This window comes from Elephas maximus, chromosome 9 (genome assembly GCF_024166365.1).
Source record: "Elephas maximus indicus isolate mEleMax1 chromosome 9, mEleMax1 primary haplotype, whole genome shotgun sequence".
In the NCBI taxonomy this organism is placed as follows: domain Eukaryota; kingdom Metazoa; phylum Chordata; class Mammalia; order Proboscidea; family Elephantidae; genus Elephas; species Elephas maximus.
Window position 1 is genome coordinate 54,354,808 of NC_064827.1, and position 288,358 is coordinate 54,643,165.

Genomic DNA, 288,358 nt, shown 5'->3' on the forward strand with positions numbered 1-288,358 from the left:
GCAGTAGCACTTAACCACTACGCCACCAGGGTTTCCCTAATTAGTACAGCTATATACAATTCACAGTTAAATATTCAGCTGCTAACAAAAAGGTCGGCACTACGAATCCACCAGCTGCTCCTTGGAAACCCTATGGGGCAGCTCTACTCTGTCCTATAGGGTCACTATGAATCGGGATCAACTCAATGGCAATGGGTTTGGGTTGGATTCTACTTATGAAAGAAATACCAAAAACATGACACAGAAAAGGTTGAAAGTAATGTGAAGGAAAGAGACAGATCACATAAATACCAAATTAAAAAAAAAAACAGCTGCTGCTTTAATTAAATCAGATAAAATGGACTTTGAAACAAAAACATTCCTAAGAAATTCATCAAAAAGAAATAGCAATCTTAAAGCTTCTGCAACAGTTTCACAATAGACTACAAAATTGATTTAAAAAAAAATTCTGAGACAAATTTACAGTAAAAAAGGGAGATTTTAATAACCTGTGTCAAATTAATAGGTGAAGTGATAAAGATATGCACAATTTGAATAACAAAGTTAATAAGATTGTTTGTGTATGTGTGTGTTCGTAACTTTGCACTCAAACACTAGAAAATATCTTTAGATCCAAGGGTATATTTACTAAAAACAAAAACTGATGCTACATTAGGAAAGGAAGCAAGTTGCAATGAATACTAAAGAATATCATTCAAACCTCAATCTATGACCTTAACGTAACAACGTTAGAAATCAATACTGAAAAGATTATAAAGAAGATTATTCAAAGCAATAGAGTTGCAAGGGCTACTTTATGAAGTAATTGTATTTATTGATGAGAGGTTTTAAAATGTTATTGCCACTAAAATTCACTTTTAAATGCAAAACAAAAGAAGCCAATTCATTTAGAGCATCTAAAAAGGATATAGTGAGCATACATTAAACCCATAATTCATTGCCTCTTACTTGAAGATGACCAGCATAAAGGCTGACATAGGACTAGCAAGACATGTTGAAAAATTCAAGAACAGGAATCCAACCTTTTTTTTTTTTTCTTCCCATAGTATCAAATTCAGTGCTCACCACACAAAAGATGCTTAACAAGTATCCATTGATACGATTAGGGCACCTTTTAAGAAACACAGAATGAAATTTAACTTTTATTTTTATAACCAATTATTTATTATTAATAATAAAGCAACCTGTAAATGTTACGATAGTGGTTCACCTTTCGTTAAATATTTTTTCTCCAATACATAATCCAGTGTAACAAAACAAAATTCTAAATGAATCCCACTCTAAATACCTTAAATAGCTTAAATTATAGGAACTCAAAGTAACAACAGAAATAAAAACACATGCAGTCCTTGGGATTCAATGAAGGCAACGTTGTCTATGGCACCATCTAGTGGCAGCAGAATGACACAAAGAAGAGGAAGTAGTTACCCAGAGATATACCACCAAAGCACAAAAATCTGGAGTTTACATGTAGAACTACTGCCCTCCTGCACAATCGGGCCAGCATTGGATCCACCTTTCCTGGTTCCTTCTTAGGATTTGCATAAACCTGACCTTTGGGCAAAACCAGGAAGAATCATCATAAATACATCTTCCCTTTGCCTATATAATTTCAAATGATACCTACTTGTTATGCAATGCTTTACCAGACCAGATGGGGCAGTAATTAAAAATGGACCAAAAAAATCTCATACACTGCTATTAAGCATGTAAATTTTGAGAACAGTTTGGCATTACTTAGTAAAGATGATACGTGCATATCTTATGACCCAATGATTCCGCTCCTAGGTATATACTCTAGACAGAGGCATATCTAAGGTATGGCAGGTATGGCATGCGCCCAGGGCACCACCTGAAAGCGCAGGTAAGGGGGCACTGAACTGTTTCTAGTAATCATCATGGTTTCCACCACCACCTGTGAGAGATCATTCATCAAGTTAAAACTAATACGTACTTCTGTATTTGAGCGCCTCCATGGATCAAGGCAGACTGTGTGATCTTGCTCTGGTGAATGTTGAAAGAAACTGAAAAAAATGACTTTGAACACATCATAGACCAATTTTCATCAGCGAAAGCAAGGAAGGCGCAGTTGTAATTTTCAGGTAGTGTCATAACGTGTAAAGGATTAACGAGCTTGACTTATATTTTTGAGTTAATACTATGGTAAAGTTATCTAAAAGATGGGTGTCAAATATTTGCACAGACGTGCAATTTCAACGCTTGCCACTGGTGCTGTTTTCCATAAATATGCCTCTGACTCTAGAGCAGTAGTTCTTAACCTCCAGGACACAGAACTCGAAGGGGTCTCTGGATAGAATTCAGGTAACTTGGATGGGAAAAGTTATATCTTTATCATCACCAATTTCTAACTGAAATTAAGCATTTCATTATCAAAGTAGGAAACAAATCACAATATTATTAGCAGGACCTGTAACCTTGTGACCAATAAAAATCATAGATATTGTGAAATTCCATGGCAATTACTGCAAATATATTAAAATACCTTTTATGGTCATCACTACTTCAAAATTATTATAGCTGTTACACCCACCATTAGATCTTGATATTTAGTGCCTTAATAATGACCTTCACCTATTTCTTTATCAAGAATTTGCTTGCACATTTTGATGATGTCATGGATTAAACTGTGTCCCCCCAAAAAATGTGTCAACTTGGTTAGGCCATGATTCCCAGTATTGTGTGGTTGCCCTCCATTTTGTGATTGTAATTTTATGCTAAAGAGAGTTAGGGTGGGATTGTAACACCTTACTAAATTCACATCCCTGATTCAAGTTGAAGGGAGTTTGCCTGGGGTGTGGCTTGAACTTTTTATCTTACAAGAGATAAGAGGAAAGGAAAGCAAGCAGAGAGTTGGGGAGGGACCTCATACCACCAAGAAAGCAGCGCAGGGAGCAGGGAGTGGAGCACATCCTTTGGATCCAGGGTTCCTGCGCAGAGAATCTCCTAGTCCAGGGGAAGACTGAGGACAAGGACCTTCCTCCAGAGCCAACAGAGAAAGCCTTCCCCTGGAGCTGATGCCCTGAATTTGGATTTCTAGCCTACCAGGCTGTGAGAGAATAAACTTCTGTTGGGTAAAGCCGTCCACTTGTGGTATTTCTGTTACACCAGCACTAGATAACTAAGACAGGTGGCTCTACTGTTGTTGCGTGCCCTAGAGTTAATCCTGACTTAAGGCAACCCTATATGACAGAGTAGACCTGCCCCATATGATTTCCTAAGCTGTAATCTTCACAGGAGCAGATCACCAGGTCTTTTCTCCTGCGAAGCTGCCGGTGGATTTGAACCTCTAACCTTTGGTTAGCAGCCCAATGCTTAACCATTGCCCGACCAGGGCTCCTTTTGATGATCTAGCTCAATATAATTGATTTTCTTTGTAACCCTATGTATTCATTAAACATTTAAAAATACAAGACAAAGCATAACATGGTTTATAAAGAAAATGTTCTACATTCTACTTTGGTGAGTAGTGTCTGGGGTCTTAAAAGCCTGTGTGCAGCCATTTAAGATACTCCACTGGAGCAAGGGAGAATGAAGAAAACTAAAGACACAAGGCAAAGATTAGTCCAAAGGACTAATGGACCACAACTAGCATGGCATCTACCAGACTGAGTCCAACACAACAGGATGGTGCCTGGCTACCACCACTGACAGTTCTGACAGGGATCATAATAAATGGTCCTGGACAGAGCTGGAGAAAAATGTAAAATGAAACTCTAACTCACAAAAAAAAAGACCAGACTTAACTGGCCTGGCAGAGACTGGAGAAACCCCAAGAATATGGCCCCTGGACACCTTTTCAGCTCAGTAATGAAGTCACTCTCGAGGTTCACCCTTTAGCCAAAGATTAGACAGGCCCATAAAACAAAATGCGACTAAAGGGACCCAATAGCCCAGGCGCAAGGACTAGAAGGCAGGAGGGGACAGGAAAGCTGGTAATAGGGAACCAAGGTCAAGAAGAGTGTTGACATGTCATAGAGTTTTTAACCAGTGTCATAAAACAATATGTGTACTGTTTAATCAGAAGCTTGTTTGTTTTGTAAACTTTCATCTAAAGTATAATAAAAAAATAAATAAAAATACAAGGCAAATGAAATTCCCCAGTATATCAGTGAAAGGAAATCCCAGAAATACTGCCATGTCTTCTTAGAGAACAATTAGTCTAAACTGATTAAAGAGAACAAGGAATTCCAGAAAGAATAACTCTAGAATTGCCTAAAGGGTTTAATTACATTGACAGGAAATATATATCGTAATTTTGGCAACGAATGTGGTGGCTAATAATAGTGACATGGGGCCCCTATGAGTCTGAACCGACTCTGTGGCAACTAATAGCAACAACATCAAGTGATAAACCAAAATAAGAAGAAAAAAAATTACCCCCATATTGCTTAAGATTATAGGGTTAAGCCAAATACCCATGGCCTAAACGAGTGGGTTTTAAACTAGAATGATTTCTCATGTAAAAGAAGTCCAATGAACTGAAAACACTCCCGAGGTTCACCCTTCAGCCAAAGATTAGACAGGTCTACAGGGTGATTGGTTACACACGTGAGGAATGTACTTTGTAGTTCAATTATGTGTATGAACTAAACAGGCACACCTGCTCAAAAGCAAAGACAAAAAGGCAGGAAGGGACAGGAAACCTGGACAAACGGAAACAGAGAACTCAAGAAGAGGACAGTGTTGATGTATCGCAGGGTTGGCAATCAATGTCACAAAACAATTTGTGTACTGTTTAATTAGAAACTAATTTGCTCTGTAAACATTCACATAAAACACAACTAAAAAAAAGGAAGACCAGTGATGGGCAATCCAGGGCTCCAGGTATGGTGTTTTCACGGCGTCAGAAATCTCAACTTGTGTCTTGCTGTTGCACCATCTTCAGCATGTGGCTTCCACCTTATGATCCATTACAATTACATTGCAGCAAGCAGAAATGAGGAAGGGACAAAAAAGGACAATAACCCCTGCCCAACTTTAAGATCACTTATGGGCGGTCACAGACGCACTGTCTCTTGCATCCCATTGCTCAGGACTTAGTCACATAGCTACATTAGCTGCACAGATTCTATTACCAAGAACAAAAAAAAAAAGAGTGGATATTGGAAAATAGCAATCTCTGCTACCTTCCTCCAGCTCTTTCTTTTCCCCATATCCTACATCATTTTTCTTCACTGTATTTATTAACCCCGATATAGTTCCAACAGAGTCCTGTTGGTGCAATGGTTAAAGCACTTGGCTACTAACCAAAAGGTCAGTGTTTGAACCCACCAGCCACTCTGTGGGAGAAGGATGTGGCAATTCACTTCCGAAAAGATTTACATCCTTGGAAACCCTGTGTGGCAGTTCTCCTGTGTACTACAGGGTCATTATGAGTTGAAATCAACTTGACAGGGTGGGTTTGGTTTGGGTTTAGATATATTTCCTGAGTTCCTGGGTGGTGCAAACAGTTAATGCACTCAACTTCAAACCAAAAGATTGGAGGTTCCAGCCCATCCAGCGGTGCCTGAGAAAAAAAGGCCAGGCGATCTACTTTCTGAAAAGTTAGCCATTGAAGAAACTATGGAGCACAGTTGTACTTCAATACACGTGGGGACACCATGCGTCAGAATGGGCTCAAGGCAATGGAGGTTTTCTCTCTCTCTTCTTTAGCTGTTTCACCCAACCTAGACTGTAAATTTCAAGAGGGCAAGAACTTTGCCTCTTGTTTATCTCTATACCCAGTTTCTGGAAAAGTATCTGTTGAATAGGTAGAATTTGGTAAGTGTTGGTTGAATTCGTGAATAAACTGTTAATTTCAGGAAAACAACCAAATAACAACAAAAAACCCAAAGAGTGTAAGAAAATCAGTTTAACCATAAAGATCCAGTCCTGGCACATGATGTTTTATTTAGCTTTGCTTGACTAGAAACAGATGCCCCTTCTCTGGAAAAACTGAGGCACCACTTTTGAAATTACTAACTTTAAAAAGCCTCCCTTCCTCTGAGCAGATGGGGTCAGAAGCACTTGCACAAGGCACAACCAGTACAATCACAGGTGATAGCCCTACTCCTAATAATGTAAGCAATATTACTTCGGTGTTCTGGATAATGTAATTATTAATTAGTATAACATAAACATTGATACAATGTGAGCTAACAATGTGGTCAATTAACTAATTACTAATAATTTGCACATTATTAGCTGTGGGAAGGGACGTGCATTTGGGGGGAGGGTATGTAAGAGACCTAAATCCTCTTCTTCCATTGAAAGAAGTCAGTAGATACTAAATATAACTGAAAAAAAAATCAAGAAACAGCAGAATATGCCTATTATTTAGGAATACGAAAACAATCATTAGAAGAAACACCTTAAAGGTGTTGAAAGTGGTTATTATGGGAACCAGGAATCAGGAATATACCCGTTGCTGTGGAGTTGACTCCAACTCCTAGCGACCCTATAGGAATACGGGGTACTATATCACAGGTCTGCTGTTTTGCTTTTAACACTTAAAAAACTATTTGATTTCAAACTCTGCTTTTTAAACTCTCACTTGGTGCCTCCATTCCTCAGAGCTCCTGGGAAATTTAATCTAAAACATTATTAGGTGCATTCCAAAGTTATGCTGGAGCTGGTGATGGGGACTGAGAATGCATTTGACGCAAAAAGTGAAGGCCGGGTTGGTATTTTCTGTATAGGTATTACACCACATACAACTTAACTGCAAAAAAACAAAAACAAAAACAAAGTACCAAACTCCTTGCTTTGGAGTGGATCCCAACTTACAGCGGTCCCATGTGTTACTGAGTAGGACTCGGCTCCATAGGGTTTTCTTAGCTGTAATCTGTATAGAAGCAGATTGTCAGGCCTTTCTTCCACAACGCTGTTGTGTGGGTTTAAACTGCCAACCTTTTGGTTAGTGGCCAAGAGCAAATCATTTGTACCACCCAAGGACTTTATAAATAACTTAACCTTGGCAAAAACCTCTACGGTTTTGTAGCGAAGTATTACATACGCACTCCATACTTCTCAGAGAACAGGCACATACACATTGTACCATAAACCTGTACGAATTTTATGCAACCGCAATTGGAGCAGATGAGGTGGTGGACCCACAATTGTGGAGCAGGACCAATCTCAGCATTCAGCTAATTCTAATAACCTCTCTGACATCTGAGGCAACGAGTTTGGGGCAAAAGGTGACCTACGCAATAGGACAGAGTAGAACTGCCAAGCCTGTTAACTGGTTGTACCACCCAGGGACTCTAGAAGCATACTAACCCGTTGCCGTGGAGTTGATTCTCTTAGCCACCCTATAGGACAGAGTAGAACGCCACCATAGGGTTTCCAAGGCTGTGTTTACAGAAGCAGACTGCCACACTTTTCTCCCGCGAGTGGCTGGTAGGTTTGAACTACCGACCTCTCGGTTAGCAGCTGAGCACTTAACCACCAGCTCTCCTTCAGCCGAGCGGTCAGTTACAAAAAACGTTCCTGGCATCGCGCCCCCGCCCGCCGAGGACGACAAGCGGGCAAGGCCTTGGGGCCGCGCCTCCCGACTGGGGCGGAGCTGGCCCCGCCGAGTCCCGCCCCGCAGTCCGCGTCTGCCACTGGTGTAGTCACAGCCCTTCTCCTGTCCGGAAACAGGAAAGGGGTCGGAGAAAGACAACTGCTGGCTGCCTTTCTCCGCAGCGCTCGAAGCCTCATCATGTTCGTCCTCCGAAGCGGCCTGACTAGGGCTCTGGCCCCGCGGCAGCTCGCGCCTCAGGTAGTGGCCGCAGAGTCGTCCCGGCGGTGCTCCTGGCGGGAGGGGAAGGGTGTCTGCAGTGCACGCGCGCACGAGCCCCGCGCTTGCGCTCTCCGTACACACGCGCGCGCCCGTCCGGCAATCTCCTCGCTCTTTCCCCCAACCTCCTGAGGGCACGACCCCGAGATGCGCGTGAGGAGGAAGGGCATCACCTGTCGGTATCGCCTCCTTCTCGCGGGCAGCAGTGGGCAGTGGGCTCTTCTGGCTTAGGTCTTTTGCTGCCCAGAAGCGTCACAGCTGCAGCTCCGGGGGCGTCCGCCAGGTTATCGACTGGCCAAGCGTTTTGCGGGATTCTCCTGTTGATGTCAGGTTTCCAGTTCACCACTTCCTCCTTACTGAAGGTTGAGGGAGAAAAAAGACTATCAGCCACTTGTAACAGAACCAGCTTCCTCTTTTAAACGAAATACACAACGCCCGAGCATCTTGCAGAGAACCCTGAAGGGGAGGCCAGGGTCCGGGTGGGGGAGGACCGCTTGCTATGGCTTCTCACATCAGGCAGGGTCAGGAACGTCTTAGCAGACATGACCATTATAAACGAACTTACCTAACCCTTAGATGAGAAATGTACAAAACAGAGCTTAGTAATTTTGCCTTGGGCATTGGCCTAGGCGAATCCAACATAGAGACTTTTTTTTTACCCTTTCGATGTTAAGTGTTTTTACTCTTAACAGGCAGAAGGGGAGGATAAACTATTCAAGAAACAGACCTTCTAGTGAAGACGAAAGATTAACAATACAGTCTTTAGGGCATGGCCAAGGATTATTTCTTTGCAACCTTATACTGAGTTATGGGTTTATTAAATATCAACCAGTTATTTTATAAGTGAATTGGAAGTCATTATTGCTGTTGATAATGGGTCTTGGAGATAAAAGAGCCTGGTGGTGCAGTGTTTAGGTTCTCACCTGCTAACCGAAAGGGCTGTGGGTTGGAACCCTGCAGCAGTTGAGGGAGAAAGATGTGGTAATCTGCTTCTCTAAAGATGACAGCCTTGGAAACCCTATGTGGCAGTTCTTCTCTGTCCTAAAACCCTATAGAACAGCTGTAAGTGGAAATTCTTGGCAAGGGTTAAGGTTTAAAGCACTTTCGATTCCTCTCCCAGTATTCTCATCTCCATTACTGCTGTGAACTTTTCCCTGATTGTCCCTCATATATTTCTCCTGTGAAAAATAATGATAAAAATATGTGCCTTAGACCACAAATACAAACTCCCTGAAAATCAACTTAAGCGATTTTTACAAATACCTCATTGGCTCATTTTCTCATATATTTATATTTTACTTATAATACTTTTTAAACTGTAAATATTAGGTGTCAGTTATTTTCACATTCTATTATTAGAGTTTGGCTAAAATGAAACAAAGAGAAAGTCCACCAAAAGACAGGATAGCTGCAATTTTTTTTTGGTGGGAGTACTTGCTTTCCAAGCAAGCTGAGACATCTGGACAAGAATATAACTCGAAATGGACATGAATGGATAATAATTAAGTCTTATTATCCATAATTAAAATACATACACAATTGTATGTTGTAACTAAAATATACAGAGCTTAAACCTTATTGGTTTCATTTGACATAACAAGTAGTCAGTGTAAGCCCAAAATTCAAACATTTGTAGGTACCAAAACTCTCTTTTATTTTATTTTTTTAATTTTTATTGTGCTTTAAGTGAAAGTTTACAAATCACGTCAGACTCTCATACAAAAATTTACAGACACCTTGCTATATACTCCTAATTACTCTCCCCGTAATGAGACAGCACACTGCTTCCCTCCACTCTCTTTTTGGGTCCATTAAGCCAGCTTCTTACCCCCTCTACCTTCTCATCTCCCCGTCAGACAAGAGCTACCCACATAGGCTCATGTGTCTACTTCATCCAAGAAGCTCATTCTTCACCAGTATCATTTTCCATCCCATAGTCCAGTCCAATCCCTGTCTGAACAGTTGGCTTTGGGAATGGTTCCTCTCTTGGGCCAACAGAAGGTCTGGGGACTGTGACTTCTGGGGTCCTTCTAGTCTCAGTCAGACCATTAAGCCTGGTCTCTTTATGAGAATTTGGGATCTGCATCCCACTGCTCTCCTGCTCCCCCAGGGATTCTCTGTTGTGTTCTCTGTCAGGGCAATCATCTGTTGTAGCCGGGTACCATCTAGTTCTGAGCTCAGGCTAACGTAGTCTCCGGTTTATGTGGCCCTGTCTGTCTCTTGGGCTTATAATTACCTTGTGTCTTTGGTGTTCTTCATTCTCCTTTGCTCCAGGTGGGTTGAGACCCATTGATGCATCTTAGTTGGCCGCTTTGCTACCGCTTAAGATCCCAGGTGCCACTCTCCAAAGTGGGATGCAGAATGTTTTCTTAATAGATTTTATTATGCCAGTTGACATAGATATCCCCTGAAAACATGGTCCGCAAACCCCCGCCCCTGCTACACTGGCCTTTGAAGCGTTCAGTTTATTCAGGAAACTTCTTTGCTTTTGGTCTAGTCTAGTTGTGCTGACCTCTCCTGTATTGTGTGTTGTCCCTTCATCTAAAATAACTCTTATCTACTATCTAAGTATTGAAAACCCTGCTCCCTCCTTCCCTCCCTTCCTCCCCTCCTAACCATCAAAGAATATTTTCTTCCCTGTTTAAACTATTTCTTGAGTTCTTATAATAGTGGTCTTATACAACATTTGTCCTTTTGCAACTGACTAATTTCACTCAGCATAATGCCTTCCAGATTCCTCCATGTTATGAAATGTTTCACAGATTCATCATTATTCTTTATCAATGCGTAATATTCCATTGTGGGTTTTTAGTGGGTGGGTTACCATAATTTATATATTCATTCATCTGTTGATGGGCACCTTGGTTGCTTCCATCTTCTTGCTATTGTAAATAGTGCTGCAGTCAACATGGGTGTGCATGTATCTGTTCGTGTAAAGGCTCGTATTTCTCTAGGATATATTCCAAGGAGTGGGATTGCTGGATCCTATGGTAGTTCTATTTCTAGTTTTTTAAGGAAGCGCCATATCGATTTCCAAAGTGGTTGTGCCATTTGACATTCCCACCAGCAGTGTATAAGTGTTCCAGTCTCTCTACAACCTCTCCAACATTTATTATTTTGTGTTTTTTGGATTAATGCCAGCCTTGTTGGAGTAAGATGGAATCTCATTGTAGTTTTGATTTGCATTTCTCTAATGGCTAATGATCATGAGCATTTCCTTGTGTATGTGTTAGCTACCTGAATGTCTTCTTTAGTGAAGTGCCTGTTCATATCTTTTGCCCATTTATTCATTGGGTTGTCTTTTTGTAGTTGAGTTTTTGCAGTATCATGTGCATTTTAGAGATCAGGTGCTGATTGGAAATGTCATAGCTAAAAACTCTTTCCCAGTCTGTAGGTAGTCTTTTTACTCTTTTGGTGAAGTCTTTGGATGAGCGTAGGTGTTTGATTTTTAGGAGCTCCCAGTTATCTGGTTTCTCTTCTGCATTGTTAGTAATGTTTTGTGTATCATTTATGCCATGTATTAGGGCTCCTAGCGTTGTCCCCATTTTTTCTTCCATGATCTTTACCGTTTTTAGATTTTATATTTAGGTCTTTGATCCATTTTGAGTTCATTTTGTGCATGGTTTGAGGTATGGGTGTTTCATTTTTTTGGAGATAGATATCCAGTTATGCCAGCACCATTTGTTAAATAAACTGTCTTTTCTCCATTTAACTGACTTTGGGCCTTGTCAAATATCAGTTGCTCATATGTAGATGGATTTATGTCTGGATTCTCAATTCTGTTCCATTGGTCAGTGTACCTATTGTTGTACCAGTACCAGGCTGTTTTGACTACTATGGCAGTATAATAGGTTCCAAAATCAGGTAGAGTGAGGCCTCCCACTTTGTTCTTTTTCAGTAATGCTTACTTATCCGGGGCCTCTTTCCCTTCCATAAGAAGTTGGTGATTTGTTTCTCTATCTCATTAAAAAATGTCGTTGGAATTTGGGTTGGAATTGCATTGTATCTATAAATTGCTTTTGGTAGAATAGACATTTTTACAACGTTAAGTCTTCCTATCCATGAGCAAGGTATGTTTTTCCACTTACGTAGGTCTCTTGGTTTCCTGCAGTAGTGTCTTGTGGTTTTCTTTGTATAGGTCTTTTACACCTCTGGTAAGATTTATTCCTAAGTATTTTATCTTCTTGGAGGCTAATATAAATGGTATTGATTTGACGATTTCCTCTTCTATATTCTTTTTGTTGGTGCAGAGGAATCCAACTGATTTTTGTATGTTTATCTTGTATCCCAATACTCTGCTGAACTCTTATATTAGTTTCAGTAGTTTTCTTGAGGATTCTTTAGGGTTTCGTGTGTATAAGATCATGTCATCTGCAAATGGAGATACTTTTACTTCTTCCAATATGGATGCTCTTTATTTCTTTATCTAGTCTAATTGCTCTGGCTAGGACCTTCAGCACAATATTGAGGAAGAGTGGTGATAAAGAGCATCCTTGTCTGGTTCCCAGTCTCAAGGGGAATGCTTTCAGACTCTCTCCATTTAGGATGATGTTGGCTGTTGGCTTTGTATAAATGCCCTTTATTATGTTGAGGAATTTTCCTTCTATTCCTATTTTGCTGAGAATTTTTATCATGAATGGGTGTTGAACTTGTCAGATGCCTTTTCTGCATCAATTGATAAGATCATGTGGTTCTTTTGTTTTATTTATATGATGGATTACATTAATTGTTTTTCTAATGTTGAACCATCCCTGCATACCTGGTATGAATCCCACTTGGTCATGGTGAATTATTTTTTTTGATATGTTGTTGAATTTTATTGGCTAGAATTTTGTTGAGGATTTTCGCATCTAAGTTCACGAGGGATGTAGGTCTATAATTTTCTTTTTTTGTGGTGTCTTTACCTGGTTTTAGTATCAGGGATATGCTGGCTTCATAGAATGAGTTTGGGAGTATTCTGTCCTTTTCTATGCTCTGAAATACCTTTAGTAGTAGTGGTGTTAACTCTTCTCCGAGAGTACCGTAGAACTCTGCAGTGAAACTGCCTGGGTCAGGGCTTTTTTTTGTTGTTGTTGGGAGTTTTTTGATTACCTTTTCAATCTCTTCTTTTGTTATGGGCCTATTTAGTTGTTGTACCTCTGTTTGTGTTAGTATAGGTAGGTAGTGTGTTTCAAGGAATTCATCCATTTCTCCTAGGTTTTCAAATTTGTTAAGAGCACAATTTTCATAGAAATCTGATATGATTCTTTTAATTTCAGTTGGGTCTATTGTAGTATCACCCATCTCATTTCTTATTCGGGTTATTTGCTTCCTCTCCTGTTTTCCTTTTGTCAGGTTGGCCAGTGGTTTATCAATTTTGTTAATTTTTTCAAAGAACCAGCTTTTGGTCTTGTTAACTCTTTAAGTTTTTCTGTTTTCTGTTTCATTTAGTTCTGCTCTAATTTTTATTGTTTGCTTTCTTCTGGTGCCTGAGGGTTTCTTTTGTTGCTGTCTTTCTATTTGTTCAAGTTGTAGGGACAGTTCTTTGATTTTGGACTTCCTTTTTGTATGTGTGCATTTATTGATAGAAATTGACCTCTGAGCACTGCTTTCGCTGTGTCCCAAAGGTTCTGATAGGAAGTGTGTTCATTCTTAGTGGATTCTATGAATTTCTTTTTTCCATCCTTAAAGCCTTCTATACCCCAGTCTTTTTTGAGCAGGGTATTGTTCAGTTTTCAAGTGTTTGATTTCTTTTCCCTGCTTTTTCTGTTATTGATTTCTACTTATGCTCAGAGAAGAGGCTTTATAATATTTTGACGTTTTGGATTCTGCTAGGGCTTGCTTTATGACCTAATATGTGGTCTATTCTAGAGAACGTTCCCTGTGCACTAGAAAAGAAAGTACACTTGGCTCCTTTTGGGTGGAGCGTTCTATATATGTCTATAAGGTCAGGTTGGTTGATTGTGGCATTTAGATCTTCCATGTCTTTATTGACCTTCTTTCTGAATGTCTGGTCCTTCACCAAAAGTGGTGTGTTGAAGTCTCCTGCTGTAATTGTGCAGCTGTCTATCTCACTTTTCAGTGTTGTTAAAGTTTATGTGTCTTGCAGCCCTGTCATTGGGTGTGTAAATATTTAATATGATTATATCTTCCCGGTATATTGTCCCTTTAATCATTATACAGTATCCCTCCTTGTCCTTTATGGTGTATTTAACTTTAAAGTCTATTTTGTCAGAAATTAATATTGTCACTCCTGCTCTTTTTTGATTGTTGTTTGCTTGATATATTTTTTTCCATCCTTTGAGTTTTAGTTTGTATCTCTAAGTCTAAGGTATGTCTCTTATAGGCAGCATATAGATGGATCATGTTTTATTATCCAGTCTGAGACTCTCTGTCTCTTTATTGGTGCATTTAGTCCATTTACATTCAGTGTAATTACGGGTAGGTTAAAAAAAAAAAAATTTTTTTTTTATGAGTTCAGTGCTGTCATTTTGATGTCTTTTTTTGTGTGTTGTTGACAGTTTCTTCTTCCCACTTAATTTTTTGTGCTGAGTAGTTTATCTTTATACATTGTCTTTTCCTCTTATTCATTGTTGACTTTGTTTCTGCTGAGTCAGTATTTTTTTCTTGTATTTTATTTTGATGAGTAGAACAGTTAGTCTCCTTTGTGGTTGCCTTAATATTTACCCCTATTCCGAAACTGTCTTTTAATAGATTATTCTGTCGTAGTAGATTTCTGGGAATGGGTAGCTGTTATCCAATCTCAAGTAAAATGAATTTCTGAAATAGAATGCCACATGTGTACATGTATAAATGTGTATGCCTGTGTACAGAAATTTCTAATAGGATAATTTCTGGCAGATTATTTCCTACTGAAAGTTAAATGTACTTGTGACCAATTTAGAACAGAGCATTACATAGTAAATATATGACTTTTACAAAAAGAACTAAAGATTGTTAAGAGAGATTTTCATCCACCTGTTTTTTGGTGAGTGGTATAACTGGATGAATTGAATGCCCTTTTTTACATCACATCTGTAATTAAAAACTATTCACAATTCAGACGATTCTAATTTATTGATGTATCTTTTTCTAACGTTCATATAATCTACCGCAATGTTACAGTGCCATTGGATGGATTATAGACTTCTATTGCATTAGTTGGAGCCCTGGTGGTGCAGTGGTTAAGAGCTCAACTGCTAACCAAAAAGTCGGCAGTTTGAATCCACCAGCTGCTCCTTGGAAGCCCTATGGGGCAATCCTACTCTGTTCTATAGAGCCGCTATGAGTTGGAATCAACTGGATGCCAGGGGGTTTGGTTTTTGGTATTGCATTAGTTACGTTCCAGTCTTGCTTTTGCTCTGTGTTTTGCCTCATTAGTTTTCGGAAATACTTTGACTTGAACAGCAATCTTCATTTTTTTAAGCACCTTAAAAAAAAAGGTTTTCTGGGCTAGAGTAGCAGGGATGGGGGTCTGGGGACCATGGTTTCAGGGGACATCTAGGTCAATTGGCATAAGAAATGTATTAAGAAAATGTTCTGCATCCCATTTTGGTGAGTGGCATCTGGGGTCTTAAATACTAGCAAGTGGACATCTAAGATGCATCAATTGGTCTCAACTCACCTGGAGCAAAGGGAAATGAAGAACACCAAAGACATAAGGTAAAGATGACCCCAAGAGACAGAAAGGGCTACATAAACCAGAGACTACATCATACTGAGACCGGAAGAACTAGATGGTGCCCTACCACCACCAGTGACTGCCCTGAAAGGGAACACAACAGTGAATACCTGATGGAGCAGGAGAACTGTGGAATGCAGACCTCAAATTCTTGTAAAAAGGCCAGACTTAATGGTCTGAATGAGACCAGAGGGACCCCAGAGGTCATGCTCCCTAGACCCTCTGTTAGCCCAAGACTGGAACCATTCCTGAAGCCAACTCTTCACACAGGGATTTGACTGGACTGTAAGACAGAAAATGATACTGGTGAGGTGTGAGCTTCTTGGCTTAAGGAGACATATGAGACTATGTGGGCAGCACCTAGCTGGAGATGAGCTGAGATGGTCGGGGGGAGGAGAGGACAGGAGCTCATTGAATTGACATGGAGAATACAGGGTGGAGAGGAGGAGTGTGCTGTCTTATTAGGGAGAGAGCAGCTAGGAGAACATAGCAAGGTGTGTATAAGTTTTTGTATGAGAGACTGATGTGATTTGTAAACTTTCACTTAAAGCACAATTAAAAAATTTCTGCTAGTAAATGTATTTCCATCGTACCTTCCAAAAGACCTGCATGGTTTACAAATATAAAGTTTGCTTAGTGAATATAACACAGGTAGTGTTGCCAAAAGATGGAAAATTGACCAAATAAGGGAAAACTATTTGTAAATTTATTAGGATCCTAATTGTAATTCTTGGGTAAGGGAATATCATTAAGATCCCATTGACTTCTTATGAACAACTTTTCATGAAGAAATGAGTGAAGGTGGACTCCTGCTAAAAAAGTTGTTGTTGTTAGGTACCATTGAGTTGGTTCTGACTAATAACGACCCTGTGTGCAACAGAATGAAACACTGCCCAGTCCTGCGCCATCCTCATAATCGCTGTTATGCTTGAGCCCACTGTTGCAGCCACTGTGTCAATCCAGCTCATTTAGGGTCTTCTTCTTTTTCACTGACCTCTGCTTTACCAAGTATAATGTCCTTCTTCAGGGACTCATCCCTCCTGATAACATGTCCCAAGTGTGTGAGGCGTAGTCTCACCATCCTTGCTTCTAAGAAGCATTCTGACTGTTCTTCTTCCAAGACAGATTTGTTTGTTCTTTTGGCAGTACGTGGTATATACAATACTGTTCACCAGCACCATAATTCAGAGGCATCAGTTTTTCTTCAGTCTTCCTTATTCATCGTCTAGCTTTCACATGGCATATGAGGCAGTTGAAAACACCATGGCTTGGGTCAGGCACGCCTTAGTCTTCAAGTTGACATCTTTGCCTTTTAACATGTTAAAAGATGTTTTGCAGCAGATTTGCCCAATGTAATAACGTTGCTTGATGTCTTGACTGCTGCTTCCATGGACATTGATTGTGGATCCAAGTAAAATGAAATCCTTGACAACTTCAATCTTTTCTGTGTTTCTCATGATATTGCTTATTGGTCCAGTTGTGAGGATTTCTGTTTTCTTTATGTTGAGATGTAATCCATACTGAAGGCTGTGGTCTTTGATCTTCAATAGTAAGTGCTTCAAATCCTCTTCAATTTCAGCAAGCAAGGCTGTGTCATCTGCGTAACACCAGTTACTAATGAGCCTTCCTCCAGTCCTGATGCTGAGTTCTTCTTCATATATTCCAGTTTCTGATATTATTTGCTAAGCATACAAATTGAGTAGGTATGGTGAAGGGATACAACCCTGACACACACCTTTCCTGACTTTAAACCCTATGGTATACTCTTGTTGTGTTCCATTGACCGCCAGTTCATCTATGTACAGGTTCCTCGTGAGCATAATTAAGTGTTCGGGAATTCCCATTCTTCACAGTGGTATCCATAATTTGTTATGATCCACACAGTCGAATGCCTTTGCATAGTCAATAAAACACAGGTAAACATCTTTCCGGTATACTGTGATTTCAGCCAGGAACCCTCTGACATCAGCAATGATATCCCTTGTTCCACATCCTCTTCTGAATCTGACTTGAATTTCTGGCAGTTTCGTGTTGATGTACTGCAGCAGGTGCTTTTGAATGATCTTCAGCAAAATTTTACTTGCATATGATATCAATGATATTGTTCAATACTTTATACATTTGGCTGGATCACCTTTCTTTGGAATAGGCATAAATATGGATCTCTTGCAGTCAGTTGGCCAGGTAGCTGTCTTCCAAACTTCTTGGCATACACGATTGAGTACTTCTAGCACTGCATCCATTTGTTGAAACATCTCAGTTGGTATTGTGTCAATTCCTGGAGTCTTGTTTTTCACCAGTGTCTTCAATGCTGCTTGGACTTCTTCCTTCAGTACCTTCAGTTCCTGATCATATGCTACCTGCTGAAATCATTGAACATAGACCAATTCATTTTGGTATAGTGACCCTGTGTATTCCTTCCATCTTCTTTGGATACTTCCCACATCATTTAATATTTTCCCCTTAGGATCCTTCAATATTGCAACTCATGGCTTGAATTTTTTCTTCAGCTCTTTCAGCTTGAGAAATGCCAAGTGTATTCTTCCTTTTTGGTTTTCTATCTCCAGGTCTTTGCACATGTCATTATAATACTTTGTCTTCTTGAGCTGCCCTTTGAAATCTTCTGTTCAGCTCTTTTACGTCATCGTTTCTTCAATTCGCTTTAGCTACTTGGTGTTCAAGAGCAAGTTTCAGAGTTTCTTCTGACATCCATTTTAGCCTTTTCTTTCTGTCCTGACTTTTTAATTACCTCTTGCTTTCTTCGTGTATGATGTCCTTGATGCCATTCCACAAATAGTCTGGTCTTCGATCATTAGTGTTCAATGTGTCAAATCTGTTCTTGAGATCGTCTCTAAATACAGGTGGGATATACTCAAGATCACACTTTGGCTCTTGTGAACTTGTTCTAATTTTCGTCAGCTTCATATTGAACTTGCACGTGAGTAATTTACGGTATGTTCCATAGTCGGTCTTTGGCCTTGTTCTGATGATATTGAACTTCTCCATCGTCCCTTTCCACAGATGAAGTCAGTTTGGTTGCTGCGTATTCCATCTGGCTAGGTCCATGTGTATAGTCACTGTTTCTTATTGCTAAGAAAGAGCAGTCATATATTCAGCATATTTAAGATAACTCTCTTTATTGACATTTCTACATAAAGATTTGTAGATGACAGTGGAAGTACCAACATGGATTATGATTTCTAATAAGTGCCCCTTGTTTCCAGATTCAGACTTGGCTGTGACATCATACAGTAAATCCTACTTCCCCAAAAAGGTCCATGTATGGCTCAAGTAGTTTTCACTGAGCTACCAATCTAAAGGTTGGTGATTCAGACCCACCAAGCAGCACCATGGAAGAAAGGCCTGTTGATCTACTTCCATAAAGATTACAGCCAAGTAAACTCTTTGGAGCAGTTCTACTCTATAACACATGGGGTTGTAATAATGACTTTGTTTTTGTTGTTTTCTACATTCCCAAAGTATTTAAATTTGTCTTATTTTTCTTCAGATGTGTTCACCTTTTGCTACAGGACCAAGACAATATGATGGGACATTCTATGAATTTCATACTTACTACCTTAAATCTTCAAAGATGAATGAGTTCCTGGAAGATATTAAGAAAAACATTCATCTTCGCACAGCTCACTCTGAACTGATTGGATACTGGAGTCTAGAATTTGGAGGCAGAATGAATAAAGTGTTTCATATTTGGAAGTATGGTATGAGTCATCTAGCCTAAGGGTTCAGTACAGATGTTCATTCTGGTAGATGCAACATGAGACTTAGCTCTTAGATCTCTACTACTATAAATGCATACAGGTCAAGTAAAATCTTTAAAAACCAAAACGAAAACAAAAAACAAATCAGTGATTGCTCTTCCCAATCGTATACCTTTAACGGAGCCCTGCTAAAATTCTTATGTTATCATAGATGGGAAAATGTGGAGTTCGGCAGTGGGTTTAGTTGTTTTGGTTTCCATCTCTATACTTAGCAATCTGCATGTACTTGGTGATATCCAGAGAACTTTTAATAATTCCATTTAATGTTTGGTGATCATTATCCAAAGTTAATAGTCAAAAAGTACTTTAATTTGAAAAGTACTCATTCTATACTTAACATGGCCATACTTTAGGATTTTTCCCTATTATAATAGAACTAGCCCCTGTAAAACACAATGCATGCTTTAGATATGCCAAGTTGAATCATGCTCCATTAAAATAATCAAGTCCAGATAATAACTCAGTCTATAAGAGAGGTGTTATTCCTTATCCTGAGCATAGATCATATAACTCTCCTACCATTAGTCTTATGAGGCCCTAATTCAGACAGAAGAAAAATAAATAATGAGGAAAAAGAATGGGTGACAATAAGTAAGAGAATTGGCTTCATTTGTTTGGAAGCTATTTGTTCAAAGCAGAAAAAGCTTTAAAAAGTACATCTTAATTTCATTTATGGTACATCTGATTCAAGGTGTTATGTTCACCTGACCATTCCCCATCACCAGCACCAAAGAGAAAGAGTCTTGTCTCTAAACTGGAATTATAAATGACATGCCTCAATTCAATTAATTAGAGTAATTAACATATATTGAGTACTAATTTTTAATTAGGTGCCAAGCACTATTATAAGCCTTTTTCATCTTAATTCATTTAATCCTTACGACAACCCTGGAGATAGACACTACATTATTATTCCCATTTCACAGATTAGGAAACTGGTGCACAAAAAGATTTAATAACTTACTTAAGTCATACAACTACCTAGTAAATGATGGAGCCTAGAAAATTTATTACATGGCATCGTAATTAGTTGTTCACATTTCTATTTCCCTGTTAGACTATGAGCAACTTGAGCTCAAATATCACATCTGTTTATCTGGGTATCTCCAATGATACAGTGAAACCTGGAACTCAATGGGAATGCCTCCACCTTTGACAGAGTACGGACTTACCACTTTTCTCTCTCTCCTTTTAGTGGAAAATGTTTGCATTTTCCTTCTGTGACAGGTTTCTACCTTACACAGGTGCCAGCTTTTCTCAGGTTTTACTGTGTAACGCAGTGCCCCTATATGTCCCTGATGTGGGTTTACTGAATTAAATAAAATGCAAAAAAAACAGGAGATTTTAAATTGAAAAAAATTTTTTCTCTTCCTTCCTTCCCATAGATAATTTTGCTCATCGAACTGAAGTTCAGAAAGCCTTGGCCAAAAATAAGGAATGGCAAGAACAATTCCTCATCCCAAATTTGCTTCTTGTGGATAAACAAGAATGTGAAATTACTTATCTGGTACCATGGTGCAAAATAGAAAAGCCTCCAAAAGAAGGTAGCCCTTTCCTTCTTCATCACTTTGAATACCCATACCCATGCCTTTGAATCGATTCTGACTCATAGCGACCCTGTAGGACAGAGAAGAACTGCCCATAGAGTTTCCAAGGAGCACCTGGTAGATTCAAACTGCCAACCTTTTGGTTAGCAGCCGTAGCTCTTAACCACTATGCCACCAGCTTTGAATATTAATGAATAAAATATCTAAAGACCTTAAGCTATAAAAACTAAAGGTACACAGGAAAAAAAATAAAAGAAATCCTTTGTTTTATACAGTAGGAGTTCCTGGGTATGGTAAACGGTTAAGCGCTTGACTAGCCAAAAGGTTGGCGCTTTGAATCTGCCCAGAGGCACCTCACGAGATAGGCCTGGTGATCTACTTCTGAATGGTCACAGACTTAAAACCCTGTGGCATTCAGTTCTACTCTGCACACATGGGGTCGCTATGCATCAGAATCAACACCAACTAACAACAACAACAATATGGCAGTTGTTGAGATAAAAATGAATTTGACCACCTAAGACACTATAACAAAATAATGAAGTGTTTTTCCAAATTGGATCTTATTAATTCTTAAAACTTAGCTATGTTGTATACAGTTGAAATGATGAGTAAAAGTTGAGGAGTTGGGAACTAGAAGCAGGGAAAATGTGTATGGAGGTTTGTCATAATTTTAGAATACCAACTTTTAATATAAAAGTGTTTTTTTCTTACAAATTATAGCTAATGTTAAATCATTAAATACATCTTTGCTTATAAGAATGACTGTTTAGGAGGAATGAATTAACTGAAACTGCCAGGCTATATTACTGTGGCTTAACTTTTGTGTCTTCCTCTTATTTTTCAGTTTGAAGAAAATTCCTAAAGATTTGTCTTCTTGTTGATTTCATTTCTTGCTGACTTAAATAATTACTTCAATCTAGTTTTAAATAAAGATCAGATTAGAAAAGGATAAACTAATTTAAGCTTTATTTCTTTCCCCCATTATTCCCAACTTTGTAGTCTATTTTAGATTATAAGAGACTTGAAAAGTCTTCTTTGGATGCTCATCCACTTATACCTCCCTCAGCTTTCAGTACTACCTAAATAGTTGACTTCTAGGATATTGTCATATTTTGGTTCTCTTCCTCTGTACTGTTAATGATTTTTCAGTGTCTTTTGCATTTTTTTTCTGTTACTTCAAATCTACTTGTCCTCTAATTTCTTTCTCTCTACCCACAACACACTTCGTTCCAGATCGTAAAAGCAAATTCTTCTGAAGTATTTACCTGAATACTTAGGAACAACAAAACCATCCCTTTAATTTTTTTTTTCCTTCAAAACTCAGAGACATCACTTCAGGTCCACTATTTGCCTGCTATTCTTGTTGGAAATGGAAACCTGTAGGGGGAAATTACCCAAAGAAAAAAGTACTGCCTCTCAAAAGTGTAACGAAAAAGAGAAATGCAGGAGATATGAAATACTTAAGACTTAGGATAAGAAATAAAAATATTTGAGGTAGTAGCTTATACATAACTTCCAGAGCTTTTTCTTTTTCTTCTATATGATTAAGCTTAACAACTGGCTCTTAAACATGGGCAAGGACTTTATAAGCATAAAAGCGAAGAAAAATAATGCAAAAAATAAATAGATACATCTACATAAACATAAGGAGCCCTAGTGGCACTCAGCTACTAACTGAAAGGTAAGTAGTTCAAACCCACCAGCCACTCCACAGGAGAAGAGACCTGGAGGTCTGATCCCATAAAGATTGCAGCCTAAGAAACCCTATGGGGCAGTTCTGCTCTATCCTGTTGGGTCGCTATGAGTTGGAATTGACTTAGTATCACACAACAATACAACAACATAAACATGTATGAGTCTCTGGGTGATGAAAACAGCTATCATGCTCAGCTGTTAACTGAAAGGTTGGAGCTTCCAGTCCACCCAGAGGTACCTTGGAAGAAAGGCCTAGCAATCTACCTCTGAAAAATCAGCCATTGAAAACACGATGGAGAGCACAGTTCTATTCTGACACTCACTGGGTCAACATCAGTCGGTAGCAACTATTTTTTTTTTAAACGTGTAGGTACATAATCCTTCAAATCTGTTCATGTAGTTTAGCCTTCCACCGGCACCAGACTAAACATGATTAGGTGTTGCTTGAATGTTTTCTGTAAAAGCTTTTTCTCCCTACTCTAGGAGTCTATGAACTGGCTACTTTTCAGATGAAACCTGGTGGACCAGCTCTGTGGGGTGATGCATTTCAAAGGGCAATTCATTCCCATGTCAATCTAAACTATGCCAAACTGGTTGGAGTTTTCCACACAGAATACGGACTACTCAACAGAGGTACATTTCTTCCCTTCTTACGGATAATTACAAAGTATGGTGGTCATCTACTCATATGTTTTTTGTGTCAGTTTGTTAACTCTTTCTCATTATGGCATATGATTTTTTATTGCCAGGTTTTTGGTTTTTGTTAATTCTCAGGGTTCAAAAAATCTTTTTTACATCTAATTTATTTACACCTTATAAAGCCTTTTTCAAATCCTGAACTGCTTGCTTTCCCTGGTACATCAAAATGATAGAATTAAAAAAATGAAGCATCCTCAAGAAATAATCTACTTTTTTCATTCTTTTTTCCTCTGAATGTACTTTTATTGATTTAAAAAAAATTTTTTTTTTTGTTTTAGGATAGGGAGATTATTTCTGAATATAAAAGTAATATTTTTTTTATAAATATTAAAAACATGAAGAACTACCAAGAAAAAAAATTGCTCGTTTCCCACTACTTAGAGACAATGCTGTTAACATTTTGGTCTCTTTATTCCTATGTCATATGTATGTATACTTGTGTGCATATACATATGTATATGAGAAGCAAAAAAATAAACTTACACAAAGGTAAACATAAAGATGCCTTCTAAATATATATTTAAGGTGATGCCAATTAAAATAATAATGAGATACTATTTTTAACCTAGCAAAGACAAAGAGATAAAGATGTAGGTGTAGATAACAGATACAGATATAGATGTAAATATAGTGTTAAAAAGGTCAAGAAAAAATAAGTACTCATATACTCCATTGGGCTCATACTGGCTTAATTTTCCGTCCCCAAAATTTGGCAATATAAATAAAAAGCTTAGCTTTTTTTCATTGTCTTTGCCAATAATTTTACTTCTAAGACATATGCATTAAATGTGTATAGATGTGTTTAGTTACACAGGAAGGAAATTTCAAGGGATATAAAATGTATAGTGTTATCTATATATTTATAAATATCTATATGGAATTCACCTAACCATTAAAAGTTAATATTATTGATACAGAAAATATATTGTTGAGTTTTAAAAATCTGTTAGTAAGCATATTATACGATATAACCCTAATTTGATTTTACATACTTTTTAAAGGAAATAGAACAAATAGTAAGAGGTTTTCTCTGAGAGGTTAAGATTATGCTTATTTTTATTTTCTTCTTTGTATCATTTAAATTTTTTACAGTCAACACAATTCTCTTTATAATCTTGGTTTTTAAGTAGAGACAGGAAGTTAACGAAACTTGAGTCTAGTTTTGATTGTCTTCAGCTGTTACTTTACTTCCCCTCTCCAGCCTCTCTCTCTTCATCAGTAAAACCAGTTTGATTAGTTAATTTATAAGTTTCTTTCCCAAATCTCTGACCCCTCTGAAATCTTGACACTAACGTATTTAGTTTTACCTTTTTGATATTCACTGTTTTGATTTAAAGAATGAGACTTAGCGTCTCTGATCAGATTGATTTTTCTGTAGTTCTTATTTGTGGGAATGCCATGTCCTTTAGAGTTTATTTCTGGTTTATTTCTGCAGTTCATGTTCTTTGGTGGCATGAGAGTCCGGATAGTCGTGCAGCTGGAAGACATCTGTCTCATGAGGATCCTAGGGTTGTGGCAGCTGGTAAGCTGTTTGACTAGGCATGAATTATTTATGGAACATATTTGATTAAGTCATTAACTTTATTTGTCTTATGAATTTTTTTCCAGTCCGGGAAAGTGCCAACTACCTAGTATCACAGCAGAATATGCTTCTGATTCCTACATCGTTCTCACCATTGAAATAATCTGCTACTGAAATGAGATGTTTCAACTACTGTATCTGCTAGTGATGCATGAATTCTCCCCAGAGAGTCTCAGATTTGTTTGAAGGAAGTGGTGAGTTGATTAGCTATGTCACTTGCATTATTGAAAGATACCTTTGTCCTTTGTCATTACCACTTCAGGAAATAAGTCTGTTCATTTCCCCTCTGGCATTTCAGTATCTGTTATCATCAGAAATAGCTGCCACTGCTTCATGATCGTGATTTTTCCTTTATTTTCAAATATCACATCTTGTGTACTTGGACAGCCTTTTTGGTACAGCATTTTCTTATATTAAAATGATTTTATATTTTTATGCTGGTGATAACATTTTTAAATTATTTATATACAATGTCCACCTTTTCAGGATTTTTGTTTTTCTTAAATTTTTTTTTAATTGTATCCAGTAAAGTTTTTTTTATAGTATCAAATAGGATTCATAAGAATATTATATTAAATATATTTCTTAAGTGCTTTTCCATCCCCACCCCTCCCCACCCTCATTACCAACACTTAATAGATAAGTGGTAACTTTGGTGAAGGGTAAGACAGTACACAATACTGGGAAAACCAGCACAGCCTATACAAGGCAAGGCCATGGTAGCTCCATAGGCACATCCCAACTCCCTAAGGGACCAAATTGCTGGGCTGAGGGCTATGGAGACCATGGGTCTCAGGGAACAGCTAGCTCAATTGGCATAACATAGTTTATAAAGAATATGCTCTACATTCTGCTTTGGTGAGTAGCATCTGGGGTCTTAAAAGCCTGTGAGCGGCCATCTAGGATACTCCACTGGTCTCACCCCTTTGGGAGCAAGGAATAATGAAGGAAACCAAAAACATAAGGGAAAGACTAGTCCAAAGGACTAATGGACCTCATCTACCACAGCCTCCACCAGACTGAGTCCAGTACAACTAGATGGTGCCCGGCTACTACCACTGACTGCTCTGACAGGGATCACAATAGAGGGTCCCAGACAGAGCTGGAGAAAAATGTAGAACAAAATTCTAACTCAAAAAGAAAGACCAGCTTGCTGGCCTGATAGAGACTGGAGAAACCCTGAGAGTGTTGCCCCTGGACTCCTCTTCAGCTCAGTAATGAGGCCACTCCTGAAGTTCACCCTTTAACCGAAGATTGAACAGTCCTATGGGAACAAAACAAGACTAAAGGGGCACACCAGCCCTGGGGCAGGGACTGGAAGGTAGGAGGGAACAAGAAAGCTGGTAATAGGGAACCCAGGGTTGAGAAGGGAGAGTATTGACATGTCGTGGGGTTGTTAACCAGTGTCATGCAACAATGTGTGTACTGTTTGATGAGAAGTTAGTTTGTTCTGTAAACCTTCATCTAAAGTTGAATAAAAAATAAATAAAATATTAAAAAAAAAAAAATTTCTTTACATTGGAAAAGTATAGTATCATTTGTGTCATCTGTATTAATTATGGTTTTCACATTAATTGTTAGTCACTCCAGCTTAGAAAATAGTGAAATTAGGTCTTGGTATTAAAATTTTTTCAGGCTTGTTGATTTGTATGCTGAAATGTGTTAATTTATAATTACTTTTACTAATTTTTACTTCATTTTGAATTGCTATTTAGCAAAGATACTTGGGACATCTGTTTGTTTTAGAGAGATCTTTTATGGTTATGAACATGCTTGCCCTAATAAAAGCCTACTTATCCATTCTAATTCTTTTTATTTTCATTTTATATTTTTATCCTCTTTTCTGGAGCTATTGCTGTGTTGCTGTAGGGTAGTGACACAGTAGTAATTTACCACCTTTATTGTAAGTGGCATCAAGAAAATAGCATGCCAGCAACCCCAGAAGGAGAATTTCTTCAGCACTGTCACAGGTGGGCTAGGGTTTTCCTTGAAACACCTGTAATTTCTGTTTTGCCTTCTAATTTTAGTTTTGGTATTTCCAACCTCTCCGGCTAGTCTATATTTACAGCTGTGTTATTTTACATTTCTAAAACATACGGCAGATGTAAAATAGTAAGTTTTGAATTAGCTATCTGAAGAAATTTTGGAAAACAGAAAGTAAATCACCTCTCATTTATCTGGATCCCTGAGATCTCTGATTTTTGTGGACCGTTACGTAATGTGAGACAGTCGGTATACCCTGCCTTCTCTCCTGTTGCTATGGATGAACTTTACATGCTCCAAGCAGAGACAGACTCCTTTATTTGTACACTTACTTCCATAACTTCTATCACCTTAAATGCCCTCTCTAAGCATCTTTACCCCAGGAGAAAATTAATTTTTTTCTTCCATGACAGTTAGTTGTCCTAGGACTTTGAGGAAGATGAAGTTTGTGCATTTGACAGACAGAATTTTTGATGGCTGATTGGAAGAAACGGAAAATTTTGTATCATAGGTTTCTGCTTTGAAAGAGCTTGACCAGCCATTGTGTGTAAGGATCTTGACAAAAGAAATGCTTAAAGGGTTTTGAAAAAAAAAACAGAAAGATTAGATGGTGCCTGAGCTATTAACAGACAGGAAAATAATTCAAATAGAACTTTTATAATCCAGATATTGTCCTGTTTTCTGCTCTCCTTCGAAGCAAAATTCCTCTATAGAGTTGTGTATTTTAACTATCTTCCTTTCCTTACCACTTACTCTCACCTGAACCCATTCCAGTTAGGCATGCATCCTCATCAGTCCTCTGCAGTGACTTCTGGAGGTTACCAGGGACCTTTTTATTACCAAATTCAATGGTCAATTTTCTATCTTTACCTTACCATCCTCTCAGCAATGTTGGACACAGTTAACCATTTCTGCCTTCTTGAAACACTTGATTCTCTGACCTTCAATGCATGATGTCATGCTCTTCAGATTTTTCTTAGCTCGCTGGCCAATCGCTCTCAGTTTCTCTTGCTGGCTTCTCTTCCTAGTGTTGTAGGACTTCGGAGCTCAAGCCTGTTCTCTACCTTCATTTTCTCTAGGTAAGCTCCTTCAACCCCAAGATTGAAATACCATATATATGCTTATGATTTGTATGTTTTTAATTTCTTTTGGAGCTCCTGGACGCCAGACTGAAATACTGCCTTCTTGACACAACATATACCTAGTTGTTTTGGTAAGCTATAACTCACTGTGATAACTTTCTTTTCCTTGTCCCCTACATGCACCCTCTCAGCCAAGTCCTTTTGGCTCTCTCTCTAAAAATACATCTTGAATCTTAACCATTCCTCCCTATATCTGTTGCTACCACCCTCGACTATTCTACCATCATCTCATACCTAGCTTCCCTACTATCCATTCTCCTCACAGAAGTCAGCATTCTTTCTGAAACAGACATCAGATCACTCTGTTCCTTAGTTAAGACTCTCCAGTGGCGTCTCATTTCACTAACAATGAAATCCAAACATCTTAACATGGTCAACAAAGCCCTCCAGGTTCTGGTCCCCAACATTTCTCTGATTCCATCCATTACCACTCTTCCCCTTGCTAACTATCAGAGCCTTTAATTCTCTTCTTTCTCCATCTTGCCAAGCCTTTACCCAATTGGGGACGTTGCAGTAGGTGTTCTTTCTTTGAGAAATGTTCTTCCCACACACCTTCAAATGTTGGCTGATGCTCATTTTATTCACATCGGAGCATAAATGCCCCTCTTCAGACAGGCTGTCCCTGACGCCTCTCCGTCGTTATCCCATTACCATATTTTATTTTCTTCCTAGCACTTATATCCAAATTCATTGTCTGTCTCTGTATCCATGGTCTTTCTCCAATGAAATATACATTCCTTAGAGCATGAATTCTGTCTTCTTAAATACCATCTGCAGCACATAAAAGAGAGTCTGGCTCACAGTAGATTCAATAAATATTAATGTATAATGATGCCAAACTGATTTTATCAGGACAATTTTAACTGATATCTAACTTCACTGAAGAGAACCCTATGCCACTTACTAGCCATGTGACCCTGGACAAGTTCCTTATACTCTCTGAGCTACAGTTTACTCGTGTGTGAAATGGTACTACTTACCTCATAGGGCAGGTTTTAAATGAAGATTAAACGAAGTGCCAAGACAATGCAGTAAACAGTTGAAAAAGATAGCTAATTTTATACTTTTCCATACTTAATGTATGCACTAGCATTCCAAAGGGTCCAGAGTTTTTTAAATTAGGAAACGTTCCATAGGCTTTCTCTAGATTGAAGAATGTTTAGGTCAAGACTCATGTGTATCATATACCGTCATCTAAATTAACTGCCTTTTCATTTATCAATCATTTTTTTTTCTCTCCCTCAATTGTCATTTTCACAAATAGTTTTCTGTCATTGCATTAAAGTTTCTGTAATTTGAAGTTCAAGTTGGGAGGATGAAGTTATGATCCTGATGCTGAGCAGTCATCCCAAGGTGCTCCTGCACACAAGTTCAGATTCATGCCTACACAAAAGGACTGCTCACTGCATGTCATGGCATTCAGAAGAGGCCATAAGGAGAGCCAGGGCTCCATTGTCCTGTCTTAAAGGGCTTTTGCAACAGGGGTTGAGTACTGAGAAAAGCAGACATCTTTTTCCAAAGTTTTGATTCATAATTAGCTGTGAAAAATGTCTGCGTGTCTCATCATAGCACCACATAACATTGTGTATACACTGTACAGCACTTTTTACAGGAGAAAAGGAAGGCACTTCTGATATTAGTCTCAGTATCATTTCTATTTTCCTGCATCCCTGCCACCACCCCCAGCATCTTGCCAGTATACTTGGTATACTGTGTCCTTGTATTTTTGGTTGAATAAACAAAAGAACACTCGAGACCACCTTTGTAGCCTCCTCAATACCAAATCAAGTTTTTGTTAATTAAATAAGCTTAGCTACAGAGTATTTTCAGAGTCTCTGCAGCTTTAAAATCATTCATCAGAGTAAGTTTATCTAAAAGCCTCTTAAATTTGCTTAATACCAGTTACTCAATGTTGTAACTGAATCATAAAGGTGCAAAATACCCTTTCTTTTTTATTTTCAAGTAGTCCCCTCAGTTCTCTTTTGTGATTAACAGGACATTTAAGCCTTTTCTAAAAGTTTTACTTGTAATCCAAATAACTTCCACTCTACAAGCAGACATTTCTTACTATTGTAATAGCTACGAATGCACAAAAGTAAATATGTATAGACCAACAGAACTGATAACGGCTTTATTTCGTGACTCATTACAACATAGAAATATGCCTTTTTAATACTTCATATAAAGTTATTGACAATACAAATATTTTTCTTTTTAATGAAAATGATTTAACATAGAAATCTATTGTGAAACCTTGGTCTAATTTTGCAGTTTTTAGCTATGCCAGTGCAAAAATAGATCCCATTACAGACAGCATTCCAAGTGCTTGGAATGAAGGGCCAACGATAAAGGAAAAGCACAAAAACATAGCTTCATCCTAGGGTTTAAGAACGGAGAATAGTATACCTAATTCTTACTGAAATATGAACATTCTGTTAAAAGGGATGCAACAATTTTGAAAAAAATTAGAGCATATTGTTGTTAGGTGCCATTGAGTTGGTTCCAACTCATAGCGACCTTGTGTGCAACAGGACGAAACATCACCCAGTCCTGCACCATCCTCACAATCCTTATGCTTGAGCTCATTGTTGCACCCACAGTGTCAATCCATCTCGCTGAGAGTCTTCCTCTTTTTCGCTAATCCTCTACTTTACCAAGCATGATGTCCTTCTCCAGGGACTGATCCTTCCTGATAACATGTCCAAAGTATGTGAGACGTAGTCTCGCCATCCTCCCTTCTAAGGAGCATTCTGGCTGTACTTCTTCCTAGATAGATGTTTGTTCTTTTGACAGTCCATGGTATATTCAATATTCTTCGCCAACACCACAATTCAAAGGTGTCAGTTCTTCTTCGGTCTTCCTTATTCATTGTCCAGCTTTTGCATGCATGTGAGGCAATTGAAAACTCCATGGCTTGGGTCAGGCACACCTTAGTCGTCTTTTTAACACTTTTAAGAGGTTGTTTGTAGCAGATTTGCCCAATGTAATACGCTGTTTGATTTCTTGACTGCCACTTCCATGGACATTGATTGTGGATCCAAATAAAATGAAATCCTTGGCAATTTCAATATTTTCTTTCTCATGATGTTGCTTATTGGTCCAGTTGTGAGGATTTTTGTTTTCTTTATGTTGAGGTGCAATCCATACTGAAGTGTGTGGTCTTTGATCTTCATCAGTAAGTGCTTCAAGTCCTCTTTGCTTTCAGCAAGCAAAGTTGTGTCATCTGCATAATGCAGGTTGTTAATGAGTCTTTTTCCATTCCTTATGCCCCATTCTTCTCCATATAGTCCAGCTTCTGGGATTATTTGCTCAGCAGACAGATTGAATAAGTATGATGAAAGGATATAACCCTGATGCACACCTTTCCTGCCTTTAAACCATGTGGTATCCCCTTGTTCTGTTGGAATGACTGGGTCTCGATCTATGCAGAGGTTCCTCATGAGTACAATTAAGTGTTCTGGAATTCCCAGTCTTCACAATGTTATCCATAATTTGTTGTGATCCACACAGTCACATAGTCAATAACACACAGGTAAACATCCTTCTGGTTTTCTCTGCTTCCAGCCAGGATCCATCTGACATTAGCAATGATATCCCTGGTTCCACGTCCTCTTCTAAATCCGGCTTGAATTTCTGGCAGTTCCCTATCGATGTACTGCCGCAGCTGCTTTTGAATGATCCTCAGCAAAATTTTATTTGCATGTGATATTAATGATATTTAGATAGGAGAAAATAAGTTATTCTGTGAATTTTAAATCATTAAAGATAGTAGAAAATATAATGAACCCCTGCCAGTAATTATTGGAAATATGTCTTTATTACATAGTACTTGTTTTATCATCTCCGAAAATATTGACAATATCTAAAACAGTCATTTTCTTTTTTCAAGTAATGAGTTACATAACATTCTGAAATTTTTACAAGAAAACATTGATGAATTTGAAATAGATCTGAATATTACACCTTTAGAGTTAATATTTAAATTTTTAGAAAAGAGTAAGTTAATGATATTAAAAGATCACTTGAACCTCACCAAACAATAGTTTTCTCATGTTTTTGTCTCAAGATAGATGTCATTAAGCATTACTGAAATACTTTTTTTTAAGTGTTTACTGACCAAAAGATTAAGATTGGGTTAGAAAAGCTTGGAAAACACTCTGTGTAAGGTTGTTTGCTGCGGTTTTTTTATTTTTTTTTTTCATGATAGGGTGGTGATTGAAGAAATGGAAATTTTGAGACTGTCAAGAGATTTTAATGGATTGTCTAACATATGCAAAACCAGTTATTTGAAGGTACTACGATACCATAATCACAAATTGTGCTTTCAACAAGTTTCCAAGTTGCCAGTTTCTTTGTGAAAGAATTCATTGTTTAGCCTGTGATACTTCTGACACTTGCACTTTCTTGGCTTTTGCAATTGTTGGTATTGTTTTTTAAATGGGCTGCCCAGTATTCTTTTAATGGGCTCCCACAGGAGAACTATATAAACAACCTATATTTGTAAACCAGTTAGACGAACAACATGGCACAAGAAGTCTACCAAGACTTAATTTCTCACTCCACTATCCATATTCATTCAGCTATAGCACACGTTCAAAAAATACTTGATTTAATAGACTGAGATTAAGAGTATTTTAAATCACCTTAAAGAAATTCAAATCTAATGTCATGAAATCTTGACCATCACATTGTTTTCGTTAATCAGACGACCAATCCGCAAACTAATATGAGAAAATAAGGCTAGTACAGCAGCGAGGCCATACTCCTCTATGCCACTACATCCTACAAAGAGTCCATTCTAAAGTTTCAGAAATCATTGACAGAACTTAAAAATCCAAATAACATTAAATGTACAAAGATTTTTGTCAATACAACTCTACCTTTTCATATTCTAGACTAATACAAGAAGCCAAAAATAATACTACATTTTGGTATGAGTCAGAATCGACTCAACAGCAACAGGTTTGGTTTTATGTCAGACAACAAAGATCTTGAGATACAGTATACCATGTCACTAGACAATCAGATGAGCAAACGCCTCCCTACGTTTGAAAGCTTTCCCTTTAATCCCATGCCCTGGCCTCAGCAGCTTGCAGCCCCAGAAGTTTGGGTGCCGATTCTTTGCTTCTTGCCAGGATCTAAGTATGCATAAGATGGCCAGCCCAGAAAGATGGCTCTTGAAACCCATGGCTCCAAGAGAGGGACAACATGAGGTGCCTTTGCATAGTCTATGAAACACAGGTAAACATCTTTCTAGTGTTCTCTGGTTTCAGCCATGATCCATTTGATATTAACAATGATATCTTCTGAATCTGGCTTGAATTTCCAGCAGCTCCCTGTCCATGTACTGCTGCAACCGCTTTTGAATTACCTTCAGCAACATTTTACTTGCCTGTGACATTAGTGATATCGTTGGATACTTTCTGCATTCTGTTGGATCACTTTTCTTTGGAATGGGCACAAATATGGATCTCTCCCAGTCAGTTGGCCAGGTAGCTGTCTTCCTAATTTCTTGGCATAGACTAGTGAGCACCTCTAGTGCTGCATCCATTTGTTGAAACATCTCAGTTAGTATTCCATCAATTCCTGGAGCTTTTGTTTTTTGCCAGTGCTTTCAGTGCAGGTTGGACTTCTTCCTTCAGTATCATTGGTTTTTAATCATATGCTGCCCCCTGAAATGGTTGATGGTTAACCAGTTCTTTTTGGTACAGTCACTGTGTGTATTCCTTCAATCTTCTTTTGATGATTCCTTCGTTGTTCTATATTCTGCCCATAGAATCCTTCAGTATTGCAACTGGAGACTTGAATTTTTTCTTTCAGCTTAAGAAATGCCAAGCGTTTTCTTCACTTTTGGTTTTCTATCTCCAGGTCTTAGTACATTTCATTATAATACTTTACTTTGTCTTCTCGATCTACCCTTTGAAATCTTCTGTTCAGCTCTTTAACTTCATCATTTCTTCTGTTTGCTTTAGTTTCTCTACATCAAGAGCAAGTTTCAGAGTCTCTTCTGACTTTGCATTTTGGTTTTTTCTTTCTTTCCCATCTTTTTAATTTAATGACTTTTGTTTTCTTCACGTATGATGTCCTTGATGTCATCCTACAACTTGTCTGATCTTTGGTCATTAGTGTTCAATGCATCAAATTTATTCTCGAGATGGCCTCTGAATTCAGGTGTAATATACTCAAGGTCGTACTTTGGCTCTTCTGGACTTGTTTTAATTTTCTTCAGCTTCAACTTGAACTTCCATATGATGCAGTTGGCCCCTGGCCTAATTCTGACTAACAATATTGAGCTTCTCCATTGTCTCTTTCCACAGATATAGTCAATTTGATTCCTGTGTATTCCATCTGGTGAGGTCTACGTGTATAGTCACGTTACCTTGTTGAGTAAAGGTATTTGCAATGACGAAGTCATTGATCTTGCAAAATTCTATCATCTGATGTCCAGAGTCATTTCTGTCACCAAGGCCATATTTCCCAACTACTGATCCTTCTTCTTTGTGCCCAACTTTCACATTCCAGTTACCAGTAATTATCAATGCATCTTGATTGCATGTTGATCAATTTCAGACAGCAGAAGTTGGTAAAAATCTTCAATTTCTTCATCTTTGGCATTAGTGGTTGGTGTGTAAATTTGAATAATAGTCTATTAATCGGTCTTCCTTGTCAGTGTATGTATATTATCCAATCACAAACAGCACTGTACTTCAGGATAGATCTTGAAATGTTCTTTTTGACAATGAATGTGATGCCATTCCTCTTCGATTTGTCATTCCTGGCATAGTAGACCATGATTGTCCAATTCAGAAATGGCAAATACTAGTCCATTTCAGCTCACTAATGCCTAGGATATCAATCTTTATGCATTCCATTTTATTTTTGAAGATTTCCAGTTTTCATAGATTCATTTCATACATTCCATGTCCGATCATTAATGGATGTTTGCAGCTGTTTCTTATTTTAAAGAAATCGTGCTACATCAGCAAATGAAGGTTCCAAAAGCTTTACTCCATCCACATCATTAAGGTCGACTCTCCTTTGAAGAGGCAGCTCTTCCCCAGTCGTATTTTGAAGACCTTCCAACCTGAGGGGCTCATCTTCCAGCACTACATCAGACAATGTTCTGCTGCTATTCATAAGATTTTCACTGGTCAATTTTTTTAAAATAGATCACCCTGTCCTTCCCAGTCTGTGTTAGTTGGAAGCTCCACTGAAACCTCTCCACCATGGGTGACCCTGCTGGCATTTGAAATACCAGTGGCATAACTTTTCAGCATCACAGCAACATGCAAGCCACCACAGTCAACATACTGACAAATGAGTGGTGGAAAAAAAATTATAAAGAAGATTATTCAAACCAATAGAGTTGCAAGGACTTATTTTATGAAGTGATGGCATTTACTGATGAGAAGTTTTAAAAATGTTAAGTGGCACAAAAATTCACTTTTGAATGCAGAACCTAAAAAAAGCCAATTCATTTAGAGTATCTAAAAAGGATATAATGAGTATACATTAAACCAGTATCTTTATGTGTTTCAGTAATAAAAATAATTTATTGTATTAAAAGAAACACCTTTAAATTAATTTGTACTATATTTAAATATTGAGCTATTAACAAATCTTTCTTGCCATTTAGTTGAAGACTACCACTGTAAAAGCAGACATAGGAATATCAAGACATGTTAAAAAGCTCAAGAACAGGAATCCAGCCTTTTTTTTTTTATACCCTCATTATTAAATTCAATGTGCGACACCTAAAGGTGTCCACAAATATCCACAGATACAATTAGGGTGGAGCCCTGGTGGCGCAGTGGTTAAGAACTTGGCTGGTAACCGAAAGGTCAGAGGTTCAAATCCACCAGACACTCCTTGGAAACCCTCTGTCCTGTAGGGTTGCCATGAGTCAAAATTGACTCAGTGGCAATGGGTTTGGTTTGGTTTTTTTTATGACTAGGACACCTTTTAAGGAACAGAGAAGGAAATTTACTTTTTATTAAAAAAACCCTTGCTGACAAGTCAATTCCAACTCATAGCGACCCTATAGGACAGAGTAGAACTGACCCATAGGGTTTCCAGGGAGTGGCTGGTGGATTGAAACTGCTGACCTTTTGGTTAGCAGCTGAGTTCTTAACCACTGCACCACTAAGGCTCCTTATTTTTTATTACCAGTTATTTATTACTAATAATAAAGCAGAGCCCTAGTGGCGCATTAGTTAAGAGCTTGGCTGTTAACCAAAAGGCGGGCAGTTCCAATCCAGCCTGTCCTTGGAAACACTATGGGGCAGTTCTTCTCTGTCGTATAAGGTTGCTATGAGCCAGAATCGACTCGACAGCAACTGGTTTGGTTATGGAATGATGAAGCAACTCTTAAACGTTATGATATTTCACCTTTCATTAAATATTTTTTCTCCAATATATAATCTAGTGTAACAAAAGAAAACTATATGAATCCCACTCTAAATACCTATAGCTTAAATTACACCAAACCAAACCCAGTGCCGTCGAGTTGATTCCGACTCATAGCGACCCTATAGGACAGAGTAGAACTGCCCCCATAGAGTTTCCAAGGAGTGCCTGGAGGATTCGAACTGCCGACCCTTTGGTTAGCAGCCGTAGCACTTAACCACTATGCCACCAGGGTTTCCAGCTTAATTTTTTTTTTTTTTAATTATAGGACCTAAAAATAAAAACACATGTACACACTCTTTGAGGCTCGGTGAAAGCAGAGTTAGTCTATGCCACCATCTAGTGGCAGCAGAATGATTCCAAGAAAAGAAGGTACTTAGCCAGGGATGTATCACCAAAGCAAAAAAAAACATCTAGAGTTTAGGTAGAGCTACAGCCCGCCTGCACAATTGAGCCAGCATTAGATCCACTTCCCCTGGTTTTTTCTGCAGATTTGCAGGAACTTGACTTTTGGACAAAATCAAGCGGAAACATCATGGAGTAGATTGTTCTCTTTGATTATATAATTTCCACCACCCTTCAAATAATTTTTTTTTTCAAATAATACCCATTTGTCATGCAATGCTTTACCAGACCAGATAGGCAATAATTAAAAATTGACCAAAAAAACCTTATACACTGCTACCAAGCATATAATTTTTGAAAAGAGCTTGGCATTACTTAGTAAAGACAATATGTGCATATCTTTAAAAAAAAAAACAAACCACTGCCGTCGAGTCGATTCCGACTCATAGTGACCCTAGAGGACAGGGTAAAACTGCCCCATAGAGTTTCCAAGGAGCACCTGGTGGATTTGAACTGCCGACCTCTTGGTTAGCAGCCGTAGCACTTAACCACTACACCACCAGGTGCATATCTTATGACCCAGCAATTCTGCTGTATTTATATACTCTAAAGCAGTGGTTCTTAACCTCCAGTACACAGATCTCAAAGGGGTCTATGGATAGAATTCAGGGGATCTGATAACTTGGATAAGGAAATGTTTGTCTTTATCATCACCACCTTCTAACTGAAATTAAGCATTTCCTTTCGTTATCAACGTAGGAAACAAATCACAATGTTATTAGCAGGACCTGTGATTTTGTGACCAATAAAATCATAAAAAAATAAAATCATAGATACTGTTAAATTCCATGGCAGTTGTTGCAAATATACTAAAATGTCTTTTATGCTCATCACTACTTCAAAATTATTATAGCTGTTACACCCACCATTAGGTCTTGGTACTTAGTGCCTTAACAATGATGTATGACTACTTATCAAGAATTTGTTTTCATGTTTTGATGACTCTGTTTTTGTTGTTGTGTGCCCTTGAGTCAATTCCAACTCAGAGCAACCCTATATGACAAGAGTAACCTGCCCCATAGGGTTTCCTAGGCTGTAATCTTTATGGGAGCAGATCGCCAGGCTTTTCTCCTACAGAGCCGCTGATGGGTTTGAACCACTGACCTTTCAGCTAGCAGCCCAATGCTTAACCATTGCCTGACCAGGGCTCCTTTTTTTTTTAAAATAATTTTTATTGTGCTTTAAGTGAAAGTTTACAAATCAAGTCAGTCTCTCACCTATAAACTTATATACACCTTACTACATACTCCAACTTAACTCTCCCCCTAATGGGTCAGCCCACTCCCCCCTTCCAGTCTCTCCTTTTGTGACCGTTTTGCCAGTTTCTAACCCCCTCTACCCTCCTATCTCCCCTCCAGACAGGAGATGCCAACATAGTGTCAAGTGTCCACCTGATGCAAGTAGCTCACTCCTCATCAGCATCTCTCTCCAACCCATTGTCCAGTCCAATCCATGTCTGATGAGTTGTCTTCAGGAATGGTTCCTGTCCTGGGCCAACAGAAGGTTTGGGGACCATGACCGCCAGGATTCTTCTAGTCTTAGATCATTAAGTCTGGTCTTTTTATGAGAATTTGGGCTCTGCATCCCACTGTTCTCCTGCTCCCTCAGGGGTTCTCTGTTGTGCTCCTGGTCAGGGCAGTCATCGGTTGTGGCCGGGCACCATCTAGTTCTTCTGGTCTCAGGATGATTAGTCTCTAGTTCATGTGGCCCTTTCTGGCTCTTGGGCTCATAATTACCTTGTGACCTTGGTGTTCTTCATTCTCCTTTGGTCCAGGTGGGTTGGGACTCATTGATGCATCTTAGATGGTCACTTGTTAGCGTTTAAGACCATGACCAGGGCTCCTTTTGATGATCTAGTTCAATATAACTGATTTCCTTTGTAACCCTATGCATTTGTAAACATTTAAAAATGCAAGGCAAATGAAATTCCCCATTATATTAGTGAAGGGAGATCCCGGAATTACTGCCATATGCTTTACTGGTTTTGCTTCTCCAGAGAGCCCAGCCTAAGACACCCTTTATATATTTCCTGAGTCCCTGGGTAGTTCAAATAACACACTCAACTGTTAACTGAAAGGTTAGAGGTTCCAGACACCCAAAGGTGCCTCAGAAAAAAGACCTGGTTATCTACTTCCAAAAAGTCAGCCATTGAAAACCCTAGGGACCACAATTCTACTTTCACACATATGGAGTCACCATGAGTCAGAACAGACACCACGGCAATTGGTTTTTTTGGGCTTATTTTTTTCCTCTTTAGCTTTCTGTTTCATCCCACCTAGATTATAAATTACAAGACGGCAAGAACTTTTGTCTGTTTTTCACCTCTGTACCCAGTTTCTGGAAGAGTGCCTGGTGAATAAGCAGAATTTGATAAGCATTGGTTGAATTCATGAATAGTGAATTTGAGGAAAACAAGCAACAACAACAAAAAAAAAACCCAAGGAGTATAAGAAAATCAGTTTAACCATATAGATCCAGTCGGCTCATGATGCTTTGTTTAGTGTTACTTGATTAGAAACAGGTGCCCCTTCTCTGGAAAAACTAAGGCACTCCTTCTGAAATTACCAATTTTAAAAAGCCTCCCTTCCTCTGAACAGACGGGGTCGGAAGCACTTGCACAAGGCACAACCAGTACAATCACAGGTGATAGCCCTGAAGTAATCCCCTACTCCTGATAATGTAAGCAATATTACTTCAGTGCTCTGGATAATGTAATTATAAACTAGTATAATATAAACCTTGATACAATGTAAATTAGTAATGTCATCAATTAACTAACTACTAATAATGTGATCATTATTAAGTGTGGGAAAGGAAGTGCATTTGGGGGGAGTGGTATATAAGAGACCTGAAACCTCTTCTTCCATAGAAAGAAGTCAGTAGATACTAAATATACCTGAAAAAAATCAAGAAAACAGCAGAATATGCCTATCATTTAGGAATATGAAGACAATTATCAGAAGAAACGCCTTAAAGATGTGGAAAGTGGTTATTCTGGGGACCAGGAGTCAGGGATAGGGAGTACCATAAAGGGAGTACTATAACAGAGGTCTGCTGTTTTCCTTCTAAAACTTAGAAAACTATTTGATTTCAAACTATGTATGTTTAAATTTGACTTTTTAAATTCTCACTTGGTACCTACATTCTTCGGAGTTCCTGGGAAATTTAAAGCATTATTAGGAGCATTCCAAAGTCAATCCAAGTTTGGTGATGGGCGCTGAGAATGCACTCAGTGCAAAAAGTTAATACCCGGTTGGTATTTCTGCATGTATATTACACCATACACAACTTAACCACACACACACACAGAATACCAAACTCCTTGCTTTGGAGTAGATTCCAACTTATGGCGACCCATGTGTTACAGAGCAGAATTCAGCTCCATACAGTTTTCTCGGCCCTAATCTTTACAGAAGTGGATCACCAGGCCTTTCTTCTGCAGGGCTGCTGCGTGGGTTTGAACCACCAACCTTTCAGTTAGTGGCCAAGAGCAAACCATTTGCACCATCCTGGGACCTTATAAACAATTTGTTGTTGTTGTTAGGTGCCCTCCAGTCAGTTCTGACTCATAGTGATCCTATGTACAATGGAATGAAACACTGCTCATTCCTGCACCATCTTCACAATTGTTGCTATGTTTTAGCTCATTGTTGCAGCCACTGTGTCAATTCACCTCCATTAGGGTCTTCCTCTTTTTCACTGACCCTCTATCTTACCAAGTATGATGTCCTTCTCCAGCATGTGATCCCTCCCGATAACAGGCCCAAAGTACATGAGACGAAGTCTCACCATCCTTGCTTCCAAGGGGCACTCTGGCTGTACTTCTTCCAAGACAGCCTTGTTTATTCTTCTAGCAGTCCACAGTATATTCAGTATTTTTCACCAACACCATAATTCAAAGGCATCTATTCTTCTTCAGTCTTCCTTATTCACTGTCCAGCTTAACCCTGACAAAAACCTCTCTGGTTTTGTAGCAAAGTATTACATATGCACACATCCATACATTCATACTTCTCAGTGGACATACATACATACTTTGTACCACAAACATGTACAAATTTTATTGAAGCAGATGAGGTGGTGGACCCACAACTGTGGAGCAGGACAGATCTCAACATTCAGATAATTCTAATATCCCCTCTGATATTTGAAGCCACAAATTTGGGGCAACGTCCATAGACAGACATATCCAAACACCTAAGGGATCAAATTACTGGGCTGAGGGCAGTGGGGCCATAGTCTCGGGGAACATTTATCTCAAATGGTATAACATAGTTTATAAAGAAAATGTTCTACATCTTACTTGGGTGAGTAGTGTCTGGGGTCTTAAAAACTTGTGAACAGCCATCTAAGATATTCTACTGGTATCACCCCACCTGGAGCAAGGGAGAATGAAGAAAACCAAAGACACAAAGGAAAGATTAGTCCAAAGGACTAACGGACCACAACCACCACAGCCTCCACCAGACTGAGTCCAGCACAACCAGATGGTACCTGGCTACCACCACTGACTGGTCCCAGATAGAGCTGGAGAAAAATGTTGAACAAAATTCTAACTCACACAAAAAAAGACTAGACTTACTGGCCTGACAGGGGCTGGAGAAATCCCAGAGTATGGACACCCTTTTAGCTCAGTAATGAAGTCACTCCTGAGATTCATCCTGCAGTCAAAGCTTAGACAGGCCCATAAAACAAAATGAGACTAAATGAGCACACCAGCCCAAAAGCAAGGACTAAAAGGCAAGAAGGGACAGGAAAGCTGGTAACAGGGAACCAAAGGTCCAGAAGGGAGAATGTTGACATGTTGTGGGGTTGGTAGCCAAGTCGCAAAACAATATTTACTAATTGTTAAATTAGAAGATAGTTTGTTCTGTAAACCTTCATATAAAAGTACCATCATAAAAAAAAAAAAAAAAAGAAGAAGTTGAGGGGCACCAAAATGTGACCTGCAGGTCAGGGTGACACAAAACGTTCGTCATGCCCCCCAAGGACCACAAGCGAGCAAGGCCTCGGGCCGCGCCTCCCGACTGGGGCGGAGCTGGCCCCGCCGAGTCCCGCCCCACAGTCCGTGTCTGCCACTGGTGCAGTCAGAGCCTCTTCCTGCTGGGAAGAGGAAAGGAATCCGGGAAAAATAACTGCTGGCTGCCCTTCTCCGCAGCGCTCGAAGCCTCATCATGTTCGTCCTCCGAAGCGGCCTGATTAGGGCTCTGGCCCCGCGGCAGCTCGCGCCTCAGGTAGTGGCCGCAGAGTCGTCCCGGCGGTGCTCCTCGCGGGAGGGGAAGGGTGTCTGCAGTGCACGCGCGCACGAGCCCCGCGCATGCGCTCTCCGTACACACGCGCTCGCCCGTCCGGCAATCTCCGCGCTCTTTCCCCCAAGCTCCTGAGGGCACGACCCCGAGATGCGCGTGAGGAGGAAGGGCATCACCTGTCGATATCGCCTCCTTCTCGCGGGCAGCAGTGGGCAGTGGGCTCTTCTGGCTGAGGTGCCAGGCGCCCCCGAGGTGCGTCGCCTGTCGCCCTTTTGCTGCCCAGAAAAGTTGCATCTGCTGCTTGTGAAGCGCCCGCCAGGTTGTCTGCGGGCCAAGTGCTTTGTGGGATTCTCCTGTTGATGTCCCGTTTACAAGTCACCACCCTTCCTTACTGAGGTTGAGGGAGGAAGAGGACTATCAGCCACTAACAGAACCAGCTTCCCTCTTTTAAACGAAATGCACAACGCCCGAGCATCTTGCAGAGAACCCTGAAGGGGAGGCCCAGGGTTCGGGTGGGGGAGGACCCAGCCCAGAAGTTCCCAACCACACCTGCCTCACTGCTGTTAACTTTGCCCTGGCCATCCCTCTTATTTATTTCTCCTGTGAAAAAGGGTAAGAAATGTGTGCTTTGACCTCTTATTTTAGTTCTCCAAATACAAATTCTCTGAAAATCAACTTAAGCAATTTTCACAAATATGCCATTGGCTTATTTTCTGATATATTTGTATTTTGTTTATAATACTTTTTAAACTGTAGATACTAAAACCAAACAAAACCTGAAGCTGTGGAGTAGATTCTGACTCATACTATGAGGCAGGTGTAGTTGAGGGACAAGACAAATTTTTGTTGTAGGCCAGAGACTGGGAAGCTGAGAGAGGAATCATAAGTGCTTTAAACCTTAACCTGTTGCTGGCAAATCAATTTCGACTCGTAGTGGACCTGTAGGACAGAACAGAACTGCCACATAAGGTATCGAAGGCTGTAATCTTTACAGAGGCAGATTAGGTGTTGCTTATTTGCATAACATTCCTTTATTAGAGTTTGGCTAAATAGATAATGTCCACAAACAGAAGGGATAGCTGCAGTTGTTTTTGGTGGGAGTACTTGCTTTCTAAGCAAGATTAGACATTTGGACAAAAAAGAATATAACTCAAAATAGACATGAATGGAGTGAACTCAAAATGATATTTATAATTCAATCCTATTAATCACAAGTAATATGTATGCAATTGTATGTTGTAACCAAAATGTATAGAGCTAAAACCCTACTGATCTCGTCTGACACACCAGGTAGTCAATGTAAGCTCAAAATTTATTCATAGCTTTGAGGGTACCGAAACTCTCTTATTCTGTTGTAATGGGCTTCTGGGAACCGGCAGGTAGTAACCAATCAGACATGAGATGAATTTGTAAACTGGAATGCTACATGCATATATGTATACATGTGTATGTGTGTACAAAGACGAATTTCTGGTAGGATAATTTCTGGCAGATTATTTTCTACTGAAAGTTAAATTCGCTCAGGGGACCGAATTAGAATAGAAAGTTACATAGTTAGCATATAATTATAAAGGGATTAAAGATTAATTAAGAGAGATTTCCATCTACCTGATACAACTGGACTCATAGTGACCCTACAGGACAGAGTAGAACTGCCCCCACAGAGTTTCCAAGGAGTGCCTGGTGGATTCAAACTGCCAGCCTTTTAGTTAGCAGCCGTAGCTCTTAACCACTATGCCACCAGGGTTTCGCTGAGTCAGAATCGACTCAACGGCAGCGGGTAACAGGATATAACTGGATGGATTAAATATCCTTTTTTACATTGTATCTATAATTAAAAACTAATAATGATTCAGACAGTTCTAATTCATCGATTTTTGTTTTTCTAGCACTGATGTGGAAACCCTGGTGGCGTAGTGGTTAAGTGCTACAGCTGCTAACCAAAGGGTCAGCAGTTTGAATCCGCCAGGTGCTCCTTGGAAACTCTATGGGGCAGTTCTACTCTGTCCTATAGGGTTGCTGTGATTCAGAATTGACTCAACGGCACTGGGTTTGGTTTTTTTGGTTTTAGCATTGATATAATCTGTCAACATCTTATGGTGCCATTGGATGGATTATAGCTTTCTGTGACATTAGTTATGTTCCAGTCCTGTTTTTGATCAGTCATCTCTCTCATTAGCTTTAAGAAATACGTTGACCTGAACAGCAATTTTCGTTTTTTTAAGAACCTCAAAAATAAAGTTTTCTACTAGTAAATTTATTTCTTTTGTACCTGCCAGAAGAGCTACATGTTTTACAAATATAAAGTGTGTTTAAATGAATAACTGTAACACATGTAGTGATGGCTAAAAATAGAAAACTGACTAAATAAAGGAAAACTATTTGTAAATTTATGAGGATCCTAATTGTAGTTCTTGGGCAAGGGAATATCATTAAGATCCCATTGCTTTCTTGTGAACAACTTTTCATTAAAAGGTGACTGCAGGTGGACCTCTGCTAAGAAAGTAGCCATGTATTCAACATGTTTGATAGCTGTCTTTATTGACATCTCTACATAAACAGGAAACCCTGGTGGCATAGTGGTTAAGTGCTATGGCTGCTAAACAAAAGGTCAGAATCGACTCAACAACAGCAATGGTTTTTGTTTTTTTTTTTTCTACATAAACAAAGATTTATAGAGATAACAACAGAAATACCAACACAGATTATGATTCTGTTGAGTGTCCCTTGTTTCCAGATTCAAAGTTGATTGTAACATAATATTATAAATCTTACCCCCCAAAAAAGTCCCTATGTGGCACAAGTGTTTTGGCGGTTTAAACCCACTCAGAAACACCACGGAGGAAAAGCCTGGCAATCTGACACTGTACAGATCACAGCCAACTAAACCCTATGGAGCAGTTCTACTCTGTTACCCATGGGATTTCGAAATCTGCTTTGTTTTTGTTTTGTTTTACGTCCCCAAAATATTTAAATTTGTCTTATCTTTTTCAGATGTGTTCATCTTTTGCTACGGGCCCTAGACAATGTGATGGAACATTCTATGAATTTCGTACTTACTGCCTTAAACCTTCAAAGATGAGTGAGTTCCTGGAAAATGCTGAGAGAAACATTCATCTTCGAACACCTCACTCTGAACTGATTGGATTCTGGAGGACAGAATTTGGAGGCAGATTGAATAAAGTGTTTCATATTTGGAAGTACGGTATGAGTCTTCCATCTTATAAGGGTTCAGTACAGATTTTCATTCTGTTAGACGTAACATGAGACTTAACTCTTAGATCTCTACTACTATAAATACATACAGGTCAAGTAAAACTTTAAAAAAGCAGTACCAAAAAAATGAATCCAGTGATTGCTCTTCCCGATACTACACCTTTAACAAAGCCCTGCTCAAACCCTTATGTTATAAAGGGGAAAATGTGGAGTCTCATATGGCAAATCATAAAATTATGAATTAGACTTTAATGCTTAGAAAAATTTTAGAATGGTTTATTATAAAAATGGCTTCTGAAAAATTTAAAGTAGTAATAACTCAAGTGTGTTAGTATCACAAAAGGAAAAGAAAGTTATTTTTTCTTGGATATGGCTGGATATAAGGGTTTTAGTAGAAGTAGTTCAAGAACATAGGGCTTTGAGGAGGTAGAGGATGATGGAGGACGATAGTTGTAAGCTCTCACTCAACTCTGAGATTGAATTATTCTGTTATGGGTAGGTGACCACTTTTGTCTGATTTCTGCACCCCAGAGTTTCAGGAAATTCACTGCCATTATACTACTAGGGAGAAAAAAGCAAAGGGATTAGAATTCTCCCCTTATTGAAACTGACTTACCTCTGGTTCAGTAGCAATAAAACAAGTTACAGGAATACCTAGAATGTTTGTTACTTCAGTCTCTCTAATTAGCATTCCACATGAACTTGGTGATATCCAGAGAACTTTTAATAATTCCATTTAATGTTTGGCAATCAGTATCCAAAGTTAATAGTTATAAAGTACTTTAATATGAAAAGTGCTCATTCTATACTTAACATAGCCATACTTTAGTATTTTTCCCTATTATAATAGAACTAGCCACTTTAAAACGTAATGCATGCTCTAGATATGCCATAAGTTGGATCATGCCCTATTAAAATAATAAAGTACTGATATAACTCAATCTGTAAGAGAGGTATTATTCCTTACCCCCAGCATAAACCATGTAACTCTTCTACCATTAATCTTAAGAGGCCCTAATAGTATTAGGCCTATAAATTAGTAAATGTATACTTGCTGTTTGGGCAATTTAAACAGAAGAAAAATAAATAATGAGGAAAAAGAATGGGTGGCAATAAGTAAGAGAATTGGCTTCATTTGTTTGGAAGCTATTTGTTCAAAGCGGAAAAGGCTTAAAAAGTACATCTTAATTTCATTTGTGTTACATTCGATTCAAGGTGTTATGTTGGCCTGACCATTCCCCATCACCAGCACAAAGAGAAAGAGTCTTGTCTCTAAACTGGAATTATAAATGACATGCTTCAATTCAATTAATAAGAATAATTAACATATATTAAGTGCTAACTAGGTGCCAAGTACTTTATAAGCTTTTTTTCATCTTAATTCATTTAATCCTCATGACAACCCTGGAGATAGACACTATATTATTATTCCCATTTCACAGATTAGAAAACAGGTGCACAAAAAGATTTAATAACTTACTTAATTCATACAACTGTCTAGTAAATGGTGGAGCCTAAAAAACTCATTATATGGCATTGTAATTAGTTGTTTGCATTTCTGTTTCCCTGTTAGACCATGAGCAACTCGAGCTCAGATATCAAATCTGTTTGTCTGGGTATCTCCAAGGATACTGTGAAACCTGTGAGAGCCGGAACTCAATGGGAATGCCTCTGCCTTTGACAGAGTACAGACTTACCACTTTTCTATCTCTCCTTTTAGTGGAAAATGTTTGCATTTTCCTTCTGTGACAGGTTTCCACCTTACAAAGGTTCTGGCTTTCTCAGGTTAAGCAGTATAATACATTGTCCCAGTATGTCCTTAATGTACATTTACTGAACTAAATGAAATCCAAAACAATACAGATTTTAAATTGAAATTTTTTGGTTTTTTTCCTTTCTTCTCATAGATAATTTTGCTCATCGAACTGAAGTTCGGAATGTCTTGGCCAAAAATAAGGAATGGCAAGAACAATTCCTCATCCCAAATTTGCCTCTTATGGATACACAAGATGGGGAGATAATTTACCTGATGCCGTGGTGCAAAATAGAAAAGCCTCCAAAAGAAGGTAGGCTTTTCCTTCTTCATCACTTTGAGTACTGGTGAATAAAATATCTAAAGATCTTAAACAGTAAAAACTAAGTTCCACAGGAAAAAAATACAAGTAATCCTTTGTTTCATATAGTAGGTCTCCCTGAGTAGCGCAAATGGTAAAGTGCTCAACTATTTGCTGAAAGGTTGGTGGTCTGAACCCACCCAGAGGCATCTCAGGAAAGAGGCCTGGAGGTCTGCTTCTGAAAGGTCACAATCTTGAAAAGCCTATGGAGCAGTTCTACTCTGCACACACGGGGTTGCCATGAGTCAGAATCAACTCAACAGCAACTAACAACAACAATATAAACGTGTGAGTCTCTGGGTGGTGAAAAGGGTTAATATGCGCAGCTGCTAACTGAAAGGTTGGAGGTTCCAGTCCCTTCAGGAGCATCTTGGAAGAAAGGCCTGGCAACCTACTGCTGAAAAATTAGCCATTGAAAACACTGTGGAGTACTGTTCTACTCTGACACACATGGTGTCAGTGGCATCATTGTTTTTTTTTTAAATGTGTAGGTGCATGACCCTCCAAATCTATTTATGTAGATGAGCCTTCTACTGGAACCAGACTAAACATGATTAAAAGTTGTTTGAATGTTTTCTGTAACAGCTTTTTCTCCCTACTCTAGGAGTCTATGAACTGGCTACTTTTCAGATGAAACCTGGTGGACCAGCTCTGTGGGGTGATGCATTTCGAAGGGCAATTCATTCCCATGTTAATCTAAACTATGCCAAACTGGTTGGAGTTTTCCACACAGAATATGGACTACTCAACAGAGGTACATTTCTTCCCTTCTTACAGATAATTACAAAGTAATTGTCATCTACTCATAAATGTTTTTGTGTCGATTTGTTTCTCTTTCTCATTATGGTATATGATTTTTTATGGCCAAATTTTTAGTTTTTGGTAATTTTAAGAGTTCAAAAATCTTTTTTACGTCTAATTTATTTGCACCTTATGAAGACTTTCAAATCCTGAGCTGCTACTTTCCTGGTACATCAAAATGATAGAATTTAAAAAACTAGAAGGTGCCCAAGAAACAATCTACTTTTCTCATTCTTTTTTCCTCTTAATGTACTTTTGATGATTAAAAAAAAAATTACTTGGATAGGTGGGTTATTTCTGAATGTGAAAGTAAAAAATATTTTCATAAATATTAATAAGCACAAAAAAATTACTCATTACACATTAGTTAGTGATAATGCTGTTAACGTTTTGGTATATATATATACACACACGTATATATATGTGTACATATATACATATATACATATATACATATATACATATATACATATATACATATATACATATATACATATATACATATATACATATATACATATATACATATATACATATATACATATATACATATATATATACGTGTGTGTATATATATATACACACACGTATATATATATAAATTAAATTCAAAAGCAAAAACATAAAGCTTACACAAAGGTAAACATATAGATGGCTAGTAAATATATATTTAAGGTGATGCAGATTATGAGAGTAATTTTAACCTAGCAAAGACGTACAGATAAAAATGTAGATATAGATTATAGGTGTAAATATAGTGTTAAAAAGGTCAAGACAAAAACACATATATACTCTATTGGATTCATATTGGCTTAATTTTTCCCTCCCAAAAATTTGGCAATATAAATAAAAAGCCTTAGTTTTTTTTCATTGTCTTTGCCAACAATTTTACTTCTAGGACATATGCATTGGTCTATATGTGTATAGATGTGTTTAGTTATACAGGAAGGAAATTTCAAGGGCTATAAAAAATATGGTATAATCCGTAGTACATATACAATACCAAAAACCCAGACACATTGCTGTTGAGCCAATTCCGACTCGTAGCGACCCTATATGCTATAGATAATACTGTATTTTTATATGTAGTGTATAAGTATATAATACCTATATTTCTTTGTGGAAATCCTGGTGGCGTAGTGGTTAAGCGCTATAGCTGCTAACCAAAGGGTCGGCAGATTGAATCCACCAGGCGCTCCTTGGAAGCTCTATGGGGCAGTTGTACTCTGTCCTATAGGGTCGCTATGAGTCGGAATTGACTCGACGGCACTGGTTTTTTTTTTGGGGGGGGTGGTGGTTTATATTTCTATGTGGAGCCCTTGTGACACAGTGGTAGAGAGATACAACATGCTACAGCTGTTAACCAAAAGGTCAGCAGTTCAAATCCACCAGCAGTTCCTTGGAAACCCTATGGAACAGTTCAACAGCAATGGGTTTGGGTTTTTGTTTTGAGTATGTAATATCTATGTAGATATTATATATTTATATATAAGTACCAATGGCACTGAAGGAGGAACTCCAAGCTGCACTGAAAGCATTGGCAAAAAACAATGCTTCAGGAACTGACGGAATACCAACTGAAATGTTTCAACACATGGTTGCATTGCTGGAGGTGCTAACTCATCGATGCCAAGAAATTTGGAAGACAGCTATCTGACCAACCCACTGGAAGAGATACATATATGTTAACATTCCAAACAAGGGTGATCCAACAGAATGCAGAAATTATCAAACAATATCATTAATACCACACACAAGGAAAATTTTGCTGAAGATCATTCAAAAGTGGTTATAGGAGTACGTGGACAAGGAACTGCCAAAAATTCAAGCCAGTTCAGAAGAGGACGTGAAATGAGGGATATCGTTGCTGATGTTAGATAGATTTTGCCTGAATGCAGAGAATACCACAAAGATGTTTACCTGTGTTTTATTGACTATGCAAAGGCATTCAGCTGTGTGGATCATAACAAATTATGGGTAACATTGTGAGAATGGAAATTCCAGAACACTTAATTGTGCTCATGGAGAACCTGTGCATAGATCGAGAGGCAATCATTCCAACAGAACAAGGGGATTCTGCGTGGTTTAAAGTCAAGAAAGCTGTGTGTCAGGGTTGTATCCTTTCACCATACTTATTCAATCTGTATGCTGAGCAAATAATGCGAGAAGTTGGACTATATGAAGAAGAACATGGCATCAGAATAGGTGGAAGACTCCTTAACCACAAGCAATATGCAGGTGACACACCTTGCTTGGTTAAAGTGAAGAGGACTTGAAGCACTTACTGATGAAGATCAAAAACCGCAGCCTTCAGTATGGTTTATACCTCAACATAAAACAAAAGTCCACACAACTGGACCAATAAGTGACATCATGATAAATGGAGTAAAGATTGAAGTTATCAAGGATTTCATTTTACTTGGATCCATAATCCATGGAAGCAGCGTCAAGAAAATCAAAAGACTCATTGCATTGGGCAAATCTGCTGCAAAAGACCTCTTTAAAGTGTTAAAAAGGAAGGATGTCACCTTGAAGACCAAGGTTTGCCTGACCCAAGCCATGGTGTTTTCAATAGCCTCGTATGCTTGTGAAAACTGGACAGTGAATAAGGAAGACCAAAGAAGAATTGATGCCTTTAAATTATGGTGTTGGGGAAGAATATTGAATATACCATGGACTGCCAAAAAAAAAAACAAAGAAAGATATCTGCCTCAGAAGAAATACAGCCAGAATGCTCCTTAGAAGGGAGAATGGCTAGACTTCATCTCACATACTTTGGACATGTTATCAGGAGAGACCAGACCCTGGAGAATGACATCATGTTTGGTAAGGCAGAGGGTCAGCAAAAAAGAGGAAGACCCTCAATGTGACACAGTGGCAGCTACAGTGGGCTCAAGCATAGAAACGATTATGAGGATGGCACAAGACCATCTGTTGTACATAAGAGTCCAAACTGACTTGAAGGCACCTAGCAACAACTAACAACATACATTTATAGATATCTATAAGGAGGAATTCACTTAGCCATTAAAAATTAATATTAATTGACACAGAAAATACTTACATTGAGTTTTCAAAATCTGTTACTAAGTATACAATACAGTATAACCCTAATTTGATTTTACATATTTTTTAAATAGACCAAATATTAAGAAGTTTTCTCTAAGAGGTTAAGATTATGCTTATTTTTATTTTCTTCTTTGTATCGTTTAAATTTTTTACAGTAAACACAATTCTCTTTATAATCTTGGCTTTTAAGTAGAGACAGGAAGTTATGAAACTTGAGTCTAGTTTTGATTGTCTTCAGCTGTTACTTTACTTCCCCTCTCCAGCCTCTCTCTCTTCATCAATAAGACCAGTTTGATTAGTTAATTTATAAGTTTCTTTCCCAAATCTCTGACCCCTCTGAAATCTTGACACTAACATATTTAGTTTTACCTTTTTGATATTCACTGTTTTGATTTAAAGAATGAGACTTAGCGTCTCTGATCAGATTGATTTTTCTGTAGTTCTTATTTGTGGGAATGCCATGTCCTTTAGAGTTTATTTCTGGTTTATTTCTGCAGTTCATGTTCTTTGGTGGCATGAGAGTCCGGATAGTCGTGCAGCTGGAAGACATCTGTCTCATGAGGATCCTAGGGTTGTGGCAGCTGGTAAGCTATTTGACTAGGCATGAATTATTTATGGAACATATTTGATTAAGTCATTAACTTTGTCTTATGAATTTTTTTCCAGTCCGGGAAAGTGCCAACTACCTAGTATCACAGCAGAATATGCTTCTGATTCCTACATCGTTCTCACCATTGAAATAATCTGCTACTGAAATGAGACGTTTCAACTACTGTATCTGCTAGTGATGCATGAATTCTCCCCAGAGGGTCTCAGATTTGTTTGAAGGAAGTGGTGAGTTGATTAGCTATGTCACTTGAATTATTGAAAGATACCTTTGTCCTTTGTCATTACCACTTCAGGAAATAAGTCTGTTCATTTCCCCTCTGGCATTTCAGTATCTGTTATCATCAGAAATAGCTGCCACTGCTTCATGATCTTGATTTTTCCTTTATTTTCAAATATCACTTCTGTATTTTTATAACCTCTTTGGTATAACATTTTCTTATACTAAAATGATGTTACATTTTTGTGCCAGTGACAGCATTTTTAAATTATTTGTATACAGTATCTACCTTTTTCAGGGTATCTGCTTTTCTGAGATTTTTTTTTTTAAATTCTGTCCAGTAAAGTTTATTGTATAGTATCAAATGGGATTCATAAGAATATTAGATCAAATACATTTCTTTATGTTAGAAAAGTATAGTATCATTTGTGTCATCTGTATTAATTATGGAAACCCTGGTGGTATAGTGGTTAAGTGCTACGGCTGCTAACCAAAGAGTCAGCAGTTAGAATTCGCCAGGCGCTCCTTGGAAACTCTGTGGGGCAGTTCTTCTCTGTCCTCTAGGGACGCTATGAGTTGGAATTGACTCAACAGCACTGGGTTTGGTTTTTTGGTATTAATTATGGTTTTCACATTAATTATTAGTCACTGTAACTCAGCAAATAATGTAATTAGGTCTTGGTATTAAAAAATTTTTCAAATGCTTGTTGACTTATATGCTGAAATGTGTTAATTTATAATTTTACTAATTTTTACTTCATTTTGAGTTACTATTTAGCAAAGATACTTGGGACATCTATTTGTTTTAAAGAGATCGTTTATGGTTATGGACATGCTTGCCCTAATAAAAGTCTACATATCCATTCTAATTCTTTTTATTTTCATGTTATATTTTTACTCTCTTTTCTAGAGCTATTGCTGTGTTGCTATAGGGTAGTAACACAGTAATAATTTACCTTTATTGTAAATGGTTAGTTACATAAAGAAAATAGAATGCTATAACCCCAGAAGGAGAATTTTTTATTGCACTATCACAGGTGGGCTAGGGTTTCCCTAATATACCTATAATTTCTATTTTAGTTGAATGCCTCTGCCTTCTAACTTTAGTTTTGTTATTTCCAAGCTCTCCTGCTAGTCTGTACTTTACAGCTGTTATTTTACATTTTTGAAACATATTGCAAATGAAAATAGTAAATTATGAATTAGCTATCTGAAGAAATTTTGGAAAACAAAAAGTGTGTCACCTCTCATTTGTCCAGACCCCTGGGATCTCATACTTACCTGGACCATTATGTCATGTGAGACAGTCGGTATGCCCTGCCTTCTTTCCTGTTACCATGGATGAACTTCACATGCTCCAAGCAAAGACAGACAACTCCTCTATTTGTACGCTTACTTGCTTAAGGATGTGGCTGCAGCAGTTCTTCCCTATTTCCTGAAACCACAGTTTTTCCCTTTCTGTAGGATCCTTCTCACCAGCATACAAATATGCTGTTTTCCCCATCTTAAAAAATAAACGTACTTTCCTCTCTAGCTACTGCCCCATTTTGCTTTTCCTTTACAATATAACTCAAAAGTGTAGTCCATACTTCCTGCACCCAGTTTCTCTCCTCACGTTCTCTCTTGAACTTCCTTTAATCACCACATCAGCCAAATTGCTCTTGTCAATCTCATTTCTCAGTCCTCATTTTATTGATCTCTTTCTTTTGGAAACACTCTTTCATTTGTCCTCCAAGATACTACACAGAGCCTTTTTTCTCATTAGCTGCTACTTCTCGGTCTCCTCTTTTCTTGACCTCCTATGTTAGAGTATCCTAGGGCTGATTAAATGAAGTGCCTGACAATATAGTAAAAACTTGCAAAAGGTAGCTAATTTAAATTAACTGTCTTCATTTTTCAGTGTTTTTTTTTTTTTTTTCTCTCCTTCAGTCGTCAAATTTTCACAAACACAGTTTTCTATCATTTCATTAAGGTTTCTATAATTTGAAGTTCAAGTTGGGAGGATGAAGTTACGATCCTGATGCTGAGCAGTCATCCCAAGGTGCTCGTGCACACAAGTTCAGATTCATGCCTACACAAAAGGACTGCTCACTACATGTCATGGCATTCAGAAGAAGTCACAAGGAGAGCCAGGGCTCCATTGTCTTGTCTTAAAGCACTGTCATAACAGGAGTTCTTCAGGTACTGAGAAAAGCAGACATCTTTTTCTGAAACTTTGACTCATGAGTAACCAAAAAAGAAAAAAAACCAAACGCAGTGCCGTTGAGTCGATTCCAACTCATAGCGACCCTGTAGGACAGAGTAGAACTGCCCATACAGTTTCCAAATTAGCTATGAAAAATGTCTGCATGTCTCATCATCGCACTACATAACATTGTATATACACTGCACAACTTTTTACAGGAGAAAAGGTATCTCTGATGTTAGTCTCAGTATCATTTGTATTTTTGTGCATCCTCACCCCTAGCACCTTGCTAGTATATTTGGCACACTGTGTCCTTGTATTTTTGGTTGAATAAACAAAAGAACACTGAAGGCTGCCTTTGTAGCCTCCTCGATACCAAGTCAAGTTTTCATTAATTAAATAAACTTAGCTACTGAGTATTTTCAGTCTCTGCAGCTTCAAAATCACCAGAGTAAGTTTATCTAAAAACCTCTTAAATTTGCTTAATAACAGTTACTGAATATAGTAACTGAATCATGAAGGTGCAAAACGCCCTTTCTTTTTATTTTCAAGGAGTCCCCTGAGTTCTCTTTTGTGATTAATAGGACATTGAAGCCCTTTCTAAAATTTTTACTTCTGATCCAAATAGCTTCCCCTCTACAAGCAGGTATTTCCTATTGTAATAGCTTTAACACATTTTAACAGTAGGTGGTGCTACGAATGCACGGAAGTAAATTTGTATAGACAACAGAACTGACACTGCTTTATTTTGTAACTCATTACAACATAGAAATATACCTTTTTAATACTTCATATAAAGTTATTGACAATACAAATATTTTTTTATTTTTTTTCTTTTAATGAAAATGATTTAACTTAGAAATCTATTGTGAAACTTCTGTCTAGTTTTGCAATTTTTAGATATTCCAGTGCAAAAATAGATCCCATTACAGACAGCATAAAGTGCTTGGAATGAAGGGCCAATGATAAAGGAAAAGCACAAAAACAGCTTCATCCTAGGGTTTAAGAAGGGAGAATAGCATACGTAATCCTTACTGAAATATAAATATTCTGTAAAAAGGGATGCAACAATTTGAAAAAAATTAGAGCATATTAGTATAGTACTAATTTACCAGTAAATGGAACCCTGATGGCGCAATGGTTAAGAGCTTGGCTGCTAACCAAAAAGGTCAGCAGCTCAAACCCACCAATGGCTTCATGGGAGAAACAACCTGACGATCTGCTCCCATAAGATTACAGTCTAAGAAACCCTATGGGGCAGTTCTACTGTGTCACATGGGGTCGCTATGAGTCGGAATGGACTCAATGGCACCTAATAACTACAATATATTAGCAGTAAGTAGTAATGGGGTACAAATTAATATCTCAATATCAAAGTGATTCAGTATTATATGACACATGGCTCTTTGGAAATTTTTACCTGATACATACAATCATAAGAATAAAATGTAGACAAATTCCTTTAGTCAATGAGTACAGTGAACAGATGATGTGTAACATTTAATAGTCATAAAGCATGTGCTTTCAGTACAGATATTGAAATACAGTAGTTTGAGGTTTGGTTGGTTGTTTTTTTAACAATGAACTGTGCTGGGCATTTATTTATAAAGGGTTGTTTTCTTTTTTTCATATTCACAGTTGTTAATAAAGTTTCCAAGGTGTCCAGAAGAAGCCAAAGCAGAAATCTTTGAAGAAATTTTTTTTGAGAATTTCTGAAACTCACATAATTACATTTCCACATGGAATATATAAAATTTTACTTGACTGAGCAAGCATAAAGCTAGCAAAAATTTCTAATTAGGTTTACACAGGAAAATATAAAAGATTATTATCTAAACAGTCTAAATAGTAACAATATTAATGAAGGTGATGTGTAACTGTAAATTGTAGTTTCAAATGAGATTTTTAAAAAATCTGCATTGAAACTTTTTTTCCAGGAAAAGGATAATACAGTGACTTTTGAATTTTTAAATATGGCCTCAAAATCAGAGTAATTAAAGCAAGGAGCTGCTTATGGATTTAATGTAATGGAGAATTAGAACACAATTATAAGAAATGGGAAAAATAAAAAAGGTGTTTAATTTTTGAAAAATATTTGGATAGGAGGAACTATTCTGTGAATTTTAAATCACCAAAGATAGTAGGAAATATAATGAACTCATGCCAATAATTACTGGAAATGTGTCTCTATTACATATTACTTATCTCAAAAAATATTGTTTCTAAAACAGCCATTTTCTATTTTCAAGTAGTGAATTAAAAAACATTCTGTAAACTTTACAAGAAAACATAGATGAATTTGAGATAGATCTGAAATCTTACACCTTCAGAGTTAGTATTTAAATTTTAGAAAAAGAATAATGATATTGAAAGATCACGTAAATCTCACCAAACAGTACTTCTCTCATATTTTTGTGTCAAGATAGATGGCATTAAACATTACTGAAATATTTTTTAGTGTTTACTGACCAAAAAATTAAGATTGGGTTAGAAAAGTTTGAAAAATACCCCTTGTAGGGTTTGCTGGAGTTTTTTGCTTTTTATTTTTTTCACCATAGGGTAGTGATTGAAGAAATGGAAATTTTGAGACTGTCAAGAGATTTTAATGGGTTGTCTAACATATGCAAAACCAGTTATTTTAAAGTACTACAATACCATAATCACAAGTTATATTTTCAACAAGTTTCCAAGTTGCCAATTTCTCTGTGAAAGAATTCGTTGTTTAGCCTGTGACACTTACGACACTTGTACTTGCTTGGCTCTTGCAATTGTTGCTATTTAAAAAATAAATGGGTTGCCCAATATTCTTTCAGTGGGCTCCCACACAAGAACTATATAAACAACCTATGTTTGTAAACCTGTTAGCTGAATAACATGGCACAAGAGGTCTACCAAGACTTAATTTCTTCCCGCACAATCCATGCTCATTCAGCTATAGCATACACTCAAAAAATACTTGATTCATAGACTGAGATTGAGTATTTTAAATCACCTTAAAGAAATTCAAATCTAACATTGTCATGAGATCTTGACCATCGCATTATTTTCACTAGTCAGACTACCCATCTGCAAACTTATATGAGAAAATAAGGCTAGTATAGCAGCATGGCCATACTCCGCTATGCTACTACGTTCTACAAAGAGTCCATTCTAAGGTTTCAGAAGTCACTGACAGAACTTAAAAATCCAAATAACATTAAAAGTACAAAGATTTTTGTCAAAGTACAACTCTATCTTTTGATATTCTAAATTAATTGAAAAAGCCAGAAATAATACAACACTGTGTCAAACAACAAAGATCTTGAGATGCAGTGTACCGCGTTACCAGACAATCAGGACGGATGGGCACAGGCCTCCCCAGGCTTGACAGCTGTCCCTTTAATCCCATGCCCTGGCCTCAACAGCTTGCAGCACCAGTAATTTGGCTGTCAATTCTTTGCTTACCAGGATCTAAGTATGCATAAGATGGCCATCCCAGAAAGATGGCCCTGGAGACTCATGGCTCCAAGTGAGGGACAACATGACAGTGGAACCAAGTCTCAGGTGTCTAGAGATGCCCACACTTCTCATGTGACCACCACCAGAGCAGCTCCATCAAAGAAGAAATCAAAGCAGGACTTTGCCCACACATGGCACCATTTTGTTGCCTGATATTTAATGATGTCGACAGACTCTGAGCAGAGGAGATTTCACAGAAGTGTGCATGACACACTGTGGCGCTTCAGGCTTTCTAAGTAACTTGGCACTAGTAATTCTGGCACACTCATTGCCAGCAATGGATGTGTCACCGGGAAACCAGTCTCCTGACATGGCATGGGTTAATGAACGAGGATGTGCATGCCTTTTGATTTTGATAATCACTGGCCATGATTAGCTGATGAATTATTGTTGCGATCCCAGTTAGAATACAAAGGAAAAAAAGAGTATGATTTCAAACCCATATGTCCACTGGGTTCCATACTAGAGTTTCACACATGTATAAGGTAATAAACTAAATTCAAGTCTTTTTCACTTGAGAGCCATACAAGACATAGGCTACAAAGGCACTGCCCCTGTAATGGAATTTTGTTTTCATTGCATTGAATTGCATTGCATTGAATAGTATCAGTACAGTATCCAGTTTATTTCTTCCCACAAAAACTCCTGGCTCTTTCCTCTGGAACACTTCACATGGCATAAAGGAAGGTCTAGTTCCTCCTTTCTTTCAGCTGCCCTGTATGAACAGGATTCTTCATACATAACTTTCTTTGACTTTCTCATCCTGCAGAAAAGACGTAAGAACTGCAACATCCACTACTGTCTGGTTTTTGTGTAATGACAGGTCCTTTAAGTGGTCATCATCACTTTGGTCCTTGGCAAAGTTCACAAATACCTGTCAAAAGAAAGATGGACTTCTATAAATACCTGCCAACTTGCTCTTTCTTTATTCTAGCTGCATTTTTCTCTATGTTAAAATTAGGTCAAGTAGGAGAATATAGGATTGAATAAATAGGTAAACCAGAAAGCTTTACAGGGGGAGGAAAGATGCTTGAAAAGGCATTAATCATTTAAACTGACCTTCTGTCTTGTCCCCTAAGTCATCAATCACCTATTTGGAACATACAGACTTGATTAAAGAGAAAGAAGAAAGCTAACATTTGTTGAATACCTAGTAAGTACCAGGCTCTGTTTGGCATTTTATGTTATCTAATTTAAAAAAAAAAAAATTTTTTTTTTTTTTTTATTTAAATGGGTTAAGACACCTAGCAAAATGCCTGACCCATGGTAGGTACTCAATAAATGGTGGTTATTATGATTATTATTACAATTAATTCTCACAGCAACCCTGTAAATTACATAGCGTCATCTCTCTTTTCAAGGTCACAGAGTTTTAGTAAAACTCAGAGCTAGCAGTAGAGAAGGAATTCGAGCTCAGATAATTTAACCAGCTCTAGGGCCCACACTGGGGGCCTAAAAGTAAATCCCTTTTTGACACTCAAAGCTTACTTGGTCAAGTGTCGTCTGAGAAACAGAGTAGTCTTCTATATGGAGTTGCTTTCTGCTCTGGGAAAGGATGCTGAATATCCTGGCCAGAGAAGATAATGAAGATGGAAGCTGGTATTGCAGCATATTTCGATGTTTCTCTTTAAGGACACTTCCTGGAAAGGCGAGTCCAAAGAATTCCTGGACAGGTTTCAGGTCAGGGTTTGACCCTGCTATTCGTACAACGATTGTATATCCATCTCCAAACCTGAAAGCAGAAAAAGTCCAAATGAAGGATGATCCCCAGCAAACCACTCAAAAGAGTACTGAACCCTGAGAACCCAACTTGTGCCAAGAACAAGGGACGTCCCTAACAGACCCAGAAATAAGTTTCTGAGGGGAGGAACCAGTTACGGTATACTGAATACCTACTCTATGTGAGGTGTCATGCTGCGTGCTTTAACGATACGGTCTCATGTAATCCTCACCCTGACCCATGAGGTCTGGTAGATGATTACAAACAAATCTAAGTCCAGGGAGTTAGTCACTGGCACAAAGCTCGTAAGTGGAAGGGCCAGGATGTAAACCTGTTTGTGTTTGGCTCCAAAGCCTGTGCTCTTAACCATAATGGCAGGTATAAATGATTTCATTTTGTCTACATAGTGTCGCTATGAGTTGGAATTGACTTAACAGCACACAACAACAATGACATATAGTAAAGCTAAGAGGTAGACATTCCTAGGAAACCAAGTCTCGGAGAGGGTAAGTAATTTGTCCCAGGGTGCACAACTAGAAAATGGTAAAGACAGAATTTGAATGCAGCTCTGTTAGACTTCAAAGCCCTCATTTTTTCCACTATACCATTTTGCTCAGTTTTACTTCCCTTTATTTAAGATCCACCTTCTGTACACTCAGCAAAAGAGTAAATATCAACCTTTCTCACTAGGAATGATCCCAAAGAAACTATCTTTGTTACCTGTTTTTCAGATGCTGAACACTGCCAAGACACCTGAATTTCCCATTGACCATAATTGCCATCCTAGTACAAAGAGCTTCACATTCTTCCATACTGTGGGGAAACAAAACAAGGTTTTAGTTTTAGAGAGATGCTCCTATAGCCATCAGAACATCACTGTGACATGCGGCATTTCAAATAAACAGATTCCTAGCTTCCTAGGGCATAAGAGCATCCTATTACGAATGCATGAATACGTCAAGATGACACTATTTGTTCACTCCAATGCTGTTTACAGTTGTGGGCAAAAAATGTTGAAAACAATCCAAACGTCTGAAAAAAGGGGATCAGTTAAATAAATTAAGGTATATCCCAACTGAATCTACATTTAATGACTGGAAATAATGTTCATAACATATTGCTAAGTGTAAAAGTGGTTTATATTCTATGCTTGTATTTTTGTTTGTAAAAAGGCATCTATACATACATTTGTGTACAGAGATTTGGCATAAAAAAAACATCTACAAAGATATATAGTCCAATGATAATACTAGTTTCATTCACGGGGTAAAATTTCATGTGATTTTAATTGTTTTTCACTTTGCCTTGCTGTATTTCCTAATTTATACACAATGGTAATACATACTACTTGGCAAATTTAAAAATCAAACAGCATAGAAGCCAAGCCAGGTTTTAACTACAGACCTATGAGATGTAAGCACTACTGATCTCCCCTCCTTGACAATACTTAGGGCACAATTCCACAAAAATCTCCGGGCTTTGGGATCCATGCCTGTGGTGGGTTCATCCTGTAATTAGAATAAAATAAGCCTTTTACTTATTTGCTGAAAAAAAATTAACGGTTTTGGTTTTTTTTTTTTTTTAATGTAGCATCATCTTGGAAACAACCTACATTTTAACTTACTATTAACTTCTAGTTATTGCTATATGGAACAAAGAACCAGACCTTATGTACCAGAGTAAGTTTCACATTTATTTATAACCAGTTCACTTTTATAAATGTCTAATTAAAACAGGAAACAATTCTGAGCAAATTTTTATGAAAATAACAAATTCCACCCCCACAGAAAAAAACAGAAAGGAAAGGGGAAAAGTCATTGAGTTTCATTTTCATCTTTTCATGACTTAAGAAGCATATGCTAAAGAATTCTTTTTATGAGAAATCTCTACTGAAGTCAGTTTAAGATTTGGGTAAAATTCTTTTTCTTCTTTTTTTATTCTAGTTCAATCAGCTTAGCCTGTCATATTCCACTTGCTAGTCTAAAAGAAACTAATTACAGACCCATATGATCTGCATAACATGAAAGCCTAAACCTAAGACTTCCTATTATAACTTCAACGCTTCTCCCCTCTACAGAAGAAAAAGAGTCAAGGGCTGCTGACTGATTCAGTCTTCCCTTTTTCAGTCTGTGTGTAAGAAATAGTGACCCAGATGCCACCTCAGGGGTCTTGAAGCTGTATCCACACCCATCCTCAGGGGATGAACAGACAGAATGTTCCAGAGAAAGATCAAATCATACATCCTGCCTCAACAGCACCTGATAGGGTTCTCCATGCCAGAAAAACGAGGTGCCTGGAATATCTCTATTTGGGAATATATAAGGGCACAGTGGAAACCCTGGTGGCGTAGTGGTTAAGATCTAGGGCTGCTAACCAAAAGGTCAGCAATTCCAAGACACCAGGCGCTCCTTGGAAACCCTATGGGGGCAGTTCTACTCTGTTCTATAGGGTCGCTATGAATCGGAATCAACTCGATGGCATCAGGTTTGGTTTTGGTTTTGGTTTAACAGCATGGTAACCAAAAGGTCGGCAGTTCAAATCTACCAGGTCCTCCTTGGAAACTCTGTGGGACAGTTATACTCTGTCCTGTAGGGTAGCTATGAGTCAGCATCGACACATCGACTTAACAACAATGGGCTTTTTTTTTTTTTTTTTTTTTTTTTGGTTAACGGCATGGTAAAGCCACCCAATATGAGTTGAGGGAGAAGAACAAGAGAGCATCCCTCTGGTCTCCGACGCTGCTCTATTTCTGGTGGGAGCTTGCCACTGCCAAGACAGTCATGCAACAGCCCTGGACATACAGGACTTTAAAAAAGTGATGTTTTCCATTCATGCCAGAACAAGTTTTCCTTCCACAGTCACACTCACCAGAAACACCACAGGAGGCCCACCGATCAAAGCCATGGCTGTGGAGAGCTTGCGCTTGTTGCCTCCACTGTAGTTACCAGCATATTTTTCTCCGTATTTCAGAAGGCCCAGTTTCCGAATTGCCCATTCACCAACCTGGAGTGATAAAAAGCAACTTCACTTTTGTATGGAAATTTTATTATGTTTTCTTACATTCTGTGGGAGAAAGACGTGGCAGTCTGGTTCCGTAAAGATTATATTCTTGGCAAACCTATGGGGCAGTTCTACCCTGTCCTATAGGGTCGCAATGAGTCAGAGTTGACTCAACAGTGGGTTTTATTTTTTGTTTTTTCTTAACATATGAAAGTTCTTTCATAGAGAAGGAATAGATTCTGTAATCCATTCTACAGTCACAGCCTGACAAGTGCTGTGGAGCCGAAAAGGAGCCAGAGGATTGGTGTGGGTGGGAGCAACTCCTTCTCTGCCCTCTACCACATGCCTGCCTAGACACCCCCCACTCCATCACCACCACAGACTCCCACCCCAAAAGTAGATACAAAGAGCCTGGATTTCATAATGCTCCAACCAAGAGGAAAAGCAGCCTGAAGTCAACGGTTATGTGTGAAAGTCAAAGCCACAGGTACACTGTACACGGGTATACTGTCAGTATGCCAGAGTAGGCAGGCTGGCTTTCTGCAACCACAGTACCTTGCCAACTTCCTTCTCTGGGACTCCTCTCAAGAGAGCAAAGAACTCCACATGTTCTCTCCCAGTCAGTAGCTCCGTGATGGCATCAAACTGAGGGCAATAGCCCATGTTCTGATGTACTTCATGGATGTTTGATAAGATACTGCAGAGATAAGTAAAACTGGTCAGGTTTTAAGCATTCAGAGATATTCCGATTAGACAATCTGACCTGGAGTTCCTATAAAGTATGGTTGTGTGTGACAAAAGTATCCGTTTGCACACCTGCTGCTGTTTAAAGGAACAGCCTTTTTTGTTCCCAGAGTGCCAGAGGCAAAGGGTGATCTCCTGGTAGTCTTGGTGCCCTTCCTCTATCTTTCCAATCCTTGCACCTGGCTCCCCTAGCACCTCAGTGTGCAGACTGAGCCACATTTCCAAATTCCCAAGTCCATCCCAAACGCAGCATCATCTTTACCAACAACTTTGACCACACTATCCTGGGGCTTTAATCCAAGTCTCCTTGTGAGACTTGTGGCCCAGTCAATGTATCACATGTTCCGTGTTGCTCCAAAGTCTCCTTTATGGTCATTCAGACCCAGAGAAAGCCCAGCAACTCTGGATGTGAGCCTTCCTGCTTTCTGCCACCCACACACTGACTCAGTTACAGGGGCATACTCTGGACCCCTTGGTTCCATGGACTATCCAACCCAAGTATCCTCCTGGTTCTCAAGATTTTTTTTTATAAACTCTCTGAGAATCTTGTGACAGGAAAAATTACACCTACAGACACAATTTTCCATGTTAAAAAGAGAAACAGTTGCTGTTGATTCGATTCTGACTAATGGTGGCCCCATGTGTTTCAGAGTAGAGCTATATTCTGTAGAGTTTTCAATGGCTGTGATCTCTCACAAGTAGAACACCGGGCCTTTCTTCTGAGGTGCCTCTGGGTGGATTTGAACTGCCAACCTTTCGGTTAGCAGCCAAGTGCTTAACCATTTGCGACACCCAGGGACTCTTTTTACACATAATGGCAGGGACTTATAGGCCCTATGAAGCCAATCTTAGGTTGAGAACCCCAGATAGGGAGGAAGCTCTGTGTCTAGACCCCAGCCCAATGGCTGCACTTCAGTCACCTCTGGGCTGCCATGGGCTTGGCCTTTTAGCAGAACTCATTCCTCTCTGCTTATCTCACACGTCCCTCCAGCACCAGCCTTTTCCAGAATTATCGCTGAGACAGCCCGTGTACACAGTGCAAGGCCCTCTTAGCTACACCTCTCAAGCCAGCTCTTACAACAGACCCTGTGACAAACCTTAGTTTAGGCCAGTTATTGCTGCCATTTTAAAACTCCACTTTTTATGCCTCTGGAACTCATACCAAAACCAAACCAGACCCACTGCCGTCGAGTTGATTCCGACCCTGTAGGACAGAGTAGAACTGCCCCATAGAGTTTTCAAGGAGCACCTGGTGAATCTGAACTGCCAACCTTTTGGTTAGCAGCCGTAGCACTAGCACTTAACCACTACGCAACCAGGATTTCCCTGGAACTCATAGGTAAGGCATTATTCCAGTTCTAATGCATTCCAGTTCTAATCCAAGAAGCTCAGGAGACTGGAGTTAGAGCCTCATTGTTGTGTAGATTGAGCACTTAGGCCTTTTTTTTTTTAACCTTTATTCCTTCGAAACAGGGCTTGCAAGCATAATTATGGCTCTTCCTATGTGATAGTTAAGGAAGCCTGGTGGGTTTGTTTTTGATTTTCTGTGTCATATTTGGAAAACCAGAGGTTCCCCATATAGCCTGCAATAAATTATTTATATAGCTCTCATTGGTATACTGTCATACAATAGATCGGCCGTGCCGCAGTGTCACTCACCTCATTGGTTGCTTGTATTACCGATCATACTTCTCAAAATCCGTATTACCAACCAAAAATTTAAACATACTCAATTTAGTAAGCATGCCTTTCAATACAGAAAACACATGCCATCAAAAAAAATAGTTTTTTAAGGAGAAAAAAATGTACTAACGAAAGGGATTCGCCCCAGGAGCCTGGTATGAAGAACAAGTCTGGGGGAGCAGCTGCACAGAGACTTAGGCGAGCTATTCCCAGAATTTCTGCTTCCTTAAGCCCTGGTGGTGCAGTGATTAAGAGCTTGGCTGCTAACAGAAAGGACAGCCACTCCTTGGAACCCTCCGAGGCAGTTCTGCTCTGTCCTACAGGGTTGCTATGACTTGGAATCGACTCAGTGCAACAGGTTTGGTTTGGTTTTAAGCTTCCTTACATTGCCACTGAAAAAACTGGTAAGAGACACAAGAGAAGACTGATGAGCACATTAAGTTCCTTGCTCTTTTGAATTTTACTGGCTACCAGCCCCCACTCCAGCATTTTCAAATTTTAAGTAGTGAGTTATAAAATAAATTTAGTGGGTCAAGATCAGATTTTTTCTAAAGTCATGGTATAGAGTAGAATAAGGAATATCAGAGTAATTACAAGTAATAAGAGTAGATATTGTTTCATAAAAGTTTTTTTTAAGTTACATGTGCGAGTGTCGCTAGGAGTCAAACTGACTCGATGGCAACGGGTTTTTTTTTTGGTGTGTGTTTATGTGTCTTTGTGTATGTACTGGGTTGAGACGTAAAATGTATTTCCTACTATGGTTTACAGCCAAAAAGTTTGAAAGCCACTGCCTTATACCATCTTTCCATATAAAAAGCCCAGAGAAGCCCCCCATATTTACTCAAGGGCAATATTGTTTAGCAGGTCTCTAAAGTGTAGCTTACTGCAAAGATCAAATTGCTTATTGACCTGTGCATTCTCAGATAATGGCCTGATGTGGCCTCATCAACTGGTACACCATTTAGTGAAGGCAATTTAGCAGGTACATAATCTTTGATCTTCTAGGAACTTTCCCTGAGGAAATAATCAAAGAGGAATACAAGAACATATTTATATAGTGTACTGAGCTGGGCAGAATCCTCCCAAAATTCACGTCCATCCAGAACCTATGAATCTTATTTGGAAACAGGATCTCTGCAGATGTAATCAAGTTATAATGAAGTCATACTGGATTAGGGTAGGCCCTAACCCAATGACTGCTATCCATATAAGAAGAGGAAAATTTGAACACAGACTCAGAAACACACAGACACAGATATACAGGGCAGAAGGCCATGTGACATGGAGGCAGAATCTGGAGTGATGAGCCCACAAGCCAAGGAATGCCAAAGATTGCCAGCAAACCAGCAGAAGCTAGGAAGAAGCAAGGAAGCACCCTTCCTTAAAGCCTTCAGAGAGAGCACGGCCCTGCTGACACAATGATTTTAGACTTTTTTGTTGTTTTTAAGCCAGCCAGTTTGTGGTATTTTGTTATGGCAGTTCTAGGAAACTCATACACAGTAAAAAAAAAAAAAAAAAAAAGGAAACCTCTAACGTCTAGCAATAAGTAAGTGATTAAATAAATTATAGCACATACACTTTGTGGAATTTTATGTAGTAACATAAAATTCTATATCTTAGGATATATAACCCATTAGGAAATATTCAAAATTTGCTCATAAATAATAAAAACTAACTTGAAACTCTATATACATTATGATCTCAATATTACAGTACATTTATAAGAATATAAAAAAATAGAAAGATGTGAGATAATGGCAACGTTCTAAAACTGGATTGTAAGTTTACTAAAAATCACTGAATTGTACTTTTAAAACAGATAAATTGTACGGTATATAAATTATACCTCAATAGAACTGTTACAAAATAGAGTGAGATTGAAAGGATATATATAAATAGTGATTATCTCTGGGTAGCAAGATTATGGATGATTTTTATTTTCTTCTTTACACTTTACTACATTTCAACATTTTTATGAACTCTATGTAATACTGTTATAATCAGAAATAATAATAAATATTTCTTTAAATAAAGTAAAAAAAAAATTCTTTGTGGCAAAATGCAGGCCACATTTTTTCTCACCTATTTTTGTTAAGAAAAGCATCTCCTCTGGTAACAGTGGTATCTCCAGTTAACATCTTGAAAGTTGATGATTTCCCAGCCCCGTTAACTCCCAGAAGTCCAAAGCACTGAAAATGTAAGATTGGGTAACTTGTATAGGCAAACTACTAAAAAGGTGAATATAAATGACCCTTATCAGATGGCACCTCAGCTTAGTTTTTATATAACATGATCCTAAAAATTATTCTGTTTTATTAACAATGAAAAGGCATTCAACTGTGTGAATCATAACAAATTATGGATAACATTACGAAGAATGGGGAATTCCAGAACACTAAATTGTGCTCATGCGGAACCTGTACATAGATTAAGGGGCAGTCATTCGAACAGTACAAGAGGATACTGCATTGTTTAAAATCATGAAAAGTACGCATCAGGATTATATCCTTCCACCATTCAATATGTATGCTGTGGAAATAATCCAAGAAACTGGACTATATGAAGAAGAACGTAGCATAAGGATTGGAGGCAGACTCATTAACAACTTTCGATATGCAGATGACACAACTTTGCTTGCTGCAAGCAAACAGAACTTGGAGGACTTACTGATGAAGATCAAATACTACAGCCTTCAGTATGGATTATGGCTCAACATAAAGAAAACAAAAATCCCCACAACTGGACCAATAAAATGATGATAAATAGAGAAAATGCTGAAGTTGTCAAGAGTTTCATTTTACTTGGATCCACAATCAATGCTCATGGAAGCAGCAGTCAAGAAATCAAACAACACATTGCATTGGGCAAATCTGCAGCAAAAGGCCTCTTTAAAGTGTTAAATAGCACAGATGTCACTTTGAGGACTCAGGTGGGCCTGACCCAAGCCATGGTGTTTTCAATTGCCTCATATACATGCAAAAGCTGAACCATGAATAATGAAGACTAAAGAAGAATTGATGCCTTTGAATCATAGCTTTGGCAAGGAATATTGAATATGCTATGGACTGTCAGAAGAATGAACAAATCTGTCTTGGAAGAAATACAGCCAGAATGCTCCTTAGAAGCAAGGATGGCGAGACTCATTTCATGTACTTTGGACACGTTATCAGGAGGGATGAGTCCCTGGAGGAGGACATCATGCTTGGTAAAGTAGAGGGTCAGCAAAAAAGAGAAGACCTTCGATGTGATGGAGTGACACAGTGGCTATAACAATGGGCTCAAACTAACAATTGTGAGGATGGCACAGGACTGGGTAGTGTTTCCTTCTGTTAAACATAGGGTTGCTATGAGTTGGAACTGACTCGATGGCACCTAACAACAGCAACAAAAATCATCCTTAAATATCAATGAAGAGTCAATAATTTTTTGGTTTTACAAAGTCATATAGATATTTAAACATATATTTTATAATGGGGCCATTTTAAGAGTGAGCATATTTGTTAATATTATTTGAGTCATCAGGTTGAGGCCAAAGTTAATGGTAAAAGACAGTAATGAAAGCCAACCAGTCAAACTTCACCATCTAATCTGGGTAAAGGGCATAAAAGAACACAAACATGAACAAGAAAGAAGAAAATCTATTTTTTAAATCTATTTGAATTCCATCATCATTGTGAACAGCTCACAAAATCACAGTTTGGATGTTCATGCTTTTCTTAAACTGCTTGAAATTATTCAAAATCACTCCCTGTTGACATCAGGGGTCCCCATCCTCTCAATGATCGTTCCATGTAGACATAATCGAGAAGCCTTTAAAAGCCACTTTTATCCCTTGCAGACATTCTTGTTTTGACTGGGTAGAGGGAGTCTGAATTAATAAGAACAAACAGAGCTTGGGCCAATTGCCTTTACCTCGCCAGGGGGAATGCCAATGCAGATCCTGTCAACTGCAGGCTTCCTCTTCCTTCTATAGATCTGCAACAAACAAAATCCAAGAATTTATGAGCCTCAGAGGCTCTCAGCTGTCCCCAGTAACCAGAGAAAAAGGAATTATAACCCAAACATACCATGAAATAAGGCTCATTGATAAGTCACATATCTTATGTGCTCTGAACCTCAGCTGTCTCTGTTAACAATAAGCTACTAACAGGCTCTACAGCTTAAAATGAAAGTGAATTTTTCTTTTTTTTTAAGAAAAAAATTTATTATCAATCTTTAGAAAAAAAACACTGGCCATTAATATTTATATTATATAACTTTCATTTAAGTTCATGGTAAGATATTGTCAATATTTTTTAAATTAAATTAGAGATTCTACAGGATAGAAATGTGCGATTAAAGTAAGATTTACATGTCCTTCTTGCAGAAAGTCAATTACTGAAATTTTGGCACCTAGAGAGGGATGAAACAGACCTTGCTCCTAACCAGCAGAGACGGATCAGCTTTTTGGACTATAAAACTCAAAATCAACCATTCACCCTCCCTACTTCTGCTCTGACTAGATATACAATATTAGTGGGTTTTAATAACTGACACATAAATGTAAATGTGCAAAACAAATACATTCGAGAACAAGAATTCACATTTCTAAAGGATTCTCAGTAGGATTTATTTAATTAAGGAGTCTCCACGGTACACTGTAGATAAAATTAAATCAGCAGAAGCTTGGTATGTATACATGCACATTTTGGGAACCATGCTCTTTTCATAAAGCCAGTCAGCAAAATGCTAGTTCCTGACATATAAAGCTGAAAAAGTGAACAACGGCTGCTACAGCCTGTACTCACTGCCTCACCTTAGTCAATTCTTTGATTTCCAAGATGTCATTCTGTCCTCCACCATCAAGAATCCTCTGTCTTTCCCGCCTCACATCTTCATCCTCATCATTCAGAGGAGGAAGCTTTGCATTTACAGGTCTTAGAGGGAAAAAATTTAAGAAAAATCAACCTTTTAAGCCATGTTTCAAGACAAAGGGCAAGTTTCTCAAGCAATCCTATAAAGCCTACTCTCCACGATTTCCAGGATCTGCATAGTGGGAGCTGCAGAGCGCCCACACTAAGAAAGTTGGTTTGATCAGCTACTTTAAGTTCAACACAATCCAGCCACCACTGAAGTGTAGGTGTTTCCCTGTGTTCCTCCTCTGTGACTCTCAGCCAGGCCGAGCTCCATGAGTTCTGAGAAGAAAGCTCACCTGGGCCTGATGAAGAATCTGTACTGGATCAGAACAGTAATGAGGAAGAACACCACCCCTTCCACAGCCATGGCGAAGAGGTTCCGTCCCACTAAGTCCCAAGAAAGTGGTGAGACAAAGCGGTTCTCCCCTGTAGACACAATACAGAGATCCAGTCAGAATGAAGGCACTACAGACCATGGCCCTTCCTCAAATTTGGGATCAAGTTCACCTATCTCCCTAGAAACACTAGTGGGTACCACCCATGACAAAGAGAGAAAATAACAAGGGTGTGGCCACTTTCCAAGGCTGATTTGGGGTAGGGATTCCGGAAACACTGAGCCCAGTATCAATCAGCATTTCACAGCCAACATGTATTAGACCTGTAATTTCCTCTAAGATACCAAACGTTTCCTTTTCAATGAGCCATGCTGAAAATCCTTTAAGAAAAGGCAAACAATCCCTTCCAATTCAGGGTAATTCTTTGGTCAATATTTTAAACAACTCTAACTTTCACTAATAAGAAAAAGATTAGAAAGCACTTTGACCAAAAGATGCCCCTTTCAGTAGCATATAATGTAACCCAATGGCTTATTTAAATCACCTAGTTACTACGTAAACAGTCCTTAAATTCCTTATACATCTCCTTTGTCCTTCCAAGTTGAAAAAAAAGTCCCTCTTCTATGAAATAACATGCCCCATGTAAGTATATTAACCAGTGAATGAATAATAGTAATGTGGCCACAGGAGAAATATTTGTAGACTCTAAAGGTAGAAAGTGCTAGAGTAAATTCCCTTTTCATAGACTGCATAAAAGATAATATATGGATACATCTGCAAGCCCCTTATTTGTCCAAAGGAGTCAAAATTTGCATCTTTCCATCTGATTCTCTGGCCCATATCTGATCTCCAAAGCTGTAGTTTGACCTTTCCAGTGGCTCTGACACTCTTTAACACTGGGTGCAAGCTAAAACCATAAGTGTTCTTACCTCCGAAGCTACCTTCTCATTTTCCTCCGTGCTATTAGAAGCAAGACAAAACTAGCTGTGTTACAAGATGCTGCCTTGACAAGCTTTATCAGTGGAGGGAAGTCCTGTGCCCAGTGACCAACCTCATTACAAAACAAAGGCCAGAGGACCAAAGCCCATGCAAAATGCCATCTACATTAAGGCAACCCACAGGCCCTGCTGTCACTCACCAAACCTTTCCAGGGCATCAGCCATTGCCTGGTTTTTCACCATGTCAATGAGCCCCCGCCCTAGGCAAAAATGAGGGAAGATCAAGAACACAGACTTCAGGATGTCGTTGATGTTACTCAGTTTCTAAAAAATAAGAGAAAGAAAGAGAGGGAGGAAGAGAGACTGAATGTCATTTGTGATTTGGGCTAAAAATTTACCAAAGTCTGAAAAATGGGATTTGAGAAAAATTGATTCCCCGGAGGCAAACTGGACCCTTGAATTCAGACACCAATAAATAGCAGCAGCTATAGCTGATGATATAACATTTTAAAATTTGCTCTTTAGAAAACCTGGAACAATGCTCTGAGTGGGGAATGAAATGAACATAAAATTTAGAAATAGGGCTATGTTTAATCAGCAACAAATCTGTAACAAAACGATTGCTTAGTATTTTAAAAATATTTTGTTTATGTCTGAGTTTCAGGATTCTATTGGAATTTTTAAATGATTTTTGAATACTCCAAAACATACTGAGTCCCCATAAGCCAGTCACTACCACCAACGGTTGCCATTAAATCAATTCTGACTCACGGTGACCTTGTGTGTGACCTTGTGTGCGTCAGAGTAGAACTGTGCTCCACTGGGTTTCCAGTGGCTGATGTTTTGGAGGGGATCACCAGGCCTTACTGCTAAGTAGCCTCTTGGTGGACTAACACCTCCAATCTTTTGGTTAGAAGCTTAGTGTGTTAACCATTTGCACCATCAGTAGCCATATATTCAACAATTGAGTGAGTTGCTATGTGTTGAATACTACGCTAGGGCACTAGAGAACCAAAGTTTAGTAAGAAACAGACCCACTCTGAGGAAGAAAGACATGTAAACAGGAAATCAGAACATAATTGGATATGTGTTGTACTGGAAAGCCCAGGGAAAGGTGAACACACTTCCCACAGGGCAGGTAAGGAAAGCTGAACCCTGAAAGGAAAGCAAGACACTGCCAGGCACTGAGATGGAGAAAGTGCCCTTCAAGCCAGGTCTATGTGAGTATCGTGGGTTTAAGAGACAACTTCAGCTGAAGCTTATAGTGCACTTGGAAAGGAGGTGGTGAGAGCCGACCAGGAAGGTTCATGTACGCATAAAAGGCATTTTGTGCCAAGCTACAGTGTTTGGACAAAGGCAGTGCCAACAGAAATGGAGAGGGAAACTTCTTTAAGAGATCTATAACTGGAAGACTTGACAAAGTCACCAGTTGAATGGGGGAAATAAGCAAAGCATGCAGGTTGACTCTAAAGTTGCCAGGTTGAACATCTCGGTAGATAATAATGTCATCTGGGGTGACAAGGATAGCACAGTGTCACAGTAGTTAAGACCTCAGCTGCTAACCAAAAGGTCAACAGTTCAAATCCACCAGCCGTTCCTTAGAAACACTATAAGGCAGTTATGCACTGTCCTAGAGGGTCGCTACAAGTTAGAATCAACTCGATGGCAACAGGTTTGGTTTTTGTTTTTTCAAGGAGAAAGATATTAGAGTATTGACGGCAGCAGGGTGGGGTGCGGGGGGGCAATAAAATACCTAAATGGAGCCATCCAGTAAGCAGGTGAGAATGTGAGACTACAGTTTAAGAAAAGGATCAGGGCTAAAGGCATAGATCTGAGAGGTAAAAAGTGTAAGAAATCAAGGGAAAAAATATAAGAAATGAATGACATTACCTAGGGATAGTGTCTAAAGTGGAAAGCAAAGACGGCAGAGTAATCATGGGAAAGGCACCATTTAAGCAGAAAGAAGAATAAAAGAAGCTGTCAAAGGAAACTGAAAAGACTTGATCAGAGAAATATAAGGAAAAGCAGGAGAACTCAAGGGAACTCAAGGAAGAACATAAAATTTAGGAACAGGGCTGTATGTTTAACCCAGGGAAGAGAGAATGTGAAAAAGGACAGAGTGGTCAGTGGTGTCAATGCCACAAAAGTTTAATAAAATCCATGTCCTCTGGCTCTCAAAGATGCTCATCCCAACAAAAAGTCGCTCTTTCTGCAGAACTCACATTGTTGGTGAAGAGCTCCAGTACAAAAGTGGCAACACTGCCATTGATCCCAATGAAGAGGTTTACGCTGGTGAGGACCACATAGGCTGTGCTAGGTATCTTGAACACGAAGGAGGCTGGGTACATGAGAGGTGTGATCGACCACCTGGTGAGGCACAAAGATTAGTGGTGACTAGGAGTCCCCTGCCACTGGGTATCATATGCCTTATCCATGGAGATTGCTCAGCCGAGGTGCCTTACCCATACAGCAAAAGTAGAAGGGCTAGCACAGGCAGGTTGGTGGAGGACACGTAGGACTTCTGCTGGAAACAGATGAAGATGATAATGACCAGCGTGGCAGGGACCACATAGTTGCACTAAAAGTGAAAACAAAGAAATAAAGTTCACTCCTAAGTCAAATATATAACACATCCCAAGTCTTCAACCTTAAGGACAAGAAAGGGCAGAAAAACTGTGAATTAATGAAGCTACATAAACTATTAATCAAAATACTGGACAATGCATTTTGACAAGTATTTTACCCTTGGCTGATTTTATAAACTGCATGCCCTTTCTGTCTTTCCAACATCTAAGCCAAGGTGTCACGCTCAGTAAACTCACTGAACGATGGATTCCCAGTCAGAGTAATTTCAATTTCACAGGCAGCAAATAAGCTTCCATTATTCTTCCCAAAGATGATTGTGTCTGTTTCATCATTAATGCTATATTATAGTCGGCCCAAGTTCAATCTCACATGTAATCTATTTATGAGACAAGCGCTTATAACATCAATGTCAGAATTGTTTCATCACACTAAGAATAATTTTAAAGTCTGTCCTGACAGTGTATCAAGCATTAAAATGCAGAAATAAAGACTTGACCACAGGACAATTATGAGAATTCATGGCTGGCAGGGCAAAAGACAGGCAAAGAAGTGACGAGTGGGTTTGTAAGCGGTCAGAAGGATTACAGCACTAGACCACAGGGCTCTGCCTCAGCCCCAATCTGCTTGATGTATTTATCAACAACTTAGATGAAAACATACTTAAAGCAAATTTCAGAGGCTCTAAAGCAGGGAAGGACAGATAATACATAGGCAGATAAGAAATTTCCTTGAGTTCAGAGGCTGGATCTTTTATCTCAGAATCCCCTATGCACATAAAACAGACACATAGTGGGCACTCAGAACCTGTTTGCTGAATTTGTTAACTACTGGATCAAGATAAAAAAGATAATAACAGATACTGAACAAGATGCAGTTTAATAGGGATAAATATAAAGTTTAGACTCAAAAAAGTCAATTTATTAATATTAGTATAGAATGAGAGAGACCCAATTCAACAATCGTTTGTATGAAACAAAGGTTTCAGTTCACTTCCAAGTTGCCAGTAAGAGAGTGCTATTTCCAAAATGCATTAGCCTTGGGACACAGTATTAAAAGTATGGAATATAGATCAACTCCCTCTAGACCCATAATCATCCAGACCATACCATGAACACACAGTTAAATCTGGGCTTTGTTTTCAAAGGGACATTAACAATATGGAGCACGGCCATAGAAAGGTAATCAGAACAATGACAAGACTGCGAGGCTTGGTTTAATCATCACAAACATATCATCTTCATCATCGCCATCATTGCTCATGTTTGTATACTGCTTTAGAGAGTACAGAGTATATTTTCATGTATAATCTTATCTGGGAAAACTTGGGTAAAGTAAGAATTATCTTCAAATATTCAAGGGATTATCTAATGGGAGAAGAATTAGGTTTCCTCTACATGGTTTCCAACTGATAGAAGTCACATGGAGATATTTTTCAGCTCCACTTTACCATAATTAGAACTTCAGAATACCTTAAGTTCTCCATATGGATCCAAACAAATGCAACACGTTATACTTGGTACAAAAACATATTTACAGTGGATGAATAAGCTCCTGGTAAAATATAGAGTTTTCAAATGACAGATGGGTTACCCAGTAAGGCAAAGAACACCTTGACTCTGGAGGTAAAAGTCTATCAGAGAAGTTAGAGACATTTGCTTGTAGTTTTAACTAAGTTCCTTCTACCTTTACGTTTCCTTGAAAAGTTTCACTCAGGAAATTAGGTGGTAGTGGTATTAATTACAGTCTGTGTAGACACATTTTCCCTCTGGTATTTTTTTATGAGATCAGCTCCATAACCAACACTGTGTTTGGTGTCATGAAAGTGTACAACTGACTCTGCTTTTTCCTTTTTCATACATGGTGAAAATAGCTTGAACACCTCCTGGTGGCAGCCAGGGTCTCTTGCTTCTTTGTATATACCGAGCCATGGCTCTGATGGAGATGTACAGAGGCCGAAAACCTGTGTCCTTACCATATCCCAGACAAAATTGGAGAGCCAGTAGATGACCGGCTTCACTCCACTGATGAACTGCAGGTGCTTTGCTTTGCTGACCCGCTCCTGAATCAGGAACACGACAAAGCTGGCCGGCACAAAGGACATCGCGAAGATGACACAGATGGAAACAAGGACATCCACTGACGTGGTCATTCTGTAAAGAAAAAGGTAATGAGGCTCTGAGAGGCCTTTGATGCAACTCGGGACTCAATAAGGATACACACAACACACTCACAAACACATACACACACAAACACACTGACACTCAAACTCTCTCATACACACGCCCTCAAGCTCTCTCACACATACACCCCACCCCCCACACGAATACCTGAAGCACAGCCCAGGAAAAAATATCTGTTCATTTATTTTATTCAGGAGTTAAAAGATGATCATTTTCAGAAAAACTGAAAATTCAAACACTGAACTGATTTCACTGAGGTTGAAAAAGAGTCTACTGCCAGACATACTACTGAAAGAGGTCTGAGAGCAGCCTAATGGCAGTCACTTTGTTCCCCAGCGTTCCCTGTTCTCGCCTTTGTAAGATCAGCAGGGTGTAAATTTCCACACACAAATGACTAGTGCAGATGGAAAACTTAAAAAGGGCAGAAAGATCAGGTTGAAATTACTCTAATACGTTCACTTTTTCAGGCTGCAAGTAAATCTGAAAACTATATTGTGTAGCAGATCAATCTAACAGATATAAAAATTCTAACAAGTTCTTGTTGTAACAACAGTCTCCTAAACTCATTAAATAGGTGTTGGTATAAAATTCCTACCGACTATACTGGTATCCTGTAGGAGTTAAGCAGAAATGTTAACTGTGTCATGGTCCACATACAGAAAAGAGACGGAATGTATGTTGAAACGAGTATCAACTACATGCCGGGTAATGGACTTGGCAACTTACGTGAATTGTCTCATTTAACATCAATCATACTTTAGAAAGTTTTAAGGCCAGATTCAAACTCAGATCTCTATGAATTCAAAGGCTATAAACTTTACTCGAGATCATACTGGCCTTAAACCTGACAAACTGTTTAGAAAGACTTATCCAAAAAATAAGAAAAAAAAAGTAAGTTCAAGAATGAAAAACACAATTAAGCTAACAAAACCTGTTTCACCAAGCATAAAACGGTGATTTTAAAACAAACGAAACGATTTTTATGGAACATTTGTGTTAATGATGAGTTAAATTAGCTTAGGGTTTTATTAACACTGTCCTAAATCACTTTTTCTGAATTTACTAAATGCAATGATTTTTACAAATTAGTGCCATTTCTTGTCCTCAGTTCAAGAAGCCCTGTCAACCAACTTGTAACCTGATCATTTTCTGCCGAGAGCCTGGATCAACTTAGAAGTACCATAATGTAATTATCTCCCAGCTGTTATCCTACAACCAGCTTCATACTTCCTTCCCCTGCTTCGAGTCTCTCCAGTACCCTCTCCTCTCCTCTCCCGTACCCTCTCCTCTCTTCTCCAGCACCCTCTCCTCTCCTCTCCAGTACCCTCTCCTCTCCTCTCCAGTGCCCTCTCCTCTCCTCTCCAGTACCCTCTCCTCTCCTCTCCAGTGCCCTCTCCTCTCCTCTCCAGTACCCTCTCCTCTCCTCTCCAGCACCCTCTCCTCTTCTCTCCAGTACCCTTTCCTCTCCCCTCCCCTCCCCTCCAGCACCCTCTCCTCTCCAGTACCCTCTCCTCTCCTCTCCTCCCCTCTCCTCTCCAGTACCCTCTCCTCCCCCTCCTCTCCCCCCTCCTCTCCTCCCCCTCCTCTCCCCCCTCCTCTCCTCCCCTCTCCTCTCCTACCCTCCCTTCCCCCTCCTCTCCTCCCCTCTCCAATACACTCTCCTCTCTCCTCTCCTCTCCAGTACCCTCTCCTCTCCTCTCCAGTACCCTCTCCTCTCCTCTCTTCTTCAGTGCCCTCTCCTCCCCTCCCCTCCCCTCTCCTCTCCTCTTCCCACCCCATCCATTCAGATAGAGCTACACTTACAGAGCCACTTCTGAGAGCTGCTGCTTGGTGAGATTCAGGGGGTGATTGAAAGCAGTAATCCCATATTTTCTCCGGTTCTCTCCCTTCTGCACGTTGGCCCGGAGAATGGCATTGTTGATGACATTCAGGAAAGAGCTGATGGCATGCCAGCCTTTGTTGTTAAACCACACCTGAAATAAAACATACCAGATACAGAGTAATATCCCCAAACCCTGCTCTCAGAGGTAAGTGCACACACAAAATAGACACATAAACAGGGAGGAAATTCTGGTCACATACCAAGCCACAATATTATAGTCTGAGAACACAGAAAGCAGTGACAGCAGCCAGGATATCCTGAGCACTGACCGTGTGCCCAGGCACTGTCCCAAGTACTTTAAATCTTTAACTCATTTAATCCTCACAAAAGCTTTGCAATAGCTGTGATTACTGTCTCTATTTTATAAGTGAGGAAGCTGAGGCTTGGATAGGTTAACTAACTTGATCAGGGTCACAGTGGCTCGCTTGGTCTGTCTGGTGGCAAGGCAAATTCTCTTAACTACTATACAATATTGCCTTTTTGGTAAAGTCACAAGTATGCTCTTTCCTGTCAAGAACAGCCCCTATCAACTTTATCATGAGTGGATTAAGTACTTCAGGGAACATAAGGATTACTGCCCACCAGGAAGCTGCTAGAACACAGGGAGGGCTTTACCTTTACGTTATTTTTGGTGTCCAGTCCAGTCATAAACCTTCCCAAGCTGCTAAGAAATTGATCTGCAGAACTGTCCTGTGAACAACAGAAACCTTATTCAGCTGTGATGGTTCACACAGGTCAGGGCAACATTAAGTTTACAATCTGTGGAAAATTGGACAATCCTGTAAAAAAGCAATATGACCTTGTTTACTTCCTGTTTAGCCAGTGAACATTTTAGGAAAGCATGTTGGAAGCCAGCTTACTTACCCACTGGCTAGATTTATAATTTATTATTTAGAGATCTTTTAAATCTCTAAATTTGTTTTTAATATACACTTTCATGCTTTTAAACATACCTGAATACTCCCAGCTGGAGCAAGATCACTAAATACCAATGATGGCTTTCTATCCTAAAGGCTTGAGAGCGATGCGCTGGTAGGTGATCAGATTTACCTGCCAACTATTGCCATAAACTGGCAGCTCTGGGGCCCATTTTTCTGACATGTCTTAGGATAGATACTGTACCTTGGTCAGCTTCAAGTGTTTCTTCACTTGCTTGATGGCATCATTAACTTCTTCACTTGGAGGAAGTCCTTGAGAATTACTGGCACCCAGGGAAAATCCACCATACCTAAAGAACAGCCTGACATTAAAATGCAGACAACGTGGTGTACAATATCATTCAGCAGCAGATGCCACGTGTGTATACATGCTCATTTAGAAGGATTTCCTATTCAAAGGAGGACCAAAGTTAGACTCAGTGAAAGTTACACCTGGGCCTCCTCTAATGGATTCTGGCAATTTCTTAACTCCTAGAGTTTCTGCCCAGGTTGCTAACAGAAACTAGATGGGAGGACTTGGGCCTGATCCACAGAGTTAAGACATCTGAGACACTGGGAAAAGAATGGTCACTCATCTCACAGATGCCCCTCCTGTCCTGGTGGCTCAAGCCTGAACTTGGGTATGGGGCAAGCAGATGACGAGTCAGGAAGCGGTGGGGGCGGGTAGCGGGGGTGGAGGCTGACCACACAGAACAGGCTAGTTAGGGCTTTTGGACAGGCCTTGGCTCTTCCCTAGCATAAGGGCTACTGCAGGAGTCTATATCTGCTCTGCTCAGAGTTCCACAGGTCCTAGTCCCTTGGGGAAAAGGCAAAGAAGAAAGGTGGAGAGCAGTGACAGGAAGCCAAGCTTTGAGGTCCCCTGAGCCAACCATATTAGCTATCTCATTTTCCAGGAGGAACAAACTGGCTTCAAGGATTCTTCCCTTCCTTTTTTTTCCGCTAGTCCCAGCTGTTCCTTCAAAACCCAGAGGGATAGATAAATGGGTTGCAAAGCAGTAGAAATAGATAATTTTAATGCCAGCTTCTTCACTCATCTCGAGACCTTCTTGGACCTATGTCAAAGGCCTGAAAAACTGTCCCTGAGTCCCAAAGGTCCCCTGAGAATCTGCTCTGGGGTAAAAGTATAACTAGGTTAGGTATTCCCCTGACAATATTCTACTTCTTATTAAATCCCTAGCAACCCACAAGAGATTTCTGAATCTCCTCAAGGAAATCAGTTTGCCAAATATTTCAGAAGTGGCAGCTAGACACCAAGAAAAAACACTCTAGGCAAAAACCCCAAGACACGTCTAATCTAAATCTGACTGCACCCCTCTGTGTCTGTTGTGCCTGAGGCCTTTGTCCTCCTCACGGTGAGGTGGCACCCAAGACTGTGTGAGTGTCAAACAGTTCCCCAAACCAACAACTTTTCTCCATCTAGGATTCCTGCATCAAAATTATACTCCTAAACTAAAGGAGCCAAGGAAAACTGAAAGAGCAGAAAAGAGATCAACTTACCTAAATTCATTCACCCAGATCTTGTTTTTTAAGCTAGAAAACCCAAAGGCAAAGAAACCAAAAATCAGTTCAAAGAAAGCATTAATCACATGCCTGATGATGCAAAAGGGGTAAATATCTAGCTAAGGATACAACAAAGGGACAGAAATAATCCTATGACCAGGGTGACACTGTAAGATTGTGCCAAATAAAAGAAGCCCCAATCAGCATGTCCTTTCTTCTTTCCAACTTAAAAACATTTATATAAGAATTATGCTTTGGAGTAAACCAATTTGAAAGCCACCTTATAGACCAAGAAATGGTAATACGTCCACTGGCACCATGTGACTGAAAATGAAGTTTTTTCAATTCAAAGGAATACTTAAAGATGAATGACATATAGAGTGGTTATGTTTCTTTTTTGGAAACCCACTGCCATTCTCTTTCAAGCATACCCTTGTCCTTTGAAGTCACTGGAGAGGCCCAGCTGACCAGGCAGAAGGGAAGGAAACCAGAACTTAAGTATTAACTAAGTATTCGACACTGTGCTGTGATGTTTCAGGAAGCTATACGGCTCTTTCAAGACTTCACAGCCAAGGCAGGCTGCAGATTCAGCCCAGAGCTCTCTTCATGATGCCACATATCATCATGGATTCCGCCCATGACAGGGTATCCGTAACATTCTACATTTATCATTTCACTGAATCCTCAGAACAAACACCGAACAGCAACATTATCGTCACATTTTACAGAAACTTAACATTAAGAGGTAACTGATTGCCCTAGCCAAGCATCTCGTAAGCGGCAGAATTCAAATGTGAATCCAGGTTTATCTGCATTCTGAACCAGGCTGCCTAACCTTTAAGCAGACCCACAATATCTTTCATCATGTGTTCTAGCTTGGGAGACTATCTTAAACTTCCAGCAGACACCACCAGGCCAAAAACCTGATGTTTCTCCTACCACTCCAGTCCACCATCTTTAAGCCTTTAATTTCTCTAATCAGTAATAACGATAAAGTGGAGACCAAGTTTACTGAATAATTACCTTTTGGCTATGATCTGCACATATGTCTTCACCAGATAATCTGAAATGTTTCTTCCCGTCAGGTTCTGAAGGATGTCCGCACTGCTCTGTTTTCTCTGTCACCACATAAAAACCAAGCACATGTGTCTTTACGGAGCAGAACTGGGACAGAAAACAAATCAAGGACTACCGTGACACATACCCTTCAAACATGTACCACAGTGTCACTAGAGCCTTGGCCACAGGGTCCAGGCACTGCTAACAGCCAACCACCACCAAGGCCTGCTTCATGCTGTCCTTGGCACTGGCCATTCACTATGGCAAGCCAAGATCTTCCCTGGAAAATTATTCCAAACAACTAAACAACACACACTGAAATGTGATTCTTTATAGTCACAAAAGATTTTTAGGGAGAAGTATCTTTGACTACATTTGTGAATTCTGCAATTCATTGAAGTTAAACCAATGAATACATTAGCTATTATTTCAAAGAGGTGTAACCAGGACTTCTTTAAGTTCTCATATCCATTTAAAATTGCCTGTCCTCAGCCTACAATCTGTTGACTATAAAGAACCAGAGAGATAACACTAACAAGCCTCTTCCTGAAATTATTCTCAGAAAAATGGCTCAGAACTCCTTCCCAAACTCAACATCTCAGAGAAAGTCAGGGTTGACAAGACCTACCAAAGTTTTCTGGTCCAGCCTCCCCAGTGCATATGTGAGGACACAGGCCCAGGGAGATAAAGCAGCCTGTCCAAGGCCACCAGTTCATTTGTGCCAGAGCCAGGGATGGATGCCAGGTCTATAGTGTCCCAGCCTGGTACACCACCTGAAACATCACCATTGTGGGAGAGGCCACAGTGTGTTTCTCCCAGACCAATTTCCTACAGTGTTTTGCTTCAGTTTTAACTCAAACAAATAAGTAACCTAGGCTGGTATTTCAAAATGGAGAAACAGGCTGCTTCAGGTATAGGAACAATGGTCTAGGCCCCTGCCCCTCAAAGACTTACATGCTTTTCCCTATGGTAAGAATTAAGATCGAGACTGAAATAAACCCCACTGACATGATATCTCATCCATTCCTGCTCCCCAAGCAGAAACTGCCCAGTCCCCATCCACTCAGGTGTGCCCTGAGAGTGACTCACTTGTGGAGGAGGCAGCCCCCCTGCCCCTGGGGGACACACGGGCAGCATCTTCTTGATTTTGTCATTGCTACACTGGCAGGCAGGTGAAGGGTTCTCCATCGTCCAGTTCCCCTTTTGGAAGAGGTCCATGATGGTCTGGGGAACTGGGGCAGTGGTCCACTCCTCCTCCCCCACCAAGCAGGGCATATCTCTGCAAAGGGAAGATGTGAAGGGAAGGATCACCCAAGACGGCCTGCTTTCCTATTGTCTCTAGAGCACAGGATTAATCAATAACAACCAAAAGCATGCACCTATCCCCTCACCTCACCATTTGGGAAGGACAAATAAATAATTAATCTCATCAGATTGACTCCATCACAGCCTTATAAGCTGCAACATCGTTTTTCAGCTAAGGACACTGGAACTGAAAGAAACCCTAAGTGCCATATACTGAACACCATTCAATCCAATTAACCAGCATACTGCCACTCATCCATTTGTTCACTCCACAAATATTCAGTGAGCATCTACAGTGTGTCAGACACAGGTGTACAATTTTAAGAGGCCGGGGTGAACAAACCAAAGTACTTATCCTCATGGAGTTTGCATTCCTATGGAGGAGACAGACAACAAACAAATAATAGGAACTCAGAGAGTCAAAAATAAAGCAAAATAAGAGGAGAGTGACTGTCAAGAAGAGGGGCTAGTTTAGCTAGAAAACACTTCCCAGAGGAGGTGATACTGCAACTGAGACTTAAATGATCAGAAGGGCCAAGCCAGGTAAAGACCTTGAGGAGAAAGAGCATTACAATCAAGGCAACAGAGAGTCAGGTACAAAGGCCCTGAGAAGGAATGAGCTTTCTATATTCAAAGAACAGCAGGAAAGTAGTGTGGCTGGAATGCGATAAGAGAAAGAATGATGAATGGAGGAGCAGAAGCGGCAGTGGCCAGATCACAGAGGCTATGTAAGGATTCTGAATTTTACGCTCAGTGTGCCGAAGTCTGATGAAGAATGGCAAGATCCAATACATGTTTTATAACAGAATTGGGGCGGCGGGGGGAGGGGGGAATGAGACCTCCTCTATGCCAGGTTTAGTGCTTGGTACATAGGAACTAGGTTGACTGCAGGCGTTCCAGGGGGCAAAAGACAAGGCCTTTATCCTTGGCTCACATTCTGAGTTACTGTGAGATCTTCAGCCAGTCACTTGCCCTCTCATGATTTATTTTCTCAAATGGTAAAATAAAAGTATAAAATGATTTGTTTCAATAAATCCCTTCTAGTGTCCTTTCCTATTCTAAAATTTTATAGTTTATAGCAGAATCGTAGTCTTTATATTATTCTTGCACGTAATAAAAAGTCAAATGAACAGTGGAACAGTCTCTAATTCTCTCTTTAAAGCACCTCCACTAAATGGAAAGGTCAGACTAAGACATGGTACCCACCTGAAGCTCACACTCTAAAACCTTCAAAAGATGATAGACTGAGACAAAGTTAAATACCAAGAATTATATACCACAATTTAATGGGGTTTCAATCAAATTTCTCTCAGTTCAACTACCACTTTTTGAAACACTGAAATAATTTTCAGTAAGTTTCCAGGATGCTGGGAGGCCGTTCTTTCAGGCTGCCTCTAACAAATGTTCAGTGGTGCATCAATACTCTGAACCCTTTGATGTCAGGATAGCTCTGTAGGCTAGCTCTCAGCCCAGACCTGTAGATCCTACAGATGCTACCTAGGCTGGCATCAATCCATGAGTCCACTAGGTTCAACTGGCCAGCTGTGAATCCACCTAGTTATCATCTCATCCCGTTCTTCTATCTTGCCTCCAAAATGTTCATGTAAAATCTCTTCAATGGTCATCCTGCTCTTTGGGAACCAATATTCACCACTCACTAAGTACTAATAAACATTTAGTAACTACCCATTTAATAAGAACTAACAAGTATTTAGTAACTACCCATTTAATAAGAACTAACAAGTACATAGTACTTTTTTAGTTTTTTTTAACAAGTACATAGTAACTATCCCTTTAATAAGAACTAACAGGGGTCACCAGGAGTTGGAATCTACTCAACAGCAACTGGTTTTTAACAAGTATACAGTAACTCCACAAACCAAAACTGTCCATTTAAAAATCTGCTCCAGAACCTTACATGCATAGATCACTCCCTGGCCTGTCATTTCCAGGGTCAGCCATCTTTCCCCCTTCAAACATTAGAATTCACGTTTGTCTTTCTCCTACCGTCTAGCACCTTCCTAACTCTCCATAATTCCTCAGAGATCACTGTCTGTGGTTTAACAACCTCAGCTGCAAAGTTTTCCTGAGACTAGAAACCTGGACCATGTGTACCAGCATGGGGCTCTCTGATAAGCACCTCACCTTTCTTCACAGTCTTTTCTCACAATGATCACGTACTTTCATCCACACATTTAGAGTCATATGAGTATTTTCTGAGTTTATTTATGCCTTGCCTACTCTTTAAAAAAGGATTTTACAGGTATGTATGATAAAAATATACAACTCTAAAAGTGGAACACATTCATTTTTACAAAAATATGTCCTCTTGTTAAAGGATTTGGTGAGCTAAACTGCAAATTATATGTCATGGCAGCCTGTCGCTGCACTTAGTTACAGGGCTGGTGGGAAGGAAAGAAGGAGAAGACATTTGATCAGTAAGTATAATTAAAAAAAAAAAAATTTTTTTTTTAAGTATAAAGTGCTATTTAAATTAAATATTAATGTTCTAAAACAGGAAACATACATCTATGATTTGCTTCGAAGGATGTTAGAAGACTTGCCAAACTTTTGCTCCTACACGGTTTGATTAGGCTACAACATTGGCTTTTTTATGTGCTCTTTAAAATAAAAAATTATTCAAAGGGCAACCGGCGGCAGTCAAAATGTGGCATGCAGCAGATATGTGTAGGGTATTCGAGATCCGACCAGGCAACAAGCCCAAGAAGCCAGCCACAGGGGGGCTCGTGGCTAAGACGGTACTTACGGGATGGGATTTCCTTCCATACATCGGGTTCCAAAGCCAGGGTCTTTAGTGAGGGCATTCAAGAGTTCCTGGGTGGCCAAGTCCTCAGGAGCATCGTTACTGTAGGGACATGACAGGCAGCCTACTCAGGAATTCATGCAAACCAAGAATCGGGAGGTATAAACATTCTACTAAATTAAACACTTTATTAAGCACTTCTTATGTGTCAGGCTCTTAAAACAAAATTAAGAAAACACAGAATCGATGGAAAAGAAATTCAGACTCTGGTCATATATCTGGCATCACGGTGACATACAGAACTTCAAAGCAGGGGTTGTATAAATAAGTTATTGTTTATATATGTATATACATATATGTGTATACATACATACATACATAGGTATAGACACATACATGTATATACATATATAAAAATTATATACACATATATATAGTTGTTGTTGTTGTTAGGTGCCATCGAGTCACTTCCAACTCATAGCAAGCCTATAAGACAGAAGAGAACTGCCCCATAGGGTTTCCAAGGAGTGGCTGGCAGATTTGAACTGCAGACCTTTTGGTTAGCAACTAAGCTCTTAATAACTGCACCACCAGGGCTCCACTGTACATATACATATATACATACACATATAAACAGATAGACAGATAGATACATATGTATGTACGTATATGTATATAGGGCCCCTGATGGCTCAGTGGTTAAATGTTTGGCTGCTAACCAAAAAGTCGGCAGTTTGAATCCACCAGCCATTCCTTGGAAAACCTATGGGGCAGTTCTACTCTGTTCTGTAGGGTCATTATGAGTTGGAATTGACTCAATGGCAACGCGTTTGGTTTGACTTTTAGGTGTATGTGTATATATACATACATGTAAATATACAGATATATATATAGACACACATACATATATATGAACTTGTACGTATATTTATGTGTATTTATGAAGTCATGTGTATACGCATGTACATACGTATTGGTAGATACGTATTTATATACGTACACACACATATATATGTACACACATTTACACACGTATCTTGCTGTGAATTCATTAAGGATCAGTATTTCAAAAGTGCTTTCAAGATTATCCATTAGACATAGACAACAAGGATTTTCCAGGAAAGGGGAGGCAGGTTTTATTGGCTGAATGTTTGCATAGGCAACCACCAAAACACCAAACTGGTTTCTGATGAGTCAACACCAACTCATAGCGACCAGATAACACAGACAAGGACGGGCATAGGTCACAAACACAAAACAAGCCTGTGTTCCACAGCCCTGGGCAATCCAGGGTCGGCAGCTGGGAAAGGAAAGAGTAAAGGAAACCTGAACTATATAAGAAGGAAACATGGATTTAGAAAGAAAGAGACCAAAAAAAAAAAAGGTCTTCCCCTTAATATCACAGACACACTTTCAAGTCCATCCAGAGATCTACAAACCCTACAGAACTGAAGAAAATCCCTGCCTAACAAGATCCAGAAATTCCTTTGTCCTTTTGTTTGACGTACTGGTTTGTTATGGAGTAGGGAGTATTTTTGTCTAAAGAACAAACACTAATATCTACAACTTAAAAAAAGAGATAATAAATACATGAATTGTACTGTGTAGAAAATAAAGCATTAACTTCCTGGAGGTGTTTTGCTTTGACAATGTATGGAAGTCCTATAATTCAACTACAAACTTAAAACACAGCAATGAAAATCCAAATATATTATAACTTACAGATTTTATCAGGGACAGATAATTTTACCTAAACACATAAGCCTATTCCTGACAATAAAGAGGAGAGGGGATCTGATGAAGCAACCAAGAACCGGCCTATAACTTCAAGTCTGTTTACTACTATTCTTTGCCTCTAATATTAGTCTGTGTAGGGGCCTTAAGTCACAACTGACAAAATCCATTCCACTGTGTAATTCCTGGATCCACCTGCCCCCTGGCCCTCAGCACAGTCAACACCCTTGGTCCTTAGGGCATACACATACCTGACAAACGTGTATTGCTCATTGTACATCCAGGGTTGAAGTTCCAGGCTGGGGTATTTGCCAAAGGGTGGCACAATCAAGCTGAACACCAAGGCGATGCAGACAAACACAGCGGGTAGCACAATCTATAATCCGGGGGAAGAAAGGAAGAGAGATGGTAGGAGAAAGGCAAGTGTTAGAAAGAAGGCAAAAAGGCATGCCCCTACCAATCGAGCTTGCTTCCCAGACCCAGCACAGGACTGAGAAGTCAGGGCCCAAAGCCAAGCTCCCCCAAGGCATTCTTGGTAGCTGGGAAGTAACGAAGATTAAAGAACTGAGCCTCTTCCCTCCAGGGCATTTCTGGAAGCAGTGCCAGCACAAGACCAGAGGCCACCGCTACCTGGCAGGGGCATTAAGCTGAGAACTTCACAGACTAAACGGTGATCACAGGTCAGAACATTGGGTCCTGCCCTTCTTTCCCCTGAGGACCAGAGAAAGACAGTACTGGGCCCTGGCTCCTCAGGCGCGGGCAGAGAGAGAACAAGCCCTATACCAGGAGCCAGAGATGGGAGTCCTGGTTCTGTCTCTACTACAACTGCGCCCATGTAGAGTCACTTCCCCTCCGGCCTCAGTTTTTTCATTTGTAATCTGTGGACTGAGACATTCAGTTCTCACATTCTGATAATACCAACTCTACAGCAATGACACTCAGGAAAGAAAACAGCTGTCACTGTCTCCTGTGACCTCCTCAAAAAGCAATTATATCCTTGGACTTCCTCAAACTTTCCACCCATTCCTTCTCTGAGAAGAACAACTTGTAAGTACTTCCTAAGTAAATGTATCCTTACAAAGCTTGAAAATTCAAATGATGCCCCTGGTTCTAGCATTCTCGAGTTTTAATGCAAAAAAATTACCATTTAGTGAATAACCCTAAGGGAAAGTAATATGAATTACCTCGTTCCATTCGCATTACAACCCTAAGTAGTCTTAACCATTATCACCAATCTACAAAGTAACCAAAACTCAGAGAGATCAAGTAACTTGCCCAATGTCACACAGTTAGTAAGTAGCTGAACCAGAATTCAAATCTTGGACCGTCTGCTCCAAACTCATACTCTTCTCATTACCTGCACAGTCTGTAGGGAAAAATCTCTACAGACCCTTTCTCTATCCTTCTCGATTTTATAGAGTGAAATAATTTTTTCTGTCCTAACCAGGTGAATCTGCATGCAAATTCTGATAAACAGGCAATAGTGTAATGAGTCCTCTCTCTTTGCCAATTACATCCCAACCAACCTCTTTGGCTATCGTTTCTATCAGTTTGCAGTTAAACATCAACTTAGAGGAAAATCAAATTTCCGATAAATTCACACGTCAAGTCCATCTAGACATAACATCTTTCATGTTATGAAAGTTGAATTTGCCCAGTTAGTTTTTCTAAACGTCGTCCTTGTTGGGTCTCATCTACAATTAAAACTAACACCAAAAAAATAAAAAAAAATTTTTAATCCTCATAACAACCCTACATAACAGAGACTATTATTATCCTCATTTTACAGATGAGGAGATTGAGGCACATAGAGGTAACTTGCCAGCAGATACGCAACAGGCCAAGAAGCAGAACTGGAATAGAAATACAGATAATCTGGCCCCAACATCCATCTCATAACAATGATGTTCTCTCCTGCCTTTGCTTGGTCAGGCAGCCTGCAGCCCACCCATGAAGCCTGAGTTTTTAGCCTTAAACAGCACTTCTTACCTGAGCAAAGAATCCCTTCCGGCTCCTCCTGGCAATCAGTAGCCTCTTCCACAAAAGGGCCACGAACTGTTGCTGTGTGAGTTTCCAGCCCTTCACTTGGTAGGAGCCTTTGCCATCCACTCCACTGAGCAGGTCTGTCTCTCTGGACTCTGTAAGAAGCCAACACTGAAGGTCACCTATCACCTTAGGAATTTTTGACATTGCCATGCCCCACCCTCTAACATCTTCAGCAACTATCTTGGGGGCTTGCATTAGAAGCTAAATGTATCTTAGAAGTAAAGGGCTTTTATGACAAATCCATGTCCGAAAAAAGTTATGACCCAAAATATCCAATGGCAGCAGCTGCTGCCTTTCACTTCTTGGCTGATGAGAGCAGAAAATTAAGGGGCCTTGAGACAACTGAAGAAATGTGTCCACATACAACTGGGGGTCATATCAAGTCATTCAGATGAATCAAGTCAGCCTCAATTTCTTACAAAATATTTAATGAAACAGGCCATGTATGTATGCTGACATATTTGAGAACATACAATGGCAATTTGTCTCCCATCTACTACGTTTCTGGTAAAAAAAAAAAAAAAAAAGTAGACACATTTCAAATGATATCTAAGTACTGACAATCTATGAAGCCAAGGAGAACATGAGAGACGCACACTCATATGACAAGTGATTAGGAGGGCAAGAAAGGCTGCGCTTCCTCAAAACTTTACAGAAGTCCTTGTCTTAAACTAATGACTCCAAACACAGGTAGTTTGGCATCTTAACAAATATTTGCTTGATTTCTTGCCTCCCCTCTTCATTCTAGTCAAACACACACAGACACATACATCCCAAATGTCTAAGTCCAAGGGTATAATTAACCATAAAAACAAATCCATCTCTCTCTTTCAAAAGCATTCATTCATTCAAAAAATACTTATTCAACAATTAAATCTCCAATGTACTTAAGAAACTGGGACTCTCCAGAAATATAACAAATAGATGAGTTCGAAGAGGTGAGAGAACCATCTTTTTATGTGGATCTTGAGCAAAAGATCTCAGCTCAATGAAGGAAGTGGTGAGGATGGACTCTTTCAGGTGTGACCATATGTACAATTCTAGAAAAGAGAATCTATCATCCTGGCTAAAGGCCACCAAAACAAAACACCTGAGAAGAACCAAGAGAAATTCGCTTTCAAAACACAGCATGCAGATCTTGCCTAAACAGACCTGGGTCTATGTCAGAATCAGTGGGATCTACGGCATCATCTTCTGTGAATGGGCGAAGACAGCTCTGCCTGTCCCCAAAGGCCCGTCTGTTCCGTCTTGCTGGCAAGGTGCCATCTGAAGGCCAAGGGAAGGAATTTCACATTTTATTTTATCTGTAACAAAACAAACCCTCCCTGTATGTAACAAACGTATTCACTAACAATGAGAATGGAATAGAACCATTCAAAGGGAAACACATAACTCTGGTGATCTCAGGCAGCCTGCAGGGGGCACTCCTAGAGTATGTGCAGCTGCTCCTGGAGGGTTACCTGAGGTCTCAGCATCAACCCCGCTCTCTTCAGCCACTTTGAGGAATATCTGAAAAATAAAGGTAGGTGAGAACATTATAAGCACCAACTTTATGAGAGTAGTCACCACTGCCATGGTTATTAAACTACTGAATGGCTTGTTAGCCCCTTATGACAAAGAAAGTAGAAGCCACATTTATTAATAGCACTTTATCAGAGTCACATGAGAGCGAAGCCATTTTTGCAGAGACTATTTCTTCCTCTTTTTTTTTTTTTTTATTTCTTCGTCAGTGCTGAGAGCTATCAATCCGGACAATCGTTTTCAAATTAAAGCTATGACATGAGGACACAGCAGCAGAAGAAATTTGCTCTGAACCTACAGGGAATGCGTCAAGTGGGTCTGTGGCCCCAAATCTGTGAGTAGGTTAACACTGTGGTAAGTTATTCAAGGTGGAAAAATCAGGAGTCAATGAGTTTCCCATCACTGAAAACACTCCAGAGCGAATGTTACAGCAGGGATTCAAACATCAAGGGAGAATCTGAACTAGACCAATGTTTTCCACCTCTAGTCTACAGACAGGTGCCCTGGTGGTGCCACGGTTAAAGCGTTTGGCTGCTAACCGAAAAGTTAGAACCCATCAGCTGCTCCATGGGAGAAAGATGTGGCAGTCTGCTTCTGTAAAGATTTACAGCCTTGGAAACCCTATGGAGCAGTTCCACTCTGTCCTATAGGGTCGCTATGAGTCAGCATCGACTTGACAGCAGTGGGTTTGGGCTTTTTTGAGTTTTCGTCTACAGACCACTGCCAGGCTAGATGCATAAAAGTCACCTAGGAAGCATGCAATAGAAACACAGACTCCAAGGCCCCATCATCAGAAATTCTGATTTGATGGCCCTGGAATTGAGCCTTAAAATTTTTACCATCTAATACAATCCCCCAGTAATTCTGCTGCACAGTCAAGCTTGGCAACCACTGAGCCAGACAACTTTTCTATCCTTTCCAGCCCAAGGTCCTGTGACAGTTTGTCTCTAAAGGGACGCACAGATGTAGAATGAAGACAACATGGACTTTAAAGCCCAAAACACCTGGCTCTGAATCTCAGCATCTCTGAGTGTCAATTTTCTCATCTTGCTTTGAGGACTAAATGAGGTTACAATGATTATTTAAACCCTTTCATGCCCGGTGGTACATATAGTGCCTGTGAACTTTTTCAGCCTTTGAGGTTTACTGGTAGGCTGCCGTACCACTGATAGTGCATGCTGCCACAAGGCAGAAGCCTTTATGACTGTCTGAAACTGAAGAGACGTGCATGTGCCAAAAATCACTGTTTTTACAGGGTACTGTATGAGACAGCCGAAGTTTTGGTAGGAAAAATAGAAATTCCGAAAAGTTTTTATTTGTTATATATATGTTCCAATAGACCCCGGTGAGGACTCTGGGGTATAATTAGTGGTACTTCATGCGTACCATCAAACACTTAGAGTAGGCTGGGGGGGGCGGGGAGGCAACAACAACAACAAAAAATCCACACTACCTACCAAAAATTCAGACACACTTAATGATTCTGCATGTCCCTATTAATGAAAACACATGGCGTCAACAAAAAACTCAAAGCAGAAAGTAACTGCGTCACCAAAGGGTTAAAAAATAGCAACAACAAAATATTTCAAGCTTCAGCACCTTGCATAAACATATCTCCCATATATTTTGGCCATTTCCCATGTATAGGAGCCCAGCTAACACCTGGCCGTGACACAACCACACCAAGAAACAATCCTAATACTTCTTTCCTGCTATCTCCTATTAAACCTTAAAGAGTAACTGGGTCCAACATTACCCAGGTGTCAGTGAACTGAGAACACAATGACCAGCTCCACGGTGATCCTGTTCCCAGCAGGAACGCAGGCTGTGTGCCTGGCCTGGGGATTGCTGGTGCTGCTATATTCTGACATTCAGCCACTTAACTTACTTCTTCCAGGGTGGTCTCTGAGATGCCGTAACTAGAGATGCCCAGATCTGAGAGCCGGTCATCAATCTCATGGAAGAGTTCCACGAAGGCCCCCTCCCTAGCAGCTTCATAGGGCAGCACGTAGGTCAGCTCATGCCCAATGTCTTCCACCAGCCGTGCCTCAGCCACATGCTTCCTGATGAGGTTGGAGATAGCAGAGACATCTGCAAGGACAAGAGCACAAAGACAGCTCAGCTAGCTCAGAGTCACAAAGCGAGGGTCAGCCAGTCCCTGCCTTCTCCCTTTGCCTACTCCCCAGAAGCCTGCTACTCATACACTACACCTATCCCATTTGCTTAAGTCCTTCTGCATGTCCATTTTTGGCCTGAGAGTTCCTGGGGTCAAGAACTATGACCTATTTACCTTTGTATCACCAGAGCCAGGCACACTGCAGGTACTCAATGCATGGCAAATAGATGAATGAATGAATGACTTCCTAAGGTTGAAAGTTTGGTGTCTAGTGCTGTAACTCTAGGCATTGTCAATGGAAAATGTGAGCAAAGGAACATTAAAAGAGTCTTCACTCTTCCCTAAACTTCTAAAGGAAGCTTCGTCTACCTTAAAAGAGAGTTAAACAGTTCATGGAAGCAGAAGCTTTCCTGGGAAAAGCCAGCCATTAGGACTAGATAAAGATGGCCAGGGTCAGGGGGTTCTGTTTCATACATGCTACTGGTGACAGTTGCCTTTTTACGTATCTCCTGAGGAAAACCTGAAAACTGTTCCTGATCTCCTGGGCTCTCCCCCTCCTTAGGTACTGTACTCAAATCCCTTCCCCACTGGCTTGACCCTCAGCCCCTCAGAATCTCCAATATCCAGGCAGACCCACCTTCAGAGCCCCTCCAAAGCTCCCCCGAGTATCTCAGCTCTCTGGGACACTACACTTCCAGCTCCCAGACCAAGCCCCAGGCTCCCCAGTAAGCATTAGGCCAACCCTACTGCCAAGCAGCACCCGCTCCCATAGCCACCCAGCCCCAGCCCAGCAGCAAACCTTGAGTCAGCACCACCAGCCTCTGCACCTCTCCTCCTCTGCCTCCACTCTGCCCAGCTGGGTGTACCTCAGGCACCACCTGAATAAGAAACCCCAGAGTCCTTACCGATGGTCAGTGTGTCACTTTCATGGTCGCTGCCCAGGCCAGCATCAGAACTGCTCTGAGAAACACTGTCCTCCTGATGGCAAAGAAGGAGGTGAGAATGGATAAGGGACTGAGCTAAGGTACAGCCACTGCCACCTTTGCTGAGAGGGCTTCCAAGGGGCTCTGTCTTGTAAGAAATGAATCAAAAAGCTTCTCCTGCCAGGCATGCAACTGGGCAGCATGGCTTTAGAGGCCACTTGTTTATGGGTCTGCTTTGTGGACAGCCTAACCTCCTGGTGCTGGGAAGCAGAGCAGTCAACAGAACTGTGCTCTCTGATGAATGATGTAATCAGCCATTCGCCAACTATCTCAGGCATGGGGTTTACCTGGCCAGTTGGCTAGTTCAGTGCTTCTCAAGCTTAATATGTATTTATTCAGTCACCTGGAGACTTTGTTAAATTTCAGGTTCTAATTCAGTAGGTCTGAGTTGGGGCCTAAGTTCCTGCATTTATGACAAGTTCTTGGTGATGACAACGCTCTCATCCTCAGACCACTGTGAGTAACAAGGTGCTAGTTAAAAGGAAAATAAACAGATAGGAGCTCAAGGCTGGAATGTAAATGACTTTAGGCTATCAACAAAAGAGAACTCTGCTGTCATAGAAAGTGGTGCCATTGGTGTGACACACAAACAGATCTCAGGCATGCTCTGTGGTAAAGGAAAGCATACCTGGCTACTGGGTTCTGGCCCTACCTCTGTTATTTACCTGCTGGGTGACCTTGAATAAGCTACCAAATCCCTTTGAGCTTCACTTCCCTCATCTGGGATAAGAATTAGCACACCTCCTTCCCAGGACCGCACTATGCTTTAATTGAGACGGTAGATGTAAAAAAAAATCACTTTGTAAATGGTAACAATGCTACAAAAAACTACCCATTATCACTATTTTCTTTTATGCCCGGAGTCTATTAGAGTGAATATCTGGCTTAACAAATGTTTGCTGTTTTGTAGCTTAAGCTAAGGTCAGTGAAATTTAAAAATGTCATGAGCAGGAACAGCCAGGCGTTCTTCAGCCATGGCTCTTAATTCTTGGCAAGTCATTTTTCTTTGGCATAATTAAGTCCTCTAAGGACCTTCTCCATCACTCATCGTGCTTCCATGGGGGAGGGAATGGGACTCAACAGAGACAGCACAATGGGAATGGAAGTCTCCTGAGCTTTCCATGTATGACATATGATGTGATTCTAAAGAGACCACAGAGCAGGGAGCTGGCCAGCCTCAATGCAGCAGGATGGGGTAGGGGTGCACAACCTACCACAGCCAATGAATGCTGGCTCCCCAGGCCCAGCACCAGCCCTGTACTGGTCTGCAACTCACCTTTTTCAGGTATGACACAGTGCTACTGCTATTTCTGCAGGAACTGAGGGAGGATTCCACATCCTTCTTGACCAGGGTGAGGTAGTAGCCTGTTCCCAGTTGGTTCTTCAGGAACAGAGAGGAGCCCACACAGCACAGCTTCCCATGGGAAATGATGGCAATCCTGTCCCCCAGAATGTCTGCTTCATCCATGTGGTGTGTGGAGAGAATAATGGTGCGGCCTGCCAGGCAAACACAAGGACGTGGACAGATAATGCCTGTCAGTTCTCACTGATAGTAGTGGCAGCAACTACAGGAGTAAGCATGAAAGACCTGGAAACTTCCTTCAACCCTGTGTGGCCATGACCCCTAGAATGGCAAAGCCTTGGTTGCAGCCATGGCATCTTCATAGACATAAGAACAGCAGCATTTATTTGGGAACTTGCTATATGCCAGGCATTGTGCTAAATGGTTTACATGCATTCTCATTTAACTTCATCCTTTATGAGGTAAGAACTTTTCATAAGGAAGGAAACTGAGGCAAATTAAGTAACTTTCCCAAAGTCTCAGGAACAGCCAGAGCTGGCTGCAAAGCCTGTGCTCCTAATACTATGTATACCCCAATATATCGCTAAGCAGATAACCAATTATGTTTCTCTACCTTTCCCATCCATTCATCTATCCATCCACTCTTTTGACCAACACAAGTGCACTGTGTTGGGGATAAAGAGATGAACAAAGACACAGCCTCTGCTCTCAGGAATCTCAGGCTATGGGGGCACATGGTTACAACACACATGTACCTTCTATGCTAGAGGTAGGCACTGGGGGCCGTGGAAGCCCGGAGGGATGCCCTTTATTCTCATTTCTGCTATTCTTGCAGGCCCTGAAGTAATAAGTATAAATTTTAAGTGCCTTGTAAATCAGGCCTCCCACCTCCATACCAGTCGGTGCTGAGGTTTAAGCAAAGAAGGTCCACATTTTCCATGAGAAGCAATCTGTTGCCCAAGCAAGAGCAGCCATGAGAAGCAGCCATACTTCTCGAGAGCCCCCTCCCCTGCCCCCCAGTCTGTGATGCAGAGTAAATACACATCAGTTACCTTGTCGATACTTTAGCAGCAGCTCCCATATCCCCCTGCGGGAGTAAGGGTCCACACCAGCTGTGGGCTCGTCCAGAATGACAACCTTGGATCCCCCCACGAAGGCCAAGGCCACAGACAGCTTTCTCTGCATTCCACCTACAAGAACAAGAGACAGTCTCCAGGACCCAGCCAAGATGGTGAGTCAGGGCAGAGGCAATAAGAGACAGATGGAGGTGCCCACCTGGGGTCACAACAAGGGATATGTTTCTGGTATCTACCCAACCATCACCCAGACCAGGACCCTGCAGGCCGGGGCCCTCGGACAGCTGGCATTTTCCCTCTGAGAGACAGAGAAGTGTGTGCGTGTGGCGGTAGTGGCAGTATAGGCAGGGTGTGGTTGGGGCAGTTCCAGGTCTCACCTGACAGCTGACTTGTTTTGCTTTTTAGCTTGCTGGGAGGCAGGCCGACATCCAGAGCCATCTGCTCCATCTCTGCTTTCACGTGCTTCTCAGAGAGGCCTTTCAGGCAGGCATAGAACCAGATGTGCTCTTCGACAGTCAGCCTGGGGGACAGAGGAGCAATCTGCTCAGAGCCAGTGTCCACCACGGGATACACCACAATACAGTGCCTTCTGGCCCAGAATGGGAGAGAGCAGGCACTTTTTTTTTCCCACTTTATCAACTTTTTAAAAATTAATCTTCAGGAAGGATTAAAGGTGGAACAACCGTCAGCAACCACATGAAGTCAGGAAGCCAAAGCTGAAATGTGACAGGTCACTGTCAACCGAATCCAACCAAGGCCTGGCCACTGTGCCTCAGGCAGCTGCAGCTTTAAATTTCAGGCCCCCAAGAGGTAGTGCTCAAAGGGTACATCAGCCAGGAAGTTGGCTCAGCAGGAACCTGGAGTAGCCCTACTGAAGCTTCAAGGACCTAAGCCTCAGTGAAGGGAGGCCCTCCCAAACACAGGAGCCTAAGACACTTTACATAAAAGGAAATTGGGGCCCACGAGGGGAAAGGCTTTGCCCAGGGTCATAGAGCTAGAACTTTGCTCCACCCTGAGGGCTTCCTGGGGGCCCTACTTGCTGAAGGAGTCACCCAAGCAGGAGCAAACGCCTTGAGCAGGGAACACGAGACCATCATTTGGTGGGCCCTGAAGTACTGCCAAGTCTGGATGTTAGAGCTAAACAAGGCATCAGGGAGGGTGGAGAAGGGAGAAGAAGGGCAAAAAGGCCCCAAACTAAAAACCACTGTGCCTCCGGGGCTCCTTTCGACAAGGTCCCAGGACAACAATAATGGAGATCAACATGCTCCCCAACCCCCACCCACTGGCTACACAGATGCAACATCTCCCACCAACAATTTACCTCCTACTGTTGCTAAAGTTAAAGGGTAGCCAGGTCTCAAAGTGCCCAGGGAGACGGAGCCTACCACCCCCAGGCAAGGTCCCTTGCTGCCCATGACTCCACAGCACACATCCAGAGAGGATCTGCTTCTCTCAGCATGGTGCTGGTACTCACATGTCAAACAGCACATTATGCTGGGGACAGACCCCCAGGTTCTGCCGGATCGTGCTCATCTCTGAGCGAATGTCTTTCCCCAGGATGTAGGCGGTACCCGAGGTAGGAGGGAACAACCCAGTCAGGATGGACCTGAGGACAAAACAAAAAAGCACAGGCATCAGGGCTGTGCTACCCTTCCCTGTGCGTGCTCCATTTCAGGCTGCTGAGCTAGGGCAGAGAGAGCAGAGGGTACCAACCCTCCAGCCCTCCATTCCTTCTTAATGGACTCTAGTGGGCCCTAGGGGTGAAAAGGATTAGGTCTATGTATCGGAAATGGCAATTTTAGTGTGAGCATTTTTAAAATGAAGATTCCAATTTGCAAAGCAAAGGGCATTTTACAACACACATTTCGTGTGCCTAAAATCATCTGGGAAAATGGACAACCAAATTATCCAAAGATAAAAATAATTCTTGTTTTAGGTGGTAGGATTTTTGAGTGCCCTTTTAATTCTTTCTGCAATGTTCTAACTACACTGATTTCACATTTAAAGTTAAAAAAAAAAAAGATATGACTGTTACCCTCAAACACACTGAAAGCCACTGAGGTGAACTTGGGAGTTTTATGGCTCCCGCTTCCTCTGAAGCTGCCCATTATAAGATCCTGTAGGTCCTACTGACAGCAACTGTAGCAAGCTGCCAGCGGTTTCTCACATCTACTTAGAGAAGAATTCCTGGAAATCCGCACCCCCCTCCAACATAACTATGCTTTTTTGCCAGGCTCTTGCTTCACGGTTTTGACCACACCAGTTCAAAAGGAGACTCCATCTCAGAGCTGTCATAGTCTCAGGTTCCAAGAACACAGCAGAATTCTGAGAACTAAATGCAAAAGGTCATCAAAAGGACCACAGCCTGTTTGGGGTTGAAGAAATACTATCTAGCAAAAACAAATGCTTGGAAAGCACTCTTGTGACTAGCTGGTATTTTCACACTCATCATTTGTGTGCTCTGCCCCTGTTCCCAATGACCAACACAATTTCTTTAGGTGTGAATTTCTAACTATACCACAGATCTTCCCGTGGCAGCTTCTCTGAGGGCCACACAGTCTTCTTACATGGTGGTGGTCTTTCCCGCTCCATTGTGGCCCAGGAAGGAGGTGATCTGGCCTTCATAAAAATTCAGTGCCAGGCCATCAACTGCCACCTTCATGCCATTTCGGTAAACCTTCACCAGGTTCTGAATGGACACGCCCAGCTTCAGGTGAGTGGGCTCCTCCTCCATACAGACTGTGAGAAGAGAGAAGAAAGGAATGAACTCACAGAAAATACAGACATGTAGACTGTAAAGAGACAAAGGACTGTGTTTATACTCAACCTGCCTGTTCCTGTGGCCACTTCTGGCAGGCAGGCTACAAACATTTATTTTCTTAATATCTGGGCACTAGTACTGGTGATGAAGACACAGTGATCAAGAAGATACAACCTCTGCCCATAGAGCACTCAGAGTCTATTGGGTGGCAAACACTTGACAGGTAATTAAAATGTAGGATGCTAAAAGCTATTTTCAAAAGACACATCAAAAAATTCCATGAAAATGTGGTACTTCTATACCATGGAATACTACACAGCAACAAAGGGGAACAAACTATTGATGCATACAACCACTACAGTGGATCTCAAAGGAATGATATTCAGTGAAAAAAGTCAATCTCAAAAGGTTACACACTATGTAGTACCATTTGTATTAACATCCTTGAAATAACAAAATTATAGGGATGAAGAACAGATTGATGGTTTCGCTTCTTGACTGTGGCGGTGGTTACACTAATCTACACACGTGATAAAACTCCATAGAACTAAATACGGACACGTAACTGAGCACGTGTGAAACTGGTGAAATCTGAAGAAAGTCTGTGAATTGTACTGATGTCGATTTCATGGGTTTGATATTACACTATAATTACTGAAGATGTTACCATTGAGGAAGGCTGCATAAAGGGTATAAGAGACCACAACCCCCATAAAAATTTTTCTGACTTCTTTTAAAAAATGCAGTTATTTCAAAGTAAAAAGTTTAAAAAATCCCATAGAATCTTCAAGAAGGGAGTAACTACCTGATCTAGGAGGGCTGTTCAAGCAAGGGGATATTTGAAGTAGATCTTAAAGAACAAGTAGGAGTTTGGAAGGTATGTAAGTTGGACAAGGGGTTTTCCTGTAAGAGGAAACAGTACATACATGCAAAGACACAGAGGTGTAAAAGAACCTGACATGTTCCAAAAATCTTGGGCAATTCTAGGTGATTGAACAGAAGCTAGGTGGCAAGAGGAGATAGAGTAAGAAGAATAAGGAACACAGGAGAAGCAGCTGGAATGGTGGGCAAGGGCAGGTTGTAAAGAGCCTTGTGTGCCTAGGAAACATTCTACTTTCAACACTGGCAGCTGGGGAAGGGGCATAGAAGAGGTCAGCAGAAGGAGACTTATTAATTACTTAGGAAGCCACGCTAAGAATAAAGATAGAGTTTCTCTCCAAGAACCTGAGCAAGCAACCACAAAGCGGAGTCTTTGCTGAACTGTGGCACCTCTACCTGCAGTCAGGAGCCAGGAGAGGATTCAGCCTCTGGGTAATGAAGAGTGGTAACATTAAGAGGCACAGGCTGAGCTCTGTGGCAACCACCTGATGCCAGCCTACACAAACTCATATATGTGTCACCATAAAAAGGGAGACAGCGAGGTTATGGTTCCATAATCACTGTTGTCTTTATCTCTTCCCTGTAGCTAGTCATGATAGCATGACAAATGTGTGTGGGAGCACGGAGGCAGGCGTGATGATACAGTGATCAAAAGCCACCTTCTCAGAAGCCAAGAAAACAAAGGAAATGTCCCTCAGAGACCCAGATAGTGATTCTCTAATAAGTCAACAGCATTAAATGCAGATGGCATGGGCAAGTTTGGGAACTGGTGTCGCACCTGGTTTCTCCGCTCCTAGAGTGGTTTTAGACTCTAAAGGGCAGGAGCCATCACTTGCCCCTGACAGTCAGTAGGGGTGGTAGCGCTAGAGTTAAGGGTGGGTAGACCAGCAGCACTTACTTTCTGATACTCCCTTCTGGCTGGAACAGGGATGGCTCTTCTCATTACTTTCCTCACCAAACCAATAGGACTTAGTACAAGGAAAATACCAGGGCTTGGGAATTCCATACTGGCCTGAAAGCAAAGCAAAGATGTGAGCTGAGCTCTGCACCACCCCAGCATTCCTGAGGTATCCCAGCCATGCCCACTCCTTCTTGACATGCCCAGAGTCCTTCAGAGAAAGGAACAGACTGATAGGGAGGTCTGGGGAGAAGGGGCTAACATTTGCTGAGACCAAGTGTGTCCCAGGTATATTCTGGACCTCACTTAATCCTCCAAACACCCCACAAGGCAGGTATTGTGCTCATTTTAGAGATGACGAAACTACAGGATAAGTAACCTGCCAAGGTTACTCAGCCAGTAAGCGAAGGATTTGAATCCAGGTCTGCACAGTGCAAAATGGCATATCCAATGCAGGAAGTTGAGTTAGGGGTAATCTTTCACATACACCTCCTTAGAGGAAAATCAGAAGGTGAACCACATAGTCAAACCTCACTTTTCCAAGCTTTGATCTGATATGATATTTATCCATGACAGATTCATCTTAGACCCGATTATAACAGAACCTACCTAGAATATTCTTAGGATTATATTTACTAAAGTATATAAAACACTTTGCACAATGCCTGCACACTGTACTCAAGAAATGTTTGCTGTGTTAGTAGTAGCAGTGTCTCTCCTCCCTGGTCTATTTGTTTGCCCTGGGTATAAAGCCCTGGCCACTTCCCAGGAAGCCCCAGGCCCTACACAAACTCCAGCATAACGGGAGGAAAGCATTGGAGCTAGAAGTCATTATTTCCCTTTCAGATGTCTGCGGCAGTGTGAAAATTCACAGTACCTGGAAAGACAGCCTCAATGTACCACGTCATCACCCCATAGAGGAAAGTGTCAAACAGCATTATGGAGACTGAGGTAGTGAGGTTGAAGCCATCTCCCTCCACAGGGCTCTCGAACAGGTTGTCCCACTGCACGCCAGTGCCCTGCTCCTCGAAAAGGGCGAAGTACTCACAGCCAAACCCAAAAGCCACAGGAGACAGTAGGCTCTGTGAGAAAGAGGCAAAAGTCACTTATCCATCTTCTTGTCCCTCTCATTTTTCTATCACTTCTAATGCAAACTCCACCTAGAGAAATTAGAATTTACAAAAGGGATCAATTACAGCATGTGGAAGTATTTACCTACAAGGTTTCTTTAGGGGAGTGGGCTCCCTTGCAGCATATAATTCTATTTATAACCTTTTTATTATGCACACATTTCAGAAATGCATCTATGACGGAATGCAATACTTTCAGAACTTTATGCTTCCAAAGATGTCCCAAAGGCTCAGCAATCCTTCCCCCTACACACACACACATATACACTGACATCTGTCAAGGTCCTCTCAGGCTCCCTGCTCAAGTGGAGACAGTTTAGGGTCAGAGGAGCCTGTCTAGGACTCCTGGTGTTGAAGGGGCCCACACTGGGGCACCCAGAGCTCCTAGCATTGAGTGACTCTCAGCTTTCCTTCCAAGTGGCACAGTGACAGCTGTAAACTCACTCTTATGAGGACTTAACACACCCTCATGGGACTCTCCTCCTCTGTACAAGGAAAGGAAGTGTCCAAGTCAGGGACTTGTTGAGATCTGGGGCATCTGCTTCTCAATCTTGTTCAGTTCAGAAAATTTTAATCAAATGAAATAACATATTGGTCACAAGGAAGGGAAGGAGCCATCCCTGACCTCAAGAGTTTTCAGTTCTATCTGTGGCCGTGACTTTGTGGCATACTAACACGGCCAATAGAGCTGAGAGATAAAGGGTGGAAATGTCATCTATAACCTAAAATAGCTCTTTTACAGTTCTCCAATGCCATTTATCCACAGCCAGGTTCATTGTGCATTGTGGCTCTCTGAAAAATTCCCTTCAATTCAAGCAGCATCCACTGAGAGCACTAGAGATAAATAATTTAATAAGAGTTCACCCTTGCCTTGAAAGCACTTAGAATCCAGAACTGAAGTTCAAGTCCCATTGAAAAGAGACTCTCTCCCCTTCTGTTCTCAACTTTGCTGCTTCTATTCATGGACTACAGAGAGAGGTCAAACACCTGGGGTGCTACTGTGCATGGGCCAGAGTTACTCACTGCAAAGACCTTGAGGGTGAAGCCCACGTAGTCCTGCCATGCCACACACAGGACGTAGGGCAGGTACAGGATGAAGTAGATGATGCCCCCACAGGCTGCCGCCAGGTTGGCTCTGGAGAAGAACGTGCTTATCAGGAAGCACTGCAGGATGGTCACCACGGCAAACACAGAGAGGAATACAAACACCACACTGGGGTCGCTATAGGGCAGCAAGTTTCCTAACTGGAAAGGAAGAGACCCGTTAAAATGGGCTGTCTTAACAAGCCCAGGCATGCCCCTCCACGATCAATGGGGAAAAAATCAGGGCTTTTTCACACTCATCTTAAAGATAATGTAGAGAAGCAATGCTATTCTTTATGAGGAAACTGAGACCCAGAAAAAAGAGAAGATTTGCCCAAAACCACACAGCAAAATAATGGTGGAGTTAGGAATAGGATCTTCTATTCCATCCCAATGGACAATTTTGTTCTTTGTTTCTCCGACAAGTCATATTACCTGTTTCTCCTCTTACAAGGACTATGACTCTTGCCACCAAGAGAGGGTTGTTGGAGATGGTGTCCCCTGTGACTTCTCCCTCCAAAAGCCAAGTACAATGGCCAAGCAATCTTAATTTCCCCCTTGGTAATCTGCCATGATTTCTGCATTACTTTTGCAGACACACCTTTTTGAGTTTGTCTCTGTTAAACCAAAACCAAGCCCACTGCCATCGAGTCAATTCTAACTCATAGCAATCCAACAGGACAGAGGAGAACTGCCCCATAGGGTTCCCAAGGAGTGGCTGGTAGATTGGAACTGCTGACCCTTTTGATTAGCAGCCGAGCTCTTAACCACTGCCCCACCTGGGCTCCTTATCTCTAGTACACAAAAACCCACTGCCGTCGAGTCGATTCCGACTCATAGCAACCCTAGAGGACAGAGTAGAACTGCCCCATAGAGTTTCCAAGGAGCGCCTGGCAGATTTGAACTGCCAACCTCTTGGTTAGCAGCCGCAGCACTTAACCACTATGCCGCCAGGGTTTCCTGGTGGCATATCTCTAATAAAAAAAAAAAAAAAAACTAGTGCCATCGATCTAATAGTGGGGTATATTTCAGCAGGACCTGTCAAGATATAGTTGTCCCAAAGCAGTTCTCTCATATACCAGCCACAGGACTACCCCATCAAAATGCTTGGCCCCTTAAAGCTAGATATCAGAGCATGAAGCTGATTTGATTTTAACAAGACCTGCATTCAAATTCTGGCTCTACCCCTTGTTGCCTGTGTGACCTCAGTGAAGTCTTTAACCTTCCTTAGCCTCATGACCTTGTATGTGAGGTGCTTTAAACAGTACTCAGCAATTAGTAAGTGCTCACTCATAACAATGTGATAGTATTAAATCCAATGTTAGTTCCTATTCCTTTATACGTCCTACTCTTTAAAAACATTTATTTTTATATGATACATCTTTAAATAAGATGATTGTGGAGAAATAAAATTTGCATATAAGGATATTAAAATATGAAGTGGATGCAGATATGCACTGCCCAGATTCCCCTTCAAGTAAGGACTTACTGCCCAGGTGTCAGCTCCTCTGGGTTTGTCACAGCTACAGAGAGGCACCTAGCTCTGGGGCACACCCTACCCAGGGCAGCCCACATCCAGTGATTGATTAAGGAGGGTGGGTAGGGAGTGTCTGAGGGGAACCTGGTGGGGGCAGCATAAAGGCCCAGCCATTTCAGCTCAGTGAGGGATAGTTCTAACAAGATACACACATTCCGGAGTGCCCCCAATTGGTTGGCTCTGCACTGCAGTTCAACCTCTCCTTCTGCCCAAACCTGCTTCCCCTTCCTCTTTCCATGGGTGTTGATTCCTAGTAACTACCCACATACCAAATTCAGTCTCAGCCTCTGCTTCCAGAGAACATAACTTACAAAGTATATATCCTCCAGTTATAGTTCTTAACACTTTTCAGGAAGGATAGCCACCCAACGCTTCTCAGGAAGTGAATAGCTCTCAGGTACCACCATGAACCACTGACAAGCAGACAGCATGGTGTAAAGAGTGCACTTACATGGGAAGCAAGAGTACTGGGTTCTAATCCTGCTTACCTGTGAACCAGCTGGCGTAACTCTGGGCAAGTCACTGCCCCTTTCTGGCCTGACTTTCCCTAGCTATAAAATGAGGGAATTATAGTAGATAACACTTATGGCCCCATCCTCTCAAAGAGTCTTATCTTCTTCTCACTTAGCCCACACTGGGCTGTTGAGGAGTTCCCTGGCAGGGAGGAGGGAGCAAAGCAGCCTTACCTTCAGGATGACCACCAGTAGGCTGGCGCTCACAAGCAGAGGGATAAGGCTGCTGATGAACCAGCTAAACCAGAGGATGCCATTGTCCAGGCCCATGATCCGCATGGTCTCCTTCAGCCGCGCCTCCTTCTCGTACACAATGCCCTTGATGATCACAGCCACAGAGTATATCCAGGCCAGCGTCATGAAGAGGGGCATGGACCGGCTCATCACCCGCAGGAAGCTGGAGGTTCCAGGAAAGGGTGGGGGGAGAATTAAAGAGAAGCATAAGCCAGACTCAGGGGCCAGTGCTTTACAGCCTGCATACCAGTGAGAACACCACATGAGAGCTACACAACACAAGGAATGTAATCAATGTCACTGAACCGTACGTGTAAAAAAAACCCCACTGAACTGGCAAAGGTTGCGTCATATATATTTTTATCACGATAAATCAATTTTAATAATTAAAATTAAAAACAAAGAAAAGCAAACATCATATTTGCACCCAAGAAGGACAGGCCCTCTGATCTCTGAAATGTGTAAGTTACAGAATGCTTCATGAGATGTACTACAACATACTGATAAAAACTAGACTAACTGCCGAGTAAAATTTCTTTGGGGGATGTCATGAAGCTAAATCTGGGTTGTTCTGGAGTACTAAAAAAAAAAACTCATTCTCTCATGAAAGTTCAACATATCCAAGGTCATCTCACTATTGACTTGCTTAGCATAAGTCTTATGACAGATAGTGCAGGAACACACTTCAGGCAGCTCTCATCACCAATATTTCAGATTCCAAACTAGAATAGGACCTGCAGTGCTGTGAAGTAAAAGGACGCAGGATTTGGACCTTGAGATTTGAGGTTCAAGTCCTAGCTTAACCACTTACAGGCTACGTGACAATACGTTAAGCCTCTTAATTCCCATCTTTAGATAAGCTTTTTAGAGTAACCCTTGGCTTAGGGGCCTCTGGAAAAGCCTGTCTTTGGAAAATTCTGGTTAATCTTTCTGAAGGTGAAAAACGGTAACTTCTAGCTATTTGGAGCTAGAGTTGATTATGCAAGGAAGTAGGCTGCTGAATGCAAAGCACCAAACAAATGCAAAAGAGAAGCCCTGCCCTTCTACACACACACACACACACACACACACACACACACACACACACACGGCAGCAGAGAATAGGAGTGTGTAAATATTTCAGACGCCTGAAATAGCTACACCTCTGCCCATTTTCTCTTACAAGAAGTCATTAGATTCAACGGCACCATTCCCACAATGAGCACCTGGCAGCTTAGTGAATAAGCACTAAAAGATTATCTAAAAAGTGTAAGATAAAGACGCTTTGTTCCATTTCATTTGGATTGTTTCAAAATTTGGTTCATGACATGTAGAGAGGAGGCAGACGAAATGACACTAAACCAGCTTTACTAGTCTAGACAGTTGTTTCTGTGTCTGTGTGTATGCACGTGTATGCCCCTGCTTGTATCTGTCACGGAACATTTTAAACATTAAAATTGGGCAAATTTTGATGAAAAAAGTAGAGCATAAAAAATAAAAGCAGTGGTAACCGTGAAAGAAAAAAGAGGAAGGATTACAAGGGTGTGTACGTGAGTCTGCCTGTGATGTGGCCGAACCGTTGACTGTCTACATCTGGTAATTCATTTGCTGAAATGTTCACAGAACTTCAAAAACCATTTTTTGACCAGCATCACACATATAAAAAAGAAAAAAAATCAAAGCATTCTTGCCTACTCCCTTGGCACTTTTTTTTTCATTCCACCTGGGAACAGTGTTAACTGGTTAAAGATGGTGGCTTACGGGCAACTTACATGTCATCAACATAACATGGGTAGGGCATCTGCTGTATGTAGACACCGGTTTTATTCTCAGTGCCCGTCAGCACCCTGATGATGGCCTGCTCCACCACGTCCTGCAAGTAGGTGAAGCCACCCCAGATGTACCGCATATCATCAAAGGGGTCAGCCCGAGGACCCGGGTCCCAGTACCTAAAACCAAATCATGTTTCTTAGAACCATACAATAAAATAATAATAAATCATCCACAATCCCACCAGCCCTTACAGAACAATTATTGTTATTTTTGTATCTTGCTTTCTGGTCTCAGTTGACATGCACACATTTTTAAACACATGTAATCAAAATGAACATATTATCTGCTGGATTATTCTTCCCATTCACTGCCTAAAAATGCTTCAGGGGAACATACCAAAAATGGCTTAACCATTCCTTTTTTATTGGTTGTTTGCTCCTTTTTATAAAAATGGAGAAAGCCAGTAAGGGAAACCTGAAGTCTTTTTGTTTCCCTGTTGACTTAATTCCTTGGGATTTATTCCCTTCATTGGAAATGCTGAGTCAAAAAATATTGATATTTTATGACCTCTGAAATAACAGCTTCCATCAATGTGTATGCTGGTTTCACCATAACAATGCCACCAATTTGAGTTATTTTTTGTTGACTTTTCTACCAAATTATGAGTTAAAATAAAGTACCTCTTTTTAGTCATCATAGCTGCTCTTGACATTGCCAAGACTGAGCTGGAGTCAAAGGGTTCAACTTACCCATCCTTGATTTTATTTGTCCTCTCCACATTGTCAATGTCCATTCGAATCTTGTACTTGACATGATAGGGAAGCTCATCACTGTTGGGATTAATTCCAGTGAACACAATACCAGCCCAGAACTTCCTCTCATCCAGAAGCTCCATGGACTTGTTGATGAGCTGGACTTCTGTTGCTATTGGTTCCAGTTTGTTAAGGTTGACGCACTGATGGAAGAACAGCCTTCATGAGAACTCCAGGGGTCAGGAAAATAAGCAGCCACCAAGGCAGACCCAACTCTAAGAATGCTAACTGTGTAATTTTTTTCTCCTCACTCTTTAATCCTCTCTAACACAGTCTTCCAATCTTCAACTGAAAATGGGTCATTCTGTTTTCTAACTGCAATTTAAGGAAAATGCTAGAAATATTTAGAGATAAAGTAACTTGTATTGGTATGTTTTTGGAGGGGAAGAGATTGAAACAATGATTTTCATTTCTCATTTTCTTAGCAATTTTGAGTTACAGAAACTAAGCAAACAGGCAAAAAAAATTCCTATTAAGTGACATAACAATTATTTAGAACTAAATTTTAAAAATAAAATCTGTCCTGCATTTCTGTTGGGTAAGCTTCATAAATAATGCCTTTTTAAGAGAATGCTTTGGAGCCATTAGACATCGGGCCATCAAAACATAAGAAGCACTTTTAGGCCATCCTGAAAATCTAGAAGATGATGGATAGAAACACCCTTGAGTCAAGACAGAATAATGCCACAGTTAGGTTTCTTTTATTTACTCATTCAATCATTTAACTAATATTTATTGAGTGCCTTTTGTACACCAAGCCCTGTGTTAGGTTTGACAGGTACAACTGTAAATAAGACTACAAATCATTTCTAAACTTTCCTCCTGCCTGAAGTTTATTGCAATATCTTAGAGAGAAAAGCCATATATCTTTTCTAAATGATCCACAAAACAGATGCTCACGTCCATGAAGCGAGATATGGTCTTTATTGCCTGGTTCGTCTCATTGAAAGCTTCTCTCCAGGTATACACAGAGCCAGTAATGGCCTGGACATCCTCTGGGTGCTTGGCCAGAAATGCCGCAACGTCCTGGGGTGTCCAGCCTGAGCCATCCAACCGCTCTTCCCAAAAGTGGTCACTGCCCCTGCTGTCCAACAGTGTCTGCCGTTCCAGTGAGAAAGTACAAGTAGTTAACATCAGCTAAATCTTGGTGAGGACTTCATAATTTATAAAACCTTTTTTTTACATATATTGTCTCTTTGATTTTCACAGAAAACAGTGAGGTAGATAGCAGTCTCCCCATTTTACGGGTGACATGACTGAGACTGAAAACAGAATAGGATATTTTACCAAGGCTCGGTCAAAATGCCTACAGTTGTGGATTGGAGACTCAAAGTCAGAGCAGTCTGAATCCATTATACCAAACAACTGAGTATAATGGTATTAACAACAGTAACAAAACCAGTGATAATATTTACTCAGCACAGTTATGGTGTTGAGTGATTTACATGCTTCCTCTCACTCCTCACACAACTCCATAAGGAAGACACTTTTAACATTTCCCATTTAACAGATGGGAAAACTGAGGTTCAGAGAAGTTAAGTCCCTAACATAAGGTCACACAGCTAATAAGTAATAAAGCCAGGGTTTGAAGCATAGGTCCTCTGATTCTAGTGCACTTCCCTAACACATTACGTTGCCTTCTTCTTTTGAGACCCACTCTGACGACGCTATTTCTGGACTGAATTAAGACAAACCCACTTTTACCATCTAGTGGAGGAAAATAATGCTGCTGCTAAATCAAGTAAAATATAATCTCTCCCAACTGTAGGACACCTGAGTCATGACATGAAGAAGGCCTGTCTGTCATTTCTCGTTTCCTAGCCATTTGGTTCAATAATGGGCCAATGGGGAAGAGAAGGATACATCTGTCTGGTGCTCAACTAACAGATCCAGAAGGACTGGGACAGAAAAACAGGGCAACTTCAAACTCAGCTTATGGAAAAGGTGAGGCATCTGCAAGTCCTGCCACAGCTTCAAGCAGGAAACGCAAACTCTGACTCTACCCAACTGGAATCTCCAAGGGTCCGAAAACTGCTATTCTTTAAATCAGTTGTATTTTCACTAACATCATAAGCTTTTTTTTTTTTTCCATGTAGCCTTTGAATTTATCTTAATGGCAGCATAACAATTTTATAGAGTATATATAATTTCATTAACTATTCCTTTACTGCTGAGCATTTATGCTATTTCTAATTTTTCACAGTAACAATTATAGCAATAACATTTTCACTCATTCAATGACTTCTTTAAAATTATTTCTGTAGGATCCATTCCTGGGGGTGCGTAGAATAGAGGTACATAGAACATTTTTACAGTTCTTGAAATTTTCATTCCAAATTGCTTTCCAATAGGGAGCAACAATTTGTACTGTCATCAGTAAGATACGTATGTATTTTTGTTAACATTAATAGATACAAAAATTGTACCTCTGGGTTAGCAATTTTGACACTACTTTCTTTGTATACTGCAGTTGAATAGATAAGAGCTGAGTGAAGAGAAGTGACAACTGAGGTGAGGCCTATTCTGCCCAGTGTGGCGTTCAAACAATATGGCAAGGAGGACAGCAAGACTCAAGAGATGGGCCCAGTGAGATCTCTGTGGTCATTCTAGAGTGTTTGATGGGACCAGGAGACCTGAGGCCACCCTTGGGGTGGCAGCCAGGGAGAAAGCATGGCCTTGAGATGAGGGGCCAAAAGCCATTCAGAAAAGAGAGCAGATGGGTGTCAGTGGGTTCCGTGACTGGACAGAGGAGAAGTGCTCCAGGTCTGAATTGTGACACAATGAGTATAGACACAGCCAGAGACAGCAGAGAGATAAGAGTGACCACAGAGGAAGCAGAAGCTTCAGGAATTGCCTCATATATCAGAAATCAGGCTGCAGGGGTGCCGAGGACTGAGAAACCCAAGCTTGTGAAGTTAAACACTCCTTAATAATAGACAGAAGAAGGCAGTTGGAGGCGGGTAACCACACCCTAATCTGTATCTCCAGCCTGACCACCATCCCACACTCATGACACTACTATGCATTGGCCTACTGGACATCCCCACCATCCACCCAACCAGAAATCAAGAATCATCCTAGACGCCTCCTTCTCTCACCCCTCCACATCAACCCGTCACCAGGCTTCACCTCCTGCCTGATGCCTTGGCCAGTCCCCTAGGGTCAGCCTCTCTGTCACTCACTTGGGTAGCCTCCCTCCTGGTGTTTGCCTTCTCTTTTCCCTCTTCAAGTCATCTTCATATCAGAGTAATGTGTCTCCATCACCCTTGCTTAAAACCCTTTCAGGGTCTTCACTGCTTAAAGAAAAAGGTCCCCAGTGTGACACGCATGATCCTCCAAATTGCCATGATTTTCTCTCTGGCCATAGCCCTTACACTTCCTCTCCCATATCCTGGGTTCTCCCAGCAGGATTCCTAATGAATGCCAATGCCAGTTTTACAAGGGCCTTCCCCCTAAGAGCGAGGAGGTATGAGCAGATAGAGTGTCCAAGGCAAACACTCAATCTAAGAGCAGGGAAACATCTATCTGCCCACAGATAGAACAAGGCCCCTTGTCATCCTCTGAGACTCAGACAAAGAGAAAACTTCCAAGCAGTATAAACATGGATTCCAAAGGGAGGACTATGAAGAAGAGGCCCAAGGTCTAGGTTTACAACACTGTCTGTGGCTGGATCATGCAAATCCCTATGAAAGGAATGACTGGAGCTCAACAGAGGCCCACACTTGAAAAAAAAAAGTTGCAAATTATTATTTTCATTCAGTAATTATTCAGTAATCCCATACAAATGATTCTATATGTTTGTCTCGCTTAAGTCCTTTGTTTTAAAAGGCCCCTATTTAAGAATTCTGTGTACGTGTAACAGGACTAGTACAACAAAGCAGATCCCGGCTCTCCATCACCAGAACCTTCTTCCTTGGTAACCTGTCTCCCAGGGGATCAATGGACAGTCCTAAATTTCAGCAGAGTCCCCTCCACGTAGATACAGGCTCCCAAACCCAGCTGTCCCTCAGATCAAGGAAGTGCCAAGACAAAAAACCTGGCAAAATCCTCTCCTGCTTCTTAATGGCAGTAGAGACAAAAGGACGAGGCCTCCCTCACCATGGAGACAGGAAATCATCCAATGATTCTCTGACTCAGCCCAAGGCAGGAATGATGTGATTAAACAGCACTCAGGCTCAGGCAAAGGAGACATTCTGTTCTCGCTCAGACTCCTCCACTTGAATCCAATTGTCTCTAGAGCACTTATCCCTTTCAAGTGGCACAGAAACACTAACTGCTATTCCCCCAACACAGAGTTGTGTCTAAGGCATGGCAGGTATGGCACATGCCCTGGGCGCCACTTGAAGGGGGATGCCACCAAGTAGTTTCTATCAACCATTGTGGTTTCCACTGCCAGCTATGAGAGATCATTCAGCAAGTTAAAACTAATATGTACTTTTGTATTTGAGAGCCTCCATGGGTCACGGCAGACTGTGTGATCTTGCTCTGCTGAGTGTAGAAAGAGAGAAACTGAAAAAAATGACTTTGAGCACATCATAGACCAATTTTCATCAGTGACAGCAAGGAAGGCACAGCTGTAATTTTCATGTAGTGCAATAAGGTGTTAAGTAGAAGACTGACGAAAGTTTGACTTGTATTTTTTAAGCTGATATTATGGTAAAGTTATGTAAAGGATGGGTGTTAGACGTTTGGATAAGGGCACAATTTCAGTGCTTGCCATAGGTGCTATTATCCATAGATAACGCCTCTGCCTCCATGCAGTAATGGCTGCTCCATGTTCACATGCTACCTTTAGGAGCAGGTATCTCAGACCACACTACATGTAACCCCAGGCTTTTGTTCCTACACTTCTTTCTGAGACCTACTGAGACATAGGAAGGCTGAATAAGAGGCTACAGATGACTCAAAGGCTAGAGCCAGGAATGAAAGTAGAGTCAGTACCTTGTAATAACCAAAGCCTTGTTTCAAACACCAGCCCTCACTAATTTCCTTGGGAAACTGATACTTGAGCACTAGAGGCCCTGCTGCTGATATACACAAAACAGTATTATCTATACACCATAAGCTGGACCTTTGGCAAGGTGGCAGCCCTGTGGCTGGTGTCATGTCCCAGGCTCAATACGTCTATACAGGTTAAACTTCTAGAATTCTCATCAGTCATTTCTGGGAAAGGGCTGGAAACTCACCCATCTAGCACCCAGCAGGCACAGAGTAATCAGAGGGACACTTACCCGGACAAGGTCCATTTCTTGGCTGCTCTCCACGAAGGTCCAGATCTTGGGGCTGAGTTCTTCCCACATGCCTTCCAGATGGTGGAACACAGCCAGCTCCTGGAAGGTCTTGTTCACCTGGAGTCAGGTGGGGAGCAACAGGCAGCAGAGATATGAGGGAGAAGCAGAGACAATGGGCAGTTTGGCTGCTTCCTGTGAAGACGCCCATCACAGAAGCCCTTTGCCAGTGCTGCCCCAGCCCCAAGAACTGCCTGCCTGCAGCTATGATTCAAATACCTCAGGCAGGGGAGCTGGTTCTAAACAGCTCTGGTCTGGATCAGACTCAAGGTTCTCACTCTTTGACTATCCCAGAAAAGCCAGAGTACGCCCAGCATATTCCATCTGAAGCTGCCTTTACTTTTTTGCTTCTAGATCTGGAAGGATCATGAGGAGGGAGTCTTAGGCCCAGGCATCTTACCTCAGCCATAACCTGCCTCGTGGCCGTAGTGTTAGGTGTATACAGGATCTTCCCTACAAGCAGAGGCTTGAGAGCTTTCCAGATAATGCGGGAAAGAGGACTAGACTCCAAATTCTTCATCAAATCATTGCAATAAGGGGCTATGGAGAAAAGGAAAGACAAATACTTATACATTTAGGTGGTCATACACTCATAGGAATGCCAGGCAGAAGGGTGGAACAAACAAGGGTTTTGGGGCCAGATACAGAGTTCTGCGTTCAAATCCCAGTTCAAATCCCACTTACTAGCTGTGTAGCATGAGCCTCTGTTGGCTCATCTATGAAAATGAAGTTAATGACATCTACTTGGCAAAGATGTGGAAGGATTAACTAAAACATTACCTATAAAGCCCAGAGAACAATGCTGGCTAAACAACCAGCACTTAAAATCCTGATGATGGCTAACTCACGACTGAGATGCTACGGATAAAATGTTTTTACTGTGCACAAGCCCTCATAACTATCAGTTCATACTCTCATGGCAGCCCTCACACTCCGTTTTCACTGAAAGCCACCAGGACTCTTCAGGGGCAACAAAAAGGCTGAATTCTGACTTTAGTTTCTCAGCTGAAACCCAAATTTTCTCTTTAATATCAGAAATGCAATTTTCTTCCTTCTCATCACAAGTATACTTATTATATGTAATAAAAACCCCCAAACTGAAAAATCCAAAGCTATCATAGACAAATAGGGTTTGATTATCCAGAAGGGTCCCTGAATTTTATTTTATTTTGGGTTTGTTTGTTTAAGATAGTAAGCTTCCTCTATATGTTGAAAACATAAAAGAATTGTCTTAAAAAAAAGGATTTTTCTCACAATTATATCAGTTGTGTAAATGAAAACTCCCTTGGGTTGACTTGCAAGCTGGGGCGAGGAAGAGATGACGTTTCATAAAAATCCCTCTAAGGCCACCTCAGGTTTATAAAAGCAACCTACAACTGTCTGGAGTGCTTTACTCCAGGTAAGAATAAAAGGTTCTTGTGTTACAGTAACTCACAAAAAGCTGCCTTACTCAGTGTCTGAAAGACACACCTGCGGCTGGAAATGGAGAAAGGCTCACCTGCATCATGTTTATAAGGAAAAAGACAGCATTGTCTAAAGCTGTAACACTGGCTCCTCAATGCCGCTCGGCACGGGACACACATCCCCACAAAACCGCCCAAGTGTGAGAGGCAGGTATGGAATTACGAGGTTCTTTAACACTGTCTTGCAGCTAAGAACCGAAACAAACAGCAGACTGAATGACCTAGCCTGACGGTACACACACACCACCATTGAGAGGTATTTCAGAGCAGGGCTTTGAAATGGTTCATTCTAATTCAACCCCCTGCTGAGAATTTGTATTTCTACCACAGATATACTGAATCAGAATCTATATTTGTGGGGGGAGGGGGGCGGTGGGTACATAAGAATCACCTGGGGATCTCCTTTAAAATGTAGATTCTGATTTAGTATGTCTGGGGTGGAAATGCAAATTAGCAGGAGGGGTCAAACTGGAATGAACCGGTTTGAAGTCCTGCTTCAGAGGCAGTGTGGGTTACCAGGGAAAAGCATGGAGCCAGGCAGATCCAGGTTGAATCCTAGTTCTTGCTGATTAGCTGTGGTGTGGCTTTGGCCAGGTCACTTAACCTCTCTGAGCCTATAAAATGTGCAGTTATAAAACCTTCCTGCAGGGTTAGCATAAGGGTTAAAAGAGGTAACTTAAATAGAATGTATAGTATATAAGAAATGTTCCTTAAATGTTAGCTTTCATTTTCCTTGTTGTTATTACTTCTACTGTTATTTTTTAAGTATTTATTATAAAGCTTACCTCAATGGTTATTGTAATAATAATTTCTAAAGATCAGCATTTCACCCTTTATTACTCTGGGACCCATCCCCTACATCCCAGAAAACTTGGAAGAGTGGTTTTCAAACATTCACTCATTTGATGAACATCCCTGTGCAACCCTGAGATGTGGCAGGCACCATTCAAAGACTGCAGACAGCTGATTAAGAAAAGGCTCTTCTCCAGGAGCTCAGAATCTGGCAGGCAGATAGGCCATAAACATCCAATGCTACTACAGAGCTTAATAAGGGTAAGTATGAGGTCCTGTGGGCATCCTTCCTGGATGAGGTGACACAAGGCTGAGTCTAGAGCTAAGGTGGGTATAAGGCCAGGGCTTGGGCCAGCATAAATACTCACTTGTAGAATTGTCATAGAAGGTGCCAGCATCTTCCTCAGTGCCATTGCCCCCAAAGAGGGCTTTGTAGTTGTTGTCCTCATACCAGTTGAGGGACTTGATCTTCAGGCCCCCACCCTCGGGATGGCCACAGACAATGCGGGACACTGCCTGGTATATCTGGGTAGCGGAGCTGGAGCTGTTCACATTGGTCAAAAACATCACCTCCTGCCGCATGTCACTCCAACTCCTCATGCTGAACAGCTGGCACCACGGAGGGGGACAAAAAGAGGAGGGAAGGGGAAGGGGAGAGAGGTGTAAGTCAAGGGGAGGGACAGAGAAGAGAAAGAAACATCTTATTTTCTTGATCTCTCAAAAGCCACATCCCAGAACATATTTTGTCTGACATCAGCTTCTGGAAGCCTTGTGACAGGTTCTCTAGAACTTTGCTACTCAATTTGCAGTCCAGGGACCAGCACCATCAGCATCACCTGGAAGCTTATTTGAAATGATGATTCTGAAGCCACTCTGCAGACCTGCAGAATCTGCATGTGCAGTTTAACAAGAAGCCCAGGAGATACCTATACTTACTTAAGTTTGAGAAGCACAGCCTAGAAGTTAACGGAGCCCCGGGAGATGGGTTTTATTTCTCTGGGGGTTATCTTCTGGTTTATAGAAGAGAATGCTTTCCCTAAACAGCTAAGTCTGACTGCAGATGATTACTTCAGGAACTGCTCACATCCTGGATCACTCTGCTCATTTCTGAAACATCTCAAACTTCAGTGTGGAAATTCAGGAGCCCTCTGCCCCTTGGGGAAAAAGGTACTGTATGTGAAGTTCCCTCTCCTGGTCTCAGTTAAATGTCAGGTAATGAAGAAAGCGTTAAGGCAGGAGGCCTGGATTTGAATCCCAGCTATGTTCCCCATTAGCTTACAGGCCCAATTCCTCATGAAGATGATGATGCTAAAACAGTGTGGTAAGGAACAATGAATCACCCAATGTCCATGCAAATGCCCCGCCCAGAGGAGCCCCTGAACAGGCTGAGGCAGAAGCCCCAGGAGCCAGTGGGTGCCCCTGTGACTTACACTCAGTAAGCATCAATGATAGTACTTTGTCTCAGACACAAATGCACTCCAGCTCCTTGTGGAGTTTTTGACCCAACTGTTCTTATTATTAAATATTTATAGAGCACTTGGTATTTTCAAGCATTTCACCATAAATCATTAATAAATCCTCACATTCCTTGAACTGTCGCTGCATGTTCTCACTACCTGGGAAGAGGGCTGGGAAGAACGGAGAAGAGAGGCTGCAGGCCCCTACACATGCCCTGGAGAAGGCCTGGGCTCCATGTACCCAGTTTTCCACCTCACAGAGCCTGGTGCTTCTACAGTCCTGGGCACTGTAGACCTTTGACTCTGCTTCCAGAGGGGACGCCGGCACTCAGGATGGGTTGGCTATCACAAAGACTCTTCCCTCCAAAGAAGAAGCATCCAGCATACTTCACAAGAACACAATTAGGTCAACAGCTTTTATCTTTATCTTTTCACAACCTGTATGAATACACAGACAGGCAGGGGAGAGGTGGCCAGACTCCCTTGTCTTTTGCTGGGTTGATGGAACAGACTTGAAGATGTTTACACAACAGCTAGTAAGAGCCACTCACTTCTCCTTCCACAAGCTACCATCATCTGACTACCCCCCAATCAATTAAAAAAAAAAAAATTTCCCTGCATAAAACCAGTACATCTTTGGACAGAAATATCATAAAGTACCAAGTTATTTCAAACTGCTGACCCTTCCCTCTACTTGTCTTAAGGGCAACCTCCCACTCATTCTCCTAGACCCCTCAGCTCATGCTCCATGTCTCCTCTGTGAAGCGCTCCCTGACTCACAGGGAGGAGGTAACCATTCCATCCTTCAGCCTTGCATCCCTAGCCTCTAGCAGAGCCTAACAACCGATGAAAGGTGCTTGATAATCATTTGCAGAGTAAATGATGGATAACTAACTGATTCTCCACCTTCTCAATCTACTGCAATGGCTTCCTAACTCATATCCCTCCTTCCTCTCTTGCTCCTACCACTCTTCTCGATTCAACAGCTAGAGTACAGTCTATAAACTCTAGGTCACATTATGGCCCCCTCTGCTCCAAACCTTCTGCTGGCTTCCCATCTTGGTCAGCATAAGCCCCAAATCCCTACCAGGCCTGCACAGCCTCACCTCTTTGTTCTCCGACCTCATTTCCAACCACCCTCTCTCACTTGCTTACTGGGACCAGCCACACTTGCCTCCTTCCTGGTCGTCAAACATGTTCCTTAAGGGGTCCTCTAGCACCAGTGTCTTTGTGTTTGGAGTGCCCTTCTCATACCATCATTTCCTTCAGGTCTCTGTTCGAATGTCACCTCATAGAGAAAACTTCCCTCATCACTCTCCTTTAAAACAGCACCCAATCACCTCTCTCTCTCCCTTTCCCAGCTCTTATGTTTCTCTCATAGCATGCATCCCTGCCGCTATATTATACATTTATCTGTGTATTTCTGTCTCCTGCCCCGTGCAGGCCTTATAACAACATATTAGTTTGTTCATTGATAAGTTCCAGCATCTAGCAGTGCCAGGCACCTAGAGGGTGCTGGGTATAAAAGTGAGACGCTACCTTCCTGTTCTGCTTCCCTATCTCTCCAGGCTCTTCTATTCTGTCACGCAGCCACGAAGCTCGTGCCAACTCAGTCCACCTCTCTACTCCATTGCCAGGCCCTGTTAATTCATAATTTCTTTCTTAGAAGGCTCTCTTTTCCGTTCCAGTTACCATGAGAGTTCATCTCACAAAAAGTGGGCTGTGACAGCAGGAACATAGGCTTTGGCATCCAACAGTCCTGGGTGATTGTAGGCAAACTGCTTAATTTTTCTGAGCCTTGGTGCCATCTATAAAATGGGCACAATAACACTCACCTCTCATTTGCCATATGGACTATACAGGGAAATTGGGCAAAACTGCCTGAACCAGACTAGCCTCTCAGAAGACGTTACTTCCTTTTCTTTTCAAAAGCCTGTGCTTTGGTCAAAACAACCAACTGTTTCCAAACACTGACCAGAGAAACAGCAAGTTAGACAATGGGTGACTCGTGGGCAAAACAACTGGGGGTTGTTCTACTGAGAGGAGCGGGTGGTCCTTGCTTGCCCTGGACGGGTTGCTTCCTTGTACAAGCAGAGCACAAGGAAGCAACTGCCAAGGAAAATGTATATTGCTCAGTTGGCAAGTTTCCACCACATCAGCAAGGCGACTGTCACATGCTTTCCATTGTTTTTTTCACCCCAGACAAAAGGCAGGCCGTGATGGACGAGGAAACAGATGTAATCAGACCCTGAGTTTACATGCAGCCTCCTCTGTTACAGTCCCTGCTTTCCTTTCTCTAAGGCCAGAAAAGAAAGAGAGGGAGGGAGGCTGGGAAGGGACCTGCTAGGTAGTACAGGGGCATATTCATTTCAGCTAACACAAATGCTGAGGGTTTCCACTCAAGGAAGACAGCTATTGACCTGCAGTCACAGTTTCTGTTTCCTGGAAGAACCCCAGTTGACCCAACTTCTCCTCCTGGTACAAGGTCACCAGCATTCAAAATGAGAGTCAGAAACAGCAGGCTGGAAGAGGGCTTCTCCTACTGACAAGAGACCAGAAAGCCAAGCCTCTTGTCAAAGACACATGAACAGAATTTAAAGAAGAGAAGATTCCAGAAAGAAATGCACTGAAGTGCCAAGAGTGTTTAATCTTTGTGCTTACTGTATTTTTCAAATGTTCTGTACTTTCCATAATGAACATGCAATACCTTTATCCTCAGAAAACATAAAGTTAATTTTTATATTTGAAAAACTGATACAAGTACCAAAAACTGGGGTACATTAGAGAAGGAACTAAAACTAAGACTGGACCGAGTCCGAGAAAAATTCTCCCACAAGTTATTCCTATCAGATGTCCTGTACATTGAAGCTTGCATTTTTTCTGACCACTGCCCCCTGGCTCTGCTCCTTACACACTGGGGATTCCAGACAGTTGCTGATTTCCAAGTCTAATTTGAAACAAGGCTGGGAGTCAGAAAGGCAGACCACAAGCTGGCTGGGAGGCAAAGGAAAAGTTAACTGCTTTTACAAGCACCTACAGGCCCTCTGATCCTACCACAAAGATTATTCTGATACAATTGCCAACACATGGGCCTGAAAGGCAAATTCAATGTTCATCAGGAGACTCTATTCCCAAGGCTGAACCTCAGAAGCTAGATGTTTGCAGGGGAAAGATGATTACAGGTACCATGTTACTCCCTATTGTCAGCAAATGTTTTGGTAAAATGGCTCTCTGGCCTCGCTACTGAAGAAGAAATATGAAGAAGATGCTGGCAAGACAAAAACAGCACGTGGGGTGGGTGGGTAGGGGATTCTTGTCTTTACAAACGTGTCATTACCTAGTGACAGAAAGAAACAATGGGAGAAAGTTCTAGACTAGATACCCAAGCCTTTAGCCACTAACTAATTAACTCTGAGACATCTGTGGGTCTCAGTTGCCTCATCTGTAAAGCAAGGAAATCAAACCAGATAAATTTTAAAGATCACTTATACTTGTAAAACTGATTTTACATCTTATATGATATTCAAACCAAGAGGACCCTGCGAATACAACTGCTTCTTTGGTGTCCAAATGGTCAGCTGGCTGACTTAGCCAAACTCAGAGATGAAGAAAGTGATGGTGGGTGGTCTGCCTTCTTCTGGTGCCTGAAAGACGCAACTTACCTCTTGGGCCAGGGTCCCAAGGCTATCCAGCAACGTTTTTGTGGCTTCAGCCAGCTCCTTGCTCAGGAACGGAGATGTGGAGTTTAGGCCCGCCTGTAATGAAAAAAGATACTTTTGTTTCTGAGTTCAAACATAAACCTAAAACCTCTGTTGAAAATAAACACAGTAATTAAAACCATTCAGTCTTGAGTTTAAAAAATAAGAAACCTAACCAAAAGAAAAGACACTACAATTATTCTGTGTGTTTTTATGTTGTTTTCTTCAAGTAAGAATTACTAGTACTTGGATGATTGCTCTTAAATCTACATACAAATACGTATTTAAACCTAGTTAATATGCAATAGATAAAAATATCTCGTGGAGAGAGAGAGTGTGTGCCTGTGTGTGTTCCACCGCAATGCTGACCACAAATTTTCAACTTTGTCTTTGACTCTGCAAGACAGGCAACATGGGATTGACCTTCAGGAACAAGTCGGTGATGGTTCATAAGAAGCAAAATTAAAGTTTAAAGCTGCCAAAAACAGGGGGGAAAGGAATTCTCTCTCTCTCACTCTGTACAAGTCAGCACTGTTTCTAATAGTGGAAATTTAATATATATCACTTATGTACATGTCCTGGTTTTAGTCAAATTTTTATCTCTTCTAATTTATATATTCGTTGCTGTTATATGCCACCTAATTATACAAACATAAGAAAATAATTAATTAGGCCCAAGGAAAAGATTAATTGGAACAGAAAGTCTAAGCTAAAAAAGAAAAAAGAACAATATACAGACTATGAGGCCAGAGTGACTATAGCTGAGCCTCAAATTTGTTTCTGAGTTTCCAGGCTTCCAAAGAGAAAAAACATACAGTCAGTAGCATTGTTCTTATTTGTTAAATGGCCGGGGAGGGGGGGGATGCTTCAGGGAAAAATCTAACTTTCTCTGGGGTTTCTACAGTCACTGTCTTACTCAGTTTCAAACACCCCTGAAGTCTACAGAAGGCCCAGCTACTTTGACATTTCTCTTGTATCAGAGATTGCTATGAAATTATAATGAGTACATGGAAAATAAACCTTATGGCTGCTGGAAGTGGATGGAACTCACTATCACCTCTGAAGAATAGCAGTCTGGGATGTTTCTCTTTTTTTAAAAAAAGAATTTCAAATCCAGAAGATACAGTTAGAATCACCACGATCATCCTAATATCCAAACATAATCCCGTAATGAACATTTCTGAGCCAATATCTAAAGGTTCTATGAAAGAACTCATCCAGCCTGATTCCTCAGCTCCTCCTAGAGCGGCACACCAGCAGAATCCCAGAATTCCACTCACAGTCCTCTGACGGAACGAGGGTTTTCTTTAAACGCTACATTCAGGTAGAGCTCTATGATACGGATCACAGATAGTGCTGGACTGCCTTATGTAGAGAGTTTTTCATGAGTAAAAACGGGTGGACGGGTGGAATGTTTTGGTTTTGTACTTTTTCTCTTCAGATTCATTTTGTAACTACAGGTTCCAAACGAGAAGTTAAACCTATAGAGAACTTACAGTAAGTAAAACCTGCACGAACTGAGAGGTCTTAATCAGAAGATATAGCAGGTTAAAAAATGTTTCTGTGCTTACCATGAGGCCCACAAGAAGATATATGTTCAGGATTGCATAGCAAATAAAACAAACCAGGACAAAATAGTAAATGCCAAATTAATGTAAATTGTTTAAAATTAAAATTTGATCATTTATTTTATAAAGTGTGAATAGAAATAAGATTTTTATGATTCTTGTCACTCTATCCCTTTCTCTGGTCATGGAGACCTGGGGTGGCTACTTCTGGGAAGATTACTCAAGTTCCCCCATTCCTCCATTTTCTCAACTATATGAGACAGTTAAGAATTCCAAGGCACGTAGCACAAGGTTTCCATGGAGAATAAATTAAAGAACATGTACAAAGCATCTTGCACAGTGCCTAGCACAAAGTCCTCATAATGATAAACAATTTCCTCCCCTGCCTCTCGTCTTCCTCGAAAGTCCGCTGACAAAACTGAAGGGCTCTCATCTGCAAACAGGGTTGCCCAGTTCTTGAAAAAATATACATCCTCCCTTCTTCTTCTTGGTTAGCTCTCAGTGAACTCTTTCCCCTGACGGAGTGTCCTTCCTCTGTGACACAGAGAGCTAGAGCTGTCATGTCACAGCACATCGGCCACACTCCAATGTGGTATTTCTGAAATTATAAATACTCCTCGCTGCAGCGTTAGGACACTCTAATTCCTGAAGGCTAGAAGACAGAACACCTCTCTTGCATCTATAACCCTTTTCTTTTACTTAGTGTTGGCCAGAGTTTGAAAGAAAAGATAGTGTTAAGCGGCTGAACTATACACAGTGTGTGTATGTGCATATATATATATATACAGACAGACAGACATACGCACACAAAAAGAAGCAGATATAGCTATATATATGAATAGGTATATATATGCACACACATCTTTATCTTAATATATTTGTGTACCTTCTATTTATAGCAAGTGATATTGATTTTATTTTTATAGCAGTGATGGAGTTTCCTTTCTAATTAAATTTTCTTACACACAAAAAAGTGAGTCTATTAAAAGGAAACAATTGATAAAATGGTATAAATATTAAATAAAAATTCAAGTTACACTTGATTATGACTAGAATCACAAGAGGCCTGCAAATGTTAAGATTTTACTAATCAACATTGTCTTTGGAGAGCCTGCATCAGAACCACCTGTGATGGAGATTCCCAGCCCAGTGAATCAGAAGCTAAGAGTGGCTCTTTCACACACTGAAATTTGAGAACCACTGAGACACAGCACTTGGACACGGTGCATGCGTCTTCATAGTATTCCTTGCACACATGTGGCTGTTTGTATATTCCACATTTGGTCCATGCAATACTGTCTGCTTTGCATTCTGATGCAGTGAAGAGAGGCCAGTAAGTTCACCTTCCCCTGAGCAGGATGTAAGACGGTGCCAAAAGCATGGGAAGCCAGGTATATCATACCAATTATGTATACAGTCACCAAGGGCAAAAGAAGTGTCCAAAAGCTCCAGACCTAACACTGCTCCATTGTCCCCATTACCAGCTCTTTCCCACGAAGAGTACAAATCAATTCATGTTGTTCTTAGAATATATTTTCTCCATCAGAATGTATTTAAATCTTCATAAAACCAAAAACCAAACCCACTGCCGTCGAGTCGATTCCGACTCATAGCGACACGCAATGATTTTTTCTTCAGGTTTTTTTTTTTATTATTATTTAAATGTCTTAACTTTGGGGCAAGCTTATTCTTCTTATTTTAAAAGCTACACAATTCAGCAAAACTCCATGCACACAGCAGGGCCTACTGCATGATTGTTTAACCCATGAATGTAGTTTATTATGGACACAAACATAAGGACTCGTGACATTTATTATGGACATCAGACCATTACATATACAAACACCAATATAATATCAATCTTATTAAGACTTTGTTGTCATAGTCTATGCTTTTGTTTGTGTGATTTTGTTTTTGGTCTCTAACAAAACATTGGCTGAACACACCCATAAGTAACAAGGGACAACAGTTAATGCCATTTTTAGGGTACTTTTGTACACTGTTTAAGATGAAATGCTCTGTTTTCATTAGCAGTATTGGCAACTGGGAGTCGACACAAACAAATTTCCATTTTCAAAGGTGTGTGGTTGGAATTACACATGCAAGTGTGGTTGATATCTCAGTTTAAAAACACACACACACATAATCCAAATTCAGCATCAAATTTAAAACCCAAATTATCCATACATTTTGCTCAAAACTTCACTTTACTTTTCTGTGCTTGGATAGTCTAAAATACAGAAAAGTGACAGATGCAAACGCACAAATGTAACAGTACAAATTGGTAGGGAAAAGGTGGGCTATTCGATAACTGTTGCTAGGACAACTGGTTATTCATATATGAAGAAATCATAAATCCCCCATCTCATACCACTACACAAAAATACATTCTTGGTAGAGTAAAGATCTAGAAGTAAAAATGGGAATTTACAGAATATGAAAAAACGTTCTTATGAACTCAGGGTAGGGGAGGATTTCATAAACAAAATATAAAAAGCTCAAACCAAAACAGAAAAATGAATCCAACTTTTAAAGTGAGAACTGTATATCTAAAGATACTGTAAACAATCTGGGGAAAAAAGAAAAACAATAATAACAAGTTAAGGAGTAGAAGAATGGATTATTCAGAATTACTATAAAAATGGAATTATATTTCAGTTAAAACGATGCAGAGGCTACGTACAGCAACATCGATAAATCATAAAGACAAAATGTTGAGTGAAAAAGACAAGCTGCAGATCAATGTGCATATTTATACAAAGTGAACACATACAAACCAATACTTTACAACAAAATATAAGCATATATGATATAAAAGTAAAAAAAATGCAACTTCAGGATAGTGGTTATGCCTTGAGATGTGGATGTTCAGGTGGTATTACCTGTATCTATAATTTTTAACTTCTTGAGGAAAAAAAACCAAAACCCTGAAGCAAGTATGGCAACATGATGAATGATCATACATGAGTGTTCTTCATGCTATTCTCTGTACTTTTTAGGTATGTTTGTGCTATCCTATCATTTTTTAAAATTCAAAAAAGGACAAGAGAAGAAAGAAGGAGGGAGACTGAGACGGAATGAAGGAAGGAAAGAATATATGTCAGCACAAGTACATATCAGAGCTAAAGGATGTCTAACTTTCTTGAATAAAATTAACCCCAGGAAATAACTCATGCCTTGAAACTAGGTCACAAAATGAAGGCTGAGAATCCCGTGCCTGCACCGACTAACTGTGGTCTCTTGCTCATACTTAACTTGACAAACGCATACAAAGCTTGCCAAAGCTTATTTCCAAAGAGTTTCAGTAAACAACCTTCAACTTGGAATTCCTACTACTATTTTTCCTGACCAAAAAAAAATTCTCTTGGCTATGAACTCATAGCCACAGACAGTAAATGATTTTCTGGTATGAAATGAAAAAAAGGGAGAAAAAAAAGAGGTTAAGATAAAACCTTTAGTGAAGGACTGAACTTTCTATGTTAAGCTAACTGGAATTCATGCATTATTCAGTATTTTTAGATCATAACTAAATACTGTAATATCATTAGAGGAAAAATACACAAATGCTTATTGTATTACTCAAATGCTCCCACCCAATTTTGCAAAACGTGTTAATCACAACATAGCAACATTTCCTAAAAGCATCCACTTTGGGGCAATGACCCCAGAATGACAAAGATCATTGTGCCCCATCCTTCCTGGGTCCAACAATTGACCTAATATATTCTTTTATCCTCACTAGCGTAATATTTAAATTATAGAAGACTGAGAAATAAAAAGGCAGTAACTAGAAAGTCAGTTGGGTCTTAATTTTTGAGCCGGTATTTTATTTTGGCTAAGTGCCTTATACAGTTCCTGGTACATAATACTAAAAGCCAGTTACTGTCAAGCTGAGTCCAATTCATTGTGACCCCATGTGTGTCAGAATGAAGCTGTGCTCCATAGGGTTTTCAATGGCTGATTTTTTGGATGTAGATCCCCAGGCCTTTCTTCCAAGGCACCTCTGGGTGAACTCCAACTTCTAACCTTGCAGTTAGCAGCCAAGCACATTAACCATTTACACTACCCAAGGAGTCCACATAATATCTAAAACCTGTTGGCACTGAGTCGATTCCGACTCATAGTGACCCTATAGTACACAGTAGAACTGCCCCATAGGATTTCCAAGGAGCAGCTGGTGGATTCGAACTGCGCACCTTTTGGTTAGCAGCCAAGCTTTTAACCAAGACTCCACATTGATAACTAGGTACTCTATAAATGTCTGTGGGAGAAAAAGCAAAAGAAAAAGAGAATACTTTAGGAGGGAGAGATAAAGAACGGTGTGAGTCCTGTTTCCAAGGCCTTCAAAGGCATTCAAATCCACACAGTTCCAAGTAAAAACCTTCAAAGGAATACTGCAGCTACATCTGCATTCACCTCACAAAGTCACTTGCTCCCTGGAGCCTTTCAATGGCTCCCCTTGCCCTGAGGACAAGGCCCAGTATCCTAACATGGTCAAGACAGTTTTCCTCATCTGACCTTCACCCACCTCTGCAGAGTCAAGCCTGACCATCCCTTCCTCATTAGTCTTCCCATAGCTATATTCCCTCCACTCTGAACTAGTTCATCATGTGCTGGTCCCTTAAATGTTCTCTTCTCTCTCACCTCTAGACCCGTGGATGGCACATCCTCTGCCGGGAACATTCTTCTCTCCATTCTTTACCTGGCTAGCCTCTATTCTTTAGGTCCTACCTTAGAGAATGCTTCTTTCCTGATCCTCAAAGGCTGGTTCAGAGGCCCCACTTGGGGCCTCACAGCACTCAGCAGAGCAGCTCTCACTCTGTGCAACACCTGCCCCTTTTGTGGTCTGTCCTTCCCGTCCCAGGATGGAAATTTGAAGAGATCTGTACCTTGCTCACTCCTGCCTCCCTGGCCCAGTGCATGGCACAGGTCAGGGCTCAATAAACATTGAATGAATGAATGAATGAATGTGTTTATGTATAATTTATTACTACACAAAACAAAGACTGGGAGAGAATATTACTAATGCATTAGAGGTCACAGCTGAAAAAAAAAAAACAGAAGACAAAACATCTGTGAAATTAAAATATTGAAAACTCTCTTCAATTAAAAAAAAATTTTTCATGGACTCTACTACTAAATAAAGAATGACATGGGTATACATACATTTGAATAGTATTTTCAATATAATACACAATTTTGTTTTCCTCCTGTGAATGTATATTACAAAGTGTTCACTGGGACATTTCAAACTTCCCTTAAACACCTTCATAAAGTAGACTCAAATCTCTACTTTACTTTGCCTAGACACAGACAATCAGGCTCAGGGCTAGGATTAATGTGTTTCAATTCAAACTGAAAACAAGTGAGCCATATACCAGATACAAAGACTACCACCACCCAGAAGCAGTCGTCTCTTCCAACAATTTACACCACAAGGATGACTTTGTTCATTCCTAGTCCATTTGCTCCTTCAATCAATACACAGCCCAGCTGTGAGATCACTGGTGTTCTGGGAACATCAGGGCACCCTCACCTCCCCCTGGTCTCATGAACTGAGTTCTGCCTCTACGGGAATGTGCCGCACGCATCAGAAAACATGTGAACAGAGCTCTTTGTTCCCCAGAAACAGAACTTTCCCTTTTAGGCTGAAGGTATCAACAGAGGTCAAGACAATCTAGCTACATGGCTGAGCAGTATCCAAGTTGTTACTAAAATGGAGCTACATCTGTATGCCTGGCCTTCCCACCTCAAGGATAAGACACTGCTTTCACATCACTTAGACACTGGTGAGCCAAACTAGAGCTTGAGTCTAGCTAACCCCAACCCCACGTTCCATGATGGTTCACAGTGCCCCATTTTGGCAAAGATTGCTGTCAGGAGGTGGTTGAGAGGTGGTCAGTGAAACCGGGATGGGAGGACAGCCCTTGCTTTAGGACCTAGAGCCTGCTAGGAATCCCTCAAATTCCCAATCTCAACCTTAAAGTTTGTTCTCAGTCAGTGCCTGCTGAAATGAAAGCTCCATGTACATCCTATCTACCTTGGTCATGGCTGATTTTTCAGTGCCCAGAACAATGTCTGGTACAAAGCAGGCATACAGCAAATATTTGTTGGTTTTGTTGACTGAATGTCTCATGCCTTCCTTTAGTACCATGGTCCAGAGATAAGGCTGGTTCACAAAAACTCTCCTTCTAAAGTCACTGCTGTCTTTGGTTTGCACATTAAAAACCCTGATGGGTAGTTTTTCTTATACAGTCATACTCTCAGAAAATAACCAAGAAAGACATAAGAACTGAAGAGGGACCAATAAGAGCCAAGGACACTGAGGAAACACTTCAAAGACATATGAAATATACCTTCCAATCAAAAGATAGTTGTGGTAGACATAATGTCCCTCCCCAAGATGTCCATGCCTTAATCCCTGGAATTTGGGAATATGGTGCTTTACATGGAAAAAGGTACTTTGCAGTTGTGATTAAAGTTTAACAAACAAACAAACTCATTGCTGTTGAGTCAATTCCAACTCATAGCAAACACATACAGACCTTAAAATAGGGAGATTATCCTGGATTATCCAAATGGACCCAATCTATTCACATGAGCTCTTAAAACCAGAGAACTTCTCCGGCTGGAAACAGAGAGATATGGCAGAAGGAAAAGCTGGAGAGATTTGTCCAGAAGTTACAGTTGGAGAGATTTGAATCTTGAGAAGGATCTGACCTACAGTTGCTATAGAGGAGCCAGAGGAGAAGTCTGAAAGGAATGTGGGCAGCCTCTAGGAACAAAGATCAGCCCTTAGCTGACAGCCAGCAAGAAAGAGGGACCTCAGTACTATAACCACAAGGAACTGGGTTCAGCTAACAATCTGAATAACTTTGGAAATGGATTCATCTTCAGAACCTTCAGAAAAGAACACAGCCCTGCCAACACCTTGATTTTAAGGTGGACTCCACTGAGCAACACTGCATCCAGACTTCTGATCTACAGAATTGTGAGATAATAAATTTGTACTGTTTTAAGATGCTAAACATGTGGTAATTTGCTACAGCAGCAATAGAAAACTAATATAACCAGGGGGGACCTTCAAGACAGAAACAAGATAATTCCTCTAGACAAAATGTGCCATCTACTACGACGACTAAATTCTGCAATACAAAACAGCAGAGATACCCCACAGACTTCCCTCCTCTCTCTGAGAAGGTATGTGCCGCTTCAGGAAGAACCTGCAGGGACAGTGAAGGCAAGTCCACCTGCCCAGCCACCCAGTTCAGCCAAATCACCCTGCTGAGCAGTGAGACATTAAAGGTCACTGCCAAATGGCCCTGAGCTCCTGCTAGAGGTTATTATTTCAACAACGTAAGTACTGTGAACACTAAATAACATGAGTCTCCCTTCATAATCAAGTTTTTTTTCCCAAGAGATAGTATTTCATCTATCAACCTATCCTTGCACTGATCTAACTGAGGCCTTCAGTTGAATCCAGTTCCTAGAACATAGCTGATACACAATAAGCACTCAATACTGTATTTTACGAAAATAATATGAACCTTCTATGTTTGCCAAACACGCCCTCTCCCTGTGAGGTATTTTCAAAAGCATACTATCCTAATTTTTTTACATCAACATGTTAAAAAAAATTGGCATAGTGGCGCTTATGAAAATACCTTGCAGGGGGGAGGGTGTAGCTCGCAAACAAATGTAGAAGGCACTTGTTATTTGCATTAAAATATGGTAAATATTATTCAATGAATGAATAAGTTTTTTAATTGAAAAACAGAAAGTCTAATGGAGAGCACTATTAATCCCAGAGATCTTTAAAGAAGCAATAACATTCTGACATCTGGTGTTAATTTTCATGCAAGTTATGGATTGAGGCATAGATATAAATAAGAAACTACAGGGTAAGAGGCCCTGGCAACATTTGAACAAAAAATGTAATGTTTTATTGAAATGTTCTCCAGGACGACTTTGTTTGGTATGACTTTTGATTCCTAACGTTGATCTCCAGAAGAAAATTTCTATCTTGTTAAGTAATGGTTTTCAGCATATAATTTGTATTACTCATATCAATTAAATTATTACTATTATTTATTGAGAATCTTCATATACATGATCAATACTCCTCATAACATAGGGTAGAATATATTCTCTGTATGTAAAAGAATAGGATCCTGAGGCTTACAGAGGTTTAATAATTTATCCAAGGTCACGCAGCTAATAAAATCCTGAGGCAGAACTTGAACCCAGATCCAGCTGACCCCAAACCCATGCCCTTTCCACTCTGCCACAATTTCTTCCACGAGGACAAAATGTTGTTGTCCAAAGATCATCAAGAGACTGAAGGAGATCCAAGAGAAAGAGTCAGGATACCCTTTGCTGAAAAATGGGGAAACACCCACACCAAAATAATGAGAAGAACATTTCAAAACATGTCTCTCTTAAAAACCTACCATTTGGTACAGAAACGCATATTGACAGTTTCCCTCCCCACAATGTTGCTGTTCCTGTTGCAGTTCTTGGCACAATCAACTGCCCATGTGCAATGATGTCACATGTCACACCCATCTACCGTCAGATATGTTGGAATTTCAACCAAGTAGCAGGGGATTGGCCATTTTGAATCGTACAATCATACGATCCACTATGCTGGAATAATGAATTGAAGAGGAATGACGTTACATTCATCTTCAAAAAGGACATTTCAAGATCCATCCTAAAGTACAACACTGTGATAGGATTATAGCCATACGCCTACAATGATGATCAGTTAATATGATTATTATTCAAATTTACATACCAACCACAAATACCAAAGATGAAAAAATTGATTTTTACCAACTTCCGTAGTCGGAAATTAATCAAACGTGCAATCAAGATACACTGATAATTACTGATGATTGGAATGTGAAAGCTGGAAATAAAGAAGAGGGAACAGTGGTTGGAAAAATATGGCCTTGGTAATAGAAATGATGCTAGAGATCACATGATAAAATTTTGCAAGACCAATGACTTTTTCATTGCAAATACCTTTTTTCAACAACAAAACAGCAACTATACACGGGGACCTCACCAGATGGAATACACAGGAACCAAATTGACTACATCTGTGGAAAGAGATGATGGAAAAGCTCAATATCATCAGTCAGAACAAGGCCAGGGGCCGACTGCAGAACAGACCATCAATTGCTCATATGTAAGTTCAAGTTGAAACTGAAAAAAATTATAACAAGTCCATGAGAACCAAAGTACAACCTTCAGTGTATCTCACCTGAATTTAGAGACCAGCTTAGTAGATTTGATGCACTGAACACTAATGACCAAAGACCAGACAAGTTGTGGAATGACATCAAGGATATTATACATGAAGGAAGCAAGAGGTCATTGAAAAGACAGGAAAGAAAGAAAAGACCAAAATGGATGTCAGAAGAGACTGACGCTTGCTGTTGAATGTAGCTAAAGTGAAAGGAAGAAATGATGAAGAGAGCTGAACGGAAGATTTCAAAGGGTGGCTCTAGAAGACAAAGTATTCTAATGAAGTGTGTAAAGACCTGGAGTTGGAAAACTGAAAGGGAAGAACACACTGGGCATTTTTCAAGCTGAAAGAACTGAAGAAAAAATTCAAGCCTCAAACTGCAATACTGAAGGATTCCATGGGCAAAATACTGAAGGACGCATCAAAAGAAGATGGAAGGAACACACAGAGTCACTGTACCAAAAAGACTTGGTTTACATTCAGCCATTTCAGGAGGCAGCGTATGATCAAGAACCAATGGTGCTGAAAAAAGAAGTCCAAGCTGCACTGAAGGCACTGGTGAAAAACAAGGCTCCAGGAATTGACGGAATACCAATTGAGATGTTGCAACAAATGGTTGCACCACTGGAAATGCTCTCACGTCTATGCCAAGAAATTTGGAGGACAACCACCTGGCCAACCAACTGGAAGAGATACGTATTTGTACATATTCCAAAGAAAGGTGATCCAACAGAATGCGGAAATTATCAAACAATCTCATTAATATCACACACAAGTAAAATTTTGCTAGAGATCATTCAAAAGCAGTTGCACAGCAGTACATTGACAGGTAACAGCCAGAAGCTCAAACAGGATTCCGAAGAGGATGTGGTATAAGGGATATCACTGTTGATGTCAGACAGATATTAGCTTGTCATGGTCTGAATTGTGTCCCCCAAAAATATCTGTCAGCCGGGCTAGGTCATGATTCCCAATATTGTATGATTGCCTACCATTTTGTCATCTGATGTGATTTCCCTATGTGTTGTAAATCCTATCACTATAATGTAATGAGATGGATTAGTGGCAGTTATGCTGATGGAATCTACAAGATTAGTGTCTTAAGCCAATCTCTTTTGAGATAAAAAAGAGAGAAGCGAGCAGAGAGGCATGAGACATCACACCATCAAGAAAACAGCACCGGGAGCAGAGTGGGTCCTTTGGGCCTGGGGTCCCTGTGCTGAGAAGCTCCTTTACCAGGGAAAGATTGATGACAAGGATCTTCCTCCAGAGCTGACCGAGAGAGAAAGTCTTTCCCTGGAGCTGATGCCCTAAATTTGGACTTCTAGCCTACTTTAGGAAACCCTGGTGGTGTAGTGGTTAAGTGCTACGGCTGATAACCAAGAGGTCGACAGTTTGAATCCACCAGGTGCTCAGTGGAAACTCTGTGTCAGTTCTATTCTGTCCTATAGAGTCACTGTGAGTCAGAATCAACTCAAGGGAAATTTTTTTTTAGCCTACTTTACTGTGAGAAAATAAATTTCTCTTTGTTAAAACCATCCACTTGTGGTATTTCCATTGTAGCAGCACTAGATAACTAAGACATGGCTGAAAGCAGAGACTACCAAAAAGATGTTTACCTGTGTTTTATTGACTATGCAAAGGCATTCAACTGTGTGGATCATAACAAATTACGGATAGCGTTCCAAAGAATGGGAATTCCAGAACACTTAATTGTGCCCATGAGGAACCTGTACATAGGCCGAGAAGCAGTCATTCGAACAGAATAAGGGGATACTGCATGGTTTAAAGTCAGGGAAGATGTGTGTCAGGGTTGTATCCTTTCACCATACTTATTCAAACTGTATGCTGAGCAAAATAATCCAAGAAAGTGGGCTACATGAAGAAGAATGTGGCATCAGGATTGGAGAAAGAATCATTAACAACCTGTGATATGCTGAAGACACAACATTGCTTGTTGAAGCAAAGAGGACTTGAAGCACTTACTGATGAAGACTGAAGACTATAGCCTTCAGTATCGATTACAGCTCAGCATAAAGAAAACAAAAATCCTTGCAGCTGGACCAATAAGCAACATCATGATAAACAGAGAAAAGACTGAGGTTGTCAAGGATTTCATTTTACTTGGATCCACAATCAATGCCCATGGAAGCAATAGGCAAGTATTACTTGAAATTATAATGTAGAAACATGAACTGATACACTCACAGGTCACTGAAAAAGCACTCTTTTTTTTTTTTTTTTTTTTAATTAAAACAGAAAATACTTTCTGGAATAATTCTAAAAAGCAGATCTTAAGGTTATGCCTAAGCCCTTCACACACGCAAGGTCATGTTCACCATGAAATTGCCCTGATAGCATCTAAGAACTCATACAGATGGTATTACTGCCGCCTTCACCTCAGACAGAAGCTGCAAAACTGCAATATCAGAGAGTCAAGCAGGACTGAAAACTTCTTCATGGTCAACCAAGAGTATAACCCAGTGCAACCCAGTGCCGTTGAGTCGATCCCAACTCATACCGACCCTATAGGACAGAGTAGAACTGCCCCATAAAGTTTCCAAGGAGTGCCTGGCGGATTTGAACTGCCGACCCTTTGGTTAGCAGCCGTAGCACTTAACCACCACACCACCATGGTTTTGGATTATAAAATTTATCAAGAGTATAAAACTAAGATCACATTCTAGGGTATGATCCAGTCACAGGGTCCAGAAACTGGACCCTGATAGCATAGTGGTTAGGAGCTACGGCTGCTAACCAAAACGGTGGCAGTTCGAATCCACCAGGCACTCCTTGGAAACCGTATGGGGCAGCTCTACTGCATCCTATAGGGTCGCTATGAGTCAGAATCGACTTGACAGCAATGGGTTTTAGTCTCTCTGTAAGGAAATTATGTTACGTAAAGTTCCTGAGGATTCCAATTCCTTTGATTACAACTGGGAACATCTTTTTCCAGGCACACCTTTCCTCCAAGGCTTTTTATCTTCCTGGTTTTAAGGGAACCTACTGGCAAATCAGAGAACTATCTGGTGAACAGAAAACCAGAATACTAAATGTTAAATGATGATGTTGGAGGGCCATCTGGAGCCATTTCACCAGGGTTCTCAGAAAATCCAGAGAAATACACCTGTTCTGCAACTATACACGACACTCCAATGAACAAAATGCTCAGGCTCATCTACATTCTTTGGTTAAGAAGAAATGTCTAGTCTCATGGTTTGCTTCCCTAAACTATTGCTTCCTAGGCTGATCAAACTTTTGTTGGGACTTTTTTTTCTTTGAATGCTTTTCTGTCATTGATTAAGCTAATTACTGGGTGAGCTCCCATTCAATTACAGAGTTTTTGTACTGTGGCAGTCCACAGTGTCTCTTTTCCTGATGGGCTTTTTTCCCATCCATGGTCTTGAGCCTTTTTTTTTTAATTAGGGTAACTCCTTCTCCAAAAGAAACCTTACTTGTAATTGAGATATAGAAAACACACACACACACACACACACACACACAAAAAAAAAACTTCAGGTCTTCTCTGACTGAAACAAGCACAAGGGAGCTTAGGCTTAGACTCAGAGTCACACCTAAAAATTTGAAAAGAACAGTTAGAAAATCATTGAACTAAATTATATTACAATCTTCCAGCCAGCCCAACACTACAAAAACAAAGTCATGTTGTCCAAGGAAAAACTTCACATTCCAAACACATTAGTGCTTGAAGCTTCTCCACATAGTAAATCTACCTACCAGGATGGGCTTCAGGATGTCCATGTTGGAACGAAGTACTTGCTCTGCAGCATCTAGTTTCTCCCTTGGCAGGTTGCAAAGCTTGGAAACTTCTTGGTCACCTAGTTGAATCACTTCTCCTAATTTTGATCCATTGCACAGGTTGGTCAAATGTAACTGGTACCCATGCAAAAATACCTGAAAGCATTTAAAGAAAAGACGGACAAGCAAAACTGGATTACAAACACGGGAAGCTGTGTCCTCAAAGCCTTTTGGGGATCTTCACACCAGTACACCTTTGAAGATCTTAAAATGGATACCACAATGAGAGTCCAATGCATGCAGTCCCTTTACTGAACAAGGCACCATCTGACAGGACATTTCAAATCTGGATATTGTGTTTGGTCAACTCTCTAGCTCTTGTCCCTCCTGCAGAGGGAAATCCTGAATCCAACTCTTTTTCGATAAAATGGGACGCATGATTCACCTAATAGGAATCTAGCAACTGAACTCTTAGAACAATTTTTATTAGAGAAAAAGCACCCTCATTATAGTGGAACTTACGATATCTTAAACTGAGATTGGGCTAAACTATGAAAAAAAAATACTATTTAACTGTGGTGTTGATATTTAACCAATACACAAGAACTATTTCAAGTAATTTCAGAATTTGGAAGTTTTCATCTCACTCGCCCCAGAGCCAGGTGCTAGAAAGCCAGTTCTCTTATTTCATTGATGAGCCAATTCTAAATCGTTACCTCTTCATTGAACCAGGCCCCTAGAAAGTCTCTCCTTGGTCATCCTTTGTTTACTTAATTGGCCCTTCTGGGCCTACACAAACTGTGTTTCTCCATACACTGTCCTTACTGTCCATTAGGCAGCAAGTTCAGTAAGAGGCAGGGCCTTGCTAATCTTGCTCACTTTGTACCCAAAGTTGCCGGAACATTACAGACAGTATTTGTTGAATAGAAGAATGAATGATGCAGATTCTTTATTATTCCATTACTATGTCCCTGGCTAAATTAGTGCAGCTTGACCTGATTGTGACATAACCTAATATGACGGATGGACCAAAGGCCTCTCAAGATCCATGTGCAGCTTCCTAAAACTGCACAGCATTTGGCCTGCTATGATTTCCATCACATTTTCATCTACTGCCAGAAACTCAAACGTACTTTAGTTTGACTCCTTTCTCTCTCTAGTCCTTGTTGCCAGGCAATCAGCCTACCTTCAGTGTTTATGTTTAAGAACACTGACAACAGAGAAACTTAACTGCCATCAAGAATCACCTCCATACTTAGGATGCTCCTTATTTTAAACTGATCAAGTGTAACAGAAATAAAATTGCCAGGGGGCTTTTGGAATCATGTTAAATGCAACTATTTCCAAAGCCTGCTGCTCTTGGCCCATCTCATAGCCACACAACTGGTAAACGCAAGGCATACTTCTCCTAGTTTCACAAGGGCAAGCAATAAGCACATTTTTCTAATTTTAAAAATTCTAGATCATGTGAAGCAAAGGCCTTATTTTCAAGCATAAACATTTCTACTTCTGCTTATTATGAGGACAAGCTAGCACGCAGACATGACAGAGGGTCAGGGAGCAGTTCTCCTTTCTGCCAGAGAAGAAACTTGAGAAGCTTCTCTGGACATCCATAACCACGCAATCTGCGTCTGCTACCTACTGCACATGCGCTGTGGGATAGCTAATGATGCCAGAGGAAGTTATCTAAGAATTGGAAGTTAGAATTCTATATGAACACTAGTATTACTTCCTAGTTTCAAAAATTAAAAAAAAAAAAAAAAATTCTCCTTAAGTATTTTTTGGTCCATCTTTAAAAGAAGCATTAAGCTTTTTTTTAAATCCCCTGTCCTAGATCTTAAGACGTATCCACTCCTGATCAATCATCTTCAGTTACTGTCTCCAAAATTGTGAAATTCTAGAAAAACATGAAAATTTAACGTAAGGTGACTGTTTTAAGATAAAATCATCACAAATACCAATTAACAGGCAGGAAATCAGTTATATTTCAACCAGCTGGCCCACGACGCCAGGTTGTACATTCCACACTCTGAATGGTTGGGCAATGCCAGTCTGAGCAAAGAAGTAAATTAGGTGAGGCTGAATTTGACCCAACTACCTCCTTTTCCACCATTGCAAAGACAAGGCTTTATTTGTTTCTCCCCATGCACTCAAAGAATGGAATTGCCATCAGCCCCACTGAGGCAGCCCGAGGTGGCGCTTACCTTGTGGAGTCTGACATCAGCCCCCATCATCTTGTCCACAGTCGGCCTTGGCAGAGAGAGGCTGTGATGCAGGAATCCAGAGAAGGTTTCATTGTCCACAAGGAAGTCCTGAAGCGTCAAACCTATCAAGGAATCATGTTTTATTTTCATTTAATAAGTAACTAGAAAAAGTCGGCAGGATGGCGCAGGTGGAGAAAAAAATCATGTTATTGATTGCCTCGTTTTAAGCCAATTGATGCCCACAAGCTTCTGGCTTCAGCACACAGAGAAATGAGGTTCGGAGGGCTTCGCCTATCAGGAGAGGCATGAAAAGATTGCTTTCTGAAAATGTGTTGAGTCGCACTCAGCGTGAGCTCCTAGACTCAAGTGGTGCAACAATACTGTACACACACATGCACTCGCAGCCTTTCCTTGCTTTTCAAGCAGGAAGCCAGATCTTTTCAATGATCTCGCCTACCCCACCTGAGGTTTGTGACACTGCTGCCACTGCTCCTGTCTCCCCAGTGCCATCTCACATGGCTAAAACTGGAGGGCTCCGTGACTGATTCCCTCCTGATACACAACAGTGGTTCTCAAACGGCAGTACGTCAGAATCATCTGGAGGGCTCAGCCCCAGGATTTCGGATTCAGTACACCTGGTGTGGGGCCCTAAAATCTGCGTTTCTAACACACTCCCAGTTGATGCTGATGCACTTGGCCTGGGGACCACACTGTGAGAGCCACTGGCGTAGAGCGTTAAGCCTATCAAAGCACGTTCACAGACGTGGTCTCGTTGTAGTTCCAAAACGTAGACAATACAGAGACCCAAAGCCCAGACCTGCTGCGTCTCAAGAGAACGCATAAGCATATATTAAAAAATCAATCCCACTAAATGACTGGATTGCTAAAGGATTTCTTACAGAATCCCTTTAAATACTAAGTTCTCCAACCCATTAAAAAAAAACATGCTCTGAGGCAGTGTGGTGAAGCAGAAAAAGCACCGGTCCAAAAACCCAAGTTCTAATCCCCAGAGTTTGAGGCTCTGCGTGGGGGTATTGCTTTGGTTTTTCACATCATCCTCTGAATCTCAATTTTTTTTAACCTCTAAAGCGAGGGGTTTCTGACCAGATGCTCTGCAGGGGTCCCTCTGACTCTGAAACGTTATTATTTTCCTTGTCCTATTTCATTTGACTATCCACATCTTCTCACCCTACTAATGACCCAATTTCTTTGCAATAAATAGCAGCCCATGATGGCCACATGGCGGGAGGAGTCCCCTTTATCCCTCTCTCCTGAGCAGTCATCATCTGTAGAGCTGCAGCCTCCAGACTGAGCCACTAAACAACCTCTAGGGGGCAAACCTTACAAACCCAAATCATTTCCCCAAAGAGAAATAAAGGTTTGATCTGAAAAGGGGCTACTGTGTGAGGCTTAAAGAGGCCAGGAGTCCATGAGTTCATCTGGGAGCTAGGTGGTCATGTACAGAGATCAACGGGAGGAGGGTCCCTAGAACCCACCCAGGTTCTCATCAGTGCTGTGTGATCCAGGTATGTTCTGCCTGAGGCAAACTTGAGTAATAAGCATTATACAAAGGAGAAATAAAGCATGATTCCCCTCCCTAGAGAAATGATTCAATGGTTGTACCTCATTTGACTAGCTCCTAGTTGTTCCTCATGATAACCCTCAAGAAAGTGTTCCTAGGCCCCGTTAGTTTCCCTCCTCAGAAATGGTGCTCCCCATCACCTATGACATCATACTGCTGCCAACTGGCTCACTTCCACAGTCGTCAAACCTCAGAGCACCTAAGATTCACTTAGGAAGCATGCTAAAATGCAGTTTCCTGGGCCACTCTCCAAACCAAACCAAAACCCAAATCTGTTGCCGTCGAGACTATTCCAACTCATAGTGACCCTACAGGACAGAGTAGAACTGCCCCCTAGGAGTTTCCAAGGAGTACCTAGTGGATTCGAAATGCCGACCCTTCCGTTAAAAAGCCTTAGCACTTAACCACTATGCCACCAGGGTTTCCAGGCTAGTCTCCAGAGATTCTGAAATAGTCTAGAGTAGGGCCTACAAATCTACATTTTATCATGAAGGGAATCTGGGGACCATACTTTACTTGCACGTGGTGCCTACTAGACTGCCTTTGGAACATAGAATATTTGTTTTATCTCCGTATCCCCAGTGCCCAGATCAGGGCCCAGTACAGAATTACTGCTCAGTTGATGACGGCAGGATAATAAAATCTAGGGGATGAGACTGGGGCTGGGAAGAGTCCAGAAGTGTCTGAGTGGTATCTCAGGAGATTTCCATTCATCTGATTGGTCCAGGAAGAGCCTGGGCATGTCAGGATGATCTCTGAGCCATTCTCTGGACGTAAACAGGAGCCCTAGTCTCTAGAGCTATACTCCCAATGACAGAAAGTGACATCTAAGGTATCCCAGTGCCCCTAAGTTTGGGTAAACAGGAAGGAAGGTATAAAAACTGGTGGCTTCAGCTGATGCCTGATGTGAAAAGCCAGACTGACCATTTTGGAATAATGGAAAAGATACTATACTGGGATTCAGAAAACCTGGCTTCTGTATACACTTACTTGCCAGGTTATTTTACTTAGCTTTGCCTCAGTTGCCTTACTTGTAAGATGAGGGTAAAAAATCACCTCTCTGAGCCTCTGACAGAACAGAATATGCATATAAGGTGAACCTCATTTACTAGGTAGGCTACAAATTCCCCCTGAAGCAGCACCTAGTCATGTGCTAGGCAACTTCAGAGCAGCCCCACCGCCCCCATAGAGCAGGGCTGTAGAAGTGTGGGAGGCCGGCCCAGGCCACACTTGCAATGGGTCCAGGTCATGCAGCAACATTCTGGCAATCAGCAAGTGTGCTCAGTGTGTTTATAAGACTCCTCTGTTACATCAGCAGGCTCTGAGGAGGAGAACAGCTGGATGTGATCAAACTCCAACTGCTTATCAGTGAATCCCCTAGACAAGACGCAAGAACCAAGAGGCTGATTAAACAGTCAACAACCCTTGGCAGTGCATGTGCATGGTGTGGTGGGATCGCTGGGTGGGGAAACAGCAGAGAGGGCCAAAGAACCCTGACTACAAAAAACCTGCGGTCTGATCACATGGATATATGCACACGTGGCTTAAAACACATACTACCACCACCAACTGCAACCCATGTGGACACAATACGGCAGTGTGGTGCGGTGTACTAGTTCTCAACCTTGGCTGCTCATTAGACTTGCCTGACCACTGTGAAAAAACAAAAACTAATGCTTAGGCCACTTTCCCAAACAACTAATCAGAACCACTGGGGTAACACCCAGGCCTCGGAATTCTTTAAAACTTCCTGCGTAACTGCTACCAAATTTGAGAAACAACGGTGTGGTGAACAAATTCGAGGTGTGAGACCAGAAAAACTTAAGTTTGATTATGGATTCTGCTGATTATTATCTGTGTGGCTTTTTAGAAAGTCTCTTTGACTTCCTGAACCCAAGTTATCTTACCTATGAAATTACCAGTATTACCTATGAAGATAGCAGTGTCTACCTCTCAAAGACAGGAGGATTAGAGATATTCTTACATGTAACGCATGAACAGTAAGCAACCGGCACATGGTACCCACTCAATAAATGGTAATAATTTTGTTATTAAAAAAGTTCTTTCACTCAACTTTATCAGTGAGTCACAATGAAGTACAGGGCAAACATGAGGACACTCCCTGCCTTCAAGGAACGTTTAGGGCTGATAAAGGAGATGAAGAGGCAAATCAACAGAAGAAGTAGAAAGAGGGATGAAAAAGCCAGAAGAAGGCAGTTAATGAAAGTGTCTGACCAAAACAAGGTTTATCTGCAACTGCTTCTTGGAGAAAACAAGGCTGAAGTCCAGTTCTGGAAAAGGACAAAAAGTCAAAAATCTCTAGGCACTATGGCTGGTGAAGAGAGGGTAAGGGCCACAATGATGACAGGTAGCAAGACATCCTGTAGTCATGGTGCTGTGCACAAACTAGACTCTCAATAAATGTTTCTGAATGAATTAACTAAATGAACAAGCAAAACCTAAGGTTCAGGGAATGGAAAGAAAGAAGGAAGAAGAAGGGACATGGTGTGAGACCAGAGTAGAATGGGTTGTACCTGCTGGTCTCAGTCTTCTCCATTATGGCAGCTGGCTGCAAGATGCGTGGAGAAGCCAAGAACATAAAGAAATCCAGATGTCTGACATAGCCCTTTGCCGCTTAGCTTGGCTAACTCCTACCCCTTCTTCATGACTTAGCCATGAGTCATCCCATCCAGGAAACCCGCCCTGACCTCCCCAACACTGGCTGGGCTAGGAGGCTCTCCTCTGTGCCCCAGGAGTATCCTGTGTTTCCCTCAAACACCACAAAGCTCAACTGCAGTTGTCTGTGTACACATCTATCTCCCCAGAAGAACAGAAATACCTGGAGGGCCAGGACTTTGTAAGTCCAGAGCCCATTAGTGCCTGACTCAGAAAAGGCACCCAGTAAATACTGAATACATGAGTGAATGAATAAATAAAATAATGAACTGATGTGATCTGGGAAATGGCCAAATGTGGAGGAGTAAATTCAGCTTGCAGTGGTAGGGTAAAGGTGAAGCAGGGCTGAATATGAAACAAACCAGGTCAAGGTAACTCCAGAGTTTCTCAGCTACATCACCTGAGGTTCAGTATAATGCCTGGCATCAAGTAAAGTACTCAGTAAAGGATAGCTAAGATCATCATCATTTCCAGGAGTGACTGATCCCATAAGCTTCTTGCTAATTTGACCCTAAAACACATGCTTTCAGAACAGATTAAAAACAGAATGGTGATTTTGCCAACTAAATCAGGATGTTGAATTTGTGATCACGGATATATGCCTGCATGTGTCCGTGTGTGTGTGCATAGATATGTGTGTCTTCTATATCTGCCCTCCTAAATTCTTGAGTCAGACAGAGTTATTGAATTCTTGCTGCTTATGCTGTCTATAACGTAAAAGGGTTGAAACAGACTGATTTCTCTATTAAGAATCTTATAGAAGAATGAATAAATCCAGCATTTTACAGAGAACTCACAGGACTATTCCTGTGTGCAGAGCCACGACAAGGATGGGCATAGGTGTAATATAACCAGTAAGAAAGACCAGGTTGGGACAATCATTCAAGGCAAGTGGGAAGGGCAGACACTCAGCTACTGCACTTTGCCAGTGAGTTAACATGGACCTCAATATTCTCATCTGTAAAATGCATGGGTTGGAGAAGATAATCGCTGAAGTCTTCTTATCTATGGTATTGAAAAGTACACTTGGAGTAAAACAAAATCGGCAGCAGATACAGCTCTACCACTTCCTAACTGTGTAACCATGAACCTCACTTTTCCCTTTTCTTAATCTCTCTGGGCCTTGGTTTCCTTGGATGTAAAATGGGGAAAATAGTATTCAAAGATTGTTGTGAAAACCAAGTCAAGAATGTGAAAGTACTCTTTCAGTGGGAAAAGGCTGAGAAGCACCAAGTATTTATATTGGTCACTGGGAAGATATGAACGCTGTCATAGAACATAGACATCGGGCAGGCTGCCAGCGGGAAGACTGAAAGTAAGTATCCAGGAAAATCCCAAGAGCACTTTCCCGCCACTCTCTCTTCAATATGGACCAAAATACTTGAGTGCCTGAGCTCAGCCTCCTTGGTTTTGCCTTAAGAAGCAAAGGGCAGCTATCCATTTTCCAAGAGCTTCATTTTGGGTGCAGTGAGGAGGGACAAAGGAAAAGAGAAAAAAAATCAGGAGTCTGGAGTCTAAAGAATAAAACAAGTGACCTGTGTGTCTGCGGGGGTGGTGGGGGGAAGAGTGGGAATCTCAGCTTCTTCCCACTCCCTCTGGGCCAGGCCTCTGACCAAGGGAGGAAGATGCTCACTCACAGGCAGGTAGAGGGTGTGGCCGGGAGAGGCCTTGCACCCAAGAGAGGCTTTCCCAGACACTTAGTGTTCCTTCTGCTTCTCTCCAGCCTGCCAGAAGCACAGGCCAGTCCCTACCCTGGTAGCAGAGCAGAGGAGGGGAGGCAAAAAGAGAAGAGGAAGGAGGAGGGGGAAGAGGGAGGGCAGTGGCATGAAGGAGGAGGAGGGAAGCCCTCGGCAGGAGCCACTGGGGTTACTCTCGGTCAATGCCCTGAGGTCCCCAGCTAGGTTTCAAGATTGCTGTAGTCTCCTTTGTTCAACATGAAAAGGAACCACAGCAATCAGCTGCTTGAGAAGTGGGTGGAGGAGGCAAATGAAAAAAAGGAGAAGTGGAGAAAGACATCAGTCAGCATCCAAGGCCCAGATACTCCTCTTAAAAGGACCCCAGGAAGGTCTCCAGCCCTGCCCAGTGGGCTATGGTTGAGGGGGAAGAATGAGGGGGAGCTTGGGGGTCAGATACCTACTGGGGCTTTATGCAGCCTAAGCTTGTCTGGCCTTAGAAACAAGACCTGAAGCATTACTATAAAAGGGCCTGTGAACAGACACTCAGGTGTTTGTTTTCTGGGGTGTTTTTTGTTTTGGTTTGTTTTGTTTTCCTAATGCCAGGATCTACTTTCTTCAAGGACAGCTGCTGTCTGCTTCACGGAGGGGCTGAACCCTCCTTGGGAGGACCTTGTTCAAGCTCCAGAGAAGGGGTAGTGCAGGGAGAAGGGGCTGCTCCCTGGGCCAGCTGCTTTGGGCAGACTGAGAGTATGTGGGGAGCCTGGCTGCACATAGCCCCAGGACCTCCACGTCCTTCACCTGCACCTGGGCTTCTCAACCCAGGAGAAGTTTCCTTCTCTACAGTGAGGGCCTGCTGAGGGGTAGGAGCCATACCTAAAACAGCTCAGGTTTAAGAGTCTGGTTCACATCTCAGCTCCAGCATTTACCAGTTGTGTGGCCTTAGAAAAGTCACTCAGGCTCTCTAAGGCTCTGTTTTCTGTAAATGGAGACCTACTTCACAGTGGTGTGAGTTAAGAGAGCACTGAGGACACTAAGTGTTTTAAAAAACAAAACTAAACTCATTGCTGTTGAGTTGATTCTGGCTCATGGCAACCCTACAGGACAAAGCAGAACTGCCCCATATGGTTTCCAAGGAGTGGCTGGTGGATTTAAACTGCCAACCTTTTGGTTAGCAGCCTGAGCTCTTAACCACTGCGCCACCAAGGCTCCAAGTATGTAAAGTACCCCTAATAGTGATTCACACATACTGTAAGAGAAAATACAAGCTGAAAATTAAACAAATTCAAAATAAACATAAAGTCACAGATGACAAACTAAAGATTCCCAAGGAAAACCAGAACGTTTAGGGTGATGTTCCCTGAAGCCCTGCAGGCACCAGAGAAGATAGAGTCTTCTCTTAAGACCAATGGGAGTACTATAACTTTAGAAGCCACATAGTCTTTGAAGTATTTTACTTATAATGTGAACTTGTATTAGTTCACCAAACTTCTACCTGGCTAACTGTACCCAAAACACTAGTGCTGTGGTTCAAACAAGCAATACTTTGTTCTCTGAAGGCAGAAGACTGTGATAGAAGAGGTGCTAGATAAAGACATGATCCCTGTCCTTACCTTCCAAGAGAAGATGAGCAGAGGGTCGGGCAAGCAGAGCTGTGAGCCTCCAGCCCTCTCTGACACTCCAGAATCAACCATCACTGAGATTGGGAGCAGGAAGGAGACATTACTTGCCTTTTCCCAGACCATGGCCTATGGAGGAATGGGAAAGGTGGAGAGGCTATAAGAAGCCCCTGGAATGAGGACTGAAATCAGCTGATAAGAACCTGAATGGTAATGAGAGCCTCAAAGAGCCAGTAGAGACTGTGGCCCCAAAGGGAAAAGGGTGACCTGTTCAGACCGGCAAGGAGCACTCCTGATACAGCAGGACACAGTGGGCCCATTCAGGCTGGCTTTGGAAGCACAGAAAGAAATGGAAAGTGAAAGTAACACTGGCTCAAAGGAGTTCTGGACCTAAAGTGAAGGAGGGGACAAGATAATGAGCCAACATTAGACAAAGCAAGAAAATAGCTGTGAAGAGAACTCTGTGTGGCCTTTGTGAAGGACGGAAAGGTGGAAAGATGGAAGAGGACATTCAGAAAAGGAAAGAAACAAAGAGAAAGAGGCCAAAAGTATAAAGAAAAACAGAATGCAGGAACAAGAATGACTGAAACAAGCAGAAGAGGCAGAGAGGAAAAATGCTGGAGAGAGGGAAGAGAGAGTTGGAGTACACTCAGAAAACTGGTCTCTACTGGAAATGGGACCAGGCACTGCAAATATCAGACAAGATGGGACTAGAATCTCAGCCTGCAGAGCCCTGAGAAGCCTGGAGAGCAAAGGGAAGGAAATGAAGATCAGTTTATGAGTTAGAGGTTAAGATGGGATTCTTTTCCAGGGCTGGGCTAAGGAGGAATTATTAACATAGTACATAATATATAAGTAGCTTTAGAAAAAAAAAAAAACTTTTTAAGATAAATAAATGCGTTAAGGGGTACGGCAGTGTCTTGTGGGCAGTGAAAGGTGATTCACATTTACTGAGCGTATACTTTATATGTTATTTTCTAGAAACCCCAAAACAAGCCTATATGAAAGATATGATTCCCATTTTTCAAATGAGGAATCAGACCTAGAGGGATGAGTATCTTGCTCAAGGTCACAGAGCAAGTGACTGTAAATTTGAACCCAATCTGCTCTGGCTACAAAGCTTTGGCTGCCTTTTCAGCAGTTAAATGATTCCTACTACTCTTTTAAAATGTTACATTACAATTTTGACATCAAAAGCTGGGTGACGCCACCATGTGTCCTGCTGTTGGAATAAGACAACATGGCAACATGGTGTATTGGGAAGACACTGAGCCCTGAAGTCAGACAGACATGGATTTAATTCACAGCCTTACTCCATGACCTTGGGCAACAAACATAACCCTCTGAGCCTCAGTTTACTTATCAGTAAAATGGGGATAATAATACCAGCTTGCTAGAGTTGTTGCAGGGCTTGAATATGTTACTGTATTAAAAATGTAAAATGGCATTATTACCTGGGGCAACTTAGTCTGTTGGACAAAATATCACTCTAAGACTGCCCTTTTATGCCTTAATTCAACAGTAATGGAAAGGCCAGAAATGGGAAGATTTCAGTGAGAAACAGGCTCAATTCCCAAATGGTTCTTTGCTACCCACGGGGTAAATAAGTCCTATATTGAAGAAGCAGGAGACAGTAAAAAAGCCACTCTTCTTGATGTTCACCATTTGAACATTTTTAAAGGCAGTCTGATATTGCGGGGGTACATGCTGTCCTGTAATTGAATGCAATTATTTTCTATTCTTGCCTGGGTAAAGCTAACCTTTGATTTGACTTAGTTCAAGCAATATTTCAACACAGCAGTCAAGCATTACATTCCCCTGATTACAGCCCAGCTGGGGCCAGGCTACCACCCTAGATGAAAACCAACAGCCTGGGCTCTGGGACGAAGCCTGGCTTTGACAGGTCTGCAAAAACCTTCTCATGTTAGGTGGAAGGGTTTCAAAATATGAAACTCTAAGACCCTAAATCAGAACTTTAGACAAGTGCATACAGAACATGAATTGCAAGGGATTTCCAGTTTGATTACATAATGTTGACACATCTGTCATCAGATCTTCCAAAAAGATGACACACAAGGGGCCAACTAGAAAGCAAACTTTGCGGCTGCAATTTCAATATCAGTAACTGCCCAAATGGGATGAGGGGCTCAGATGGGAAACGAGAAGTTGGCTGTGAGTCACAGGACATTCTTTCTAGATGGGCTTTGGGAACCGTTCCACCCAGCCTATTATCCATGAAGTCAGGAAGTAGGGGAAGTCTGGCACCTCTCTCGGAAGCCCTTCTGTCTCCTTTTTGCTCCCAGCCCATCCATGCCCAGTGTCCTGTGACCTTGGGAAAGTCTCTGTCTCCCCAGGGTTTCTCTCTTTAAGATGTAATAACAAACAGAATGGAAATAATGAGAATGTTCATGCTTTATGAAGAATGTAACCAATGTCACTGAACAACTTGTGTAGAAATTACTGAATGGGATCCTAAAGTACTGTGTAAACCTTCACTGAAAACACAATAAAATATTTCTAAAAAATAAAACAGCACGTATGAAAGACTGGAATGCTCTCTGCCCTTACCAGCTGTGCTTCCTTAAGTTACTTAACCTCTCTGACTTCAGCTTCTTCATGTATTTGAAAAGGAATAAAAATCCCTACCTCACATGAGTTATAAAAATTCAGCAAACTAAAATACAAGACTGATACTTATTGTGTATCAGCTACTGTACTACGTGCTTTGCCTTTATTCTCTCATTTATTCCCCACAGCATCCCTGAAGGAGGTACTAATATTATCACTATTTTGACAGATGAGGAAATTGAGGCACAGAGATGTTATGGAACTGTGGAGGTCACCTAGCTAGTAAGCAGCAGAGCCAGGATTTGAATCCAGGCAGTCTGGTTCCCCAGTCTATTCTCTCAACCACTAAATTATACTGCCCACTGGATGTTTACAAGATGTTAATTTTACACCCCCTTCCCTCAACTCCCTGCCATGGACAATTACCTTGCCATGTCACCAACCCCTACCCTGCCCTCTGGGGCGCATGTCTTTTTGCCTTTCAAAGATCAAAGCAGAACAAAGAGCCACACAATGAGTTCTCAGTAAATTTAACAGCCAGAAAGTTACGACCCTCTTCTCTAAGTAAAACCAGTATAACCCTCAGGACTTATTTCACAAAAGCCTTGGTCAGAGCCACATCAGAAGGGTGAGATAAACCAGATCTGGGCCATGAACATGTGGCAGATGGCAGCCATGTCATTGACTCGGCACAAAAATCTGGCCAAAGGAATAGAGAAGCTCAAGGCCCAAGACAGACGTCAAGATGCATGCAGCTCTGCCCAGATCTCTCCTCCTGTCCCTCCCCTTTCTAACCCTTGACCTCGACAATGTGGCATGTCCTCCAAAGGGACAGCCCCAGCCCAGTGACAAGATGTCCAACATTCTTTATTGTTCTTTCCTGGCTAAGTTCTCATATGCTTCAGAGGACACTACATCCTAGAGAGAAGGCATCTCAAGCCCCCTGCAACTGGCCCTGAATCATGGGCCATGGGAGTCCAGCTGCAGCCCTAGCCCTCACTGGCGGAAGCTGAGATAGGTACTCCAGGGCATGGCAAATGGCCAAGTAGGTTGTACTCTACCCAACTCCGAGGAATGTGGCTCTCTTGGGGAGTGCCATTCACACAAACCCCAGTGCACACGGTATCACCAGAAATCTGTCACTTGGCAACCCTCAGTACAGCTTGAAAGCCACTCTTCAGCTGACCCACCTACCTGTCCTGGCCCAACTGAGCAGCTCCAGAAAATTACCTTCTGTAGTCCCACAGAGCGCCCACTGGGCTTCTGTAGTTAAAAGTCACTGGCTTAGCTATAACCCGGGACAGGGCTAGAAACCTGGAGCAGTAAGATCTTGGTAGAAGACAGAAGTTGCTGAGTCCCATGCACAGTGGAGACTCGGTGACTGGCCTCCAGCCACAACACAAAACCCATAGCTCTGTCCATACCACTTGGGCTGTGCCATAGCTGATAATGGCAAGGAACTTCCACAGGACCCACACAAGCCAAAAATTGTCCCCCACACAGCATAAGTAATGGTGAGACCGAGGGAGCAGGCATGGGGGATGCAGCGGTAGACAAGGGCTTAGGGAATTATGGAAATGGAGGACAGTGGGAAATTGGGATACTTCTCATAGGAGATGTGGGAATGATCCATTCCAGGGTGGCAAGAAGTCTCAGCCCCAAGACATACACTTTACAATTTCTAATCAAATAGGAAACGCTGACCACTCTATAGAAGCACATGCTGAAGAGGGGCCTGGATCCATGAAGCCACCTAGAGATGAAGCAAAGTCTATAGTCAAGATATCAGGATACAGGAGGGCATCTTCTCAGCTTCACAATAAATCCATCTCAGGCTTCTGGGTTCACTGCAGCCCTTCCAGTAAATTGCTGGAAGCTGAACCTTGTGGAAGAAAGAGCCAAGAACTTTCTCCATTATTATAAATTGAAAAAAAATTAAGAACTGTGGCTATTATTATTAATTTAGAGCCCTGTTGATCTGGGTCACACAAGGGAATCGACTCTATAAATACATGTGCCTGGATTTTATACTTTTCAAAGCACTTTCATTTGACCATTACAACATTCTATAAAGGAAAAGGACAGCTATTTTCTATCCTTTTCATTCCACAAAGAGGTATTGATTGCTTACTGTTATAGATTGAATTGTGCCCCCCCAAAAAAAGATATGTTGAAGCCCTAAGTACACGTAAATGTGACCTTATTTGGCAATTGGGGCTTTAAAAATGTTATCAGTTAATATGAGATCATACTGGAGCAGAGTGGGCTCTAATCCTATATGAGTGGTGTCTTTATTAAAAAAAAAAAAAAAAAGAGGCCCAGAGGGAAGACAGCCATGTGAAGACAGAGACAAAGATTGGAGTAATGCATCGACAAGCCAAGGAATGCCAAAGGTTTCCAGGAACCACAAGAAGCTAGGAAGAGGCCTTCAGAGAGGGCACGGCCTCTCTGTGACACCGTGATTTCTGACTTCTAACTTCCACAATTGTTGTTTTAAGCCACCGATTTGTGGTATTTCGTGATAGCAGCCACAAGAAACTATTATACTTACCATGTTCTTACTACTTGGGGTATGGTCATAAATAAGACTCAGTCCTGCCCTCAAGGGGCTTAGTCTAGTGGACAACCAACAGCACCAGTTAGTCCCAGGTGACCTCCCATCCAAATACTGAGCAAGTTTCTGAGATGAGGCATTTTTAGGGTGTTTTGTCAAAGTCTCGATTTAGAGGCAAGGAAACCTGAGGCCCAGAGAGGTTGAGCAAACTGGCAAAAGCCAGTCAGCCAGGGACAGAGGGAAAGTAAACCAACTCAGATTCATTGTGTATCAACTATGTGCTATGACCACTCTATCAGTCGTCCACAGATGGCACCTGATTCGATGCTCAGCAATCCTAGGAGGCAGCTAATCTCCATTTTTCAGGTAAACTGAGAGCCAGAAAGAGTCTAAACTTGCCCAAGCTACAAACCTAATGAGGGATAGAGCCAGAGGTTTTTCCCAAACATATCTGAATACAAAGCCCCAAACTCCTTCTCTTATACGAGTGTTTCCCAGTCTTTAATCATCTACAAACTATCCTCAAACAAACCACTCTACCCACATAAAGTAATGCATTCTTTAAATTGACATTAAATTTTTTCCTCTTAGCATCCTAAAAGCAGTAAATATTCATTAAATTGCATTTTGACATGAGCTCAAATTAAAAGCTGCCATCTGCCTGAAAATGTCTCAGATATTACACCCAGCTCACTCAGGGGAATACTCATCCTTGCTAGTCTGTACCTCGCAGAGACAGAATGTAGACCTGTCACTTTTTCTAGGGTTTTGGAGAATTTATCTAAATTTTTATATTTCCTTAGATTTGTACTCATGATAGTGGTTTAAGAAAAATGAATGCTCCTCACACTTATCTGGAAACATTGTTAGGCACCATTCACAGATACCAACCTTTGTGGCTGTACTGTGGTTTGGGAAGAAAATAATAACATGTTCAGAAGGTTTCAATGATGCCAGAGCTAGGTAAGGCACCTCTGTAAGGTTTCCTACTTGGGTTTCTCATCAGGATGGATTCAAGAGTAATTAGGAGATTTGTCTATGACTTCATTTGTAAAACTGGAGGTCCTCGCAGTTGGAAGATTATTAAAACAGCACAACAAGATAGCACTGTAGAAAGAAAATTACCTAGGGGTTAGCTATGCTTCATTCTCAGACTATCCCTCCTACGGCTGCGCAAACTTGGCAAAGTCACTTCCCCTGTCTGGATCATATACTTCTCTACACTATAAGTTCCAGGAGGATAAGGACCATATCTCTTTTGCACACCTCTGTGTCTGTAGCACCTACAGCAGTGGTTGGCACATAGGAGATGTTCAATAAATATTGGTTGAATGACTATCAATCAATCCATTTACCTATAACTGAACTAAATGGCCTCTAAGGTCTCTTCCAACAATAGTCCTAACAGTGGAAATAAAAAGATTCTCCAGCTCAAGAAGAGACCCCAGGTCCAAAAGTCATTTGTGGGGAGCCCAGTGAATTTTGCAGATTAAAACTGAAGGAAAAAAAAAAGATAAATCCTCTGACTGCGTCGCAGAAGCAAAAGAAGCCCGGTGGCCCAGCAGTGGTGACAACATAAGTTGGTGGATCTCTAAGTGCCTGCATGGTAGTGTACAAGGGTGGTATCCTATATCCTTGGGAGGCAGGCAGTTTCCAGTAGACTTACTTTTTCAAAATTCCAGCCTTGGTCCCACACTGATCAGTGACTCAGATGAGAACAGAGGTACTTATCAAATTCTTAGATGGCAGGAAACAAGAAGAAGAATCGAATACAAGGCATGGCAAACCAGACTCTAAAATGATTTTTGGTGGGATGTGATGACATATAGAATCTAAGAAATGTAAAACAGAAAAGAGACAGTATTTTCCCTTTAGGTTCAAAGAGCCAACTGCACAATTAAGAAGTTAAGAGCAAGTAACTTGCAATATTATGTATTTAAAAGACTGCAATTTTGGCTGACTGCCACAAAATACTAGTCAACCGTGTGACGTGGATGCCGAAAAACCTAACGCAATCTCAGATTGCATGAACAGAAATGTGATGCTCAGTCAGACAAGGCATGAAAAAGTCCCTTTCTACTCAGTGCTAGAATACTGTTGTAATTTCTGGTCAACTTCAAGAAGGACACAGACACACCGAAACCCAGCAAGAGGAGAGGCAGAAATTAGGAGGAGAACATTCAGAAAGAGAAATGTAGAAGTGCTAGCCTGGAAAAATCAAAGACTTGGGGAAAAGAGGGAAAAACATAAAAGCTGTCTTCAAATATTTCAAGGGAAATAGAGTAATTCTGTAGAAGGCATGGCAGAGTAACAAATATTTTCTGACAATTAGAGCTATCTACCCTCAAACTGAGCTACCTTGTGAAAAAGAGGTTCCCACTTTGGGCTAAGTACATCCATGGCAGGGGAAGCTGTAATGAGGGTGGGGCTCTGGACTAGAGAGGCTCCAAGGATCCTTCTAACACTGAGAGCAGTAGTACAAGAGGGCTGAGTCCATCATGCTGTGAGTAGGGGTGTTAGTGAAGATAAACACACATCTTTAAGAAGGGATCTATAATGACATGCCCCAGCCCTGGAGTCTCTCTGAAATACACAGCATCCTATTCAAAACCAACAAAAACATACTAACTTCATCTAGGAAAAAGCACCATTTCTGCACATTTTTCCCTAGGCTGAGGCCTGGCTCTGCGCTGCAAGACAAAGAAAGGTGGGAGCAATTTAAGAAACAGCTGCAGGGCAGAAAAGGCAATGCTGGAGGAACCAGGGGATGTGAAACAAGCACTGATATGAAGCAATCAAAATCAGGGGAGGCCTTCCCTCCTCAGAGCTGGGCAGAGAAAGTTTTCGGACACAGGTTTGATTTCTCTTTTCCACCTCCACTCATGTTTCCAGTTGCTCAAAGAAGAAAGACAGTTGTGTTTCTTAGGCAGCCTCCACTGGGATCTGACACTCTGCTCGACAACTCTCCCCCATCAGCCGGTCTATTTCAACAGCCAGGCGAGTGGAAAGGCAGGATGCTCAGAGAAGCATCACTGCCACTGAAGAATAAAACTGGCTGTCATTTATGAGGCATCTACTATGTGTCGGATACTATACTACGTTTTACATTTACATTGCAAGTTAGCTATTATTATTTCATACCTGAGGAAACTAAAGCTCAGAGAGGTTAAGTGGCTTGACCGATATGTCGCTGCTCCAAAATATTCACAGCCAATTCACTAAGTGTGTCCTATGTGCCAGATGCTGTTTTTAAGCAATTAAACATTTTATCTCATTTCTTCCTCATAACAGTCCTATGAGATAGGTTCTCCTACTAACTCCATTTTACAGATGAGGAGAACCGATCCAGAAAAGGTTAATTAACTTACCCACACGGTCCCATAGCTGCAAAGTAATATATCCTAGCACTCTTTCCTGTGTGCCACACTGTCTCTTGGGGTAGAAGAATAACCCCAGCTCTGCCTCCAGTCCACCAGGCATGGGGTCCCCTAGTAGATCATGAAGGACTGATACTTTGGTCTGTGGTTGCTACCTCTCTGTCGCCTGCACTGGGACAGACACACTTGTGCAGGACAGATGGACTGGAGGGAAAAGAAATAGCATCCTGATGGCCTGGCCATGCAGTTCGGGAGGAGTCCACCCAGGCTTTCCTCACAGCTGACCCAGGAGCCTGAGTTCATCCCCTAAAATCCCCTAGGGTGCAAATTTCCCAGCACAGCCACACCTCTCTCGTCTGTGAAGCAGTACCTCCTCTGTGCCGCCGTCCTTCACCTCCCCACAGCTTTGCTTCCCTTCTGTCAAGAGGTTCCATGCTGCCTACCCTCTCTTTTCCTGCCCAGAGAAAGCAAAGTTTCATCTGCCAAGAAAAGCTCCAATCTGAGTCTGGTTTCAACTGTGGCACTACATACCATCTCTTCTTTTGCCGAGTGGATCACAAACTGGGATGCCTTTCAGCCAAGGCCAGCCCACCCCACCGCTCCCAAAATATCAAATTGAGTAAAAGGTGCTTTCCTGGAGCAGCAGCAGCAGTCAGCCCAGGACAGGGATGAGTAATTATCACTGATATTGTCTAGAACTGCTGGTGCACGGTGATATTAAAAAGTAGACCAAATTCTAGTTGGCTTCATTATTGCTTTTCAGGTCCCTACAGACCATGCATGCCGTTACTGCCTTACACCCAGCAGACTGCTAGCACTGCCCCGTGCTCCCATGGTAGGCCACTGCCTGGGAGGTGGCTCCATGACTTCTGCAGCCAGTGCCTCATTCAGCAAACTGCCTGATCCTCTCACACGTCCTCAGTTGCATGCCATAAACTGACTGAGTACTTACCAGATCCGAGGTGAAGATTTTACTTTTAAAAGATCAGAATTCAAATATCCATCTGACTAAATCAAACGACTAGTGGAAGATGAGTTACATTTTCCTTGTAGAAATAAATGCTGAACTTTCACTTACTCATATCAAGTTGCAACTTTAATTGCTCTTATATGCACAGAAGTATCCACTGTCTATAAATTTGCCCGTTGTTCACTGCAGCCATACAGTCAACTCCAAAATAATCCGGCAGCTGCGTGCACCCAAAGCTGTCCTGGACAGACAGCCTGTGTCATTCCTCACCAGGGATTTTTCTTCTGAATCCCCGGAGGAGTTTGGTACACTAAATGTCTGTGGCAACCAGCTTCCCTAGTTTCTTCTCAAATGCCTCCTAGAGAAAGGCCCTATATAGCCCAGCCACCTAGGCGTACACCCCTTAGGGAAGAACTAAAGGGAACAAGCCCCAGGCCACCTGGGCTGATGCCTTGTCCTGGTGCAAGTCAACTTCTAATTGCAAACCAACATACAAAAGGCATTTGCTTACTTGAGCTGGAATTCTCGAACTGCTGTAATGTTCTCAGAACTTTGTGTATGTCCTTCATGCTGGTGTCTTTCTGGCTATATAAAAGTAGTCTCCGAGCATCTGAGAATAGGCGAGACACTCTACACAAAAAGCAAAAAAAAAAAACCCTTGGTTAGGCCAGCTACCTCTCCCACTATATGAAAAAAAAAAAAAAAAAAGTGACTACCAATGAGCCAGGTACCAATGCCCCAGGCTGATTCCAAGGCCCTCCAAGGGTAGGCCCTGGCCAGCACCCACCTTTCGTCATAGCCCAGGTTCACTGATTCTCTATACTTCAACCACCTATGGTGACCTACCCACCACCCCTGCCTGGAATGCCCTTCCCCATACGTCCACACAACCAGATCTTACCATTCTTCCAGACCCAGCCCATGAGCCTCTCTCCCAGGAAGCCCTCCCTGAGACACACGCAAACACACGCGCGCGTACCCCCGGTTCTGACTTAACTAGTAGGCACAGTGCCTGGGGCTCACAATACTTTTAGGGGCCCAAGAAAATGTTTTAATTTCTTTTAAAATGAGTATTATAAGAATGAATATATAACAATGAATCCAGCCCGGATAATATTAATCTTTTTACCAACACAGTTATAAAATATCATTTTTAATGTTATCTCTTGGAGGAAGGGGCCCATGAAGGCTGCCAAGCCTAGGGCCCTGCCTGCCCCAGCTGTAGCTTCCTCAGAATTGTCTCTATACACTCCCTATAGCCCTCCGTTGATTCTAACCTAGGTCATAGCTCTATGCATTGGAATCTTGAATGCCTCATTTGGCAAACATTTATTAAGCCCATATTTATGTCTGGAGGTAAAGCCAGGAGCCAAGAACACAAAAGCAAAGGGAGCAGCATTTTGGCCCTCAAGGAGTTCAGAACCAGGAAAAAGAAAGAGCTGCAGTCAGCAGTGACACTGCAGTATAATAGGGACAGCGACACAGGTGTGAGCAGATGATCTGACAGCAAAGAGGACAGAACTCTCCAAGCCTTGGCTGTAAGCTCCTTGAGGGTAGGGGCCCTTCCTGTGCACATATTCTTACAGCCCCAGATCCTAAAGCCAGCCATTTCAGACCCATAAAAAATGTTTGCTAACTGAGCAGACAAAGTAACTGACGGAGCTGATGCTGTGTCTCCCCTTCCTACTTACCGTCCAGTATTTGGGGGAACAGCCTCTAACTACATGACTTTTGGTTATATATGATCGTTACCTCTAAAATGTAACAAAGACACGGTTTTAAATTCCGGTGGCAATTTGTCCTCCTCTTATTCTGCAGACTTCATCACACAAATCTTTACAAACCCGACTTCATTCAAATCCAACCGTTCAAAATTCTCCGGAAGATGAGAAGCGAAGGAAAAGTATTAACTGACAAGTTTGGAAAAGAAAACCTGATCTGGTACTTACATGGATTTGTTAAAGTTTCCAACAACCCCAGGAGCCTCACCAGGAGTCGGATAACGGAAACAGGGATTGTTGGCATTACAGATAATCCCCTGAACCCACGGAAGTGTTCCTGCAGAGGGCATGGCTTTGTTTGGAAAGTGGCCTATTGAAATGAAGGAGAAAAAAAAACACAGGGAGAAACATGACTTCATTTTAAGTGATTTTGAGACTTGACAGGAGCCCTTACCTCTTTTGGCCTCATACATACAATGTCCCACTCCCCACATCCCAAAGACCTGCCTCCTCTGGATTAATCTGACCCTGGGTTGGGCACTGGCATCAGTTAGCAGGCCTTTGCGACCACAGGCAAGGTTCTTAATCTTACTTGGATATCATCTGTAGATGGGGTTCATGATTCCAACCTTAAAGCAGTGATGAGAAGAGTAAATTAGACCATATAGGGAAAGTGCCTGATGTGTAGCAAGCACTTGATCATTAGTTCACCTGCTATGCCCTGCCTCACCCTTCAAAGATATGGGAGGTCCTTGAGGATGGCTTCATTCAATTGCTTAACTAAGGAGAACACCACAGCAAAATAAAGTGGCTGATGAAGAATACTGAAGGAGTCAGTGGGCATACCTGGGAGTAGAACCCACATTTCCAAGCCCCTTGTCTTCTACCCATGGCCTCCTTTATAATCCACTTCTCCTCAATCTCCTTTTGTACTGTTCTCTGTTTTCCAAATGTTAGTTTCACTCAAAAGCGCCTCAAGGTCATCCAATAAACATGCTGACTTGGGGTCGGAAGTCACCTGTGAAGCTACATTTTTCTTTGTTTTTGTTGTTTCATTGCTTATCAAAACAAGGAAGCCCTATCCAATAGGTCATCTTCTCACTCTCCTCTTGCTGCATTACAGAGCAGCTTCTTTACAGACAGGCTGACTTGGCACATTTGGTCTAGGTACTGGGCTTCAAAGGCACAGTTTGGTTTGTGACAGTCATCAGTGGGTGCTGCTTATAAGGATCAAGATAAATGTGCCCTGGCCTAGGGGCCCTTAACCTGAGGACCAAGGATTCCTTTGGGCAGAAAGACTATGGCTCTAGCTTTCATCATATTTGGAGGTTATCTGTGGCCCCAAAAGAGTTAAGGACTATTAAGAACCATGGCTCTAGGTGGTAAAGAGTTGAGTCATTTCTTGGGCTTTGGGATCAGACCAACTGGGATTCATTTACAGTCCCTGCAACTCCCTAGGCAGGGATTTTGGCCAAGTCACCAAAGCCCTAACTCTTGTTTCCTCGTCTGTAAAATGGTAATAGTACAATCTGCTTCGCAGAGCTGTGGTATTGCATGAGCTCTCATAGGCAAGCACTTAGGAGAGTGCCTCACTCTGAGTAAAGGCTCAATGAATGGGCCTATTATGATTATTAAGTCATAGATATGGAGGAATGTGGTGGTGAACCTACTGTTACTGCCCAGCCTGGAACACTCCCTTCCCATCTCACAGCTACCACCTTCCTCCAAAGCAGTAATCCTGTTTTAATTAGCTTTCTATTTTCATGCAAATATGCTATCAGAGACTTCCAAGAAGTTACCCCAGAGCCAGGACTTGCAGTGCTTTGCATTTCAGTATTGGGGCCCTTCTATCTGCCCTTTTCTTCTATCCATACTCCAATCAGAGAGACAACATCCAAAGCAAAGATGTGACAAGATCTGATTCACTGGGCCCACCCTCTGCAGGGACACTGGCCTGTTGAACATTTACTTAATCTCCTTATCTCCCTGTTAATAGTTCAAGGAAAACCAAACAAGGCCCCTTGCCTAAATCAGCTGCTCCTACTTTGGGGGAGATTTATGTAGCCCAACCAAATACTCGAAGGACCAAGGGATTCGCCCCTTTAAACTCCAGAAGGTACTGGCACCAAAGACAGGGTTGTGTTGGTCAAAGGCGGCATGACGTAGTAGAAGGTGAAAGTAATGAAGGTTGTACTTCGGTGGGTGAAGCAAAGACCCTCCCCTGTAGGTTGTGCCCATAAAACAAAAGGAGAATAAGGACTTGGGATTGGGTACAGAGGATGATAATGAAATAGCATAAGGGGCTCCTAGAGCCCAGGCAAGTCAGCAGGACCCTGGTGGCTCTGGGTCAAACTGGAAAAGTTATATGAAGAATTATACACCAATCCTTTATTCCCAGAGGCAAGAGCCTCTGTAAGCTCCACCTTAGCTCTCAACTTCCTCAGCTCTGCCCTTCCAGGCAGCTCCCTAGAAGGTAGCGAGAACAGGAAGTAAGGTTGCGAGAAGTATATAGGTGAATGGAAAAAGTCTTATCTGTCTTATACAGACATAAAAATTTCACAACATTTCTGAGAATATACACTTTGGAGTCAGAGGGATCTGGGTTCAAAACTCAACTAATTGCCCAAGGTCATAAAGCAGCAGAGCTAGGATTCAAACAAACCGCAATTTGTCTGATGGCAAAATGCTACTTCCATTACACTATCTTGCCAGCTTATATATAATTCCAGAAAGAAAGAATAGCCTAGCAGAGTTTGGCCTAATATGAGTACCTTGGTGGGGCTCAGAGTAATGTCTTAAATAAAATCAAATTTGTCTTTACTCATCAATCAGCAAAATCTCTTTGGGGTTTCAAAAGAGGAAGTGCAATTAACTCGCATGCCCATACATGAGTGAAGATTTCATTTTCTACTCTTTTCCTTTTTGGAGAAATAAATCATGTCGATGAAATATTTTTAGGTCTTGTGATTTAACAAACAAAACAAAACAAAACTTGAATGTCTAATGTGTGTCAGCAAATTAGCAGGTAAATTACTGTTGTGTGTCTTCGAGTCAATTCCAACTCATAGAGACCCTGTAAGACAGAGTAGAATCACCCCATAGGGTTTCCCAGGCCATAGCCTTTATGGGAGCAGATCACCAGGTATTTTCTCACAGGAATAGCTGGTGGGTTTGAACTACCGACCTTTCAGTTAGCAGCCAAGCACTTAACCACTATGCCACCAGGGTTCCTCAGCAGGTGAATGTGCTGCAAAGGAGTCCTGGTGGAGCAACGGTTAAGTGCTCGGCTGCTAATTGAAAGGTCGGTAGTTCAAACCCACCAGCTATTCCTGTGAGAAAATACCTGGTGATCTGCTCCCATAGAGATTACAGCCTAGGAAACTCTACGGAGCTTCTGTCTTACAGGATTGCTATGAGTCGGAAGCAACTCTACAGCACATAACAACACGTGCGTGAAAGAGATGAGATGAGATCAGGACAAGAATACAACTAAAGGGTGCCCCGGCCCCATCACTACCCTGAAGAACAGGTTTCTTTCTGCAAGCCCATGGGGGCTGATGGGTGTGAGAGAAGCTGACTAGTGGCAGGGAAAGTGACTGAGGCAGTGGAACAGAGCTTCCAGCTAACCACTCAAGTAAGTGTTGATCCTTTAGATTGGAACAACCCATGCCGTTGAGTCCAGCAGAGAAAGAGACTGTCGCTGTGGGCTGATAACACTCACAACAAATGTATGAGGTAAGTATTACTAATCCCCTTTTAGAGATGAGGAAACTGAGCTACCAGCTGTAGTACCAGCTATGGTGGTCACTTGTCCAAGGGAACACAGTAAGTGCTGAGGCCCAGATTCACACTCAGGAAATGTGACATCTAGAGCTTGAGGTCTTAGCCACTGCATTGTATTTTCTACGCCCATTATAAAGGATATCATCAAGGCACATGATTGGGAGCCAGACGACTTGAGGAATCGACTCAACGGCAGTGGGAAACCAGCTTCCAGATGGCATTAATGCTGCTGGTCTGCAGACCAAACTTTGAGTAGAGTTTAGAGGGTCAAATCAGAGGTGTGCCCGTGCACACACACACGTACACAGTTTTTGGAAACCCTGGTGGTGTAATGGTTAGGTGCTACAGCTGCTAACCCAAAGGTCAGCAGTTCAGATCCACCAGGCGCTCCTTGGAAACTCTACGGGGCAGTTCTACTCTGTCCTATAGGGTCGCTATGAGTTGGAACTGACTCAACGGCGCTGGGTCTGGTTTTCTGGTTTTTATCACTTATTAGATGTGTGGCTTTGGGCAAGTAGCTGCACCTCCCTGGGCCTCAATTTACTTATCAAGAAATTAAAACAAATGATGATAAAAGTAAGAAAGCTGACTATAGAAGACTGTTAAGAGAAGCACTTGAGATAGTATTAGTCAAACTGTGAAGTTCTATACAAATACTACTTAAAGCTATATGTTCCATGATTTGCAACTGTGTAATAAAGACATACGCATATGAAAAAGACTGGCAGGGACCAGATGACACTGGTGTTACAGCATGGTTTTAAGGGGGCTTTTAATCACTACTTTCTGAAGTACCTGTGAAGTTATTTCATTTTCATGATTTAAAATGTATGAAACAGACATTGGTTTTTATTATAATTACTATTATCACCCTTCCCTACAACTGAAACTAATCTTCTAAGTTCATGCCTTTACCAAAATTTTGAAAACCTAGATTTTCAGTCCTAAACCTTTGTGGTGTTTCTTAAGGTTAGCTTCCTTGGAAAAACCAAATTTAGCTCATGCCCATTGCCTGGATTTTGCTTGCCAATGGTAAGCCTCAAGCATGACTCTACACATACTCACATTCATGTTGTTCGTAGGGTGGGTAGCTTAGCCGAACAGACATCAGGATCAGGAAGATAAATAGAGGCCAGGCCACTTCCAGCAACAGCTGACACTGGGCAGGAAATAAGACAGAGCACTGTGAATTTAAAAAAAATCACACGGATGCCTAACACTACTGGGCTGTGGGAAATACAGAAAAAAGTTCATTAAAAAATTGATCAATGTCTCCAGCCTCTCCCACTACTCACTAACTTTCCATTTAAACTATAAATAACATTAAATTGTTTGTAGTTCTCCCCCTATAACATTCTATTCCAGGCTTCTATGCCTTCCTGAAGCAAAGGAATATGCTGCCATCGTGCTTCATCTAGCTCACTTCTACTCATTCTTCAAGACTCACCCTGGTATAATTTCCTTTACTAAAATCTCAGGCTGAGTTAGCAGCCCTTTTCCTGTGTTCTAACAGTACCCCCTGCATATTCCTCCCACAGAACTTTCTTCAACACCCTGAAATCACCGGTTTCTATCACTGGCTTTCACATCAACTATGAGTACCTTGAGGGCAGGCACTGGGTCCTAGTCATCTTTGCATTCCCAGCTTTAGCACAGAACCAGGTAGGTACCGGCCACTTGTTGAAAGGAGACAGCCAGGGTAACCTGCTGTGCTAAATTAAATACACCCCACCTCTGCTCCTCTAAACACACACAAGGTTGCTCCCCCTGGGGCTAAAAAGAGGGCTCCAAAGGATAAGGAAAATTCACACACAGTTCAGTATTGACTTGTGTGTACTCTAGACTGGAAAGACTTGGGAATGATGCAAAGTCCTTTCCCATCTTCTCCAGTGGGTTAGAGGATCGTGAAATTTATAAGCAAGCCTGATCCACTGGTTAAAGCAATGAGGTTTCTCTAAAGGAAAACCCTACTTAGCGAGTTACCAAGGGATAAAGAGGAAGAGGGACAAGAAGTCACTGAACATAATTTAATTGAACCAGTGGTGTTCAGGTTAGTTACACTGCCTGAAATCTCTCGTCTCTTCCATTTCTTTCATTTCCAGATTCCAAGTTCTAATTAGAACAAACACCAAAGAGCCCAGGAAGTCATGGGGCCTTGTGGCTAACAGTAATTGTGACCGTGGTTTCAGAGTCACAAAGCCAAGGCTAGTATGTAATTCTTCCTTTTTTTAAACAATAGAAGTTTTTTCTTGGTCCTAAAATCCACATATTCACACTGTAAAAAATTTGAGAATAAAAAAATATTAAAAAGTAGAAAAACGTAAATATAAATCACCCTGAATCCTATTTCCCAGAGATAATCCCTAGTAAACTGAACCCACAACAATGGCTCTCTGTTAATATATGTCTTTTTTTCTATGTCTACATAATACTTTTTTTCCTTCAAAATTGAGATTGTACAACACATACAATTTTTTATTCTACTTTTTCATTTAACATCTTACTGGTGGTATTTTCCATAACATAAAATATTCTCTTAAAATATGATTTTTAGTGGCCCCTGGCTATTTTACTCTATAAATAGGTCATAATGAATTTAACTCTTTTGGCTTGGCTCTTCAGAGTGTTTTTGGTTTTTTGTTTGTTTTGGCATTTTAAGTAACCTGTCCTGAATTTCCAAAGATCTTTTATTAGCTCATATTAAACTGTTTTTTGAAACCTTCTTTTTGGAAGGAAATACAACAAAATGATAACACTAGATGTACTGTGATGATAATATTGATTTTTTTTTTTATACTTTCCTGTGTTTTCTAAATTTTCCATAATGAGCACGTATTACTTCTCCAATGTGACAAAAAAAAAACACTGTTACCCTGTAACTCTGAAGAATGGTTTACTGTAAACAGCACACCAGGAAATACAATGAGACAAATGGGTCCCTCTCTGAGAGAAAGCATGCTGATGACTAGGTTCCCAAGAGCAAGGATGGGGCTGGCCTTGCTAATTATTTCTGTAAACCATCCCAAAGAGCAACACACACTGAAATCTCCAAGTTTGAAATGGCATTCAGTCTTTTCTACCAGCTGAATTCCCCAGGTCCTCTTTGCCTTTATTAGCACCAGGCACTGCAGGGGCCCTATTTACATAGGAGCTCCTCGCCTAGTGTCACTTTCTTCTCACTAAGCCTTCCACATGATGAAGGCTTAAAAGATGTTTGTTGGTCAGGGAATGAACTGAAGTTTATAAAATAATGACAGTGGAAACATAAATGAGAAAGCAATTTGGCAGTATGTATTTTTTTATTCAAAAGACATGTTTATTCCCTTTGACCAAGTAATAAATATTTCTGGGAATTCATCCTGAAGAACTAAATTTAAAATATCAAAAAGTTATATACATGAAGTTATGCACTCATTGAGACATTATAATTGCAAAATATTGGAAACAACTTAATTGCACAGCAATACAGGAATGACTAAATTATGGCACATCTGCTTGACAATGCAGTCATTAAAACAATGTTTATGAAACACAAAAACTGTTAACCACGTAATATTAAGTAAAAAAAGCAGAACACAAAATTGTAAGTACTCCAAGCTTACAGCTAAATAAAACCTGGAACAAGAGAGGAGGAAGAGTCGGGAAGAGGAGGAAGAAATGGAAGATATGACTAATTGCCTCCATGAACAACCGCTTTCTTTGCCATGAGACCAGAACTGGATTATGCCCAGCTACCATTACTGAACATTTTGATCAAAGATTCTATGGAAGACTCCTCATCAAAAGAGGCAAAATACAGAATAGAATTTCAAATTCTCATGTAATCCAGACTTTTTGGAGTCATGAAGGCCGGATGACTCGCCGAAACTATTGCCCTGAGGTAATAATCCTTAAATCTTAAACCTTAAAAATAACCCCTGAAGTCTTCTTAAAACCAAACAATAATTTAGCTTAATTAGTAAAGAATGCCTGCCTTGAGCACTGTTCTTTTTTAAGAGTTATCCATATGGGATCAAACTGACCACAGCAACTCAGTTTAGGGGGCAGTGAGTTTATGTTAATAGAAGAAGTACAATTCAGAAAATTAAAGTGAGAATGGTTGTACAACTTGAAGAATGTAATCACTGCCACTGAATTATACATGTAGAAATTGTTGAATTGGTGTATGCTCCATTGTGTATATTTTCAACAACAACAAAAAAAGCCATTAAAAAAACAAAAAAAAATCACCTACAAATATTGACAAAGAGTAAAAAAAATTTGTTTAATGGCAGGGCTGTGGACGAATTCAGAAAAAAAATAATGAACTTAAAGAAATAAAATTAAATGAAGAGCATAAGATGAATGGTCATCAAAACCTGAAGCTCTTAAGCTTCCACTTGTACTTCTAGGATAAATAGTAACTACCATTTATCTAAAACCCAATATGTACTAAAAATATTGTATATGGATCATTTCATTCAATTTTCAGAACAACCCTGTGAGGTAGGAACTACTGTTACCTCCACTTATACGGGGCAAAGATAAGGCTCAAGGAAGGGCAAGTTACAGAACTAGTCAGCGCCAGGGTTAAGATTAGAGGCCAGTTCTGCCTGACTTGAGAGGCCACATTCTTAACCGCTGTTCCAAATGAAATTCTACTTGGCAGAATAGGTAGGTAGGCCATGTAAGGAACGACCATGTAAGAAACGACCCCACTAGGTAGTATTGTCTAAAAATACTGGTTCTGTAAGGGTTAAATGGTCAGCCAATACTGAGCACCTAGTGTGTGCCACGGATTTTTACACATCTCATCTCTATTATTTAATGTTCACAATAACTCTGCGGGTTTGGTTGTATCATCACCATCGTAGAAGTGAAGAAACTGAGGTTTGGGAAGGTTCTGAGACACAGCCCGGTAAGAAAGTGCAATAGCATTCGAATTCCCTAAATTTGTGCTTTTGAACCCATCACGCTGATTCCAACGAAGTCTTGTTTGGGACACATTCCTTTTAAGATGGCCATTTTGAAAGGATCTAGCACTCCCAAGCCTGTCCAGGCACTGATCTGATCCAATGAATGAATCAAGCCTTACATTCCTGGACATCTCTCCAGCCCCCACATGTAGGACCCCTAGGGCAGCAGATGCTCAAATTATGTTCACTGATGGAAAAAAAAAAAAATGAATGGATCTTCCCCATGGCACTAACAGCAAAGGGTACAAAGAAAATCTCATAAATCACTTTCAACAGCTAAAGCTGTTGTGAAAAAATCATGGGAAGGGATAAGAGAAAGGTTGATGGTAATAAAAACGGCTAAAACTATAGGTTTTACTACAGACCAAAGTTCTAACTGCTTTACATATATTAACTCATTTGATCTTCAAACACCCTCTGGGTGCTATTATTATCCCTCATTTTACAGACGAAGAAACTGAGGTTCCGAGAGTTAATAAACTACTTAAGGATACCAGGCTGGTAAACGGTAGATCCAGGATTCAAAGCCGGTCTAACTCAAGGGTCCCTGCTCTTAGCCACTATGCACCCTGCCTCTTTGTGCCCTCTGCCCTATTAGCAGAGTATGCAGACTATTGATCTCTCAAAGCCTTTGCTGAGGTGAGGCACTAACACCTTTCTTAATGAAGAGACTGCCTCCAAAGCACCCAAACCAGAGAACTCATGAGAGACAAAATTTCATACACGCCCTTGTACCTGTACCTTTAAAATTATTTCTGTCATTAAACCGAAGGCACTTTCTAAACTCAAGGGGATGTTCTAGACAATTCTGTTCCTAATAGCCTTCCTCTAGAAACCTAACTTGGCTTCTTTCAGGATTGCCATTCTGGCTCCACTCACTATCAAAACCAGAATTTTTCCCCGTCTCTAAGGTTTAAGGTTAGCACAGCTCCTTAACATAGGCCCCCATAAACAGCTTGGAAATAAGGTTAACAAGTTACCGTTATAAACTCCTACAGAAAACTCTTCTAAGTCTTGCTTTGGTATCCGCCCGCTACCTCGCTCATGAGGTGGGGAGATATGGAGGAATCCTGTTTTCAAAAGGTGTTTCTCACCACGGTCAGAAACTTGAAAGATTTCTTTCAGTGATGAATGTTAAAATAATAATTCTGGTGTTTAAGTGAATGGCTACACTGAGCTGTCCTGGGCAGCACCAAACGATCACTTTGCACTTTTTCCATCTTGTTATTCCGCAGCTGAACATAGGGATAATACGCTCACAAGCTCTTCTAGAGCAGAGTTTCTCAACCTCAACACTACTGACATTTTGGGCCAGAAAATTCTTTGCTGTGGAGGCTGTCCTGTGCATTGTAGGACGTTTAGCAGCATCCCTGGACTCTATTCATTACGCTACAGTAGCACCCCATACCATCTCCAGCTGTGGCAATCAGATTTGTCTCCAGACATTACCAAATGTCCTCAGGGGGGAGGGCTGCCCCAGGTTGAGAACCGCTGCTCTACAGTTCTTGTGGGAATTAAATGTCATTCTGTGTAAAAAGCTTAGCAAAGAGCCTAGCACATTGTGGCTGCTATTACTACTACCACCATCATCAACATTCAACATGTATCAAACAATTTTTTAATCATCATTCAGAGCTGTGCCAAAATCTCACAGACTATCAATATCAACTTCCACCTGGATATTTACGCCTGACTTTCCTGCTGGTTGCAGAAGCTCATATACCACAATTCAATCACTTTGTGAATCCATTTAACTACCTAGCCTAAGGACACAGTCATGGTGCTCTTAAACTCTCAAGATTTACCCATATTAACTTGAAGTTGAGACAGGGCATGAGAACACAGAAAGCCAAAGGAATAAAATTTGGCCTTGGGCAAGAGTCTTCTGGGCAAAGGCAGCCAAAAAGTTTCATGCCATTCTAAAATAATAAGTCTCTGTTTCTTAGCATTGAGTTGAAAATTCTTGAGATCACAATGGGGTATGAAAAAGAAAAAAGATTAGAAAGGAAGAGATGAAAATGCCCTATAAAAGGGAAAGATTAGTCCAAAGGACCAATGGACCACATCTACCCTGGCCTCCACCAGACTGAGTCCAGCACAACTAGATGGTGCCCAGCTACCACCACTGACTATTCTGACAGGGATCACAATGGAGGGTCCTGGACAGAGCTGGGGATAAATGTAGAACAAAATTCTAACTCAAAAAGAAAAACCAGATTTGCTGGCCTGACAGAGACTGCAGAAATCCTGAGAGTATGGCCCCCGGACACTCTTTTTAGCTCAGTAATGAAGTCACTCCTGAGGCTCACCCTTCAGCCAAAGATTAGACAGGCCCATAAAACAAAACGAGACTAAAGGGGCACACCAACCCAGGGGCAAGGACAAGAAGGCAGGAGGAGACAGGACAGCTGATAATAGGGAACCCAAGGTTGAAAGGAGAGAGTGTTGGCATGTCGTGGGGTTGTTAACCAATGTTACAAAACAATATATCTAGTTTTTTCTGTAAACCTTCATCTAAAAGTACAATTTAAAAAAAGAAAATACCCTGTGTCAGGAATGTCAATGGCATCATCCCATGGTATGTTCCTAACCAGCAGATCCCTCCTCTTACTAATTTGTTGTGTGCCATTTAGTCAATACCAACTCATACTGACTCTGTAGGACAGAGCAGATCTGCCCCATGGGGCTTCGAAGCTATAATCTTTACGGAGCAGACTACTGCATCTTTCTTGCGTGGAGTAGCTGGTGGGTTCAAATCATCGACCTCAGCCAAGCATCTAGCCACTGTGAAACCAGGGCTCCTTCTTACTAACTTACTAACATACAAATCATGAAGCCTTACTTTCTTCATTTGTGAAACAGAAAAAATAATGCATACTTCTCAAAATTCCTGTCAGAATTGAAAAGATAATGGATATAAATGTATTTCGCAACTGCAAAATGCAGCCCACATGGAAGGAATTACTATTATAACTATGAAGATTATTTGGAAATACAGGAACATACATACCAAATAAAGTTAAATGAGAGAAGAAAACAGAGCACCAAGTATACTTATGTACATAATGATTGCAATTATACCCTTGGGCTATTGTCATTCAAGTCTCCTCAGTGACATGGACCTTAACCATCTGACCCTCTTGACTATGGCAAGCCTAACTTAGGGACTTCTTTTGTACATAAAAAAAAAAAAAAATTTAATTGCCCTTCCTGAGCTACAAGGCCCTGCATAATCTGGTCCCTATCTAATCCCAACTCATCCCCAGCCAACCTTCATTCACTCTACCAGTACCACTGGATTCTTTCTGTTTCTTGACCCGGGAACTTGGCTTGGGTCCCAAGGCCTTCACACATCCTGGAATGTGGGTGTCCCTGACCTCTAAGGCCCTGTTCTCCTTCTGGCTAGCTCCTGCTTGAACTTAAGGCTCTCAGCTCAAATGTCATGTCCTTCCATTCTAAATTAGCCCCTACCCACCACCTGTCAAGTCTCTAACATAACTATAGTCTGGTTTTTTTCTTCATAACACTTACCACAGTTTGTAATTGTATTTTTGCTAATGTGATGACTTTGTTTAATATCAGCTTCCCTCACTAAACTGTAGGCTCTGTGAGGACAGAAATCAGGTCTGTCTGGTTCACCAAAGTACACCCAGCACAATGTCCAACATGTAGTAGGTGCTCAGTAAACAATAAGTGAAACAATAAATGACTCTTTGTTCTTACCTTCTTCATCCCATAAAAGGCGAAACTAAAGCTCAAGAGAAATGAATTTTCCAAGGCCGCCGGGGCACAGGATGACCAAATTGTGATTACAATCATAACCATCACTGCCAGAGCTAAGGGAGTACATGTGGCAAGTGAGACTGAAAGGGGGTGGCGGGGTGCAGAGAGTCTCCGTCTACCTGTAAAATTCTCTAATGGCTCTTAAATGAGGAGTTTTAATTTTTTGAAAAGTATTCCTTATCCCTAAACAATGCTCAAATACTGATGCTCTTAAGAAAGTTTATTAAGAAAATGTTCTGCATCCCACTTTGGTGAGTGGCATCTGGGGTCTTAAAAGCCTGTGTGTAGCCATCTAATTGGTCCCAACTCACCTGGAGGAAAGGAGAATGAAGAACACCAAAGGTACAAGGAAGATATTAGTCCAAGAGACAGAAAGGGCCACAGAAACCAGAGACTCCATCAGCCTGAGACCAGAAGAACTGGATGGTACCTGGCTACCACCAATGACCACCCTGACAGGAAACACAACAGAGAGTCCCTGACTGAGCAGGAAAAAAGTATGGTGCAGAACTCAAATTCATGTAAGCAGACCAGACTTAATGGTCTGACTGAGACTAGGGGAACCCCAGAAGACATGGCCCCTGGACTCTATGTTAACCCAGAACTAAAACCATTCCTGAAGCCAACTCTTCAGACAAAGATTGGACTGGACTATAAAACATAAAATAATACTCGTCAAGAGTGTGCTTCTTAGTTCTAGTAGATACACAAGACTAAATGGGCAGCTCCTGACCAGAGTTCAGGACGAGACGACAGAAAAGGATAGGAGCTCTTTGAACGGACACGGGAAACCTGGGGTGGAAAGGGGGGGTATGCTGTCATATTACAGGGATTGCAACTAGTGTCACATAACAATATGTGTATAAATTTTTGCATAAGAAATTAACTTGAGCTGTAGACTTTCACCTAAAGCACAATTAAAAAAAAAAATAGTAGTACTCTAACTTAGTATGCAAAAATTAGAATTATCTATTTTTCCAGCCACATGGCTAGTCAAATCTAATTGGAAAAATTCATGATCAAGGCAAAAGAAAAGAGGCCATATGGCCACATTCTGTCTCATCTGTACCATGGGGACTTTGTCCCCTAAAAAAAAAAAAGATTAGCCTAAAACCAGATGAGGACCCTGAGAATTCTGAAGCCCCTCCCTCTTCCTGCCCCAAACCCTGTTTGCCCAGAATGACTGCCACCCACACAAGTTAACCGTTACTTTGGACCCAAACTGAGCTTTGCACCCAACTTTCGCAACTCAGTTTCAGTGCACTCTTTGCCCAACAGGAACAGCGGAAAGCTAAGCCTGGCTGATGGTCCCAATGAGGCTGCACAATGAGGGCACTGCAGAGGGGCCCCCAGGATTCATCAGCGAACAAGGACACCAACAGAAAGGGCAAACAACTGCCTTTCAACAGGGTTGCTCTGAGGCGTATTATTCAGCTGAAGATTTTTACATATTCTTTCAATTCTTCCTAGCAGCAGCACACAAGGCAGGCTCCTAAGCAGTGGTGCCTCCTGGAGACCGCTAATTAATGGGTCATTACCATATTTACCACTCATTCAGCAAATACCGTGGAGCCCTGATGGCACAGTGCTTAAGAGCTATTGTGAGCCATGGCTGCTAAGCAAAAAGTTGGCAGTTCGAATCCACGAGCTGCTCCTTGGAAACTCTATGGGACAGTTCTACTCTGTCCCATAGGGTTGCTATGAGTCGCAATCGACTCGACGTCAATTGGTTTTCAGCAAATATTTATAAAGCATGTCCCAGTGCTAGCCTCTGTTCTAGGCTCTGGGGCCAAGTTTCCAAACTCAGAAGAAGGGAAACAAGCAACTGCTATCTCAGAAGAAGGGAAACAAGCAACTGATTTTCATATATTGTGGGTCAACCTTGCCCCCTGGAGAATGGGCAGAGCTGGCTCTGACTAAGCGAGCTAACAAAGTAGCCCAAAACCTTAACAGGTTCCAATGTCTAAACAATATAATCTATAAATCTCAGGCAGCTGTATCAGGGAACTTGAGATCCAGGGACATAAAGCCTTTAGCGTAGATAAATCCAAACCTGATAAAAAAGGCTTATGCCTGTGGAGGACCCCACCAACTATACTAGGGGGAGGCCAGATTTTCCCAGTTCTGACAATCTAAAAAAAAACCACCTTCTTTTCTGATTCAGCAAAATCCATTTCCTTTAGAAATCAGGAAGGTGGGTAACTAGAACAGCCTAGCAGGCATCTAGAAAAGCCCTTTTGTGTCAGAATGCTGTGTCTCCACTTCCTCATTCAACAAGAACTCTGCCACAAGGCTACAGATTGCTTTTAACTAAGCCTGCCTATCTGTCTAACACACTTTAAAACCCAAAGACTCTATTGAGCAAGAGGCAACAAGCTCAAGACCAGTACAGACTGGCCCAGTCTGGATGACCCAACTCCAAGTCCTATTCCTAACTCCATTTGCTCCTAACTCCTTTGGCTGAACACAGAGAACCTCATCCCTGCCCCCATTTCCTCCACCTTCAGGCTGAGCACTGTCCTGGGGCTGCAGAGAATTTGGAGAAGGAAAGAAAAATCAATGCAATGGGATGGAAAGAGTCTGGCCTAAGTCTTGGAGATACCAGCTCATGTCCCAGCTCAGAACCTGGGAAAATCCCTTTGCCTGCTCTGTGCCTCAGTTTCCTCATCTGTAAAGTACGAGGGCTGGACTAGACTATCTTTCAAACCCCCTTTCATTGCTAAGATGATACAATTTCTTCCACTACTCCCTGGCTGATGGCCATACCATGGGAGAGGCACTTTCCCATCATACAGGCTGCTGCCACCAAATGGAGAAGAGGCAAGGGACTTGGGCCACATGGTAGCCAAGAAATGCATATAACAGATGTGTATTTAGGACCTGGGAACACCAGGACCTGAGAACTACCTTAGGAGGCAGAGGAAAAGCAAGGAAGAAGCCAGAAACTCATAAGGTTTTAGGGCTGAGGACAGAAAAAATAATGATACTACTAAGAAGCGATCTGGTATAGCACACTGGAGTATCAACTCTGGAATCAGATTATCTGGGTTCGAACCCGTCTGCTGCTTACTGTTGTTGTTGTTGTTAGGTGCCGTCAAGTCAGTTCTGACTCACAGCAACCCTACAGCACAGGGCAGAACTGCCCCATAGGGTTTCCAAGGAGCGGCTGGTGGATTCAAACTGCTGACCTTTTGGTTATCAGCTGTGGCTCTTAATCACTGTGCCTTAGCAACTAAAAAACCAAACCTGTTGCCATCAAGTCAAATCTGACTCATAGCAACCCTACAGGACAGAGCAGAAGTGTCCCATAGAGTTTCCAAGGAGTGCCTGGTGGATTTGAACTGCCGACCGTTTGGTTAGCAACTGCAGCACTTAACTACCACACCACCAGGGTACCCACAAAAAAAGCAGTGTGAATATCTGACCAATTCCTTAATCTCTCTGTGCTTCAAGGTCCCCAACTATAAAGTCAGGAATTAACAGTATTTTGTGAGGTCTTAAAAAGAACAATCTAGTTAATGCACATACTGCCTAGCACATGACAGCTCACTCTGTTTGCATTTGTTATATTAACATATTATATTTTATTATTACTAATATTACTAAGACAGATAGGATACAGGGGTTCCAGTGCCTGTTCTCTCACTAGTTACGATGGGATTCAGTTTACATATTTGTAACATGAGGGACTAGACAAAATCAGCATTTCTCAAACTAGAATCTGTATATATATTTTTTTTTAAAGGGTTGCAAGTTCTCTACGAAGATTTTAAATATTTTGTGTTTTCATTTCAGTGGCCATCTAAATAAAGTCTAATAAATATATCTGTATTTTCTGAATGCCCACTTTAGAACCAAGTTCTGGCACAAGATTTCAGAGCCGAAGTTTATATTCGTGTTTGCAGATTGGGTTGGCACCAGTCTAATTGTAGCAGACTAACGAGAAAGGAACAGGCGCAGACTCAATTTATGAATGATGAGATTGTGACAAATGAAAGCCAAATGACATCAAATAAAAGTCGTTCAAATACAAAAATGGCTGGAGAATTGAACCCCTAGCACATCCTATTACAGGCTGGCCAAACTCAAAAGGGTCAGGAAGCACTATCACATACTACCATATTCATGTCGCAGTTTATGATCGGTGTTCAGCATCAGCTGTCTCACCACGTTAAAGGTCTCAGTTTGAACTGTACTGGTTTTGCAATTTTGTTTGCATTTAATCTGTAAATATGTATGGGTCATATACGTGCATAACAGCCTGCAGGAATAAGGGGTTCACATTTAGTTTCTCACACGTACACATTTAAGTAACATTATAATAATTTAGTGAACACAAGGGTATCTTGACATTTTTTGTTCCTTTATAGAGGATCCAAGCATTGTTATAGCTTAAGGAACACTGAACTAAATTATCTCCAAGGTTCCGTACAGCTCTTTGAGTCTAAGAAAGATGATCATTTTGATTTCAGACATGTTGAGCTTCATTAAGAACCCCAAGTGAGGGGGTTGCAGGCTTAGAAGTCAGGAAAAAGACAGGGTAGGAAACAGATTTAGATGCCAACTACAAAGAGGTATAGCTGAACCAAGCAGAGTAGATGGGAACTCTAAAGAAGGGGGTTCAGGGACACAGAAGAAAAGAGCTGATATCTGAGCTTCAGAGAGTTCACCATGCCTTCACCATTCCACCTTCCTCTGTGAAAAAACATTATTGACCTGCGCATTAAGGAGGATTTTTATCAGGATTACTCAAAGCATTATTAAGCCCATGTAGAAAGTAAACGCCTTAAAATAAAAAAAAACACCAAATAATAAAACAAGTCTCGGCTATCATATTCCTTTGTGCCTGTGGTCAAAGCTGAAAGGAGGGACTGACATTAGGAGATCCAGGCACTGATCTCTAAGAGCTGGGTCATTAACTCATTTTACTCCCGCCTCCCAGAAATACAGGAGCCCATTAGGTGCTTTTGGAAAGCCAGGTGGGCAAAAAGAAAGAGTGGGTAGGGGCAGCTCTGAGCCAGCTTCCAGGGGTCAGAACTCATGCCTGGATGCTTACACAAACCAAAGCTAGCATTTCTGCTTGGCTACCTTCTATAATAAGCCCTAGGGCCACATCAGACCCAGTATTAGCCACCGTCCTGTGTCCACCCAGGGCCAGGTTCATCCAATCACTTTGTGAAAACCAAAAGGACTCCCCCTTCCCTCCTTCCTCCAACACCCAACCCAAAACCATTGAGAAAAGCATGGGAGAACCCTCCTCCCCAGAAAAACCAAGCTTACTGTTTGTCTTCTTCTGAAAGTGAGGTTCTTCCACAGCAGCAACCTCAACTGAGGCCAGTAAGCCATGTTACCTCAGCCGGTGCCCACAGCAACCTGCGTGTGGCTCCAGAGCCCGTGAAGGCAGTGGCAGGAGCTCGCAGCAGGGACACTGTGGCTGGTCATTAACTGAAAGATAAAGGAGGAAGGGAGAGCACTGTCAGTTATTACTGCAAAGCCATACACCAATGAGGGCTACTGCTCTAGCCCTCTCACCTAAGACCTCCAATACCCAGGGCTGCATCACAACTGCTCCCCAAATTCATGGGCCCTTGAGTCCCAGCCACAGGATTCTCCAGGAAACAGGGCTTCCAGAGGCTTGCTGGTGGTAGCCCGGGAGCTAGTCGTTACAGTCCTAATCATTTTAGCTCCAATGGTGTGATCATTTGGGAATGAAAAATGCACTTATGAAAACAGACTTGAGTAAACAATCTTAAAAAAAAGGGGGGGCCATAAATATACATAAAACATCAGCAGCATTTAAAATTTTTTGCCTAGAGGCTAAAGTGACTCATACTCTCCAATTCACTGCAGACTAAATTTTCATCTGGCCACAAGTAGGGTCTTCCCAACGATAAATGACGCCATCAATAAAGCAGTTTTCCAATCCAGAAAGCCACAGCACGTCTTAGATGACCGTGAGTAAACACCAAGAAAATGTCACTAATACCTGACTCCCAGGCGGTGAGGACAACCCCAGTGCTGTGTCTCTGTAGCAAGAAAACAATATCCCATGGAGAAACAAGTCTGCTATGGCAGGCTCATCACATTGTCTGTGAAGCTGACAACCTCCTACCATGAGGACATATGCACACTTCTGGCCTGGCTCTAACTGTAACTGACCTGACTACTCTTTTTCAGGTGTCCCAGGTGCCTCCTTTGAGGACTGTTTCACCATACTGGGGAAGGTTCCCATGAACAGAGGATACAACACTCTACACGTGCCAGCTACCCACCCAACAGCTCTATTTATTTAAGTAGTAATGCTAATGTTAAAGCCAAGAATGTGGTAGAAAACTAAAAGTGGAAGAAGAGAGGGATACACAGAATACAACCATGCTACATTGGTATTTGGTAGTCCTGAATGCTTATCAGCTCCCAGAAACCGGCTTTACTTATAAAATGTCTCAGTTAAACATTGTGGGTAGGGTGGGGGTAAGGAACAAACATGAGGAACAAACAGCAGAAGGATCTAAGGATGTAGTAACTCCTTGTAAGTATGAAGCCAAGGACTGGACTCAAACTCGGAGTCTAAATTAAATGTCAATGCAAAGGTCAGTTTCTAAGAGGGCATCACCCCTTCCCGCCCACCCAATCCCGCCACCCCCCCCCCCACCATACCATAAGGATTTGGATTAAAAACTTCTACAGAAGAGTAGGAAATGGAAAGAATTTTCAGTGTATGGGAGAAGCAATTACCCTACCATCATGAAACTCTTGTCTTCATTCATTAAAAAACCAACAAATCAGGAGTTCCATTAAAATACGCAAGCTTTAGAACCTATTTCTTCACAACCTGCAGAGCAAACCTCTAGGAGGAAACAGACCCCCAAAGTTTCTCACTCCAAAAATAAGAAGTGTTACACTAACACATATCAGATCCTACTTGATAGTTTGAAGACGTTGACTGGGAGCCAGAATGTCACAGTGAGATGCATGTTTCTAAGTGGCTTAGAATAAAGCTTGCATTCCAGAAGCAAGGAAATAAATAATTACTAGATTTGCTCATGCAGAAGCTGCTCTCTAGGAATCACTTGGTTGATTTAGAAGCCACATGAATCTTTTCACATCCCCAAGGTAACACTGAGGTGGTTGGAACACGTTTGCTGTTTTAAAAAGTGACCTGGTATAAAGAGCACAGACATGAAATAGCCCTAGTTTCCCAACTATGTGCTCTTGGCCAAGACTTTATGCTCTCTGTGCCTAATTTCCTATCTATAAAATGGGGATCACAATATCCACCTTGCAGAGTTGTTTTAAGGACTAAATGAGAAAATATAAGTTAAGTTCATAGCACAGTAAAAGGCACATCATAAGTCCCAAAGAAATATGAGTTCCTTTCTCCCCACTCATCTTTCTCCTTTTTATGGGTTTCCTCCTATAGAGACTTGGTTGTTTTTGTTGTTGGTTACATCCTGTCTGAACATTTCTCTCTGTTCCATTATTACCAACAAATCCATCATGGGTTTCTGGAAAGGTAGGAGAGGCAAAGTAGGAAGGACAAAATCTGAATGGTGTTGGGGTGCCCAGGGCAAAACTAGAACACAGAATTGACCCCCTAAACCATGAGGGAGAAGAATACTCAGAGGAAGGGAAGACACACCTTTCCAGAACCTTCACGAGAAGAAGAGAAGAGAAAGGCCAGGAGGAGTTTTCTCAGACAGCATTTTTCTAAAAGTAGAGTTTCCAGTTTTCCAAACATAGATGCTGGCCCCAGGGGCCTTCCCAGAGAGACACAAAAAAAGGTAGCAAGGAGTAGCCCAGAGCAGCAGTAGAAGGTTCTGCTCTGCCTTTGCTAAGGGCAGTCTTCCCATCCCACTCCCTCCACCTACCGGGGCATGTCCCTGGGCATGTCCCTGGCCTCCTGCACAATTCCTTCCCTTTTCTGGGGACACAATAATCAATGCTGGGAGCAATTCTGTTCAAAGAGGAGAGTTTGGCAATGCCAGAGTCCCTCAGGTAACTAAAGCCAAAAGGACATTTCCACATAAGTTTTCCAAGGAAGTGAACAAACAAGCCAAAACAAAACAAAAAGGCAGTACCATGTACTGGATTTCTCAATGCTTTCAAAGCTAAGCTCGTAGCACACTCACTTCTGCCCTTATACACATTTCCAGTTACTGGATTGAAAAGGTCCTACTTCACTATCATTGCCAATCAATAAGCCACTCTGATTTCACTCCTGGATAACCACAAGAGCCACTTCACTGGTCTCTCTGCCTCCAGTCTTGCGCCCCTCAGATCCCTTTACCACACAGCAACCAAAGTTATTCTATAACATCAAACACCTGAAAATACCACTCCCCCACTTAAAATCTTTTCCTTGCTCCCCACCACCCTCACGATAAAGTCCAATCCTCACAGTGGTTTACCTGGCCTCCCAGATGAGCTCCCTCTGGGACTCCAGCCTCCTCTCTGTCTCACCACTCCCCACAGCGGGGAACTACTTACTAGCTCTAAACGGCCATACTCTCTCCTACCACTAAGATTTTACTGGTGTGTTCCCTCTTCCTGAAACACTTTTCCAAAAACCTGGTTGGCCTGGCTAACTCCTCCTCACCCTCAGGTCTCCACTTAGCTGTCACTTCCTCAGTTCTTTCCTGACCACCTCCCCTGTGCTGATGCCTGAGTCAGGAGCCCCTCCTAGATGCTCCCACACCACCTGTCTTCTCTTGCCTGGTTTCCCCCACATTCTGAGGCAGGCAGACACCATTCCTGTTTCCTTCACCGTAGTACTCACCTTGTATGCAAAACAGTACGTGCCTTGTAGTGAGAACACAGGGAATGTTAGCTTAATTAATTAAGAGATGATAGCTGGAACCTGTGAAATAGGGTCTTAGACTTCAAGGGCGGTAGCATTCCTGGACCTGTGGTAACCCATTTTTCAAGCTTGATTAACTGATTCAAGCAAATTGTCCCCAGAGAGGGAGCTCTCTGTTCAGCAGGCTTCCACCACACACACACGTGATGGCCACAAAGGACCGTTGAGCAACTTTATAAGAACAAACGCTTCCCAGGTGACTACTGGGACATCCAGAAAAATGTGATTGAATCTAGGTCAGCTTCCCATAAGGGCCATGGTTTAGCTAAGGGCCAAGCAGGTCTTCCCAAGACCAAAGACCATGAAATCTGCTTTCTGCCAATTCTCATGCTGAAGTCCTAGATGTGCTCTCTCTGGGACTGGTCATCAGTCATTCAGTGAATTACCCCTTGAAAAAATTTAACAGATAGTTCCCACACACCAACCTCCTTTTGACTAGTATGGACCAAGCAGAAGTGACTACTCAAATCTTTGCCCTTTTTTTCCTCTGGTAACTGTCACTCAAAATGCCACTAATATTATGAAATCGTTAATATCTACATAATACAACAGACTGTAAAAGCATGACCTTCTCAAAAAAGCAAAGGAAAATACGTACAACATCACTAGTTGCTGGGAAATGCAATTTAAAACCACCATGAAATACCACTACACACCACCAGAATTACCAAAATTATTGAAGATGTGGAGCAACTGGAACGTTCATACGCTGTGCATAGAAATGGAAAATGGAACAGCCACTCTGGAAACCAGTTTGGCAGTTTCTTGTAAAGTTTAACATAGACTTTTAATATATATATATATATATTTTTAATATTACCTAGCCATCCCGTTCCTAGGTATTTATCCATTTGTTCACACAAAGACCTGGATGTGTATGTCTGTAGAAGCTTAATACATAAAACCAAAAACTGGCAACAATTCACATATCCATTAACTAGTGAATGAATAAAAACTGAAACACTATCAGGCAATAAAAAGGAACAAACTACTGATACATACAACAACATTGATAAACTTCAAAAGCCTTCTGCTAAGTGAAATAAACCAGACACAAAAGACTACATGTCATACGATTCCATTTCTACGACATTCTGGAAGAGGTAAAACAGTAGGGACAAAATCAGATCAGTGGCTGCCAATAGTTAGGGTTGAGGGGAGAGGGCTTACTGCAAAAGAACATGGAGTGATGGAATATTCTATATTGTGATTGTGGAGGTAGTTACACAAGTTGTATACATTTGTCAAAACTCACACCAATTACAACCAAAAATATGTGTGTGGTTACACAAATACATATATAGGCATATATGTGTATGATTATGAATATATGGGTACTAATGCATGCAGAGATAGATGTGTCTATAGGTATATTTGTGTGCATGCATGTATATCCATATATATCTAATCGACCACATGGAGGACACAGTTGCAGATACTTCTTAGACATAACTAAACACCTCACAAGATTGGTTTTCTGGATTTGAAGGCTTAGGACCATAGTCTCATGGGACAACTCAGTTAATTGGCATAATATAGTTCATAAAGTATATGTCTTACACCTCAATGTAGTGAGTAGTGTCTGGGGTCTTAAAAGCTTGCAAGCAGCCATCAAACATATATCTATTGGTCTCATCTGGAACAAAGGAGAAAGAAGGAAACCAAAGACTCAGAGAAAAAAGTAGTCTATAGGACTAATAGACTACGCAAACCACAACCCCATTTACCCTGAGACCAGAAGAACTAGATGGTGCCCAGCTACCACTACTGACTGTTCTGATCTGGGCCAGAACAACAGGAAAAAAAATATGGAACAGATCTCAAATTCTTAAAAAGTCCAGACTTATAGGACTGGTTGAGACTAGAGGACTCCCTAAGACTACTGCCTGAGATAGTCTTTAAAACTTAAAACAAAATTATCCTTTGAAGTCACCTTTTACCTAAATAACAGATAGGCTCATAAAAAATATCACCTGTTACTAATGAGCTCCTTTAAAAAAATTATATGAGAAGAGACCAAATCAAAACTAAACTCGTTGCCGTCAAGTTGATTCTGACTCAGAGAGGCCTTACAGAACAAAGTAGAACCGCCCCATAGGGCTTCCAAGGAGCAGCTGGTGGATTCAAACTGCTGACCTTTTGAGCAATCAGGCGCCCTATATAAGACCAAATGGTCAAAAATTACTCCAAAGCCAAGATGAGAAGTAAGGGGGCAGGGAAACTAGAGTATCGGAAACGGTACAGCCAGAACGAAATGATTGAGAACGATGACACACAGTGAAAAATGTAACCAATATCACTGAATAATATGTGTAAAAATTGTTAAATGGGAATCTAATTTGCTGTGTAAATTTTCACCTTTACACAATATTATTAAAAACATCTGTCAAAACTCATCAAATTGTACACTTAAAAAAGGGTGAATTTCAGTGTATGTAAATTATATATAAGCCTGACACAAAATAAAAACCTGTCTTCTATTATAATAATTAGCATACCCCACAAATCAAATCATGTATTTGAAGGCCTAAGAAATGCGCAATGTAAAACCTGATTATTACATTTGTAAGGTGAATACTGAATAAATATTCACCACCCCCTACTCATTACATAAACAACTGCAGCCTTAACTGCAGGGTTCCCACTGCTGTTGTTGTTAGGTGCAGTGAAGTTGGTTCCGGCTCATAGCGACCCTCTGTATAACAGAATGAAACACTGCCTGGTCCTGCACCATCTCACAATTGTTGCTATGTCTGAGCCCATTGTTGCAGCCACTGTGTCAATCCATCACATTGAGGGTCTTCCTCTTTTTCACTGACCTACTATTTTACCAAGTAAACAAATAATTTCTTTTATAAGGTTCAGCACAAAGCTGGTTCCTATGAGGTGGAGGTTAAAGATGTCCCAAATGTCCAACCCTTCCAAGCTGCTGTACCACTCCATCATCTCTAACATCAACTACTCTCTCTCCCCCTAGTACTCTCCCTCCCGTATTTGGGTTCCCTAACTCACTGCAACTTCTCACAGAACTCACAAACCATACAAAGGAAATGGCTCACACGGTTGTGGAGGTAGGCAAGTCCCAAGTTTCATGGGTCAGGCATAGGCTTCTCCCTGGCCCTCTGCCAGTCTCTCCTGCCAATCTCTCCTTCCTTGGTGGTGGTGGGCTCTTCTCTTTCCCACCTCTGAGATGGCTTATTTTAAGACTAGTGGGATGGCAAAACTGACCAATCTCCTTGGTAGACAACAATTACCCTATCACACAGTTCCGCCCAATCACCTAGGTGAAAGTTACAAGACCACAGTGAAAAAGGCCACACAAAAGCAATCTATTACACCGCACCAAGCATGAAGGCCTTCTCCAGGGACTAGGCCCTCCTGATAACATGTCCAAAGTCCCTGAGACAAAGTCTCATCATCCTCACTTCTAAGGAACATTCTTCCAAGACAGATTTGTTCATTCTTCTGGCAGTCCCTGGTACATTCAATATTCTTTGCCAACACCATAATTCAAGGGCATCAATTCTTCTTTGGTCTTCCTTATTCATTGTACAGCTTTCCCATGCATATGGGGGGACTGAAAATACCATGGCTTGGGTGAGGCGCACCTTAATCTTCAAAGTGACATCTTTGCTTTTTAACACTTCAAAGAGGTCTTTTGCAACAGATTTGCCTGATGCAATACGTTGTTTGATTTCTTGACTGCTGCTTCCACGGGCATTGATTGTAGATCCAAGTAAAATAAAATCCTTTATAACTTCAATCTTTTCTCCATTTACCATGATGTTGCTTATTGGTCCAGTTGTGAGGATTTCTGTTTTCTTTATGTTGAGGTGTAATCCATACTGAAGGCTGAAGTCCCTGATCTTCATCAGTAAGTGCTTCAAGTCCTCTTTCCTTTCAGCAAGCAGTCATGTCATCTGCATAACGCAGGTTGTTAATGACTCTTCCTCCAATCTTGATGTCACATTCTTCTCCATATAGTACAGCTTCTCGGATTATGTGCTCATCATACAGACTGAATAAGTATGGTGAAAGGATACAACCCTGATGCACACCGTTCCTGACTTTATATCACACAGCATCCCCTTGTTCTGTTCAAACGACTGCCTCTTCACAGTACAGGTCCTGCATGAGCACAATTAAGTGTTCTGGAATTCCCCTTCTTTGCAATGTTATCCATAATTTGTTATGATCCACACGGTCAAATGTCTTTGCAGAGTCAATAAAACACAGGTAAACATCTTTCTGGTATTCTCCACTTTCAGCCAAGATTCATCTGACATCAGCAATGATATCCCTTGTTCCACATCCTCTTCTGAATAGGCTTGAATTTCTGGCATTTCCCTGTTGATGTACTGCTGCAACCACTTTTGAATTATCTTCAGCAAAATTTTACTTGCGTGGGATATTAATGATACTGTTGGATAATTTCCACATTCTGAAGGCTCCAATTAGCCACACAAATATTTACTGAGTACCTATTATGTGCCAGGCACTGTTTTAGACACTGGAGATTCAGCAATGAACAAAAGCAACCAAAGTTCCTGCTCTCATGGGGATTCTATTCTAGCAGAGGAAGTAGAAAATTGAAAAATGGCAGAGGAAATGAAAAACTGAAAAATAACAGTGTATCTTTAAGTTGGTGGGTGGTAGAAGTAATGAAGAAAAATAAAGCAGAGTCAGGAGACAGAGAATGATTGGGGAGGGTGGTCAGGAAAGACCTGTCGATGGGTGCCTATAGGACAGCAATCTCAGGGAAGTGGGAGTGGGGCAGGCACGACATGCCACCTGCAAAGGGCTCACTTAAGTGACAGTCAGGGTTGAGAATTCTTTTCACATTTCCCCAAGGCAAAAACTGAAATGTCAGATAGACCCAGGGACGCTGGAAAAAGAAAAAAAAAAATTATTGGTTCACAGGAAGCTTGGTGTCAAGGGAGAAACGACGACCATGTCGGCACCTATCACACTGTCCCGTCCCACCCTCTTCCTTGCTAAAACTTTCTGACCTTGTGAATATCATGTATAAGTTTCAAAGAGAGAGGTGAGAAGAGAAATACAAATAAGAAAGAAGGCTGGAAGAGGAAGGTATGCTAAAAAGGCAAGGTAGGATTTTTTTCCCACTCGGCACAGCCAAAAGTAAAACAGGAACTAATTTCCGGGACTGCCTTCTACCCTTTCAAAGCATTAAATCTGTCTACGGGAACATAGTGAGAAAAAAAAAAAAAGGACGTGTTTGCACTGCTACCACAAACTGTTAAGTTTCTGCAGTTGCAAAAAGGTTGGTTGGTCTTTTTCCTTCTTACAAGAACATGTGAGGCCGAGCATCCTCTAGCTTTAGTGCTGGGCTCCCATCTAAGGATGGGAGTCCACCCCTTAGCCACGGCATGGTTCAGAAGAGGAAAGTTCCTAAGCAGGGACCTCACAAATGGCATTTTTCACTAGGGCAACAAAGTTGGCCTCTCTGGGCAGAAGAGACCCTTTCACAAGGCCATACTTGATTTATTAATATTAGCAAATAAGAGTTTGATGGTGTCTTGGAGATCCACTCCCACCACACTTCTGTCCCAATCTTACAGATGGAGAAGCTGAGGCCCCAAAACAGGAAGTGGCTTACCTAGAGTCGCCCCTAGACTTAAAGCTGGCCTCCAGGTTTCTCAAGAGATAACTTGTTCAACAATTGTCATCTGCCGCTTCCCACTACACTATTTCCCCTATGATTCTGTTTGTTCTTGGGAACACATTTGTCTTACAAGTTCCATCCAAATAATTCACATACCCAGTATATGCAGTCAGCAACTGATTTTCAGCCTTCAAAAATAGTGGTTTTATGACAGCTATTTCTCTATATTTTATATATATATATATATACACATATGTCTGTGTTAGATAAGCTTCTATATAATTACCAGAAGGTGGAAGTTGAAATTTCTGATAACAGCTATCAGTATCTCTCCTGAAATTGTTTCTAGTTGTCTTACCTCAATAAATAGCTACCCAGTAACCTACAAAGCATGAGGCAGATTTAAGGATTTTACTATATCACATATAAATTGAAAATGTTGTTGGTTTTACAGCTCGACTGATTGCCTATTCATGAGATGCTGACGTAAAAGCAAGCATCACAGATGTTATATGTGTTATGTGTCTCCTCTCCAGAGAGATGTACAGGGTCCTATAAATCAGGATATGACACTTGTAAGCCCAACACAGCATGCTTGCCCTGGAAAAGGTCTGTCCTCCGATAGCTTCTCTGAGCGTACAGCTCTGGACCGGTAGCCACGTTCAGTGAAAAGCCTACCAGGGTTACTGAAGGTCAAAGGCTCACTGTACCCAGGACTGAAGACAGGACATAGCTGATGTTGTGGTGGGGAGGGGAACTGAGTCATCCTCTAATGTCTCCCAGGCTGGCCTATCAGCTTTATTAAGCCTGAAGCTGCTCTGATTGCCTAATTTAACTTTTCTGGCCTCTAGGTGCTACTGTGATTTCTATGCTTAAGGATGCCCTTGCCAATGTCCCTCAAATTATTCCCCTTGTACTCCCCAATCATCTCTTAGACCCACAATTCCAGTGAAATTGCCCTTAATTGGAGAGGTGCTCAGGAAAGAGATGGGCTTGAGGTTTCTAGACCTAGAATGGATGCCATTTAGCCACCTCTGAAATTGTGTGACATTTTAATATTCATATCTGAGAAGACAAAAAAGGATAAGAAAGCCTCTAAGGTAAAAGTTCTGGATAAAAGCCATTCTATCTTTCTAAAAGAGGCTCTACTATCACAGTGCCCACAATGCATTTTATCAATTTCAATAATCTGGAACTAAGGGGGGAAATTTTTAAGTATCAATTGCTTCATACTTATTTGATTATTAACAACAATGGGATTACAGATAACTGCGTACCCTTCTTTCACCCATATTCAACGTCCTGGACAAATATATTTGTTAATAACTAATTTTCAAAATGAAGGCTATGAAATGAATACATAAAAAGTGAAAGTTAGAAGGGTTCCATGAAGGCGTTACAAATGTGTAATAAGCCTTTTAGAAGCATAATTCCTCAGGCTGTCAACAGTTTCCATTTTAAAGGAGACTCTAAAGGTTTTAATCTATTTCTATCATGCCACTGATACTGGGGCAATCAAAGATTCAGTTCATCACCCTCCACATTCCTGTTGCTACCAGCTAAAACAGTCTCAGGACTTTGAAAACTGTCACCAGCCAGGGTTCCTGAAAGCAGACCTGTCCTGTGTGCCCAAGTTCTTGTTCCACAGTTGGTAGAACTATGGAGAAATTCTAACAAAATGTCAGAGATATTTTCACTAAACAAACACAGAGCAACCTTCAAAGGCAGTCTTCAGCAAACAATACAGCTACAGTATTTGCTATTTCCCTGGTCAAGGGGTACGCAGACCACAGGAGAAAGAACCTTTCCTCTAGAAATCAACCTGTCAACATTACATGTCATAGGAAAAAAAATCAAATTTTCTCAGCCACAAACATAAGGCTAGAATAGAAGGGGCCTGCAGGGAAGAGACTATTTAATTCACAAACACCCAGAGCTACAGAAACGTAAGCAACCAAGCCTCCATGAGCAATTCTTTATTTGCAGAAAAACTTGGTTGGGTAATGTTCCCTGCAATTGTGGGAGGATTTTTCAAGAGACTTTGAGGAGAAATAGCTTAGTGACTATATCAACAAAAACCATTTGGTTTGGCTTATATCTCTAAAGGGTCAACACCTCTGGACGTTCATTCAGCCTTCTTCTAGCCTCAAGAAATTATATTTATAAAAGCAGTCAAAGGATTCTGGGGGACAGACAAATCCAAATTCCTTCACTGCCTTTCCCTTCCCTTTGGGTCTATTCTACTATGCAACAGACTCCAGCAAATTCTAAACCCTTTTATTGTCTTGAATTAATTGGCCCAGCAGGAACAAGGGAGGTTTTGGGGTCTAAATCCTGACTTTGCATCTTACCAGTTCTGGAAGTCTAGGAATTCTGAGCCCCTGTACCCTTTCCACAAAGTAAAGCTGATAATGTATATAAAAAAAATATAGAACATTTATCCATTCCTGAAAGAAAGTAAGCAGCCAGTAAACGGTGCTATTATAACGATTAGCGCTGCCTACTTCACAGCGTAAAGCATTCACCAAGGGGGCAGCAAAGAGTGGGCAGTTAATTAAAGGACGCACTTCTCTTCTCTGTCCACACAAGATGCTATTTTCCCCAAAGGCCTTTACAGAGCAAACTGTAGCTATCTCCGATGCCAATCTCATTGGGAAAGGTGAAGGGGTCACCCTGGTACCTGATGCACCTCTGGCCACTGTTTTACCATAACCCTCCCCCTTTTAGGGGCCCACACCACTCACTTATATATACCATTGTCTCCACACATCTGGGTTAGCTCCTATCTTCCACAGCACACTGCCACCTCCAAGTCTTCAGTACCTGGCTTGGTTTCCCTCTCCACTCCATTTCCTCCAGCCTCTACATCAACTACCTATTCAAAATCTGGGCCTTATAATTCCTCTATCTTTTCAGGTCTACTTACATTCCTCTCCAGTGTACCAACTTATCAGATGGTCCCTTCTTAATTGAAAGCTACGTGAGGCAAGCTACTATGTCTCAACATATTCTTGTTCTCCACCACACTCAGCCAAGTATCTGGGATGACTCGATGCTCCATAAACATCTGTGGAATGACAGCCTCTGAAGTAAAACTTCAAGGATGAGAAAAGATAGTTAAAGCAGGTTCATTACTGTGAAAAATGAGAAATTTAATTGAAAATAAATGTTCAGGTGGCCCCAAACCATGACAAAATTTCCAGCTGTGTTCAAAAGAAACATAAGTTCAAGTGGATGTGGATTTAATTTGATTTTCCTCAAAGTCTTTCTAATTTGTTGGGAAGAACTTCATTTTCATTGACTTCATGTGAGGAAAGGTGAATCTGTCATTTGCCAGGCTGAGGTTGTGGAACCCCTGTAAACATGCCAGCGAACACGGACATCTCCCCTAAGGGGCCAACCCAAATACAAGACTGTCAGCATTGGTCAGGAGCCTCAAACCCTAAACCCACAGGCTCAAATTCAAGAACTCACTCAGTGAAACATATCAGCACCTGGATACAATTTTTCCACCTCAGCACTTATTCCCCTTACTTTTGCCAAACCATGTTAGCCAGTCTCCAGGTTCTTGATCAGTTCTAGCTCACAGAGTATGTGTCCAAAACCGGCAGCCATTTCCAGAATGTCCTCTTTCACCAGCCAGCTCTCGAGGCAGTGCAGGCATGTGCTGTGTGTCAGAGGCAACTCTGCTTCCGCAGCCCAGCAAGGGCAGCTAATCAGGGTTCCAGGGCAGACGCAGAGGCCCTCACAACCTTATAACTGAACTTCTCTGCAATAACCAAACAAACCACTTTGCTCACTGTCTCGATAACTTCAGAAAAGAAGGAGGAATAAAATTGCTAGTTTCAATCCACATACTTGTGATTCTGAAAAACAAAACCTTAAGGGTGTTAGCCTTCTTTTTTTTTTTTTTTAAACACTGGCAAAGTGAATTCTATTATTTGAGGTCTGGGAGGATCTTCCCAAAGGAAACAGGTCTGTGTTATTCAAATACTATCAAGACTTTCAGTTTTCCTTTCAGAAAGTTCTTCCAGCCTTAAGATTTTCACAAAACAAACATTTCGTGTGCCACAGAAAAAAGTGCTTAAGGAAAGATGGAACGAAACTAGAGCGGAACTCCTGCAAGCCTGTTTTCCAACTGTGGTTTTATGATAGCATTTGATAGCTCACACAATAGAATCCCCCAAGTGACAATGAGCAAAGTGTCTGTATCAGGTGAGTTCCAGGTCCCCAAAGGAAGCTCTGCCTCATTACGTGAATGCCTTGCTCGTCCTTGCAGACTCCAGGGCCTCATCCACCCTCCTTAATGGAGGCCATCAAGTGTCAGGCAACCCTGCATCTGCACAGCAGAGGACAGAGCCATGCTGTGATCAAGTGAAATGTGGCTGGAGTTGCAAACTGGAAAATGGCCCTCATTCCACTACCTTTACAATTCCTGCAACAGGACTGACTACTGACCAAAGGCTTTCTTTATGTTGAACTCAAGGTCCTTACTATGATTAACACGATCATTAAGTAAAAAACCCCTGCCTTGAGTCACAATTAATTTTCACTAGCCAAATTCAGCATCAGCATTTTACACTTTTGCATAAGGAAACAGTCCCTAAGAAATCCTCACCATTCAGGATTTCTGTGGAGATTTCCTTCCAATTCAAACTTACAACCAAAGAGCAATTTTGAGAAAGAACCCTGCGATTAAAATCATACCAACAGAGAAATAAATTAGGCCAGCCCAATACTCAAGAATTCAGTGTTCATATTAAGCTGACCAAGACTTTCATAAACGTGATTTCTTTTTTCTCTCCTAAAAAGACATTATAAAGATTATACTAAATTCTAGTCCAGAAAAGAAGGTTTAAATGTCCTTAAGCAGACAGGCAGACCAAGATTTTAATTTTCGGGTAAGGAGTCTTTATGACGAAGAGGCTGGAGTACATTCATGACCTTCTGCCTTTAGGAGTTCTAGAATTCTGAGTCTAAGAAAACCACCTGGAGTTTCAAGTAACCTGGGAATTGCTCATATGAACTAAATAATTGCTAATGTGGCCTCCTGGAACGTTAGTTTCAATATGACAGAAAATACATATCTAAAACGGTGAGAAATCATAACATTAGACCTCAACATCAAAATTATGTTTCAACTTCCTCACACATTGCAAGTAAGGGGTAAATTGGTTGTTGTTGTGCTGCTGAGTGAATTCCAACTCATGGCAACCCCATGTGACAAAACAAAACTTCCCCATAGGGTTTTCTTGGCTGTAATGTTTATGGATCGTCAGGTCTTTCTCCCATGGAGCGGCTACAAGGGCTCGAACTGTCAATCTTTCATTAGCAAGACTGCATCTGGGACTGAAGAAGGGCCTGCAGCCATGTTTAAACTCATTACTTTGGGCCTCCACTTTCTCTCTGCCTTTTCAATGAAAGCTGATACTTTCATCAATGATGCCTTTATATCAACCTTGGACTATCTAAATACCAGATCTAATCAATTCCCATCTGCCATCTCTCAGGGACTTGCTTCTTGAAGAAAACAAGCTTGGTTTGACTCTTGGCAAAGTCAATTATTCCCAATCTGGCATCCTACAGGAATTTTTCAAAGCAAGAGTGAACAGGGATATGAAACCCAAACAATTTAGCTGTTCCTTGCCCCTTCTCCCAAAAAGCCTCTTGCTCCTTTTTCTCCTTTCTTTCTTCCTAGTCCTAATCTATTATGATCTCTAAAATAATCAATTCAGATTCAGGACAATGATTTAGAAAGCTTCCTGTCTTGTCCACCCAACCCAATGGGAGTCTCCAAGATATTTAGAGGAATCCTTATAAGGTAGAGTCCAATTCTCATCCTAGGATGAGGGCACTCTTGCTGTTTTCTTGAAGAATGAATGAGTCTCATGAGTCTGTTAGCATTTCTTTCTACCACATATCGATTTATGCATATGTATCCATATAAGGAGCAAAACCTATATCCACCATGGAGATATCCAGGATGGAGAATCCAAATGAACATCATACTTCAGAGAGATTTCCCAAACGGTGAGTCGGCGACAAGAACAGTATCTCACTATGGCTAACTCTACCGTGTTTGCTCTACTGAAATTCACTGAATTGAACCAATTCCTCCTTCCTTTGCATTTCAGACAAGAATATCCTTGTGATTCAAGTTTTCATCCACCTAGCAGGATAAAAACAACTTTAACAGCCTTCTCTTCTCTGCCTTCCTCCTCTCCACCTCTCAAAACCCACATGATCTGTTACACTCATGCTGAGCACATCCCTTAGAACATACCTCTGGCCAGCTCTGATCAATGAATAGGTAATGACTATCCTTTCTTCTAAATATAGACCACGAGTTAGAGGATACAAAAGCTCGAAGGGCCCTCATAAGTCATGTGGCCCAGCTTCTTTGATTTAGAGACCAAGAACCTCAATCTCAGAGAAGTAAAATGAACTGTCTTAGTTTGCCTGACTACCTAGTGGGTTTTGAGGGGTACATGAACACCCTGTAATTATATACAAAATTTGGACTGTATATGTCCACTTCTGTTTTTTTCTGAGACGAGAACCTATGGCTTTCATCGTATCTTTAAGGGAGTCAGTAAACCCCTTCCAAAAAATGATAAGCACTGATATTTTATATATACAGTAAAACCTGCAAGAGTTGGAACCTATATAAGGTGGACACCTGTCAAAGAAGGAAAACGCAAATATTTTCCACTAGAGCGAGCAATAGAAAAGTCGTAAGACTGCATCCTGTCAAAGGCAGAAAATCTGTGAGACCCAGAAAAACAAGGCAGTCTGTCACGTTCCCGCTCTCACAGTTTCACTGTATAACAGTTGATATATATAAACAGTGGAACTAAAACCTAGTTGTTCCAAGTTTGAATTGCAATATAAATTAGTAATCCGGTATAAGAGTGGAACCTAATTCAATAATTATCACTGCCATCCTGTTTTCCACACCTAAGGACAACAATGCAAGTAACGTGGGAAGAAAAAAACTTAAGGAAGAGGTAAACAGAAAACCAAAGCTTTTACAATCAATGAAGCACCAGTATGAACTAAATAGCATTAACTATGTGCCAAGCATTGTATTACATGTTTTACCTTTTGTACACATGTGTATACACACACATACACACAAATAACTATTTTACAGATGAGGAAACTGAAGTAAAATCAACAACTTGCAGATATCTATTAAGTGACAGGACCAGAATTCTCCTCTATGTGTATCTGACTCTGACACACGTGCTCTATTTCACTGATATTTCCACCCATGTACTTCAAGATGTCCTGATACTAATAATACATCCTATTTACTTATTTACGGAGAACTAGGTAACAGAACTGAAACCCTGGTGGCATAGTGGTTAAGAGCTATGGCTGCTAACCAAAAGGTCAGCAGTTTGAATCCACCAGGTGCTCCTTAGAAACCTTATGGGGCAGTTCTACTCTGTCCTACATGGTTGCTATGAGTCGGAATCAACTCGAAGACAATGGGTTTGGTTTTGGTTAGGTAGATAACAGAACTAGATTCCGACTCATAGCAACTGTACAGGACAGGGCAGGGTTTCCAAGGAGCAGCTGGTAGACTCGAACTGCAGACTTTTCGGTTAGAATCCGATCTCTTAACCACTGCACCACCAGGGCTCCTACTAAATACTAGTTATCATAAAACATCTACGCTTCAAGATAAGCCAGATAAAATTCCTTGACTTCCAAATGCCTCTTAGCAGTTGGAATTTGGCACAGAAATTATTGCAGAGCGTTTTAAACAAACCCACACACACACACAAAAAGTATATAACAGTAGATTTAATGCATATGAAGTTGTTTTGTTTTGTTTTTAAAGTTTTTAAACCTTTAAATAACTTGGTGAATAATCTCATTCTTATTAATAAAATAAACAGATCAAAATACTTGAATGTGGACTGTTACAGACTATAGTATTTCCTCAAATCACAGCTGCCTCATATGGGGAAATGAAACTGGAGAAAAGTAGAATTGTTTGTTCTACAAAAAGTAATCTGCTCAATGTCACTGAATTGTATACTTTAAAATGGCTAATTTTATGTAATGTGAATTTCACCTCAATAAAGAGTAATCTGCCTAAATAAATGTACACTATAAAAAAAATTTTTTTTTTTAAACCTAGCCTTAACCAGTTATTTCTCACATAATTCTATTTATAATGCTCTTCTGTGATCACCCTCTCATCTTAAGCAGTCTTTTAGAATAAGGCAGCAAACATGAGGTCCTCACTCTCTTTGTTTGACTTGTTTAAGGCAGCACTTACTGAACCTTTCCATGTTAAGGAAGACAAAACAGAAGGATTAGGGAGAATGTTAAAGACTTTCCTCTGAAGAGGCATATACTCAAGACAAAGACAGATTTAAAAAAAAATGACAGAAGCTTAAGTACCCCCAAAGGTGCCTCAGAAGAAAGGCCTCGCAATCTACTTCCAAAAAATTAGCCACTGAAAATTCTATGAAGCACACTTCTACTGACAGACATGGGGTCGTTATGAGACGGCAACTGATTTTCGTAACTAAAAAAATTAAATACATGACACAAATAGTGTGAAAACCCAAGTCCTACAGAAGTAAAAATAAATAAATACAGGGAATGATTACTTTTATCTTGGTGATGGGGAGGAGGAGTGCATCGAGGAGAGTGTTGTGAGGAGCATGTTGTTGAAGTTGGGTTCTCAAAGGATGTTAGCAATTGCTGGAATTCTTCCAAACGGAAGAGGTAGAATTTCAGTATTTTGTTTCAGGAACTAAGTGTGATGCTCCTCCGTCGTTAGAGTAAATACTCTTTCCTCTAACACAGTTTAGGGTCTCACAGAATGCAAAGCAGCTGAGGGGGCCATGTGAGAGCAATCTCACACACAAGAATTTCATTCTCTGCTTTCACGTATTTCTAAAGTGGATCTCATTAATAACATCAACGCTGGTACCTAACCAGGGAGCTATATTCAGGTAAAAACACCCATTTTTGCCATTTGCTGCATTTCATTTGTCAAAAGTTTGGTTTTTTGGCAAGCCTTCGCCCTGGGATTGGTAATCTCAGGGAAACCGAACTGCCTGGGATGTAACTTCAGCTCCATGCTTACAAATTCTGTGACCAGGTTATTGAACCTATCTGTACCTCAGTTTCCCCATCTGTAAAATGAAAGTAATAATAGTAACCACCGCATACATACAATGCTTAGAACAACCAGCAACATACAATAAAATGTAATTGTTTTTAACCAAGAAATGTTTTCTATGAGCTTATTTCTAATTTGCTGTACCAATTAATAAGAAAAGCAGCTTCCCAGTCTACTCACTTTTATAAAGTCAGCTTTGAAACTGGACTATTTACTTGTAGAGAGAGAAACCTTAAGAAAAAGCTAAACTCGATTTCTAAACAGTTAAGGCAGTAACAAAGAAAGAGCTTATTTCAAAAGGTCCATAACATTATTAGTGACAAGACAAGTGGAAACTGTATTGTACTATCACCAATTAAACAAAAATGCACAAAAGTTAGGATTAACAGCTAAACTAATAGCCCCCCCCTTTTTTTTTTTTGTTCCTTCTACTTTTACAGGCAAACACCCTGTCATTTCATCTTCTATATATCACACAGGAAAACATGATGAGATCACAGACCTACCAACAATTATTTGACTGAAACAACAGTAAGGTTTTCATTTTAAACCAAGTAAAGAAATTAGAGTTGAGTAAATTTTATTATCTGTTCTTTCCACAGTGCCGCAATCCCTGTGCAATCAAGGTCTCAAAAAGCTGAAGAGAATTTGGCCGGCCCGTTCACAGGATAAGGGAAATAAGATACGGACTGTAGATTCTGGTAAGGCCTATAGCAGATAAACGTACAGAACACAGCAATCATCCTCAGAAAGCTCCCTGCTCTTGGCTGAAATTCCACCACTTCACTGCATGCAGTAAAAAGACTCTGAAGCCTATATGCCTGAGTTCAACTCTTAGCTTTGCCACTTGTGAGGTGTGTGGCCAGGGCCAAGTTAGTTAACCTCAAACTCTTAATCTGCAAAATGAGGATAACCAAGGGGCTTGTTGTGAGGATTAAATTATATTTGAAAAGCATTTAGAACAGTGCTTGGCACATCATGCTATATAAGTATACACATACATATGTATGTACACTTATATAATGCTATATACGTAGCATATATATAGTTATATAAGCTAAACAAATAAAATCCCAGTAACTTTGGCACTATGTTTATTTCCACATGCAGAGATGAAGATGGTCTCAGTTTTTAGCTTAGGACTTCTCCCAGCATTGTTAAATAAAATGAGTTTCCAGAAAGTGCCTTTTAAAATTGATGCTTGTGTAACTAACCATCAGAAGCATTACACCTGCATTATTTCCTTAATACCTAGGTGGTAAATAAAAATGGATTTGGATTTAAGAGTATTTTAGAAATGCAAAAACCACCTGCCTGTTGGTATTTTCTAGATAACCAAAACGATCATAATTAAGAAGTCTAAAGTAATGTCCATTTCATTATTTTAGGAGTTACACTGAAATGGTAAAGATGTTAACAATTTGCTGTTTCTATGAAGATAGCAAAAACAATCTGGTTTACAGGTAGATGGATCCCTAAAAAAAAAAAGAAGTTAAATGGAAAAATATTTCAACTCCTCTCCATATAAGATAAGTACTTCAAAACGTAATTTAAAAAAGCTGAGTAGCTGAGCTTCATTTCATTTCATTCATTTTTAATAATGTTTCCATTGAGACTTCCTTGAGCAGAGGTACAATAACAACCAAGCCTTAATCACCCTTTTCCTACCCTAGATTAACGCATTTTTTTTCACACAAACTATAAATATGCTTTAAGTCAAAATGTGTCCAGGACCCATTACAGACCTGCACTTAGAAGTAAATTGAGATACTTAAAAAACTTTCAGATTTCTAATGTTCATCTGGAGATGAGACTCACAGTCATCCGGTCACAGTCAGATGTCATTCAGGCACACAAACCTGGTCCATATATGCATGTATGTAAGTGTGCACATACATGCATATACAAGTGTACAAATGCATACGTAAGTGTACATACATACCTACATATACACCTATATAGCATGATGTCCCAAGCACTGTTGTAAATGCTTTTCAATTATAACTTATTTAAACCCCACAACATGCCCATTTATTGTCCTCATTTTGCAGATTAAGAAACTGAGAGGTTAACTGGTGAACTACTCTGACTATAACAGCAATTCTTGTCCCTTACATGGACTGTGGTCAACACTGAAGCTGGCAACCTCCTCTCCTTTTTTCCTGGTCCCTTGGACTCTACTGCTTGTTCTCAAATAGATACTGATTTGCTCTGTGTATCCAATGTCTTCAAAAAAAATCCCTATCATGAGTTATTTTAATGGCTTTATGGCAGCACTTGGGAAACCGGATGAAACTTAAAACTTGAAATATATATACTTAGGGGAAGTGTGGGGTGGGGGGGGCAGTAGAGGAAAGAATAAGACATAGAAGGAAAGCGACTTGCTCATTTTCTTCACCAAGGAGGCTTTCAAAAATATCAAATTTGTCATCTATTACATGAATGTATATACCACCCACTCACTTTGTGAGATGTGCTGAAAAAGTCTTATTGGGTTCTGAAAGCTGATGGCATCAATGACGAAAAGACAATGAATGGCCCATTACTCTTACTGTGTCAGACGCTTGCTTTATTATTATTTTTTTTAATCGTGTTTATTTCATTCCTTCTGATAACTGTTGAAAAAATAGGCATCTACACAACTTCACAATGCTGGCACCGGTCTACGCCCCAAGAACCTTCTCTGATTTAGCAACAGTCTGGAAGTCGAGAAACACGTTAACAACCAGACCGGCTTTCGCCTGAACTCCCAGGATTTCTTCCAGTCTGTAACCACTCTTCTAGTGGGAACTTGGGGCAGCGAAGCCTCGCAGAGTCCCGGGGCCATTCCCTATCCGCCCGGCCAGGAGGCGCTGCGGGCCAGTTCCCGGGGCCGCCGGTGGCCCGCGCCGTAGCTCCCCCTCTTCCGCGGAGCCCAACCCCGCGGCGGAGCTCAGAGATCTACACCGCCCGCCGGGGTTACTCCCGGTCATTCTGCTGCACAGTCTCGCCCCAGCTTCCCCACCCGTGCCTGACCTGAGGTTGCCCCAAGAGACAAGCAAGAAAGGGCAGGAAGATTGGGGAGTGGGGCACCCCAGCTCTGGGTCTCCGCAGGTTTCTTTCGCTGTAAGTCTTCTGTTTTTAAAATGAGCAAAACCCATGCCCTCGGTGCGCTGGGGACACCAGCTCCGTGCACGCCCGGGCACTGTAGGCAGGATCCCAGGTCAAAACAAAACCCCGGTTTCCTCAAGCAAGCAATCGCACAAGGTACCCCGTTTGGGACACATCTTATCCGAGTCCTTAGGTAACAAGGGCGCACCGCTCCAGTCCGGGGGCGCACGGGGCCGATCCCCAGGTCAGCAGCCAACTCAGACCAGTTTCGCAAGGACGGAGGGGGCCCAGGAGCTGGCATTTGTCCCGGTGGGCGCGGGCCGACCCGCAGTCAGAGATGTTTCCAGCCGGCTCAGGCGCTCCTGAACAAAGGGAAGCGCTTCGTGCCAGACTGCCACTCTCCCCCGTGGCAGCTGCGCCCCAGCACCCCCAAGAGCCACCGACCCCACTGCGCGAGAGAAACTGCTCCCCAGATCTCCATGCCCGGTGATGCTCCTCGAACCCCACGGAACTCCACGGCCGAACAAGCCCCGAGCGCAGCAGCGTCGCGTCCCAGGGTCTCCAGAGCTCGTCCTAGGACGTCTCCTCCCCATTTGCACCGCCCCCACTACCTTTTCATTGCACGAGCGGGGATTGCGGGGGTCCGGGCCAAAGTTCCCGAAACCGAGCTCTTCCCAAAGCCTCCTCGGCCCCTACACAAAACAAAAACAGTAACTCCCAAGTCCACGCAGAGGCTCTTACCTGTTTTCCACTTTTGTGCCTGCGTCTCTTTCTCCCACCCCTTGATAAGCCCTTCCTGAGAAGGGGGGGAGGGGGCGAAGAAGAAGAAAAGAGCGAAGCGCCCAAGAAACTGGCTCTGGCGGCGCTGGTCCTGCGGCGCCCCTGCTCTCCTTACACGCTGCCGGGGAGGGAGGTGTCTGCTCGGCTCGGCTGGTCCCGGCCCCACTCACTCTCCCTCGGAATTACAGGTTTTTTGCCGCGACTAGTTCCTTTTATAGATTCGGCTGAGCTGAGCAAGGGGTTACTATCGGTCAAAGCCTGTTCTCTCTCCCTCTTCCTCCGCCCCCCTCCCCGGCCTCTGTTTATGTAGTTCAGTCACTCAGCAGAAAGCACGTGGAGCCGGGGCCCGCCCCTTAAACGGGCGACGTCCCGGCAGGGCCGGGGGCGGGGGGCAGGCGGTAGGGGCTGCTAGCCGAGGACGAGAGGGAAAAACCGGACTTGGGGCTGCACCCGAGACTCTCGTCCACATTCAGGGCAGCACTAGTGGAAATCGCTTCCTCTAAATTTGTGCTTTCTGGAAGTTTTTTTTTTCCTTTGTTAGTTTACTCAGTCTTAGGAATTCTGGGAGAGAGAGCTTGAGGCAGAAACCCCTCAGGATGCCAACACTTTAGTCTTTCAGATAGTCCCCAGGATAGCAGGTTGTTTTTGTTTTCCACTTAAGACTTTGATGTAGGTGTTCAATAGTAACGTACTGTACTGCCTTTGAGATTCCCAGCCTTGACATCCAGATGTCTAGCGAAAGCCAATGAAAAACCACTTGCTCCTTTTCTTGGTGTATTTGGAGAGATGGGGGGTGAGTAGCAAAAAACGCAACAGTGTGGACCAGTCCCCTTTTTATTTCATGGCCTTGATCAACGCCTCTATAATAAATACATTATTGTTGGTGTTGTTGTTGTTAGGAAACCCTGGTGGCGTGGTGGTTAAGTGCTCTGGCTGCTAACCAAAGGGTCAGCAGTTTGAATCCTCCAAGCACTCCTTGGAAACTCTATGGGGCAGTTCTGCCCTGTCCTGTTGGGTCTCAGTGAGTCGGAATGGACTTGAGGGCAATGGGTTTGGTTTTTGGTTTTGTTGTTGTTAGGTGCCCTGGAGGCAACTGGACACATAACGACCCTATAGGACAGAGTAGAACTGCCCCATAGGGTTTTCAAGGAGCGGCTGGTGGATTTGAACTGCCAACCTTTCGGTTAGCAGCCCAGCTCTTAACCACTACACCACCAGGGCTCCAGATAAATACATAAAACAAAAAAAACGAACCTGTTGCCGTCGAGTCCATTCCGACTCATAGCAACCCCATAGGACAGAGTAGAACTGTCCCATAGAGTTTCCAAGGAGCGCCTGGTGGATTCAAACTGCTGACCTTTTGGTTAGCAGTTGTAGCTCTTAACCACTACACCACCAGGGTTTCCAGAAAAATACGTAGGACTTGTATTTTGGCTTGTACGGATTTGCAAAATGCAGCTAGAAAATCACAGGTCCTATAAAATTATATATTGATTCCAGTTACCCCACTTCTTCCTTTGGCTTTGACAGCGAGAAGGAAGAAGGCCTAAAACATTTGAGGGGCAGAGGCAAGAATACAAATGGAAGCCCACAGACCATATATCTAAATATTTAAGTCATAAATCAAGCCAACAAACTCTAAAATGTCTTCCTACCTTGACAAAGACACCTTTGTACAACCTTGAAGACAGGCTCACATTTAGACTCCTCACAGTTTGACCTGAGCTGGGGCAAGAGTATGGTGGAGTTGGGAAACCAGCCCCCGCACCACTGACCCCTTCTCTTCCCATCCCCAGCTCCATCGTTAAATCAAGCATGAGGACACCCAACCCGCACCAGCCCTCTCTATATTACGGTCTATAGGTTCCTCTGTGCTACAGCAGAACCCCACAGCTACACATCTCAGTGGTTCTGTCAACATTCAGGACAGACCCAGAGAGTAGGCCTATTCTAGCCCTAGAAGTGCACTGGGGACTTTAGAGCAAGGAATTCTGAGGCCTCAGGTACACTGAACAAGGTAAGAAAGGAGGAGGCAAGTCCAGGTGTCATGGTATGGAACAAAGAACTAAGTTTGGCCTTTTGTCTCTGGTGTTTTAAAATAGCCTAAGCAATTAAGTTACCTTTTATTTTTCAAAAACTGCCAGGCAACACTTAAACATATATGCCTATCTGGTCAGGGTAATCAGCATACGGTAGGCCCCGCTCCCCCTTTTTTAGGTCCCTCACCCATGGCACAGAGTGGGATGCTCAGGGAAAAGTTGTCATCCCCGTCTGGGCAGGCTTCTCGAGTTGAGGGATGCTCACGAATGGATCTGAATTTGCTCTGGTGTGCTCTCTGCTTCTTGTTTTAAGTAATAAAAGCTACTTAAAAAAAAAATCTAGTGTGTTCAGGCTCTGGAAAAATGTGATGTTCGTGGAGCAATTACATTTAGTGATTGGCCCCCTTTTTCTAATAGCTTCCTGGCTATTTAGAAATCAGGGACAACTTGTGACTACTTAACAGTTTTGACCTGGTGTCCTGCACATGGCCCCTTAGCCCCACGGTCTTCACGCTGAGAAAGAGATGCAGCTTGAGGAGGGCCAGAGCCAGACCTTCTAAACCCAGCGTTCAGAGCAGCGGCCCCTCTTGCGTGGGTTAAACCCTGGTGGAGACACTAGGCTCTGGGACCAAATTTGACTGAACCATATGATCCACAACTTAGTTAAAGTCTTCCTGCCTCTGTTTCTTCATCTATAAAACAGGGAGAATTTGCATGTTCTTCCTGCCTCACAGGGGTATTTTGAAGATCAGTTTAGTGGAAACCTTTGAGCTCCTTGGATGAATCGCACTGTAAACAGGGAGGTATTATTAGCTGAATCGTTAATGTCGTTTCAGGTGCCAACCATGAACTATAAAGTTTTTCCCACGCCAAACTTTTAAAATTCCAGGGCTAGCAAAGAGTTGAGAGGAATCTCTCTGACCCACGAAAAGTAAAAAAAAAGGCTCCTGGAGGAGGTATTACTATTCTCAGTGTGATTTTAGGGACTAATTGAGTCTCCCCGATCTCCACCACATATGACAGTGTTAAAATCTCACTACCAAAGTCATTCTTTTAGAATTTTAAAAGCTATGGTTCTTAAGAACACTTTTTTTTTTTTATAAAGGTAATCCCCTAGGTCGTTACGTACTAGCATCTAATGGGGGAATAGGTGGCAGTAAGTTCTGTAGGAATAAAACAAAGATAGGATGCTTGAGTGGTTTTTAGGATGCTGAAGAAAGAAGGCAAGCCCGAGAGGAAGATGAAAGGCCCAGAGAGAGGACGGCCACTGATTCTAATACGCAAGTCTATGGCCCCAAAGCCACATGATCATTTTTCACTAAGAACAACTTGTGGTGTCCAGAATCTCCTCATCCTCACAATGGATACATCAACACACTATAAAAAGTGTTTGAAATATGTTTATTAATCTCATTTGTTTACCGATACAATAGTCCAAGCCCCCAAAGGGAGTAACTTACATGGCAGGGACATAAGTTGAAAGAAACCAAGCCCACACTTTCCAAGTGTGACAGCTTCATATAACAAAAACACTGCATTTCAAATGTTACAGCCTAAGAGAATGAGGCACTTGGGAAAGAGGTTTACAAGTGTGAATTCTCTCACTCCAGTCCTTCAGTGTCTTAGGTTGATTTGTTCCTGGGTATAGTAAAGTGAGGAGCCCTGGTTGTGCAATGGTTAAAGCACTCAGCTGCTAACCAAAAGGTTGGCATATCGAACCCACCAGCTGCTTTGAGGGAGAAAGATGTGGTGGTCTGCTTCTGTAAAGACTAAAGCTTTGGAAACCCTATGGGGCCGTTCTACCCTGTCCTATCACGTTGCTATGAGTGGGAAACCATTCAATGGCAACTAAGGACAAATAAATATTTAAGTGAGGTTTTCCCAAGTCTGTTGATTCCTGTTAACATCAACACCAACACCCCCAAGTACCCACCTTAGTAGACCTTCCCAAAAAAGCAGAAAGATCGTTTTTGTTGCTACTTCTCTGCAGAAGCTAATTCTGTAAAATGTAGCCTCAGTGGCTTGAGGTTCCATTCTGAGGCTACCCTGGCATCTTCTAATTATCTTCTAATTATAGATCGACCTTCAGGCAGCTGTAGCCTTGGAGATCCTGCTGGAGGTCATGTAGCTACAGAAAACCTCAATGTTATCATTCCACTGAGACCTTAAATTAGGGATTACCTAAAAGGCATTGCTCGGAGGTTGTTTGATATATATATTTACTGTTAACTGTTTGTATAAGTACAAATAATTTTCACTACACATGTGTTTCAAATATGAATAATTTTTACCACGCATGTGTTTTTTGGTTTGTATGCACAGTGTTTGGTTCCTGGAAATTCTGAAAAAATAGAGTATTTTACAGAAGTCAATGAAGAACAAAAAAGAAAGTATTCTAAAAATAACTTTTCAAACTGAATTTCTTATGATTAAGATCACCTTGATTATGATTAAGACGACTATGATTAGTAGCTGGAATCTTGGAGAATTCCTGGAGAGAGATGCCTCAAATTTTTTAAAAAGGGAGGAAATCCGTTTTTCACGTAAGGAAGAATAAAAGGACCTACAGTTCGTATCTTGGTGAGCTTAATTTCAATACATAGTTAGACAGAGAAAAAATCATCAATCAACGTTCAAATAAAAAAGTACAAGAAATCACCATTATTTGTGGAGTAGTCCATGCATCACACAGGTTCTCAATACCTACAAATTCAATTCAATTTAATCGGACCCACGCAATCATCTGCTGTATCAACATGATTCCTATTGACGCATAAGCAATAGATTCAAAACAATTACTGCTTCTGGACTTGAGTAAGATGTTTGCTTTGCTTGTCATTGGGATCCACAAGTTAACCTGGGTTATAAACAGGTATAAACCAGAAAAAAAAACAATGCTGTTGAGTCGATTCCGACTCATAGCAACCCTATAGGACAGAGTAGAACTGCCCCATAGAGTTTCCAAGGAGCACCTGGTGGATTCGAACTGCTGACCCTTTGGTTAGCAGCCGTAGCACTTAACCAGTACGCTACCAGGGTTTCCTATAAACAGATATAGTTCCCTGAATTACTAGTGGATCAAAGAGTTACAATTCTTGTTAAAAGGCGTCCTTCCAACCTGCCTGCCTTCACGTTTTCCTTCCCTTTAGAGCTAAACTGCTTCTAAGATTTAGTCTGTACTCACTCCCCAGTCCATTGCAGTCAAACACTCGCCCTATCACTCTGAGTCTGTTCTGTCCAAATTAATGAATGACCTCCACAAAATAAAAGAGAGACAAACGTGCTTTTCTTTTTCATTTATTAGATATTTTTAAATATAGAAAAATACAGAGAAAAGTATTTCAAACACAAAAAAGACCTCTTAATCGGCAATGCTGCTAATGACCTCCTTTAAGTCCTCATACTACTTGATCTCTGGTATTTGACGCTATTGACCACATCTTCCTTCTTGAAACTAGTTCTTTTGCATTTCATGAATCTGGTTCCTTTCTATTCTCCTGTGTCTTTATTTGCCCTTTTCCTGACTTCACTTTCTTTATATTTCTCCTCCAATATTGGTTTTCTCGTCTCATTTCTACATGCTCCCCTGAGAAATTTTATCCATTCCCTTGGCTTCATTTTAAAACCTGTGTTTTCAGCCCTCAACTCTTTACCAAGCTCCAGGACTGTGATTCCTACTGAACGGCTGACCAGAAGCAGTGGTAACCTGGAGCTGGCTCTCACAGTGGCTCAGGAGAATGCCTTGTGCATTTCTCTTCCCAACTGCACAATAAATGACTTCCCATGTGGCTAGCTTGAAATCGATCAATGGTGAGAATATTTACATGATGGAAATCTGTAAACACTACAAATCAGGGCTTTCTTTTCTCTGGAGAGCCACTTGTTAATTTTACCAGCACGCCGCCGAGCAGAACAGTCTGCAAACAAATCCAAAACCAATTTTTTTTTCTTCCCCTTAAATCTTCTTCCTCCACCTGCCTTTTATTTTTAATCTCATTTCATGGCATCATCCTCTACTCAATGACTATGGGAAATTAAATTCTTCCTTGCTTAACTTTTTCATTTATCCACTCTTAATCGAATAAGCATCAAAGTCGGGGCAATTGTACCTCCCAAAAACCTCTGAAATCTGCTCCTTCCTCTCCATCCACACTGCCTTCATCCAGGCCAAAACATCTGGGTTTCTGTACTGCAGTAACCTCCCAACTGCTGTCACTGCCTCTAGATCCTTCTCCTTCCTATTTTTCTTCCATACTGCAGATGGAGTAGATTTTATCGAAAATAAAAAAGAAAGCAGAACAAAACAAAATCTATCTAATGATATCATTTCCCCCCTTGAAACTTTTTGTTGTCCTCCAGTGCTTACAAAGAAAAATATTCTCAAAGTTCTTTAATAGGCCTACAAAGCCTCTTTGAAAGCATGGTATTTGAAGGTTCTAAAGCCTAATTGTATGCCCTGCTCCCTCCTCCATCCTCTTCCATTCCCCATCTCAACTCTACTCACCCCTATTCTACAAATTTACCATGTGTCTGCTCACATCCACTATTTGAAAACCCTTCCTCTCATCTCCACCCAATCCTCCTGTTTAAGAGGACCTTGAGTAATATAGCAGTGAAAGAAAAATGTTAAAGACTTCTTTAAGCTGTGCATTGAAGGAGATAAAAAAAAAATTTGGGGGGGGGTATTAAATAACTAAGTCTGTTATAGAAGCAAGAGACAAAAGGGACAGAGAAGAGATTTAGAAACCACTTCCCTCATTGGATGGAAAGGTGTGACGTAGAGGGTAAACAAATAAAATAAATAGAGACAGAGATTGATAGAGATAGATTTTTTTAAAAAATCAAACCTGTTGTTGTCGAGTTGATTCCAACTCATAGTAGACCCTATAGGACAGGGTAGAACTGCCCCATAGTGTTTCTAAGGAGAGAGAGATATTTTTAAGTATCTAAGCTAAATCAGAAAAATAATATCCCCAATTCAGATCCATTAGCAAGTGTAACAATAGGTTCAGAGGATAGTCAGAATCCTAAAGTTTGAGAAGAAAATAACTGGACACAGGATTAAAAGAAATCAGGTGTTTATTGTAATAGAAGTGATATATCTGCATTCTTCTCTTCTTACTCAGAAAAGATGCTTTTGATACTTGTTAAGAATCTATATTCCTGGCTGTGATTTCTGGGATGAGAGACTGTTTTATTTCTTAGCCAGGAGTGTTCCTTCTCTCTGACATATTAATAAGAGAATAACTCATTAAAAAACAAAAAAATTCTAGGAAATGTTCCAGATTTCCATTTTTTCTTGGGTCCCTAGAAAGAAGCCTCTCTTTTTCCCTTCAGAATTTGGGGAGGATTCCTTTAAGAGTGCATGTTTTCCCTTTTGTTGTCCTCCACAATGGTCTTGAGTTGTTTTGACCCATCCTTGTACCTCTCCTGGTTTCTGAAATTGGCTGGACAGTGAAAACATTCTTGCCTCCTCAAAGGCTAGGCATTCAGATGTGCTGTGATCACACCACAGGAGAGGCTTTATTTCCCTTCCTTGTTGCCATGCTTCTCATGACTGATGTGTCCAGGGATATTTGAAGCAATTTCTAACTGACTCCTTGTCCCACTGACCTATGCGAACATATTAACGGGGAATGAGCTCCATTCTTAGCGGCCTGGGACTTCCCACAAAGCTGACCCTGAGGCCCGTTTCCTCTTGTTTGGCTCTATTACCTAACGGAGTCTAACAAGAAGTCCCCATATCTGTCTACTTACCGCTGGGGCTGGGAAACCCTGGACACACTGCTAGAATGAAAAAAAAAAAAAAAGCTAAACTGGGAGTCTAGTCCTGAGCCACCTAAGGAAAATAAAGTAGGAAGTTAGTGAAAAGAGGGAAAATGTTGTCATCCTGAAGGTCATAAAAACTAAGCATGCTAGTGGCATGCAAATTAGCCTGACATTTCTGAAAGGACATTTAGCAATATGTATCAAGAGCTTTGGATTCACTAATTTTACTTGTAGGAATTTATCCTAAGGAATTACCCAAACGTATAGTCAAAGACTTATGTTCAAGGGTATTTGTCACTATTTGGTTCATAAGAGTGAACATCCTAAAAATATTTAATCATCCAACAGCATGAAAATTCTAGAATAAAGTCTGATAACCTCATGTGATAAAATACTATATAAACAAAAATTATTTCAAAGAGCAGTGATATGGGAGACTGCTCATGATAAATATTAAGAAAAACAAAGCTATAGTTGGTGTACATGTATACAATTACTATTTAGTAAAAATAATTATTAGTACATTTAATACTCTTTTTTTATTGAATATATGTGCATAGAGAAGATTGGAAAGAAACTCACCTAAATATGAACAGTGGTTTTCTGTGGATGGTAGGATTGGGAATGATTCTTTTCACACGTCTGTATTTTCAAAAGTTCTAGGATAAACATAGGCTGTTTTTAAACTAAGAGATATGGTATTAAAAACAGAGAGTTGGAGGTAAGTAATGGAAGGAGATAGTTTACAACTGCGGAAAGGCAAATCATAAATTACCGCATGGAAACAGCAAATCCTAACATATTTTAAAAGCATGTGCACACATTAGCAAAGAACAGAAGAGAGATGAAAATGGTTAAGACCGCTAGGACATTGTGGTGTTCTAGTGAATAGGCCTAGGTGAGCAGGTTTATAAACTGTAAAAAGAAAATAAAGTGAGACAATTTTAAAACAATCCTAGGGGTCCACTGCTAAGTGAAAACTACTGTATATTCGAACCTCCCTACTTGTCTGATTTTCTGATATAGCCCTCTTATTTGGAGAGCATTGCTGTGTGTCCTTGGGCATGTTACATCACCTCTCCTTACCTCAGTTCAGTCATCTGTCAAATGGAGGTAATAGTAGAACCTACCTTATAGGGTTGCTATGAGTATTAGATGAGCTAGTACACGTGAAGCACTTCGTACTGTGCCTGGTATATGGTTCATAAATGTGCTCAGTTGCAACCAATGTCACAAAACAATCTGTATATAAATTTTTGAATGAGAAATCAACTTGAACTGTTAACTTTCATCTAAAGTATAATAAAAATAAATATGTGCTCAATAAATGATAGCTGTTATTATTATTATTACAAGCAATGATATAACTGTCCTTCAACAGCCAACGGTAACTTAATAAATGTCACTTCTTTCCAAAATTCCAATCCGCGTATTTTTAAATTGATGCTTTCAGTTAAATTAACCAGCATGAACTGCTTCACCAACTTAGAGTTCAAATCTTTTTAATTTTCTACTTAATCACTCAAATCCCCACCTGCCTATTAACAGGAAGTTCAGTATCCCTTTCTTGAGTATCTCCCTCCCTCTCCTGGAATTGCCTACAAACCCCAGGGACCTCTTCAGAGATCTAAAGGAATCAATCAGTTCACCATCAGTCTCCAATTTTAGCAGCCACTTATTGTGTCACTACCACACAGCAGAACCACTGAAGACAGGTGCCACAAAGTCCCATGTACCCTTGTCCATTGCTGAGATTATGTTCCCACTGGTCTTGACCTCAAACAGCTTTCTTCTGGATCCTGCCCTTGGACTCCCAAAGTTAATGTACCTATCAGAGGTAACACACTGGCAGCCCACTGGCCACATCCAGCTTCAGACATGTGGTTCAGGCTGAAAAGCATTGGTATTTCATTTGAATTAGTCAATAAAATTGGAAATGTTACACAAAAATCTTTATTTCTTGCTTCTATTGAAAAGGTAGAAGATCTAACCACACAAGGTCTATTCCCACACAGCAACAATTGGCTAGTGCTGAAAGGGGACTCTTTTTAGATGCAGTATGCTGTTTCCACTTTGCCAAAGTCCCTACTAATCTCTATTTTTCTTAAACAGCCTGCTTTACTCATTTGCACTACCTGTCAAACCTCAGTGAGCTTCTGAGTTTTTGCCTCCTAGACTAGAGGTCTTGGGGGTCAGGAGAGACTAGTGCATTATGCACCCTGAGAATGTGTTGGGGGAAGTGGCCAAGCATGTGAGTGTAGTAGGCAGTGACTTACTTAAATCTTGGTGAAATTAAATCTAGCTAATGGCTTATTTACAATTGCAGCAGTGAAGAAACGGTCTGCGTTTAGCTATGTTCCGTTGACACCAGTTGACCTAGTCCACGGGGGATAGGGATGAGAGTGAGAGGAAGAGCTGGGTGGTTAGAAGTAAAATGTTGGACTCCTGAAGTTTAAGAGTAGAATCTATTAGCCTAGCCCAAGGGGGCTAGGGATAAGAGTGTGTGAAGGGGCTACCTGAAGTGCCGGGGGGTGTGTGTGAACTCTCAAGCCTAAGGTTGCTAACCACTGTGACCTAGCTTAGATGGCTAGCGATGAACTAATCAGAACCCAACCTAATGAAGAGAAAGATGTTTGACACCATGAGCTGGCATAGATTGCTGTAATTTGCTGGCTTGCTCTGGGCTGGACTTTGCTTAAGGATGCAGATGCTCAAAGTTCCAACCAGAACAGAAGATTCTTCAGGACCAAGGAACATGCTTGTCTCCTCAGAGTACTGATTTGATAGGGATGAGCAATTTAAACCTTGACTATCTAAAATGGGGGAGAGAATAAAGCCATGAAGTGGTTGGCTTACACACTTTCATGGGTGTGCTAACACTAAATGAGGGGGACAAATGATGAGCCTACCAACACCAAGGAACGACGGCCAGGAGCGGAAAGCGTGTCCTTTGGACCTGGAATCCCTGCGCTGAGAAGCTCCTGGAAGCAGGAGACAGAGAGAGAGAGAGTGAAGCTATAACCCTGAAGACAGTGAGAAGCAGGAGAGACCTGGCAGCAGGAAATGGTGAGGTGGGCTTCCCGGCCCTCGGCCCTTGGAGAGAGAAAGTTGATTGCCTTTGGGGAGAAGCCTAGGGCCAGGGAGAGGCGTGCCTGCGAGCACGATTGGGAAGAGGCTGTCTTGATGGAAGAACTGTATTCTGAGTGTTCCTGAGTCTGAATTGTAACTGTTACTTCCCTAATAAACCCCATAATCATGAATATGGTCTGTGAGTTTTGTGTGTCCATTGCAATGGATTATGAAACCCAGCAGAGAAGTAGAGAGTGCTGTGGAAGGGAAGGTTGGTGTCGGAGCTGGTAAAGATGGTGGAGAGAGGAGGCATGTCTGACCTCCACCTCAGGGGAGTCAGCCTTGCGCTGTTGATCTTGGTTCTCTTCCCCCTTGCGGGGTTATAGGAGGTCAGGCACTGCCCCAACGCCATTTTTACAACAATATAGCCAAACTCTCATCTCTGCATCAGACTCACATCTTTCTTTGAAGATTGAAACTTTAAGTTTCTGTTTGTTGAACAGAGACTGGTTTGAGTTTGATTTTTTTAGGCATGCACTGGTAGCTATAATTGATCACACTTTGAGTCACAAAGCAATAAAGGGCATTACCACCTCTATCAAAAGCAACACCACTTCCTCAAAAATCCACACCCCTTTACCAGCATCAAAAAAAAAAAAAAAAAAAGACCTAGTAAAATCAGCAGGGAAGAGTCAAGGAGGTCAGGAACAACAGTCTCTTCTGGGAACTAAAAATGAGACCACATTCAAACCCATGAGGGTTTGATCCAAGCCACTTTGTTTATTGAATTGAACCTTGGAGATAAACAAAGGAAGCAAGATGAAAAAACAGTCAGCACTCACTGGGAGTGGACGATAAGGCAAAGTTGGAGAAGAGACTGATCAGAAAAACATGTGGGCAGCTAGGGAGACAGAAGCATCTGCAAATGAACCTTCAGTGTGTGAGAGAGAGTTTGGAATAAACTAAGATTCAATGAGATAAAGACCAGATAGGTCAATTAGTTCTTCTCCAGACAATTTGATTGTTACCATATTTCTATGAACTAACCAGTGTGTCGTATAAAATACAACACAACGGAAACAAAATTTGCAGTTTCACACTCTTCATTTTCTGAAAACCACGCAAAGGCAAACAGAAACGTGAGACTACGAGACTTCAAGGAAACTGTAGAGTCATAGTAATTTGATTCTACAAACAGATGCTTGACAAGAGGTTCTATTTAAATCAACCATCAATCTATTAGGACGTAATTTCTAAATTTAGTAATAAATAACCTTTTCATTTCATCCCCCCAATCTCTATATACATAGAACTACACTTTATATTAAACAGGGTGCCTCATTTGATGTTTAATCATACAAACACCTTGAGGTCATGTTTCTTCAGCCCAAGAATTGCATTTGTAAATATCAAAGATGACAAAAATGTGGAAGAATGTTTGTAATCCACACATAGTGAAGGGTGAAAAGTTAAACAGTGGAAATAATATTGCACAGTCCCAGAAATGTGCAGCTAAATGTCCTCTTTTATAGTATACTTGGGCGGGGAATTCGGGGAGGAGGGTTAGTTCATGACTTTTAAATAGATCCGTTTTATCTGGAAAAATTTTATGGTCACCTAAAATACAAGCCTTTAAACTTTGCATGTGGTTTTTGAAAAATGAAAATAAAATTTAGGAATATATGAATAATACATGCTCAAAGTCAAAGGTTCAGATAGTAACAAAGGTATAAAAATAAAAAGACTATGAAAAAGGTACAACAAACAGAAAAGTAAGAATCACTGTAAGCTCACCACCAAGAGATGACTGTTGTTAATATATCTGTTGTACATTCTTCCAGGATTTTTCTGTGAATAAATGTATATTTAGACATATGCTTTTCACTTTTAAAAACAAGTTTATATAATATATACTATTTCTACTGTTATTTTCACTACACAATATATCATAGGTATTTTTCCATGTCAATAAATACAGATTTACATCATTATTTTAAATGTATATATAATATTCCACTGTACATATGTATTATGATTTGAAAGCAAATCCCTACAGACATTTAGTTCATATTTGTTTTTCATAATTTAGTAATAAAAAAAAAGTAGCCATGAACATCCTTGTACTATCTTTGCACACATACCCAAAGAGTTATTAGAATACTTTTGCAAAAGTGGGCCTGTAAAGTCATAGAATAGATATACTTTATATTTTTATACATATAGCTAGATTGCCCTCCATAAATATGGCAACAAAGTACACACTCATGAACAGGGTATGAGAATGCTTCGTTTTGTTTTAGTTTTTAAATGATCATTCTTATGAATTGAATTGTGTCCCCCCAAAAGTTATGTTGAAGTCCTAACCACTGTACCTGTAAACATGACCCTGTCTGGAAACAGTGGTTTTCTTTTGTTATGTTAATGGGATTGTACTGGAGTAGGGTGGGTTCTAAAACTAAATCACTTCTGAATGCTGTCTTATAAAAAGAGAAAAATAGACAGAGACATATACACAGAGGGAAGACAGACATCATGTGACTGTAGTTTACAAGCAAAGGAACGTCAAGGATTGCCGGCAGTCACAAGAAACTAGAGAAAGGCCCACAGAAGCAATCAAAGTGGCTGAGACCCTGATTTGGACTTTTAGCCTCCAGAACTATGAGAAAATAAAATTTCTATTCTTTAAAGTCACCGATTTATGGTATCTTTTATTATGAGAGCACTAGGTAAATAAGACAATCGGGATAAAATTTATCTTTTTTTTTTTTTCTTTTGGTGTACAGTTCTATGAATCTGAACACTTGTATAGATTCATGTAACAAAACCAAACCCGTTGCCTTTGAGTCGATCCCAACTCATAGCAACCCTATAGGACAGAGTGGAACTGCCCCATAGGGTTTCCAAGGAGCAGCTAGTGAATTTGAACTACTGGCCTTTTGGTTAGCAGCCGAGCTCTCAACCACTGTGCCACCAGATTCATGTTACCATCACCATAATCAGGATATGGAACAGTTTTTTGTCTTCCCCCAAACTCCCACATGCTATATCTCTATAGTTACATCCTGCCCCCACTCCAACCCCTATCAGCCACTGATCTCTTTTCTATCTCTATAATTTTGTCTTTTTGAAAATGTCATATAAACGGAATTATATAATATGAAATCTTTTGAGAATGGCTTCTTTCACTTACGTAACGCTTTTAAGATTCATTCAAATTGTTGTACATATCAACAGTTCATTTTTTATTGCTAAGTAGTATTTCTTTATATGGATGTACCAATTTGTTTATCCATTTACCAATTAAAGGACATTTATTTGTGGCAGCTATGAATAGAGCTGCTATAAACATTCATATACAGGCTTTTGTGTGAATATGTTTTCATTTCTGTAGTGTAAACACCCAGGAGTGGGACTGTTGGGTCATATGGTAAGTGTATGCTTAACTTTACAAGAAAATGGCAAATTGTTTCCTAGGGTGGCTGCATTGTTTTGCTTTTCTCCAACAATGTATGAGAATTTCAATTGCTCTACATCCTTGTCAGCATTTGGTATTGTCAGCACTTTTTACTTTAGCCATTCTAATAGGTGTATATTACTATGAGCATGCCTAGCTTTTCATCCTTTTATCAACATTCTTATCGGTCTTTTAAATCATGTCCAACCGAATTTATTATTTTGATTTATATTTTCTTTAATTACTGTATCTAAAGTAAACTACAAAAACCTGTGTAAGATTAAACACCTTTTCATACGTTTATTGACCCTTTTTTTATCTGAATGATTCTTCTTTTATTTTTTTTGTTAAAATTCTCATTAAACCAAGTGTTTTAACTCCCTAACTCTTACATGTTGCAAGTATTTTTTCCAGACCGCCATCTTTTTTTTTTTTTTTTTAACTTTGTTAGATCTATAAATCTTTTCCTTTAGGGTTTCTGGCTTTGATGTTTAGAAATTTCTTCTCCATTTCAAGATTATAGAAATATTCAACCCAATTTCTTCAAGACTTACATAAATTATTAAAGATTCAACTTTATTATTACCAGTCCCCTTCACCCCAGGCTCCCTTGAGGTAAGGGTCAGGGCAGTCTGCTGTACTCATGGTTTGGTAATTAAAATTTTTTCAAAAGTGTTTCTCTATCAGCAGGGAGCCAGTTTTACACAACCACAGCAAAACATTATCTAAAGCCTTCTGCCGAGCTTTAAAGTAAAGAAGGCAAGCTATCTGGGTAGGGGGGTTGTTCTTCTGACTCTCTGTGGGAAGAACAGGGATGGAGGTGGGAGAGTGAGTCCCCTGATGAAGCCTTGCTAAGAATTTCATTTCTTTCCTCCAAAGAGCAAGAAAATGGCCTTTCTAAAAAGTAAGAGTTACTTCAGACAGGGATTGGACCGGGCTATAGGATAGAAAATGATACTGGTGAGGAGTGGGCTTCTTGGATCAAGCAGACACATGAGACTATGTGGGCAGCTCCTGTCTGGAGGGGAGATGAAAAGGCAGAGGGGGACAGGAGCTGGTTGAATGGACACAGAAAGAGAAGGTAAAGAGAAGGAGTGTGCTGTCTCATTAGAGGGAGAGCAACTAGGAGTATACAGCAAGGTGTATATAAATTTTTTTATGAGAGACTTACTTGATTTGTAAACTTTCACTTAAAGCACAATAAAAATTAAAAAAAAAAAAAAGTAAGAGTTAATTACTAGGAGAGGTCTTGATTTGGACCCTACATACTCCAAAGAATAGTGAATAAACAAGATGAACACTGAGACAAGTGGAGGCTACCCCAAATGTGACCTGCAGGGTAAATGTGGAGGCAAAGGGCCCCCACGATAGGGGTTGGTGTTAGGGAGAACGCGGGAAACAAATTACAGAAGAGAAAATAAATATGCAAAAGAATAAACTGCACAAGGGGAAAAAACAGTAAAGGAAAAGTACGACTGAGAAAGGAATCTGTAAGAATCAGCGGCAAAGCCTTAGCGGGATTAAGAATCGGCTGTTCATTCATTGCAGCAGGAGATGGTAAGTGCCATAACAAAGGAGGGAAAATCATTAAACAAATTGTGGCCTGAGCCATGCTGACCTAGGTATCTTTTGCTCAATCTGTTTACGGAGAGATTAGAGCTGTACTTGTAACAAAGTCAGAATTCGTAATTAATTGTAGCATTAACTCTTCAGTAAAATAGTGGTTTGCCTATACGTTATAATTAAATTATTCTCAAATTAATCCTGTTTTTAAAAAAAGACTCTGTTTAAGAATCCCAGATGCTCATTAGTTGTGTCAAAAATTCCAAAGCCCTTTTGTAGCAAGGATAGGAACAATACATCCTCTTACAGGTTCTACCAGCATACCTGCCTACCTGGTGGAATGGGAAAGGAGGGTTCCATGACTGGCCCTGCAAATAAGGGTGTTGTCATTAGGTGCCATCGAGTCGGTTCCAACACAAAGCGACCTTATGTACAACAGAACAAAACACTGCCCAGCCCTGCGCCATCCTTACAATCATTGTTCTGCTTGAGCCCATTGTTGCAGCTACTGTGTCAGTCCATCTCATTGAGGGTCTTCCTCTTTTTCGCTGACCCTGTATTTTACCAAGCATGATGTCCTTCTCCAGGGACTGATCCCTCCTGATAACATGTGCAAAGTATGTGAGCTGTAGTCTCGCCATCCTTGCTTCTAAGGAGGATCCTGGTTCTACTTCTTTCAAGACAGATTTGTTTGTTCTTTCGGCACTTCATGGTATATTCAATATTCTTCGCCAACACCATAATTCAAAGGCATCAATTCTTCTTCTGTCTTCCTTATTCGTTGTCTAGCTTTCACAGGCATATGAGGCAATTGAAAACACCATGGTTTCAGTCAGGTGCACCTTAGTCTTCAAGGTAACATTTTTGCTTTTTAACACTTGAAAGAGTCTCTTGCAGCAGATTTGCCCAGTGCAAAGCATGATTTGATTTCTCGACTGCTACTTCCATGAGTATTGATTTTGGATCCAAGCAAAATGAAATCCTACAAATAAGGTTGTTACCTGTGTGTATATTTTATCATCAACATTATCATTATTAGAATGGTTACTTAAGTCATATTTTAGTATCATCATCAAATAGTCAAACATTTATAAAGTGTCAACAATTTATACAAACAAGCCAAAATAAGAGAAAGGATTAAGAAAATTATCGGAATAACTACAGTCAAAAGTAAAGTTCTTTACATAAACTTGAAGAGTAATCTCTGAATGCCTAAAACTACCTGGTGATTATAACAATTGCTTTAGGCTTTCTTCCAGTAAACAGCTATGGAGCTCCAGCGATGTCTCATTCATTGTGCAAGATCCTACCCATGGTTTGAAAGAGCTCACAGCATAGTAGAGAGAGACAGAGAGAGAGTAAGCCACAGCAACATTATGTGAAACAAGCTATGATGAAGGTGTAAGCCAGGTGCTAAGACACAGCCAAACTCCCTGACGGACCAAGTTACTGGGCTGAGGGCTGGGGACCATGATCTTGGGGGACATAACATAGTTTATAAATAAAATGTTCCTACTTCCTACTTTGGTGAGTAGCTTCTGGGATCTTAAAAGCTTGTGAGTGGCCATCTAAGATAATTCACTGGTTCCACCCTGTCTGGAGTAAGGGAGAATGAAGAAAACCAAAGACACAAGGAAAAGATTAATCCAAAGGACTAATAGTCCACAACTACCACAGCCTCCACCAGACTGAGTCCAGTACAACTAGATGGTACTCGGTTACCAACACTGACTTCTCTGACAGGGATCACAATAGAGCATCCTGGACAGAGCTGGAGAAAAATACAGAACAAAATTCTAACTCACAAAAAAAGACCAGACTTAGTGGTCTGACAGAAACTGGAAAAACCCTGAGAGTATGGCCCCTAGTCACCCTTTTAACTCAGTACTAAAGTCACTCCTGAGGTTCACCCTTCAGTGAAAGACTAGACAGACTCATAAAATAAAACGAGACTAAATGGGCATACCAGCCCAGCAGCAAGAATGAGAATGCAGGAGGGGACAGGAAAGCTGGTAGCAGGGAACCCAGGGTCAAGAAGGGGAGAGTCTTGATATGTCATGGGGTTGGCAGCCAATGTCACAAAACAATATATGTATTAATTGTTTAATGAAAAACTAATTTGCTCTGTAAACCTTCACCTAAAGTGAAATTTTAAAAAAGGAAAAAAAAAGAATCTACTTTTTTAACAAGATCCCTAGTGCAAATTCTTAGCAGGGGGCTGAACCAGAATGAACCAGTTGGAAGTCCTCCTCTTGAGGCAATAGTACAAAGTTAAGTTAGTGTGAAGAAACCAGATGGCCTGGTTTCAAATCCCAGGCTTGACCCTTGAGTAGTCAAACAACCCTGTTATTTATTCACAAGTTATTTACCATCTCTGTGTCTTAGTTTTCTCATTTATTAAGCAAGGGTAATAATAGGACTTTACCCACAGGTTTGTGGAAAAAATTAACAAGTTAATATGGACATGGCTGATAAGCAGTTAGAATTCAATACACATTAGCTACTATTGTTATTAGATTGTTCGGCATATTCAAAAATTAATAATATGCTTTTCCAAGTTTCTTTTTCCTCACGTGCCTTCCTACTGGTCTTCCAATTAGACCACATGTGACTCTGTTTTCTTTTCATGGCCCTGCCCATCCCCTGAGGACAGCCTCTTTCCTTAAAAAATTACTCTGAAACAGAGCAGCTTGTTGCTATTGTCAGGCTGGTCTGTGTGATCCTGGTCCAGCCTGGCTGCTAATCAGAAATGAATGTACAGTTCATAGCCAGTCCAGCTGTCCCACCCTGAGCACAGCCCGGGCCTGGAGAGGCCTGCTAAGCCATAGAGATGTCTGCACCACAGAGTTGGATTTCTCCCTAGAAAGCAGGGACATCATGATATCACACCCCACTGAAAGCATTCCATTTAACTTTCAGAAACAGCAATCTGCCAACTCTGTGGGGAATAAAAATAATAAGAAGGTGTTAGTTGTAAAGCATGAGAGAGAAACCAGAAGACAGATCGAGAATAAGTAGACAGCTGCAAGAGGGACTTTCAGGTTCCTTCCAAACTAACCACAAATGGGTGCAGTTGGTTGCCAGTTTGGCAAATTGTGTTTCGTGCTTAAATTTATGATCTAGAATGAACTCAGGAAAGGTATGATGGCTCAAGGACAATAACACATCAAGTTAAGAGTTGTCTCTTGCACATATAAGATAACGCCTCAATGTGGGACATTCATTTCCACAGTATCTGGCCATAACCTGTCATTTTACCCGACAGCACCATAAAAGAGCTGATCCCAGGCCTTTGGGTTGCTTCTGAACATAAGTGTAGGAGTCAAATGATGGTACATTCTCTAAGCTCAGGATGTCTTGCAACACTTTCTGGTGAAAGAATTCCGACTATGTTACATTAGTATCAGAAAGCTTTCATCTTGCCATTCAGGTGATTATAAGATTAAGAAAAGTGGGGACCAGAGAAGTCAAGAGGGTCACCTCAGGTTATTGTTAGTGACAGAGCTAGAGCCCAGGATACCTGACTGCCAGGCTTTTTGCGTAACAGGATGATTAAATCACGTGGATCCCAGCAAGCTGACAGCATATACCACATAGCTGAATAGCCGAGGTCTCACCTGCCTGTGAGTAAATTACCACCAGTTGCCGTCTCGTCAATTCCAACTCATGGGAACCCTGTGTGTGTCAGAGCATAAATGTATTCTACAGGGTTTTCAGTGGCTGATTTTTCTGAAGTAGGTTACCAGGGCTTTCTTCCGAGGTGCCTCTGAATGGGCTCCAATCTCCAACCTTTCCATCTGTACCACCCAGGGACTCCAAGTACAAATTGGCTCACATTAACATCTCCTAAACTTTGTCAGGTCTGTGTCTCCACTTGCTCATTCAGGAATTTTTTCCCCTCCCATAGACTTCCTTACCAATGTTCTTCCCCATGTTCTTCTGCTCAAGGACAATCTGCAGCCCACAAGCCCCTTAAAGGAGGTGCAGACTCTTTGTTGCCCCCTCAGCCATTCCCTGCTGATAGAGTGGTTCCTCTGGACCTACCCTGATGCTCTGCCAAGTTCTAGACTTTTCTACTGACCACTCTCTGAGCCAGAATAAGCATTATTGTCTGAGGACTATGGCTGGGCCTGGGTAAGAAAGGAGGGTGTAGGGCATGTGTCACTCACTGCACCTGCGGCCACCTTGGCCCTGGAGCAGGACTGCGTGCACCCCAAGGCTCCTCAGCCTTTCGTGAACACAGCTTCTCTATTTCTTGTCTGGGCATCGTTTCCACAGGGCTTACAATCAGGCCTTCAGCCAGGAGACCAAAATGAGGAAAAAGTTTGAAACAATTATCCAGATAATTCTTGCCTTCCTATCCTTCCATGGACTTTACCTCCTCCTCACACATACCCAAATGTCTTTCCACCAAAAAACACCAGGAACAATATGACCAACACCTTTGTCAATCAGCCAAGAAACAAAAAGTGCCCATGTGTGTGTGTTTGAACTCGTACAGAGAGGCCCTTGGAAGGAAGTAATTGCCTAGCCCAGGGTACAAGAGCCAGCTAAGTACTAGCTCTGTCTCAGAGGAGATAGGTTTTTACAGGTATTGGAATCATATCACAAACTAATCTTAGAAGCATAAATAAATCACTTATGAGGAAGAAAAAAAGTCACTTCTAAGTAATGCTTACCTTAATTTGGGCTCCCCAGAAGCAGAAGCTGAGAAGGAATTGCGATTAGGTACTCTCTTTGAGGGGACAGTGGTGATTCATGGGTAGAATTTTTGTTTTCCATGTGGGAGACCTGGGTTGGATTCCCAGGCACAGCACCTCAGGCATAGCCACCACCCATCCGTCAGTGGGACTTAAGTGTTGCTACAATTCTACACAGGTTTCAACAGAACTTCCAGACTAAGGCAGATTAAGAAGAAAGACCTGCAATCTGCTTCCAAAAATCAGTCAAATGAAAACCCTGTGGATCACAAAGGTCTGATTCCATTGTGCATGGGGTTGCCATGAGTTGGGGGCTGGCTTGATGGCATCTATTTGAAACACGATCACAGGATGCACCAGTGAGGATGCAGGAAAAGTAAGACAGGGAAAGCAAAAATACCAGTAAAGGTACATTAAGAAGAAGTTTAGCAGTATGGGCTAATAGGACTCAGTCTCACTGTGTACCCTTTAAGAAACTATGAGCAATTTGCCTCAGAATCAGGGCCAGGACTTGAGTGAAGTGAGTGGAGCACCTAAGGCACAAAATTTAAGGAGACACTCACTCTCAGTGCCAGCCAAGTTCAAGTGGTGCAAAAGCAGGGTCAGCTCTGCTCAGAATCACCACACTGAAGAATGGGAAAACAAGTATTTGTCCACTGACTTCCATCAATTATTGATTGAGAATTGCCCTGTGCCTCAGTGGTAGTGTTACCCCTGCACTTGTGGACTAAACTGAAGCCCCTTGTGGTGCCAAGAAAGACCTTAGACATAAAAACATGTGTTTGGGATGTGAGACTGTCCACATGATGGAAACTACCTACAGCAGCTGCCAGTGAGCATGTGTAAGCAAAGGGATAGGAGTAGGGCTTTAACTGCATCTGTTACATGCCCAACAAACACCAACAGCACCTTTAATACACATCGAAACTATGAAACTCACGTGCAAAGTCCCAGAGCTGCCCACAACTCAGACAATCTCTTAAAACTCAAAGCAGATTGAAGACAAACATTTACCGCACTTGGAGGAACAGAATATAAACAAAAATTAAGAATTCAGAAATACGAAGTTTAGGAAATTAATAAGATTTATGCCATCACTTGGGTCCTGATAACTTCCCTGAAGGGAAGAGGCCTACTTTGCAGGGCTTTGGCACATGCAGTGGGTTCCACAATGCACATACCTATCTTACTTAAAGTTCAGAAAGAGAGAAATTCCTTTTGCTACAATCTCTCTGTTCCTCTTTCAAATCAGACCTTAGCCTCCACTGTATCAGAGAAAGGAAGACTTACTCAAAATGCAAAAAGACAAGGGAAGATAATTTTTGGCCTTTGGGCTTCCAAGAGCCCAGTTTTAAAGATGATTTAAATGGTTTTCAAGAGTAATTTGATCATATCCATTTTCTCCTCATAGTGTCTCTTATATTCAACTACACTAGAGCGGGCACTCAGTGAGTGAGTGAATGAACAAACTAATGAAGAAAACATTGGGCTGGGTTTCAGGGTCATTATAAGAGTGGATTGATGGTAGAAAGGGATTTAGGCTTAAATAAAGGAGTTATGTGAGGGTTAGGGTCTCAAATTTCCGATGCTGGAACCAGACAAGAGGTGGAGTTGGGAAAGAATTGGTGGTACCCTCCAATGTGTTTTATGTGTGCATTGGTTATCATAGGCCTCTAAGTACAAAGACTCCCATCTCTCTTGTGTTGAGTCACTCCATGTTTCCTGGAACATGCCTTGCTCTTTCTTGGCTTACCCTCTCTTACTGTTAGACATATTGGATTAAACATACACACTTATCTCCATTCCATTCTCTCTTCACATCTGTTTAACAGTAAGTCTAATTCATTTCCAACAACTACAACCTGTCTGCCACCTCTACCACTACACCAAAATTGTTCTTGGCCTAGTCATTAATGAAACTTTAGATTGCTAAATATATTACATGAAAAAATACTTGTTATTATCAGCTACACAGAGAAGTGATAGATAAAGTGCAAAGGGGAGAAGCTCAGAGAGGAAAATAAGAAGAGATAAAAGATTGGGGGAGGTATTGGAAGGAAGCTGGAGATAGAGGCTTCTGCAAAGAGAAGAGAGATAAGAAGATAAAAGGAAAGAAATTTTGGAGATAGAACAGAGATGGGTAAAAAGCATTTTCACCAAGTTTTGCTATGTGGTATGCAATTACACCTTCACCTCCCCACAAAATCTTCAGTAAAACTCCATATTATTCATTGATGTTCTTGGAGTTGAGTTTGACCATTATTTGAAACACCCCACTGTCCTGAAATTAACCTCATAGAGGGCCCAGGGGAGAGCAGAGAATTCCAGGGCCCATTTGTCTAAGTTACCCAGCAGCTTCTTCAAATCTCAAAGTATTTGACTTCTCCAGAGTCTCTATTATTATTCATAATTCTCTTCTTTAAGCAGTTTTTCATTGGCTTCCATGATGCCACACTTCCTAGTTTTCCAGCTACTTTCCAGACTGTTATTTTACCATCCATATTTTGAGTTTCTCTTCCTCTTCTCCATTCCTTAAATATTGGTGAACCTCACAGTTTCTTCTTTATTTCTTTTTACTCTGTTCACCCAAGTCTTTAATTGCCATCTATAAATTTTATATGTTGGTGACTCTCAAGTCGTTTTTCAAAGCTCAGGCTTCCTATATGACTTCTAGTCATTTATATTCAATTGCCAATTGGACAGTTACACTTAAATGTCCCACATGCACCCTAAACTCAAAATAGAATCCATTGGCATCCCTTTGTCCCATGCCCTAAAACTGTTCCTCTTCTTGTGCCCCATATGACAGTGAATGATACCACCCAGTTTCTCAAGGCAGGAATCTTGTTCTTACCCTTGATTCCTTTCTCTCCGTTCCACCAGCCAACATTTATTCACCAAGTCCCACCAATCCTAGCTCTTAAGATCTACTAACTTTGTCATTTTCTTTCCATCCCCATCACCACTACCTTCACCCACTCCATCATCATCTCTTGTTTGGATTACTCCAACATCCTTTGAACTGATCATCTGACCATCAGTCTTACCCTCCATCCCTCCTCTATACTAAGTTTTCTATACTGCAGCCAGAGGGCTCTTTCTAAAATGCAAATCTGATCATGTTACTCCCTGCTGAAAGCACTTCAACAACTATCCCCAAGGCCTGCAGGATAAAGTCTAGATTCCTATAATGATTTACACGGCTTTTTGTAGCCACCTCTCCAGCCTCATACTGTATCACTTTCTTATACTCTGCATCCTGGCTCTACCAAATTAGTTCTGTAAATTTGCTCAGTTCTTTCTCACTTTCCCCTACTTGTACCACTATTCCCACCCTGCTGCCTCCATTCTCCTGGCTAATAGTCCAGCTCGTCTCTCAGGAGCTAGATTATAAAAATTCATTTTAGGAAGCCTTTCCTGACTGCCACCATTCAGTTAGGTGTTAATCGTAGGTTCTACCCAAGCCAAGGTGCTTAACTTTTCTACTTAGTACTTTTCCCATTGCATGGTAATTGTCTATTTACTCATAGTGGTTTTAAAACCTATCCGCATATTGACACTTGCCCAGTGAAGAAGTAGTCCTATTCTCCCTCCCCTTGAATATGAGTGGTCTTTTATCACTGCCTTAAGGAATGGAATGAAGCAGAAATAATGCTGTGTGATTTCTGAAGTGAGGTTAGAAAAGGCCTGGCAACTTCTGCTGTTTTTTCTTGGGATACTCACTCTTAGAACCCGAACACCATGCAGTGAAGAAATGGAAAGACTACACAGACTGGCACGTTTGGGTGTTCTGGCTACAACCCCAGTGAAGGTCTCAATTAACAGCCAGCATCAGCCTCCAGACAAGTTGGTGAGCGAGACTTCAGGTGATTCCAGCTTCTAGTCTTTGAACTTCCCCAGAAGATATGGAGTGAAGATGAGTTGATGTGCTGAACACTGGCCAAATTATAGATTTGTGAGCAAAATAAATGATTGGCTTTGTTTTCAGTACAGTTACTACTGACATAAGTCCTAGAGCAAAAAAGTGGACTTCAGCTTCCTGTACCATTTCATGCTCTGAGAGAAAAAACAATGTGCCAAGGCTACCATTTGACTAAAGGTTTGTCTCAGTGTTTTTAGCGACAGAAGTCAGTTGCCCGAAATGAGGAAAATCATATCCTTCTACAAAACCATGATCTTAGAATGTGTGAATATGTTTGAGGAACAATTTTAAAAGTAATTTCACTTACTCTTGTGAAAGGGGGCACCATTAAAAGACGGTTATAAAATTTAAGAGCGATGGGTCAAAAATCAAAAAGCAGGATCCTTAACCTCTTGCAGAGCTTGTTGGGGGCCTTTCTTTGCTTTCTTGAGATAATTTATACCTGTTGCCTGTCAATCCCCTTCCAAGAGCATCATCTACTTCGGTCTATACATAAAATTTTGGCTTTCATTCTTTGCTAAAGTCTATTTTTTCATGAATACATCAGTGGTTATTTGTGTGTGTGTGTATGCGTGCATGCATGTGTGTGTCTGTGTGTGTGAAATATCATTGGCAGAATGTTAACATTATTAATGATTTGGATTCCAAAGTTCACCAAGGAGGAATGGGAGACTGGATGTTCACAGATGGAAGAAACAGCACTGCTTCCAAGTCAAATACACACGCATACACACACGCACACACATGCACTCAAATACACACATACACACTATATATATGTATATGTATACTGGTAACAGCCTTACACATTAACAGTTTTGGTAAAACTGGCAAAAGCACCCTCTCTATGCACTATCTTTAGTCTTTATCATGTCTTCATCTACATTCAAAACGTACCTTATCTACGGAGAACCACAATGTCCATGTTTCAATCTGACCAAGCCCAAGTAAGATAGTCTGGGTCAGTTCATTGCTGAGTGCTTCCGGGGGTATCTGAATGCTCCCAGTTCACATCCAGAAATGGCTACAGGAATCCTGAGGATTTTAGATTTTTCTGAAAATCTAGCCAGCGAGAACAAGAGATGTTGCTGATTGGAATTCACAAGGGTAGGTGTTTGGTGAATCATTGTATCACATGAAAAGGAAGTTACATATCCTTCCTCTGAGAAATATCTTTGGCAGAATGCAATTATAATGCATGATTTAGATTTCAGGATTCACTAAGGAGGGATGGAAGTTTGGGTGTTCACAGATGGAAGAAAAAAGACTACTTCCAAGTCAAATGCTCATTTCTTCTCTGACACCAATCAATGTGTAAATTGATTTCTATAGCTAGGAATAATGCTTGTCTGGTGACAACCTAGGAGAGGAGTGTACACACACACACACACACACACACCTCTCTCTCCTAGGTCCCCACCAGACAAGCATTAGCCCTAACTGTATCTATCTACCTATATATATCTGTATCTATCTACATATATAGATAGATACAGATGTATAGATATAGATATCTGGAAACCCTGGTGGTGTAGTGGTTAAGAGCTACAGATGCTAACCAAAAGGTTGGCAGTTCAAATCCACAAGACACTGCTTGGAAACCTTATGGGGCAGTTCTACTCTGTCCTATAGGGTCCATATGAGTCAGAATCCACTAGACAACAATGGGTGGGGTTTGGTTATATATCTATATCTATGTATATGCATGGACACCCTGGTGGCATAGCGGTTAAGTGCTACAGCTGCTAACCAAAAGATTGGCAGTTCGAATCCACGAGGCACTCCTTGGAAACTCTATGGGAGCGTTTTACTCTGTCCTATAGCGTCACTATGAGTCAGAATTGACTCAACGGCAACAAGTTTTAGGTTTTTATGTATATACACATACATACACACAAACACAAACACACATACACACACCAATATATATGTATTTTTTAATTGGCATTGTGGTGCTTATGAAAGTATCAGGAGAAGGCAGGGTTGGCAAACAAACACAGAAAGCATGTGCTTTGTCTAAAAACACGTGAGTGTGTATAAAATCTTCAATTTATTAGGTTAATGAGACTTGAATAAGGTTTCAGAATTTTATTTTGTTTTCTATAAATAATCAGAATGTCTGTTCAGGGTCCAGTTAGTACATCATTTTAATTTCTTCCTCACATATTCAGGATATGTCTTTAAATATTTGAAATACCTATACATGTCAGACACTGTGTTAGACACTTGAGAAACAAAAATAAGAAGGGCAAAGTTCTTGCCCTCAGAGAGTTTGAAGTCTAATGAAAAAGCTAAACATCTGGGGGGGGCGGAATCTTAGGATGATTTCAGAAGAAAGTACATAGGATCTTTGCTTATTTGGCATTTCAGTAAACCCTGAAACAAAAGATTTTACATTCTTTACAGGTACATAACAGTGTATAACAAAAATATTTTTTGAATTAAGTTCTATTACAATATCACAATATCTTTTGGGCATGATTTAATATTCTTCTCCATGGACTTGGGGCATGGTTTTTAAATGTTTAGTGATAGCAATACCCTTTCTTCAAGTTAATTCATACAAGGATTATGGACAAATAAAACAGAAGTTGAGCTGTGTTGCCAAAAGTATGAACCGGAAAGAACCCAAAGACTTCCTGATTTGATCTCCCTCATACACACAACAGCCCCTACAAAACCCAAAGCCATGGGATTCACAGGCACTGTCTGAAAACTGTGGGCTGAACATATGTCCAAAAGTCCCTCCACCTCTGAAAGTCTGGGCAGATGAGGTTTAGTCACCTCACTAATAACTTGCTGAATCTGGCCTTGTAACTTGACCACTCAGGCTCTCAGTAGGCCGACCTGCATGCACGTGGCTCATTTGTCCATCTAGACTGTGAACTCCTTCTGTATATAAAAAAGTATATATACACTGGGTTTATTCAACCTTGTATCTCCAACTCCTACTGCAAGGCCTAGCACAAAGTAAGTGACAGGAATGGGCATGGAATGAATGAACAAAGTGCCTGAGAGCAAATAGGGAAGGGGGAGAACCACTCTGCAGCAGAAGGAGCAGGACTGTATGCTCTGATCATTTCCTTGCCTGGATACATGAACACACGTGTGTGCACGCACACGCACAAGCATACACACACACACATCCTCTACCCTTATCCTGGGCACAGGAGCAGCAGCTGTGGAAAGCCTGCCTGCGTGTCTCCTTGATCTTGACAACTTGTGTTCTGGGACTACTTCTAACATCATTGACTTATTATTTAAACCCCTAAGAAGCTGACTTATTCCATCCTCCCTTTTACTTCTAGCCTTTTATTCTTCTCCCTTGTATGCTCAAGGTAGGCATGTAACACATGTTGGTGTCTTTTCCCTAATCTTGTGATTGGGCTCTTTAGAGCTTCACCAGCTTGTTCAGCCTCAACTGGGTCTGCTCCAGATTGTAAACATCCTTCCTAAAATCAGACACGTGGTACTAAAATCAGTACTACTGATCAAATGTGACCATTAAAAAGTACAGTGGGATAGGCATTTTCATCCAATAAGGCTATTATTCTTCTATTATTAAGCAACCACTTTATATAACTGACTTATATTTGAAAATGACTAAAACCCCTGTGTCTTCTTTTTATGAACTAACAAGAAGTCTAATCTCTACCTGTGTATTTTTTAGGACTTTACATTTGTCTTCATCAAAAAAAAAAAAAAAAAAAAATCATTCGTTAGTTTTGGATGCTGTTCCAGCGTGCTTATTTTTTTTTTATTTTCACGAAATCTTGATTCTGATATTCATTGTATTCGATATCTCTCAAAATCTTGTGTAAAGGCATGTACAAGTTTTATCCAAGTTATCGATAAAACTCTGGAACAATTTAGAGCCCTGTGAAATGCCATCTATATTCCCTCAAGTTGACCTGGGCTCGTTAATCACTTGTTTAACCAGCAACAAATCCACCTCATTAACCACTCAGTTGAGTTTTCTCCATCTCGTCCCTCCCCAAAACAGTTTAACTTTACTGAAATCATGATACACCGATTTTAAGGAATCGCTCTTTTTTAAATCAGTGTCAATCTTATCACAAAAGGGAACAAGGTTAGTTCCGTATGACTTGCCCTTAATAAACCCATGCTGTTTTCTTTGCTATGGCCTTACAGACCATCTGTTTCACTATCTGATGCCAGGGATTGAACATCAAACTCACCAGTTTCAAGAATGAACTCAATTTAACACATGCAAAATTGAATTGGGTATTTATTTTTATTAAGAAAGCGTAAGTAATCAGGGTATGATTTTAATTATAATACATTCACAAATAAAAATAAATGTTAATCGCTTGTCAGGGCCCTATCATAACTCAAGGGTTGAGAAAATGTAGTGATCTTACTCGTATGTTGCTTTCCTGGGTCATAATGTCACTCTGTCATCACTGCATTTACATGGTGTTTGTCTTGGTGTCCTTCACAGTTCCTATGTCTGAGACAGGTGATAAGCACAAAGGCAGAGCCCAAACCAGCAGGCATACACAAAGGATTTAATAATCGGTATGAACAGCAAAGTGACCTACTATAAAGGACCTACACCAAGATAACACCAGCCAAACAGCAACTGTGCTCGTCCAGTGTGGATGCACAATAAACACTCTCAGTGAAGACGAAGAATACTGTTGCATGCCTTGCAATTTTATGTTTCTGTGTAGGAAGCTGACCTTCACAAATGAGGGCCCTTAGAGTTTTTCTAATTTTTACGTGCCTAGCTGTGCTTTTCACACTCTTCTTGTCTGCTTTCTTTCAAGAAAATCCTAATTGAACTTTATGGAATGAGTTTTCCTCTTTAGTTCAGATTATATTTACAAAATTTCTAGAAAAATACATTGCCTCTCTCCCAGAAAGAATATTACAAAGCAAGTTCCCTTTCTAAAGCCCAATTTATACCATTGCCATACAGGAAACAACTGCAAAGTTCCTCACCTCCCAAATCCTTAAACAATAGAGAGTGAGGACTGAGAGCAAGAGAAACAAAAGTTGCTTTGATCAGGAAAAATATCTTGGGAAGCATTAGGAAGATGTGAGGGGGCTGACATAGTAAATTAGCACTTAACTAGAATATTCAGGGAATGGGGTTCTGCTTTTTGTTTTTAATTTCTTTGATTAAAGAGTTGCTATCTTACTGAATGATTCCATTTCCATTTGCATGTCATTCAAAAAGGTTAAACTAAAAGCAACAGCGGAGCGCCTGGGTGGTGCAAGCTGTTACCGTGCTCAGCTGCTAACCGGAAGGTTGGAGGTTCAAGTCCCCCAAGAGATACCTCAGAAGAAAGGTCTGGTGATCTGCTTTTGAAAACTCAGCCATTGAAAACCCTAGGGAGCACAGCTCTGCACTGACACGCCTGGGTCACCATAAGTCTGAGTTCACTCAGCAGCAACTGGTAAGGCACAGAGGCAAGATCAGTAGTTTCCAGGGGCTGGAGATAGGGGAAAAGTTGACTACAAAGGGGCAGCACAAGTGTACTTTTTGGGGTGATGGAATTGCTCTGCATCTTAGTTTTGGTGGTGGTTACAGGGCTCTGTATTTGTCAGCAATATCTATTTAAGTTGCTGTGTAACATAGTAGAAGGACCACCAGACTGGGATTCAAGGAACCAAGGTTCCATTCCTCTTCCTAACACTATAGCCTAAAGTTATTTTTGCTTTTATTTTTATTACAAGAAATCTTGCTAAAATTGCTCTGGGAGATCTGCCTGGTTTAGGAAGTAGAACATACAGGGGAAAATAATGTTAACTTTCTTTGGTGTTCTACTATCTTAGGGACCTCCAGGGTACAAGCCAAGACACTGACAGTAACTACCAGCATGGCGCCGCAGCCCTTCACAGCTCATTACTCTCCCTTCCCTGTCCTCCCCTGACACTTTGCACCTCCAACAGACATCATATTTTAATAGATTTTACTCAAGTATTAAATGCATTTATTTATTTGTATATTTCATTATAAGCAAAATTAACAACTATGCTCTTAGATACACTTAATGAGTTCAATAATCAGGCTCTTGAGAGAGCAACATATGGTTGTCTGTGATTAGATTCAGCAACATTGAGACACCTACTCTGAGTCATCCTCTTGTATATATTCTCTGTAACTTTGGCTCTGCCTGTATCTCCTGTAAACAGGTCTTATGATAGAGTGGATCAAGAGAAATCCTCTTATCATGGCAGTCTTCAGTGTATTTTTCAAAATTCCTTTAGCGTATTTTAAAATTTACTGTATAATTTTCATTTTAGTGCATTTTTTAATTTAAGTACTTTTTCAGTGTTCTTTGTTGTAACCAAGATTTCTTCTTATGCTTTTCCAGGTTTGTTGATGATTTTCCCTCACCATGTCTATATGATTAGTTCCATTACACATGCCTCGTTTCCAACTCTTTTTCTTTTTAATCGGTGCCCTCTGTCCTTAGAGTTGGTCTCCTAGGCTATTTGACTGTTCTGTTTCATTAGCTTTTCTTATATGACTTTTGGGGGATGTATTTACATACTTCTACCATTTTCACTTCTTTTACCTTTCGATTGTGTAAACTGATACTAACACAATCACTGGGTGCTAGCACATTGGTTGACTACAGTTATCAAATGAAAACCTTGCCCAGTAGAACCTTGGGGAGGCATGCCTAAGCATGTTAAATATAGAGAGACTGCAGTAGTTACCACATTCTGTTTGTTTGTGGGCCGGGGTGGGGAGAGGGTTTCCCAAGTTCCAGAGTTTCTGGCAGAAATTATAGACCTCTGCTATAAGAAGGAGGCGAAGGAGGCTTCCAGTCAAGAGTTATCCTTGGCCTCTCCTTCTTTAACCTCTTTCACCTCCTACTAGTCTTCCTGTCTTGCCAGCTTCCTCACTTTTCTGCCCTAGTCTGCATTTGCACTGCCTCTGCCCCTGAACACACCTCCACCCTCTCTATCCCTGGACCAAATTCACTGGTTTAAGGAACTTGACCCCTAGAAAGTACTCAGTAATACTGAATGGGTGGATGGATGGATGGGTGGGTGGGTGGGTGGGTGGGTGGGAGGATGGGTGGGTGGACGGGTGGACGGATGGGAAGGAGGGAGTGAAGGAAGGACAAAGGGAAATGGAGGAGCAGAGAGGAAAAATAGATGGAAGGGAAAGAAAGGAATAGCTCTTTCAGTATCGTGTGGTTAGTTGTTGTTGTTAGGTGCTGTCAAGTCAGTTCTAACTCATAGCAACCCTACGTACAACAGAACAAAACACTGCCTGACCCCTCTACATCCTTGTCTTAGGCTGAGTTCTCTAATGAAGTAAAACTAGTAAAGCATACAAATATATATATAGAGAGAGAGATTCATATCAAAGAAATGGCTCACGCGATTGTAGCAGCTGGAATGTCCCAGGTCCGTGGGTCAGGATAGAAGCTTCTTTCGATTCATGTAGCCGCAGAGACTGGCAAACCCAAGATCAGTAGGTTGGAGAGCAGAGCTCCTGCTCTCAGGCTGTGAAGGTCTACAAATCCCCCAAAATTTGCAGATAAAATGATAACTCAAGTCCCAAGAGCCAGAAGTCACATGAACAGGAGGCAGCTGCAGGATCCAGAGTGAGCAAAAAGCCAGAATGTCTGCTGATATTTAGATGTAGGCCACACCCCCAAGGAAACTCTCTTTTAACTGATTGGCTACTTAAAGCAGATTCAGTCATGGGAGTGATCACATACAAACACTAAGAATCATGGCCCAGCCAAGGTGACACACAATATTAACCATTACAATCCTCATGATCGTTGTTATGCTTCAGCCCATTGTTGCAGCCACTGTGTCAGTCCATCTCGTTGAAGATCTTCTTCTTTTTTGCAGACCCTCTACTTTAACAAGCGTCATGTCCTTCTCTAAGGACAGGTCCCTTCTGATAACACGTCCAAAGTACGTGAGATGAAGTCTCACCATCCTTGCTTCTAAGGAGCATCCTGGCTATACTCCTTCCAAGAGAGATTTGTTTTTTCTTTTGGCAGTCCATGGTATGTTCAACATTCTGCACCAACACCATAACTCAAAGGCGTCAATTCTTCTGTGATCTTCCTTATTCATTGTCCATGCATAAGAGGCGATTGAAAACACCATAGCTTAGGTCAGGCACACCTTAGTCCTTAAAGTGACATCTTTGCTTTTAACACTTTAAAAGGGTCTTTTGCAGCGGATTTGCCCAATGCAATGCATCCTTTGATTTCTTGACTGCTGCTTCCATGGTGTTGAATATGGATTCAAGTAAAATGAAATCCTTGATAACTTCAATCTTTTCTCCATTTATCATGATGTTGCTTATTGGTCCAGTTGTGAAGATTTTTGTTTTCTTTATATTGACATGTAATTCACACCAAAGGCTGTGGTCTTTGTTCTTGTGTTTAGAGTGCTTGCAAATCAGGAATGACTACACTGTGTAACATAATCAATGTCCCAGCTCAGCAGTTAGGAGAGTGAGTCCAAAGAAATAAATTCTTCCCTCCTCCATATCTACTTTTAATGGGGATAGTCAGTATTTGATGATTAATAATATTTTACATTCCACCTGCAAAAGGTAGAGAGACAAATCATATTCCCACATGGTCCTCTGGAATGTAGTGAGGAACCCAGTGCATTTTCCTGATAGAACCCTCCCCCCACTCATACATGTGGCTTCAGGGGTTACCAGGACCCTCAGTAACAGTTGCTTCACTACCTGTTCTTTCAAGATAGAAAGCCCCATGACATCACTTCTCCAAGAGAACTACATCCCTTTCCTCACTTGCCTTCCAGTCTGAAATCCCTAGACTGGAAAGCCACACTGACCAAGAGGAAGGCAATGCAGGCCATCAAGTGAGAAACTAAAATAACAAGATAAGCATTAAGACAGAAACCCACTCTTAAAACCATTGCTCCCTTTTTTTGTGGAACTGGAAATCCTCACATTAAACTGTGTTCATCATATTTCTGTGGGCCAAGAAATTTTTTTCTAAACTGCTGTTATCTATTTCAGTGGTATGATACTAGAATTTTACCATTGTTTATACAGGTGAGCAAATGCTTTTTCTTCAGAGCCCTGGTAAATGCAGTGGTTAAGCATTTGGCTGCTAACCGAAAGGCCAACAGTTCAAATCTACCAGCTGCTCCTTGGAAACCCTATGGGGCAGTTCTTTCTACTCTGTTCTATAGCAATGGGTTTAGTTGTTTTTTTTTTTTTTTTTTTGTTGAATGCTTTTTAGTTTTACTTCTTATGGGAGTAAGCCCTATAAAATGAATTCAAGTGTGAATGTGAGGGAGTGTTCTTAGTGGCTGGTACTGCCTTGGTGACTTTCTGCTTACTGGAGCCCTATACTGCAGTCTACACTTTGGCTACTTTCTCCTTTCCTCTATGCAACTCAGTTGGAAGAATCTATTCCTGGCTTTTTGTCTCACAGAAAATCATGTGGTTAAAAGCAGCTGAGAAGGTAAAAAGTCAATTGCCCACAGCAAAACCTTAGCAAACTTTCCCTAAAGACAGAGCAACTTTCCTACCACCTTCAGCCAAAGCACATCAATGAAGGCTCATTGCATGGGAGGATACAGTCCTGGGCACAAAGAGTTCCAACAATCTGGGGGTCATAAAGGGGTTATAAAGGAATGAACAGTGATAGTGTGGCCAAGGAGGAAGGCTGAAATCCTGTATAACTGGTACTACTTTAGTTTTATTAGCTTCATGGGCAAAAACAGTGTCTTTTTAAAACCTGTTTGTTAGAGGCTCAACACAGTACTGTGAGAATGTAGCTGCCTAGTTAATAAACTTTGCTGATAAACACAAAAGCATTCCAACGTCATATGCATAACTTGAGAATCCAGGAGGACCTGAGATTCAAGATATAAAGTTGAAGGTGGTGAAGCACCAACAAGTCCTATGAAGTGTTTATTCCAAATGCTCTTGTTATGAAAACAAAACGAAATGAAAAATCACAGATGCATTATAAAAATTAATTATAAAATTAACTATAAAGCCAATTACAATAGTGACTATGTGCTACCAAAATAATAAGGAAAAAAGATTTAAAATTTTCAGTAAAATTAAATTTTCAAGATTAAGTATCTTAATAAAGCAAAAATAATATATTCCTTGCAGGTAGATCTCTTGGTGTTTCAATCATAAAAAAATGATAAAAAGAGCACCTTTTCTTAAACTGAAAACAGATTGCAGAGGGAGAAAAAATAATCTCATTCAAAAATTTGACTCAACTGTCATCCCACTAGCAGCTGGGATTCCAGTAGATTCATCTGTCACTTCTGATTAGAAGATGCAGACAGAGAGATGAGGTGTTTAGGTGCTTAAATTGCAACTTCTATCTGCATCCACTGAGGAGCCCTGGTAGTGCAACAGTTGAGCACTCAGCTGCTACCTAAAAGGTTGGAGGTTTGAACCCACCCAGCCTCTCTGCAGGAAAAAGGCCAGGTGATCTGCTTCCATAAAGACTGCAGCCCCCAAAATCTTATGGGGTAGTTCTATTCTGTTACCCAGGTTCCCTATGAGTCAAAATTGACTCAACGGCACCAAACGACTTAAATATCTGCATCCACTACAGAGTTAGTAGTAGAAAGATACGGTCTCAGCCTGCACCTGTCCTGATCCTAGAGTAAGAATTCTCGGCCAGAGTTAGGCTCCTCAGTGCCAGCTAGCCATGTTATCTCCACTAGTCCCACTGTGTTACAGTGATCTGGAGACAGAGAACCGGGCAATTGGCCATCATCAAGACCCCTACATGCCTTAGTCCTCAGTGCCAATGGGATCCCATAGAGGGTGATGGCTCCCTGGATTGAATTATAATGGAAACCCAGAAAGTTATTTGAAAATGGAAGGGTAACTTCAGTTCACCAAACAGGTCAATCTTTTTGTTTTTTTAATGAACGATTTCAGCAAAGCAAGAAATAACATGTGACGTACACATTTGAAGCCCTCTCCAATTTCATTTCCTTTTTCTCCCCTGAATTTGGTGTTTATAAATCCTGGTTGTGTTTTCATGCTTTCCCTACATCTGAAATGTTCAGAATCAACAGCTAGCGTTGTTTGGTATTCTAAACATTATATAAGTAGTCTCATAATGATAATTGCACACATCATCCTGCAACTTTCTTTTCTTGCACAAATTATGTTTTAGGTTAATACGTGTCAGTAAATGTAGCTCTCATTCATTCACTTTCACTGCTTTATAGTATTCCATGGAATAAATTCATTTATTTATCTATTCTTTTTCTTAGGGACATTTTTATTGTTTTCTGTCTTTGGCTATCATAATCACTGTTGCTATGAATATTTTTCAACATGTCCCTTTATGCACATGTTAAAGAGTTTCTCTAGAATGTATACCCAGAGTGGACTTGCTGGGCAATCTTGGCTTTAGTGATATTTCTGAACTGGTATTAGTGTAAAAACTAATTTACACTAACATCAGGGGTAGAAGAGTTTCTGTTTGCCAACACTAGGTAATATTGGGATTGTTAATTTTTCTAATCAGGTAAATGTGAAATAGTTCTCCTTAATATTTTAATTAGTATTTGTTTGATTATAAGTGAGGTTGAGCATTTTCTCCTATATCTACTAGCCTTGACTTTTCTTTTCTGGGAATTCCCACGTCATGTGTTTTATCCATTATTTTATATCTCTTGTCTTTGTCTTATTTGTAGGAGTTCAATATTCAAGATACTAGTGCTTTGTCTCTCTAGGTTGTAAATATCTCTCTGGGTGTACCTTGCTTTTCCACTTGTGTTTTCTGATGTGTAATAGTTTTCTTCACGTGTTTTTCGTGTTGCCAGATTCACCAATCTTTTTCCTCATTGTTTGAAGCTTTTGTGGTATAAGAAATCCTTCCCTAGGCCAAGTGCATAAAGATAAGTAGGAGAACGTCTAAAAGCTTTAAAGTTTTACTTTTCACATTCAGGTCTTTAATTCACCTAAACCAAAACCAAACCCAAGCCCACTGCCTTTGAGTCGATTCTGACTCACAGAGACCCCAACAGAGTCTCCAAGGCTATAAATCTCTGCAGATGAAGACTGCCATATCTTTCTCCCATGTAGCCGCTGGTGGTTTTGAACTGCTGACCTTTTGGGGAATATTCAGTTGCTTTAAACACCTTGCCACCAGGGCTCCCTTACCTTAATTCACCTAGAATTTATTTATTTATTCATTTTGGTACGGTGAGAGACAGAGATCTTCCCCCCCTCCCCCATTTGGTTAACCAATCATTCCAGCACCAATTACCTGTGGTATAACCAGTTCCTCTAAGTGCACAGGCCATGGTCTGGAGTCTCTGTTTGCCCATCACAGCAACACCACCACACTATCTTATTACTATAGTGTTATAAAATATCTTCTAATCTATCAGGGTAAATGCCCTTTCCTTATTTGATTTAAAAAAAAAAAAAAGGTCCCTCATAAACTGTTGATCTTCCATATGAATTTTAGAATAAGCTTTTCTTGAGTCACACATAGAAACACATGTCAAATATTAATAAGAATTTGAGTTGCTTTAAATGTGCAGATTTGACGAGAGTAGATTGATAGCTTTGTGAAATAGCATCCTTTCATCCACAAACAGTATGTATGCCTCTGTACATTTACATGTTTTTCAATAAAGTTTTATACTCTCTTCCATAAGGATCTTGCACATCTTTTTTAGATTTATCCTAGGCTCCTTGTGTATTTTGTTACTACTGTGTTATCTCTTTTCAAATTAACGTTTGTCCTTTGTTGTTGGTGATAGTAATAAAATGGATACTGCATTTATTTCCAACTGCCTTATGTTAAAAGTTTTAATAACTGCTTCGTAGATTCTCTTGAAATTTTTTGTAGACAATGACACGGTCTTATATCTTATACTTTGTCTTACTGTGCTGGCTAGGATTTCTTAAAATGAATGTTTAATAGAAGACTGGATAGCCAAGAACTTGTTCTGTTCCTGGCTATGAAGAGAACACTTGGGAATTTCGGGAAAATTTAAGTATTACCACATATCACAAGTATTGCTTTCTCCTTATTTAATGCTCCAGAATGTATGGAGGTTCTGTTCAGAGCACAACAGCTGCTCTGGTCATCTCTAAAATCACTATATATCAGCTATTATTTCCATTTTTTCAGTATGCCTATTGCCAGGCTCCTTCACACAAAGAAAAAAATGAAAAAAATTATACATATTGTTAATTTTTGGCAAATTGGTTAATTCATATTATCCACAAATGCCACACTAAATAGACTGAGAACAGACAAAGTCGTAAAACTCAACTGAAGTTGAGAAGTCCGGAAACAAGGGCGGGGGCGGGGGGGGGACCTACTCTAGTCTGCATTCCCATCCCAAAGTGATTCCCTTTGAGATTCTTGAAAAATTGTTTGCAAAACAAAAGGAGTTGATTGTTAACATATGTAGGTTGTTTATTAGTGACTATAAGAAATCAGGGTTAGTATTTGGGGATAGGAAAGGTCTTACATTTTACTACCTTAAACCAACAAAATATTTTCTCAGTTCTTACCACAGTGACTACTTACTCTCTTCAAGAAATCTACAACAGTCATGAGGACCAGTGGGTAGAAATGGGATGGGGCTAATGGCTGTTTTTCCCCTTTCCTCAGTGCCTGGAGAAACATTCCTGGCGTAGGCATAGGGGGAGCTGTGGCTTTGGGCAATGTGGGTAAACTGAGGACTCCCACTATAGCCAGAAGAGTGACTTCGGCCCTGAGTTAGTTTCTGTAAAGGGTGGGGAGAAGGTAGGGTTGCTTAGTAATAACCCAATGGTACTATCCCTCATGCTGTCCAAGAGCAGTCATTTCTTGCCTTCCTGTAGCAAGAGGCAATCAGCAAGCAGTTTTAAGCCTCATCCCTCTATATCCTATTCAAAGAATAGATTACAACTATAAACGGATTTTAAAATTTGCACTTCAACATCCAAATGCCCTGCTTTTGTAAAACAGAATGGCAAGTACGTTAATTTTAAAGATACTTCACTGCAAAAGCAGGAGTTAGAAAATTAAAGCAGAAAATTTAGCATCCAAATCAACAAGTAAGTTTTTACTCTTCCAGGATGATATACTGCAGAATTTCTTTAAAGACTCCCTTATTTAATGTGTTTAGTCTTTAGAGAAAATAAGCGAGACTAAACATCAGTCGCTGTCATTTAAAAATTAGAAAAGAAAATAAAGGTGTACTGCTCTGATGGGGAAAATACTTCATTTTACAGATACTCAATGTACGGTTGTCAGGGTTTCCTTCGCTAAATCGACAATTTGTAAAGGAGAAACAAGCTGCTGAGCCTGACGGAGGCCTCTGTGCACGTTTGGATGCTATTTATTCGTTGTAGTTCAGATTAAACAAGGCAAAAACAGAAATACACCACCGTCTCCCCACCAGGCTAGAGCACAAAGCGACCGCTCGGCGCCCTGCGGTGCAGGCGCTGCAGAGAACTCGCCGCTTTAAGCCGCGAGGGGGGAGGGGGCCCGACACAAAACGGAGAGGCCGGCGCGGTGCCTGCTGGGAGTTGTAGTTCCGGATCCATGCGCTTTGGGGTTTGCTTCCTCAAGCTCGCGCCACTGCGTGGCTTTCCTATCGACCCTGGATAGGCAATGGATGGAACACGGGGCACAACCGGGATAAAAATTGCTCTTAATCCAGCGAGTCTGGGCGCCGCCGATGAGGGTTTAGAAGGGGTTCGGCGGCGGCGGAAACGGCGCGCGTGCGCATGTGCCCGGGCGCCTCTATTCCCCGACTGGGGGTTGGAGTGTACTGCGGCGGGGGAGCTCCGCTGCTCCTCTGGGCGCGATTGCGGGTGCGCTTCTAGGGCACCGGACACACCGTTCAAGGTTGTGGTAATATGGCTAGAGGCTGCAGTTGTTATCGGGGAGACTGGGAAGGTTCTAGTAACAAAGGGTTTTGTCGCGCGCCTTGCCCGCATCCTGTCTTTTCGGATCCTCCCACATCCTATCCTTTTCCCAATTTGCAGAATCTCAGCTTTTGCCACTCCCACCCCCCACCCCCGTCACTTCGTGGGAAGCCGTTTTCCTGCTGTGTTGTGAAATCCTCTGGAGTTTCTCTGCCAAGGCCTTTTAGCCCGCCTGGAATTCAAACAGCTCCTTCCCTGCCAAATCCCAGTCATGCGAGGCAGCAAAAGGTTTGAGGCACAGGCTCTACAAAGCATTGCCTCCCTTCCCTGCCCCGTCAGTCTCCTATATTTAAGGTTACCCCGCCCTCCTCTTGCCCTGCAAAACTGGGACTAGCTAGGCATGATTCAGGGCTTCGACTGGTTTGGTTTGTTAGTTGGAACCCTGCTGAGAATTTGCATTTCCACCACAGATACACTGAATAAATCCACATTTTAACAAGATGCCCAGGTGATTCTTAATCATAATAAATTTTGAGGACCAATCTCAGATTTGGTCCAGAAACAGCCCTAGTAGCATCGCCTGGGAACTTACTAGAAATGCAAATTTTCAGCAGCGGTTGATTCCTCCCAAATGATTGGAAGCCCTGGATAGGTAGGTAGGTAAGGTAGGCTAGGTAGGTAGGTAATGCCTTTAGATAAAAGGACTTTCATGGCTTCTTTTGCTTTGGGAGGTGGCATCACTATATGGGGGGACAAGTGAATGGCCCAAGAACACTCAGATGTAGTCAGTGGAAGAGTCCCACAACCTATAGGAGGTTCCAAGCCCAGACACATATCTCAGAAAGATCTAAAAGAAGTAACCAGCTGGGCCTGATGCTCTTTGGGATTCAGAATGGTCAGGCCCTGGTTCACCATAGCAATTACCCTTCAGAGGATTCTGCCTACAGAAATGTTTGAGACTGAGCACAACTTTGTGTTGGGTCCTGGAAAGACTGACATCAGATCTTAGTTTGAAGGATGACCTCTTTTCTCCATAGAGATCTGGTTGGATTGTAAAGCACCTTGTATTTCCACTAGGATAGCTTTAGTCATACTTCGTTGTGTGATTTCTTTTTGTCTGCCTTTCTTAAGAGGCTATGGCATTGCAGTGCCTAACTGTTTGGCCTCTTAGTAAATGTCCAGTGAACATATAAATGATGACAAATATAAATCTAGTCTCTGCCCTTCAGGTCTGTAGCCAAAGTCTTTTGGGAGAGGTAGAGGTGAAAATAGAGATACAGGTTTATACAAAGCTTGGGAACAGGAGGGAAGCCTGGAAAGGTCCCAGAAGCCTGCATGGAGTAAGCAGTAGAGTCTCTGCTAAGCTTTGGAATCATCCCTCATTGAATTAGCAGATAGGAAGTTATTGCACCAAAGCTTCCACTTGAGTTGTGCAAGAGAGGGTAAGGGGCTGATTCTTTAAGAAGTGACCAGAGCAGGCACACAGGTGCTACCCTCTTGCAGGTGGTCCTCTGGAGAAGCTGCCTTTCCAGGGACCCTGGCTTTCCTCAAACATGTTTGGAATGCTCTTTATGGAAATGCCTTTTGAGCTTACAACACATTCTTTTGAGCCTCCTCAGCACTGGAACATCTTGTTCCTTTAGGGATTTGATATTTGGGAACAGCCTGACGACATTTGGATGCAGGTTTGAAGGATGAGGAAGGTGATCATGCTGCACAATAACGAAAAAACAAACCCAATGCTGTTGAGTCGATTCCAACTCATGCTGCACAATAGCTGCTGTTAAAATTGGGGTGGGGGGTGTTTGTTTACATAGGGCAGGGGTTCTCATCCTGGGTGTGTGCAAGTTTTCAGTGTATGTGCATTCTCCTGAGGGATCAGTGTTCTTAGTTTTTATCGGATTCCTCAAGGACTCTATATAATTTCAAAAAGATTAACAACTGCTGCTATAGAGTAATGAGATCATTTCTTCAGTGGCTCGTAAACTGGCTCTGAAGAAGAATCATGTCTTAGGAGAGCAGAGGGCAGATTTCAGCTTTGCCCATAATTTTATGTGTCATCTCTGCAGGCTCCAAAGCTGCCACAGCCTCAGTGTCCCACATACAAAATGGAAGGTAGAACTATGTTCCTGTGTTCTCTGACTGTGTCTCCATGAAATTCCAACAGAGGAATTCCAGAAATGTTTTTGAACAATAGCAGCATCCTGGACTAGGCATGTAATGCAGTCTGTCCAAATGACTCCTTCAAATGACAGCCCTAATTTGGATATGTGTTAGTGCTAGTGTGCTTGTTCGAAGAAATAAGCCTCCTGATTTTGGAATCCAAATCAGAAAGGGAAGGTGGAGGCTCAAAGACCAGCAAGACTTGCTCAAAATAGTACAACTGGTTAGGGAAGGTCTAGTCAAGAGGGGGAAGCCTGGAGGGTAGCATAGCATTGAACCTCCAGGGACAGGAATCAGCTTCCAGGGACTGGTCCCTCCTGATAACATGTCCAAAGTATGTGAGATAAAGTCTCCCATCCTCACCTCTAAGGAGCATTCTATTTCTTCCAAGATAAATTTGTTCATTCTTCTGGCACCAGTTCTTCTTTGGTCTTCCTTATTCATTGACCAGCTTTCGCATACATATGGCGTGATTGAAAATACCATGGCTTGGGTCAGGCGCACCTTAATCCTCAAAGTGACATCTTTGCTTTTTAACACTTTAAAGAGGTCTTTTGCATCAGATTTAACCAATGCAATGTGTTGTTTGATTTCTTGACTGCTGCTTCCATGGGCATTGATTGTGGATCCAAGTAAAATAAAGACTTTGACTACTCCCTGATTATATATATATATATATATGTGAGCGTTCTCCCTCTGTGTTTTGGCTCAAGGTATTTTCTGTTTCTGGAATTCCTTCCCTTTATTATCTGCACCTATCAAAGTCCAGGAAGAGGGAGCATTGAGGAATGCTATGCCTTCCACTTGAATGCTTTCATCTTTGTGGTCTCCTACAAACTCCTACACAGCATTTAAGACTCCTGGACACCTGTTCCATTGTAAACCTTTCCCTGACATTCCCTCCATGCCTTCTTGGACTCTGTTATCCACTTGGCCCTCTGAGAAGTCCTTGTACCTCCACATTCCACTCCTTTACCTGCAGGATTTACAGATCCTCAAGTGTTTTGCCTCTATCTCCAACACATCTCTACTCTTGGCTTTTGTTCCAACTACAGCATACCATCTGTTATGGATCGAATTGTGTGTCAAGTTGGGTAGGCCATGATTCCCGGTATTGTGTGATTGTCTATCATTTTGTTATCTGATATGATTTTCCTATGTGTTGTAAATCCTACGTCTATGATGTTAATGAGGCAGGATTAGAGGCCATTATGTTAATGAGGCAGGGATCAATCTACAAGATTAGGTTGTGTCTTGAGTCAATCTCTTTTGAGATATAAAAGACAGAAGGGAGCAGAGAGACCTCATACCATCAAGAAAGCAGTGTCAGGAGAATAGTGTGTCCTTTGGACCTGGGGTCCCTAAGCTGAGAAGCTCCTAGACCCAGGGGAATATTGATAGCAAGGACCTTCCCCTAGAGCTGACAGAGACAGAAGGCCTTCCGCTGGAGTTGGTGCTCTGAATTTGGACTTCTAGCCTCCTAGACTGTGGGAGAATAAATTCCTGTTTGTTAAAGCCATCCACTTGTGGTATTTCTGTTATAGCAGAACTAGATAACTAAGACACCATCTATTTCAAGTGCTCCATGTTTTTTTACCCCTTCTTGCTATGTAAATGCCTTTGCCTTGGCCTGGATTACCCTTCCTCCCATCTCTCTACAACTATCTAGCAACCTCATCCCTCTATTATGTTGCCCTCAGAAGCCTTCCTTGACACCAGAAGGAGTTCATTGTGCCTTCACCCTCCAACTTGTGACTTTGCAATTCTTTTAACATACCTATCATGGCACCAAACACACTGCATTAAAATGTTTTCTTTATGCACCTGTCTCCTGAATTAGACCATAGGTTCTTTAACCACATGGACCATGTCTATTTCATCCTTGAGCCTGGGACTTAATAGACACTCAATACATGTTGAATATATGAATGAATGAATGATATCATTTGTTTACATGTGTGTCCCTTCCACTGTATTATTAAGGCTTTGAAGTTAGAAATATTAACTCATTTATTTCTTATTCCTAATAGCTAGTTTAATGTCTGGCACATAGTCAGAAAAACCAAACCTGTTGCTGATGAGTCTGATTCCGATTCATAGTGACCCTGTAAGACAGAGTAGAACCGCTTCATAGGGTTTCTGAGGAGCAACTGGTGGATTCAAACTGCCGACTTTTGGTTAGCAGCCAAGCTCTTAACAACTGCACCACCAGGGCTCCCAATAAATATTTATGCATTGAACAAATGAGTGAATAAATCAAGTCTTTTCAAATATCTCCAACCTGGTGTATCTTTTCCCTCATTTGAAACCTGGAGCCTTTCCTTGCATTTCTCCAGTGTCATATTCTTTAGCTTGCTCTTGTCTCACTGAGGGTGGGAGTTGGGTCTTACTTCCCTTGGTGTCTCCTGCATTGCCTAGCACAGCGCCAAGCCAAACATATACCAGGTGCTCAAAGCTGAATTTTTCTGGGAAGAATGAAAGTGTCTGGTATTCAGAGCCCCCATTCCAGCAGTTAGATGCCCGAGTGCATACGCTACACCTACTGAGCCTCCTAACATACACTTTTCCTCACGCATGCTTAATGCAGCCAACTCCCGGGTGACAGGCAGGCAGAGTTGAAAAGACCAGATTATTTCATATTTGTGTTAGCTGTAGTGCTGTGCACTAGATGCCAGCAAATATAATTTTTTCCAATTGATAAAGAATATGAAGCCCATCAAGAAGGGATGAACCCAAAGATACACAAGAGCAGCAAAAAGATAAAAATCACATCAGCCCATAAGAAGAAATGGAAAAGCTAGATCAGTGCATCCCTCTCAGGGTAATAGCTTAAAAAGAGCTGAAAAACATGTTTTTCCCCATAAAAGACTGAGTGCAAATGGATAAAAAAAAAAAAAAAGATCCCTCTAATTTGACCGTAGCTAAATAGAGAAGAGCAGTCCTCAGGATTAGAATATACGATGGCTGTGGGTATTTTTCATGTTTGCTTTTTGCCTGAGCAGTCATTTGCTGCTCTTCCTAACTCTCTTTCTTTTTTCTTCTTTCAGCACATCTTTCTTGAGTGTTAAGTATGTGTAGGTACTCTCTGCTAACAGCTCTATATTCATCATTTCACATAACCCTCACAACAACCCTATAATGTAGGTATTAGTATTTTTACTTAAAATGTGATGAAACTGAGACTCAGATTCAGCGAGTTGCCCACAGTCTCACATATAGGATCAGGATTTGAACCCAGGTCTTACAAAGTCTGAAGCTTATATATTGTTGCTTAATCCCTACATTATAATGCCTTCCTGTACAGTTTAATGGTTCTTTCCTCACAGAGCTTACAAACAAACAAAAAACCAAACCTACTACCATCAGTCCCTTTGGGAGAGCAGAACGGCCCCATAGGGTATCCAAGGAGTGGCTGGTGAATTCGAACTGCCGACCTTTTTGGTTAGCAGCCATAACTTTTAACCACTGTGCCACCAGGGCTCCTCAAGGCTTATAGACAGTTGGAAAAGACAGATAAGAAAATCAAATGTGAGGTCAGAGGTTGGCAAAGGGTAACACTGGTGCACAGAGAAGGTCATCTACATGAGAGAGAGGGTAGGAGAATCAGCAATGGCTTCCCAGGAGGGGGTCCTTTGAACTGAGATATGAAGGATAAGTGTGAGTTCCCTAGCTCAAGAAGGGAGCATTAACTCAACAGAGGTACGGGAAGTTCAAGGACGGGGCGGGGGGAAGGTGCAGACAGCAATCTGACACATTCAAGAAACCATAACCAGTTCTTTGGGTAAAAATCTTATTCATTCTAGTTTTCAAAGCTTTTTTTTTTTTGCACAGCTCACAGTAGCTAATTGTCTTTGCTTTTGTCCAAGAGTGCTGAAGTGTATGTGTGATTGGCCATCGAAATGATTTAAGGTTTTCATGTTTGTTTCAAATGCCCTTGAGGGGACCAATGCATTCTGATGTCCAAACGACATAGCGAAGTGGCCAACACCACATACCCACTATTCCGCTGATCTCAGGTCACTGTGAAAGTGTACCGGAATCCTCTAGAAGTAGAAAAATCCCAAATGTGAAGGCTCAGATTATGTTCTTTTTTTTTTTTTTTTTAAAGGAAGTATTGTTTACAATGTCTGTCAGTTTGTCATACTGTGGGGGCTTGAATGTTGCTGTGATGCTGGAAGCTACGCCACCAGTGTGCAGATACCAGCAGGATCACCCATGGCAGACAGGTTTCAGTTGAGCTTCCAGACTAAGACAGACTAGGAAGAAGGACCCAGCAGTCTACTTCTGAAAAGAATTAGCCAGTGAAAACCTTATGAACAGCAGCGAAACATTATCTGATATAGTGCCAGAAGATGAGACCCCCCCGCCTCCGCCGCCACCACAGGTTGGAAGGAACTCAAAATCCGACTGGGGAAGAGCTGTCTCCTCAAAGTAGAGTCAGCCTTAATGACGTGGATAGAGTCAATCTTCCGGGACCTTCATTTGCTGATGGGGCACGACTCAAAATGAGAATAAACAACTGCAAACATCCATTAACAATCCGAATGTGGAATGTATGAACTATGAATCTAGGAAAATCGGAAATCAAAAAATGAAATGGAGCACATAAATATCCATATCCTAGGCATTAGTGAGCTGGAATGGACTGGTATTGGCCATTTTGAATGGGACAATCATATGGTCTACTATGCCGGGAATGACAACTTCAAGAGGAATGGCATACATCGTCAAAAAGAACATTTCAAGATCTATTGTGCAGTACAACGCTGTCAGTGACCGGGTAATATCCATACGTCTACAAGGAAGACCAGTTAATACAACTTTTATCCAAATTTACGCACCAACCATTAAGGCCAAATTGAAGATTTTTACCAGCTTCTGAAGTCTGAAATTGATCAAACATGCCATCAGGATGCATTGATAATTACTAGTGATTGGAATGTGAAAGTTGGAAACAAAAAAGGATGGGTAGTTGGAAAATATGGCCTTGCTGGTAGGAACGAACAATGCCAGAGATCGAATGATAGAATTTTGCAAGACAAACTACTTCTTCATTGCAAATACCTTTTTTCACCAACATCAAACCGTGACTATACACGTGGACCTCGCCAGATAGATGACACAAGAATTAAATTCACTACATCTGTGGAAAGAGACGATGGAAAAGCTCAGTATCGTCAGTCAGAACAAGGCCAAGGGCCTACCGCAGTTGCTCATATGCAAGTTCAAGTTGAAACTGAAGAAAATTAGAACAAGTCCACGAGACCCAAAGTCCGACCTTGAGTATATCCCACCTGAATTTAGAGACCATCTCAAGAATAGATTTGACGTGTTAAACACTGACGACCCAATACCAGATAAGTTGTGGAATGACATCAAGGACTTCATACATGAAGAAAGCAAGAGGTCATTAAAAAGACAAGAAAGAAAGACCAAAATGGATGTCAGAAGAGACTTTGAAACTGGCTCTTGAACATCAAGTAGCTAAAGCAAAAAGAAGAAATGATGAAGTAAAAGAACTGAGCAGAAGATTTCAAAGGGTGGCTCGAGAAGACAAAGTAAAGTATTATAATGGCATGTGCAAAGAGCTGGAGATAGAAAACCAAGAGGAAAGAACACGCTCGGCATCTCTCAAGCTGAAAGAACTGAAGAAAACATTCAAGCCTCAAGTTGCAATCGTGAAGGATTCCATGGGGAAAATATTAAACGACGCACGAAGCATCAAAAGAAGATGGAAGGAATACATAAAGTCATTATACCAAAAAGAGTTGGTCAACAATCAACCATTTCAAGAGGTAGCATATGATCAGGAACTGATGGTACTAAAAGAAATCCAACCTGCTCTGAAGGCATTGGTGAAAAACAAAGCTCCAGGAATTGACGGAATATCAATTGAGATGTTTCAACAAACAGATGCCGTGCTGGAAGTGCTCATTTGTCTATGCCAAGAAATTTGGAAGACAGCTACCTGGCCAACCCGCCAGAAGAGATCCATATTTATGCCTATTCCCAAGAAAGGTTATCCAACCAAATGTGGAAATTATTGAACAATATCATTAATATCACACACAAGTATAATTTTGCTGAAGATCATTCAAAAGCAGCTGCAGCAGTATATTGACAGGGAGCTGCCAGAAATTCAGGCCAGATTCATAACAGGATGTGGAACCAGGGATATCATTGCTGATGTCAGATGGATCATGGCTGAAAGCAGAGAATACCAGAAAGATGTTTACTTGTGTTTTATTGACTATGCAAAGGCATTCGACTGTGTGGATCATAACAAATTATGGATAACATTGCGAAGAATGGGAATTCCAGGACACTTAATTGTGCTCTTGAGGAACCTGTATATACATCAAGAGGCAGTTGTTCGAGCAGAACAAGGGGATACTACGTGGTTTAAAGTCAGGAAAGGAGTGTGTCAGGGTTGTATCCTTTCACCATACTTATTCAATCTGTATGCTGAGCAATTAATCCAAGAAGCTGGACTGTATGAAGAACAGGGGATCAGGATTGGAGGAAGACTCATTAACAACCTGCATTATGCAGAAGACACAACCTTGCTTGCTGAAATTGAAGAGGATTTGAAGCACTTACTGATGAAGATCAGAGACTACAGCCTTCAGTATGGATTGCACCTCAACATAAAGAAAACAAAAATTCTCACAACTGGACCAATAAGCAGCGTCATGATAAATGGAGAAAAGATTGAAGTTGTCATGGATGTGATTTTACTTGGATTCACAATCAACACTCATGGAAGCAGCAGTCAAGAAATCAAAAGACACATTGGATTGGGCAAATCTGCTGTGAAAGACCTGTTAAAACTGTTGAAAAGCAAAGATGTCACCTTGAAGACTAAGGTGTGCCTGACCCAAGCCATGGTATTTTCGATGGTATCATATGCATGCGAAAGGTGGACAGTGAATAAGGAGGACTGAAGTAGAATTGATGCCTTTGAATTGTGGTGTTAGAGAAGAATATTGAATATTGTCAAAAGAAGGAACAAATCTGCCTTGGAAGAAGTACAACCAGAATGCTCCTTAGAAGCAAGGATGGTGAGACTATGTCTTACATACTTTGGACACATTATCAGGAGGGATCAGTCCCTGGAGAAGGACATCATGCTTGGTAATGTACGGAGTCAGTGAAGAAGAGGAAGACCCTCAACGAGATGGACTGACACAGTGGCTGCAAGAATGGGCTCAAGCAAAACAGCGATTGTGAGCATGGTGCAGGACCGGGCAGTGTTTCATTCTGTAGTACGTAGGGTTGCTATGATTTGGAACTGACTTGACAGCACCTAGCGACAACAACATCATATACAGTAAACATAGTGCCTCCATAAAGTGTAAATCATTTTACTCTTATGATGTCAGTTATGAAAACTGAAGTCCATTTTTTAAAAAATTGTTTCACCAGCTACCCCCACCCCCCAAAAGAAAACAACCCTTTGCCATGGAGTTAATACTGACACACAGTGACCCTATAGGACAGAGTAGAACTGCCCCATAGGGTTTCCGAGAAGTTGGTGGATTCAAACTGCTGACCTTTTGGTTAGCAGCCAAACTTTTTTTTTTAATTTTTATTCCACTTTAAGTGAAAGTTTTCAAATCAAGTCAGTCTCTCATATAAAAATTTCTATACGCCTTGCTATATACTCCTAATTGCTCTCCCCCTAATGAGACAGCCCACTCCTTCCCTCCACTCTCTTTTCGTGTCCATTCCACCACCTTCCGACCCCCTCTGCCCTCTTATCTACGCTCCAGATAGGAGATGCCAACATAGTCTCATGTGTCTACTTGATCCAAGAAGCTCATTCGTCACCAGCATCATTTTCTACCCCATTGTCCAGTCCAATCCCTGTCTGAAGAGTTGGCTTTGGGAATGGTTCGTGTCTTGGGCTAACAGAAGGTCTGGGGACCATGAACACCAGGGTCCTTCTAGTCTCAGTCAGACCATTAAGTCTGATCTTTTTTTATGAGAATTTGGGGTCTGCATCCCACTGCTCTCCTCAGCAGCCAAACTCTTAACCACTGTGCCATTAGGGTTCTGCAGCTACTCCAAACATCTAAATTATATTGAGATCTGCCTCTGCTGCTAAAACAGGAATACCACAAGTAGATGACTTTAACAAACAGAACTTTACTCTCTCAGAGTTTAGTAGGCTAGAAGTCCAAATTCAGGGTGCCAGCTACAAGAAAAGGCTTTCTCTCTCTGTTGGCTATGGAGGAAGGCCATCACCATCAGTCTTCTCCTGGGTCTAGGAGCTTCTCAGTGCAGGGACCTTGGGTCTAAAGGATGTGCTCTGCTCCCAGCTCTTTCTTCTTAGTAGTGAGTTCCCTTTCCTGTCTACTCAATTCTCTCTTTTATATCTCAAAAGAGATTGACTCAAGACACAACCTAATCTTGTAGATTGAATCCTGCCTCATTAACATAACTGCCTTTAATCCTGCCTTGTCAACATCATGGAGGTCAGGCTTTACAACACGTAGGATAATCCCATCAGATCATAAAATAGTAGACAACCAAACAAAACTGGAAATCATGACCTAGCCAAATAAGTTGACACATATTTTTAGGGGGACACTATTCAATCCATGACAAGATCTAACCTTCTTAGATCTAGGGTGGTGGGTCCCTGGGGATCCATTATACTACTCTTTCCACTTTTGTGGAAACCCTAGTGGTGTAGTGGTTAAGTACTATGGCTGCTAACCAAAGGGTCAGCAGCTCAAATCCACCAGGCACTCCTTGGAAACTCTATGGGGCAGTTCTACTCTGTCTATAGGGTGGCTATGAGTCGGAATCAACTCGACAGCACTGGGTTTGGTTTTGGGTTTGGTTCCACTTTTTTATAAGTTTGGATTTTTTTTCATTATATATATATATATTTTAATCTAGTCTTCAAATCAAATAGAGATTACAAGTGGTTTATTTATTTAATAAATATATCACAAGTTTTTCACCATTTGCCCTGCATTTTGCTAGGTCTTAGGACTATAACAGTGAGCACAATATACATAGTCCCTGCCCTCATGGAGTTGATAGCCTAGTGGGAGAGATATCCATTAAAGAAATAATTTCACAAATAACAAATTACAAACTGTGATGAGGAAAAGCAGAGGATGCTACGAGTGTGTATTATAGGATAATTCTTTTAGTATGTGTGGTCAGGAAAGGCTTTCCCAAAGAAAATAAACAGATGTACTGAAATCCAAAGGGTAAATAGGGGCTAACTAGGCAAAGATGATGGAGGAAAGTGTTTTAGGCAAATGAAATAGCAAGCGCAAAGGCCGTAAAGGTGAAAAGGAGCTTGGCATATTTAAGGAGCTGAATGCTGGCCAAGGAAGACAGAGGGATGAGGCTGGAGAGTCAGATGGAGGCCAAAGCACATGGCCATTGTCCAAAGCTCAAACCAGCTGCCATCAAGTCAATTCCAACTCATAGTGATGCTACAGGACAGAGTAGAACTGCCCCACAGGGTTTCCAAGGATCAGCTGGTGGATTCAAACTGCTGGCCTTTTGGTTAGCAGCCTGAGCTCTTAATCACTGAGCCACCGGGGCTCCGTGGGCACTGTAGGCTGAGTTAAAGTTTTGTCTTTGTCTTTACCCCAAGTGATGGGAAACAGTGCATGGGTTTTACATAGGAGGGGACAAGAATAGATTTTGTTTCAGAAAGATGGCCCTGACTGCATTGTGAGGAACAGATGAGAATAGACTAGGCGTGGAATTAGAGAGAAGTCCAATTCCACTATAATGGTAGTGTAATACAGTGGTCATAGTAGAGATGCAGACAGGTGGGTGCCATGAATATTTATGAGGTGAAATCAACATAACTTAGTGTTTGCTTGAAAAAGGCAAGTGTTGGGTGTCTAGGCTTGCACCACTGGACAGATTATGGTGCATTTATTGGGATGGTAGTGGGGAAGGAGATCAGGAACTTACAAGGGTTTTATAGCGATTTTTCTACTTCATATAATAACTGACCTGTGCTAGGCGCCATGCTACGTGATTCACATTCAGTCTCCATAGAAGACTTTATATCTGATGCAATAGGTACTGGCAGTTGGTTGATTCCCATCCTACAACAGTTCAGTGAAGTTTAAGAGATTATATTCATTGTCCTCTTTTATAATTTCACATGCACATTGTTTATTACCTATGTACAACTCATTGGCATATGACTATCTGAAACTCTAAGTATTGTTTCCAACTCATTTCCCAATTATTTTTTTCAGGTGACTCACTGGGCAACTCCTACCAGCTTTTCTGTCTATGCCATACCTACTCCATGGTAACTGGTTTAACAGGTTTATCTACGCATTCTGCTTCCCGCCACCACCCCACCCCACTCAACTCCCCCCCTCCACCATGGTCAATTTAAAGCCCTCTTGATCAGGGCAGGCGGTTACTGGGTAAGTATGTTCTCAAACTGTGCATAGTGAAAGTTCATCTCCTTTGATCCATTATACAAATCACCCATCCCACTGAGCACTGCAGCCCTATTCCTTATTGACCTCATTTCCCTTCCTAAGGTACTGTAGTGATTTACCCACTATTATAAAGATCGACTCCCAAATTCCTACCTTCCATTTCCAGTCCTTATCAGAGCCAACTATTGTGTTATTTTCATCTTCTTATTCTAGACCACCCCTCTATTTCCCAGAGGCCCTTCTGCTACTGATTCTCTCTAGTAGCAACTAAGAGTATACAAGGTATTTTCATACATGTTCTCCCATTTAATTCCCACAACATCTCTCCTTAGTTCCTCTCCCCATGCCTGACATATAGTAGTCATCTAAATATTTGTTGGATTAATAAATCTACTACGTTGTTGGTAAAGTAAAAATGCCTTTGCTGGGGGTGAGGGTGCAGATTGGGCTCCAATTTCTGTTTTTTAAGCTGGATTTTTAATGTTTTTTATTTTCATAAACAACAGCCCACCTATAAACTGTTAATACTTATTTTTAATTATTAGTTCATTTATAATCCAAGCCCAAGCCTATTATCATTGAGTTAATTCTGATTCATAGTAAACTATAGAACAGAATAGAACTGCCCCATAGGGCTGCCAAGGAGCAGGTGCTGGATTTGAACTGCTGACCTTTTGGTTAGCAGCTGAGCTCTTAACCACTGCGCCACCAGGGCCCCATTTATAATAGTATAGTTAATTCTGTATGAATGACTGTATAATAAATATGAACCTGAAACTCTCAGGTGAATTATTATTTAAATCAGAGGTAAAATTATACCAAAATACCACTAAGAAGTAACATAATTAAAAATGAAATTATGTATTATCTTATGGCGCCTCCAAAACACAAGTCCAGTTTTTTAGCTCTGTTTGTCCACTGAACATAGCTAGATGACTATTTGTATAATACTTCAGTGCCTCTTGTAGGGTTTCATTGGACAGTATGTCTCAGCCTAGATGGTGTCCTGTTATTGTTTTGTGCATTTTGTAGCACTTCATATTTGCCGAGTGCATGACAATCCTATTCACTAATATTTCTGCAAAGCCCTCCTGTGAAGCAGCTCAGCATTACTGAAGCTAAGCATAAAAATAAGTGTGCACTTATCAGGAAGATGCTCATAGGACTCAAATGAAATGTCTATGAACAATAATGTACGATATTCAAAATGGTACCATTTCTTGAGACATTTCAGCAAAACTATCAAAACCTCTTTCTGCAACATTCGAATTTCCAACCTTAGAGATAAACCTTAATATTCAAGGTAGTGAGTGATTGTTATATTAGATCTTACTTTAAATATTAGGGCTATGTTACTATTTTAAAACTTAAGTACACAGAAATCTTAGTTTATACAGCCAATATTTAAATCAGTATTTCTCAAATGATAACTCATTTGCATTCTTAGCCAGAGCAATTTTCTAAAAGTCAAGTTAAGGTAAAAGTTAGGTTCTCTGTGACACACAATCAAAATTCTTCAATTAAATGGATTTGGATGACCTCAAATTGCCTGGGATTTACTATCTTAAAGATCAAATTTTAGTTAATTAACCAAAAAAAAATCACCTATCGTCACCTATGTATACTCCAAGAACTTGTTCTAATGGAAGAGAGAGAACCTAGGTCATAAAAGTTAGGGCAAACAGGATTAAATGAAATGAAATTCTTTGTATCAATAAGAGGTCGTATTTGGCTGCAGGGAACAGAAACCTGACTACAATGGCTTAATCAAAAACCCAAGTTTCTTTCTCTCTCATGTAACGAGAAGTCTAGCGGTGGGACCCCAAGGCTGGTATGGAGACTCCATGATGCCACCAAGCACAAAGGTTCCCTCTATCTTTTTCCTTCAGCAGACCTCACATGTGGGGCTCTACCTTTAGCCTCCTCCCATCCTTATCCTAGAAGAGAATAAGGCGGAGGAGAAGGAGAAGAAAAACGTTAAAAAAGGAAGAGACAACACAGGCATCAGGAAAGCAAGGCTTTTCAATAACTCCCCAGCAGACTTCCACGTAACCTCACTGGTCAGAACTGAGTTACAGAGGCCTCTTCCCTGCTCCCAGCAGGATGATAAACGGGGAGTAATGTGTTTGTTTTTTTTTAAACTGGGCATATTGCCATCCCAAACAAAAATGAAGTTCTGGTAATAATGATGAGAGGGCAAATGGACATTTGGGAGTCAGCTAGCAATATCTACCACACCAGGTGTTTTAAATGTGAATTATAGAGACAAACAAATGTATAATGCAGAGCAAGAAAATACTAATTGGTGACTAGAACAACCAGCAGGAAGTAGTGCTGGTGAGGAAAGGTTTCGTGGAGATTACTATCCCTTCATGCAGTGTGGACTAGTGGAAAAGCACAGGACTCAGTACCCAAAATCCTGGATTCAAGTTCTAATTCTTCCACTTTCTTGCTGGTTGACTTTGGGCAACCCACTTCACAATGCTAAGCCTCTGTTTACTTCCCTGGAAAATAGAGATAATAAGGCTTGCCCTGTTTCTCTCTCAAGATTTCCATGTGGAATCATGTATGTAAAGTGGCTTGTACAATTGTGATGGCGGTAGTAAACTTTATGTAGAGTGTATTTATAATTCTTCCAAATGTACACAAGTAGCTACATTCAAGAATATTCATTCCAGCATTATTAATAATAACCACAATTGAGAAAAAATCTAAATGTCCATCAACAGAAGACTAGATAATATAAAACAGTACCACCACTTTGGAAAACACTCTGGCAGTTCCTCAAATGATTAAAAATAAAGTTACCACGTGACCCAGCAATTCTAATGCTAGGTATACATCCAAGAGAAATGAAAACATATGTCCACACAAAAAATTGTACACAAATGTTTGTACCATCATTATTTATAATAGCCAAAATGTAGAAGCAGCCTAAATGTCCATCAATGGACAAGTGGATACACAAAATGTGGCATATCCATACAATGGACTATCACCCAAATGCAAAAAAGGAATAAAGTACTAATACATGATACAGCTTGGATGAGCTTGCACTGCCAAGTGAAAGAAGCCAGTCACAAAAGTCTACATATTATATGATTTCATTCATATAAAAGTCAGTATAGAAAAATCTAGAGAGACAGAAAGTAGATCACTGATGGCTTAGGGCTAGGGGGTGGAGTGGAAGGATTGAGGGTAATAGCAAAGGGTATGGGGTTTCTTTTTGACGTGGCGAAAATGTTCTAAAATTGTGGTGATACTTGCATATATCCATGAATACACTAAAAACCACTGAATCATACACTTTAAGCGGGCAAATTGTATGATATGTGAATTATATCTCAATAAAGCTGTTAAATTTTTTTTTTTTTTTAATATGTGGTGTCTTAGTTTCCTAGTGCTGCTGTAACAGAAATACTGCAAGTGGGTGGCTTTTAAGAACAGAAATTTATTTCCTCACAATTCTGGAAGCTAAAAGTCCAAATCAGGGTTTTGGTTGTGTTGATTCCTTCCTTGTCAGTGGCCCCAGGCTTTCCTTAGTTCCTTGGCTTGAAGGAGATCTTCACATGGCACCTGTATTCCTCAGTGTGTAGGAGCATCTCTGTGTCTAATCTACTCTTTATAACTCAGAATTGATTTAGAACTCATCCTACATAGATCTGATCTAATTAACATAACAAGGAGAACCCTATTTCTAAATAGGATTAGGTCCACAGGTACAACACCCAGGAATTCAACACATATTTTAGAGGGACTCAGTTCAATCCATAACATGGAGAAATTCCTATGACCGTGGAGAAAGGGGTAGAATGGACATTAAAAGACAGATAGTAGCCTCTGTCACATGAGGTGGCCATGAGTTGAAATCAATTCAATGGCAACTAACGACAACATCCCCTGTCACACAGAGCCAGTGGATTAAGAGTCTATAGAAGCCCTCTTAAAACTGTCAATTTAATCATGTAGCACTGGGACACTGCTGCGACAGGATCAGAAAGAAGCTGGTCAGCTGATCTCTGGTATAGCACATAGGCCGAATCTCTCACTCAAGTTATAGTTCACAGGTTGTAGCATCAACATCGCCTGGGAGCTGATTAGACATGCAGACTCAGGCCCAATCCCAGACCTACTGAATCATAATCTGCATTTTAACAAGACCTCTAGAACAAGGCTAGAAGATATCTGAAAAAGTTAGAAGTTGGGGAGATTTGTGTTAGAGGGCAGAGGCTACAGGTGTGGGACTGTTTAGGTCAAGTGGTGGTTAAACACCTATTAGTCAGTGAGCTCCTTATGAAAGTGAGTGCAGAGGCAGGCAGCAGGCCAGAGAGCTGAGTGTTCAGACTGGTGGGATGCAAGTTCAGACTCGGGGACATAAGTGGAAGGGATTGTCAACAAAGGAGAACAAGGAAGAGGAGGACAGGCACGCAAGAAACTTGGAAAGAGCACGCCTCTGAAAACAAACTTCAAAAGAGTTATCAATGAAATACAGATTCAGTGATCTTATACTGTGGACCAGGCAGCACTTAATCCTCATAACTTCCCTGAGTGGTGGGAACTATAGTTCCTATTTGAGGTGATGAAACTGAAGTTCTGAGATGTTGACTTGCCGAGGTCACAGCTAATTATCAGCACAGCTTACTATAATAGTTTGTAGAGATCTGACCTCTTTCCAAAGCATAATTATATGCCCTAATTTACTCCTCACAATTACCTATAAGGTAAACAGAAAGTGGCTCTTAATTTTGCAAATGAAGAATTTTGGGGTTTTGAATCCCAGTTCAATGTTGTTTGTTCGTTTTTCTATTTTTGGTTTCCTGATTTCCTGACACATAACGATAATAAAGAAGGGATGAAGTATGAGGTTCACCAGACCTCCTGTTTGCCAGGATCTAGCCCGGTGTCAGGCATGTAGTAGTCCCTCCAATGGTAACCGATACTGTTACTTTTATAACTATTGGTTTTGTTCAAGAGCAAAGTAATATTATAAAATTAGTTTATGGAAGAGAAGTACAGAAGCCAGATATGCAGGGTAAAATTGAAATGAAGATATTTTATCAGCAATGAGGGAAGAAACTCTAAATACTGCTTTGGACCATGGAGTCAGACAAGCTAAGTTTACTTGCCAGTTCCGCCCCCGCCACTTATTAGAATAGTAATATTGGGCAAATTATTTAATATTCTCTCACCTCCACTTCCTTATCTTCAAGATTGAGATAAATAATACCTATTTCATTGGGTGATATTATGACGATTAAATGAGAGGAAGTACATAAAATGCTACCCCAGTGCTCAGAACAAAATATTCATTGTTTATATCTATTATTAAATCTGGTCATGGATGGAAGAGTGGAGTGAGGTGGAAGTCAAACAGCAGCAAGTTCACGTGGTCACTAAAGTAAAATAGTAAAATCGCCTACATTAACTGTTTTGAGTTTCTATCGGTTTATATACTTTATTTATATCAACTTTAAATTTATAAAAGGATAATCCCTCTTATTCAGGATCCAATATTCTTCACACACTAACTATAACTGACTTGCCTTCTGATGACACTGCATTCACGATTGATTTTTCCAAGTTGTATATTTTTAAGTTCCTGTATTTCTTATAAATGCACTGAGTAAATTAATGCAAAACAAATAGTCATAGCTCTTTACCTTTAATGTTTATGAAGTGAAAGAGATCAAAGGGAAAACTCCAAATGAACTCTTATCATCTCATTTATGAGAAGCTTTGGCCCAGCTTACGGAGGTGACAGAAGTTCTGCTTTCTATAACCTTTTTGTTCTACCCCAAAAATCTATATTTTCCTTTAGTACATTGATTTCTTGTTATAAAGCGGGAATGAATATTAAATATCTTTATTGGAGTTTGAGGGTGCCAAATTGTGAGAGGAAAAATGCATCCATATTTAGAGAAGGTTGATGGAATGGGTGGAGGAGGATGCAAGAGAAGGAAATCTGTATCTGGGAAATTATTCACAATTTGACTGAAGGACAGAGACTTACCAGAGGAAGAAGAGGGGGAGCAAAAGAAAAAAGCACCCAATCATGGGTAACCCTTTGAAGGATGATGGAGATACTTTAATAGATGAGAAAGCACTTTCCCCTGTGGCCAGCTGGCTGTCTCATCTTCTTTTTGGTTGTGGCATGTAGAAAGATGTAGTATAACAAATTATAGAATATATGGTAGCGAACAAGCTGATACAAACTAATAACAAACTGAAAGTGCTCTTCTTTTCTGTTTTGATGTGGAGCTACTGACTTCTCTTTGGGGGTGGGGTTGAATTTTCACTACCAAAGTGTGACTGGAAATTGAGTTGACTGATTATGAATGATTAGTGTCCCGAACACCACGTTTCCAAGCAACATAAATAACATTTCTATAGTGTATTTACAGTTTCAAAGCATATTCGCTTCACCTGCATCATCTTTGATTGTATCTTATGAATAACCCTGTGAAGTGGGTATCATTATTCTCATTTTATACTTGAGAAAACTGGGGTTTAGAGAATTTAATTAACAACAGTATCCAAAGGGTCTGTCTTACTCTAGGAGACCATACCACCTTTCTTTGGGTCTTCCAGTCAAGGTCAATCTATGGTCACAGTTCCCAAAAGGGACTCTTTCAGGGCCCATCCTTGCCAAGCATTCCCTAGGTTTCAACAGAGATTTTTCCCTACAAGCCAACTCCATGGCTCTCCACATTCTCTCGCAGACTTTAAGAGCTTACTTGAGTGGCCTGGGGGACCTGTAGAGAGGATGCATGCTAGAAATGGGAAAGAGCAGGGCAGTCCTATGACCACCTAAGCTACAGCTTCGCTTGGCTTCCAATGACCCTTGCATTCTTGGCAGAAGCAGATTAAGCAAGGTACGCATAGGCTTACTTGTGTTTACTTACTAATATGTAGGGCACAAAACTCCATGTGAAATTGTGCACTACAGATTAGTAAGTAAACACAAGTGAGCCCATGCATACCTTGCTTATTGGGTAACCAGTCCTTGGCCCTTGGTGCCCTAACTGTTCCTCTGCAGCTCTCACCTCCTACAACACCCTCTCATACATCCTCTTAAAGCCTTGGGGCTGCCCTCCAGCCATCCTAAGTATTCCATTCCTTTTATCCATCAGAACATCCCATCCAGTGGTTAGGAAAGCAATTGCTTACTGCAAATTACTATCGCCTTCAGAAAATTTCCATCATGGGAGAGGAAGTCTTCCTTTACCACACTAGGCATGCTCTGTCATCTGTGGGCAGAAAGCCTCCATATCCTTCCTCAGACTTGAAGCTACTTCTCTGCTTCCTTCTCCCCTGATAAAACTTCTTGGTCTGGTAGAACCTCTCCTATCATTAGTGGTTAATGAGCTTAGAGTTGTACCTACACAAAGAGGTGAAGGAGCTTCCTTGCCTCAGCTTTGCAGTGCAAAGTAATGCTAATTACAATTAAATAGGCCATAATAATAGTTACCAGGTATTATACAGACTTGCCCGTATTTGAATCCTGGCTGCGCCTCTTGTCAGTTGTGTTACCTTGGTCACATTACCTACCTTCTCTGTGAGTCAGTGTTATTGTTGTTTTTGTTAGGTGCCATCAAGTCAGTTCTGACTTTTAATGACCTCTGTGCACAACAGAATAAACCCTCCCCAGTCCTGTGGCATCCTCACAATAATTGTTATGCTTGAGCCCATTGTTGCAGTCACCATATCAATCCATCTCCTTGAGGGTTTTCCTCTTTTCCACTGACCCTCTAGTTTACCAAGCATGATGTCGTTCTCCAGGGACTGATCTCTTCTGATAACACATTCAAAGCATGTGAGACAAAGTCTTGCCATCTTTGCTTCTAAGGAGCTTTCTGGCTGTAGTTCTTCTAAGATAGATTTGTTCGTTCTTCTGTATGAGTCAGGGTTGTATCCTTTCACCACACCTATTCAATCTGTTTGATGAGCAGATAATCCAAGAAGTTGGGCTATATGAAAAAGAATGGGGCCTCAGGATTGGAGGAAGACTCATTAACAACCTACGTTATGCAGATGACACAACCTTGCTTGCTGAATGTGAAGAGGACTTGAAGCACTTACTGATGAAGATCAAAGATCACAACCTTCAGTATGGATTATACCTCAACATAAAGAAAACAAAAATCTTCACAAGTGGACCAATAAGCAACATCAGGATAAACAAGGAAAAGACTGAAGTTGTCAAGGATTTCATTTTACTGGAATCCACAATCAACACCCATGGAAGCAGCAGTCAAGAAATCACAAGATGCATTGCATTGGCAAATCAGCTGCAAAAGGTCTCTTTAAAGTGTTGAAAAGCAAAGATGTCACCTTGAAGACTAAGGTGTGCCTGGCCCAGGTCATGGTGTTTTCAGTTGCCTCCTATGCTTGTGAAAGATGGACGGTGAATAAGGAAGACCAAAGAAAATTGATGCCTTTGAATTGTGATGTTGGAGAAGAATATTGAATATACCATCTACTCCCAAAAGAATGAACAAATCTGTTTTGGAAGAAGTACAGCCAGAATGCTGCTTAGAAGCAAGGATAGGCAGATTACGTCTCACATACTTCAGACATGTTGTCAGGTGGTATCGGCCCCTGAAGAAAGACATTATGCTTGGTAAAGTAGAGGGCCAGTAAAAAAGAAGAAGGCTGTCAATGAGATGTATTGACACAGTGGCTGCAACAATGGGCTTAAGCATAACAAGGATTGTGAAGATAGCACAGGATGGGGCAGTGTTTTGTTCTGTCATACGTAGGGTCACTACGAATCAGAACCATCTCGATGGCACCTAACAACAACATGGATCTCTTCCAGTCAGTTGGACAGGTAGCTGTTTTCCAAATTTCTTGGCATAGATGAGTGAGCACTTCCAATGCTGCACCCATTTGTTGAAACATCTCAGTTGGTATTGCACCAATTCCTGGAGCTTTTTTTTTTTTCCACCAATGTCTTCAGTACAGCTTGGACTTCTTCCTTCACTCCCATCAGTTCTTGATCATATGCTACCTCCTGAAATTGTTGAACGTCAACCAATTCTTTTTGGTACAGCGTCTGTGTATTCCTTCTGTCTTCTTTTGATGCTTCCCGCGTCGTGCAGTATTTTGTCCATAGAATTCTTCGCTGTTGCAACTTGAGGCTTGAATTTTTTCTCTAGTTCCTTTAGCTTGAGAAATGCCAAGCATGTTCTTTCCTTTTGATTTTCCAACTCCAGGTCTTTGCACATATCATTATAATACTTTTTCTTCTCAAGATGCCCTTTGAAATCTTCTGTTCAGCTCTTTTACTTCATCATTTTTTCCATTCACTTCAGCTACTTGACATTCTAAAGCAAGTTTCAGAGTCTCTTCTTACATCCATTTTGGTCTTTTCTTTCTTGTCTTTTTAATGGCCTCTTGCTTTCTTCATGTATGATGTCCTTGATGTCATTCCGCAACTCATCTGGTCTTTGGTCATTAGTGTTCAATGCATCAAATCTATTCTTGATATAGTCTCTAAATTCAGGTAAAATATACTTAGGTCGTACTTTGGCTCTGATGGACACGTTCTAATTTCCTTCAGCTTCAACTTGAACTTGCATATGAGCAATTGATAGTCTGTTCCGCAGTCAGCCCCTGGCCTTGTTCTGACTAATGATATTGAGCTTTTCCATTGTCTTTTTCCACATATGTAGTCAGTTTGATTCCTGTGTATTCCATCCAGTGAGGTCCAAGTGTAGAGTCACCGTTTATGCTGTTAAAAAAAGATATTTGCAGTGAAGAAGTTGTTGGTCTTATAAAATTCTATCATTCAATCTCCAGCATCATTTCTATCACCAAGGCCATATTTTCCAACTACTGATCCTTCTTTGTTTCCAACTTTCTCATTCCAATCACCAGTAATTATCAGTGCATCCTGATTGCATGTTCAATCAACTTCAGACTGCAGAAGTCAGTAAAAATAAGGTAATAATAGTGCATATACAGTGGTAGTGAGAATTGAAAGTGTTAATATATGTAAATGCTTAGAACACTTCCTGGCACTTAGGAAAGCCATATAAAGGTAAGTTGGATTGAATTTTTAAAATTAACTACTTTGGCAATGGATGTTGGTGATGGTTGCACAACATGATTAATGCAATTGGTGTCACTAAACTGTACACGTGAAAAACGTTGAATTGGCAAATGTGTTGTATACATTTTTATAATTAAAAAGTAACTAGTTTTGAAAGTTCCTCTTCTGTCCTAGGTTCTTCACATTTGAAATTCAGATAACAGTTGGAGTTATCCTTATCCTGAAGATTGAGATAATAAGTGGGTTAGACCTCCCTTTCCATAAAAAAAAATAGATTATGGAAAACCTAATTAGTTTCCCAAGAGTTCCTTGAATTTCCAAGGAGGGCTTACATTTCTTAATTAGCTCAGCCTCTAAATGCCTGCTTTGCAGAATTTTTCTCTTTGGGGATTGTTTTGCTTTTCTGCACATTGTGTTCCACAGATGTTTAACTGAAAACAATACCCACACAAAACTTACCAAGGCATTCACATGTGTAGCAACCTTTACTGAATCTTTGGGAGTGAGGAGGGTTTAAGTTACAACAACACGATCAATTTTAAATTCATTATCAGACATCCCTATTTTTTTTTTTAAAGACCTTTGATCATGTTTGTATTTTAGGATTCATCCTCCTGCGGGATTCCTTACCCCTCCTCTCTTTCTTTTCCCTGCTGTTTGTCACTTCCAGAATGCCTGAGACTCCAAATTCTTCTCATTCTTTTATGCAGACAAATCCACTAAGTTCCCTCCAGCTCCACTACTGTTTTAAAAACCTGGCTAAATCCTTAAAAGCTACCATATCAGCTACACAAAGACCTCACTGAAATTTTTTAAATTACCCTTTTTAAACACTTCATTAAATTATTGACCAAAGATTAAACTCATCCTTGATCTGTGTTTGCATGGGGGAGTGAAGCAGGAAGAAGATGGTTATTAAATATGTATTATCTCATTTAATTCTCATAGCAATGCTGCAAGGTGGGTCTGATTCTCCCCATTTCATAAGTGGTAAAGCTGAGGCTCAGAGAAGTTAAGGAATATACCCAACATCATCTGACTGAGAAGACATGAATAGAGTCAAGACCATGTCAGACCGGCTTTGAATCACTGTTGTTACTTTGTGTTTCACCTTGGGAATATGAAGTGTCCCAAGTGATGGCAGACATCAGAGGGTCCAAATGTAGCTTGTCCCTGGACTCTTCACCTTGGACAACTTCTGGCTATGCTCCTGGCTGCCATGTTTTCCTAAGTGTCCATGTCTTCATACATGGTGCTCAGAAATTGTGCCCAGCCCTTCAGTGGAATCTGACCAGCACACAAGGGAGCAGGGCTCTCCACTCCATTCTTTACCCTGGATTTCTAGTCATGCAACCTGAGGTTCCCTTGGTTCCTTGAGCCTACATTTCGTTGCCGACTCATCCTGAATTTCTAGCCAATGGAAAATCTAAAACAAAGATTCTTCTTGGACTGTGGAGTCAGTCTGGGGAGGTGAATTCTTGCTTCCCCACCTCCTGTGAGAACTTGGACAACTTCACCTCTTTTTTTAAGGCCCTCGGCTACTCTAAAAGAGATGGTAAGATTACTTACTGAATAAAGTTGTTAGAAGAAATAACGAATTCATGAATGTAAAGTGCTAACCCAGTACCTGAAACACTATAAAGTTCAATAAATACTAGCTGCAATAAGAGTAATTATAAATGCTAATCCTCCTCCCCATCTTCAGGCAAATCTGATTTCTCCGCTTCTCCATTCCCATACCCCCACACCCATTGTTGAGAAACACTGTCCTAAAGCTGAAGGTCTGACCTTGGATTCACTTCCCATCCCCCCACACTCATTGTTGAGAAACACTGTCCTAAAGCTGAAGGTCTGACCTTGGATTCACTTCCCATCCCCCACACCCATTGTTGAGAAACACTGTCCTAAAGCTGAAGATCTGACCTTGGATTCACTTCTACGAATTGATAGCCGTGTGACCTTGTGCAAGATTTTCATCCTATTTTAGCCACATTTTCTCCTCTGAAAAATGTACTTAATTTTGTACTCTACTCACAGCAGTATCATGAGGATTACATCAGTGGAAATGTAAAGATGCTCAGTATTTATTGGTACCATATTTCCATTTCCCTCATAAAGTGCATTAGTAGATTATTTTTTGGAATTAAATGCAGGGCTTTATACTAATCTCAGTTAAAGGTATAGACTCATTTAGGGATTTATCAGATTAACTTTGTTCTAAATTGTTTCTCTCTGTTCAGCCTTCGCTTTTTTTATATGATACATTTATCCACTCATGAGATTTAAAAATATATTCATATTAAAATGAAAGCATACATAGGACCCTTATCCCTCCTAGTCACAAATTTTCTTTTATCCATTAAGAATAAATCTGAACAAAGTGGCTGCATTATAGACTGTGCTGGCGTAAATGGCAGAATCAAAGCAATATAATTTGGGGTGTCTACCCTCAAATCTAAGGAGCCCCAGTGGTGGAGTGGTTAAACACTTGGCTGCTAACCAAAAGGTTGGCAGTTTGAACCCAGAAGGTCGGTAGTTTGAACCCATCAGCCACTTCGCAGAGGAAAGATGTGGCAGTCTGCTTTCAAAAAGATGACAGTCTTGGAAACCCTATGGGGCAGTTCTACCAATGCCTACTAGTACTCTATTAGTACTTTGGAGAAATGGCCTTATTTTTCAAGTTGCTCTTGGAGTGGACTGTGACTCAGGGCAATACTATGTGTGTCAGAGTAGAACTCTGTGCTCCACTGGGTTTTCAGTAGCTTTTTTTTTTTTTTTTTCTAAATAGATTGCCAGGCCTTTCTTCCAAGGCAGGCCTCTGGGAAAACTAGAGCCTACAACCTTTTGGTTAACAGCTGAGCAGGTTAATCATTTGCAATACCCAGCAACTCCCATGACTGACATCTTTAATCTTAAATGTGAATGTCTTGAAACAGTTACACAACCTTTGAAAAAACTCCAAAAACCTCAAAATGTCCAATCATGGAACAAATGTGTAACTGATGGTAATTCTTAGCAGCATTTCCTGCTGACCTGTTGGAAATGGAGAATATATGCCATTGTAGAATTGAAAATTTTAGGATTCCTCACCTAACTCTAATGCTGAAAGGGGCTTAGGCATCATCTAGACTAACCTCCACGTTTTACAGCTGAAGATATTGAATCTGAAGAAGAGAATTTATCCCAAAATCACTCCAGCTGGTGGCAGAGTCTGGGGGAACTCAAGGTTTCTAACTTCTCTTGTTTGGGATTGTTGCTGGAGGAAGGGACCCAGAGGTAAGAAGGGAGAGGGGCAGGCCACAGTAAGTATTTTGTGAAAATCTGGTTCCTATTCATCATCCTAGACCATATTCCCTGCCCCCAAATCGGTGGGATGTCAGGAGAGGGGGGATCCGCCTGGAGCAGAGGAGGTAACAAGGACTCCAAAAACTCATCCCTGAGGGTTACGTGGTTAGAAACTCAGATTAAAACAGTTTCTGCAAATGTGGTTTCAGAGGGCGAAGAAGCCTCTCCCTCCTAATGCCAGGGCGCGCACGCCCCGCCCGGTGCCCGGCAGTAACCCCGAGACGCGCTCCTGGCCTGTCTTCAACGTAGCCATTTGGAAAGAGAAAAAAACAGAGAATGTGCTGCTTTTCACTTCAACTTGGTCGTTAGGCTCGGGCCCCTCCCTGGGGGAAATAAGAAACTTAACTTTGCGTCCGTGTAGCTTTTTCTCGGGCGTTTGCTTCATTCGGAAGCCCTAAGCTCGGTTTCCAAACGGCCTTGCTCATTCCGATCTGCGGTTTGGGGTAATGGGGGCAAGGAAAAGGGGAGCGGGGTGGAGAGATGGGCAGAGCTGATAGGGGCACCAGCTGTGAGTGAGGGCAAGTGTGAAGACAGCAGATGGAGTAGGGGGAGTGCGAAGTAGTGACGTGTCGGAGGTAGGGTGGCGCGTGGGTATGGCCACTGAGGGGACCTAGATCGCCCCTCCTGGCCTTAGATTGTGCCCTGCCCCGCCAGACCCAGAGACTAGGGCCTGTCAGCAAAGCCCACACCCTTCACTTCAGAGGGGAACGGAAAACGCCAAAAAATAAATGCTCTGGACCAGAACTGTAGCGCTCAACCCCCGCCGGGGCGCCCCGCTGCGGCGGGGAACCAGCGTTGCGCACGCGCGCAGGGCTCCGCGTCTGACCTCGAGTTACCCCGCGCAGCGAGCCGGCGAACTAGGTGAAAGGTAACTAGCAGGCGCTGCTGCCCGCTACGGCCAAGGCGCGCTTGCGCGGCTCGGAGGGCGGGGAGCGGGCTAGGTGTTCCATCCGCCCTAGGTTTATTCTAGTTTGCCCTTCCCCAAGCTGTGGGGTGGGTGGAGGCAGTGCCTTAGCGGTGGCCGGAGGGGTGGGGGTAGTAGTAAGAGAGCGTCGAGCTGACTTGAGATGTTCTTGTCAACCAGTCGTCAATGGGGGAAACTAGGTCCAAGGAGGATGCGGGGAAGGGAACTAATTACGGAGCGCAGTGCTTGTTGCCCGCACTATGCTAGGCGCACCAAGTGCGTTCTCTTGTCTAAATTCTCACAACCCTTTGAAAGAGGCAATATGCCCTTCCGAGTTAGGGAGGAGGAAACAGGCTCAGAGGTGCATGTAACTTGTCCAAGGTCATCCAACAGAAACGAGCAGTGTACATGAGTGGTCCCTGATTTGATTCGAGAAGGGGTTTTTTGCCCTGGTGCTAGTAACTGACACGTGTAGGGCATTTGACAAGGCACTCGCTTACCAAGTTCATCCTCACGTGCAATTTAGGAGGTAGTTACTGTTACTATTTCTATGTTGCAGATGGGGAAACAAACTCAAGGAAGTTGTCCTGGGACCACACAGAGACTGACGGAACAGAGATACTGTGTCTCATTTTAGAGGGATAAAAAGCACAAACCTCAAGATCAGAGTCCCTCACCCCCTATTCCACAGACCTATGGAAAAGAATAGAAGAGCTTCAAGCTCTGTGGGATACCTTGAGGAAAGCAAAGAGGTTTTCTTTGCAGGTTTCCTTACAGAATTACAAGTTCCCGAGCAGCTCTCTTCATTTAATAGGGAATAGTGTTTTGGGGTTGTTAGTTGGATTGTTAGCTCCTTGAGGAGAGGGACATAGTCTACTCACCATTTGTTGAACTTTGTGTGTTTTTTGGGTGAGTGTATAATTGAATGAACACATTTTCAACACCAGACTATCCCAAAGGAAAACTGCTTTTGTGTCTTGCCATGGGTGGAAAAGTGACTGCTTTCTTGTGACTTTTTCTGCAAGAGGGCTCTTGCCTTTGTTCAGCATACTTAGCTCGCACTCTGGCCATGCACACTGCTGGAGAGGGTGGGAGTTGCAAAGGACAGGAGTGCCTTGCTTCTGAAAATTCCGCCCTGAGTCCAAGACATCTGGGAGGGAAGTTGCCTGTCTGGTTGCAGGGTGGAAGCCATTCTTCCCTTCCCTCTCCCCCAAATCAGGGCTTCCCTGTGAGGCAAGAAGTACATCACCCAGGGAGGGCCATAGGGACCTCCCACACCCTCCCTCCTCCCACCCTCACCTTCCCCTGGGTGTCTCAGCTGTTCCTCAAAACAACTATCAAAAAGAAAATGCAAGGGAAGCAGAAAAAGCTGAAGAAAAACTATTCAGCCCCCTCCTCATCTAATCCCCTCCCTTGAGTTCCCGTTAGGGAATTGGAATGTCACTGCTTTGTGACCCAAGACTGTGTGACTTGCTGCTCACTCTGATAAAGACAAAGGCTGCAATTGGACTGCCTTTTGCCCTAAAGTAACCCTGCCTTGCAGCCTCCCTGAGGTGACCAGGGGAGATCATGTGCTGCCCAATGCTGTTGAGATGGTTCTGTGTGCTGCCTGCCTGCTGGTGTTGGCAGGAAGAGAGCTGCTCTGGGACTTACATCATCACCCTGTTCAGAGTCTCATGTGCTGAGATCCTTGGCCACACTGGGCCCTGTGCACTTTAACTTGAATTTCCAAATGATTTTCCACAGCCCTGTGCACTAAATGATATGATCCTTATTTTGCAGAGATTGAAACTGAGCCCTGAAGGGGTGATTTTTCCTGCATTTGGACCCAGTTCTCCACTGGGGCAGGTTCTTGGAGGTTGTTGGAAAAGCTCCCTAGTTTTCCCTCTTCCTTGACAAATTATCCCAGAATGTAGAATAAGTAAATTCCATGCCTTACACCCAGTTAAGTACTAAGTGACTTAATGAATGAATGACACTGGAGAATGAGATGGAACGAAGACATAGAACTGTGCCTGGCGTGTAGTGTTGTTATTGTTAGGTGCTGTCAAGTTGGTTCTGACTCATTGTGATTCTATGTACAACAGAATCAAATACTGTCCCGTCCTGCGCCATCCTCACAATTGTTGTTACACTTGAGCCCATTGTTGCAGCCACTGTGTCAATCCATCTCTGTTGAGGGTCTTCCTCTTTTTCTCTGACGCTCTACCAAGTATGATGTCCTTTTTCCAGGGAATGGTGCTTCCCAATAACATGTCCGAAATATGTGAGATAAAATCTTGCCATCCTTGCTTCCAAGGAACACTCTGGTTATACTTCTCCCAAGACAGATTTGTTCATTATTCTGGAAGTCCACAGTATATTCAGTATTCTTTGCCAACACCATAATTCAAAGGCATCAATTATTCTTTGGTCTTCTTTATTTATTGCCCAGCTTTGACACGCATATGAGGCGACTGAAAACACCCTGGCTTGGATCAGGTGCACCTTAGTCCTTAAAGTGACATCTCTGGTTTTTAACACTTTAAAGAGGCCTTTTGCAGCAGATTTGCCTAAGGCAATGTGTCCTTTGATTTCTTGAATGCTGTTTCCATGGGCGTTGATTGCAGATCCAAGCAAAATGAAATCCTTTACAACTTCAATATTTTCTCCATTTATCATGATGTTGCTTGTTGGTCCAGTTGTGAGGATTTTTGCTTTCTTTTTTCTGGTGTAGTGGTTAAGTGCTATGGCTGCTAACCAAGAGGTTGGCAGTTCAAATCTGCCAGGTACTCCTTGGAAACTCTATAGGGCAGTTCTACTCTGTCCTATAAGGTCACTGAGTTGGAATTCGACTCGACGGCAGTGGGTTTGGTTTGGGTTTGGGTTTTATGTTGAGGTACAACCCATATTGAAGGCTGTGGTCTTTGATCTTTGTCAGTAAGTGCTTCACGTGCTCGTTTTCAGCAAGCAAAGTTGTGTCATCTGCATAGCACAGATTGTTAATAGCACATAGTGGACAATAAATATTCCCCAAATGAATAAATAAAAGAGGAAGAATAAATCAAAGTATAAGAAATAGAAGAATTTCAATGCGAGTGCGAAGATTTTAAGGAAAACCATTTCCCAGCCTTAAGCTTACAGATGAAGTTAATAGTCCTGTTGGAATCTGAAATTCTTCTTTTTGAATTATTGGTGAAATGTTTAGTGGCCCCAGCAGGTTATCGGCAGATATACAGAAAGTGGATGCAGCCAAGCCCTGGTCCATAATTCTCTCCATTTGAATTGCTTATTGTGTGATTTTGGGATGTGATTTGTCCTGCTGGCTTCTATCAATAGGAGAGGACTTTCATCCCATTCGACAAGAGCTAGTTGTCTTTATGAAGCACTACATAGGTTACAAAATGCCCAAGATATGGTCCTTGTTCCCACACGGGAAAAACAGGATATTTGGTGTCAGAGGTCCTAGATTTGAGTCCCTGGCTTGCCAGGGTTTATACCCTTCAGCACATTATTTGTTTTGCCTCCAATCCTGAGTTTCTACAAATGTAAAATGGGATGGAAAATTACCTCACAGTGTAATTTTAAGATTAGCAAGAGAAATTAATAATATACAATACATTAAAAAAGAGGGGTGGATTACTAATGGCAAAACCTGTTGATTTAATTCAGAGAGAATATGGGGAGTGATTAAGTTGTCTTGTCTCAGGCACAAAGCATAGCCCTATTGAGGGAAGGGGAACAGAGAACTGTGCACTTGAGACCTAAGAAGGATTCTGGGCTGGAGGGTTTCCAGGCAGCAAAGAGCATGGAGAAGCAGAGAGTCTGGCGGCTTGAGAATGATGGGGAAATTCAGCAATTGCCTCTTGGGCCTTTTGCCTGCACCTGGGACCTGTCTACTTCTTCCCTACTGAGATCTGGGTATATCACTTAAATCTGGTGGCTGCAAGGGGAAGGAGCATCCCAGAGCAGCTACACCCAGCAAGAGCTCTGCTGTCTCAGTGTGTTCACTGTGCCACCATCTTGCTCGGATCACTCTGAATTCCCGGAAGCCAGCATTTATTGAGCCCCTAGGCCCTAAAAAATTCAGAGTGGAATCAGACATGGTCCTGGCTCCCAAAATGTTTACAACTGAAAGGAAATAAGATGTGGACACCAATATCTATAACATAAGAAATGATAAATGACCTAAGGGGCAAATGGAATGATCTGAGGGTTTAAGAGGGGAGGAAGCTAGCATATTGGGTAAAGAGAAAGTCCCCCAGGAGGTGACCTTTGGCTTGGCTGTGAAGGATGGAGCCTGTTTTCCTGAACCAGGAAAAAGCAAACGTTGAGTTATACCTTTCAGCAAATAAACTGAGTAGAATCCCACTTTGGCCATACAAAGTGCTTTCTTTGATTTACCCAGAGGTTTAAAGGCTGGAAAGAGAAAACACTGTGGGATGCAACTTGGTCATACTGTATGGAAAGTCAGCAACTAAAACTTTATAAGTTGCTATGAGTCAGCATTGACTTCACGGCAACTGGTTACTGGTTAAGATTCTGCAGCCTACGGTTTGAGCCATACATTCCCCAGCTTTGTGGCCTTGGCCAGTCAGTGTTCCTCTATACCTGTGTCCATGACTATAAAATAAGGACTGTACTTCCTAACTGTGGTGGGGATTGGATAAGATGATGTAGGTAAAGCATCTACCAAGATGTCAGGGATGTGGCAAACTCTTGAGGAATGACAGCTGCTTTTTCCTTCCCCACAGGGAGTAAATAAGAGAACAGAGGTCAAAGTTCAGTGTGGTCAAAGTTCCATTTACATTTAGCCACACAGCCTCTTTCAAAATTATAGGCTCAAGAAAAACTTGAGAACCTCCTTCTAGACTCAGAAATGTCTGCTTCCTTCGTTCTTATCCACAGAAAAACTTGTGCAAGTGTCGGCCCCTTAGGAAAAAAAACAGCTCTGTTAATTCAGCATAACCCCATTCCGTCTGAAGACTGTAATTACCCTTCGTGCCCTGGAGGACTTCCCTCCTCCCAGGGGTAGTATCAGAGCCCAGCCTCCCTAGGGCAGAGATGCAGAAGAGCTGGGATCTCAAAACCCTTCCATGGAGGATGAACTCCAGTCACCCCAGAAAGTTGTTTAAAACAATTTGTGTTAGTCCCATTTCTTTCCCAAGCCAAGGACAACATCACCATAGAGGAAAGCCAAGCCTCTGAGGCATTTCCCAAATAATCCACAATGCTGAACTGTAAAGGAACTTCCTCACACAGCACACAAGTCTAACTCCTTCTGCATTTTGTCAGGCTTCACACTTGAATTTCCTGTAGTGAATGTATAGAAAATTTTAATTCCCAAAGGTGGTTTGTTTGTTTGTTTTCAGAGTTAATTGCACTGGGAAAAACTGCCAGGGCTATAGAAAAGAAACAAGGAGTTCGAATCCAAGCTAAACCCATCTCAAGTCTTTACCATCAGGTTTAATGTTCCTTTGGGGGAACCAAAGGAGACCTGGTGGCCCAGTGGTTAAAGTGTTCAGCTGCTAACTGAAAGGTCAGCTGTTTGAGCGCACCAGCCACACTGAGGATGTGGCCATCTGCTTCTGTAAAGATTTACAGCCTTGGAAACCCTATGGAGCATTTCTGCTCTGTCCTGTAGGGTCACTATGAGTCAGAATCAACTGGACGGCAGTGGGTTTAGTTTTTTGGAGCAGGAGCCAGGAGTCAGTCATCAGGAAAGCTTAGAAGAGGAGTCAAGTGACTGGGGTCCTAGCCCTGTTTCTAGCTCTAAAGGAAGCACAGCCTGGGCTAAGTCATTTCCCTTCTCTGGGTCTCTGTTTCCACACCTGTAAGTGTGGAAGTTTGGATTATTTTATCCTTAGGTTCCAATTCCCTGGTATGGAATTGGAATTATGCTACCTGTCCCCAGAGAAGGGAGAGTTTTGGAATTAAAAGCCAATCTTTCAGAAACCTCAAAACAAGACCTGTAAAACACTGACATACATCGAAAAATTTCATACACAAACACCAAACATAATCCAATAACAAAATTCAATTCAGGAAAATATGTATTTGAGAACAATGAAAATACTATTTAGTTCCTTGTCAACAGTTAAACTAAATTTAACTCTTTTTGCTTAACTTATTTATTTTGTTGTGTGTTAAATGTATTTTGTAAAGGAAGCAAGCACATTTTATTAAAAGATAATACAACTTTTATTAGTTAGGGGAAACAATGAATTTGTTTACCTTCCTGCCAAAAAAAAAAAAAAACCCCATGTATATATATTAGATCATGAATGAGGCCCTTTAAAGTCGATAGCTAAGAAGAACAATGAGTGCATTTCTGTATTACCTTTTTTAACACAAATAAAACTAGAAAATGGTTGTGTTGGTGTGGTGGACACTGCTGGTACCCTACCCAGAGTTCCCGTAGGCCAAGCGCCTGTCTCCTAGCTGCTGTGAGTGTTAGCTGCTAATGGTTCACAAGGGTTCCCTTCTTCAGAAATTGCCCTCTGCCGAATGGAAACTGACTCCTCTAGGAGGTTACATTCCCCAATACAGTCTGCTGCACCAGACTGAATGACAATGGATTTAAAATATCTGGCTGCTTACCTCAGGTGGGACTACCTCTGTCGTGTAATTTATGCTCCAGAGTCGCCAGTGGGACAGGCTAAGGCTAGACTTTACCTGAAGCATCATCTTTGCTTGATTTCTTGCCCTTTCCTTCTTGCTTCCCTCACTCCCTGCAGGTTTCTTTTGGTAACACTCCCTCAATAGATTACTTGTACCCAAATCCCTGACGCAGGCTCTGCTTCTAGGAAACTCAACCTAAGACAAGAATGTATGTATTATCATTATGGGTGGCCAGTAATAAAAAAGACATTTGGATTTCTTTCATTCATTCATTTATTCAATCAGTATTTATTGAATTATCTACTATGAGTCAGATACTGTTTCAGCCACTGAAGACACTTGTAATGGACAGACAGTTATATACTTAAAGTGTAGTGTCATGGATTGAATTATGGCCCCCCAAAAATGTGTGTATCAGTTTGGCTGGGCCATGATTCCCAGTGTTGTGTGATTTTCCTATATGTTGTTAACTCCTGCCTCTATGATGTCAATGAGTGAGGATGGGCGGCAGTTGTGTTAGTGAGGTAGGATTCAATCTATAAGACTGGATTGTGTCTTGAGGCAATCTCTTGAGATATAAAAGAGAGATGGAAGCAGAGAGATAGGAGGACCTCATACCACCAAGCAAGCAGTGCCAGGAGCAGAGCGCTCATTTGGACCTGGAGTCCCTGCGCGGAGAACCTTCTAGTCCAGGGAAAGATTGATGAGAAGGCCGACATAGAAAGCCCTCCCCTGGAGGTGATGTCTTGAATTTGGACTTTTAGCCTACTTTACTCTGAGGAAATAAACTTCTCTTTGTTAAAGCCATGCGCTTGTAGTGTTTCTGTTATAGCGGCACTAGATGACTAAGGCATGTAGAAACTATATAATATACAGAAAAATAAAAGTCACTTATAGGCCCACCTCTCAAATGTTGCTATTGTTAGGTGCTATCATCAAGTCAGTCCCGACTCATAGCCACACTGTGTACAACAGAATGAAACACTGCGCCATCCTCACAATCATTGCTATGTTTCAGCCCATTGTTGCAGCCACTGTGTCAGTCTATCTTGTTGAGAGTCTTTCTCTACTTTACCAAGCATGACATCCTTCTCCAGGGACTGGTCCCTCCTGATAACAAGTCCAAAGTCTGTGAGACGAAGTCTCGCCATCCTTACTTCTCAGAAGCATTCTGGCTATACTCTCCCAAGCCAGATTTGTTCCTTTTCCTGACAGTCCATGGTATATTCAATATTCTAGCTAACACCATAATTCAAATGCATCAGTTTTTCATAGGTCTTCCCTTATTCATTGTTCAGCTTTTGCAAGTATATGATGTGATTGAAAATACTATAGCTTGGGCCAGGTGCACCTTAGTCCTTAAAGTGACATCTTTGCTTTTAACACTTTCAAGAGGTCTTTTGCAGCAGATTTCCCCAATGTAATATGTAATTTGATTTCTTGATTGCCTCTCCTGTGGGTGTCGATTGTGGATCCAAGTAAAATGAATTCCTTCACAATTTCAATCTTTTCTCCACTTATCATGATGTTGCTTATTCGTCCAGTTGTGAGGATTTTTGTTTTCTTTATGTTGAGGTATAATCCATACTGAAGGCTGTGGTCTTTGATCTTCATTAGTAAGTGCTTCAAGTCCTCTTCACTTTCAGCAAGCAAGGTTGTGTCATCTGCATAACGCAGGTTGTCATTGAGTCTTCCACCAATCCTGATGCCACATTCTTCTTCATATAGTCCACCTTCTTGAATTATTTGCTCAGAATACAGATTGAATAAGTATGGTGAAAGGATACAACCCTGACACACACCTTTCTTGATTTTAAATCACACAGTATCCCCATGTTCTTAGATGTACTGTCATTTATATTTTGGTATATTTCCTTTCAGTCTTTCTTCTATCTGAGGACATGAAGTTTTTCTTACAATTGGGATCATAATAAAAAAAACCAAACCCATTGCCATCGAGTTGATTCAGACTCATAGCGACCTTATAGGACAGAGTAGAACTGCCCCATAGGGATTCCAAAGAGCGCTTGGTGGATTTGAACTGCCGACCTTTTGGTTAGCAGCCATAGCACTTAACCACTATGCCACCAGGGCTTCCTGGGATCATAATATGCATATATAAATTGAATTTTTTTTTTACTCAGTATTTTCCTACATCATTGAATTTTTCTAAAAATATCATTTATAATGGTTGTATAGTTTTCCACTATATGAACATACAAGTATTTATTTAATCTTGATGACCATTGAGGTTGCTTCCTATATTTAACTATTAAAAATAATAGTGCTAGACATCTGTGAATATCTTTGTCCATGTGTCCCCAATTATTCCCTTAAGATAGATTCTTTAGATATGGATTTACTGGTCAAAGGAAATGGATATTTTTAAAAATTATAATAATGAAATATTTAATTGCCCTGCCCACAGTTTGTATCACTTCACAGTCCCACTAGCAGTATATAAAATATTAATGCGCCCTCACCAGCACTGAGTACAACAGACACTTGGCATTCTTGGAGTTATCATTCTCAAAGTTCTACACCTTAAGAGCTTCCCAGAAGGCTCATGGCAGTTTGGTGGAGATAGGACTGGGGGCCTATCAGGCCGGAACTGAGGTCATCACTTAGCAGCCCATGAGTCTAGCTGAGGGCCGAAGGTCTAGAGCAGTGCAGGAGCCCTGCAGCAAGGTCTTGCTGACTTCATCCTGCAGTAAGGCCACTTCTCATCACGGCCTCCATCCAGTAAGGGCATTACTGGACAGCAGCAGTCATCAGCATCCATCATCATCACCAGATCTGTGCAGATTCAGGTAAGCTCCTGGCTTGCTTTATTTCAGTAATGATGTCATTATATAGTGACAAGTTTATTTCTGTGGCAGAACTTATTTTAAAAGCCTTATAGTTTACTTTAATCTAATATTTGCCAAAAAAAAAAAAAGGCCTGAAGGAGTTGCTTCAATTTCTCAGTTATTCTTTAATGCATTTTCTGGAGGAAGTTGGATGCTACAGTGATATTTCACAATTTGGGTATTTCCAAATTCTGGAGACACATTCCTTATAGATGCCAAGGATCTTTTGTTATTCCAAGTGAAAAGGAATTTCAATATTTGATTGCTCTTCATGTGCACAGATTCCTTGGCAGTGAGTAAGTGCTTCTGATTTCCCCATTCTGTCTGTTTCACACCATGTGATCTGGGTGATCTGTGTGTATTCATGACCTTTATGAACAGGTTTCTAATTAGCCTATAACAAATGTACATCCAAGGATCTGGAAGTTCCAGATTCTGGTACTGGTCTGGCCTTTACTAGGTGGTTGTCCTCAGGCAAGTCACTTCTCTGAGTTTCAAGTTCCTCATCTTAAAAGGGAAGTTTGTTCTCAAATAGCGATTCCCAACCTGGGATTCCAGAACCCCACTGGTATCCTGAGAGGTAGCAACTGTATTCATAAACTGAAGTATTTTTAATATTTTAGAAACCCTAATGGAAATGTTGTGATTCATAGGGTTTTCAATGGTTTGTTTTCAGAAGGAGACCACCAGGTCCTTCTTCCTAATTGTCTTAGTCTGAAGCTCAGCTGAAACCTGTCTACCATGGGTGGCTCTGCTGGTATTTAAAATACCAATGGCATAGCTTCCAGCATAATATCAACACGCAAGCCACCACAGTAGGACAAACCGACAGGTGGGTAAGCTGTCAATGAGTTGGATTGACGCAATAGCTGCAACAATGAATTCAAACATACTAACAATCGTAACAGGACTAAAAACAGGACTAGGCAACATTTATACTTAAGGTTCCCACGAGTCAGAGCTGACTTGATGGCAACTATCAATAACAACACTAGAAATTTACATTTATCCTGTATAAGGGCTTACAGGATAACAATGGGGCCCTTTTCTTTGTTCAGGCTGTGATATGCAGAAAGAATGCATTATGTCATTTGATCCTCATAACTGTATGAGTTTGGTACTGACGTCACACTAGTTTACAAATGAGGAAACTGAAGCACAGAGAGTTAAGGAATTTGTTTAAGGTTACACAACTAGTTAGTGGAGAAGGGAAGATTCAACCCCAAGGTATGTGACCCCAGAATCAATGCCTAGTGCTAACTCTAATTTCCTCAGACTTATTAGAAGCTCTGATTGGCAGTAATATATCTTTAAGGAAAATGGAGAAATGAAGTATTACCTAATAAATACATTTTGTTTGTTTGGCAAATATCTTCCAGAACCTCAAGTCTACAGAAGGGAAGCACTTTCAAAGGCTATAAAAAAGGATGTAAATGTTTGACCAGAATTGGAGTAGATAATGCCCACCTTCCCTCCTAGGTCTAATGTTCTGTGAGATAGAGGAGGAAATATGGATGTTAAAGAAAAAAACATCTCCATGAAATATCATCACCCAGAGCGGTACATTTATACTCCAGGAGGAATCAAAACACTATTTCTTTGTTAAATGGTGCAAACAAGTTCAATTTTAAAAGCAGATAATCAAATGAGACTCAGTGGACTTAACTATTAAGAAATATTAAAGTCAAAATCAAAAGGATCTTAGAAATGCAATTTCATGGTTGATTTTTAATACATTAATATTGTGCTGGAGAAGAGTCACATGGAGTTCTTACAGAGAGCCTATCAAAACATCTGAACTGCTTTATAAATGTTCTCTTTATTCCTTGTAGCAATTCTGCAAGTTTGGTGACCAGGATAAATGCAGTCAACTTTGATGATTTAATAGCAAGAAAGAAAAAAATGAGGGCCAGGTCAGCGTCTGTCTTATTTACCTCTGTGTCAGCCATTTTTAGCTAGTCCTGGTGCATGGCAGAAGCTCAGTAAACATTCATTGAATGAATAAAAATCAACCAAGGTGTTACTGAATCCTGGCAAAAATCTCTATTCAGCCACCTTGTATCTATAATGTAATCACTATAACTGCATTACAACATAAAAAATGCCATGCTAATGAGTTAACCTTAAACAGCCATATATGGTATAGTACAGGAAACCCGGTGGTGTAGCGGTTAAGAGTTCAGCTCTTAACCAAGAGGTCGGCAGTTCAAATTCACCAGGCGCTCATGGGGCAGTTCTACTCTGTTCTGTAGGGTCCCTATGAGTCAGAATCAACTGATGGCAATGAGTTTATTTGTTTGTTTTATGGAGTGCAATTGAATTGCTGCTAAGATAAGAGCTGTAATCCTATCATTGCATTCCAATTTTATTTTACTGTTCATCAACTCTAATAAGCCTTGTCCTGCTCAGAGTTTGATTATATTTTGCGTACATATAAGGATACTGATTCTTATCCTGACATTGTCAGTGAAACAGAGAGTCCCAGAATTGGAGTTGTGTCATGAATTAATGTTTTTTTAATTGTCTTTTGCCCAGACGTAGGTGAATGACTTCTGGTAACCCTGACTGATTTTAACATTGGAAGCAGACCTGCCTTCCAATTCCTTGTGCGATGGGGAAGTAGTTTGCTGAGCAGGCCTCCATAAAAGAAAGGGCAAAAACTGTACTGTATATTAAATATGGTGAGTCATATCCCTTGCTTCTTGCTCAAGTAGAATTGTATGTTAAACAAATGATGGAATGCACGCTAATGGGCCAGACACTGTTGGGGTTACAAAGATGAATAAGATGCAGTTCCAGCAATCATATGACTGGAAGACTGGGTAAAGGGTTAGGAGGGGAGGAAGTGTGGATTAAAAAAAAAAAATGCTCACAAGTAACTATTATTCAGGGCAGAATGTAGTCAGAGCACTCTGGCTAGCCACCAGGAAAAAAAAAAAAAAACACCAGAGGGAGAAATTATTTCTAACTGTAGGATCAAGACCTTTCATGACAGAAGGGTAGTTAGGACTGGAATTCCTGCTACAAGCATTTATTGAGCTCTACTGTTTTTTTTTACTATTTGCCAGGCTGTATACCAGACACTGGGGATTCAGAGATGAAAGAGGCACATCTATGCGCATGGAAAAGATCTGGAGAACAGAGGGTAGAGCAGCTCATTCTGCCTGGGGGACCCTGTGAAGACTTAACAAAAGAGGGGTAAATAAGAGTTTGTAAGAGAACCAATATTTGACCATCTACGGGGAAGGAGGCACTGTGCTGAGGGGCCTTATGTGCCTTGTCTCCTTGATTTTTACAATAACCCCATGAGGTACTTATAGTTTTCTCCGCTTTACAGATGGGAAGACTATAATACAGATAGTTTCCATAACATCAAAGTTGCCTAAAGTCAAATAACTACTAAGCGAAGAAGCAATGGGAATTGAACTCAGGTCTCTGTTGGATATCTCCAGCTGCCTGAAAGGAAAGGGAAGAAAGCTAAAGAAGAAAAGAATCTGTTCTTAACAGCTTGATCAAAGGTCAGGAAGCAGGAAAGCCAAGCTCTGTTTGAGAGATTACACAGTATGGATTTTCCAGAGTGTAGCCCGCCTGGTGGTGTAAATAGTTTAAGCATTTAACTGCTAATAGCAAGGTTGGTAGTCTGAACCCACCCAGCCACTCTGCCAGTACAAAGACTTGGCAATCTGCTTCCATAAAGATAAAGAAAACAACAACAACAAAAAATCAAACCCATTACATTCTAGTCTGTTCCAACTCATAGTGACCCTGTAGGGCAGAGTAGAACTGCCCCATAGGATTTGCAAGGCTCTAAATCTTAAATCTTTACAGAAGCAGGTCACCACATCTTTCTTCTGTGGAGTGGCTGGTGGATTCGAACCATCAATTTCGGTTAGTACCCAAGTGCTTAAGCACTGTACCACCAGGGCGCCTCTGTAGAGACTACACCCAAGAAAACACTATGGGGCAGTTCTACTTTGTCACATGGGGTCACTATGAGTCAAAATCGACTTGACAATACCTAACAACAACAAAGATTGCCTAATAGTTCAGAATATGCTATATCATAATATATATAACTATTCCTGGAGGTTGAGTGACCGGTTCTTGCCAAAGTTTTGCTATTAAAAGCAGCTAACACCACTAACAAAGTATAACGGGATAGAAAGAGGAGGGTGCTTATTTTAAATGTAGTGATATACAAAGACTTCCCCTGAAAAGTCAGATAGGCGTTGTGAGCCATGGTAACATCACTGGATTTTATACTAAGTGTGATAGGAAGACAGAGCACTTTGAAAATGTAAGGAAGATATTTTAAAATTAAAATAACCCCTAAAACTTAAACGGGGACATAACTATTGATAATATTTTGTTATATTTACTTTGGTTTTTTCTATGTATATAAATAAAGCAAATCAATGTATTTTATTCTTTAAAAATTATGCCATAATGTACAAAGAGTTTTGTATCCTATTTTTACTACTTACTGTTTTAATATAATTTCAAATGCTTGGAACAGAAAAGTTGCAAGAACAGTACAAAGAACCCTCATACTCTTTGATTCACCACATTTGGCCTCATCTTTTTTTTATCATTCTATGTCTCTATCTACCTATGTTTATATTATTTCATATGAATCATTTGAGAGTAAGTTGGAGACATCGTGTGTATTTCCTAAGGATAATACTATTCATTCTTATATATAACCACAGTATAATTATCAAAGTCAGGATATTTAATATTGATACTACTCAAAGTCTACAATTGATATTGAAAATTCATAAGTTGTCCCATCAATGCCCTCTATAGATGTTTTTTTCTTGGTCCAAGATCAATCTAGGATCATTTAATTCTCATGTCTTTTCAATCTTCTTTAATTTGGAACAGTTCCTCAGCCTTTTTTGTGTGTTTCTTGATTTTTTTTTTTTTTTGCTATAACAAATTTAATGTCTTCAAACAACAAAAACTTACCTTACAGTTGTTCAGGTTAGAAGTCCAGTGTGAATCTCATGGGGCTGAAATCAAGGTGTCAGCAGGGCTGCCTTCCTTTCTGAAAGCTCTGGAGAAAATCTGTTTCCTTGCCCTTTCCAGCTTCCCGTCCACCCACATTCTTTGGCTCACCCTTCCTCCATCTTCAGAGCCAGCAATGTCGCATCTCTCCGTTCCTCTCCTCTGCAGTTATAGCTTCCCCCTGACTGTGACTCCTTTTTCTTCCCTCTTCCACATTTAAGAACCCTTCACTACATTGGGTCCCACCCAGGTAATCCAGGATAACCTCCCTATTAAAGGTCAGCTGGTTAGAAACCCCAATTACATCTGCAATTTAAGTCCTCTTTACCATGAAACCTAACACTCTGATCTTCCAGGGACTAAGACATGGACATCTTGGGAGGGCTATTATCCTGTCTACTACACTGGTGAAGGGTTTTATTCAGGAGAGTAACAGGATCAGGTCCAAATTTTAAAGTGCTGCCAAGTAGGGAAAATGATGGGGAGGCCTGGCTTTTTTTTTTTTTTTTTAATTGTGCTTTAAGTGAAAAGTTTACAGTTCAAGTTAGTTTCTCATACAAAAATTTATACACACATTGTTATGTGACCCTAGTTGCTCTCCCTATAAAGCACATTTCTCCTTTCTACCCCGAATTTCCCATGTCCATTCAACCAGCTCCGGTCCCTTTTTGCCTTCTCATCTCGCCTCCGAACAGAAGCTGCCCATTTAGTCTCATGTACCTATTTGAGCAAAGAAGCACTCTCTTCACGAATATCATTTTATGTCTTATATTCCAGTCTAAGCTTTGTCTGAAGAGTTTGCTTCAGGAATGGTTTCAGCTTTGGGTTAACAGAGACTCTGGGAGCCATGTCTCCTAGGGTCCCTCCAGTCTCAGTCAGACCATTAAGTTTGATCTTTTTCAGTCCTGACAGGGAATACAACAAAGAATCCCTGAGGCAGCAGGAGAGCAGTGGGATCCAGACCCCAAGTTCTCATAAAAAGACCCGACTTAATGGTCTGACTGAGCCTGGAATGACCCTGGAGGTCATGGTCCCCAGACCTTCTGTTAGCCCAAAACAGGAACCATTCCTAAAGCTAACTCTTCAGACAGGGATTGGACTGGACTATGAGATTGACAATCATACTGGTGAAGAATGAGCTTCCTGGATCAAGTACACACATAAGACTACATTGGTATCTCCTGTCTGAAGGGGAGATGAGAGGGTAGAGGGCAGAAGCTGGCCGAATGGACACGAAAAGAGAGAGTGGAGGGAAGGAGTGTGCTGTCTCACTAGAGGGAGAGCAATTAGGAGTATACAAGGTGTGTTTATAAATTTTTATATGAGAGTCCAATTTGATTTGTAAACTTTCACTTAAAGCATAATAAAAAATTTAAAAAAAAGAACTGGGAATAGGGACTTGGGCAGACGTAGCTCTGACAGCATGCTTGTCAGTTTTCCCACTTTGGTCTATTCTTGTAATATTTCCTTGGACTCAGACAGACATGGCTCTGGCAGCATGTTTGTCCATTTCCTACTTTTGCCTCTTTGAACATATGCTGAATAAAACCTTGCTTTTTGCTTTAAAAAAACAAACAAAAAAATCTAGTCTTTTTGCTAGAATTTGAGTTCTGCACCCCACTTTTCTCCTGTTTTTTTTTTTTTTTGATCTCCATGGAAGCAGATCGCCAAGTCTTTGTCCTGGCAGAGTGGCTGGGTGGGTTCAGACCACCAATCTTTCTATTAGCAGTTCAATGTTTAAACTGTTTGCACCACCAGGCGGGCTACACTCTGGAAAATCCATACTGTGTAATCTCTCTGTTGTGTTCCCCGTCAGGACCGGCATTGGTGGTAACTGGGCACCATCTAGTTCTTCCAGTCTCAGGCTGATGGAGTCTCTGGTTTATGTGGTCCTTTCTGTTTCCTGGGCCCATATTTTCCTTGTGTCTTTGTTCTTCATTCTCCTTTGCTCCAGGTGGGTTGGAACAAATTGGTGTATCTTAGATGGCCACTCGCTACCTTTTAAGACCTCAGATGCCATTTACCAAAGTGGGATGCAGAACACTTTCTTAATAAACTTTGTTATGCCAATTGACCTAGATGTCCCCTGAAACCAGGGTCCCCAGACCCCTGCCCCTGCTACTCAGTCCCCTGAAGTGTTTCACTGTATTCAGGAAACTTCTTAGCTTTTGGTTTAGTCCAGTTGCTCTGACTTCCCCTGTATTATGGGTTGTCCTTCCCTTCACCTAAAGTAATTCTTATCTATTATCTAGTTAATTGGAAACGCTGGTGGCGTAGTAGTTAAGTGCTACAGCTGCTAACCAAAGGGTTGGCAGTTCAAATCCACCAGGCACTCCTTGGCAACTCTATGGGGCAGTTCTACTCTGTCCTGTAGGGTCACTATGAGTTGAATTGACTCGACAGCACTGGGTTTTTGGTTTATCTTGTTAATGAAAAACCCTCTCCCTTGCTCCTCACCCTCATAACCATCAGAGAATGTTTTCTTCTGCGTTTAAATCATTTCTTGAGTTCTTATAATACTGGTCTCATACAATATTTGTACTTATGCGACTAATTTCACTCAGCATAATACCTTCCAGATTCATCCATGTTATGAGATGTTTCACAGATTCATTGTTGTTCTTTATCATTGTGTAGTATTCCACTGTGTGAATATACCATAATTTGTTTATCCATTCGTCTGTTGATGGGCACCTAAGTTGTTTCCATCTTTTTGCTATTGCGAACAGTGCTGCAGTGAATGTGGGCATGCATATATCTATTTGTGTGAAGGCTCTATTACCTCAGAGATATTTTTATTTAATAGATTATAATCCATTTCAGTCATCTTTTATTTGATGTACAAATTGTCCCATATATTTGGCCAGTAAGATCTCTTCAAGTTGACTTCTGTGTCCTTCTGATATGTTCTCACTGTTCTTTAAAACTTCCTTACTTTCTGGCATAAGATGATACAGGCTCATCTTGTGCTTTCCTGCCCTAACTCTGGAATCAGCCATTTCTCTAGGGAGCTTTGGTTCTTTTTATTGGAGACTGATATTTAGAAGCCAATTTCCAGGTGCTAGGCATGCTAACTGCTACTACTGAGTCATTTCTTCTATATCCCTTCAGCAGAGAGAGCTAGAAAAATCTATCTATATAAAATTTACAGTAAGTTCCCAGGTTATTAACGTTCAACTTATGGACAACTCATATTTGCCCTTTAATGTTATGTAAATTTGCCCTCACTTTGAAACTACTGAACCAACCCCTAACCAAAACCAAACCCACTGCTGTGGATTCCAACTCATAGCAACCCTCTAGGACAGAGAAGAACTGCCCCATAGGGTTTCCAAGGCTATAAATCTTTAAGGAAGCAGACTACCACATCTTTCTCCCGCAGAGTAACTGGTGGGTTCAAACCACTGATCTTTTGCTTAGCAGCCAAGCACTTTAACCACAGTGCCACCAGGGCTCCTGAACCAACCCTACTTGCAACAAATCCTTCGTCACAATCACCTTCGCTTGCTGCATGTGCATCTTTTAAATCATTGAAAAGGTTTGAGCCTTTTCTTGCACTAAAGGCTAAATAAGAACTACATGCACCTATTCCAACTCACCTACAAATTCAAAGACACATTTAGGAATGGATCTCATTCATAACTGCCTGCGCACGCACACACACGTACGCCTGCATATATACATATATATGTGCGTATGTATATATACATATGTGCATATATAGATACACATTGCAGTGCAGTGAATTACTTAATATGGCCCTTCTAGCCATAGTCTTTATAACTCCCACCAAATGACTGAGTGGGACTATGCAAATGAGGCCCTTGTGGCCCACTAAGAGGATCAGATAGCTTGCTAATAATGTAAATAAGGTACATGGTACCCTTGTGGGGGGTGGGACCATGCAGATAAGGTGTATGGAACCCTAACTAGGGTATTAGTCAGTTTTGCCATCCTACTAGGCTTAAAATGAGCCATCCCAGAGGCGGGAAGGGAAGATCTCACTATTACCAAGAAAGAAGAGCCAGGAGTGGAATGCATACTTTGGACCTGGGATCCTTGTGCTGAGAAGCTCCTGGAACCAGGAGACTAAAAGAGAGCTATAACATTGAAAATGGTGAGAAGCAGCGGCAGCGGCAGCAGAGGCAGGAGGTGGCATGGTGGGCTTCCTGGCCCACAGAGTGAGAAAGCTGAGCACCTTCAGGTCTTGCTGGCAGAGTAGGGTTACTCTGGGCACTTGGTGGAGCTAGGTTTGCTGACCCACGGAGGTAGAGCTGAGCACCTTATAGCTGAGGCTTACTAGCAGTGTGGGGTGCTTCTGGGTACTTATTGGCAGAGCTAAAAGAGCTTTATAACACTTACCCAAGCAGGAGAGGCCAGACCCAGGGGTGATGACCAGAGAGAGGCCTGCCTTCGGGCACAGCTGAGAAAAGGCTGTCCTGATTGAAGAACCATATCCCAAGTGTTCCTGAACCTGAATTGTACCCTGTTACTTCACTAATAAACCCCATAACTGTGAATATGGTCTGTGAGTTCTGTGTGGCCATTGCAACAAATTATTGAACCCAGCAAAGAAGTAGAGAGTGTAGTGGGAGGGATGGTTACTGTCAGAATTGGTAAAAAGATTAGAGAGAGGAGGTATGTCTGACCGCCACCTCATAGGAATGAGCCTTGGGCTGTTGATCTTGATTCTCTTTCTCCCTTATGAAGCTAGATAAGGAAGTTAAATGCCCCTTCCATGCCATTTTTCATATATTCATTCAGCTTTTATATGTAATATATATTAAATAATATATTTTTTAAAAACCATTAATTCAAACTAATACTTCCAATTCCAAGCCAATACTTCAGAGTATACTGTAGAGTTCCACCTTTCCATATTTCAACACCCTTTTCCAATCGTGAGAAAACTGGCTCCCATTATCCTCAACACATTTATTCACATGCTTAAGCCTAAAATACACAGAAAGTAGTATTTCAGAGTTGCTAACTCACACCACTATAAAAAAGCAAATCGATTGACTAGAGTCCAATATTTTTTATAGTTCTTCTTTTTAGATACATTCAGTGTATAACATATAGTGAAATGCATAAATCTTAAACACCCCCCCCCAAAAACCCCACTGCTGTCAATTCAATTCCGACTCATAGCGACCCTATATATTCTGTTGAAACTTTCAAGATTCTAAGATATCCCAACTGTTATTCCTACAATTAAATTGATTCTGGCTCAATAAATGGCCGGCCCCCTTTGCAACTCCGTAATCTTTTATCTGAATCCTTGGGGTCAAATGTGCCACACAACTAAGAATTTTTCAAATTTTAGAAAGCAAATATCATGTATACATGGTATATTACATAACACCCTGAGGGAATCTGGAACAGCATCCCATAATCAAACACATTAGTATTTTGGCAGTGAAGTATATGCATATTCACACCAAATGGAAGAAAAACAATTAATAGTTTTATGTTATTTCATGTCTAGCTTTGCTGCCAAATAAAAATAAAAATGTTTTCAATTTTCTAAGCTTTTGGGGTTTCAGAATTGCAGATAAGGTATCTATGGTCCTAAATTTGAACCTATTTCACTTTCCAGTGTTAAAAATTCAAGTCCAAACTCAAGTCAAAAACCTGTCTATCATAGTATAAGGCACATGGCCCAGGTACACCTACCTATGAGTACAAATGTGGTCACATGATCACTAATATCTGCTACTCATGAGTTCCAAAGCCATATCTACTCAAGTAAGTTTTCCAATACACTGCAGAGCTCTTCATTCCTCAGGTATTTTCGGATCCTTAACTTAAGTATATCCAGACAATGCCTTTTTCATGTAAAGTAATACATTTACAGGTTCTGGGTATTAGGACATGAACATCTTTGAGGAGCCATTATTATGTCTACTATCATCAGGATTCCATTATCAGCAGAGATGCAGCACTTGGAGTCACCACTTTCCACTACCCCTCACGGCCTTTTTGCCTCCCATAGAGTAAACTCTCCCCTCAGCAGCCCATCAAGCACCCCACAATCTCACCTTCAATTAGTGCACCTCTTCATACCCAATTTATCAGAAATGTGTAGTTGAACATAGAAAGGAAAACTGTAATTTCCCAGTAAAATCTTTCCAAATTATTTTGAGATCCTCTTCAAGTTTTCCTTGATTCAGATAATATTTTCAGACTTGACGGGATAGATAAGGACCCTTGGGTCTTGCAGATAAGAATGCAAGATAGCTACAGCTTTCATTTGTCAAACACTTTCCAATGTACAATTCACACTCACAAAAACTAATTAAATATATAGGATGGGAATTATATTTCCATCATACAGCTAAAGAAATTGAGACTCTGAAACATTAAGACCCTTCATCAAGGTTATATTTATATATATATTTATTAAGTTTGCATATATTATGTGCTATATAGAATCATGGTATAGTGGGGGAGGAGGGAGTACAGGCTCTAAGTCAGGTTGCACAGGCATCTTAGTGGCTCTGTGACCTTGGGCAAGCAATGAAGCCTCTGTTTATTATGCCTGGGGGTCATAATATCTACCATATAACACTGTTAGGAGTACTTAATATGAATGAGATTACATACATGACAGCATCTATACAGAATCTGACACATAATAACAATAATTATTATTCCATTTAGAATGAATCCACACCAGAAACACTGTTAGGGTAGCAAAATTCCAAACTTAAGAGGTTATTCTACTGCTTTAGGGAAAGGAGTATGTTAACTGCTTCCCAAAAATGGAAACAAGAGAAGGCTCAAATGCTTTAAATTTCACAATCACACTCTTTAGTTCAGTTCCCTAAAGCTTTTAAGTTTAAAAGTTTCTGTGTGCAAATTAAAATTCCAGTGAGTTACTATTTTTTCTTTGCCATCAGGTTGGCAAAGATGCAAAGACCGAAAACACATTGTAGCCAAGAATGTTGAAAAATCAGCACCTGTTACATTGTTGGAGTCAAAGGATTGGGTTCAAGTGCCAGCTCTGCTATTTACTCCCTGGATGATCACAAACAAGTGACTTTACCTCTCTGAAATCTTTGTTTCTTTGGGGAAATAGAGGGATGATATAATATTGTTGGGAGGACACTTGAGGTATTGGATATGAGATTGTTTATAGGTAATAAAATGTTAAACAAATTTTCTTAGTTATCTAGTGTTGCTATAACAGCAATACCACAAGTGGATGGCTTTAACAAAAAGAAATTTATTTCCTCACCGTAAAGTATGCTAAAAGCCCAAATTCAGGACCTCAGTTCTAGGGGAAGGCTTTCTCTATCTGTCAGCTCTGGAGGAAGGTCCTTGTCCTCAATTTTCCCCTGGTCAGGAGCTTCTCTGAACAGGACCCCAGGTCCAAAGGACACACTTTACTCCCAGCACTATTTTCTTCGTAGTATGAGGTACCCCATGCTCTGCTTGCTTCCCTTTTCTTTTATCTCTTGTAAGATAAAACGTGGTACAGGTTACACCCCTAGGAAGCTCTCTTTACATTAGATCAGGGATGTGACCTTAGTAAGGGTGTTATAGTCCCATCCTAATCATCTTTAATCCCCCATGTGTCTGTCAGTTTGTCATACTGTGGGGGGTTGTGTGTTGCTGTGATGCTGGAAGCTATGCAACCAGTATTCAGATACCAGCAGGGTTACCCATGGATAGGTTTCAGCTGAGCTTCCAGACTAAGACAGACTAGGAAGAAGGACCTGGTAGTCTACTTCTGAAAAGCATTAGCCAGTGAAAACCTTATGAGTAGCAGTGGAACATTGTCTGATACAGTGCTGGAAGATGAGCCCCCCAGGTTGGAAGGCACTCAAAACATGACTGGGGAAGAGCTGCCTCCTCGAAGTAGAGTCGACCTTAATCACGGGGAAGGAGTAAAGCTTCTGGGACCTTCATTTGTTGATGTGGCACAATTCAAAATGAGAAGAAACAGCTGCAAACATCCATTAATAATCGGAACCTGGAATGTACGAAGTATGAATCTAGGAAAATTGGAAACCGCCAAAAATGAAATGGAACGGATAAACATCGATATCCTAGGCATTATGAGCTGAAATGGACTAGTATTGGCCATTTTGAATCAGACAATCATATAGTCTACTATGCTGGGGATGACAACTCGAAGAGGAATGGTGTTGCATTCATCGTCAAAAAGAACATTTCAAGATCTATCCTGAAGTACAACGCTGTCAGTCATAGGATAATATCCATATGCCTACAAGGAAGACCAGTTAATACGACTATTATTCAAATTTATGCACCAACCACTAGGGCCAAAGATGAAGAAATAGAAGGTTTTTATCAGCTGCTGCAGTCTGAAATTGATCGAACGTGCAATCAAGATGCATTGATAATTACTGGTGATTTTAATGTGAAAGATGGAAACAAAGAAGAAGGATCAGTAGTTGGAAAATATGGCCTTGGTGATAGAAATAATGCCGGAGATCGAATGATAGAATTTTGCAAGACTAACGAATTCTTCATTGCAAATACCTTCTTTCACCAACATAAACGGTTTTTTATACACATGGACCTCGCCAGATGGAACACACAGAAATCAAATTGACTACATCTGTGCAAAAATACAGTGGGAAAGCTCAATATCATCAGTCAGAACAAGGCCATGGGCCGACTGTGGAACAGACCATCAATTGCTCATATGCAAGTTCAAGCTGAAACTGAAGAAAATCAGAGCAAGTCCACGAGAGCCAAAATATGACCTTGAGTATATCCCACCTGAATTTAGAGACCATCTGAAGAACAGATTTGATGCACTGAACACTAGTGACCGAAGACCAGATGAGTTGTGGACTGACATCAAGGACATCATCCATGAAGAAAGCAAGAGGTCACTGAAAAGACAGGAAAGAAAGAAAAGACCAAGATGGATGTCAGAGAAGACTCTGGAACTTGCTCTTGAGCATCGAGCAGCTAAAGCAAAAGGAAGAATTGATGAAATAAAAGAACTGAGCAGAAGATTTCAAAGGGCCTCTCGAGAAGACAATGTAAAGTATTATAATGACACATGCAAAGAGCTGGAGATGGAAAACCAACAGGGAAGAACATGCTTGGCATTTCTCAAGCTGAAAGAACTGAAGAAAAAAATTCAAGGCTCGAGTTGCAATAGTGAAGGATTCCGTGGGGAAAATATTAAACAACGCAGGAAGCATCAAAAGAAGATGGAAGGAATACACACGGTCATTATACCAAAAAGAATTTGTCGATATTCAACCATTTCAAGAGGTGGCATATGACCAGGAACCGATGGTACTGAAGGAATAAGTCCAAGCTGCTCTGAAGGGATTGGCGAAAAACAAGGCTCCAGGAATTGATGGAATATCAATTGAGATGTTTCAACAAACATGTGCAGTGCTGGAGGTGCTCACTCGTCTATGCCAAGAAATATGGAAGACAGCTTTCTGGCCAACTGACTGGAAGAGAACCATATTTATGCCTATTCCCAAGAAAGGTGATCCAACCGAATGTGGAAATTATAGAACAAATATCATTAATATCACACGTAAGCAAAATTTTGCTGAAGATCATTCAAAAACGGCTGCGGCAGTGTATCGACAGGGAACTGCCAGAAATTCAGGCCGGCTTCGGAAGAGGACGTGGAACCAGGGATATCATTGCTGATGTCATATGGATCCTGGCTGAAAGCAGAGAATACTAGAAGAATGTTTACCTGTGTTTTATTGACTATGCAAAGGCATTCGACTGTGTGGATCATAACAAACTATGGATAACACTTGGAAGAATGGGAATTCCAGAACACTTAATTGTGCTCATGAGGAACCTGTAGATAGATCAAGAGGCAGTTGTTTGGACAGAACAAGGGGATACTGATTGGCTTAAAGTCAGGAAAGGTGTGTGTCAGGGTTGTATTCTTTCACCATACCTATTCAATCTGTATGCTGAGCAAATAATATGAGAAGCTGGACTATATGAGGAAGAACAGGGCATCAGGACTGGAGGAAGACTCATTAACAACCTGTATTATGCAGATGACACGACCTTGCTTGCTGAAAGTGAAGAGGACTTGAAGCACTTACTAATGAAGCTCAAAAACCACAGCCTTCAGTATGGATTACACCTCAACATAAAGAAAACAAAAATCCTCACAACTGGACCAATAAGGAACATCATGATAAATGGAGAAAAGATTGAAGTTGTCAAGGATTTCATTTTACTTGGATCCACAATCAACAGCCTTGGAAGCAGCAGTTAAGAAATCAAAAGACGCATTGCATTGGGCAAATCTGCCTGCAAAGGACCTCTTCAAAGTGTTGAAGAGCAAAGATGTCACCCTGAAGACTAAGGTGCACCTAACCCAAGCCATCATATTTTCAATCACATCATCTGCATGTGAAAGCTGGACAATGAATAAGGAAGACCGAAGAAGAGTTGACGCCTTTGAATTGTGGTGTTGGCGAAGAATATTGAATATACCATGGACTGCCAAAAGAACGAACAAATCTGTCTTGGAAAAAGTGTAGCCAGAATGCTCCTTAGAGGCAGGGATGGCACAACTGCGTCTTACATACTTTGGACATGTTGTCAGGAGGGATCAGTCCCTGGAGAAGGACGTCATGCTTGGCAGAGTACAGGGTCAGCAGAAAAGAGGAAGGCCCTCAACAAGGTGGACTGACACAGTGGCTGCAACAATGAGCTCAAGCATAACGATCGTAAGGATGGTGCAGGACCGGGCAGTGTTTCATTCTGTTGTGCATAGGGTCGCTATGAGTCGGAACCGACTCGACAGCACCTAACAACAACAACAATCATCTTTAACATACAATTACAATCACAAAATGGAGCACAACCACACAATACTGGAAATCATGGCCCAGCCAAACTGATACACACATTTTTGGGGGGACATAATTTAATCTATGACATGAATGTTAGTTGTTATTTTCATCATGTGTCTGTCTGAGCAGAAAGCATGGGAAAGCCCAGCTGTCCCGAGATCAGGACATTACTTGGGCTGGAACCCAGATTTAGTCTTACATTTTGGGCTGATAGCTTTTTGAAATATACTGGCACTGCCCATTCAGATTTAATGACTTCAGTATGGTTGTTTCCTCAGGTAATCAGAACATGCATCCACGTTCAGAAACACCAGTGTACTAGAAGGAGCCTTATATAGTCAGTCATGGAATGCAGGTTCATACACAGTTCTTGCCTAGGCTATGTGACCTTAGCCTATTCACCTCTCTGAGCCTTAGTACCATTATCAGCAAAGTAGCAAGGTAGAATAATCTCTGGAGGGTTTTATGGTTTGAATGTCATAGAATTCTAATTCCTGTCACTTGGTGTCACCTATATATAAGCCCCATCCAGAACTGTTGGGAAATAGAAGGGAACAGAGCCTGTGTGCTAGTTGTGTAAATAGGAATGCACCCTAAGATTCAGTCTGGACAGCAAAGGCTGTGCCAGGTATCTGGGGATGCTGTTTTAACACACAGTAAAAGTGCTACAAGCCACATTTGACACTAAATGGAAGATTGTTATTCAATTCACCTGAACCTGATTCTGTCCAGAATTCTTAACCGCTGGACAATCTTATTAAATGTCATGGGTCAGTCTCTCCCAACCACCATTCTTGGTTGATGATCTAATCTGTAAAATTCTGGCTCTGAAACCTAATTAGTTAAGGATACTATGCCATTGCTTATTCATTCATTTATTTAATATTTAATATCCAAATATTTGTTGAGCACTTACAATTTCCCAGGTGCATATATGCCTGTACCCTCAAAGAATTATGGGTGTGAATAACATTCTCTGCTTATCAAGAAGTAAGGTAATGCT

The 288,358-nt window shown here is 41.1% G+C and overlaps 3 protein-coding genes across 4 annotated transcripts; 2 read left to right on the plus strand and 1 right to left on the minus strand.

Annotated features, from left to right (window-relative positions):
- The first annotated feature begins 7,594 nt into the window (after positions 1–7,594).
- Positions 7,595–26,530, plus strand: NIPSNAP3A (nipsnap homolog 3A). Its single transcript, XM_049896343.1, has 6 exons — positions 7,595–7,765; positions 18,952–19,162; positions 20,608–20,766; positions 22,951–23,100; positions 24,602–24,688; positions 24,775–26,530. Exons 1-6 carry the CDS (start codon positions 7,706–7,708, stop codon positions 24,849–24,851), a joined length of 744 nt encoding a protein of 247 aa, XP_049752300.1. The 5' UTR covers positions 7,595–7,705; the 3' UTR covers positions 24,852–26,530.
- A 15,225-nt stretch (positions 26,531–41,755) lies between these two features.
- LOC126083031 (protein NipSnap homolog 3A-like) lies at positions 41,756–54,371 on the plus strand. Of its 2 annotated transcripts, XR_007518696.1 has the most exons (7): positions 41,756–41,918; positions 44,928–45,138; positions 47,057–47,215; positions 47,868–48,017; positions 51,631–51,717; positions 51,800–51,967; positions 53,932–54,371. XR_007518696.1 is itself a non-coding variant. In XM_049896345.1 (6 exons), exons 1-6 carry the CDS (start codon positions 41,859–41,861, stop codon positions 51,874–51,876), a joined length of 744 nt encoding a protein of 247 aa, XP_049752302.1. In that variant the 5' UTR covers positions 41,756–41,858; the 3' UTR covers positions 51,877–52,140. The 2 variants fall into 2 exon arrangements, 1 of the variants encoding a protein (XP_049752302.1); XM_049896345.1 differs by lacking the exon at positions 53,932–54,371 and having other exon boundaries at positions 51,800–52,140.
- A 522-nt stretch (positions 54,372–54,893) lies between these two features.
- Positions 54,894–196,071, minus strand: ABCA1 (ATP binding cassette subfamily A member 1). Its single transcript, XM_049897213.1, has 50 exons — positions 195,751–196,071; positions 173,572–173,736; positions 160,619–160,712; positions 155,999–156,140; positions 154,561–154,679; positions 137,031–137,152; positions 134,806–134,982; positions 120,211–120,303; positions 115,460–115,700; positions 113,237–113,376; positions 112,780–112,896; positions 108,449–108,646; positions 107,486–107,691; positions 106,736–106,912; positions 104,925–105,147; positions 102,642–102,863; positions 101,366–101,570; positions 100,489–100,602; positions 98,518–98,689; positions 97,425–97,556; positions 96,328–96,470; positions 95,927–96,064; positions 94,848–95,068; positions 93,494–93,566; positions 92,361–92,563; positions 90,412–90,460; positions 90,104–90,217; positions 88,895–89,043; positions 87,157–87,281; positions 85,175–85,273; positions 82,192–82,381; positions 81,067–81,161; positions 80,041–80,073; positions 78,728–78,833; positions 78,221–78,295; positions 77,527–77,696; positions 75,516–75,693; positions 73,420–73,535; positions 73,180–73,324; positions 71,158–71,281; positions 69,981–70,110; positions 69,585–69,705; positions 68,702–68,764; positions 66,872–66,978; positions 62,918–63,059; positions 62,231–62,365; positions 60,767–60,870; positions 60,083–60,175; positions 59,131–59,374; positions 54,894–58,516 (listed from the first exon to the last, which is right to left on the minus strand). Exons 2-50 carry the CDS (start codon positions 173,635–173,637, stop codon positions 58,376–58,378), a joined length of 6,786 nt encoding a protein of 2,261 aa, XP_049753170.1. The 5' UTR covers positions 173,638–173,736; positions 195,751–196,071; the 3' UTR covers positions 54,894–58,375.
- Between the last annotated feature and the right edge of the window lie 92,287 nt (positions 196,072–288,358).

Coding starts and splice junctions, on each gene's coding strand:
- NIPSNAP3A (XM_049896343.1), top strand. CDS start 7,706: ATGTTCGTCCTCCGAAGCGGCCTGACTAGGGCTCTGGCCCCGCGGCAG. Junction 7,766..18,951: donor CGCGGCAGCTCGCGCCTCAG/GTAGTGGCCGCA, acceptor ATTTTTCTTCAG/ATGTGTTCACCTTTTGCTAC. Junction 19,163..20,607: donor GTTTCATATTTGGAAGTATG/GTATGAGTCATC, acceptor TCCTTCCCATAG/ATAATTTTGCTCATCGAACT.
- LOC126083031 (XM_049896345.1), top strand. CDS start 41,859: ATGTTCGTCCTCCGAAGCGGCCTGATTAGGGCTCTGGCCCCGCGGCAG. Junction 41,919..44,927: donor CGCGGCAGCTCGCGCCTCAG/GTAGTGGCCGCA, acceptor TATCTTTTTCAG/ATGTGTTCATCTTTTGCTAC. Junction 51,718..51,799: donor TCCTAGGGTTGTGGCAGCTG/GTAAGCTATTTG, acceptor ATTTTTTTCCAG/TCCGGGAAAGTGCCAACTAC.
- ABCA1 (XM_049897213.1), bottom strand. CDS start 173,637: ATGGCTTACTGGCCTCAGTTGAGGTTGCTGCTGTGGAAGAACCTCACT. Junction 87,282..88,894: donor GGAAGGGATTCTTTGCTCAG/GTAAGAAGTGCT, acceptor CCCGGATTATAG/ATTGTGCTACCCGCTGTGTT. Junction 70,111..71,157: donor TGATGCCCTGGAAAGGTTTG/GTGAGTGACAGC, acceptor TTGTGTCTACAG/GGGAGAACCGCTTTGTCTCA.